Source organism: Salmo salar, chromosome 01, assembly GCF_965601325.2.
Source record: "Salmo salar chromosome 01, fSalSal1, whole genome shotgun sequence".
In the NCBI taxonomy this organism is placed as follows: domain Eukaryota; kingdom Metazoa; phylum Chordata; class Actinopteri; order Salmoniformes; family Salmonidae; genus Salmo; species Salmo salar.
In genome coordinates, this window is record NC_138291.1 from 47,530,832 (window position 1) to 47,819,189 (window position 288,358).

Genomic DNA, 288,358 nt, shown 5'->3' on the forward strand with positions numbered 1-288,358 from the left:
CTATCCATTTACTGTCCATATTATTAACACATCCCATCACATATACACACACACACATGTATATATATATATATATATATATATATATATATATATATATATATATATATATATATATATACACACATATATATATATATATATATATACACATATATATATATATATATATATATATATATATACACATATATACATATATATATATATATATATATATATACATATATATATACATATATATATATATATATATATATACATATACATATATATATGATATATGTATATACATATACATATATATATATATGTATATATATATATATATATATATATATATATATATATATATATATATATATATATATATATACTGAACAAAAATATTAACACAACATGCAACAATGTCAAAGATTCTACTGAGTTCCAGTTTACAAATCGGTCAGTTTATGGATTTCACATGACTGGGCATGGGCATAGCCATGGGTGGGCATAGGCCCACCTACTGGGAAGCCAGGCCCAGCCAATCAGAATAGGTTTTTCCCCACAAAAAGGGCATTATTACAGACAGAAATACTCCTGTGTCATCCGCTGTCCAGGTGGCTGGCTCTGAAGATCCCACAGGTGAAGAAGCCGGATGTGGAGGTCCTGGGATGACGTGGTTACATGTGTTCTGTGGCATTGTGTTGTGTGATAAAACTGCACATTTTAGAATGGCCTTTTATTGTCCCCAGCACAAAGTGCACCTGTGCAATGATCATGCTGTTTAATACGTTTCTTGAAATGCACACCTGTCAGGTGGATGGATTATATTGCCAAAGAAGAAATGCTCACTAAGAGGGATGTAAACAAATATGTGCAAAGAATTTGAGCGAAATAAGCTTTTTTGTGGGTATGGACAATTTCTGGGATCTTATTTCAGCTCATGAAACATGGGACCAACAATTTACATGTTGCGTTTATATATTTCTTTATTCAATAATTGTACTTTTTAGATGTGTGTATTATTTATAGTGTATTGTTAGAGACTGTATTACTGTTGGAGCCAGGAACACAAGCATTTCACTACACCCGCAATAACATCTGCTAAATATGTGTACGCGACCAATCAAATGTGATTTGACTTGGAAACAGAGAGGGAGACAAACAAGTGGGAAGACAGTAGGAAGGGTGGACACATTGATTGAACCCCAGTCTTTGGTGGGGAGTGGGGCTATATGGGCCCGATTCAGACTTAGGAAATGTACACCTTTCTTACTCACGCCGTTCCTACACACTTCTCAGTAGTTGGTATTCAGATTTACCTCATGCAAGTGCGTAACGGGCTTTGCAGGCATGGTTCCCTTGCACGCGTTGAATAAATATAATATAACCGCTGAAAACCCTCCCACTTGCTGGCCAACAGATTTTCTTATGGCGTTTTCATTCAATAGGGGTTTCAGTAAGTATCTTGCAAGTATTGCAAGTATATTGTATGTTTTAAATATTCAATAAAAAAACAAAACAACAAATAGGGGTTTCCGTACATTTATCTAAAGCCATCCCTTTAAATTTGGTGTACCTTTAATTAGAATTTTCTCTACAGACTCACTAGAACATATGGAGAGAAGGGTTTAGAATATTATGGATCAATGAAAGAAAGCCATGTAGGCCTAAATACACACATATTTGTTTCCTTTTCAGAACCAATTGGTATATTAGTTAGGGTTAGGACAGTATTTATGAATAATAACAAAAAAACGGCTTGGAGAGCATTCGCACTGGGCACAGATGTCATTTCAATATATTTTGTTGGTTTACTTTTGGTTTGAGTTTGGTCAACTCATTTGGTCAAGTAATCTAAATCTAACGTTAAATCTACAAAAATTGTCATTATGTCATTCGATTTAGGCTAAAAGTTGGGTGAAAAAAAAAACGAAATTCCCTTACGTTGTTATTTGGATTCGTCCCACCATTCCTGATTTCTTGCATTATTATTATTATTTTTTATTCATTTTAATGGTTTGATATTTGACTGCATTTTTAGGAGCTGGTAACATAAGCATTTCGCTCTAACACCTGGTCAAATGTGTAAGCGACCAATAAACATTGATTTGACTTAAATTCAAGGTCCAAATACGCGTAGAGAGAAAAGTGCATAAAAAGGGAGTTACGTTCCATTTACGAATGCATAACTTGAGTCGGAATTCCCCCCTATGTGACTGGCACAGTATTGTACTTTTCAACCAAACGATCACACTGAAGGGTTTAGATTGGAACAGATTATATTCTGGGTTAAGTGATATTATTGTGTGTGTGTGTGGTCAGGAGGGGTGGTGTTGGACAACATCAAGCTGTGAGTAAACAGCTGTCTGGGGGAACGGCTATATGGAAATTGCGAGGGTGTATGTGTGTGTGTATATATGTGCGTGCACACATGTGGAGGGGTCTGGTTGGAGCCAGTCTCAAACCCCATTTGCTGACCCATGTGTGTCTCTGCCCCCTCTACCCCACCACAACCACCCCCTATCCCCTCCTATTAAAATATGGGATGCGACAACATGGAGACAACTCTGAATGGAGAGATGTGTGAGAAATGTGCTGTGAGAGGCATGCGTAAGTTAATATGGTGTCAGAAACTCCAAAGCAGCGTGTACTAGAGCTAGCATTAGCAAGACAGCGAACATCAGAGGTGTTGGTTGAAGCCAAAAATAATCTGATGACCAGGCTATACTAGCAGAGGAGATGGAATAGTGTTGTTGGTGCTTAGTATTCACATGCTATAGTGCACCTATAATTATTATTCTAGATTCTCCATTATTACACTATTTCATTCCTAACAGGAGAGGGTGCCTCCAACACGTCAAGCAGGAGGGAGGGAGGAGGTGTCACGTCCTGACCAGCAGAGGGAGTAGTTGTTTAGTATTTTGGTCAGGACGTGGCAGAGGGATGTTTGTTTTGTACGTGGCAGGGGGTGTTTTGTTTATGTGGTTCGGGGTGGTGATTTGTGTCGTGGAGTGTTTGATGTATTATTTCTGGGTTTGGGTCTATGTTCTATGTTTTGTATTTCTATGTTCTTTCTGGTTTGTTGTATTTCTGTGTTTAGGTTGATGGGGGTTGGACTCTCAATTGGAGGCAGGTGCTTTCTCGTTGCCTCTGATTGAGAGTCCTATATATGTGTAATTGTTTGGTTTGGTGTTGAGGGAGATTGTTTCTTGTTTTGCGTGTGTGAGCATGACAAGACTGTTTTGTTGTTCGTTCTTCATTTTGTTATTTTGGTGTTTTCTTGGTTTAAAATAAAATACAAGATGAGCATCCACATTCCTGCTGCGTTTTGGTCCTCCATTCCCGACGACAACCGTTACAGGAGGGAAGAGGGAGAATTTGTTTATTCGGATTCCAATGAGCTTTTGCCGAAGCACCCGCTATTCTTCCCAGAGTCCACACAAAAACATAAAAAACACGACACTGATACACTGATAGATAAGAACAATCACACACATTTTAAATACAACGATATCAAATCAGATTGTATTTGTCACATGAACCGAATACAACAGGTGTAGACTTTACAGTGAAATGCTTACTTTCAAGCCCTTAACCAACAATATATATACATTTTTAAATAACAGCAACAAATAATTAAAGAGCAGCATTAAAATAACAATATACAGGCTATATACAGGGGGTACCGGTACGGAGTCAATGTGCGGGGGCACCCGTTAATTGAGGAAATATGTACATGTAGGTAGAGTCAAAGTGACTATGCATAGATAATAAACAGAGAGTAGCAGCAGCGTAAAAGAGGGGGGAGGGGCAATGCAAATAGTCTGGGTAGCCATTTGATTAGCTGTTCAGGAGTCTTATGGCTTGGGGGGTAGAAGCTGTTAAGAAGTATTTTGTACCTAGACTTGGCCCTCCGGTACCGCTTGCCGTGTGGTAGCAGAGAGAACAGTCTATGACTAGTGTGGCTGGAGTTTTTGGTATAGAGGTCCTGGATGGCAGGAAGCTTGGCCCCAGTGATGTACTGGGCCGTACGCACCACCCTCTGTAGCGCCTTGCGGTCGGAGGCCGAGCAGTTACCATACCAGGCAGTGATGCAACCAGTCGGGATGCTCTCGATGGCGCAGTTGTAGATCTTTGAGGATGTGAGGACCCATGTCAAATCTTTTCAGTCTCCTGAGGGGGAATAGGCTTTGCCATGCCCTCTTCACAGCTGTCTTGGTGTGTTTGGACCGTGATAGTTTGTTGGTGATGTGTACACCAAGGAACTTGAAGCTCTCAACCTGCTCCACTACAGCCCCATCGATGAGAATGGGGACACGCTCAGTCCTCCTTTTCCTGTAGTCCACAATCATCTCATTTGTTTTGATCGCGTTGAGGGAGAGGTTGTTGTCCTGGTACCACACGGCCAGGTCTCTGACCTCCTCCCTATAGGCTGTCTCATGGTTGTCGGTGATCTCTGTTGCATCATCTGCAAACTTAATGATGGTGTTGGAGTCGTGCTTGACCATGCAGTACACGAGGGGACTGAGCACGCATCCCAGGAGGGCCCTGTGTTGAGGATCAGCATGGCGGATGTGTTGTTATCTACCCTTACCACCTGGAGATCATCAGGAAGTCCAGGGTCCAGTTGCAGAGGCAGGTGTTTAGTCCCAGGGTCCTTAGCTTTGAGGGCACTATGATGTTGAACGATGAGCTGTGGTCAATGAATAGCATTCCTTTTGTCCAGGTAGGAAAGGGCAGTGTGGGGTACAATAGAGATTGCATCATCTGTGGATCTGTTGGGGCGGTATGCAAATTGGAGTGGGTCTAGGGTTTCTGGGATAATGGTGTTGATGTGAGCCATAACCAGCCTTTCAAAGCACTTCATGGCTACCGGTTGTGAGTGCTATGGGTCGGTAGTCATTTAGGCAGGTTACCTTAGTATTCTTGGGCACAGGGACTATAGTGGTCTGCTTGAAACATGTTGGTATTACAGACTCAGTCAAGGACAGGTTGAACATGTAAGTGAAGACACTTGCCAGTTGGTCAGTGCATGCTCAGAGTACACGTCCTGGTAATCCATCTGGTCTTGCGGCCTTGTGAATGTTGACCTGTTTAAAGGTCTTACTCACATCGGCTACGGAGAGCGTGATCACACAGTCGTCGAGAAAGGCTGATGATCTCTTGCATGTTTCAGTGTTGCATAGAAGCGAGCATAGAAGTAATTTAGCTCGTCTGGTAGGTTCATGTCACTGAAAAGCTCGCAGCTGTGCTTCCATTTGTAGTCTGTGAGCCCTGTCACATCCGACGAGTGTCGAAGCCGGTGTAGTACGATTCAATCTTAGTCCTGTATTGATGCTTTGCCTGTTTGATGGTTTGTCGGAGGGCATAGTGGGATTTCTTATAAGCTTCTGGGTTAGAGTCCCGCTCCTTGAAAGCGGCAGCTCCACCCTTTAGCTCAGTGCGGATGTTACCTGTAATCCATGGCTTCTGGTTGGGGTATATACGTACAGTCACTGTGGGGATGACATCATCGATGCACTTATTGATGAAGCCAGTGACTGATGTGGTGTACTCCTCAATGCCATCAGAAGAATCCCGGAACATATTCCAGTCTGTGCTAGCAAAACAGTCCTGTAGCTTAGCATCTGCTTCATCTGACCACTTTTTATTGACCGAGTCATTGGTGCTTCCTGCTTTAGTTTTTGATTGTAAGCAGGAATCAGGAGGATAGAATTATGGTCAGATTTGCCAAATGGAGGGCGAGGGAGAGCTTTTTATGCGTCTCTGTGTGTGGATTAAAGGTGGTCTAGAATTTTCTTCCCTCTGGTTGCACATTTAACATGCTGGTAGAAATGAGGTAAAACTGATTTAAGTTTCCCTGCATTAAAGTCCCCGGCCACTAGGAGAACCGCCTCTGAATGAGCGTCTTCCTGGTTGCTTATGGCCGTATACAGCTCATTGAGTGCGATCTTAGTGCCAGCATCGGTTTGTGGTGGTAAATAGAAAGGTATGAAGAATATAGATGAAAACTCTCTTGGTAAATAGTGTGGTCTACAGCTTATCGTTAGATACTCTACCTCAGGCGAGCAAAACCTTGAGACTTCCTTAGATATCGTACACCAGCTGTTGTTTACATATATTCATAGACCGCCCCCCCTTGTCTTACCAGAGGCTGCTATTCTATCCTGCTGAATACGTGTAAAACCCGCCAGCTTTATGTTATTCATGTCCTCATTCAGCCACGACTCAGTGAAACATAACATAATGTCTCGTTGATAGGATATACGTGCTCGTAGTTCGTCTATTTTGTTATCCAGTGATTGTACATTGGCTAATATGATCGATGGTAAAGGCAGATTACCCATTCGCCGTCGGATCCTTACAAGGCACCCAAACTTACGTCCCAGATATCTCTGTCTCTTTCTCCTGCAAATGATGGAGATGAGGGCCTTGTCGGGGGTCTGGAGTAAATCCTTTGTGTCCGACTCGTTACAGTTAAAAAAATATATTTTTCCAGTATGGGGTGAGTAATCGCTGTCCTGATATCTAGAAGCTCTTTTCGGTCATAAGAGACGATGGCAGAAACATTATGTACAAAATAAGTTACAAATAATGTGATAAAACCCACACAATAGCACAATTGGTTAGGAGACGGTAAAACGTCAGCCATCTCTTCTGGCGCCATTAAAACTAAAGAATAATGTGTGTGTAGATTGTATGTGATTGAGTGTGTCTGTGTGTGCGCGTGTGCCATTTCACAGTCCCTATTGTGTCATTAGATGTTGTTTTATAATTTTGGTGTTTGCTTGAGTAATTGGATATGGAAGGGAGTTCCATGCAATCAGGCTCTGTAAGAGAGAAGAGGAAGAGAGAAGGGGTGCAGGACAAGGGTGGGAGTAGGAGAGATGAGGGGGAGGGAGGTAGAGAAGAGGAGAAGGAAGAGGAGCAAGGGAGGGAGGATGAAGATGAGGGAGGGAACCCCCATCTCTTATTGTTCCAAGAATGAGAAAAGCAGAGAGGGGGATGGAGGAAAGGAGAGGTGGGAACATATCAAAGCGGTGGAGGAAATGGTATTTGTTCAGGTAAGTGCTCTACTTAAAGCTTGCTAGAGAGAGAGTTAGTGAGTGAGTGATAGACAGAGAGAGAGAGAGAGTTAGTGAGTGACAGACGAGAGAGAGAGAGAGAGAGGAGAGAGAGGAGAGAGAGAGGGGGAGAGAGAGAGAGAGAGATTAGCCATGCCTAATCAGGCCTATTAGGGTTCTCCCTGGGCCCTGACTGATATCAGGAGACAGGATTGAATTGGGTTCAGGTTCCAAGGTTTCGCTGACATGGCCTTTCAGGGGCCCAGAACCCATGGCAGGAGAACAGAGGAACCCACTACTGCAAACTATAAGCTGAATACCCAGATGGTATGCTGTGTTCTGTCTCTCTCTCTCGTGTGTGTGTGTGTGTGTGTGTGTGTGTGTGTGTGTGTGTGTGTGTGTGTGTGTGTGTGTGTGTGTGTGTGTGTGTGTGTGTGTGTGTGTGTGTGTGTGTGTGTGTGTGTGTGTGTGTGTGTGTGTGTGTGTGTGTGTGTGTGTGTGTGTAAAATTGACAATGCATTAACTTTTGCTGCATGGAGCCTAGTGGTTAAAAGCTTTGGGCCAATAACAGAAAGGTCGCTGGTTCGTATCCCGGAGCCGGTAATGTGGACAAATCTGACATTCTGCCCTTGAGCAAGGCAGTTAATCTCCAACAACATCTGCTCCCCGGGTGCCGAAATTAAGGAGACCCCCGCAACTCTCTGATTCAGAGTCAACTCTCTGATTCATTGGGGTTGGGTTAAATGCGGAAGACACATTTAGGTTGAATGCATTCAGTTGTGCAACTGACTAGGTATACCCTTTCCATTTTTAATTTTTAAAAAGCTTGTAAGAAAGAATTTGGTATTCCTATGCATATCCAAAAGAACAATGTGCTCCGTATCTCTTTCACCCACATGGGTCAGTCTTTTGTTGTACTAAACTTTTCAGCAACAGTGGCAGAAAATAACCTTTCTGCCATTACCAGACATGACTGTGACCATGTGAGCTAATGCAGTGCCATCTGTGAAGTAGACTACATTAAACATTAATAACGTCCTTATCAAATATTAATGACATCTTTGATGTCTTATTAAACATGAATAATATCTTTATGAAGTGTTAATTACACATGCTTCAGAGGGCATGGTCCTCCTGCTGTTACCTGAGCTGAATACAGGAGTCTCCAGCCCCATTTAATCATATAGGACAGGAGGATTACACCAATAAGTTTTTTTTTTTTTACTGAGTAAAAAAGTGCTGGCCTAAGGCAGAAATGACTGTCTTGCACAATGAACTGATGTTAAACTACACTATAATTTCAAGAAATAATATACCTTGAATTCTAATTTATTATGCACAGAACGGAAGAATGAAACGTTAATGGCAATGGAAGAAATTGCCATCAACGTGAACTCAGCAGAAAATGGGCCTATTGCCCTCTGGTGGTATAATTTGGAACTGGTAATTTACCCACATTACACTCCCGGACCAAAGGTGGCAGTATACACCCACAGTTGGTTACCAAACGCAACCAATGAAGACAAAAAGCAATTGTTCTGTCTTGGATCGTCAAGTGCCTATTTTTCGTTTTCGTATGTATCAAAAACATATAGTTAGCATACATAAATAATGAGCTTCATCCAGTTGACAACACAACTTCATGCAATGTTTAGGGGTTCATAGCAAAGCTGTGAAACCTTTTGTTATTCTTAGATTTTCTTTTCCTTGACATGATCAAATTACTCCAGCATAGAATCATAACTTTTTTTCACCAAATTTGGCACACAGAAACTAGAGGCAAAGATTGTCTGTTATATTGACAAGATATTCAAGTGACCACTCTAGCAATGGAAATACATGCCCTCAAAGATGGAAGGTAAACGGGAGGAGGTGAGATCAGGTGGGACCATTCTAGTGGATGGGAGGGCAAATATGCATGTGAACAACATAGAAATAGATAGAGGATTCTGTGCCACTTCACTCCTTTCTTCCACTCTTCTCAACGCCTCCGGAATGGAGACATTCTGGACAGCCCTTATTCTTGCCATTCTTCACCCTAACAGGACACTTCAGAAATTCGGGTGCATGTTCACCACCACAATTAAAGCATTTAGGCTCAGCTCGCATATAATACTCCTCCCGTCTACATACACCAAATATTTTACATTTATCACACTGCATGGGTTTGGGCACGAAGGCTCTCACAGGGAATCTCATATAACCCAGATACACGTGAGAAGGGAGAGACTCTTCATAAAACAAACAATAGTACGCAAGTATAAACACCATGGGACCACGCAGCCATCATACCGCTCAGGAAGGAGACGCGTACAGTCTCCTAGAGATTAACGTACTATGCTATTATATTCGGTTCTGTTATATAAACTATTAATTCATCGTTTTGTGATCTTGCTAGACATTGATTCAGCTTTGATCTAACTTTACTAAATGAGCACCATTGTGAGAAGTGATCATCTCCTATTTGTAATAATAAGTGATGAGTAGGACTATTAGGCAGGCGTAGGCAACAGATCTTGATGAGTGGTTCTAAAAGGACTGCGCTAAATTAACTGATTTGATTAGCTAGAACACCAAGTTACAATATACCCAATTACAGAATAAAAGAAAACAGAAGTGAACTATCAATTCATAGAATTGATTTGCATAGATTAGTGAACATAATAATAAAAAGAAGAAGAAGAATTACTAAGTAGAATTGCAGGAAATTAGTTTTAAAACAGCCATAAAATCTAACTTTTGGTGTGGTGTATTCATGCTCTCAATAAACTAAAACCTAAATGCATTATTATGTACAACTTGGCCCAATTCACATTTCCAATTACCCACCCTGACATACCAAGCTAGAACAGGCCCTGCTTCTCAACCAATAGCCAATATAGGCCATATATCCCAAGCAGTGCTACAGAAACTTCCAGAGGGTCAGGATCTCCGGCTTTGCAGCAGCCGCTCTGGTTTGGGTGTCCTCAGCAAAACAGTGTGGCTGTAAGGAAGTTGTCACATATCATTCTGGGTTCCACTGCGCAAGAAGATGGAGCTTTATGAACATCAATGCAGACATGGTGAATTTTGATTATTTTTCGTTCTGATTTGCCACAGTTGTCAAGCTTCCAATGGGCCTCCACACTGCACACATGTAGCCTACAGTTTGTCATCATTATTGCCACCACCACAGAGAATACAGGGAAGAAACCACCATTTACCTCCCTCTAGGCTGCTGTAGCCTACATATTTATTTGGTTTGTCATTCTATCATTTTTTGATGGAATTTGTGGTAATTAAATATAATTTATTTCGAATTTATCAAAATAAATTGTCCATGTATTCTCAAATTGAAAAAAAGTGAGGGAACACTGCTCTCCCAATTCTTCACGCCTGCTCCAGGCTTCCTCTTCTTCTTAACCTTTACTCACTACATTACTCTTCCTCCACCTCTACACTCCATCCTGTCCTCCTCAACTCCTAACCTCCCTACCTTTACATCCATCTCTGCTCCATTCACAGCCCAGTGTCTCGTTAACCACCTCCGTGTTTCTCTCCTGTCGTGCAAAAGCAGCCTGTCCAACTCGTCACCACACTACACACGTTCCAAATCAACATCACCAAGCTTGTCCGAAGCAACGCAGCACCTGAATCTGCTTTGAACTTCATTATCACACGGTGTTGTTACTTTGATACAAGCATTGCAATGCTGTATGTCGGTGCTCCAGTACCAATTGTCCCATCATTACTTTAAATCAACATCTAGCAAGAGTGAGTCTGTTTACCTTCATTTATAGAACAATGACTGCAAACAATTTGTCAAGCTAAGAAACTGTTCTCATCATGGTCAGAATGACTAAACGCACTGCTGGCTTTGAGTGTGTGTGAAAAAAAGCTTGATAAAAATTCTATGTTTCAGTAGTCATTTAAAATGACTAAAACGTAAGTAATTATATTATGCTCTGTGATTCACACACCCGCACACAGCTTTGTGTGACGTTAGCTTGACAACATGCCTAGTCTGTCGAAAAACACAATGCGGAAGTTGTCATCGTTTGTTTTGGATATTTTGGGGTAGAAATGTCAAGGCGTAAATAACACTGTAGACCTTCTCGTTAAACAATGAACAAATAACTGTCACGCCCTGATCTGTTTCACCTGTTACTGTGATTGTCTCCACCCCCTCCAGGTGTCGCTTATTTTCCCCAGTGTATTTATCCCTGTGTTTCCTGTCTCTCTGTGCCAGTTCGTCCTGCACTCCTTTTGCTATTCTCTTTTTGATAGTCCTCCTGCTTTTATCCCCTGCCTGACTCTGGACTTCTTTCCCGCCTGCCTGATCATCCTGCCTGGCCTGACCTTGATTCTGCCTGCCCTTCGGTACCTTTTGGACTCTGAACTGGTTTTGACCCTTTTGCCTGTCCATGACCATTCTCTTGCCTTACCTTATTGGATAAAAAAATATTGTAATACTCCAACCATCTGCCTCCTGTGTCTGCATCTGTGTCTCGCCTTGTGTCATGATAATAACTTAATACAGCACAAAACGCATGTATGGTTCCGTTTTAGCTAAACGAGGCCTCAGGTAAGAACCCCCGGCCCCTCTGGTGAAGTCTGTTGCAGGGCAAATTAAACGGCAAGCCAAGGCCTAACAAACGTTAGATGGCTAGCTAAAGTAATAACATTACTGTATTCAACTCTTAGCTAAAGTTAAACAATACTTTAAAAAGCAATGTCACCACATACTTAACTTTTTGCTTGAAAGGAAAAAAAAATCGCTAACTGAGCATTTCAGACGTATTTTTCCAGGCTGTTTGTCTGGTCAAATAGGACAGTGGAAATTAACCAGCCTGTCGCTCTCCTACCACACTGAGGCCAAGCCTATACTGACTGGGTCCTGATTTGTGATAATTTGAAGTTCACTGGCACAGCAGGAGGGATGGCATCAGTTAAAAACCACAGTCAAACACTCCTGTTGAATGTCATCATGAAAGGCGAAGACGAGCAAGTGAAGATTTGGGAATATGATGATTATCAGGGTAAGAGAGCATTTTTTTTATAAACTAGGGGTAATGGGAAAGGGGGATACCTAGTCAGTTGTACAACTGAATGCCTTCAACTGGAATGTGTCTTCCACATTTATCCCAATCCCTCTGAATCAGAGTGGTGCGGGGGACTGCCTTAATCGACATCCACATCTTCGGCGCCCAGGGAACAGTGGGTGAAGTGCCTTGCTCAGGGGCAGAACTTTTATATTTTTGACTACTTTTACTTCACTGCATTCCTAATGGAAATAGTGTACTTTTTACTCCACACATGTTCCCTGACACCCAAAAGTACTTGTTACTTTTGAATACTTAGCAGGATAGGAAAATGGTCTAATTCACACACTTATCAAGAGAACATCCCTGGTCATCCCTACTGCCTCTGATCTGGTGGACTCACTAAACAGTGTGAGTGTTGGAGCATGCCCCTGGCTATCCGTAAATAACAAAGAAAAAAAGAAAATGGTGCTGTCTGGTTTGCTTAATATTAGAAATGATTTATACATTAACTTTGATACTGTGACTATTAAAATCTTCCCTAACCAGAAACCGTAGATTGATGGCAGAATTCGGGCAAAACTGAAAGCGCGAACCACCGCTTTTAATCATTGCAAGGCAACCGGAAACATGACCGGATACAAACAGTGCAGCTATTCCCTCAAACAAGCAAAGCGTCAGTATAGAGACAAAATAGAGTCGCAATTCAACGGCTCAAACGTGAGACGTATGTGGCAGGGTCTACAGTCAATCACGTATTACAAAAAGAAAACCAGCCCCGTCGCGGATATCGATGTCTTGCTCCCAGAGAAATTAAACAACTTCCTTGCTCGCTTTGAGGGCAATACAGTGCCACTGACATGGCCCGCTACCAAAGCCTGTGGGCTCTCCTTCTCCGTGGCCAACGTGAGTAAAACATTTAAACGTGTTAACCATCGCAAGGCTGCTGGCCCAGACGGCATCCCTAGCCGCGTCCTCAGAGCATGCACAGACCAGCTGGCTGGTGTGTTTACGGACATATTCAACCAATCCCTATCCCAGTCTGTTGTCCCAACATGCTTTAAGAGGGCCACCATTGTTCCCAAAAAAGCTAAAGTAAATGAACTAAATGACTATCACCCCATAGCACTCTCTCTCTTCTCTCATCATGAAGTGCTTTGAGAGACTAGTCAAGGATCATATCACCTCCACCCTACCTGATACACTAGACCAACTCCAATTTGCTTACAGCCCCAATAGGTCCACTGACGATGCAATTGCCATCACACTGCACACTGCCCTATCCCATCTATGTTCATTGACTACAGCTCAGCATTTAACACCATAGTACCCTCCAAACTCGACATTAAGATCGAGACCCTGGATCTCGATACCGCCCTGTGCAACTGGGTCCTGGATTATTTTATTTTTTTCTCGGCGTACACGGACAAACTGAAATGGTCCACCCACACAGACAGCGTGGTGAAAAAGGCGCAACAGCGCCTCTTCAACCTCAGGATGCTGAAAAATTTTGGCTTGTCATTTAAAACACTCACAAACTTTAACAGATGCACAATCGAGAGCATACTGTCGGGCTGTATCACTCCCTGGTACGGCAATTGCACCGCCCTCAACCACAAGGCTCTCCAGAGAGTAGTGCGGTCTACACAATGCATCATCGGGGGCAAACTACCTGCCCTCCAGGACACCTACACCATCCGATGTCACAGGAAGGCCAAAAAGATCATCAAGAACAGCAACCACCCGAGCAACTGCCTGTTCATCCCGCTATCATCCAGAAGGTGAGGTCAGAACTGGTGCATCAAAGCTGGGATCGAGAGACTGAAAAACAGCTTCTATCTCAAGGCCATCAGACTGTTAAACAGCCGTCACTAACATTGAGTGGCTGCTGCCAACATACAGACTCAAATCTCTCAAATCACTTAAATAAATGGACTTAATAAAGGTATCACTAGTCACTTTAAATAATGCCACTTTAATAATGTTTACATATCCTACATTACTCATCTCATATGTATATACTGTACTCACAACCTGTAGACTCGTTTACGTGCCTCTGTGCGTTTTGTTGCTAACCTTACTTTGCTACCTGCCAACTTTACGTTTTTTACTTTTTAATCACCGTTTATATTTTTAGTTTTTCCCTTGCTCAACTTTTTTCATTCAACTTTCTCACTCCGGATGCTTTATCTGGACATGGTTCATCAGGACCTCCACAAGTCGAAGCTAAGTAGTAACATTAACATGATGCCTTCTAATTGCAGTCGCTGTACTCATAATATAGAGGAAAACGATCACCTTACGGCGAGGATAGCCGTGCTGCAAGCCCAGCTTCAGACGCAATCGTTAGGCAAGGGTAATTTAAGTGTAGGAAAGGATGACACAGTAAGTATAGCCACCAGTAAGTACAGATAGTAGTATAAATCCCCTCGCACAGTCCCCGCCTACGGACAATGTTCTCATGGCTTCTGGAAGGAAATGCTGTAGGAATGCTCAATCGGTGTCGCTCATTCAGCCGACAGAAACTTTCAACCGGTTCTCCCCATTAAGCAGCGAGTCGGAGTCAGAGGCCGAGCCTTCTCTGGTCTCTACTCCTCCCGTTGCAGGGTCTGAGACGCCGAAGCCTCCACCATTAGCTCTGACAAATTCAAACCCCTAGTCATTGGCGACTCCATTACCCGCAGTATTAGACTTAAAACAAATCATCCAGCAATCATACACTGTTTACCAGGGGGCAGGGCTACCGACGTTAAGGCTAATCTGAAGATGGTGCTGGCTAAAGCTAAAACTGGTGAGTGTAGAGAGTATAGGGATATTGTTATCCACGTCGGCACCAATGATGTTAGTATGAAACAGTCAGAAGTCACCAAGCGCAACATAGCTTCAGCGTGTAAATCAGCTAGAAAGATGTGTAGGCATCGAGTAATTGTCTCTGACCCCCTCCCAGTTAGGGGGAGTGATGAGCTCTACAGCAGATTCTCACAACTCAATTGCTGGTTGAAAACTGTTTTGTGCCCCTCCCAAAAGATAGAATTTGTAGATAATTGGCCCTCGTTCTGGGACTCACCCACAAACAGGACCAAGCATGGCCTGTTGAGGAGTGACAGACTCCATCCTAGCTGGAGGGGTGCTCTCATCTTATCTACGAACATAGACAGGGCTCTAACTCCCCTAGGCTCTGTTTTAGGACCACTATTTTTTTCACTATATATTTTACCTCTTGGGGATGTCATTCGGAAACATAATTTTAACTTTCAGTGTTATGCGGATGACACACAGCTGTCCATTTTGATGAAACATGGTGAAGCCCCAAAATTGCCCTCCCTGGGTGCCTGCGTTTCAGACATCAAAAAGTGGATGGCGACAAATGTTCTACTTTTAAACTCGGACACAACAGAGATGCTTGTTCTAGGTCCCAAGAAACAAAGAGATCTTCTGTTGAATTTGACAATTAATCTTCATGGTTGTACGTCGTCTCAAATAAAACTGTGAAGTACCTCGGCGTTACTCTGGACCCTGGTCTCTCTTTTGACGAACATATCAAGACTGTTTCAAGGACAGCTTTTTCCATCTATGTAACATTGCAAAAATCAGAAACTTTCTGTCCAACAATGATGCAGAAAAATGTATCCATGCTTTTGTCACTTCTAGGTTAGACTACTGCAGTGCTCTACTTTCCGGATACCCGTATAAAGCACTAAATAATCTTCAGTTAGTGCTAAACACGGCTGCTAGAATCTTGACTAGAACCAAAAAGGTTGACCAGTGCTAGCCTCTCTACACTGGCTTGCTGTTAAGGCAAGGGCTGATTTCAAGGTTTTACTGCTAACCTACAAAGCATTACATGGGCTTGCTCCTACTTATCTTTCCATTTTGGTACTGCCGTACATACCTACACGTACACTACGGTCACAAGACGCAGGCCTCCTTACTGTCCCTAGAATTTGTAAGCAAACAGCTGGCGGCAGGGCTTTCTCCTATAGAGCTCCATTTTCATGGAATGATCTGCCTATCCATGTAAGAGACGCAGACTCGGTCTCAACCTTTAAGTCTTTATTGAAGACTAATCTCTTTAGTAGGTCCTATGATTGAGTGTATTCTGGCCCAGGAGTGTGAAGGTGAACGGAAAGGCACTGGAGCAACGAACCACACTTGCTTCCTCTGCCTGGCCGGTTCCCTTCTCTCCACTGGGATTCTCTGCCTCTAACCCTATTACAGGGGTTGAGTCACTGGCTTACTGGTGCTCTTCCATGCTGTCCCTAGGAGGGGTGCGTCACTTGAGTGGGTTGAGTCACTGACGTGATCTTCCTGTCCGGGTTGCGCCTCCCCTTGGGTTGTGCCATGGCGGAGATCTTTGTGGGCTATACTCGGCCTTGTCTCAGGATGGTAAGTTGGGGGTTGAAGATATCCCTCTAGTGGTGTGGGGGCTGTGCTTTGGCAAAGTGGGTGGGGTTATATCCTGCCTGTTTGGCCCTGTCCGGGGGTATCGCCGGACGGGGCCACAGTGTTTCCCGACCCCTCCTGTCTCAGCCTACAGTATTTATGCTGCAGTAGTTTGTGTGTCGGGGGGCTAGGGTCAGTCTGTTATATCTGGAGTATTTATCCTGTCTTATCCGGTGTCCTGTGTGAATGTAAGTATGCTCTTGCCCTAGGACCATGCCTCAGGACTACCTGGCCTGATGACTCCTTGCTGTCCCCAGTCCACCTGGCCGTGCTGCTGCTCCAGTATCAACTGTTCTGCCTGCGGCTATGGAACCCTGACCTGTTCACCGGACGTGCTACCTGTCCCAGACCTGCTGTTTTCAACTCTCTAGAGACAGCAGGAGTGGTAGAGATACTCTGAATGATCGGCTATGAAAAGCACCCTCGACAACCACTGTGATTATTATTATTTGACCCTGCTGGTCATCTATGAACATTTGAACATCTTGGCCATGTTCTGTTATAATCTCCACCCGGTACAGCCAGAAGAGGACTGGCCACTCCTCATAGCCTGGTTCCTCTCTTGGTTTCTTCCTAGGTTCCGGCCTTTCTAGGGAGTTTTTCCTAGCCACCGTGCTTCTACACCTGCATTGCTTGCTGTTTGGGGTTTTAGGCTGGGTTTCTGTACAGCACTTTGTGACATCAGCTGATTTAAGAAGGGCTTTATAAATAAATTTGATTGATTGAATTTGATTATTCTACCATCTACTGCATCTTGCCTATGCCGCACGCCATCGCTCATCCATATATATGTACATATTCTATTCATCCCTTTACATTTGTGTGTATTTGTGTGTATCAGGTAGTTGTTGTAAATTTGTTAGATTACTTGTTAGATATTACTGCATAGTCGGAACTAGAATCACAAGCATTTCACTACACTTGCATTAACATCTGCTAACCATGTGTATGTGACCAATTTTTTTAAAATTTGATTTGATATTTAGCAGATGTTATCGCGGATGTAGCTAAATGCTTGTGTTCCTAGCTCCAACATTGCAGTAATATCTAACAATTCACAACAATACACACAAATCTAAAAGTAAAATAATGGAATTAAGAAATATATAAATATTAGGACGAACAATGTCAAAGTGTCATTGACTAAAATACAGTAGAATACAGTATATACATATGAATTGAGTAAAGCAGTATGTAAACATTATTCAAGTGACTAGTGTTCCATTATTAAAGTGACCAATGATTCCATGTCTATGTACATGGGGCACCAGCCTCTAAGGTGCATTGTTGAGTAACCGGGTGGTAGCTGGCTAGTGATGGCTATTTAACAGTCTGATGGCCTTGAGATAGAAGCTGTTTTTCAGTCACTCGGTCCCAGCTTTGGGCTGAACAGGCTGTGGCTCGGGTGATTGATGTCCTTGATTATCTTTTTGGCCTTCATGTGCTGTAGGTTTCCTTGATTGCAGGCAGTGTGCTCCCGTTGATGCGTTTTGTGAGGGTCTTACGGGCCAAGCCACATTTTGTTTGCCTCCTGAGGTTGAGGAGGCACTGTTGCGCCTTCTTTACCACACTGTCTGTGTGGGTGGACCATTTCAGATCGTAAGCCGAGGAACTTGAAGCTTTCCACCTTCTCAAATGTGGTCCCGTCAATGTGGATAGGTGCGTGCTCCCTCAGATTTTTCCTGAAGTCCACGATCAGCTCCTTTGTTATGTTGACGTTGAGGGAGAGGTTATTTCCTGGCACCACTCTGCCAGGTCCCTCATCTCCTCCCTGTAGGTTGTCTTGTCATTGTTGGTAATCAGGCCTACTATGGTTGTGTCGTCTGAAAACTTGATGATTGAGTTGGAGACTTATGTGTGGCCACGCAGTCATGGGTGAACAGGGAGTACAGGAGGAGGCTGAGTACGCACCCTTGTGGTGCCCCTGTATTGAGGATCAGTGAAGTGGAGGTGTTGTTTCCTACCTTCACCACCCGTCAGGAAGTCCAGGACCCAGTTGCACAGGGGCGGGGTTCAGACCCAGGGCCTAAAGCTTAATGATGAGCTTGGAGGGTGTTGAAGGCTGAGCTATAGTCAATGAACAGCATTCTTACATAGGTATTCCTCTTGTCCAGGTGGGATAGGGTATTGTGCAGTGCAATGGTGATTTCATAGTCTGTGGATCTATTGGTGCAGTAAGGAAATTGAAGTGGGTCTAGGCTGTCAGGTACGGTAGAGGTGATATGATCCTTAATTCTCAAAGCACTTCATGATGACAGTAGTGAGTGCTATGGGGCGGTAGTCAGTTCAGTTATCTTTGCTTAGGGTTAGTGTTCCCACAGGGCCATATCTCCATGTTACACTGCTTGTTTATGGAAGACAGATGGAAGACATAGGCAGCCATCTGTGCTAATTAGCTATCTTGCGTGCTCCGAATACCTGTGGGTAAGCTTAAATGGGGAGGAAGTGTAGTTTGTCAACTGGAGGCACACACAACATATGGATCTGTGGAAAACTGCTACAGTAAGTATATTTTTTTATTAAAATATAATTTCTCGCTGATATGAAAGGGGCATATCAGCATATGTTTCGCAAGTGAGGATTTTTTACGTTTCTAAACGTTAAGACAGCATCTGAATTTATAGTTTACACGCAACCAAACGTGGGCAACGCTAACCGATAAAAAGCCTATGGATAATAAGGCATTTCGAGAGCTTGCACTGGGCAAAACAATCCGTTTTTTTAACCACACGTTTACATTTGTGATGTAATCTTTATAATAATGCCCCCATATCGTAGCCTGAGTACTACATGATTTGATAGACAGTACATGATTGAAATTCGTCAGAGTAGCTGTTCTACCTCTGGGCAGCCGAAGCGTGTAGCCAGTAACCAGAGTTTAACAGTGGGCGAGTTCATATTGGATGGTCTGGTCCCTACTGCTGTTTTTCATATCGTAGCCTTTATATCTCACCTTTATTTCTCATGATGAGTGTTCATGTTGATCAATATTTTGCCTATGCTTGCCTATTTGAAACATATTGTCATTTATAATGCTAATGCAGAGGCACCAAAAAATTGTCCAGTACACTTATTGTATGCTGTTTTCATGTACATTCCCTTATGTCTAAGCTTCTAAGGTGACCCAGCCTTTATTCATTCTTGTGAAGAAGTGTATCAGTGAAATGTAATTAGTAACAAAACAATAGAAATGCAATTGTGTATTTCTGCTGTTTGTCTGATATCCAACATTCTATGATCAGCTCTGTTGACCATGAGTGCATTTTGCAGAGAAAATGGGGTGAGGTATACTATTTAGGCTTGGAATGACATGTGGCCCATTGTCAAGGACATGTGGTCCATTATTAAACAAGCAACCGGGATTCATCAGACCAGGAAATGTTTTTCCAATTGTCCAGTGTTTTCGTTCCTTAGCCCACCGCAACCACAATTTCTTGTTTTCCGCTGAAAGAACTCTGTAAGGTAGTCGGCTGCCATACCCCATTCAAATCAATGTACGACAAGTTGTGCATTCTTTTATGGGTTTTGGGGCACCAATGTTGTACTGTTCTGTCAGTTGACTAACTGTAGCCCGTCTGTTGCTCTGCACAATTCGTGTCAGCCTCCTTTGTCCCCTTTCATCAATGACCCGTTTTCTACCACTGGCCTGCCGTTGGCTGGACGTCCTTTGGATGGTGGACCATTCTTAATACACACAGGAAACTGTTGAGAGTGGTGAAAACCCAGCAGCGTTGCAGTTCTTGACACACTCAAACCGGTGCACTTGGCACCTACTACCTTACCCTGTTCAAAGGCATTTAAATCTTTTGGCTTATCCATTCACCCTCTGAAAGGCACAATCCATGTCTCAATTGTCTCAAGTCTTAAAAAGCCTTCTTTAATCTGTCTCCTTCCCTTCATCTACACTGATTGAAGTGGATTTAACAAGTGGCATCAACAAGGGATCATAACTTTCATCTGGATTCACCTAGTCAGTCATGGAAAGAGCAGGTGTTCCTAATGTTTTTTTTTATGTATTGTTTCACAGGTTCCCTCCATAGTAGTACGGCACCCATGGAACAGATGAGGGTTAAGTGCCTTGCTCAAGGGCATATCGGTAGATCTTTCACCTTGTTGACTCGGGTATTCGAACCAGCAACTTTTTGGTTTCTGACCCAACACTCCTCTGTTTCAATCCCATCCTCTTCATCCTCATCTTCACCAAGTAGCTCCAAATCAAGAGCATCTTCCTCCAAAAAGTCCATGTCCTCATGCTCCACCTCATCTTGCAGGCCTTCCTCAGGAATGACACTTCAGCACATAAAAAAGGCTAAGTATACAGTACCAGTCGAAAGGTTAGACACACCTACTCATTCCAGGGTTTTTCGTTATTTACCATTTTCTACACTGTAGAATAATAGTGAAGACATCAAAACTTTGAAATAATCATGTGGAAACCAAAAAAGTGTTAATCAAATCAAAATATGTAACCCTTTGCCTTGAGGACAGCTTTGCACACTCTTGGCATTCTCTCAACCAGCTTCATGAGGTAGTCACCTGGAATGCATTTCAATTAACAGCTGTGCCTTGTTAAAAGTTAATTTGTGGAATTTCTTTCCTTAATGCGTTGAGCCAGTCAATTGTGTTGTGACAAGGTAGGGGTGATATACAGCAGATAGCACAATTTGGTAAAAGTCCATATTATGGCAAGAACAGCTTAAATAAGGAAAGAGAAACGACAGTCCATCATTACTTTTAGAAATGTCATTCAAGGTCATTCAATCTGGAAAATGTCAAGAACTTTGAAAGTTTCTTCAAATGCAGTCGCAAAAACCATCAAGCACTATAATGAAACTGGCTCTCATTGAGGACCGCCACAGGAAAGGAAGACCCAGAGTTACCTCTGCTGCAGAGGACAAGTTCATTAGAGTTAACAGCACCTCAGATTTCAACCCAAATAAATGCTTCACAGTGTTCAAGTAACAGACACATCTCAACATCAACTGTTCAGAGGAGACTGCGCGAATCAGGCCTTCATGGTTGAATTGCTGCAAAGAAACCACTGCTAAAGGACACCAATAATAAGAAGAGACTTGCTTGGGCTAAGAAACATGAGCAATAGAGATTTAGACCAGTGTAAATCTGTCCTTTGGTCTGATGAGTCCAAATTTGAGATGTTTGGTTCCACTCTACGTGTCTTTGTGAGACGTAGAGTAGGTGAACAGATGATCTCTGCATGTGTGGTTCCCACAGTGAAGCATGGAGGAAAAGGTGTGATGGTGCTTTGCTGGTGTCACCGTCAGTGATTTATTTTTTATAAAAAAAAGAAAAAAGATTTAACCTTCATTTAAGTAGGCAAGTCAGTTAAGAACAAATTCTTATTTACAATGACGGCCTACCCTGGCCAAACCCTAACCTGGACGATGCTGGGCCAGTTGTGCGCCACCCTATTGGACTCCCAATCATGGCCGGTTGTGATACAGCCTGAAATCGAACTAGGGTCTGTAGTGCTGCCTCTAGCACTGAGTGCTAGAGGCTCATTTCAGTTGAATGCATTCAGTTGTACAACTGACTAGGTATCCCCATTTCCAATTCCTTTCCATGTATAAACACATGCAGTATAATAGATAAAACCAGGGGTGTAACTTTCACTGGGGACAGGGGGGGCATGTCCCCCCCAAATTCTGAAATTGCATTTTGGTCCCCCCCAGTTTTATCATTGGAATGTGAATGTGTGCTTTGGGACCATGCGGACGCCTCCAAGCGGTCGGGTAGGTTGTTTGGAGTGTTTATCCGACTGGATAAAAAATATAAGTTGCCCCTCTGGATAATACCCTAGATCAATACTTATAATTACTTAACCCTTTCACGCGTGAGTTCCAAATATCTCTAACGGTCGCTTCAGCGTGAGTTTTTTTATGCACGTGATGTTCGAACGTTCTCTCCATTCCAGGATGTGATTGTTACATAAACAACAACACTGAATGGCTCAGAGGGGAGTGAGAGGTTACCGTGATTGACTGCCTGCACGCACCATTTGTATCAATAAATCACTATCAGAAAATATTTTGTGTGGTATTATTGATATATTTAGTATTTTATTGACGTTTTTCAATTACCCGTGATAAATCATGCATTCCGATTTTTGCATAAATTGTAATGGGCGCATAGTATGTGTGTAAAATAATGTTTTGAAGGTTGTACTGATTATGATGAGCTAAGCTAATTCCAGCTATGTGTATGGAGCCATGTTTGTTGACATACAATGCATTCTGGGTTTCACGTAATCATCCGTTTGACCAAAGATGTTATAACAAAATGAGGTGAGTAAGAGTTCACTCATTTTTTGAGGACTTCTGCAAATGAATGGTGGGATGTGAACGACAGTAGATGACACACCCCTTCAACATGCATACTGTAAACAGACCAAACTCATCTTGTCTTCTCTTATTATCTTTGGTTTCTGTGAGGAAAAAAAGCATGGCTGTGCGCTGAAACTAATCGACGGATTACTTTCAATTTCTAGAAAGTGTTTTACCTAATTATTTCGATCAATGGTGAGCTCACTCGTGATGTGATTAATTATACATAGCAATTGCTATTAGCTAATTCATGGTATAGTTTACGTCAGCCGAGAGTTAGAAAATATGACCGCTTGTGTTGCGTCAATCTTTCCTCAGTTAGCGCTAGGACAAATGTAGCCTACATTTTTCCAGTTAGGATGATTGTGTTATGCTATAGATACTTCTGTGAATATCTGAACATTGCATCCAAAAATAAACTGCTCACATTCTGGACCTAACTTTGTAAGGACTGTTTGTGTAAATAGTTTCTGAAAAAAGTGTGGCCAGCTGCGCGCTGAAACTAATCGATGGATTACTTTCAATTTCTAGAAAGTGTTTTACCTAATTATTTAGATCAATGGTGAGCTCACTCGTGATGTGATTAATTATACATAGTAATTGCTATTAGCTAATTCATGGTATAGTTTACGTAAGGACTGTTTGTGTAAATAGTTTCAGAAAAAAGTGTGGCCAGCTCAAATGCTGATTGTTGCGTCATTCGAAACTGGCCGTTCTAAATGAGCATTCTAAATGAGTGTTCTAATCACACGGGGTGTGATCGTACGCTTCAGGGACCACTGTAGAACGATCACACCCCGTGTGATGGTACGTGTGAAAGGGTTAAAGCATTACAATGACTAAAATCAGGAGAATAAAAATTTAAAATATTAAAATATTTATGAAAGTAATAGTGTTGAAATCAATAGTGAGTTTCACAGAACTGTACCTTTTGATGTTTTTTTTATAATTACTTAAAGCATTACAATGACTGTACCTTTTGATGTTTGCCCTCATTAAGTCATTAAGTAGCCTTTGTATTTAAAGGCTTTTATCAGGATAAACAATTTGATGTGCCTATATTTGTTTGTTATGTAACTAAACTATTGGATTAGACAACTATAAATCCCATGCCATTACATTGGAAATCTGACTATACCAAATTAATTTAGAATTGGTGGGCGTGGTTTAGGGGACTACTTCTTCATGATGTGAATGAGACTGGGGGTTGGGCAAATCATTTATAATCGGGTCGTTCTAAATCTTTGGTAAGGAATAAATTCAGTCAGAAATCAGTGCGTTGTGTAATGGAAGAAAAGCGTAATTCTCGTACACATAGGCACATGATTCACTTCACTGGCTCACTGTGTCTGAGGTGGCTTCTTCCCAAAAATACTTTTTTTTAGTTCTAGTCCTAAAAAGGCCAGTGGAGTTGCCTATAGCCTATGTTCTGTTCAGTTTGAGAAGGAGAGCGCAAAGATGAGAAGGAGGACTGGAGGTCAACTTTGATAGCGTGCTACTACTATAATTGATTTGATTAAAAACTGTATGTTTCTAGGCCATGATGTATTTGTCACAGTTATTGACCAGATTCGCGGAACTTATATTGTGCTGCTGAAACTTGAAGCAGCAGCCGGGCGTATTCAGTCGGAAATGGGACAGCTCATGGTGCTGAAAGTAGGCAAATTCAAGTAGGCATAATTAATTTCAACCATGTTCATTTTAATTAGACTTTACTAACTAGGGATTTATGTTGGAGCCTATTTCTTCCTATTTAAGAAATAAGAGTTAGGCCTACCTGTTTGACAGATGAAATTAGGCTATAGGCTGCTCTATCCATTGATTTGTCAGTCAATTCCTCCAAACTATCAAAATAAAGAAAGTCGCACACTCCATATATAAACTCCCAGCAATTTAATGGGTATTTACCAACGATCTGGCATCACTGTGCCTTCCTCAGGGTGAATCAATTCCTCCACCCACCATGCACCCTTTAAATAGCCTGCCTCCATGTCAGTGAGTTAAGTTAAAACCAAGACTCGAATTGCGGATGCATGAGAGGGAATGCATAGGCCTACATTTTATTATAGAAAAAAATTGACATCATCCGGAAGTTGTCATAATTACTGTGTAAGTCTATAGAAGGGAGCTAGAACCATGAGCCTCCTAGGTTTTTTATTGAAGTCACTGTAACCAGAGGAGGACGGAAGCTAGCTGTCCTCCGGCTACACCGTGATGCTACCCTACAGAGTGCTGTTGAAGTTACTGTACACCTTTATTGGAAAACAGTGTGTTTTAATCAATTATTTGGCGACGTGAATATATTTTGTATAGTTTTATCTAAAAAAGATGCCTTTTTAAATGTTTAACTTTTTATTTTTATGAAATTCACTGAGGATGGTCCTCCCCTTCCTCCTCTGAGGAGCCTCTACCTCGGGATAGCGCCCCACCTCGACAACATCCGGTGAAATTGCAGAGCGCAAAATTCAAAATACAAAAATCGTAATATTAAACATTCATGAACATACAAGTGTCTTACATCGTTTAAAAGCTTAACTTCTTGTTAATCCAACCACGGTGTCAGATTTCAAAAAGGCTTTACGGCAAAAGCATACCATGCGATTATTTGAGGACAGCACCCCACACACAAAAGCATTAAAAACATTTTCCAAACCAGCAGAGGCGTCACAAAAGTCAGAAATAACGATAAAATAAATCATTTACCTTTGAAGATCTTTCTCTGTTTGCAATCCCAAGGGTCCCAGCTACACAACAAATGGTTGTTTTGCTCGATAAAGACCTTCTTTATATCCCAAAAAAGACTGTTTAGTTGGCGCGTTTGATTCAGTAATCCACCAGTTCCACTCGTTCAACGTGCATACAAAGGAATCCCAAAAGTTACCAATAAACTTCGTCCAAACAAGTCAAACAACATTTCTAATCAATCCTCAGGTACCCTAATATGTAAATAAATTATAAAATTTAAGACGAAATGTAGTATGTTCAATACCGGAGATAAATAAAGAAGTGCATGCCCTCATCCACGCGCGCCACAAGACTACAGTCCAAAATGAGAGCCACCTTGAAAAACTACAATTACTAAGTCATTTTTCAAAAAACAAGCCTGAAACCCTTTCTAAAGACTGTTGACATCTAGCGGAAGACATAGGAACTGCAATCTGGGAGGTATTCCTTTGAATCTCCCATAAACAAGAATTTGAAGGGGCTGTGACCTCAAAAAATGTAAAATCCGGATGGATTCTCCTCGGGTTTTCACCTGCCATATCAGTCCTGTTATACTCACAGACATTATTTTAACAGTTTTTGAAACTTCAGAGTGTTTTCTATCCAATACTATTATATGCATATCCTAGCTTCTGGGCCTGAGTAACAGGCAGTTTACTTCAGGCATGTCATTCATCCGAATTTCCGAATACTGCCCTCTATCCCTAAAAAGTTCTTAACTGACTTGACTAGTTTAATAAAGGTTAAATAAAAATAAATAAACAATTGTATGCAAAACATTTTGGTAAATATTATTTTATACTAATATAATGCTCAGAGAAATAAATGATTGACACCCCTAAAGAGTCTTACAAATAAAGTAGTCAAAACTTTAGTATTTGGTCCCATATTCCTAGCACGCAATGACTACATCAAACTTTTAACTCTACCTACTTTTTTGTATGCATTTGCATTTGTTTTGGTTGTGTTTTAGATTATTTTGTGTCCAATAGAAATGAATGGTAAATAAGGTATTGTGTCATTTTAGAGTCAGTATTATTGTAAATTAGAATAGAAAAGGTTTCTAAACACTTCTATATTAATGTGGACGTTACCATGATTACGGATAATCCTGATAATCATGTATAATGATGAGTGAAAAAGTTACAATGGTCAAAGATCATACCCCCAAGACATGCTAACCTCTCTTGCATGTCTTACAGGTCCCTAGCGGAATGACGACAACATGGCTGCTTGTTAAAGATGAGATGGAGAGAGAGGGACAGAGGCACTTAACATTGGTACATTCAGAAACTACTCTCACCTACAGTAACCATATACTTTGCACACAAACCACCGCCCACTTTGAGTAAGAAATACGTGAAATGCCTGGGTTCGCCAGGAATCTCTCGGTGAACAGGGCAGCCTTGGAAAGGGGGTAGGGCCTTTTCGCGGCACGCTTGCAAGGCTCTAATTGTCCGAAATGGTTCCAACAAGTCTTCTACTGTTGTCCTTCTTTGTAGTTGTCCAGTAACTTATTGTGTAGTCCTGAACAGAACTACAGAGTTGACTTTCCATCAAAACACTCTTGAAGAGGCTTCTTTGAAGATAGGCTAGCCAGCCATATCGATGTTTTGAGCAGAGTAACAGGATGGTCCTTTTTAGTCACTTTCGAAGAAACTTTACTTAGGACAGCTAATCAGCCGTACCAGTGATTGTCCAGGAGGTGAGTTTATCGTCTCCATCTCGTCTTGAGATTCAAAGTTCAAACCACTTTAAACACACAGCTGCAGCTTCCCGCTTTTCTGGTCTAATGTGTTTTTTCTTAACCCATCATTTATACATTTTGATCGAAAGTGGCAGTTCCGCCAGGCTGGCACGCTCCCTGACCTCACTCCGGGGCAGTGGCTACTCACTGTGCAACGTTTATGGAAAACAATTATCTCTTATAGCAAATCACATCCCTCTCTTAACAAAAACGCTTTAATCATTTTTCATATTACATGCACAATGCTTAGTATGGAAACTTCATACATGTAGTGGGTATACTTTCCAAGTTACAGTATTTCCTTTATAACATTTTTAATAACATCACAACATAACCCACAAAATTACATTAGTTTTCGATCATTCGTTTTCTATAGATCAACTCTGACCATTCCCCACGTTCTATGTAAGAAATATTGTTCCAGTAGTTGCTTTTGAACATGTTAGAGTTTCAGCAGGAAAAAGATCTGTTGAGACAAAACACATTCCTTTGGTGAATTTGGAGACGGCGAGTCTGGATCTTCTCCCTTGATTTACACCAGTTATTTCCTTCCCCCTCTACAGGTGAGAGGGGGTCTGATTGAAGTTATTCATTGCAAACCTGATCAGACCTATTTGGATAGTGGTGGACAGTCATGACAGCAGCATGTTACATCAGCGAAAAGCCCAGCTTGTCCAGCTGGCATTTGAGAGGGATTTGACAAGTACATTTCGCCAGGAAGGAGAATGAAAACAGAAACTTCTCATGAGGTTCAACACAGCATGGAGGAGGCTGCAACTCGTCTAAATGGTAAGCTACAACCTTTATAGCCCTGGCCGCCATGCCAGAATTATTAATTCATTGGTTTTCCCTCATGTTGAATGTAAATGTATAGTTTAGATATTTGCTGAATCTGTTACGTCCTGAACCTAGTAAGATGTCATTTTCTATAGTAGAGTAGGTCAGGGCGTGACAGGGGGTATTTTGGATTTATCTATGTTTTGTATTTCTATGTTTTAGTTCTAGTTTTTCTATTTCTATTTTGGGGTTGTTTGGGTTGATCTCCAATTGGAGATGCTGTTTTTTAATGAGCGCATCTTGGGCTACCAGTCTTCGTGTGGCTTCTCTTCAACATTGCATGCTTTCTTGTGTGCAAAATTACAGTTGTTGTGTATATGGCTGCATTTCAGATAGGTCTACATTTTTGTATACTTTGTATGTACGACCAATACCTTGTGTAGCCTACTAAAACAAGTAGGCAAACGTTCACTCTGTTATCATTTATTTGTATTACACAGTCATTGTGTGATAGGCTACTGTAAAAGCAATGTTAATACCATGAAAACGAGACACAGCCTACTTTTTTGCCTGTGTGTGTTGTGCTCGGAATGGAGATTTACTGTTATTCGCGGCAGATTTAAATTAGCTACTGCCATGTAGGACATTTCTGATCAGCTATGACTATAGAATATTCATTTAGTAGATCTAGTTTGCTTTTCTGAAACTCTCACACACAGAAAATATTGTGTACCTGGAGAAGTGGCAGCTCATTGAGTACTGTCACAAAGTCGACAGAAATGTAGCCTAGTTCTAATTATTGAAGTTTAAGCTATGAAGCCTGAAAGAATCTTTGATAAGCTAGTGGTGCACATCCTGTCAAGCTGGTCTGTTGCGGGGGCGCTTGGTAGGCCCGCGCAGGCGACGAACACATGTTGTAGTAGGGCCAATCTACCTTGTGTTATTAGGGCTCTAAAAAGCAATAATAGTTCTTTATGAAATTACAAAACAGAAATACCTTATTTACATAAATATTCAGACCCTTTAATATGAGACTCTAAATTGAGCTCAGGTTCATCCTGTTTCCATTGATCATCTTTTATGTTTCTACATCTTGATTGGAGTCCACCTGTGGTAAATTCAATTGACTGGACATGGTTTGGAAAAGCACACACCTGTCTATATAAGGTCCCTCAGTTAACAGTCAGAGTAAAAACCAAGCCATGAAGTCAGAATTGTCTGCAGCATTGAAGGTCCCCAAGAACACAGTGGCCTCCATCATTCTTCAATAGAAGAAGTTCGGAACCACCAAGACTCTTCCTAGAACTGGCCGCCCGGCCAAACTGAGCAATCTAGGGACAAGTGCCTTGGTCAGAGAGATGACCAAGAACCCGATGGTCACTCTGACAGAGCTCTGGAGTTCCTCTGTGGAGATGGAGAACCTTCCAGAAGGACAACCATCTCTGCAAGCACTCCACCAATCAGGCCTTTATGGTAGAGTGGCCAGACAGAATCCACTCCCCAGTAAAAGCAAGACAGCCCAGTTGGAGTTTGCCAAAAGGCACCTAAAGGACTCTTAGACTATGAGAAATAAGATTATCTCGTCTGATGAGACCAAGATTGAACTCTTTGGCCAGAATGCCAAGCGTTGGCACCATCCCTATGTTGAAGCACTGTGGTGGCAGCATCATTCTGTGGGAATGTTTTTCGGTGGGAGGGACTAGGAGACTAGTCAGGATCGAGGGAAAGCAAAGTACAGAGAGATCCATGATGAAAACCTGCTCCAGAGCGCTCACCTTCCAACAGGACAACAGCCCTAAGCACACAGCCAAGACAATGCAGGAGTGGCTTCGGGACAAGTCTCTGAATGTCCTTGAATGGCCCAGCCAGAGCCCGGATTTGAACCCGATTGAACATCTGTGGAGAGACCTGAAAATAACTGTGCAGCGACGCTCCCCATCCAACCTGACAGAGCTTGAGAGGATCTGCAGAGCAGAATGGGAGAAACTCCCCAAATACAGGTGTGCCAAGCTTGTAGCCTCATACCCAAGGCTATATTCGCTGCCAAAGGTGCTTCAACAAAGTACTGAGTAGAGGGTCTGAATACTTATGTAAATGTGATATTTCAGTTTTTTATTTGTAATACATTTGCAAACATTTCTAAAAGTCAACTTTTTCATGTGTATTACACGATTTTCATCACAATGCATTTGTTGTGTATTACACACTTTTCTTTCTTCGTAACGAATTTGTGTACGTTACTCAAATTCCAAAAATAACATTAGCTAGGCTAGCTAGGTGACTAACGTTGGTTAGGGGTTAAGGTTAGGGCTAGTTAACATGCTAGCTAAGTTGTTAAAGGGTTAGGTTTAGGAGTTAGGTTAAAATGGTTAGTGTTAATGGAAGGGTTAGCTAACATGCTAAGTAGTTGCAAAGTACCTCAAAAGTAGTATGTAGTTGCAAAGTAGCTAACTAGCGAAAATGCAAAAGTTATCAATGATGAGATTCAAACACATAACCTTTGGGTTGCTAGACGTTCAAGTTATATGCCCATCCATCCTCTCCTCTGTCTTAAGTAACCTACTGACTTTATCTGTGATTGTAATGCACTGTATACAAACTTGTGTACTGCACATGAAAAAATATACTTTTACTTGTGCCTGTCACAATTTTCCAAAAGCAATTGGTGTCTATTTCAGAATAATCTGTGATACTGGGTCGGCTTCTTGGGCAGTGTTCAGGGTTAGAGTAGTTACGATTGGTGATATCTGTGCTGCAGCGAGTTTGGGTTACCCATATGCCTTTCTGAGGTTTTATCACTTGGATGTAACTGCTCCTAGTGTGGCTCATAGTGTTCTTATGGCTGTGTCCAGGAGTGGGTGTTTGGCAGCACTCCGGTTGCAAATGTGTTCGGGTAACCACAGTTCCCCTGTGGGATTGAGCCTTGGGCTGCCTTGATGTCCGGCAGAGAGCAGATTTCACGTTTATCTGGGTTACCACAGTTTCCCTGTGGATTTGAACCTTGGGCTGCCTTGATGCGCAGCAGCACGCAAAGTGCGCATTTATCAGGGTTAACACAGTTCCCTGTGGGTTTGAACCTCGGGCTGCATGGTTCATCAACTCTGGTTGATGCTATGCAGCGCTTGTGCGGTTCCTTATACTAGTACGGACATTTCAGGCTCGCAAGGTAAGTATTGTTCTTGGAACCGTGGGGTCTAGGAACTTCACTGGCAGCGTGTTGTTGCACTTATAAGTTCTGGTTCCCTATATGGGGTTCTGACAGTTCAGGCCTAATGAGGCTCTGACAGTACAGGCTTCTCCGGTAAGTATTTGGGAAAAAGGTGGCTTCTGTAATCCCTTTTTGGAGCCGGTGGAACCTGTGTGTGGTTGGGCTGCTGTGGGCCTCCTAGTTTGGTACCCTCTGAGTCGGCTTGGGACGTGATTGTATGCAATGTTCTCTCTAATTCTTTTCATCACTGAGCAAATTTCAAGTCTGCTGGTTGTGAAAATTCTGTTCAACTTCTGGAGCGCGATTGCTGTGAACACAAAGGCTGTACCCACTTTAAGTTAGTTTTAACAGTGGTCAAGTAGGCTACTGTGGCTATTTGATCATAATGTAGGCCTACCAGAGTGACCTACCATCGAAACAAGGGAGAAAATGCATCCGATAATATGTTAACATGGAAATAGCTGTTCTATCATTCAGGGTTGGTGATTCTCTGTGAGGCTTCTCGGGTTAAAAACAATTGTACTCTGACTGTTGACTGTATGCCTATATGTTTAAATTAGGGCTGTCAGAGTTCATCAGTTAACTCAAGTTAACTTTTTGAAATTTTTGTGCACAATTAAATGTTTTTATCGTGATTAATCGCATTGTCTGAAAGCATTGAAAATACACTGAAAACATCCAAAATACATAATCTATACAGCTAAAATCTACAATGTGATTAAAAACAAGTTGATATTTAGATTTTTTAAGTGTGCCTTCTCAGTTTACCTAATTTTGGTTGTAGTCAATAGGTTGTAGTCAGTAACGTGTAACCATGGATGCCATGGGAAGCCAGGCTTCCCCAAATATTTGACCAATAAAAAATACATAATAATAATTATAATTATTATTATTATAATAATTAAATCATCCAAGCAAGGGAAACAGCACCCTTTGTCTCAGTAATTCTAGGCCATGTACTGTATCTAATGTTGCTGCTGTAGCATTTGACTGATGCCAGCAAGCAGCAAACTCCTAATAATGGGAGTAGTTGTCCCAAAGGCAGGAAGGCAGGCGACAAGCTTAGGTCCAAAATAAGCCCATAGAAACACAAATTTGGATTTGGCTTCACAACAATCAAATCACATCACAAGCAAGCAAAACGTCATTGTTTTGTTGTCCTGCAGTAGCTAGCTAGTTAAATCGGCCCTTTCCTAAGCCATGGATGGGGATTTGGATTTGTAGTTTTTCCTTAATTCTCCATTCAGGCTAATGATGATGATGGCGATTTTGATCTAACCATAAATTAATATATAGTGCCACTGGCATAATATATGCACAATATATGAGATGATTGAAGTTCAATATGTAGCCTAGATGTTGCCTAGGAAGTCGGTGCCCTCGCTGAAATCTAATTCGCATAATCATAAATAATCTCTGTCTGTTTAAGATAGAGATATCTGTTTTTTGCATGGGCTGGGTCTTAATCCACCGCATCCGCTGATGTCAGACTTCCGCATCTGCGATGGTAGGTGGCAGAGCTACAGCAGTGTTTGTCAGACCAGGAGATGTCACAAACATCGGTCTTCTCAGGAAAACGTCTGTAGGGCAAACCGAACGGTTTGGCCTACAAAACCTTTATGGAAAGATGACTCTTATACTTCAGTGTTGTGAAGCAAAAACATTTGCAAAATGCATAGCACATAGAATTAAAAAGTTATTGTCAGATGTTATTAATCTTAATCAGACAGGTTTTTTACATGGACGATACATTGGAGATAATATAAGACAAGTACTGGAAACAATTGAACACTATGAAAACCAGGCCTTGTATTTCAAGCTGAATTTGAAAAGGCTTTTGATAAAGTACGACTGGAATTTATATATAAATGCCTGGAATATTTCAATTTTGGAGAATCTCTTGTAAAATGGGCTAAAGTAACCCTAGGTGTAAAATAGTAAATAATGGCGGCATCTCAGAAAGTTATAAACTTTCGAGGAGTAAAACAAGATTGTCCACTATCGGCAAATCTATTTATTATGGCCATCGAAATGTTAGCTATTAAAATCAGATCCAACAATAATATCAAGGGGCTAGAAATCCAGGGCTTAAAAACAAAGGTGTCATTGTACGTTCATGTTCTTTTAAATCCACAATTTGGATCCCTCTACAGCCTCATAGAGGATCTAGATATTTTTTCTAACCTCTCTGGATTACAACCAAATTATGTGTTTTATATTATGTATTGGGTCACTATAAAATACAACCTTTACAAATACAACCTTTAGTTTACCAATAAAATGGTCTGATGGTCAAGTGGACATACTCTGTATTCATATCATGAAAGAAAGAAATTATCTAAATACACTACGATACATTTTAATAGAAAGTTAGCGAAAATAGATAAGCTCTTGATACCATGGAAAGGGAAATACCTGTCTATTTGTGGAAAAATCACCCTGATTTCCCAGTTTACCTATTTGCTTATGGCCTTGCCTACACCTAGCGACTTGTTTTTTAAATAATATGAGCAAAAAATATTACATTTTATTTGGAACAGCAAGCCAGACAAAATTAAATGGGCCTATTTATATAATGAATATGAATTCTGAGGGCAGAAATGATTAAATTTTAAAGCATCAGACCTCTCACTAAAGGCTTCAGTCATACAAAAGTTATACTTAAGTCCGAACTGGTTCTCTAGCAGATTAGTAAGAATGTCTCACCCCATGTTTAAGAAAGCTCTAGGACACACGCCTCAGTACGACAGGTGGCCCGGTACCAGTTTAAAAAATGTATGAAAGTACCAGTCAAAAGTTTGGACACACCTACTCATTAAAGGGTTTTTCTTTATTTTTTATTATTTTCTACATTGTAAAATAATAGTGAAGACATCAAAACTATGAAATGACACATATGGAATCATGTAGTAAACAAAAAAGTAGCCACCCTTTTCCTTGATGACAACTTTGCACACTCATGGCATTCTCTAGTCTACAAGTAGGGTGAGTCAACTTTTTTTTACTTGCCCACGCACACACACATACCATGGATATTTAGCAACATTGATTGGTATCTTTAAGTTTGTTTTCACAGTATTAAACTAAGCATAAATAGTTTAGTTGATTTTATGAAGTTTAAGTTGAAATGGTGGTGGAATAGTGGAGGCAGTGCTCCTCTTTTCTTTGTGCTGACTTGCAGTAACTCTCTGTGGTTCTAAATCAGTAGTTTAAGTAAATTGTTTGTTTGTTACATGCAATATTTGCTTTGTAGACTTCAGCGGACAGATGTTGCTCTCTGGTTTTGTGATGAAACGAACGTATGCGGGGTTGAATTTATTCCACCCCTGTGTGACTGTTGTCTTTTTCTTGTCTCAACCTTAATTGTATATCACAGTGGCGTATGAACAAATAGGTTATAGAACAACTAATACAATTATCACACCATATGTTGTAATATTTTTCCTGGCTTTGCTTCCCCAGTGATTTTACCCACACACCGATATTGTTTGTAGTTATACATGTGCCGCTTTCATCCAGTTATCAAGTTTTAGGACATTTCAGAGTTTCCTAGTTCTGACTAGCACATGAACACGGCATCAATAACAGCAATTAACTCTCTCTCTTTTTTATTTTTTATTTGACTTACCTAGTTTAAATCCACAGCAATAAAATCACTTTTCAAAAAATCTGATGGCATGATAGCGCAAACATACTGCTGGCCCTCCAATTAGGCCGTCAGGCTCTAACTGCAATGTTGATCAAACACAATATTGCAATTGCAAAGACAAAAAGCTCTAATTATTTATTTATACACTTTGCTAAAAGTGTATCACATCTGTATAGGTGACTTACACTCCGGGGTGATAGGTGGCGCCAGCGAGTCCATTCATCAAGGATGTGATGGCACCACAGATGGCACTGCAGCCCAGTCAGTGGTATCTGTGATCCTTGGGACGTCCCTAACCTTTACCATTTTAAACGTCAACTTCAATGGTGTAGGGACGGGGGATCTGATACTGACTACGCTCAGGCGCTGCATGATTACATTGGCTTTCTTTCCTGCCCGAGCCAAGACATGTGCCAACGAAATGTATAACCATTGGGGTTGTTGTAGGCACGTTATTGGGGACATGAGAAGAAATCCAGAAGGGGAAAATGGAGTCCCTAGAGAAAGCAAGTACAAGATGGGTGTCAGGGATGGAGCGGCAATATTATCATAAGGAGACTGTACTTGGTAAACGGAGAAGGAATGGAGAGAAAAAGAGAGGGAGAAGAGGTCTAAGAGAGTGAGGGTAGAAGAGGGTGATCTTAAGTCAGATAAAAATGGTGGGAAAAAATGGAGATGGTTTGTCAAAGAAGAACGGTAGAAAGTGTAAGCAGAGGGAGCTGAAGACAGGAGGAGAACTAGAAGTGAATGAGGGTGAAGTATTAGAGGTGGTAGGTGCAGTAAAGTTATCGGAGACCGAGGTATGCACGAGGATCAGGATGAAGAAGAGTCTGTGACAGTAGGAGTGAAGTTTATGGAAAAAGTGGACTCTTGCCTTTTGGCTGATCCATTTGTGGTTTCACAGTGGGTGAAAAAAAGAGTTGGGTCATGTGGAATCGGTGAGGGTAACTAGAAGTGGTCTAGTGATAATTGTTTGTGTTTCTGTTGGGCAGAGGAAGAATGCGCTCGAAGTAAAATGAATGGGGGCAAGAAAAGTGAATTGTTTCATTCTCAAGAAAAGGGCACCAATGAAAGGAGTGATAACTGGAGTAGCAGTAGATATAAACGTTGACCAGCTAAGGGCAAAGATTCCCAGTGTATGTGATGCTCCTCGTTTGATGCGACGCAGACAGGGTGGTGAGAGTGGGGAAACAGAAGAGTCATTGTCTGATCTTTTGCGTTTTGAGTTGAGTCTTTGACTGACAAAGTGAAGTTAGGATATATAAATTATCCTGTACGAGCATACGTGCCGAATACAATAAGATGTTACAGGTGTTAAGCTTATGGGCATGTGGCAGCTAATGTAGCTTGGGATCAGAAATGTCCTGTGCGAGGTAGGCAGGTTGAGGTTTCCAGGGTTAGAGTAGAGCAGAAGTTGTCATATGCTGAACCAGTGAAGAAAGTAGAGTGAGATGGGTTAAGGGGGAGGAGTGGTGAGAGTAGTAGAGATATACCAGTACAGAGGGATAGACCAAAAAGTGAAATAAGTTTCAATAAGAATGGATTTTTAGCATTTATAGCAATGGTTATTAATTGTACTGCAGGGATGCAGGGAAGTCTCAGAAAATTTAGGTTGTTGTGGCAGCTGCAGAGAGGTGCAGAGAGGCAGAGAGGTATTTGGGTGTGCGAGACTTGACAGCAGAAGAGTTACAGGATGTGTTAAGTGGTGATGTCCCATCCTTTCAGGGTGATGGCATGAGGTAGGAATAAATACATTTAATTAGTGGAGTAGGGGAGGGGGGGGGTGTTCATTTTATTTTATATAATTTTGAAATTAGTGAGTATAGTGCTAGATGGTAGGGTATTTATTTAGTATTGCTATAAATGCTAAAAATCCATATCTACATGTACATACTACCTCAATCAGCCTGACTAACCGGTGTCTGTATGTAGCCTCACTACTGTATATAGCCTGTCTTTTTACTGTTGTTTTATTTCTTTTCTTACCTATTGTTCACCTAATACCATTTTTGCACTATTGGTTAGAGCCTGTAAGTAAGCATTTCACTGTAAGGTCTACACCTGTTGTATTCCGCGTACGTGACAAATAAACTTTGATTTTCTTTTCTTTTTCAAGTAAAGTACAAGGGAGTTGTACTCCAATCTAGTAGGTGGCGGTAATGCAACAAATTGGATGCCAACTGCCGTTAAATCTCATAAAAGAAGTGCAGTGACGTCCCAAGGATCACATATAGATATCGCCACTAACTACCACAGAGTAATAACCTCACTAGTATTACCATTTATCATCTTAAAATTATTTAAACGTACCCACACTGCTAACATTATGGCTAACCTTGAATTAAGACCAAAAAACTAATTATTGTTTTCAATAGTGTTTACGTATAGGCAATGTTGACTTTGTGGCAACCGCAGCCAGGCCAGCGACTTCAGAGAGAAGGCAGTTTTCTTGGAGAAGCAGGTATGTAAAAAGGGCCGATTTTGGTTCATATAATTTGTTCATCTTTTAAATACATTGCTAATGTTGCTTTGTCAGGAGAAGTCGAATATCTTAGTCCTGAAATGTACCTACCAATGAGGAACGCGTGCACGCGGTCAAAGTATGTGCATTGTTCGAATCACTTGCAGCTAGCTACGGTAACGTTAGCTAGCAAGAGAACGCCAAACGAACTATATCGCTAGTTAGCCAGTATTGCTAATTAGCTAGGCAATTGAACCTTGAAATGACAGAATGATTACAAACATTTTATTTCTCAGCATGGTAGCGTTACACATTCTCAAATCCTACTTAGTGTCTTATGGAACGCCGTTTGGGTCTTTGTGTGTCAAAACACTATTTGATGTGTCAAATAAGCTTTTAATTTATTTGACAAGTCAAATAACACAATTCTATTATAGAATAAAATGTTGTTTGTGCTGAATTTGCACGTGCAAGCCAAGCGCCACCATTACGATCACTGTCAAAGCTGTACAATACCGCGTTGGTAGTAAGGCATTATTTGTTCAACCGAATGTGAAAACGTCTGTGTGAGCATTTGAAATTAGATCAGGATCAAACGATACAGATGTATAAGCAACCAGCCTGAAAACAATAAACAGTAGAAACTGCAGTCATTTTCAATATTCTTAGCAATGATTTAGGAATCCATGTAAGTATTAGCTAGGTAGCCACTTGTTGTTCTCCTATTTAAATAACTAGCTAGTTCACCACTTAACCCTGTTGCCCAAAACGAACTGTTATAAGCAGCCAGTGAGCGTCATTTGACTACTATACAATGGTTTGACTGGACCGGATTATGTTGTGACGCTAGCCACAATAGGGATTAGCCACAATAGTGGAATTTGCGGTTTGCCTTTAAAATAAAAGTCCCTGTTTGAAATTGATGCATATGGTTACAATTGGTGAAATCAGGCCATATTTAGACTTGATCATGTTAAACATGGTTGGAATGTGGAGCAATGAAATGGGGTATCGGTCTGCTTGGTGACACCCAGAGAACACAACTGAAGAGTTTACGAAAATATTAGCGTCGTAGGTTATTGCGGGACTTTGACTGTGGGAAATCACCTCCACAGTCAGTTTATTGTGCGTATTGACATTCATATTGCACTGTACAGCCTTACCCCATCTCATTGATCTCCAATCGTTAGGTATCAGCCTACACAGTACCCTAGTGCTTTTTTTCCCCAAAGTCCTTGAGTTATCAGGCTCAAACCTTCCACGTTGTATTGTTTTTTTTCCCGCTGGAGAAGTGTTCAATACACACAGTAGGTTGACTGGTACAATAAATGTGGCTAAATTCAAATTTTATTGGTCACATACACATACGCAGATGTTATTGTGAGTGTAGCGAAATGCTTGTGCGCATAGTTCTGACAGTGCAGCAATATCTAACAGGGAATCTAACAATTCTACAGCAACTACCTAATACACAGAAATCTAAGTAAAGGAATGGAATAAGAATATATAAATATATGGATGAGCAATGACAGAGCGGCATAGGCAAGATGCAATAGATGGTATAAAATACAGTATATCCATGCGAGATGAGTAATGCAAGATATGTAAACATTATTAAAGTGACTAGTGATCCATTTATTAAAGTGGCCAATGATTTCGAGTCTGTATGTAGGCAGCAGTCTCTCTGTGTTAACAGTCTGATGGCCTTGAGATAGAAGCTGTTTTTCAGTCTCTTGGTCCCAGCTTTGATGAACCTGTACTGACCTCGCCTTCTGGATGGTAGCAGGGTGAACAGACAGTGGCTCGGGTGGTTGCTGTCCTTGATGATCTATATGGCCTTCCTGTGACATCGGGTGCTGTAGGTGTCCTGGGGGGCAGGTAGTTTGCCCCTGGTGATTTCATAGTCCCGCAATAAGAGCTACGACGCTAATGTTCTCTCGGTGTCATTGAATAGACTGGTACCCCATGTCATTGATCCACAATCCATAGGTAAGGCTATACAGTGAAATAAGTATGCCCCCAATTCAACTCTAAAGTATAATACATGCAGTGTGATTTCAACAGCTTTTTGTCAAGGTCTATCTGGCATTGAACTTGGTTGTAGTTGTATGTATGTTTTAAGCTAAGGGTCCCATCTTCTGCTTCTAGAAATGTCACCACCTAGATTACAAGGGTTGGATTTGCAATAAAACATTTCATGGCAGCACAAGGCATGTACAAAATCTAGTGTAATGATTAGCCTCATAAACTCAGCAAAAAAGATATAATTTGTAAAAATCCAAATAACTTCACAGATCTTCATTGTAAAGGGTTTAAACACTGTTTCCCATGCTTGTTCAATGAACAATAAACAATTAATGAACATGCACCTGTGGAACGGCCGTTAAGACACTAACAGCTTAGAGACGGTAGATAATTAAGGTCACAGTTATGAAAACTTAGGACACTAAAGAGGCCTTTCTACTGACTCTGAAAAACACCAAAAGAAAGATGCCCAGGGTCCCTGCTCATCTGCGTGAACGTGCCTTAGGCATGCTGCAAGGAGGCATGAGGACTGCGCTGCCTAAGACAGCGCTACAGGGAGACGGGACGGACAGCTGATTGTCCTCGCAGTGGCAGACCATGTGTAACAACACCTGCACAGGATTGGTATATCCGAACATCACACCTGCGGGACAGGTACAGGATGGCAACAACAACTGCCCGAGTTACACCAAGAACGCACAGTCCCTCCATCAGTGCTCAGACTGTCCGCAATAGGCAACGAGAGGCTGGACTGAGGGCTTGTAGGCCTGTTGTAAGGCAGGTCCTCACCAGACATCACTGGCAACAACGTCGCCTATGGGCACAAACCCACCGTCGCTGGACCAGACAGGACTGGCAAAAAGTGTTCTTCACTGACGAGTCACGGTTTTGTCTCACCAGGGGTGATGGTCGAAGGAATGAGCGTTACGCTGAGGCCTGTACTCTGAAGCGGGATCGATTTGGAGGTGGAGGGTCCGTCATGATCTGGGGTGGTTTGTCACAGCATCATCGGACTGAGCTTGTTATCATTGCAGGCAATCTCAACGCTGTGCGTTACAGGGAAGACATCCTCCTCCCTCATGTGGTACCCTTCCTGCAGGCTCATCCCTCCAGCATGACAATGTCACCAGCCATACTGCTCGTTCTGTGCGTGATTTCCTGCAAGACAGGAATGTCAGTGTTCTGCCATGGTCTGCGAAGAGCCTGGATCTCAATCCCATTGAGCACGTTTGGGACCTGTTGGATTGGAGGGTGAGGGCTAGGGCCATTCTCCCCAGAAATGTCCGGGAATTTGCAGGTGCCTTGGTGGAATAGTGGGGTAACATCTCACAGCAAGAACTGGCAAATCTGGTGCAGTCCATGAGGAGGAGATGCACTGCAGTACTTAATGCAGCTGGTGGCAATTCCAGATACTGAATGTTACTTTTGATTTTGACCCCCCCCCCCCCCCCCTTTATTCAGGGACACATTATTCAATTTCTGTTGCTCTTATGTCTGTGGAACTTGTTCAGTTTGTCTGTTGTTGAATCTTTTTATGTTCAGACAAATATTTACACATGTTAAGTTTGCTGAAAATAAACGCATTTGACAGTGAGAGGACGTTTCTTTTTTTTTGTTTACATTGCCTACTGAGTTTACATTGTCTACTATTATTGTTGAGCCATATGTTCTCAATTTAAAAACGATATGTAAATAGTGTGAGTTAAGCTATTCTCTGCTTCAGATGCACAATGCCAAGGGGTGCATTGCGAATGCCCATAAACCTAATGCCATTATACTGTAGGCCTGTGGATCCCAACGGTCCATGTCAACTAAGCATCAGTTCTCAATCCGGTGCACTACATGACCAAAAGTATGTGAACGTCTGCTTGTGGAACATCTCTTTTCAAAATCATGGGCATTAATATGGAGTTGGTCCCCCTTGGCTGATATAACAGCCTCCACTCTTCTGGGAAGGCTTTCCACTAGATGTTGGAACATTCCTGCTCCCATTTACCCAGGAGCATTAGTGTGGTTGGGCGATTAGTCCTGGCTCGCAGTCAACATTACAATTCATCCCAAATGGGCTTGAGGTCAGGGCTCTGCAGGTCGGTAAAGTTATTCTACACCGATCTCAAAGAACATTTCTGTATGAACTTTACTTTGTGCACAGGGGCATTGTCATGCTGAAACAGGAAAGGGCCTTCCCCAAACTGTTGCCACAAAGTTGGAAGCACAGAATTGTCTGGAATGGCATTGTATGCCCTAGCATTAAGATTCCACTTCACTATAACTAAGGGGCCTAGCCAGATCCATGAAGAACAGCCCCAGACCCTTATTCCTCCTCCACCAAACTTTACAGTTGGCACAATGCATTGGGGCAGGTAGTGTTCTCTTGGCATCCGTTGAGAGAACACTACCTCATCCCCATATTATTACTTACCCTCTTGTTCTTTTCTCACGACGGTCTAATCCCAGCTCACGTTCCCTATTAGTGGGTGAACCATCCAACGCTTGGTGAATTCTGCTTCACAATGATAGGAAGAGCCGACATCGAAGGATCAAAAAGCGACGTTGCTATGAACGCTTGGCCGTCAGCAGATGGTTAAGCGTGATTCATCACTCCAGAGGCTTTATACCACACCCAGCTGACGCTTGGCATTTCACATCGTGATCTTAGGCTTGTGTGCAGCTGCTCAGCCATGGAAACCCATTTCATGAAGCTTCAGACGAACACTTCTTGTGCTGACGTTGCTTCCAGAGGCAGTTTGGAACTCTAGTGAGTGTTGCAACCGAGGACAGACTATTTTTACGTGCTTCAGCACTTGGCGGTACCGTTCTGTGAGCTTGTGTGGCCTATCACTTTGTGGCTGTGCTGTTGTTGCTTCTTGACGTTTCCAATTCACAATAACAGCACTTACAGTTGACCGGGACCACTCTAGCAGGGCAGACATTTGAAGAACTGACTTGTTGGAAAGATGGTATCTTATGATGGTGCCACATTGAAAGTTACTGAGCACTTCAGTAAGGCTGTTCTACTGCCAATGTTTGTCTATGGGGATTGCATTTCTGTGTGCTCTATTTTATACACCTGTCAGCAATGGGTGTGGCTGACATCCATACATTTCAAGGGGTGTCCACATACGTACGTGTGTGTGTGTACACACTACTGGTCAATTTTTTTATTTTTTATTTATTTTTTATTTTTTTTAGAACACCTACTCATTCATGTGGTGTTCTTTTATTTTTATTATTTTCTAAATTGTAGAATAATAGTGAAGACATCAAAACTATGAAATAGCACATATAGAATCATGTAGTAACCAAAAAAGTGTTCAACAAATCAAAATATATTTGAGATTCTTCAAATAGCCACCCTTTGCCGTGACGACAACTTTTAACATTCTTGGCATTCTCTCTACCAGCTTCACCTGGAATGCTTTTCCAACAGTCTTGAAGGAGTTCCGACACATGCTGAGTCCTTGTTTGGCTGCTTTTCCTTCACTCTGCGGTCCAACTCATCCCAAACCATCTCAATTTGGTTGAGGTCAGGGGATTGTGGAGGCCATGTCATCTGATGCAGCACTCCATCACTCTCCTTCTTGGAGAGCCCTTACACAGCCTGGAGGTGTGTTGGGTAATTCCCTCCCAGGAATGTCATACATGATGCATCATTAGCTTCCCTACAGAAAATACACTAACCTTCCCACATCTAGATGGCCGGGGTGGAGCCAGAGACAGTAGGGGGTTCAAACTGTAGAACCCAGTTCCTACATTTGAATATAAAAATGGATTTTAACAAACAAAACTGTGCTACATTTTATCAATGGGACCCTCAGAATGACAACTCAGAGCAAGATTACTGAATGTAAGTATGTTATTTACCTTCAGAAGTGAATGTATCAAACCAGTTGCCGTGATAACCTGTTGGGGCTAGGGGGCAGTATTTTCACGGCTGGATAAAAAAAACGTACCCGATTTAATGTGGTTACTAATCCTACCCAGTAACTAGAATATGCATATACTTATTATATATGGATAGAAAACACCCTAAAGTTTCTAAAACTGTTTGAATGGTGTCTGTGAGTATAACAGAACTCATTTGGCAGGCAAAACCCTGAGACATTTTCTGACAGGAAGTGGATACCTGATGTGTTGAATTACCTTTAAGCCTATGCCATTGAAACACACAGGGGATGATTAATGTTTTGGCACTTCCTATTGCTTCCACTAGATGTCACCAGCCTTTACAAAGTGTTTTGAGTCTTTTACTGTGAGATCTGACCGAACAAGAGCCATGGAACGGTGATGGCCGATTAGACTCTGGCGCGCGAGTTCATGTTGGGTACCCTCGTTCCAATACGTTATAAAAGAGAATGCATTCGTCCACCTTGAATATTATTCATGTTCTGGTTAAAAAAGGCACTAATGATTTATGCTATACAACGTTTGACATGTTTGAACGAACGTAAATATATTTTTTCCCCTCGTTCATGACGAGAAGTCCGGCTGGCTTAGATCATGTGCTAACAACACGGAGCTTTTTGGATATAAATGATGAGCTTTTTTGAACAAAACTACATTCGTTATGGACCTGGGATTCCTGGAAGTGACATCTGATGAAGAGAATCAAAGGTAATGGATTATTTACATAGTATTTTCGATTTTAGATCTCTCCAACATGGCCGTTTGTCTGTTTAGCAAAGCATATTTTTCTGGGCGCAGTGCTCAGATTATTGCAAAGTGTGATTTCCCAGTAAGGTTATTTTTAAATCTGGCAAGTTGATTGCGTTCAAGAGATGTAAATCTATAATTCTTTAAATGACAATATAATATTTTACCAATGTTTTCTAATTTTAATTATTTAATATGTGGTGCTGACTTGACTGCCGGTTATTGGAGGGAAACGATTTCCTCAACATCAATGCCATAGTAAAACGCTGTTTTTGGATATAAATATGAACTTGATAGAACAAAAAATGCATGCATTGTCTAACATAATGTCCTAGGAGTGTCATCTGATGGAGATTGTAAAAGGTTAGTGCATCATTTTAGCTGGTTTTATGGTTTTGGTGACGCCCGTCTTTGAATTGACAAAACATTGACACATAGCTGTGTGTCAATGTACTCTCCTAACATAATCTAACTTTATGCTTTCGCCGTAAAACCTTTTTGAAATCGGACAACGTGGTTAGATTAAGGAGATGTTTATCTTTCAAAGGGTGTAAGATAGTTGTATGTTTGAAAAATTTGAATTTTGACATTTATTTGGTTTCAAATTTGCCGCTCTTGAAATGCACCTGCTGTTGATAGGGTGCACCACGGGTGGCACGCTAGCGTCCCACATAGCCCCAAGAAGTTAAGTGTTTTGTTGTTGTGCACTATCCTCAAACAATAGCATAGTATTTTTTTTTCTCTAATAGCTACTGTAAATTGGACACTGCAGTTAGATTAACAAGAATTTAAGCTTTCTGCCTATTTTAAGACATGTCGATGTCCCAGAATTTACTGTTTTACAATGCTGACCATACCTAAAACATCCTCAAATAAACGTTGTTCAAAGTACTACAAATATTTATGTTCATCTTAAATGCACGTTTTAGTATTAGTGGATTGAATACATCTCTTTGCTTAGCTTTACTTCTGTTCCCTTTGAAGCTGCCTCAATATTTGCAGCTAAAGGTGGTAATATCTCTCTTGGAGCTGAATCTTCGTCAGTATTGTGAAATGATTGTAAAGGTACGATTTTAATGGAGAATGCTGTTCCGAGAGCAGTCCTATCTGTATCGACACATGCACTAATGTTCACACTTATGAACGATCTCTCTACATGGTGTATTTAGCATCGAATAGCCCCTGCGATATGCAACTTTTCAGGGAAGTCAGGAACCAATATACTCAGTCAGTTAAAAAAAAAAGCTAAGGCTAGCTTTTTCAAACAGAAATTTGCTTCTTGCACTAATTCCAAAACGTTTTGGGACATTGTAAAGTTAATGGAGAATAAGAGCATCTCCTCCCAGCTGTCCACTGCACTGAGGATAGGAAACACTGTCACCACAGATAAATCTACGATAATCCATCATATCAATAACCATTTTTCTACGGCTGGCCATGCTTTCCACCTTGCTACCCCTACCTCTGCCAACATCTCAGCACCCCCTGCAGCAACTTGCCCAAGCCCCCCCAGCATCTCCTTCACCCAAATCCAGACAGCTGATGTTCTGAAATTAAATCAAATGTATTTATATAGCCCTTCTTACATCAGCTGATATCTCAAAGTGCTGTACAGAAACCCAGCCTAAAACCCCAAACAGCAAGCAATGCAGGTGTCGAAGCACGGAGAGCTCCAAAATCTGGATCCCTACAAATCAGCTGGGCAAGACAGTCTGGACCCTCTCTAAAATAATCGGCCGAAATTGTTGCAACCCCTATTACTAGCCTATTCAACCTCTCATATCGTCTGAGATTCCCTAAGATTGGAAAGCTGCTGTGGTCATCCCCCTCTTCAAAGGGGGAGACACTCTAGACCCAAACTTTTTAATAGACCTATATCCATCCTGCCCTGCCTGCCTTTCTAAAATCTTCGAAAGCCAAGTTAACAGATCACCGACCATTTCGAATCCCACCGTACCTTTTCCACTATGCTAGCTGGTTTCCGAGCTGGTCATGGGTGTACCTCAGCCACGCTCAAGGTCCTAAACGATATCATAACCGCTGTCAATGAAGACAGTGCTGTGCAGCCGTCTTCATCGACCTGGCCAAGGCTTTCGACTGCGTCAATCACCGCACTCTTATCGGCAGACTCAACAGCCTTGGTTTCTCAAATGACTGTCTAGCTTGGTTCACTAACTACTTCTGATAGAGTTCAGTGTGTCAAATCGGAGGGCCTGTTTTCCAGGCCTCTGGCAGTCTCTATGGGGGTGCCACAGGGTTCAATTCTTGGGCCGACTCTTTTCTCTGTATATATCAATGATGTCGCTCTTGCTGCTGGTGAGTCTCTGATCCACCTCTACGCAGACAACACCATTCTGTATACCTCTGGCCCTTCTTTGGACACTGTGCTAACAAACCTCCAAATGTGATTTAACGTCATAACACCCCTTCCGTGGCTTCCAACTGATTTGAAATGCTAGTAAAACTAAGTGCATGCTCTTCAACCGATTGCTACCCTCCCACCCGACTTGCATCAGAATATGTGGACAACTAACCAGACACCTAGGTATTTGTAGACTGTAAACTCTCCTTCCAGACTCACATTAAGCATCTCCAATCCGAAATTAAATCTAGAATCGGCTTCCTATTTCGAAACAAAGCCTCCTTCACTAATGCTGCCAAACACCCTCGTAAAACTATCCCTACCGATCCCCACTGGCTCCAGGTCATCTATTAGTCTTTGCTAGGTCAAGTCCCGCCTTATCTCAGCTCACTGGTCACCATAGCAACACCCACCCGTAGCACGCGCTCCAGCAGGTATATTTCAGTGGTCATCCCCAAAGCCAACACTTTCTTTGGCCGCCTTTCCTTCCAGTTCTCTGCTGCCAGTGACTGGAACAAATTGCAAAAATCACTGAAGCTGGAGTCTTATCTCCCTCTTTAAAACCTGTTAGGGCTAGGGGGCAGTATTGACACGGCTGGATAAAAAACATACCCGATTTAATCTGGTTACCACTCCTACCCAGTAACTAGAATATGCATATACTTATTACATATGGATAGAAAACACCCTAAATTTTCTACAACTGTTTGAATGGTGTCTGTGAGTATAACAGAACTCAAATGGCAGGTCAAAACCTGAGAGATTCCTTTACAGGAAGTGGCCTGACTGACCATTTGTTGAACTTCTTTTCCATCTCTATCATTTACTAAGGATCTCTGCTCTAACGTGACACTTCCCACGTCGTCCATAGGCGCTCAGAGCCCGGGAAAAAACAGAATGTCGTCATTCCAGCCCCAGGCTGAAACACATTATCGCCTTTCTCAAGTGGCCGATCAAGGGACACTGGCTTATGCGCGTGACCCCGACCGCCCCCGCCTTTGGGATTTTTTCCTCTGTTTGCCGAAAAGGAGATTCCCTGTCGGAATATTATCGCTTTTCTACGAGAAAAATGTCGTAAAAATTGATTTTAAACAGCGGTTGACATGCTTCGAAGTACGGTAATGGAATACTTAGAATTTTATTGTCACAAATTGCGCCATGCGCGCGACACTTCTTTACTATTTCGGATAGTGTCTGGAACGCACGAACAAAACGCCGCTATTCGGATATAACGATGGATTATTTTGGACCAAACCAACATTTGTTATTGAAGTAGCAGTCCTGGGTGTGTATTCTGACGAAGACAACAAAAGGTAATCAAACTTTTATAATAGTAAATATGATTATGGTGAGTGCTAAACTTGCCGGGTGTCTAAATAGCGAGCCCGTGATGCCTGGGCTATGTACTTAGAATATTGCAAAATGTGCTTTCACCAAAAAGCTATTTTAAAATCGGACATATCGAGTGCATAGAGGAGGTCTGTATCTATAATTCTTAACCTGTTGGGTCTAGGGGGCAGCATTTGCACGTCTGGATAAAAAAAATGTACCCGATTTTAATCTGGTTACTAATCCTACCCAGTAACTAGAATATGCATATACTTATTATATATGGATAGAAAACACTCTAAAGTTTCCAAAACTGTTTGAATGGTGTCTGTGAGTATAACAGAACTCATTTGGCAGGCAAAACCCTGAGACATTTTCTGACAGGAAGTGGATACCTGATGTGTTGTATTGAGTTTAAACCTATCCCATTGAAAAACACAGGGGTTTAGGAATATTTTGGCACTTCCTATTGCTTCCACTAGATGTCACCAGCCTTTACAAAGTGTTTTGAGTCTTCTGGAGGGAGATCTGACCGAACAAGAGCCATGGAACGGTGATGTCCCATTAGACACCTGGCGCGCTACTTCATGTTGGGTACCCTCGTTCCAATACGTTATAAAAGGCTATGCATTCGTCCACCTTGAATATTATTCATGTTCTGGTTAAAAAAGGCCCTAATGATTTATGCTATACAACGTTTGACATGTTTGAACGAACGGAAATATATTTTTTCCCCTCGTTCATGACGAGAAGTCCGGCTGGCTTACATCATGTGCTAACGAGACGGAGATTTTTGGACATAAATGATGAGCTTTTTTGAACAAAACTACATTCGTTATGGACCTGTGATACCTGGAAGTGACATCTGATGAAGAGAATCAAAGGTAATGGATTATTTACATAGTATTTTCGATTTTAGATCTCCCCAACATGACGTCTAGTCTGTATCGCAACGCGTATTTTTCTGGGCACAGTGCTCAGATTATTGCAAAGTGTGATTTCCCAGTAAGGTTATTTTTAAATCTGGCAAGTTGATTGCGTTCAAAAGATGTAAATCTATAATTCTTTAAATGACAATATAATATTTTACCAATGTTTTCTAATTTTAATTATTTAATTTGTGACGCTGACTTGACTGCCGGTTATTGGAGGGAAACGATTTCCTCAACATCAATGCCATAGTAAAACGCTGTTTTTGTATATAAATATGAACTTGATAGAACTAAAAATGCATGCATTGTCTAACATAATGTCCTAGGAGTGTCATCTGATGGAGATTGTAAAAGGTTAGTGTATCATTTTAGCTGGTTTTATGGTTTTGGTGACCCTGTCTTTGACTTGACAAAACATTACACACAACTCTTGTAAATGTACTGTCCTAACATACTCTAAATTTATGCTTTCGCCGTAAAACCTTTTTGAAATCGTAAAACGTGGTTAGATTAAGGAGATGTTTATCTTTCAAATGGTGTAACATAGTTGTATTTTTGAAAAATTTGAATTTTGACATTTATTTGGATTCAAATTTGCCGCTCTTGAAATGCACCTGCTGTTGATGGAGTGCACCACGGGTGGCACGCTAGCGTCCCACCTAGCCCCAAGAGGTTAAAAGAATTGTTATGCTTTTTGTGAACGTTTATCGTGAGTAATTTAGTAAAATGTTAGCGAATTCCCCGGAAGTTTGCGGGGGGTATGCTAGTTCTGAACGTCACATGCTAATGTAAAAAGCTGGTTTTTGATATAAATATGAACTTGATTGAACAAAACATGCATGTATTGTATAACATAATGTCCTAGGGTTGTCATCTGATGAAGATCATCAAAGGTGAGTGCTGCATTTAGCTGTCTTCTGGGTTTTGGTGACATTATATGCTGGCTTGAAAAATGGGTGTCTGATTATTTCTGGCTTGGTACTCTGCTGACATAATCTAATGTTTTGCTTTCGTTGTAAAGCCTTTTTGAAATCGGACAGTGTGGTTAGATTAACGAGAGTCTTGTCTTTAAATGGCTGTAAAATAGTCATATGTTTGAGAAATTGAAGTAATAGGATTTTTAAGGTTTTGAAAATCGCGCCACAGGATAGCAGTGGCTGTTACGTAGGTGGGACGAATTCGTCCCGCCTAGCCTAGAGAGGTTAACTTTAAGCATCAGTTGTCAGAGTAGCTTACCGATCACTGTACCTGTACATAGCCAATCTGTAAATGGCACACCCAACTACCTCATCCCCATATTATTACTTACCCTCTTGTTCTTTTGCACCCCAGTATCTATACTTGCACATCATCTGCATACTCCAGTGTTAATGCTAAATTGTAATTATTTCGCCTCTGGCCTATGTATTGCCTACCTCCCCACTCTTCTACATTTTCACACACTGTACATAGATTTTTCTATTGTGTTATTGACTGTACATTTGTTTAACTGTTTTGTCACACTGCTTTGCTTTATCTTGACCAGGTTGCAGTTGTAAATGAGAACTTGTTCTCAACTGCCATCCTGGTTAGATAAAGGTAAAATATAAAAAAATGTATTGGGAAATGCATGTGACATCTTCGGCCATTTTTATAGGAACGATGCATAATTTAAAACATTCATAAGCTTAAAGTAACTGTCCAGTGAAAATCTCACTTTTAAAAGTTCATTTTCTGTTAACTCTAACCCAAATAAGGTTTTTGACTCGTCCTACAGCATACTCTTTGTAGCCAAAGCTTAAATTGGAGGTAAAAAACCCCCATCTCAAACAGTTTCAAAAATGCTTGCCATTTCCTTATAGAACATTATGTAATGTTGGCTCATTGGATTAGCAGGCCAATCAGAGGTCTAACTGACATTAATACTTTTAATGACCGGTCATTTTGATGACCAACAGCATTCTGTTGGGGTATACCAAATCGGGAAGCACTGGTAAGTTCCATCTCTTTCGGGAAACTGAGCACTGGTGTGTTGAATTTCGCCAATTAGCCCACTGTTTGATGAAGTGATTAAATCAGATGTGATGGTTGACATAACCCTACAGTTGCCTACCTGTGGCACTCCAGGAACAAGTCAATAAATATTGTTTTAAACAATGTTACTGTTTCGGTGTAAACGCTTGTGGTACCATTCGGTAAACGTTTAGTATTTGTTTACTTTAAGCTCATACAGTGTCAGTGGGGAACAAGTGAATGCAGGCTGATTTTCATTCCCGTTCTATGTGTGATTTTATTTCAGGAGAGCGAGGACATGTTCTGGGCACCCTGGAGGCAATGCTCAGCTTTATTTTCATGTGAGCATCAGCACATATCACACGAGAAGTGGGCAAAGTGTCCGAGACATTACAAAAGCTAGCTGGCTAAGCAGTCTTGGTTGTGACGTGAGTAGGGCAATATGAGTCGGGAGAGGGAAACGTTGTTGGACGAAATTGAACTGAGTTTATATACTTTATCTGAGGACAATTTACATTACTTGTGCGAACGTTGTCGAATAGGGGGCAAGGATGGATCAGAAGTCAAAGGAAAGAGTCAACGCTCATTGCGTCGTATAGTAGGGGAGTATTGTGAAAATGTAATTATAATGGATTCAGAGGACCAGGGAATCTCTCAGTTACTGCAACTGAAAGAAGACATCAAAGGAATACAGAAAGATGCTAGCAATGTGCCTACAAGTCCCAGCCAGTCAGCGACTGTAGAGGTGGACAGCTCACAAGCAAGCTGCGATGGTGAACAGAATGAGGGAGGAGCTTGGTTACCCAACAACAGGCAGTTGGCGGATCCAGCTCCAGAGTGGCTCATTATACCACAGCAGAGGGAGTCATTGGTTCCTGATTGTGACAGTGGAGCCCAGTCGTTACAGCAGGATGAAACAGTGCTGCTGGAGGACTGCAGGTTTATGCTGGGACAGAGATTCAACATCAAAGTGGAAAAGGAGGAGGATATGATTTCAGTGTTTGCTAATGCAGGTATGAATAGAACAGATTGTATTAAAGATTCACTACAAGTGGTAATGACGTCACATTGGACTTGAGAGCACAACTGATATTATCATGCAAAGTTGATATAGTGGAAAGAGGTGGAGGGTGCTACGTAAGTTGAGGTGCAACCCCCAAAAAATGTGCATTGAAAAGAAATAGGCGCACACTCTCGCTCATCATTAACATATTTTATTTAAACAGTTATTAAAGCTTGATGTTCAGATGAAGTCCATTGAATAAGGCTGAAACATCAATCTTTTAATAGTTGTTTAAATAAAATGTTTTTTTAATGGTGAGCGAGCTTTGCACCTCTTCCTTTCCGAAGTTGATATACTGTAACTTGTTTTTTTCTGTTGTCATTCATACAGGAGTGTGTCCTCCTGAGTCCTCAGACTCATCAGTGGCGGTGGCCTTGTCTACATCAGGCTTGCAACACCAGGAAGTTGACAAAGGAAAGAGCCCTCAATGTAAGAAGAGCTCCACAAAACGTCCACACCCTCAACGACACCTGCAGGCACATTCTGGAAAGACATCTTCCCACTGTTCAGATAGCGATGCAGGTTTCTCTTCTGTGAGTTCTTACCAATGCCCTGAATGTAAGAAGAGATTCTCTAGCAATGCAGGTCTTCAAAAACACATGCGAATACATAGTGGTGAGAGGCCTTTCCAGTGCTCACAGTGTGACAAGAGTTTCATTAAAAGTTCAAATCTTTATCAACACCTGCCAGTGCACTCTGGAGAGAAGCCTCACCACTGCTCTGACTGTGGGCGAACTTTCTCTACAGTGCAGTATTTATCGAAACACAAGTGGCTACATTCAGGGATTAAGGCTTTCTGTTGCCATCAGTGTGGCAAGAGGTTCATCAGATCAGACCAGTTAAAAGTTCATATGATGGCACATACTGGGGAGCGGCCTTACCAATGTGGTCAGTGTGAGAAGAGGTTTAAAATGAAGTCAAATCTTAAAGACCACATGTTATTACACAAGGTGGAGTTGTCTCACCACAGCCCTGACTGTGATCAAAGTTTCTCCACTGAGGAAACTTTAAAGGAACACATGCTGTTACACACGGGAGAGAAACCTTTCCACTGTCTGCAATGCGACAAGAGGTACAATGGGTCGGATGAGTTAAAAGATCATATGATGACTCATGAGGAGCAGCCTGATTCTCAGTCTAGTTTTGCTAATAGGTCACCAAGTTCCAGACATGAAGAACAAGAATGTCAGGAAATATCACATGCTGTCAAAAAAAGTTCAGATCTTATTCAACACCTGCAGGTAAATTCTGGAGAGAAGCCATTCCACTATATGCATTGTGAGAATGGGTACAGTACTTCAGAGGAATTGAAAGAACATCTGAAGACTCATGCTGAGGAGCAGCCTGATTCTCAGCCTGGTTCTGAGAATAGATCAATATCCAGAAATGTAGAAAAACAATGTCAAGAGATGGCCCATACTGTCGAAAAACTTGACCATAGCCCTGACCTTGGAACAGATTTTGCTCAACAAGACAACCTGACAGAACACCAGCAAACACACACTGGGAAAAAGTCTCACCACTGCCCTGAATGTGGGAAAAAATACCATAGCGCTTCACATTTCAAAGAACACCTGCGTTCACACACTGGTGAGAGACCTTACCAGTGTTCTCAGTGTGCGAAGACTTTCATAAAACAAATACATCTTAAGCGGCATCTGTACTCACACTCTGGAGAGAAACTTTACCATTGTGAAAATTGCAATTTATATTTCCTAAATGCATTGGAATTGAAAAGACACAAGCACATTGGAAAGAAGCCTCACCAATGCTCTGTCTGTAGTGTCAGTTTCCCTTTATTGGAAGATCTAAAAGCACATGAAAGGATTCACACACAGAATCCTCACCACTGCTCTGACTGCGGGCGAAATTTCTCTACTGCAGGTTGTTTAAAGAAACACAAGCTGTTACATTCAGGAGAGAAACCTTTCCACTGCACACAGTGTGATAAGCGGTACACCAGAGCCGACCAGTTAAAAGATCATATGAAAATACATTCTGAAGAGAAGCCTTACCAATGCCCTGTTTGTGAGAAGAAATTCCATGATTCTAGCAAATTAAAAGTTCACCAGAGGGCAGTGCATACAGCATCTTCTTACATTTGCTCTGACTGTGGAAAGAGCTTTGCTCTCCTGGGCAACCTTAATGCCCACCAGCGAACTCACACTGGGGTAAAGCCTCACCAGTGCCCCATCTGTGAAAAGAGATACTCAAAACGGTCACATCTTAAAGAACATGTGCGTATACACACTGGTGAGAGACCTTACCAGTGCTCTCAGTGTGAAAAGACTTTCACAACACAAACAGGTCTTAACCATCACCTATACACACACACTGGAGAGAAGCCCCGTCACCACTGTCCAGACTGTAACGAAAGTTTTACATCTTGGAGACCCTTTAAGAGACATAAACAACAACACACTGGAGAGAAGCCTCACCTGTGCTCTAACTGTGGTCTTACCTTCCTTATAGAAGAAGACCTAAAAGCACACGAAAGGATACACACTGGAGAGAAGCCTCACCACTGTTCTGAGTGCGGGAAAGGATTCTCTTCAGAAGGTAATTTGAAAAAACACAAGCGGTTACATACTGGAGAGAAGCCTTTTCATTGTACGCATTGTGATGAGAAGTTCACAAGATCAGATCGGTTGAAAGTTCATATGATGTCACATAATGGAGAGAAACCATACCAATGTCCTGAATGTGAGAAAAGCTACAATAATTCGACCCAATTGAAAAATCATCAGAGAATAATACATAGACAAGAAAAACCGTACCTTTGCTCTGACTGTGGAAAGAGCTTTGGTAAACTAGGCAACCTTACAGACCACCAGCGAATGCACACTGGGGAGAAGCCTTATGTCTGCCCTGAGTGTGGGAAACAGTTTAGCCATGGAAAACATTTAAAGATACATCAGCGTGAACATACTGGAGAAAAACCATATCAATGTCTTGACTGTGAGAAATGTTTCACCCGGGTAGATTATCTAAAAACACACCAGGTTACGCATAGGCCTCCTCACATGCGCTCTACTGGAGATAAACCCCATCGCTGCTCTGACTGTGGGAAGCGTTTCAGGCAGATTTCTGGCCTTAGAGCACATCAGCAAACCCACACTGGAGAATCTCTTTATGACTGTACTGGATATGAAAAGAGTTTTGTAAACCTGTAAAAATCTAAACTTGTGAGAAGCCATACCACTGCTTTGCCTATGGGATCAACATTACTCAATTGGGAACCTTTTTAAGAGACACCAGGTCACAAAACACAATCATTGTCCTATCTGAATAGCCTCGTATGATAGCCTGAACATGGAAAAGGAGTGGTAATTATTACTATGTTACCATATTTGGACTTTTACTTTGTTACCATGCTTAGATCACCTTTTGTAGTTGGCATGTGAATATACTGTTTAGTTAGCGTAGGATGATGTGCAATCACAATAGATAAGCTACAAGTCTCCTACTCAGCTGTAACTTGAAGTGGTTTAAATGTCTGTTTGGTCAATTATTCCGATGTCAGATAATAAAGATACTTTTCCTGTGACACCCATCCAGTCTTTTCAAATGTACTGCATGTACACAGTGTAATAATTGTACCTTTACTGAGCCGAGTCAAGTTTCACTGGCCTGGTAACACATCCATAATTGCTGGAACCGTGCTCGAAAGGACTGAAAATTAAATGTCAGAGCCAGTACGGGTTGGCTCTAGTGTGCTCATCCTAAAGCTAAATATTATCCTAGAATGCTTGTATTATAGGGACAGATCTAAGGATGTAGTCTCCCACAATCAATGATTGTGAAAGTCTCAATTGTGCACACTGTTAATTTCACCAGCAGATGGCAATGTTGGCTTTGAACGCATTTGAACATATCCTCTCATCCTTACTGAAAAACACCCAACCATTTATGTTTAAAGCTCATTGATTGCACATCTACTGCTATCATATTGATAACTTTATATATTTTATATTTTGTTTATTTTAAGCAATAGGTTTATAAGCAGAGAGGAAAATACCATTTATTTACCTGAACTTCAGATGGTACTGAATGAATAAACTTGAACTATTTACACAGTTCAAGTCAGTCACTTTTTATGGGTCCATAACATGTTCAAATAATCTCAAGAACACTCAGGAATCCATACTATGTGCTTCAGTTGGCCTGTCTCATATCATGTTTACATTACGCCTGAAAGCAGGATGGCAACTTTCAGAAGAGGAGTATTGAGGACGCTTTCTCTGTAGTACAGTAGGGTCTGCGTCTCATCAGAACTCATTAGTGCTCAATAAGGTTTAGGTGAGTGAACAGCAGCCAGGGTTGAAACTCTACCCCCTGTTACCCCATTCATCAATATCAACCCCTCTCTCCCTCTAACCCATTGTAGAACAAGCCCTAACTCACCCTGAAGCCTGGGCCCCCCAGCTGAGCACAGGGCCTTGAGATCGTTTAAACAGAACATTCCACAATAACACTGGCCCCTGTTTCAGAGAGAGGCCAGGTCCGTGTGGGCTGCAAGCATTTTACTCAATGGATGACAGGATCCAGGTTCTAGATATGTCTCTAGGTTGACATGGGTTGTTGAGCTCCAATTATAAAGTTGATTAACTCCATAAACTACATTTTGTTTACCAGGTCATGAAAATGAAACAAGGACACTAAAATGATTCTCCAGACAATTTATCTGAGTCCACAGCGAATTAGTAGTTACCAAACAAGAAAAAACTGCACTAGTAACACCAAAGGGAGAACATAATAGAAAGTATTGCGTGCGCCAGAAAGATTATTCTCTAGATGAGGGGAATTGAATGATGTAGGACGGTAAGGTTGCGCCAATGTTTTGAATCGCTCACATTTCTGGTAAATGGCTCCTTTGACTGATCAACTTTCCTGTGTGATGCAGCTGCTTCCCTAATAACAGGACAGGGCTGGCGGCGCTGACAGATTTGCTGCCATTTACTGAACCACACCTCTGAGGAGACGGTGACACACCCGGTAGTATCACCCATCTCTGGTGTATTGTGCATGGCAGCCATTTTGGGCAGTTGTGTGGTCACTGTGGAAACGGCTGTGCCTGTGACCTCGCCATAATGCTTGAGTAAGTGAATATTGGGTCAGTTCCCTGAGTTTTTACTGATCATGTGACCTAACCAGAAAAAACACTGGTTAAAGTCTATAAGGCCACTGTTGCAGTAAGTTCAGCTGGCTTAAACTTCATAAAAATCAGGCTAAACACTAGACTATGGGAGAAAATAACAGTTACTGTTCTGTCTCTTTCTCATTGATCACCTGTTGCCGATCTCTGTTTCTGCTTAATGCCCTTGTTTGGTTTTGCCTCTAAATTGTGTGGTGAAGGCAAGAGATGTCCTGATCCTTCAAGACAATAAATCATCTTGTCAGTTTGAGACCCTCTGGTTAAATGTCAAATCTGTTTTGTAGTGATGAATGGATGGCCCATGTTTTTCACATTTTTAAGGTTTGGAGCTGTGGAAATCTCAGTGATCTGTGGTGGATCTCCATGGAAACATCACTGCCCCACTTGGAGAAAAACTGGGATGAGTATTGATGACACTTCTCTCTGACTGGCCTTGATTTGATCTGGTCCAAACCAAATCTGAACCAATCATATGTTTGGTTCAAATCCGGTCCGGACCGGCCTATATGTGGCCCATATGTGGTTCAGATTTAACATGGTCCCCAGGCTCGAATTGCTGGTCCATAGAGCTTGGTAAAACTGCTACAAAGTTGGACTTGAAAGTGGTGTGGTTAAAATCGAGGCGGGAGAGGAAGCGAGCCTGCTACTGCTGTATCAGGACTTTGAAAAATGGCAAAAATCGGCAATTAGAACAGTTATCACATTGACCATTTTATTTTTGGGAAGCCCAATTTGATTCTGAGCTCGAACATATGAAGTTTACATGCGAGAACTATTTCTAAGATGCGTACTTTCAGATTTTTCCAAACTCACTTCCTTGTTTAAATCATCCACAATGTAGGGGGGAGTTTCTAAGGGTAATGCTAGATGGCGAAGGACTGACAGATCAGCTAATTAAAACCGACGGCTGTTTTCGGCGCTCCTGCCATAGAACTGGACTTGACTCGGAGTCTGAAGCTCTGTGATACCAGACGTCTCGACAGAGAGCGAGCCAGCTGGTGGGTGAGAGTAGTTCAGATTTGGCCAGAACATAGACGTCTATAATTGGTTCAGATTTTGTTTCACAAGTTTGAACAGCACAGTATAGTACAGTGAAAAGTATAGTACAATACAGTAGGGTAAAGTAAAATATAGTACAGTATAATGTACAATATTGTACCCTTTAATGTACTCCAATCTTCTGCACTAAACTGTACTGAATTAAACTACTGTACTCTGCTGAAATAAACTAATGCACCATTCTGTACTCTATTGAATACAACTACTCTACTGAATTAAACTGTACTATACTGTACCATACTATACTGTACTCTGCTGAATACAACTCTACTTTACCATACTGTGCTCTACTGTACTAAACTGTGCTGTTCAGACTTGTGAAACAGCCTAGACAGCTATGATTCGTTCAGATTTGGTCTGTTCCGAGTTAACCAAATGTTTACTTGTCTGGGGGTGGAGCTCATTATCTTAATACCCAGTATACTTTGTAAGTGTTGTTTTTACATTTACATTTTGGTCGTTCAGCAAACGCTGTTATCCAGGGTGACTTACAAGCAGTGCATTCAACTAAGGTAGATGACAACAACCGTTTCTGAGAATGTTATTAAGTGGTCTAGAATAAGTGGTCTGTTACAGGTTTAATATCAGTCGGGCTACTTTGACCATCATTGGTGACAGTTTTTAAGCTTTTGAAACCATAAAATAAATTCTAGTGATGGTATTGAGTTTTTTTCTGGGCTCCTGAATGGCTGTGTTCTAAATGCTTAAAAATGTACCTAGAGCCAAGAAACAAATGCTCATCTCCAATGTAAAGCCCAAAAAGCAGTCACTCATTATGTCAGATTGTGAAATGTGCATTCAAATACATTTTTACCTGGCCAAATTATCAGATCACCTGAATAAAAAAAAGTATGTTTATTTTTAACTCACTGCAACAATCTGAGTATTCACACGCTTTAGCAAAAAAATTGTAACTTATCTGCAGATAATCATTGTTTTGAGCTCAAAAAGCAGTAGTAGCAGTATGCAAATCAGGGAGCTCTTTCACCGAAGCGATACTGTATGTACAGATGAAATTTGGCCATAGAATCAATGACCAAAAAGTACTTATTTTCAACGTCCGTAAATTACGTGTTTTCAACTTTGATTCAGAACAAAAAATGTACCTGATTTCAAAGTCCGGAAAATAAGTATTTTCTACTTTTGATTCAGAACTGAAAATTAACCTAACGTCTTTGCTCACTGGGTGGACATTGATTTAATTTCTTGCTTCAAATATGTACAAGACATTTCTGTGCTTCTTTTGTAACATATAAACAACAAAACATGTACCAAGCAAAATACAAAATGGCACAAACAGAATGAGCAGAACAAAAACAACACACTCCCTCCACTCAATGACAATTACCAATTTTCTCCAGGGAGATCTGTGGCAACTAAAATAAACTTCTACCATGAGTGCAATGGCTACAGAATTAGAAATACCAAATTAAATAATAAATCAGATTTGATTTCTATAGAAACTAAGATTTTTTTAGTATTTCTACTATGTTTGAAGTGGTAACCATTGTAACTTCTTACTCAGATGTAGAGAACTAATCCTGCATTGTGAGACTGCAGTGATCATGGGGCTAAAGCTGCTCAGTGTAAGCTGATGTGTGCAGTATTTCATGGTTGACTGACCAGTGGATGTCGGGCATGGACACTTTGAAAGGCTAAACTCTTAAATCATTTTTATTTCAACATTTTACAGGGTTTGTCTGGTTCCTTTACACTAGCGCTACCAACGGCTTTTGAATCATTGAGGAAATGTGTTTTGGCAGGGGGGAACGGATATGTTTTACCCGCATTTGCTGTGGCTCTACTTTGGCCTAGATATTTATCTATTTATTTATTTAACTAGGCAAGTCGGTTAAGAACAAATTCTTATTTACAATGACGGCCTACCCCGGCCAAACCTGGACGACGCTGGGCCAATTGTGCGCCGCTCTATGGGACTCCCAATCACGGCCGGTTGTGATGCAGCCTGGATATGAGCAGTGAGCTCCAACCTCTTAGCTCATCGAGGAGATGGCTCTTTGACCAGCCTGGTCTCAGACTAGATGTAACATAGAGAATGTAAATCCGGGACATTCAAATTAGGATGATATGTAACCATACTAAACATAACATACGACAGAAGGTTACTTATGGTAAAAATGAAAAGAGGGTGTTTGGTCGGGCGTATAACGCAAATGTCTAGCAACCCAAGGTTGCGTGTTAGAATCTCATCCCGGACAACGTTAGCATTGTATTTAATTAGCAACTTTGCAACTACTTGGCATGTAACCCTAACCTTAACCAGAAGTGGAAATAGTACCTTAATATAAAATCACTCAAGTAAAAGAGAAAGTAACTCAGTAAAAAACGACTTGAGTAAAAGTCTAAAACGATCTGGTTTTAAATGCACTTATGTTAAGCAAACCAGACGGCACGATTTCCTTAAAAAAAAGGGGCGCACTCCAACAGTCAGATGCCATTTAGAAACTAAGTATTTGTGTTTAGTGAGTCTGCCAGATCTCAGAGGCAGTAGGGATGACTAGGGACATTATTTTGATGAGTGCGTGAATTGGACCATTTTCCTATACTGCTAAGCATTCAAATTGCAATGTACTTTTGGGTGGCAGGGAAAATGTTTTCTTTAGGAATGTACTGAATTAAAAGTACAAGTTGTAAAAAATATAAATAGTGAAGTACATATACCCCAAAAAACTACTTCAGTAATACTTATTTTTACTTAAGTACTTTACACCACTGACCTTAACCCTTTTCGCTAACCCTTCCCCTAGCCCAGTGAATGTTAGCCAACTAGCTAACGTTAGTGTTATCCACCTGTTATCCACCTGTAACATTTAACAAATTCGTAACATCATACGGATTACAATTCTTAACATATACGAAATAGATGATGGACATCCACAAAAGAATGCATACCATACAAAACATAACATATCATACTAAATGGAGTGTCTCGAATTTATGTACAGAGTAATACAAAATACTCTGAGACAAGATTTCTGTGACTAGTGGCATTGAGAGTGTGTCAATCGGTTATATTCGAGCCAGTGTTCTGCTTTCGTAAGATCCAATCCATTGCCAATATTTCCACTTAACTTTGTTTTATGTGGACTGTTTAGCCTGTGTCATATGTCTCAGAATGAATGGAATTCTGATTATCCTGGAACCTATGTTTATCTCCTCTTTAACATGGTGGTGAAAGGGTTTGTTTTTAAAGTTTGTCCCTGGATGACCTGTAGTGAGGTACAGCATCACGCTAGGTGGAGGTAGCTGCAACCAATGGAGGCTGCTGAGGGGAGAACGGTTCATAATAATGGCTGGAAGGGAGTCAGTAGAATGGTATCAACCACATGGAAGCCACCTGTTTGATACCATCCCATTGACTTCATTCCAGCCATTATTATGAGCCGTCCTCCTCTCCGCAGCCTCCACTGGTTGCATATTATTTCTCCTTCGCCCTAGTTTCTCAGGAGGTGTTGTCTTGTGGTCGTGATATGCAGAAATACTGATTATACTTTAGAGGTGTTGGAATTTGTAACTCTGTCTCTATGCCTCACGGCATACATTTCACTAAAAGTGTAGACAAAATTCCCCAGAGATATATTGGTCAGTTGTCTTTCATCATCTGAGAACAGCAGAGACGACATAGACAACGCCTCGCAGATGATTTGGGTTCCTTGACCATCTCAGGTATTCAGCTCATAGACCTTTGTGGTGTTTGGTCCTTTTCATTTTGACCTCAAATGCATCAATTTACGCATCATATTGTCACACACCGTGGGGGGTCATGCCAATGTGAGGTCACCGACCTTCCTCATCCCGGGCTAATAATGTTACTGACCTTAATGCATTTCCCCCATGTTGTGGGGTAAAGTGCTAAACAAAAAAAAGCAAGGAATTCAGTATAATGAGATTCCAGCAGCTGGGGCAACAAGCACCCTTTTCAAAGAGGGATTTCTGGGTTGATAGACAAACTCTGGCACAAGTCCATCAAAGAGACTCAGTGTCTGCATCCCAAATGGCACCCTATTTTACTTTTGAACAGAGCCCTATGGTCACTGATCAAAAGGAGTGCACTGTATAGAGAATAGGGTGCCATTTGGGACACACTGAGACTCACTAAGGGGAGACCCTAATAAAGCCCTTTCAAGGGGCAAAGCCAGAGGTATATTTACACAGCCCAGAGACTTGACCTCTACTCCACTTTAGACTGTCATTAGGAGTAGATGGTGAAAGTCTCTCCTCTCTAGGATACCATATGGTGTTGGATGTTTGTCTGGGATAGAAGGCTATGGCTGAGCTTTAAATTGCATATGTTTGTTAACTGGTGGTGAGGCATAGTAAAGCCAGAAAGCATGTGTATCCCTAATCTTTCTACAGTAATGTGCTTTATCTGAATTTATAAGGTCAAGCCACGAAGCGCAGTAAACAGTTTAATTAAGAGTATATTTCCAGATTGTTTTGAATCTAAAACAGAACTCTTTAAGAAGCATTTCTTTGTCGTTTCACTGCACTTCTTTTGATGGCCTGACTAATGAATGTGACGTTATCTACAAGCTCGCCACTGCATATCCTCATTAATACAACACATGGAATATCATGACTCAGAAAAGTGGCTTCATTACAGATGCTCAGGATTGAATGGCTCTTAATGTGTCCATGTTCATGTTGAGATTCTCTGCTCATGAAACATTTTCCATCATCACTTGTATTTCAATCCAATAGTAATTATGCCTATAACCCTCTCTGGCAAAGACGATGCTTTCTTTTCCCCATGGCTGCTGAGCTGTTCAGGGTAAATCCAAGGGAAAAACACTGGCCAAGCCAAACAATGGCTTTGGTTTGTTGACGACAGGCCTGTTGGACTGGTCTAGTGCATCCAGGGTTTGTTTGACCTCAATGGTCATGTATGGGCAGATGAGAAAACCATATCTAATTGTTTCCATCATGGGTGTAGATGCTCTATAAAACATATGTTTATGTAATTGCTGAAACGTACAGTGCTGTGAAAAAGTATTTGCCCAACTTAATTTGTATTTTTTTATTTAACTATGCAAGTCAGTTAAGAACAAGTTCTTATTTACAATGACGGCCAAACCCTAACCCGGACGACGCTGGGCCAATTGTGCGCCGCCCTATGGGACTCCCATGAAGTGCTCGTTTCAAGTCCTGCCACAACATCTTATTTGGGATTAGGTCTGGACTTTGACTAGGCTATTCAAAATCTTCAAATGTGTTGCGGAATTCATGGTTCCTTCTATTAAGGCAAGTCATCCAGGTCCTGAGACAGCAAAGCATCCCCAAACCCATCACACTACCACCACCATGCTTGACCGTTGGTATGAGGTTCTTACTGTGGAATGCAATCTTTGGTTTTCGCCAGGCATAATGGGACCCATGTCGTCCAAAAATTTGCCTCAAGTTTGCCAAGAAGCACCTGGATGATCATCAAGACTCTTGAATGAATGTTCTATGGACAGATGATTTTAAAAGTATAACTTTTTCTATTCTAAGTTTTGGAATGGCCTAGTTAAAGTCCAGACCTAATCCCAATTGAGATATTGTGGCAGGACTTGAAACTAGCAGTTTATGCTTAAAATCCCACAAATGTCGCTGAGTTAAAGCAGTTCTGCAAGGAAGAGTGGGCCAAAATTCCTCCACAGCAATGTGAGAGACTGATCATCAACTACAGGAAGTGTTTGGTTGGAGTCATTGCAACTACAGGTGGCACAACCAGCTATTGAGTGTAAAGGGGGCAATTACTTTTTCACACAGGGGCATTGGGTGTTGCATAACTTTGTTTAATAACACAAGAATGACACTCTTATTTAATAAAGGTAACCTGAGTAAACAAATATTAGGTTTTGGTTGAAGATCTGATAAACTATAGAAAAATATACACTGCTCCCTCCATTCCCCCACTAACTGCTTTTTCAGTCTAGTTGGAGGTTTGCTTGAGCAACCTAGAATTCTTTATGCAAGGATTGTGCGTGGCTTATGAATGTGTTATAAGGTCATTTTAATGTAGGTACTGTTCAAATAAGGTACGACAGAAACACCCATTTAGATGCTCTGAGAGTGGTGATGGACCTGCCTCCCCCTCCCTTACTCCTGTCAAACCCCCAGAGGCCTCAGTCATCTCCACACTTCCCCCCCCCCCCTTCCTCCTCATGTCCCCTCCTCCTTCTTCCATGGCTGCTGTTTCTCACCCTGAGCCGTTTGGTCCAAATCACAACCAGGAAGCACTCAGCGCTATCCAAACAGACGGGACCGCCATGCTGGCCGAGCCGGGTCATGCACTTGAAACAGCAGAGAGCCGTTTGATAAACCAGCTGTTTCGCAGGGAGTTTCCTCGTATTTTAAAGAAAATGGGGAAAGTAACAGCTTTAAACTCTGGTTACACTTTGACTTGTCTTTCGATGGTGCAGGGGACAACAGATGGCCAAAGTGTTGGAGAATTCCGTACATATAAAACCTATATATGATTCTTAACTGTACTTCCTGAGTTATCGACCATGAAATCTCCAACATGACCCATGAGGTCAGGCTAAGACAGGGTTCAATCTCTATATCATGTGATTACACTTCTACACGCTCTCTCACCTCCCACAGCCATGACATTGAGGGACCAGAGAGAGTGTTTAAAGTAACACCCTTGACTTTCTTGAACTTGTACTTGTCTTTTTGTACTAGCAATGACTTTGCTGATAGCTACTTTATTGAGGGAAACGTACTTACTATGTCTGTGATATTTGGTTGTCTAATGATTCCAACCTGGTCTCAGAGCATTTCTTATTATTCTGTACGGAAATCCGAGGTACTCATTTTAGAATGATATGTTATGTTTTGTATGATATATATTAATTTGTGGATGTCCATCACCCATTTCATATATGTTACAAATTACAATTCATATTATATGCTCCACATTTTCAAAATAGAGTATGTTAACAATTTACAAAATCTTATACATTTGAAAAACGTATGATATATTACAAATTCTAGCTAGGTGGCTAATGTTAGCTAGCTGGCCAATGTTAGCTAGGCTAGGGGTTCGTTTAGGAGTTCGTTTAAAGTGGAACTGAAAGCATTATAGCAACATGAAATCTTATTAAAATCTGTTCATATACCCCCCAGGAAGAATATGCCAGGATTTTATTTTATTTTATTTTAACATTTTCTGACAAGTAAGCACGGTCATTTTCACATTTTCATAAATTCTTTGAATTTTGTGTATTAAGGCATTTGTGAAATTCTATAGCAATATAGAGCGAGAAAGTGGCCTTCATTTGGACAATTAATAGACACTGCAGTAAATAAAACCTAATAAAACATGTCTTGGCCAGGACCAGAGTCTACCCCAATCAGAGGAGCAGTAGGCCTATAGGCAAACAAGCCATTTACCGCAAAGGCCTGCCATAATTCACTTTGAACTGGACTGTGTGTTTACAGGTAGTTGCAACAGTGCAACTTTAGATCATTAGAACACATTCGGCAAAAGCAACAAAATACACTTGACTGGATTTCTGCAAATATGTAGCTAAATACCACAGGAGTCTTCTTACATTTGGAGGATTTACAGTCCTATTGATCAAACAACCATAAGGAGAACACCTCACTGACCATTTTACTCACCCTAGCAGAGCTGGTTAGGCTGTTAACATGTTATATATAGCATTCGTGACTAACTTTTACTTTTTTTGTCTATGTTTACTGACACCGGTCATATTCAGTTGGTGTTGTGCGTTTGTAAATTCATCAGTTATTCTGCGCTCTGGCACACTCAGACAAGAGTGCTCTGAAATCAGAGAAGACAGCTAGCCAGAGTGAATTTGCGAATGCAAGCCGTATACTAACTGGATAACAGTCGTTCCGTATAACTAGTGTTTCACATTTCTTGCTAGCTACCCAAATGACATGTGCATCTCTAGCTGTGTAGCCACTGAAAAATTATTTGAGGGAAAAAGTCAGTCACTCAACCACTCATCCAATGACATGACGTCTTCGTATCAGCTAGCTATCAAGCTAACGTTAGGCTCTGTGTTTTTAGCTTGCTACATAATTAGATGCGCTAAGATATTAGCCACGTTATGACTGACTTGTGATCAATGCCCTTGCTAGTTTGATTGAATTGACATCCCCAGCCTTATTTACATTCGTCTGTTTTTGTCAAAAATATTGAGTCATTGAAACTGAAACAGTGCATTCTGAATGGAGGCAGCAAACAATGTACCAGGCCAGCTATGATTTACAACCTGATAAAAATATTTTTTGTACTACCAAGAAATGTATTGGTGAATTATATTAATCATGCATTGAACTGCATCCATCCATTCTGCCAACAATGCCTTAGTGTACGCGATGGAATATTGAGTCAAATTGAACCTACTTTTAAAACCTCTTATAAAGTTGGTTTCGTAGCATAAACTGGGAATTGTACATTTGTTACGGATATATCATTGTTTCATTCATATCTGCAAAGTAGTTAAAATTCTGTAAGTTCCAATTTTAAGGGTTAGGGGAAGGGTTAGCTAAAAGTGTTAAGACTAATATTTTGGGCAAGGGATACTAAGTAGTTGCAAAGTAGCTAACAAAGTAGTAAGTAGTTAAAGTTGCTAATTAGCAAAAATTCGAAAGTTGCCCGTGATGAGATTCAAACTCGCAACCTTTGGGTTGCTAGACATTCGGGTTATATGCCTACCTATCCACCCTGACCAACAACCCTACTTTCGTTTTTGCCTTAAGTAACCATCTGTCTTACGTAACCATACCAAACGTAACATATCATACTAATTTGAGTGTCCCGGATGTACTTTTACTATGTTACGTCTAGTCTATGAGACCAGGCTGAAGATTCATGCACTAACTCTAAATCGCTCTGCACAAGTCTCTGCTAAATGTCAAAAATTTTAACAAATGATGTATATGTAAAGTGAATATTAACTTTATCATCACCGTCATATAGCTCTCTCAATGGGCTGGGTATGTCTTTGAGAATGGTCATACAGTAAACAATAGATGGTATTTGGAATTGTGTTAATCATTTTTCTGGGCCCATATTCAGTGGCTCGGAGTTGGAGTGCTGATCTAGGGTCCGGACCTCCGTGTGCATATAATCTTATTCATTATGATCTAAAATACAAATTGATCTTCCTGCTGCCTGCCAGGAAGCAATGGCTGTTGCGACGTAAAACATGCACAACATTCTTCTCTGCAGAGTGGTAACCTTGGTGACCTTCCTGACGATGACAGGAGTGTGGGGAGGTGACACCACTGGGAACAGAGGTCCAGGTCAGATCGTACTCCCCAGAACTCCATCAGGCACTGCAACAGCCCTGACCCATAATTTCCTTGGGTTAAAAAGAAGAGGAGAAAGGGGGAGAGGACGTTAAAGGATGTCCTAACAACAAGAAAAGAGACATCTCCAAGTGTGTTTCCTCTGTATCGTGTTCCTCCAGGGCAGGGAGGAAGACTGCGTGTGTTTTTGAATGAAACCCAGATAATGCTGTTTTTGAGCCGGGTTTTATCTGGTAGAACACTGCCGGCAGGATACGGTGTACAACATAACACTTCCTGTTTATAACGAGAGGCATTATTGATTGGTTCCGCTCGGCCATGTGACATCAATTACAACATAATCATATCACAGGTCATGCTAGGGTAGACCCTCCAGCTGCCATTCACTAGCTTCTAGCAGATGTTGACATGGCACACAGTCAAAGTTATGTTGTTGTATCTGTTTTGTGGGTCTCAGAACCCAAGGAGGACCGAGCTGCTGAGGCGTCAAGGTTAATGGGACTTCCAGATGCCAGACACACACACACAGAGGGGATTTACAGACCCAGAGACCCTTGGCCTGTGTTTATCAAGCTTCCTTTGTTGGATGCTGTGGACGGAGCAGTGAATATTGCAACACCTCAGCCATGATGTTTGCCCTGGTCAGCTCCCCCATGTGAACTTAGATGACTGAATGCTGCCAAGGCCTCCTAGCTGAAGGTTCTTTTCTCTCTGACTTCTTTTTTAAACATTTTTTGTCATTTAGCAGACGTTCTTATCCAGAGAGACTTAAGCTTGCCGTATGCTTCCCAGTCAAAACAGTTGGAGGACTAGTATTCATGAAAAAATTTTAACTTGAGAAATATAGCACCCAACATCTTAGTTAGATGTAAAATTGTGCGAATAAGACCTCGGCAAAAACGTCATAATTAATTACAGTAATATTGCCGAGTTTTTCTCATTTTCAAAACAACGTTATTTTAAGGGAGTATGCTTACAGACTTTCACTTTTCCTAGCCGAATTCTGCTAGGAGCAAACCAAACCTATGTATGCAGACACATTTATAGGAGCACTTAGGGTTAAGTGCCTTGCTCAAGGACGCGGATTTTCATCTAGTTGGCTCGGGGATTCAAACCAGCGACCTTTCAGTTACTGGCCCAACACTCTTAACTGCTTGGCTACCCACCGCTAAGGCTATGATGTCATTGAATCTACCTGGTGTTCCCATTTTTTTAGGGGTGGAGGAAGTCCCTCCGCTCCCACACCACCACTATTTATACTACACTCCTGTTTCTCTTTTTCTTTCATTCATTCTTTCTTTGTTTCCTTCCACCTCACCATGTCAACGGCATGGAGTGTGTGAGCTACAGCCAAAAAGAAAATCAGGAAAGCAGGGTCCTGGAAAGAAAACTCTGATTATTGATACCACTCTGATAGGGACATAAAACAATAAAACAGTGGTGTAAAGGAGGAACCTTCTCTAATTGAAGAGAACAGTCATACCATCATACCTGAACATGGTGTGGTTAGCCAAGTGTCCTTCACTATGTGTAAGAAGAACTGGAATGATACGTAGATGGAAACATGGCCGACTTGCACACTACTATACACACACACATCCATCCACCCATACAGTGCCTTCAGAAGGTATTCAGACCCATTGACTTTTTCCACATTTTATGTTACAGCCTTATTCTACACATAATACCCCAAAATCACAAAGCAAAAACAGTTTAAAAAATATATTTTTGCATATTTATTAAAAATAAAAAACAGAACTTTTTTACATAAGTATTCTGAACCTTTGCTATGAGACTCGAAATTGAGCTCAGATGCACCATGCACCCTGTTTCCATTGATCATCCTTGAAATGTTTCTACAACTTAATTGGAGTCCATCTGTGATCAATTCAAATGATTGGACATGATTTGGAAAGGCACATACCTGTCCATATAAGGTCTCACAGTTGACAGGGCATGTCAGAGCAAAAACCAAGCCATGAGGTCGAAACAATCGTGTCTAGGCACAGATTTGGGGAAGGGTACCAAAATATTTCTGCAGCATTGAAGGTCCCCAAGAACACAGTGGCCTCCATCATTCTTAAATGGAAGAGTATTAGAACCACCATGACTCTTCCTAGAGCTGGCCGCCCGACCAAACTGACAGAGCTTGAGAGGATCTGCAGAGAACAATGGGAGAAACTCTCCAAATAGAGGTGTGCCAAGCTTGTAGCGTCATACCCAAGAAGACTCAATGCTGTAATCGCTGCAAAGGTGCATCAACAAAGTATTGAGTAAAGGGTCTGAATACTTTCGTAAATGTGATATTTCAGTTTTTTATTTGTAATATATTTGCAAGAAATTCTAAAAACCTGTTTTTGGTTTGTCATTATGGGGTATTGTGTGTCGATTGATGAGGGGGAAAAAACAATTGAATCAATTTTAGAATCCGTGGAAAAAGTCAAGGGGTCTGAATACTTTCCGAAGGCACTGTAGATACACTCCTCAAAATGCGCTCCGTTCCCAAGCCTGCACACACACACTTATTACCCTGCACATAGATATTAACACACACTCCCCCATTGCTGTACTTATGGCAGGGTTTCAGGCTCGTTGTGAGTTCCATTGTGTTGATGAATGGAGCCTTGCATGGTTGAGTTGGATATTGACCTGGGAGATGATATGTAATGGAAAGCAGATTCTCCTAGCCAGTTAGCCTCTCTATCTCTCCCTCTCTCCCTATCTCTCTCCCACTCTTGCGTTCTTTTAATTTATTTTGTCTCACTCTCCACGCCCCCTCTTTCTTTTTGTCTCCTTTTCCCCTCTCCTCTTTCTCCCTTTCTCCTTTCCTACCCAGGGCATAGTGAAGTCCCACACTCACACTGCTCACTCTGTTTTCTATGTAATTAGAACCCTATGGCATTATGTCCAACAGGACTTATCCTTCCTTCCTTCCGTCCAGCCTTCCGACCTTTCTACCGTTCCGGTGGATGGCAGTGACCGACTTAACTGTCTTATTTCTTTCCAAAACTGTGTTGTGGTTTCCTAAGGTACCCTGAGACTTACAGTTTTTTTTCGGAGGGTATTACATTTCCACAGCAGACTCACAGATACAGGAAACTCAGCCGTGGAGAATGTGGTGACTAAACTTCCTTTTTATAAAAATGTCAGTTTTCTGCTGGGTAGAACGAAACAGATATTCTTCCAAGTCAACTTAGCTAAATTGTTTCATACATGATTTCCTCATTCTCTGACTACTCTTTTATATGTAGAAGTGTTGAGAAGAGAGAGGAAGTTCGCTGCATGTGTCCGTTTTCAGCTATTTTAATATTTTAATCCTTATGTCAGTAGACTTTCACTTGTGAGTTTCAAATGATTCATCAGAGACAAGACAGAAAGGTGCACTTATGACCTATAAAGGCAATGCCAATGACTAATGTATTCAACCTCCATTAGCTTATTCCTGTAGTCTGCATTGACTTCTCCAGACCTATAGAGCAGTCGACCCAGGCAGACAAACCATGTCTGGAGAAAAGCTTTAGCCAAGAAAGAGGACCAGACTGGATTTCCACTTTGGTGTGTGTTTATTTTTTTCTTTATTTAACTAGGCAAGTCAGTTAAGAACAAATTCTTATTTTCAATGACGGCCTAGGAACAGTGGGTTAACGGCCTTGTTCAGGGGCAGAATGACAGATTTGTACCTTGTCAGCTCAGGGATTCGAACTTGCAACCTTTCGGTTACTAGCCCAACGCTCTAACCACTAGGCTACCCTGCATGCTTGCCTGTGTGTACATGTGTGTGGGATGTTCTGGATCAGACCCGTCTCCATTATGGTTATGAGAGAGGGGGGACCAGCGAGGAGTGGAGAAGATGAATATCTGACCAGATACAGTAGACAGCATTGTACTCTGTCTGGGATTGATAGACCAGGACCCAGTCATAAAGAACCGTTCACCAGGCTGATTCTATACTGACTGGGTTGGCTGGGTTATTAAATATGCCCCTCTGACTCCATCCTCTATCTCCCGTCCTCCCACATTCAGATCTGCTCAGGAAGAGTTATCTTGTTAAACTGGAGAAATCCATTAAGATTTTCTCTCTCTCTCTTTGGCATGTCAGTTAAGTGTTTATGAACTCTGGAGTGGTTTAGCATTGGAGGGGCTTTTGTCAGAAAGGGAAAACGCAGTCCAAGTATTTGCTTTATATTGGCTTCTCCTGAAGAGAGGGTTTGGAGGTGCGTCAGTCACTTTGGCCCTTGGTGTGTGCACGTCTGTATAACATGCTGACTAGACTGGACACGCGTGTGCATGTTGATTTTGTCCATCCACACCAGAAGCAATCAGGACACGCAGGTTGAAATATCAAAATGAACTCTGAACCAACTATATTAATTTGGGGACAGGTCGAAAATCCATGAATAATGTATAGGAAATTGAGCTAGTTAGCTTGCTGTTGCTAGCTAATTTGTCCTGGGATATAAACATTGGGTTGTTATTTTACCTGAAATGCATAAGGTCCTTTTTTTCTGGATCTTTGTAGAATTTTGACCCATTTTCAGTCATAAAAAGTCATGTGTTCTCTACTCCGACAATTAATCCACAGATAAAAGCGGAAACCTAGTTAGTTTCTAGTAATCTCTCCTCCTTCAGTCTTCTACTTCTGTGGACTTTATAAGGCGGATGGCAACCAACTTCAAGGGGCATTACCACCACCACCTGGACTGGAGTGTGGGCCTCAGTTCAACTTCCAATCACCCACGTGGGAACAGTGGCAAGAAAAATGATGTGACCCTTTGGAAATAGCTGGATTTCTGCGTAAATTGGTCATCAAATTTTATCTGATCTTCATCTAGGTCACAACAACAGACAAACACGGTCTGATTAAACTAATAACACATAAGCAATTATACGTTTTCATGTCTTTATTGAACACACCGTGTAAACATTCATAGTGCAGGGTGGGAAGAGTATGTGACCCCTGGATTTAATAACTGGTTGACCCTCCTTTGGCAGCAATTCTCAAATGACTTCCTCGCCTGGTTCACCAACTACTTTGCAGACAGAGTTAAGTGTGTCAAATCGGAGGGCCTGTTGTCCGAACCTCTGGCACTCTCTATGGGGGTACCACAGGGTTCAATTCTCGTGCCGACTCTTTTCTCTGTATATATCAATGATGTCGCTCTTGCTGCGGGTGATTCCCTGATCCACCTCTACACAGACGACACCATTCTGTATACATCTGGCCCTTCTTTGGACACTGTGTTAACTAACCACCAAACGAGCTTCAATACCATACAACACTCCTTCCGTGGCCTCCAACTGCTCTTAAACACTAGTAAAACCAAATGCATGCTTTACAACCATTCGCTGCCCGCACCAACCCGCACCCACCCGCCCGACTAGCATCACTACCCTGGACGGTTCTGACCTAGAATATGTGGACAACTACAAATACCTAGGTATCTGGCTAGACTGTAAACTCTCCTTCCAGACTCATATTAAACATCTCCAATCCAAAATGAAATCTAGAATCGGCTTTCTATTTCGCAACAAAGCCTCCTTCACTCACGCCGCCAAACTTACCCTTGTAAAACTGACTATCCTACCGATCCTCGACTTCGGCGATGTCATCTACAAATAGCTTCTAATACTCTACTCAGCAAACTAAATGCAGTCTATCACAGTGCCATCCGTTTTGTTACCAAAGCCCCTTATACCACCCACCACTGTGACCTGTATGCTCTAGTCGGCTGGCCCTCACTACATATTCGTCGCCAGACCCACTGGCTCCAGGTCATCTATAAGTCTATGCTAGGTAAAGCTCCGCCTTATCTCAGCTCACTGGTCACGATAACAACACCCACCCATAGCACGCGCTGCAGCAGGTATATCCTACTGGTCATCCCCAAAGCCAACACCTGCTTTGGCCGCCTTTCCTTCCAGTTCTCTGCTGCCAGTGGCTGGAACGAATTGCAAAAATCGCTGAACCTGGAGACTTATATTTCCCTCACTAACTTTAAACATCAGCTATCTGAGCAGCTAACCGATTGCTGCAGCTGTACATAGTCCATCTGTAAATAGCCCACCCAATCTACCTACCTCATCCCCATATTGTTTTTATTTATTTTTCTGCTCTTTTGCACTCTACTTGCACATCATCATCTGCTCATCTATCACTCCAGTGTTAATCTGCTAAATTGTAATTCATTCGTTACTATGGCCTATTTATTGCCTACCTCCTCACGCCATTTGCACACACTGTATATAGACTTTCTTTTTTTCTATTGTGTTATTGACTGTACGCTTGTTTATTCCATGTGTAACTTGTTCTCAACTAGCTTGCTTGGTTAAATAAAGGTGAAACAAAAAAATAAATGAACCTCAACCAAACATTTTCTGTAGTTGCGGATCAGACCTGCACAACGGTCAGGAGGAATTTTGGACCATTCCACTTTACAAAACTGTTCCAGTTCAGCAATATTCTTGGGATGTCTGGTGTAAACTGCTCTCTTGAGGTCATGCCACAGCATCTCAATCGGGTTGAGGTCAGAACTCTGACTTTTGTTGAAGCCATTCTGTTGTTGATTTACTTCTGGGTTTTGGGTCATTGTCCTGTTGCATCACCCAACTTCTGTTGAACTTCAATTGGCAGACAGATAGCATTACATTCTCCTGCAAAATATCTTGATAAACATGGGAATTCAGTTTTCCGTCGATGATAGCAAGTTGTCCAGGCCCTGAGGCAGCAAAGCAGCCCAAACCAGGATGCTCCCTCCACCATACTTTACAGTTGGGATGAGGTTTTGGTGTTGGTGTACTGTGCCTTTTTTTCTCCACACATAGTGTTGTGTGTTCCTCACAAACAATTCAACTGTAGTTTCATCTGTCCACAGAATATTTTGCCAGTAGTGCTGTGGAACATTCAGGTGCTCTTTTGCAAACTTCAGACGTGCAGTAATGTTTTTTTTGGACAGCAGTGGCTTCTTCCGTGGTGTCCTCCCATGAACACCATTCTTTTTTAGTGTTTTACGTATCGTAGACTCGTCAACAGAGATGTTAGGATGTTCCAGAGATTTCTGTAAGTCTTTAGCTGAGACTCTAGGATTCTTCTTAACCACAGTGAGCATTCTGCACCGTGCTCTTCCAGTCATCTTTGCAGGACGGCCACTCCTAGGGAGAGTAGCAACAGTGCTGAACTTTCTCCATTTATAGACAATTTGTCTTACTGTGGACTGATGAACATCAAGGCTTTTGTAACCCTTTCCAGCCTTATGCAAATCAACAGTTCTTAATCTTAGGTCTTCTGAGATCTCTTTTGTTCGATGCATGGTTCACATCAGGCCATGCTTCTTGTGAATAGCAAACTCAAATTTTGTGAGTGTTTTTTTTAGGCCCTAGCAGCTCAAACCAACATCTCCAATCTCGTCTCATTGATTGGACTCCAGGTTTGCTGAATCCTGATGCCAATCAGCTCTTGGAGAAGTCATTAGCCTAGGGGTTCACATACTTTTTCCAACCTACACTGTGAATGTTTAAGTATGTGAACCCCTAGGCTAATGACTTCTTAATCATGTATTCAATATATACAAGACAAATACAATAATTTGTGTGTTATTAGTTTAAGCACACTATGTTTGTCTGTTGTGACTTCGATGAAGACAGTTTATGCAGAAATCCAAGTTATTCCAAAGGGTTCACATACTTTTTCTTGCCACTGTATATGCTCCTAAAAGCCAATGAGGAGATGATAGAGGCAGGACTTGCAGCGCATCAGGGGTCAAAAATAGAACCAAGTTCTATTTTAGCACTGGCTACGCAGACGCTCGTTGATGCGTGTTAGCAGTTTGGATGAAATTATTGAATAACATGTATGTGTACATTTATTTTGCAACATTCGCACACGCAACGCGAGTGGTGTGGTCATCGTGTAGGTGTAGGGATTGTAGGGATTGTTTCTTTTTTAATGTTTTTTTTATGTCACAAGTACAGTGAAATGCCTTTCTTGCTAGCTCTAAACCCAACAATGCAGTAGTCAATAACAATGTAATACCTAACATAACATAAGGTAGAACGTAAACACACAAAAAGTAAAAATAACAAATGTGAAGAACACAAGTAAGTTAGCATACTATATACAGGGTAAGTCAGGTCCAGTACCATATTTACATTTACATTACATTTAAGTCATTTAGCAGACGCTCTTATCCAGAGCGACTTACAAATTGGTGCATTCACCTTATGATATCCAGTGGAACAACCACTTTACAATAGTGCATCTAAATCTTTTAAGGGGGGGGGGGGGGGGTTAGAAGGATTACTTTATCCTATCCCAGGTATTCCTTAAAGAGGTGGGGTTTCAGGTGTCTCCGGAAGGTGGTGATTGACTCCGCTGTCCTGGCGTCGTGAGGGAGCTTGTTCCACCATTGGGGTGCCAGAGCAGCGAACAGTTTTGACTGGGCTGAGCGGGAACTGTGCTTCCTCAGAGGTAGGGGGGCCAGCAGGCCAGAGGTGGATGAACGCAGTGCCCTTGTTTGGGTGTAGGGCCTGATCAGAGCCTGAAGGTATGGAGGTGCCGTTCCCTTCACAGCTCCGTAGGCAAGCACCATGGTCTTGTAGCGGATGCGAGCTTCAACTGGAAGCCAGTGGAGAGAGCGGAGGAGCGGGGTGACGTGAGAGAACTTGGGAAGGTTGAACACCAGACGGGCTGCGGCGTTCTGGATGAGTTGTAGGGGTTTAATGGCACAGGCAGGGAGCCCAGCCAACAGCGAGTTGCAGTAATCCAGACGGGAGATGACAAGTGCCTGGATTAGGACCTGCGCCGCTTCCTGTGTGAGGCAGGGTCGTACTCTGCGAATGTTGTAGAGCATGAACCTACAGGATCGGGTCACCGCCTTGATGTTAGTGGAGAACGACAGGGTGTTGTCCAGGATCACGCCAAGGTTCTTAGCACTCTGGGAGGAGGACACAAGGGAGTTGTCAACCGTGATGGCGAGATCATGGAACGGGCAGTCCTTCCCCGGGAGGAAGAGCAGCTCCGTCTTGCCGAGGTTCAGCTTGAGGTGGTGATCCGTCATCCACACTGATATGTCTGGCAGACATGCAGAGATGCGATTCGCCGCCTGGTTATCAGAAGGGGGAAAGGAGAAGATTAATTGTGTGTCGTCTGCATAGCAATGATAGGAGAGACCATGTGAGGATATGACAGAGCCAAGTGACTTGGTGTATAGCGAGAATAGGAGAGGGCCTAGAACAGAGCCCTGGGGGACACCAGTGGTGAGAGCGCCTGGTGCGGAGACAGATTCTCGCCACGCCACCTGGTAGGAGCGACCTGTCAGGTAGGACGCAATCCAAGCGTGGGCCGCGCCGGAGATGCCCAACTCGGAGAGGGTGGAGAGGAGGATCTGATGGTTCACAGTATCAAAGGCAGCAGATAGTTCTAGAAGGATGAGAGCAGAGGAGAGAGAGTTAGCTTAGCAGTGCGGATAGCCTCCGTGACACAGAGAAGAGCAGTCTCAGTTGAATGCCCAGTCTTGAAACCTGACTGATTAGGATCAAGAAGGTCATTCTGAGAGAGATAGCAGGAGAGCTGGCCAAGGAAGGCACGTTCAAGAGTTTTGGAGAGAAAAGAAAGAAGGGATACTGGTCTGTAGTTGTTGACATCGGAGGGATCGAGTGTAGGTTTTTTCAGAAGGGGTGCAACTCTCGCTCTCTTGAAGACGGAAGGGACATAGCCAGCGGTCAAGGATGAGTTGATGAGCGAGGTGAGGTAGGGGAGAAGGTCTCCGGAAATGGTCTGGAGAAGAGAGGAGGGGATAGGGTCAAGTGGGCAGGTTGTTGGGCGGCCGGCCGTCACAAGACGCGAGATTTCATCTGGAGAGAGAGGGGAGAAAGAGGTCAAAGCACAGGGTAGGGCAGTGTGAGCAGGACCAGCGGTGTCGTTTGACTTAGCAAACGAGGATCGGATATCGTCAACCTTCTTTTCAAAATGGTTGACGAAGTCATCCGCAGAGAGGGAGGAGGGGGGGGGGGGGGAGGGGGAGGAGGATTCAGGAGGGAGGAGAAGGTAGCAAAGAGCTTCCTAGGGTTAGAGGCAGATGCTTGGAATTTAGAGTGGTAGAAAGTGGCTTTAGCAGCAGAGACAGAGGAGAATGTAGAGAGGAGGGAGTGAAAGGATGCCAGGTCCGCAGGGAGGCGAGTTTTCCTCCATTTCCGCTCGGCTGCCCGGAGCCCTGTTCTGTGAGCTCGTAGTGAGTCGTCGAGCCACGGAGCAGGAGGGGAGGACCAAGCCGGCCTGGAGGATAGGGGACAGAGAAAATCAAAGGATGCAGAAAGGGAGGAGAGGAGGGTTGAGGAGGCAGAATCAGGAGATAGGTTGGAGAAGGTTTGAGCAGAGGGAAGAGATGATAGGATGGAAGAGGAGAGAGAGAGCGAAGGTTGGGACGGCGCAATACCATCCGAGTAGGGGCAGAGTGAGAAGTGTTGGATGAGAGCAAGAGGGAAAAGGATACAAGGTAGTGGTCGGAGATTTGGAGGGGAGTTGCAATGAGATTAGTGGAAGAACAGCATCTAGTAAAGATGAGGTCAAGCGTATTGCCTGCCTTGTGAGTAGGGGGGGAAGGTGAGAGGGTGAGGTCAAAAGAGGAGAGGAGTGGAAAGAAGGAGGCAGAGAGGAATGAGTCAAAGGTAGACGTGGGGAGGTTAAAGTCACCCAGAACTGTGAGAGGTGAGCCATCCTCAGGAAAGGAACTTATCAAGGCGTCAAGCTCATTGATGAACTCTCCAAGGGAACCTGGAGGGCGATAAATGATAAGGATGTTAAGCTTGAAAGGGCTGGTAACTGTGACAGCATGGAATTCAAATGAGGAGATAGACAGATGGGTCAGGGGAGAAAGAGAGAATGTCCACTTGGGAGAGATGAGGATTCCAGTGCCACCACCCCGCTGGCTCGATGCTCTAGGGGTATGCGAGAACACGTGGGCAGACGAGGAGAGAGCAGTAGGAGTAGCAGTGTTATCTGTGGTAATCCATGTTTCCGTCAGCGCCAGGAAGTCTAGGGACTGGAGGGTAGCATAGGCTGAGATGAACTCAGCCTTCTTGGCTGCAGACCGGCAGTTCCAGAGGCTGCCGGAGACCTGGAACTCCACGTGGGTCGTGCGCGCTGGGACGACCAGGTTAGAGTGGCAGCGGCCACGCGGTGTGAAGCGTTTGTATGGCCTGTGCAGAGGGGAGAGAACAGGGATAGACAGACACATAGTTGACAAGCTACAGAAGTGTTGTTTCTTGTATTATTGTCTCTTGTGTCTTTAGAGAACTGTTTCACTTTGATATCCTTTTTCTTCTGTCCTGATTTTCTCTTTCTTTTCTTCTGTTAACTAGATATTCTTTGTTGTTCTTCATTAGCTAGATAGCTTCTTCCAAAAGAGTCCCTAGCAACTGCTTAGCAACTGGTAAACAATTCAGCTAGCTAAGATAACTACAATTTTATGAAAAATAGTTATTTTTCAAAAGCCTATCTTCTTTGTTTGTTGCTTGTTTTTTCTCCTATTCAGTCTTGCAGTTTTCTTTTGCTTTTTTCCGATGTACTTCACTCTAAAAACCATGTAAATTTCAATATTTGTAGGAGCTCATTTTTCAGCTGCTGCTGCTCAAATTGCAGTTCCGGAACAAAATTTGTTTATTATTATTATTATTATAAAATTATTTACAATGTGCAGGGATACTGGAGTGGGAGGTAGATACTGTATGTATAGGGGTAAGGTTACTAGGCATCAGGATATATGATATACAGAGTAGCAGTAGCGTATATAATGATTTTATGTGAGTGGGTATGTGGAGAGTCAGTATAAATGTATGTGCATATTATGTGTGTGGTTGTGTATGTTGGAGTGTCAGTGTTCTTGAGTGTGTAGGGCCCTGTGAGACAGTGCAAAAATTGAGTGTGTATCAGTGGAGGTACTGCTCTGTTTAAAATGGACCAAAAAGTTAGCTTTTCTTTCAAAAACAAGGACATTTCTAAGTGACCCAAAAATGTTCAACGGTAGTGTATATACAGTGGCTTGCGAAAGTATTCACCCCCTTTGACATTTTTCCTATTTTGTTGCCTTACAACCTGAAATTAAAATTGATTTTGGGGGGGTTGTACCATTTGATTTACACATCATGCCTATCACTTTGAAAATGCAAAATATTTTTTATTGTGAAACAAACAAGAAATAAGACAAAAATAACTGAAAACTTGAGCGTGCATTACTATTCACCCCCCCCAATGTCAATACTGTGTAGAGCCACCTTTTGCAGCAATTACAGCTGCATGTATGTCTCTATATCTCTCTATAAGCTTTTCACATCTAGCCACTGGGATTTTTGCCCATTCTTCAAGGCAAAACTGCTCCAGCTCCTTCAAGATGGATGGGTTCCACTTGTGTACAGCAATCTTTAAGTCATACCACAGATTCTCAATTGGATTGAGTTCTGGGCTTTGACTAGGCCATTCCAAGACATTTAAATGTTTCCCACTTAAACCACTCGAGTGTTGATTTAGCAGTATGCTTAGGGTCATTGTCCTGCTGGACGGTAAACCTCAGTCCCAGTCTCAAATCTCTGGAAGACTGAAACAGGTTTCCCTTAAGAATATCCTTGTATTTAGTGCTATCCATCATTCCTTCAATTCTGACCAGTTTCCCAGTCCCTGCCAATGGAAAAACATCCCCACATCATGATGCTGCCACCACCATGCTTCACTGTGGGGATGGGGTTCTCGGTGAGATGAGAGGTGTTGGGTTTGCGCCATATATAGCATTTTCCTTGATTGCCAAAAAGCTAAATTTTAGTCTCATCTGACCAGAGTACCTTCTTTAATATTTTTGGGGAGTCTGCCACAAGCCTTTTGGCGAACACCAAACGTGTTTGCTTATTTTTTTCTTTAAGCAATGGCTTTTTTTCTGGCCACTCTTCCGTAAGCCCAGCTCTGTGGAGTGTACGGCTTAAAGTGGTCCTATGGACAGATACTCCAATCTCTGCTGTGGAGCTTTGCAGCTCCTTCAGGGTTATCTTTGGGTTCTTTGTTACCTCTCTGATTAATGCCCTCCTTGGTCTGTGAGTTTTGGTGGGCAGCCCTCTCTTGGCAGTTTGCGGGGATGCCATATTCTTTCAATTTTTTTATAATGGATTTAATGGTGCTCCGTGGGATGTTCAAAGTTTCAGATATTTTTTTATAACCCAACCCTGATCTGTACCTCTCCACAACTTTGTCCCTGACCTGTTTGGAGAGCTCCTTGGTCTTCATGGTGCCGCTTGCTTGGTGGTGCCACTTGCTTGGTGGTGCCCCTTGCTTACTGGTGTTGCAGACTCTGGGGTCTTTCAGAACAGGTGTATATATACTGAGATCATGCAACACTTAGATTGCACACAGCTGGATTTATTTGACTAATTATCTGACTTCTGAAGGTAATTGGTTGCACCAGATCTTATTTAGTGGCTTCATAGCAAAGGGGGTGAATACATATGCACGCACCACTTTTCCGTTTTATTTTTATGATACATTTTTGAAACAAGTAATTTTTTTCATTTCACTTCACCAATTTGGACTATTTTGTGCATGTCCATTACATGAAATTCAAATAAAAATCCATTTAAATTACAGGTTGTAATGCAACGAAATAGAAAAAACGCCAAGGGGGGATGAATACTTTTGCACGGCACTGTATATGTCAAAAGGTTTAGACACACCTACTCATTCCAGGGTTTTTTATTTGTTACTATTTTCTACATTGTAGAATAATAGTGGACATTAAAACTATGAAATAACACGTGGAATAATGTAGTAGGCAAAAAAAGTGTTCAACAAATGTTATTTTTTGGAGATTCTTCAAAGTAGCCACCCTTTGCCTTGATGACAGCTTTGCCACAGGATAAGTTCATTAGAGTTAAATGCACCTCAGATTGTAAGCCCAAATAAATGCTTCACTGAGTTCAAGTAACAGACACATCTCAACATCAACTATTCAGAGAAGACTGAGTGAATCAGTCCTGCGTGGTCAAATTGCTGCAAAGAAACCCCTACTAAAGGACACTAATAAGAAGAAGAGACTTGCTTGGGCCAAGAAACACCAGCAATGAACATTAGACAGATAGAAATCTGTCCTTCGGTCAGATTTCCTGATGACTCCAAATTTCAGATTTTTGGTTCCAACCGCCGTGTCTTTGTGAGACGCAGAGTAGGTGAACGGATGATCTCCGCATGCGTGGTTCCCACCGTGAAACGAGGAGGAGGTGTGATGGTGTGGGGGTGCTCTGCTGGTGACATGGTCTGTGATTTATTTAGAATTCAAGGCACACTTAACCGGCATGGCTACCACAGCATTCTGCAGACATATGCCATCCCATTTGGTTTGCACTTTGTGGGACTATCATTTTAAACAGGACAATGACCCAACACACCTCCAGGCTGTGTAAGGGCTATTTGACCAAGAAGGAGAGTGATGGAGTGCTGCATCAGATGACCTGGCCTCCACAATCACCCGACCTCAACCCAATTGAGATGGTTTGGGATGAGTTGGACCGCAGAGTGAAGGAAAAGCAGCCAACAAGTGCTCAGCATATGTGGGAACTCCTTCAAGAAAAGCATTCCTCATGAAGCTGGTTGAGAGAATGCCAAGAGTGTGCAAAGCTGTCATTAAGGCTAAGGGTGCCTACTTTGAAGAATCTAAAACATATTTTGATTTGTTTAACACATTTTTGGTTACTACATGATTCCATATGTGTTATTTCATAGTTTGATGTCTTCACTATTATTCTACAATGTAGAAAATATAAAAATTTACGAAAAATCCTTAGGTGTGTCCAAACTTTTTACTGGTAATGTATATTTGATAAAACATTGAATTTGGCCTTACTACTATTAGCCCATAAAAACACATTAAATAACAGATTCATAGCGCAATGACTGTCTATGGGTATCTACTAGCATGCTCGCAGATACCCATAGACATCCAGTCATTGCGCTAATGCTAGTTAGCATTGGGTCGCAAAACTACCTCTAGCTTCCTTCATTTTGGACACAGAGACATAAAAATGTATCCATGAGTTCATCAGACTCTGGGGAAGTAGATAAAGGGCCTCATTGCCAAAATCCCAAAGTAGCCATTTAAGGGGTTGGGGGGCTGGAGGGAGGTCGGGGTTCACTGAGAGAAAACATGCTCCCATCCAAAACTCTGAGCTTATATCCAGAGCAGGGGGAAGTGATGTGGGAGGGGGGCATGGAGGGATATTGGGGTCATATTTCATCACCAGAAAAGGAGTTATACACTGCGTTGGTCCAACCATGATATAGAGCAGCTTTTAAGAAGAAGAAATGGGTGTAGGTGGGGGTGGGGGTACAAAGAGAGAGAGCGAGAGAGAGAGAGAGAGACAGTGGGAGGTTGCAAAAGTTAGTTGAGAAAGGCAGAGCACAATTAAGGGAGAGAGAGAAAGAGCGGTTCCACTTTTGGCTGAACTCTGTACCATTGTGTAGTTAATCCTATCGTCTTTCCCAGAGCCCATTTCCACCAGGGGATCAGAGGAGGAACCTCGGGGACAATCAGAGGATTTAGAACTGTGATAGAATTCAGCTCAATTTCCCAATGTTTGTTCCTCTTCCGTTAGATAGGCCTGACGCATTGTTGTTGATCACTGAGGGAGAAGAGAGAGAGAGAAGCTGGCACGATTATTTCTTACAGTACACGTCAGCTGTCCTACGTCATGATTGGGGATATTGAAAGCATTGTGGTTTGTGATGACGTCAAGCCCCTTCGAACACAAGGCCAAAAGCCCTCAAGACTTGGCTGGGTTTCTTCCATTACATTGTTCTATTAACAGTTAAGTGTTTAAACATCACTAACACCTGGCAGGAAGAGTTTGTTTTGTTTTGTTTCAGCGCTCTCTCTCTATCACCTCCTAACCGAGCGTGATTCCTGACATCATCCACAGGATCTGTGCTGGGCCTTAAGAGTTAAACACAATGTTATTTGTTTTCATTTTGGTACAATGGCGTATTGTTGGAGAAAAAGTTATCCATAATTCTGCTACAATTTCCTTTTGTTCGACATTTAATGTACATGGTGGAGCTGCCCCTGGCAAAAACTGTGTGTGTGTTCTGTTCTATTCCATTCTGGTTTCACTGTGTTCTGCCTCCCATTATAATTCTATTTTTCTCCTAGTCTAACCCTTATGTCCTCTTGTCCTTCCACCAGGATAAAGTGGCCAAGGGGGCAGTTGAAATCGTTGAAGGGGCACAGTTTTGGGGGGGGGTTCTTGCATTGGAATTATATTGAACTCTGCTTATACCATGCTATACCACAATAAACATAAAGTTCAAATGCCGACACTCCGAGACCATTGATTGAGTGCTTTTGAAGTGACAGGTTTTGCAGCGAAATCTGTAGCCCATCTCCGCTGCGCTGTATCCGCATAATGGACAGCGCCCTACAGCGTACTGCACGTGGAGCTAGCTGGAGCTCGGCTGCTGGGCTTGGTGGCGGCCTCTGTGGTTTGATGCTGATTCTGCTGCTCATCGCTCTCCTCCTTTTGGCTTTGTTTGGATACTTTGGCGAAGCCAATTTCTGATATACATCGTGGTAGTGGCAGATTAGCTGGTTCGAGCTAGCTAAATAGCCTAAGGCTAATAACACTAATGCTTTTTACAGCTAGCTAAGAAGCTAACTAAACTCTATAGTGGTGGAGCGTGAGGCAGAGTTGAGTGAAGCAGCTTCAACAGTAAACTTGACCCCGCCCTTATAAATCGAAATAAAATATTACAGGTGGGGGCGTATCACGTTATTCACTTAGTCTACCATTGTAACAATGCCTCTCGATGGAGGGGGGTGTGTGGAATCAGGAGCAGGAGAGCAGATGGGTTCCAGGGAAAATCAACAGTTTATTAGGCGGTTCCGAAGGCACAACACAGACACAAAGGAAAACCGCACAAATGTCGCATCCACTCACAGGGAGGGAACGATACACACAGAGGAGAAACCTCGACTCTGCTAGCTACAAGCAATATGTCCACGGTAAACACATACCGTACTTAAAACAAAACAAAGCCCGTGGTGCAGGCACGCACCCCTTCCAAGTACCATACAGCAATAATCCCGCACACAGCCTAACCTGCAGTGGGGAAATATAAACCCACCGAAATCAGAAAAACTAGACACAGGTGTGTAAAACCAGACAGAACTAAATGAAAAGGAAAATGGGATTGGTGGCAGCTAGTAGACCGGCGACGACGACCGCCGAGCACCGCCCGAACAGGGAGAGGAGCCACCTTCGGTGGAAGTCGTGACAACCATAGACGAGAAGCGTTTTTTCCTGCTTTTTATGGAAACCTAAAGGAGTCATACCTAACCACCAAAGTGGTTTTCCATAGCCCCCCTACACACACCGTGGTGTGCTCTGTCCATTGTGCTGACACAACGCAGCGGAGACACAGATTTTTAGCCAACCTGTCACGCAATCTTTAGAACTTTTTTGCTATTTTTTATATAGGAACAAAACTGAGGGGGCACAAGTTCCACCTGAGTGGGCTAAGCCCCCTTTTCGATCCAGGCCCGTGCTTCTGTCTTAACATGTCCTGACTTTGGCATCATCCAAGGACCGTGAGAAGAGAAGGCTACCTACAGAATGCTGATATGGCTCCTGCCCAGCCTCCTTCCTCTCTTCCTCTCTCTATCTTCTCTTCCTCAGGGCAATGCAGATTAATAGGCTAGGGATGGGAGTGGAGGCACTCCTGGCTACGACGGTCAAATTGTAGGTCATAAATCCTTACGTTTCTTCCGTTTCCTTCCCTAACAAGATTATGGGGGTGGAATCAGATGGTGATGATTTATACGTTTGGGTCGGTGCAGAAGGCATCACCCAGGCATCATATAATTGCGGGTTGGATTTGGGTTTTGTTGATTCAATTGGAAAGATGATCATGTTTATTAGAAGTTCTGAGGATGAAACACACCATAGGACCATTAGACCACAGGGACACATATAATTCAATTGAATTTCAGCTAGAACTATAAAGAAGAATACTATGTTAGCAAATCCCATTGCAAAGTCCATGCATGCTGTAAACATAATCCATAGTCAACCTAATGTCAACAAACTTCTGTATTGTTTTGCTGTATTTGATATGCTCAGCTTTTCCAGCAGAATGGAAAGCCAATCTTTTCCCACACTTCCCAAGACTTCGAGCAATGATTTCCATGTATCCATCCAAAGGATTGGATATCTTTCATAGACGTATAATGCCATCTCTAACTCATTCCCCATGGTATACAGTATCTTTGTGAATTGGTGCCAATATTTGCCACTGTACTCTGTTTTACCTTCTATCCCCTTAGCACAAATTTAGAATAAATTTACCTTCTCCCAAATTCTAACGTTATTTCATAATAAAATGATTATATAAAGTGGTTGCTACAAAATACAATTGTCACTTGGAGCCTGCCCTATGAATCAAATCCAATCAGATCACAACCAGAAATATTGGAATGTCTAGCCCTTTGAAGTCTAGAAGTTTGATTTGTTTTTGCAGATTGAGCAGTAGAGAAATTGTTATTTTTAGGGCTGGTATTTGTGAACCGGGTAGACATGATCCACGGCATGAGCCAAGTGTTTGGGTATGTTTCCCATCTCTGAAGTCTAATTGTTTGGCATTATAATCGTTGTGTCTGGACACATCTTTTTCTGGCACAGTCATTAAAGGAAAGCGTCAAACCTGGCGTTAATTAAAGACAGACAATGTATCTGCCTCCCCCACCCTGTAGACAGCACAGTAAGGACCTGGATAGCCTGTTATCAGACATCTGGTCATGAATTCTACGGGACATGAGACAATTCCTATTATAGACATTCAGTCATATGCTGACAATGTGTGAATAGTGATGTGTGTGGGTGGGTGGGGAAGGGTGCATGGGCGTGTGCAGGTGTGCGTGCGTACATGTTCTTACATCCTTGTGTGTATGTATTTTGTCCCTGCAGTAATTCTCAAAAAGTAATTGAAGTGCAAAGTCCTGGTTCTACAGTATAATGGTCAAAATAAATCTGATCTCCCTCGGTTCTGAGCCTCAGTTCAGCTGCCAGAGACCGTGACAGGTTCCAAGAAAGGTTCCGGTGGCCCTGTATGACAAGGTTAATGTCATCATAAACCACAGCCAAAATAAGTTGCTGATTAGTGCTGTTATTCAAATGCGTTTAGACTCAGCAGTGTAGACTATACTGTAGAAGTGATGGGCCCTTCATCCGTGAGTGCACAAAAAAAATATATATTCCCCATGGCATCTCCAGGCGTCAAAACGGCAGAGAAGACCAGCAACACCAACAAAAAAACAGTTTGGAGCAAGAGAGCCATGGTCCAATTGAGCTGGTGAAGAGAGACAACATAACTCAGTTACACTACTTCAATTCAATACAATTTGACTTTAAATGAACTGTCCAGTGAAAATCTCATTTCTTAACAGCTCGTATTCTGTTAACTCATACCTGAATAATGTTGTTGACTCATCCTTTACTTGTAGAGTAGTTGGGTCCAAAGCACAAATTAGAGAAAAAACACTCAGTAAAACCTAATCTCAAATTTAAAAAGATGCTTGAAATTTGCTTGTAACATGACATCATCCTCTTTGGCTGAGACAGGCCCTATGTGATTTGTATAGCAGCTTTGTTTTTCTTGCTGAGGAATGACAAACTGAGATTGGCAGTTCCATGGAGATGCAGCGGATTGAACCCGGGGCCTCAAACATGCAAGGCATGAACTCCTCCATTGAGCTACATCCCTTCAGTGGTGGAAGAGGTACATTTGGAGTCAGAAAAAATGATATCCCAGTGAAAAGGAAACAGTTGAACAGCCTTAAGGCTCAACAGTTTGGGAATGTATTATTTATTTTTCTCCACGATAGTACAGAATTGGGCAGATTATGATTGATCGTCCCGTTCTGTGAGCTTGTGTGCCCTACCACTTCACGGCTGAGCTGTTGTTGCTCCTTGACGTTTCCACTTCACAATAACTGGACTTACAGTTGACTGGGGCAGCTCTAGCAGGGTAGAATTCTGATGAACCGACTCATTGGAAAGTTGGCATCATATGAAGGTGCCACGTTGAAAGTCACTGAGCTCTTCAGTAAGGCCATTCTTCTGCCAATGTTTGTCGATGGAGATTGCATGGTTGTGTGCTCGATTTTATACACGTGTCAGAAACGGGTGTGTCAGAAATAGCCGAATTCACTAGTTTGAAGGGGTGTCCACATACACTATATATACAAAAGTATCTCCCTGGACAAAGTATCCGAACGAGCGAAACAGCGCCCCTCTGTCTCTGTATGTATCCCATCTATCTGATGCTGTCTGGTCAGAGTATGACATTGTTTCCGTCTGTAGCAGTGAATGCAAAGGAAGCCAGCAAGTATTTGGGTTATCTTGATAAAAAATATAAATAATAGCCAATCAGCGTTGAGCTAAACTGAGTGAGCTCAAGTGTGAATGGTCCTGGCGCACCAAAAAAAAGTGTCAAAGGAAGCCAGTTTGGATTTGGCTTCACACCAATCACATCAAAAGCCAAAGGTCATTGACAGAAAAAAATGTAATTGTTGCATCTCGCTGTGTTGTTGTCTTCCAGTGGCTACCTATCTAGATATAATTGTCCCTTTCCTAATTTAGCCATGGATGGGGGATAAGGATTTGGACTTGTGGTTTTACTTAATTCTCTGTACCAGCCAATGATTATGACAGTGATTCTGATCCAACCATAAATCCATACATTGTGCCCCTGGCCTGAGAGGATGGAAATTCAATAGTTTGCTAGATGTAGTAGGCTAATGTTAACTAGCTGGCTCATTGTTGCCCATAAAAGGAAGTTAGGCTAGCCTCTTGAGGATACCCTAGGATAGGGGGCGCCACAGCGCATTTTGAAAAAAAATCGTTCCCATTTTCAACGGCCTACTAATCAAACTCAGAAGCTAGGGCATGCATATACTTATTATATATGGATAGAAAACACCCTAAAGTTTCTAAAACTGTTTGAATGGTGTCTGTGAGTATAACAGAACTCAAATGGCAGTCAAAACCCCGAGACCGATTGAAACAGGAAGTGGAATTCAGAATTGTGGACTCGACTTCTCATCTTTCCCTATAAATCACACCGTTAACCATGGTTCAGTGAGCACTTCCTATTGCTTCCACTAGATGTCGCCAGTCTTTTCACAGTGGTTTGAGCCTTATACAGTCGAAACTCAGTGAATGAGAGTCATTGGAAATTGGTCACAGGGGATGGGCCATCACCATTATGACGCCGGCGGCCATGTCTACCCCCACCTTTGGAAACGGTTTTAAAGGCAATGAAATCATCCCCCTCGAATCTTATTGGCTCTCTTGGTGTTACAGGCCCTGAAGATTAATGTTTTACAACGTTTGACATGTTTGAACGAACCTACAGGCGGGAGAATCTAATTTTATCCGGAACTTCAGCCCTGCGCTTGGAGAGAGCCCTAGGACGCAGGGCTAATGGAACGTGAAGTATGGACTTTTTCGACCGAAAATACATCTGTTGTGGACCTGGGATGCTTTCTGATGAAGACAACTAAAGGTAGGCGATTATTGACAATATTATACAAGATGAGATGTGACATGCGATTGTTCCAAGATGGCGCCGAGCTCTGTATATTAGCTCATTTTCTGAGTATCGCATCTCCTATTATCGCAAAGTGTGATTACCCAGTAAAGTTAATTTAAAATCTGGTATGACAGGTGTTCTCAAGAGATATTCATCTATAAATGTTAGATTGACAATATAAATAAAAAAAATCGTTATCGGATAGTAATTTAGGGAATTGTAGCATTGTTTACTGGGACGCATTTGAGGGGAAATTATTTAGTCAACGTCAGACGCCGATGTAAAATGCTGTTTTTATATATAAATATGACCTTTATTGAACAAAAGAATGCATGCATTGTATAACATGATGTCCTAGGTGTGTCATCTGATGAAGTTTGTAAAAGGTTAGTGCTGCATTTAGCTGTTTTTTGGTTATATGTGATGCAAGTGGTTGGTCGGAAAATGGCTCTGTTGCTGCTTTTTACGATGGACTCATCTAACATAATCTAATGATTTGCTTTTCCTGTAAAACCTTTTTGAAATCGGACGACGTGGGTCGATTCAGGAGAGGTGTATCTATAAAAAAAAAAAATATATATATATATATATTTTTTTTTTAAATTATGATATTTTTTTATGCTAATTGGCGATATGATTTTTCGCTGGATTTTGATCCCGCTGACGGGATGAGACGCTGAAGAGGCTCTAGAGAGCAAGCATTTTAACCAGGTAGCCTAGGACAACAAAAACTACAAGTGTGTACTGTATGAGTCATAGACCGTTCTGGCAACATAAAAGAGAGGACGATGGCATTGGAGTAGGGTGAGTCAACATGGTTTTTCTACTTACACACACACACACGCACAGAGAGAAATCAGTACCATGGACAGCCACATGATATTTTGCTTACTTTGATTGGACTTAATTGTTTTTGGAATATTTTAGTTGTCACTGTATTAGACTAAGCATAGGTGTTTTGATGATGTTGAAATGTTCAAGTTGAAATAGACCTGGAATAGTGGAAGCAGCTCCTGTTTTCTTTGCGACTTACTGTAACTCTCCACTGTTCCAAATCAATAGTTGTTTAGTATTCCGAAAATGTCGCTAACATTAACTTGATTGACCATGCTGTAGGTCACGTAACTGCTTTTTAAATGCAATATGCTTTTGGAACTCCAACGGACATATGTTGCTCTCTAGTTTTGTGATGAAATGAAAGTGTGGTTGAATTTATTCTGCCACTGTGTCTTCTTATTGGCCTACTGTGTATATCACTGTGTCAAGGCATATGAACTAACAGGATATAGAGCAAACAACGCAATTATTACAACACATAGGTTGTAATATTACTTTTTTTCCCCCTGGCTTGGCTTCCCCAGTGATTTTACCCACACACCGCTACTGGACACAGACATACCCAAAATGACTCAAAGCTATAATAACCACCAAACTTCCCGAGTGGCACAGCGGTCTAAGGCACTGCATTGCAGTGCTAGAGGTATCACTACAGACCCTGGTTCGTTCCCAGGTTGTGTCACAACCGGCTGCAATTGATCGGGAGTCCCATAGGGTGGTGCACAATTGTCCCAGCATTGTCCGGGTTATGGGCGGGTTTGGCCAGGTGGGTAGGCCGTTATTGTAAATAAAAATGTGTTCTTAACTGACTTGCCTAGTTAAATACAATTTAAAAAAAGGTGCTTCTACAAAGTATTGGCTCAGGCGTGTGACTACTTATGTAAATTAGATATTTCTGTATTTCATTTTCAATAAATTAGCACTTTGTCATTATGGGGTATTGTGTGTAGATGGGCAAGAATAAATACAAGGGGTATGAATTCAGGCTGTAACACAACAAAATGTAGAATAAGTCAAGGGGTATGAATCATTTTTGAAGGCATTGTACCTGTCCAAAATTGTAATCAGTAACATAACTGTTGGATTACAAAACTCAGCTTTATGTGCTATGTAGGCTTATACTAACCCATTGCTTTCTACTTCAATGCAGATAATAACGTGATTAGGCTCTACATTTACATTAAAAACCAAAGTCTTTCAGATTTCCAGTAATTCCAATTAATTTAATACCCCTTGATCTACAAATATAGGACCTGGAAATATGGAAATATAGATTAGCCAAATTGTTTTACCTGAGCATAACCCCAAGCTAAGGATTTAATAGCCTACTCTATTGTTTATGATTTTGTTGTCATGGAGGTCTGACTGGGCTCTATGCCTCGAGATGAAAAATAAATTATGCTCTCAAGGAATGGCATGCTTTGAGCACTACCGAAAAGTGCTATTTGCATCTGAAAAATGAATTCCATTTGCATTTTGTAACACTGATTTGTCGATCATTTTCATCTGTTTAAATCTATTAAGTGCGCGAGTTTGAGCATGTGTTCATTAGGCCTATGGACTTTAATTTTATCAGCACAAATTAGATTGAACAAGAAAAGCCCCACTTGTGGTCTTCTTAAATTAAACTTGTTTTTGACAGTGTGCGGAGAACAATAGGCCTACTACGGAGGAGTCTATAAGAGAGGAACTCCCTCAAACTTGTATCCCAGAGGCTGGGATCCGCACTCTGCAGCTGTTTTGCAAGAGCGCATTTTTCACTGGCTGTCCAATGGTCGCAAAAACAATTATTGATAGGCAGCTTAAACTTCTTCAATTCAATCATTATTGGGTTAAAATACACATATACATTTGTGAACAGCCATCCACAGCAACCACAATACGTAAGGTGCAAATAGGTAAATGAGAGAGCAGCAATGTGATTCACATCATTGCGCTATGTACAGTTGTGGCCAAAAGTTTTGAGAATGACACAAATATACATTTTTACAGTCTGCTGCCTCAGTTTGTATGATGGCAATTTGCATGTACTCCAGAATGTTATGAAGAGTGATCAGATGAATTGCAATTAATTGCAAAGTCCCTCTTTGCCATGCTAATGAACTGAATCCCAAAAAACACATTTCCACTGCATTTCAGCCCTGCCACAAAAGGACCGGCTGACATCATGTCAGTGATTCTCTCGTGAACACAGGTGTGAGTGTTGAAGAGGACAAGGCTGGAGATCACTCTGTCATGCTGATTGAGTTCGAATAACAGACTGGAAGCTTCAAAAGGAGGGTGGTGCTTGGAATCATTGTTCTTCCTCTGTCAAACATGGTTACCTGCAAGGAAACACGTGCCGTCATCATTGCTTTGCACAAAAAGGGCTTCACAGGCAAGGATAATGCTGCCAGTAAGATTGCACCTAAATAAACCATTTATCAGATCATCAAAAACTTCAAGGAGAGCGGTTCAATTGTTGTGAAAAAGGCTTCAGGGCGCCCAAGAAAGTCCAGCAAGTGCCAGGACCGTCTCCTAAAGTTGATTCAGCTGCAGGATCGGGGCACCACCAGTACAGAGCTTACTCAGGAATGGCAGCAGGCAGGTGTGAGTGCATCTGCACGCACAGTGAGGCAAAGACTTCTGGAGGATGGCCTGGTGTCAAGAAGGACAGCAAAGAAGCCACTTCTCTCCAGGAAAAACATCAGGGACAGACTGATATTCTGCAAAAGGTACAGGGAAGGTACAGGGATTGGACTGCTGAGGACTGGGGTATTGTCATTTTCTCTGATGAATCCCCTTTCCGATTGTTTTGGGCATCCGGAAAAAAAATTGTCCGGAGAAGACAAGGTGAGCGCTACCATCAGTCCTGTGTCATGCCAACAGTTAAGAATCCTGAGACCATTCATGTGTGGGGTTGCTTCTCAGCCAAGGGAGTGGGCTCACTCACAATTTTGTCTAAGAACACAGCCATGAAAAAAGAATGGTACCAACACATCGTCTGAGAGCAACTTCTCCCAACCATCCAGGAACAGTTTGGTAATGAACAATGCCTTTTACAGCATGATGGAGCACCTTGGCATAAGGAAAAAGTGATAACTAAGTGGCTCGGGGAACAAAACATCGATATTTTGGGTCCATGGCCAGGAAACTCCCCAGACCTTAATCCCATTGAGAACTTGTGGTCAATCCTCAAGAGGCGGGTGAACAAACAAAATCCCACAAATTCTGACAAACTCCAAGCATTGATTATGCAAGAATGGGCTGCCATCAGTCAGGATGTGGCCCAGAAGTTAATTGACAGCATGCCAGGGCGGATTGCAAAGGTCTTGAAAAAGAAGGGTCAACACTGCAAATATTGACTCTATGCATCGACTTCATGTAATTGTCAATAAAAGCCTTTGACACTTCTGAAATGCTTGTAATTATACTTCAGTATTCCATAGTAACATCTGACAAAAATATCTAAAGACACTAAAGCAGCAGACTTTGTGAAAATGTATATTTGTGTCATTCTCAAAACTTTTGGCCACGACTGTAGATATCGTAGGCTACACCACTGCTGTTGTCCTTACCTCCAATCATTTATTCAAATTGGATGTATAATCTTTGGATGCCGACAGCAGTCCTACCATTGGAAGTCATAGCTTGGACTGTAGCCTACAAAAACCTATTCCTGCTCTTTTCCCGTGATCCTTCAACATCCAGTTGGTGTGTTATCATAGTGGTTTCTGACTTGTGGCCAGACTCGCTCAGGCGGAACAAACGTAAACTTTTTTCAATGCTGACTTGAATGCCATTCAGAAAGCAGAAAGTTGTCATAATGTTTTTTTTTTGCACAAACATCCTTTCTGAATTTAAAAGTAACGTTAATCCTAGAAATAATCATCTAGTTTTTCAAAAGTAGGGCTATCTGTAATCTGATTATAATATTTTTGCTGGTAAATTAACAGATTACGGTTAGGGATTTTGTAATCGGTTATATCTAATGGATTACATGTTATCCGTTACTGCCCAACCCTGCTGACAATGTCAGGTTATTTATTTTGTCTCTAGACAACCACAGCCAAGAGAAGGTTCTGACAAACACTGTAATTCAAACGTATTTAGACTCAGCTGTGTAGACAATACTGTACTCTGTGCTTGATTTGGACTGAAATAGGTGTCGGTACTCATTTTGGGTGCCAGCACTGTTTATATTAAGGCGCAGTAGCTCCATGATACTTTTGAGCTAATATTCTATGAGAGAAACAGGAGCTCAAGCAGTAGAACATTTAAGGTGCTGGTACTCAGCTCCGCTGAGCTTCTGCCCAAGTCAAGCACAAGTTATGTACGGGCTTTATGTACGGGATTTAGGGCCCATACAAGTTATCCATGAGTGCACCAAAAAAATATGTTTTTTTCCCATGGCATCTCCAGGTGTGGGAAGGGCAGATAGGACCAGCAGCACCAACAAAGAAACAGTCTGGAGCCAGAGAGCCATTGTCCAATTGAGCTGGGGAAGAGAGACAACACAACTCTATTAACCTTTCTGGGAAGGGGGTTCCGCTAGCGGAACACCTGGCCTACAGCCAGTGAAATTGCAGGGCGCCAAATTCAAACAACAGAAATCTCATAATTAAAATTCCTCAAACATACAAGTATTATACACCATTTTAAAGATAAACTTCTCGTTAATCCAACCACAGTGTCCGATTTCAAAAAGGTTTTACGGTGAAAGTACACCATGCGATTATGTTAGGTCAGCGCCTAGCCACAAAAACCTTACAGACATTTTCCAACCAAGGAGAGGTGTCACAAAAGTCAGAAATAGAATTAAAATGAATCACTTACCTTTGATGATCTTCATCTGATGGCACTCCCAGGTCTCCATGTTAGACAATAAATGTTTGTTTTGTTCGATAAAGTTAATCTTTATGTCCAAATAACTCCTTTTTGTTGGCGCGTTTAGTCCAGTAATCCAAATGCACAAATCGAAAGGGAACGGTGGTCGCGCGTGACTACACTAAAGGCTTTCACCTGGGCCATCTGCTTAGAGTGCTCTTATTCGCTCTTCTTGGACAATAGAAGCCTGAAACAACTTTTAGACTGTTGACATCTAGTGGAAGCCTTAGGAAGTGCAATCTGACCCCACAGACACTGGATATTTGATAGGCATTCACTTGAAAACTAAAAACCTCAGAATTCCCACTTCCTGGTTGGATTTTTCTCAGGTTTTCGCCTGCCATATGGGTTCTGTTATACTCACAGACATTATTTTAACCGTTTTGGAAACTTTAGAGTGTTTTCTATCCAAATCTACATATTCTAGCTTCTGGGCCTGAGTAACAGGCAGTTTCATCCAAATTATGGATTTAACTAGGCAAATTCGGAACAAATTCTTATTTACAATGATGGCCTACTAGGGAACAGTGGGTTAACTGCCTTGTTCAGGCGCAGAAGACATATTTTTACCTTGTCAGCTCAGGGATTCGATCCAGCAACCTTTCAGTTACTGGCCCAATGCTCTAACCACTAGGCTACCTGCCGCCCCAACAGCTTTGTGGGTGGTAGTTGTGCCCAAAGCATAAATTGGAGGAAAGCCACACAGTAAAAATCTATTTCAAACTTGTTTTTGAAACAAACCATTTAAAAAATGCTTGAGATTTGGTTGGAACATAACATCATCCTCTTTGGCTGAGACAGGCCTGTATGGGATTGGCCCAGCAGGGTTTTTTTTGTTGTTGATCAGGAGTGCACACTACACACAAGCTAGCTAGTAAACCAAGCAAACCACAGCTGGTGTCAGCAAAAAGGACAACAACTATCTTATCAGTCACTTATATTTGAAATCCTGTGGTTAGCTAACAGTTGGATGTCAAGAGGAAAACTAAACTCAGCAAAAAAAAGAAACTTCCCTTTTTCAGGAACCTGTCTTTCAAAGATAATTCATAAAATTCCAAATAACTTCACAGATCTTCATTGTAAATGGTTTAAACACTGTTTTCCATGCTTGTTCAATGAACCATAAGCAATTAATGAACATGCACTTGTGGAACAGTCGTTATGACATTAACAGCTTACAGACGGTAGGCAATTAAGGTCACAGTTATGAAAACTTAGGACACTAAAGAGGCCTTTCTACTGACTCTGAAAAACACCAAAAGAAAGATGCCCAGGATCCCTGCTCATCTGCGTGAACGTGCCTTAGGCATGCTGCAAGGAAGCATAAGGACTGCAAATGTGGCCAGGGCAATAAATTGCAACGTCCGTACTGTGAGGCGCCTAAGACAGCGAGACAAGACGGACAGCTGATCGTCATTGCAGTGGCAGAGCACGTGTAACAACACCTGCACAGGATCAGTACATCCGAACATCACACCTGCGGGACAGGTACAGGATGGCAACAACAACTGGCCGAGTTACACCAGGAACGCACAATCCCTCCATCAGTGCTCAGACTGTCCACAATAGGCTGAGAGAGGCTGGACTGAGGGCTTGTAGGCCTGTTGTAAGGCAGGTCCTCACCAGACATCACCGGCAACAACGTCACCTATGGGCACAAATCCACCGGCGCTGGACCAGACAGGACTGGCAAAAAGTGCTCTTCACTGACGAGTCACGGTTTTGTCTCATCAGGGGTGATGGTCGGAATCACGTTTATCATCAAAGGACTGAGCGTTACACCGCGGCCTGTACTCTGGAGCTGGATCGATTTGGAGCTGGAGGGTCCGTCATGTCTGGGTCGGTGTGTCACAGCATCATCGGACTGAGCTTGTTGTCATTGCAGACAATCTCAATGCTGTGCATTACAGGGAAGACATCCTCCTCCCTCATGTGGTACCCTTCCGGCAGGCTCTTCCTGACATGACCCTCCAGCATGTCAATGCCACCAGCCATACTGCTCGTTCTGTGCGTGATTTCCTGCAAGACAGGAATGTCAGTGTTCTGCCTTGACCAGCAAAGAGCCCGGATCTCAATCCCATTGAGCATGTCTGGGACCTGTTGGATTGGAGGGTGAAGGCTAGGGCCATTCTCCCCAGAAATGTCCGGGAACTTTCAGGTGCCTTGGTGGAAGAGTGAGGTAACATCTCACTGCAAGAACTGGCAAATCTGGTGCAGTCCATGAGGAGGAGATACACTACAGTAGTTAATGCAGCTCGTGGACACACCAGATGCTGACTGTTACTTTTGACCCCCCCTTTGTTCAGGGACACATTATTCCATTTCTGTTAGTCGCATGTCTGTGGAACTTGTTCAGTTTATGTTTCAGTTGTTGAATCTTGTTATGTTCAAACAAATTTTTACACATGTTAAGTTTGCTTAAAATAAATGCAGTTGACATTAATTTTTTTGCTGAGTTACTTTTTTATTTTTAACTAGGCAAGTCAGTTAAGAACAAATTCTTATTTACAATGACGGCCTACCCAGGCCAAACCTTAACCCAGACGACGCTGGGCCAATTGTGCGCCACCCTATGGGACTCCCAATCACAGCCAGTTGTGATACAGTCTGGAATTGAACCAGGGTCTGTAAGTGACACCTCTAGCACTGAAATGCAGTGCCTTAGACTGCTGCACCACTCGTTATTGACTGATATAGGAAACAGCAGTAGCTAGCTTAGCTGCTAGCAATCACAGCTAGCTAGCTAACAACACAAATATCAGGAATAGTGACAAAGCAATGGACGGAAATTACTTACTTTTGATAAATAATCAGTCTGCATTTATTGCTGTTATAGTAAAGTGCCCTAGTAGTTCCATAAATGCTTTTCCAAATCCTGAATCCATCCACACTATTTGACTTGGTTAAGCTGCCGCAATGGTAAAATCAAGAAAGCCTGCTAGCCAGTATGTGCAGCCCTGCCCTACGTGGAGTTTGTAGCTAATTTGAATATCTATGTCAATGCATGTCTCATTAGCTGAGCTGGCAAATCAGCTGTTTTTGACCAGTATAGCCCACACCATTCTGTTGTTTCCTAACAGGCCTAGCAGGGGCAAAGAGAAAAGCTACTTTTTAAATTCTTTAATTTTAATTTTCTGCAAGGAAATCTATTTAATTCATATTATAATTCATTATAGGTCATATTTCATAGAAATCTGGAACACTGGACAGCTACTTCAAAGTGGAACTGAAAGTGTTTTAACAATATGTAATCTGGTATACGGTCATTTTCATAATTTCAAACATTCATAGAAGGTTTGGGGACAAGTAGTAAGACATTTGTGAAAATTCTATTGCAATATAGAGTGGAAAAGCGGTCATGGATTTGGACAGTTAATAGACACTGCAGTAAATAGAACCTAATAAAAACGTCTGTCTTGCCCAGGACCGGAGTCTAGAAAGACCAGTAGCCGATCAGAGCTACAGTAGGCTTATATGCAAATAAGCCAATTGCCAAATGGGCCTGCCATCATGCACTTTGAACTGGACTGTGTGTTTACAAGCAGTAGTAACAGCGCAACTGTAGATCATTAGAAAGCGATCGCTTTTTTTTGGCATTCGCCAAAAGCCACAAAAAACACCTGAATGGATTTCTGCAAATATACATTTGGGAACTTTACAATCCTATTGGCACAAACAAACATGAAAAGGTAGGGTCTCTCTCCCTCAGTTGCCTATGCACATCAACAACAACAAGATCAACAACTAATGTTAGCCAGGGCGAGATGAGCTAAAATCTAACAAGCGAACAGTATAAACAGTACAGTATCCTCTCAATCTTTTTCGGGTAGTTGCCGTCAAAATTGCACTGATAAACATTGGGGAATAGTAGCATGCATGCCTTTCTGCAGCTTGCCTGCCAGTGCATGCTTGTCCCCCAACCCATGTTTTGACAACTGAATTTGAACTTGCCTGCCTGCCCGCCTGTTTGATCGATGCCAAATACATTTGATTGACAACTAATAGATATGCTAACTATGGATAACAGTCGTTGAAGTACAGCATAGCTAGCTAGCAAAGTAATTCACGTTTCTTACAAGAAAACTAAATGACACCTGCATCTCTAGCTGTAGCCACAGAAAAACAATATGGGGGAAAAAGTTGGCCACTCACCCACTCGTCCAATGACAGCATCCTCCCAGCAGCTAGCTAGCTAACGTTTTTTAGCTTGCTAAATAAATAGATAAGCTAGCCTATTAGCCATGTTATGACTAACTTGTGATTATTGCCCTTGCTTGTTTGGTTGTATTGACATTTCCAGCCTTTTTTTCTTTTATATATACAGTGCCTTCAGAAAGTATTCAGACCCCTTGACTTTTTCCACATTTTGTTAAGTTACAGCCTTATTCTAAAATAGATTAAATAAATTAAAATCCTCAGCAATGTATACACAATACCCATAATGACAAAGCAAAAACAGTTTAAAAAAGAATCTATGTAAGTATTCAGACCCTTTGCTATGAGACTCATAAATTGAGCACAGGTGCATCCTGTTTCCATTGATCATCCTTGAGAAGTTTCTACAACTTGATTGGAGTCCACCTGTTGTAAATTCAGTTGATTGGACATGATTTGGAAAAGGAGTTGACAGTGCATGTCAGAGCAAAAACTAAGCCATGAGGTTGAAGGAATTGTCCGTAGAGCTCCGAGACAGGATTGTGTCGAGGCACAGATCTGGGGAAGGGAACCAAAACATGTCTGCAGCATTGAAGGTCCCCAAGAACACAGTAGCCTCCATCATTCTTAAATTTAAGAAGTTTGGAACCACCAAGACTCTTTCTAGAGCATGCTGCTCGGACAAACTGAGCAATCGGGGGAGAAAGGCCTTGGTCAGAGAGGTGACCAAGAACTTGATGGTCACTCTGCCAGAGCTCTAGATGGAAGAACCTTCCAGAAGGACAACCATCTCTACAGCACTCCACCAATGAGGCCTTTATGGAAGAGTGGCCATACGGAAACCACTCCTCAGTAAAAGGTACATGACAGCCCGCTTGGAGTTTGCTAAAAGGCACCTAAAGACTCGCAGACATGACAAACAAGAAACCAAGATTGAACTCTTCATCAATAATTGCATCGATGACGTCGTCCCCACAGTGACTGTACGTACAGAAGCCATGGATTACAGGCAACATCCGCACTGAGCTAAAGGGTTGCTTATAAGAAATCCCGCTATGCCCTCTGACGAACAATCAAACAGGCAAAACTCCAATACAGGACTAAGATCGAATCGTACTATACAGGCTCTGACGCTCGTTGGATGTGGCAGGCTACAAAGGGAAGCTATTACAGCGGCACCACGAAGACCAAGGAGCTCTCCAAACAGGTCAGGGACAAAGTTGTGGAGAAGTACAGATCAGGGTTGGGTTATAAAAAAATATCAGAAACTTTGAACATCCCACAGAGCACCATTAAATCCATTATTAAAAAATGGAAAGAATATGGCACCCCCGCAAACCTGCCAAGAGAGGGCCGCCCAACAAAACTCACGGACCAGGCAAGGAGGGCATTAATCAGAGAGGCAACAAAGAGACCAAAGATAACCCTGAAGGAGTTGCAAAGCTCCACAGCGGAGATTGGAGTATCTGTCCATAGGACCACGTTAAGCTGTGCACTCCATAGAGCTGGGCTTTACGGAAGAGTGGCCAGAAAAAAGCCATTGCTTAAAGAAAAAAATAAGTAAACACGTTTGGTGTTTTCCAAAAGGCATGTGGGAGACTCCCCAAACATATGGAAGAAGGTACTCTGGTCAGATGAGACTAAAATTTAGCTTTTTGGCCATCAAGGAAAATGCTATGTCTGGAGCAAACCCAACACCTCTCATCACCCTGAGAACACTATCCCCACAGTGAATCATGGTGGTGGCAACATCATGCTGTGGGGATGTTTTTCATCGACAGGGACTGGGAAACTGGTCAGAATTGAAGGAATGATGGGTGGCACTAAATAGAGGGAAATTCTTGAGGGAAACCTGTTTCAGTCTTCCAGAGATTTGAGACTGGGACATAGGTTCACCTTACAGCAGGACAATGACCCTAAGCATACTGCTAAAGTAACATTCAAGTTGTTTAAGGGGAAACATGTAAATGTCTTGGAATGGCCTAATCAAAGCCCAGACTTCAATCCAATTGAGAATCTGTGGTATGACTTAAAGATTGCTGTACACCAGCGGAACCCATCCATCTTGAAGGAGCTGGAGCAGTATTGACTTGAAGAATGGGCAAAAATCCCAGTGGCTAGATGTGCCAAGCTTATATAGACATGCCCCAAGAGACTTGCAGCTGTAATTGCTGCAAAAGGTGGCTCTACAAAGTATTGACTTTGGGGGGGGTGAATAGTTATGCACGCTGAAGTTTTCATTTGTTGTCTTATTTTTTGTTTGATTCACAAAAAATGTTTTGCGTCTTCAAAGTGGTAGGCATGGTGTGTACATCAAATGATGCAGACCCCCAAAATATACATTTTAATTCCAGGTTGTTAGGCAACAAAATAGGAAAAATGCCAAGGGGGTGAATACTTTCACAAGGCACTGTACAGCTGCACCATCGAGAGCATCCTGACAGGTTGCACCACTACCTATTATGACAACTGCTTGGCCTCCGACCGCAAGGCACTACAGAGGGTAGTGCGTACGGCCCAGAACATCACTGGGGCCAAGCTTCCTGCCTACCAGGACCTCGATATACCAGGCGGTGTCAGAGTAAGGCCCTAAAAACTGTCGAAGTCTCTAGCCACCCTAGTCATAGACTTATCTCATCTGTTACCACACGGCAAGTGGTACCAGAGTGCCAAGTCTAGGTCCAAGAGGCTTCTTAACAGCTTCTACCCCAAAGCCAGCCATAAGACTCCTGAACATCTAATCAAATGGCTACCGAGAATATTGCCCCCCCCCCCCCCCCACACACACAATTTTACGCTGCTGCTACTCTCTGTTATCTATGCATAGTCACTTTAAAAACTCTACCTACATGTACATATTACCTCAATTACCTCAACTAACCGGTGCCCCCGCACATTGACTCTGTACCGGTACCCCCTGTATATAGCCTCGCCATTGTTATTGTACTGCTGCTCTTTAATTATTTCTTACTTTTATTTCTTATTTTTTTAGGCATTTTTCTTGAAAATGCATTGTTCGTTAAGGGCTTGTAAGTAAGTATTTCACTGTAAGGTCTACACCTATTCGGTGCATGTGACAAATACAATTTGATTTGATTTGATAATATATTTGGCCTTGAAGTGACAAATCCGAACTGCTCACTTTTTGAAAATCTAAGTAAATGACATAGAAATTCATTTCAACCTACGTTTCGTTTCAGGACATTTGTTTTTTTTACTTAACCACCACAAGCATTGCATCATTTATTAATCAGAAACAAATGCAAAGTTATTCCTCTTTGCGACTGAGATGAGCCAAACAGCCTTATGCCCACTTTCCGCCTGAGCCATAGAGCAATTTAAAATATGGGGTGCAATCGTATGTTTTTCCACCTCAATTTTGGGGAGGGGGGGGGGGGACGTGTGTATAAACAAGTGTATAAAACTCATGTAAACTGTATTTGTAATCATATGACAATATGTTAGGTTGACTACATTTCCATTACACAATGTCTAATACATCACATGCCTTACTTTTATTTTCCTGCATAAGTAAAAGCAGGAAATGCATCACCTATGCCTCTACTGCCATTAATTCCAATTTGACTGGTTTTGGATTCCTCCCTGACCAAGATGGCTGCCATTTTCACCGCATTATGGAACTTTTAGGGTTTATGACATGGCTCCTCTAGTTATTTAATAGGATCTCTATGGTCACATTACCACAGGACGTCATGTATGTAGTTGAAACACTTGACTTTTAGAGAGAGGGGTAAAGTTGTTGCGTATACTTAGCTTTCCCCTCTCAGCTGCTGAAGTGTTGGCTAGCTGTTATAAAAAAAAGTACATAATATTGAAACTCTCACCCACAAGCCGAACACAAATTACATGTTGCTGCTAAATGGTGGTTGCCTTTGGGGTCAGACTTGTGCCTATAACCACAGCCTTGGGTTGGAGCATTAATATTCATGATTACAGGTTAGGTCAGTGTTCTGGTTGGCTGCACAATTAAATGTTTAATTTTTGGCAACATAAACAATAATACCATAGTAGAGTAGAGTCTTTATTATACAGCCTTTGAAGTCACCGGTTGGCCATATTGGCACTCCCCAGAAGGAACATTCCTCCATAGGAATGAATGGAATTCTACAGTATTTCAATTCAATGTTTAAAGGACAAAATCACACATATTTAAATATTTGTTTTTGTAGTGGGGACAGTAGCATTATAACTTATAACAAACTTTTTTTGTTGTTTTTGTTTAGCTCACATAATATAATTCTAAAGTATGCATTAAGGTGTCTGTAATAGAATAAACGTTTCAAAAACAAACGAAGACATTAATAAATGCATTTCTATAGCTTCCAAAATCTGTTTTACAAAGGTGGGGGAGTGCCAAGATGGAAGCGTGGTTTCTTCCAAACAGCACCCCCTGTCAGTCATATAGTGTATATAGGGAGATACCGACATACTACTGAATTTATTCAACTGAAAAGGGTCTTCCACAGTTAACCCAACCCCTCTGAATCAGAGAGGTGCAGAGGACTGCCTTAATCGACAGCCACGTCTTCGGCACCCGGGGAATAGTATGTTAACTGCCTTGCTCAGGGGCAGAATGACAGATTTTTACCTTGTCAGCTCAGGGATTCGATCCAGCAACCTTTTGGTTACTGGCCCAACACTCCTACCCACCAGGTTACCATATATATAAATTATTGGAAGCAATTCATTTTACATCACATAGGAAAAACTCAATGGACACATTACATTAAAGATACACCAAAAAAAAAATATATACAGCAATACAGTGCCTTCAGAAAGTATTCATACCCCTTGACTAATTCCACATTTTATTGTGTTACAGCCTGAATTTAAAATGGATTAAATATTTTTGTCTCTCACCGATCTACACATCCATAATATCAAATTGAAAACATGTTTTTAGACATTTTTGCAAATGTATTGAAAATAAAATACAGAAATATCTAATTTACATAAGTATTGACACCCAAGTCAATACTTTGCAGAAGCACCTTTGTCAGCGATTACAGTTGTCTTTATGGGTAAGTCTCTAAGAGCTTTCCACACCTGGATTGCGCAACATTTGCCCATTATTCTTTTCAAAATTCTTCAAGCTCGTGTCAAATTGCTATTTGATCATTGCTAGACAACCATTTTCAGGTATTGCCATAGATTTTCAAATACATTTAAGTCAAAACTGTAACTTGGCCCCTCAGGAACATTCACTGTCTTCTTGCTAAGCAACTCCAGTGTAAAATTGATCTTGTGTTTTAGTTTATTGTCCTGCTGAAAGGTGAATTCATCTCCCAGTGTCTGGAGGAAAGCAGACTGAACCAGGTTTTCCTCTGGGATTTTGCCTGTGCTTAGCTCCATTCCGTAAATTGTTTATCCTGAAAAACTCCCCAGTCCTAACGATTACAAGCATACCCATAACATGATGCAGCCACCACTATGCTTGAAAATATGAAGAGTGGTGCTCAGTAATGTGTTGTATAGGATTTTCCGCAAACATAACACTATGTATTCAGGGTAAAAGTGAATTGCTTTACCAGTTTTTTTGCAGTATTACTTTAGTGCCTTGTTGCAAACCGGATGCATGTTTTGGAACATTTTTATTCTGTACAGGCTTCCATCTTTTCACTCTGTCAATTAGGTTAGTATTGTGTATTAACTACAATACTGTTCATCCATCCTCAGTTTTCTCCTTTCACAGCCATTAAACTCTGTAACTTTTTAAAAGTCACCATTGGCCTCATGGTGAAATCACTGAGTGGTTTCCTTCCTCTCTGACAACTGAGTTAGGAAGGACGCCTGTATCTTTGAAGTGACTAGGTTTATTGATACACCATCCAAAGTGTAACTTCAACATGCTCAAAGGTATATTTTTTTATTTTACCCATCTACCAATATGTTCCCTTCTTTCCGAGGCATTGGAAAACCTGCCTGGTCAACCTGTGGTTGAATCTTTGTTGAAATCCACTGCTCGACTTAGGGACCTTACAGAAAATTGTATGTTTGGGGTACAGAGATGAGATAGACATCCAAAAATCATGTTAAACACTATTATTGAACACAAAGTGAGTCCATGCAACTTATCATGTGACTTGTCAAGCACATATTTACTCCTGAACTTATTTAGGCTTATTCAACAAAGGGGTTGAATACTTATTGAGTTATTTCAGCTTTCATTTTCAATTAATTTGTAAACATAAAAAATTAATAAATACACTTTATGGGGCGTTGTGTAGGCCAGTGACAAAAAAGGAAATCGCTATTTCATCTATTTTCAAGTCAGGTTGTAACACAACAACATTTGGAAAAAGTCAAGGGGTGTGAATACTTTGAGGGCACTGTACAAACCAAATTACAATTCCAAATGTTCCTCATTGAAAAGCCATTATACTTCCTGAATTGACCCCAACCCTGATATTTATGTTTTTGTAATTTAGCAGATGCTCTTACCCAGAGCAACTTACAGTACTGAGTGCATACATTTTCATTTTTCCATACAGGTCCCCCATGGGAATCAAACCCACAACCCTGGCGTTGTAAGTGCCATGCTCTACCAACTGAGCCACAAAGTACCAGAGGAAGTAAGGAAGTAGACCTATAACCCAGGCATGAATACAGAGTCAGTCCATACCTAACAGTACTACTGCAGCTTATTGAGAAAGCTGATAGCAGCTGGCATGAAGGACAGTTTTGACTGGTTAGTTTTAATCTTAGGGAGCTTGTATCTGTGCTCTGAGGGAAGCAACAGCAATTCATCAAAGAGGGGAGGCTGTGATTCCCAGAAGTAAAATTTTATTCAATTTGTGAAAACATTTAAAGGGTTTTGTGGGGAAAACTATTAATAATGTGTCTCTACTGTGCATATACAGCTGTAGGATCTTAATTTGAGCCAGTTTCCTGCAGCAGGACAATAATCCTGCAGCAACAGGAAATGTGAATTATTATGTGGATTATAATTAATGGCCATTTTTGTAGGGGTTGATACTTTTTTCGTAAGGGAAATTAAAGTCTGAAATTTCAAAGTGAACATTTAAAACTTTAGAAGCCTTTTGAAAGCAGGAAAGTTCTCCTGCAACAGGGTGACCAAATGAAGATCCTACATCTGCACTATGTACAATGTATGTTTTCTTTTGTGTGTGTGTGTGTGTGTGTGTGTGTGTGTGTGTGTGTGTGTGTGTGTGTGTGTGTGTGAGTGGGGTCTCTGTGGACTATTCCTCTTTTGGAATTATTACCCAAACTAACTTTGTTTCATTTAGCTGTATCAATGACATTTTTGCTTATTATATTATTTCTTGCTAAATTGTGGAACTGAACATTTACTTTCACTGGAGGACAAATACATTGCTGGTTAAATAAACAGACCTGATTTTGTTTTTTCAGTTGTGTTTCAGGGACTGAGCCTATACAGCTGATTTATTTGTAAATACATATGACATTCTTTACATGACAATCTTGATCCCCCTCTAATTCTATTAGCGGCATTGGGTACAGTGCTAACTGACCGTTATAGTACAGATAGTACACATTAGCATTTGATTCACTGAAAGGCCATTGGTGGTGTCAGTTTACCTGTAACCAGGTACAGGTGTAGTTCACACAGAGGCCCATCTGTGTCTCACTAGACTGGGCTGTGTTCCAGGTAGTAAAACAGGCCTCTTCCCAAACACACCAGGTCTGTCTGTCAGAGAAGAACAAAAGTGCTGCACCACCCTGACCCCCTCCGGTGGCCGCTCCTGAATAATTGCTGAGCTGCACTCTTCCCCTCTCAACTCTCTTTTCCTTCCCGCCTTCTCACCTTCACCCCTGTAAACCCGAGACATTAAATAATACTGCCTGCACATGAGCTCCAGATGGAAGTTACTTGTAGGGCACAGTTCTAGGATCTGTTTCCCATTCTGCAATCCTAACATTGACCATTATGGGTGAAAACTCAAAACTGGCAATGTCAAACTCTACCTGTAAAATAGAGTACCAGTTCACTTTCCAATGGTCTTGCAGAGACACACTGCCCAGCCGAGTGTGTGTGTAAATTCATCGGGGCATGGACTCTAAAATCTGTAGAACACGTTCCACAGGGATGCTGGCCCATGTTGACTCCAATGCTTCCCACAGTTGTGTCAAGTTGGCTAAATGTCCTTGGTGGTGGACCTTTGTTGATCAACACGGGAAACTGTTGTGTGAAAAACTCAGCAGCATTACAATTCTTGACATAAACCTATCAACCTGGCACCTTCTACCATACCCCACTCAAAGGCACTTAAATATTTTGTCCTGCCCATTCACCCTCTGAATGGCACACATACACAATCCATGTCTCAATTGTCTCAAGGCTTAAAAATCCTTCTTTAACATGTCTCCTCTCTTCCATCGACACTGATTGAAGTGGATTTAACATGTGACATCAATAGCTTTCACCTGGCCAGTCTATATAATGGAAAGTGCAGGTGTTCTTAATGTTTTGTATGCTCAGTGTATGTTTGTGTCAGATATTACCAATGGCAGTTAGGTGAGGGGATAGAACCGTGACTATGTGTGTATGTGTTCACAGAAACATGTATGGAGCCAGCACATGGAGACTTGCAAAATGATGTGATGACTGACAGACGGGCTTGATTCTGATGTCTCTGAATGGAGAGAGATCTGGCACTCGGCATAACATTTTTACTAGACACAACTTTTTTATATTATTGAATTGACTGGTATCAGTCTATATGAGGAGGGAGAAACCCTGTGTATTCTGCACCAGGATCAGGAAACTCCTTTGTATATGGAACACCACACTGACATGTTTGCCAAGGTAGTCTCATTACCACCAGACAAAATGCCGATGGGCACAATATCTGTGTCGGCTGGGTATGAAAATGAAAGATGAAAGGTGAACATTGTTATATTAGCAGAATATAACTGATTCTATGGTGTTAAGTAAAGAGTTATTTATTCTACATGGACCTGTTACTACATTTGAAAGTTATTGCAACACTTAGTTTATACATAAATTCAGCAATTGCATTCTTCTCATATTAGTCTGTAGGCTACTGACCTATTTAAAGCTTCCTCTAGCATCTTACCTTACATCTGTCTGTAGTTATTGAACTCAACCTGCAGGAGGTTTGTTTGTTGTGATTGAGTGGGAGGAAACAGCTGCCGGCAAGGTTCTGACAGATGGGTGTGTCCTTGCTACCACCAAGACACACCTAAGAAACACCCACATCAAACCCGTTTGGCTTCTGTCATGGCCGCCAGCATTTCTTGAGGAGCAAGCCAAAAAACTAGGCCAAATCAGCGGGTGCAGTTCCCCTTTAGTAGTTATTATTATTCCCTAAAATAACATTATCTTTCTTTAACTCAGTTCTACCCTTTTTAATGCCTATCACAAGGGTTAGTGGACTTTATGCTTTACTTCTGGAGCCTATTGACACACAGTCGGACCCTGTTTTCAATTCGATGTACTTCTGTACAATCCTGACTGAATGATTCATCTCATTTTAATCGGACAAAATTATGATATAATGGAAATGGACAACAAATGTAAATAAATCAGTCATTTTCTTGGTAGTGGTAATACTACATAAAGTATGTTCATATTTATCCCTAGCCACCCATAATGACCTTTATTATTGATATGATTTAATCTCTCCCTCATAAAGAGTGGACTTCTAAGTGGTCTAGTGTTCTTGGCAAGGCTTGCCTCTACCCAGTATTACATACATGTACACTTCATGGCAAAAAGTATGTGGACACCTGCTCGTCGAACATCTCATTCCAAAATCATGGGCATAAATATGGAGTTGGTCCCAGCTTTGCTGCTATAACAGCCTCCAATCTTCTGGGAAGGCTTTCCACTAGATGTTGGAACATTGCTGCGGGGACTTGCTTCCATTCAGCCACAATAACATTAGTGAGGTCGGGCACTGATGTTGGCTGATTAGGCCTGGCTTCCAGTCAGTGTTCCTATTCTTCCCAAAGGGGTTAGATGGGGTTGAGGTCAGGGTTCGGTGCAGGCCAGTCAAGTTTTTCCACACCGATCTCAACAAACCATTTCTGTATGGACCTCTCTTTGTGCACGGGTGCATTGTCATGCTGAAACAGTTAAGGGCCTTCCCCAAACTGTTGCCACAAAGTTGGAAGCGCAGAATCGTCTAGAATGTCATTGTATGATGTAGCGTTAAGATTTCTCTTCACTCGAACTAAGGGGCCTAGCCCAAACCATGAAAAACAGCCTTATACCATTATTCCTCCTCCACCAAACTTTACAGTTGGCACTAAGCATTCGTGCAGGTAGCGTTCTCCTGGTATCTGCCAAACTCGTCTGTCGGACTGCAAGATGGTGAAGCGTGATTCATCACTCCAGAGAACTGCTCCAGAGTCCAATGGCGGCAAGTTTTAAAGCACTCAAACCGACGCTTGATGTTGAGCATGGTGATCTTAGGCTTGTGTGCGCCTGCTCGGCCATGGAAACCCATTTCATGAAGCTTCCGACGAACAGTTCTTGTGCTGATGTTGCTTCCAGAGGCAGTTTGGAACTCGGTAGTGGGTGTTGCAATCAAGGACAGATGATTTTTACTCGTTATGCACTTGAGCACTCGGCGGTCCCGTTCTGTGAGCTTGTGTGGCCTACCACTTCGCAGCTGAGCTGTCGTTTCTCCTAGACATTTCCACTTCACAATAACAGCACTTACAGTTGACAGGGACAGCTCAAGTAGGGCAGAAATTTGCGCGCACACACAGACAGACAGACAGACAGACAGACAGACAGACAGACAGACAGACAGACAGACAGACAGACAGACAGACAGACAGACAGACAGACAGACAGACATGTACGCAAACTCACACACATACAAAGAGCCTGAGGCTACTACGTCAGTTAGTCCCCTGGAGTGCTGAGTGGTATTAGGTCTGTATAAAAAGTCTCTGTCCTCTCAGGCCTTTAGTGTAACTTGGTGCTAAACGGGCCAACGCCTCGTCCAGTCTGAGGTGAAATGACTATTAATAGAATGGAACACATCACTCACTGCAGCAGCTTTATTCTGTCATGCCCTGCCAATTCACTGTGACCAAGGATTCCCATGATGTCATCAAACTAGGAATACACTTCTATGGGCTCGATTGTATTATGTTATACGATTGTATTATGGTTGTAATAATTTCAAGTGTCAAGTTTTTATTGTCATGTCTACATGTACAGTGAAATGCCTTTTTTGCAAACTCTAAACCCAACAATGCAGTAATCAATTTCAGTAATAGTATAACAAATTGTAATTGAAAATAAAGTAAGTAAGCTATATAAAAGGGGCAGTTCCAGGGTCAGTGCCAATACCATATTTACAATTTTGCAGGGGTACTGGAGTGGTAGGGATAAATATATATAGGGGTAAGATGACTAGGCATCAGGATATATGCTAGAGTAGCAGCAGTGTAAATGATGATTGTATGTGAGTGTGTGTGCATGTGTGTAGAGTCAGTATGAATGTCTGAGCGTGTTATGTGTTTGTGAGCAAATTAAGTGTGTGTGTGTGTGTGTGTGTGTGTGTTGGAGTGTCAATGTGAGAGTGTGTGAGTGATTGTGTGGAGTTCTGTGAGTGTGCATAGAGTCAGTGTAAAAATAAAATAGAAGGGTCAATGCAGATAGTCTGTGTAGCCATTTTGTTAGCTATTTAGCAGTCTTATTGCTTGGCGATAGAAGTTGTCAGTGCCAGACTTGTTGCTCCGGTACCATGTGCCGTGTGGAAGCAAAGAGAACAGTTTATGGCTTGGGTGGCTGGAGTCTGTAGCCCTCTCCTGCAGTTAATAAACAAAAGCGCCCTCTTTGCCCTATGGATGGAATGTTATTGATATTTTTTATAATTTCATAATTAATTAAAAAAAACGTCAAATCTGGTGTTTCTACGTCAACCGCTTTTGTTATATTTCGGTCTTCCGTGACGTATATAAAGTGTAATATTGGGATGCAAACTCAAAATTGAATCAATGTTAGGCGTCTTCTTTTTTTAAGCTCATAACCATGTGTGTGTGAGGTGTATACTTTTCTTTCAAAGTACATTTGTTTAAGACCACCAAGAACCACTCTGTGTGACCCTGATTTAGCCTATTGCAGTAAAAAGTTAAAAACCTTTTGGGCCTTCCTTTCACACTGCCTGATATAGAGGTCCTGGATGGCAGGGAGCTCGGACCCATTGATGGACTGGGCTGTCTGTACCACCCTCTGTAGCACCATGCGATCAAGGGTGGTGCAATTGCCATATCAAGCAGTGACGCAGCCAGTCAAGTTGCTCTCAATGGTGCAGTTGTACAGCTTTTTGATGATTTGAGGGCCCTTGCCAAATCTTTTTATCCTCCTGAGGGGGAAGAGATGGTGTCGTGCCTTCTTTTTACGACTCTGTGCGTGTGTGTGGACCATTTTAAGTCCTTAATGATTTGGACACAGAAGAACTTGAAGCTCCCAACCCGCTCCTCTGCATCCCTATCGTTGTGGATGGGGGTCTCCCTCCCGTTTCCTTTAGTCCACGATCAGCTCCTTGATCTTACTGACATTGAGTGAGAGGTTCTTGTCCTGGCACCACACTGCCAGGTCACTGACCTCCTCCCTGTAGGCTGTCTCATCATCGCCAGTGATCAGGCCTACAACCGTCGTGTCGCCAGCAAACTTGATGATGGTGTTGGAATCGTGCGTGGCCACCAAATCGTGGGTGTACAGGCAGTCCCGGAGGGGGACTAAGCACACACCCCTGTGGGGCCCCCGTGTTGAAGGTTAGCGTGGCGGAAGGTATGTTGCCTATCTTCATCACCTAGTGTTGGCTCGTCAGGATGTCCAGGATCCAGTAACAGAAGAGGTGTTCAGTCCCATGGTTCTAAGCTTGGTGACGAGCTTGGAGGAGGCTATGGAGTTGATTGCTGAGCTGTAGTCAATGAACAGCATTCTCACATAGGTATTCATCTTATCTAGAGGGGTGAGAGCAGTGTGGAGTGCAATTGAGATTGTGTCATCTATGGATCTGTTGGGGCGGTAGGCAAATTGGAGTTGATGTGTGCCATAACCAGCCTTTCAAAGCACTTCATGATTACGGATGTGAGTGCTAAAGAGCAGTGATCATTGTGGCAGGTAGCCTTAGAGTTATTGGGAACAGGAATGATGGTGGTCAGCTTGAGATACAGTGGGGTAAAAAAGTATTTGATCCCCTGCTGATTTTGTACGTTTGCCCACTGACAAAGAAAGGATCAGTCTATAATTTTAATGGTAGGTTTATTTGAACAGTGAGAGACAGAATAACAAGAAAAATATCCAGAAAAACGCATATCAGAAATGTTATAAATTGATTTGCATTTTAATGAGGGAAATAAGTATTTGACCCCCTCTCAATCAGAAAGATTTCTGGCTTCCAGGTGTCTTTTATACAGGTAACGAGCTGAGATTAGGAGCACACTCTTAAAGGGAGTGCTCCTAACCGCAGCTTGTTACCTGTAAAAAAAAGAAACCTGTTCACAGAAGCAATCAATCAATCACATTCCAAACTCTCCACCATGGCCAAGACCAAAGAGCTCTCCAAGGATGTCAGGGACAAGATTGTAGACCTACACAAGGCTGGAATGGGCTACAAGACCATCGCCAAGCAGCTTGGTGAGAAGGTGATCACAGTTGGTGCGATTATTCGCAAATGGAAGAAACACAAAAGAACTGTCAATATCCCTCGGCCTGGGGCTCCATGCAAGATCTCACCTCGTGGAGTTGCAATGATCATGAGAACGGTGAGGAATCAGCCCAGAACTACACGGGAGGATCTTGTCAATGATCTCAAGGCAGCTGGGACCATACTCACCAAGAAAACAATTGGTAACACACTACGCCGTGAAGGACTGAAATCCTGCAGCGCCCGCAAAGTCCCCCTGCTCAAAAATACATATACATGCCGTCTGAAGTTTGCCAATGAGCATCTGAATGACCCCGAGGACAACTGGTGAAAGTGTTGTGGTCAGATGAGACCAAAATGAAGCTCTTTGACAACTCAACTTGCCGTGTTTGGAGGAGGAGGAATGCTGCCATGACCCCAAGAACACCATCTCCGCCGTCAAACATGGAGGTGGAAACATTATGCTTTGGGGGTGTTTTTCTGCTAAGGGGACAGGACAACTTCACTGCATCAAAGGGACGATGGACGGGGCCATGTACCGTCAAATCTTAGGCGAAAACCTCCTTCCCTCAGCCAGGGCATTGAAAATGGATCGTGGATGGGTATTCCAGCATGACAATGACCAAAACACACGGCCAAGGCAACAAAGGAGTGGCTCAAGAAGAAGCACATTAACCTCTCTGGGCCAGTGGGACGCTTGCGTCCCACCTACTCAACAGCCAGTGTAATCCCGTGGCGCGATATTCAAATACCTTAGCCTGTTAGGGCTAGGGGGCAGTATTGACACGGCCGGATAAAAAACGTACCCGATTAAATCTGGTTACTACTCCTGCCCAGTAACTAGAATATGCATATAATTATTGGCTTTGGATAGAAAACACCCTAAAGTTTCTAAAACTGTTTGAATGGTGTCTGTGAGTATAACAGAACTCATATGGCAGGCCAAAACCTGAGAAGATTCCATGCAGGAAGTGGCCTGTCTGACAAGTTGTGTTTCATCTTGGCTCTTTTTATTGAAGACAGAGGATCTTTGCTCTAACGTGACACTTCCTACGGCTCCCATAGGCTCTCAGAGCCCGGGAAAAAGCTGAACGATATCGAGGCAGCCTCTGGCTGAAACACATTATCGCTTTTGGCAAGTGGCCGATCAGAGTACTATGGGCTTAGGCGCGTGCCCGAGTCGACCCCATGCTTTATTTTCTTTCGTCTGTTTACCTAAACGCAGATTCCCGGTCGGAATATTATCGCTTTTTTATGAGAAAAATTGCATAAAAATTGATTTTAAACAGCGGTTGACATGCTTCGAAGTACGGTAATGGAATATTTAGAATTTTTTTGTCACGAATTGCGCCATGCTCGTCACCCTTATTTACCCTTTCGGATAGTGTCTTGAACGCACGAACAAAACGCCGCTATTTGGATATAACAATGGATTATTTGGGACCAAACCAACATTTGTTATTGAAGTAGAAGTCCTGGGAGTGCATTCTGATGAAGACAGCAAAGGTAATAACATTTTTCTTATAGTAAATCTGACTTTGGTGAGTGCATAACTTGCTGGGTGTCTAAATAGCTAGCCCTGTGATGCCGGGCTATCTCACTGAGAATATTGCAAAATGTGCTTTCACCGAAAAGCTATTTTAAAATCGGACATATCGAGTGCATAGAGAAGTTCTGTATCTATAATTCTTAAAATAATTGTTATGCTTTTTGTGAACGTTTATCGTGAGTAATTTAGTAAATTCACCGGCAGTGTTCGGTGGGAATGCTAGTCACATGCGTTCTGCATTAGCATCGAACAGCCCCCGTGATATGCAACTTTTCAAGGAAGTTAGAAACCAATATACACAGGCAGTTAGAAAAGCCAAGGCTAGCTTTTTCATGCAGAAATTTGCTTCCTGCAACACAAATTCAAAAAAGTTCTGGGACATTGTAAAGTCCATGGAGAATAAGAACACCTCCTCCCAACTGCCCACTGCACTGAGAATAGGAAACTCTGTCACCACCTATAAACCCACTATAATTGAGAATTTCAATAAGCATTTTTCTACGGCTGGCCATGCTTTCCGCCTGGCTACCCCTACTGCAGTCAACAGCACTGCACCCCCCACAGCTACACGCCCATCCTTCCCCATTTCTCCTTCTCCCAAATCCATTCAGCTGATGTTCTGAAAGAGCTGCAAAATCTGGACCCCTACAAATCAGCCGGGCTAGACAATCTGGACCCTTTCTTTCTTAAATTATCTGCCGAAATTATTGCAACCCCTATTACTAGCCTGTTCAACCTTTCTTTCATGTCGTCTGAGATTCCCATAGATTGGAAAGCAGCTGCTGTCATCCCCCTCTTCAAAGGAGGTGACACTCTTGACCCAAATTGCTACAGACCTATATTCATCCTACCCTGCCTTTCTAAGGTCTTCGAAAGCCAAGTCAACAAACAGATTACCGACCATTTCGAATCCCACCGCACCTTCTCCGCTATGCAATCTGGTTTCAGAGCTGGTCATGGGTGCACCTCAGCCACGCTCAAGGTATCGTAACCGCCATCGATAAGAAACAATACTGTGCTGCCGTATTCATTGACCTGGCCAAAGCTTTCGACTCTGTCAATCACCACATCCTCATCGGCAGACTCAATAGCCTTGGTTTCTCAAACGATTGCGTCGCCTGGTTCACCAACTACTTCTCTGATAGAGTTCAGTGTGTCAAATCTGAGGGCCTGTTGTCCGGACCTCTGGCAGTCTCTATGGGGGTGCCACAGGGTTCAATTCTCGGGCCGACTCTTTTCTCTGTATACATCAATGATGTTGCTCTCGCTGCTGGTGATTCTCTGATCCACCTCTACGCGGACGACACCATTCTGGCCCTTCGTTGGACACTGTGTTAACAACCCTCCAGACGAGCTTCAATGCCATACAACTCTCCTTCCGTGGCCTCCAACTGCTCCTAAATACAAGTAAAACTAAATGCATGCTCTTCAACCGATCGCTGCCTGCACCTGCCCGCCTGTCCAGCATCACTACTCTGGACAGTTCTGACTTAGAATATGTGGACAACTACAAATACCTAGGTGTCTGGTTAGACTGTAAACTCTCCTTCCAGACTCACATCAAACATCTCCAATCCAAAGTTAAATCTAGAATTGGCTTCCTATTTCGCAACAAAGCATCCTTCACTCATGCTGCTAAACATACCCTCGTAAAACTGACCATCCTACCAATCCTTGACTTCGGCGATGTCATTTACAAAATAGCCTCTGATACCCTACTCAACAAACTGGATGCAGTCTATCACAGTGCCATCCGTTTTGTCACCAAAGCCCCATATACTACCCACCACTGCGACCTGTACGCTCTCGTTGGCTGGCCTTCGCTTTATAATCATCGCCAAACCCACTGGCTCCAGGTCATCTACAAGACCCTGCTAGGTAAAGTCCCCCCTTATCTCCGCTCACTGGTCACCATAGCAGCACCCACCTGTAGCACGCGCTCCAGCAGGTATATCTTTCTGGTCACCCCCAAAGCCAATTCCTCCTTTGGCCGTCTCTCTTTCCAGTTCTCTGCTGCCAATGACTGGAATGAACTACAAAAATATCTGAAACTGGAAACACTTATCTCCCTCGCTAGCTTTAAGCACCAGCTGTCAGAGCAGCTCACAGATCACTGCACCTGTACATAGCCCATCTATAATTTAGCCCAAACAACTACCTCTTCCCCTACTGTATTTATTTATTTTATTTATTTTGCTCCTTTGCACCCCATTATTTCTATTTCTACTTTGCACTTTCTTCTACTACAAATCTACCATTCTAGTGTTTTACTTGCTATATTGTATTTACTTTGCCACCATGACCTTTTTTGCCTTTACCTCCCTTATCTCACCTCATTTGCTCACATTGTATATAGACATATTTTTCTACTGTATTATTGACCATGTTTATTTTACTCCATGTGTAACTCTGTGTTGTTGTATGTTGCCAAACTGATTTGCTTTATCTTGGCCAGGTTGCAATTGTAAATGAGAACTTGTTCTCAACTTGCCTACCTGGTTAAATAAAGGTGAAATAAAATAAATAAATAAATAAAAAAGATCTGCAAAGAGGAGTGGGACAAAATCCCTCCTGAGATGTGTGCAAACCTGGTGGCCAACTACAAGAAATGTCTGACCTCTGTGATTGCCAACAAGGGTTTTGCCACCAAGTACTAAGTCATGTTTTGCAGAGGGGTCAAATACTTATTTCCCTCATTAAAATGCAAATAATTGTATAAAATTTTTGCTATGTGTTTTTCTGGATTTTTTTGTTGTTATTCTGTCTCTCACTGTTCAGATAAACCTACCATTACAATTATAGACTGATCATTTCTTTGTAAGTGGGCAAACGTACAAAATCAGCAGGGGATCAAATACTTTCCCCCCCCCACTGTATGTAGGGATTATAGACTGGGACAAGGAGAGGTTGAAAATGACCGTGAAGATGCCTGCCAGCTGTTCTGTGCATGCTCTGAAGACACGCCTTGGAATGCCATCCGGCCCATGGCCTTGCGAGTCTTGACCTGATTAAAAACTTTACTCACGTCAGCCTCAGATCGAGATCACTCAGACCTCTGGGTCGGTGAGGGCCGTCATGCACGGCTTGGGGTTGTTTTTGTCGAAGCATGCATAAAATGCATTGAGTTTGTCTGGCAGGGAGGCATCTGTAATCTGATTTGTAATCTGTAATAGACTGTAACCCCTGCCACATGCAGCGGGCGTCGGAGCCTGTGTAATAGGAATCCACCTTGTTCCTACATTGACCTTTTGCTTGTTTGATGGCTCTGCGGAGGTCGTAAGAATTCTTGTACTTGTTTGTTTCCTCAGCCGTAGCCTCAGGGTTTGCTGCGATAGCCGTGTGTGCGATAGCTCTGTCCTTTAGATTATCACCAACCTCCGTGTTAATCCAGTGCTTTTTATTTGGGAAGCAGCAAACTTTCACTGTGAGGACAACGTCGGCGATGCATTTCCTAATGAAGCCGGTGATGGTTAGCAAGTCACTGCTATCAGTGGAGTCCCGGAAAATATTCCAGTCAGCACTAGCAAAGCAGTCCTGTAGCATAGTTACCGATATGGAGGACCATTTCTCTATGGAGCGCGTCAACGAGCTTCTGCTTGTAGGCAGGAATCATGATTTCATTTGCCAAAGGGGGATGAGGGAGGGCCTTGTATGCTTCCTTGTGGGTAAAGTAACAGTGGTCTACAACTTTATCAATCCTATTGGCGAACGAGACGTATTGATGGAAGTTGGGCATCACGTGTCTTAATGAAGAGGAATAAAAAATCACTGGCAACAAGGAAAGCAACCTCTGGGTGCATGGTTTCATGCTTGTTTATAGCCTCATACAGCTTGTTAAGTGCCAGCTTGTTGTTTTTCTTGTCCTGGGGTGGGATATACACATTTACTGAGTATACAAAACAAAACACCTGCTCTTTCCATGACTCGACTGACCAGGTGAATCCAGGTGAACTATGATCCCCTTTCAGAGGGTGAATGGGCAAGACAAAATATGTAAGTGCCTTTGAACAGGGTATGGTATTAGCTGCCAGGCGCACCGGTTTGTGTATGTCAAACCGGTGCGCCTGGCAGCTGGGTTTTTCACGCTCAACCTGCAAAGGTGCTTGGTTTTTCGCACTCAACAGTGTATCAAGAATGGTCCACCACCCAACAGACATCCAGCCAACTTGCCATAACTGTGGAAAGCATTAGAGTCAATATGGGACTGCATCCCTGTGGAAAGCTTTTGACATGTTGTAGAGGGCATAGCCCAACAAATTGAGGCTGTTCTGAGGGCCAAAGGGGTGCAACTCAATAATAGGATAATGTTCCTAATGTTTTGTACGCTCAGTGTTTAACCCAGTCACGATAACAGATAGAAATTCTCTCAGGAGGTAAAAGGGTTGGCATTTGACCATCAGGTATTCCAAGACAGGTGAACAATGATTCAAGACTTCCATTGTGCTGGAGTCAGCACACCATTTGCTGTTGATGAAGAGGCATACCACTCCCCCTCTCGATATCCATTGTTAGGGTTGAACTGGCTATTTGTATGCATAACCTTTATAATATACTGGGGAAGCTATGCTAAGTACATAAACTACGAGTAAATCAACTGTTGAAGACAAGAAGAACTACAACCGGCAACAGGAAGTGCGTCACGACGCTGGGATCAGCCTACACGCCGACGACAGGAGGAGCAAGTTTAAACCACGCTCCTCCTCCCTCGGACAGGTCGGCATTGAGCGGGAAATATCTCTCAGTATAAAAGAGAGAACAATAGAATGTGACGCCCTCTTCTTCTGTTTTGCCCTGCGAGGTGTCACAGAGAGACCGTATACGAACGACACATTTACCATACACGTGTTTGCATTAATTAAAGTACAGCTAAATCAGAAGTTACTATGTGCTGACTATTTTGTTCTGTTACCAGAAACGAACTGTAGCAACTTTAACACCCTGAATCCAATGTCCTGTCTGCTAGGTGAATGGAGAATCCATCGAGTTGGATAACCATGGGGGGTATCTTGTCCAAAAGCCATGTTTCAGAAAATCTGAGAATATTGCAATTACGAGAGTCCCATTGATAGCAAATCCGCGATCGGAGTCCAACCATCTTATTATCAAGTGATTGGTCAATAGAATGGAGGGAGGAGGTGCCGTTTTTCCATTCCCCTTGACCTCGCCAGGACTCCCCATCTCCTGCCTCTTTTTCGCCAGCGTTTCATCTTGGGTAGCCTGAAAATTGGGTGGGAATTACACAAGGAGCCCAGGGCAGATGAGTCGAAGTTGAAGCCGGAATTGAGGTTAATAGCTGACAATTTGATGTTCAAAAGTTCTTGTCGATCATAAGAAATTATAGCGCAAACAAAAAAGTAAAGATAAGCAGCAAAAAAAATCACAAAATCGTAAAGTTGGGGCTGAGCTTGCAACACGGCAGCCATACAGTACGGCACCATCTCTATATAAATAATAATGTGTAATTTGGAAGTTTTATTCTTTATTACTTTGTGTTTGTAATATTTCTATGTGGCTCTAAAAAAAGTGTGTTTGCGTGTGTGTGCTCATGGGTGTGCGTGTTGGAGTTTATATCATAACTCTTTCATTTCTTCCTTGACCTTGTATTTTAGCTCAACGATGGCGCACACGTCCTATATAGTTGACTATATTTTTTTAACTTTTTACGGGGATATGTACTGAAGTCACCACCTCATTTCCGAGACCGACCTGGCAAAATGTCAGTGGAAAACATTACCTCAGTAACACACTAGCTCGGGGGGGGGGGGGGGGGGGGGGGGGTGTGTGTGTGTGTGTGTGTGTGTGTGTGTGTGTGTGTGTGTGTGTGTGTGGTGCTTAAAGCCTTGGGTGACATCTCACCCACTACTCCCTTACATAAAGAGGTCTAGGTGGCATATTGTGCTCCAGCTGTATAGAAGATGATGAAAAGCACATGCTGTTGAATAGTTTTCACCGTAACAGACCCCCTTGGCATACATTATTGGGAAATGACGGGCTATGTTTGTCAGTAGTATGCTTGTGACTTAACGCCGTTACATAAGCATATGTGAGTTTGAATCACAATGCTTTTGCTACTGTGGGAACATTTAAGTCTGAGCGAGTGTGATGTCAGTAATGTTTGTGGAAATGTATGTAAATGTTAAGTTGTTTATTGTTTTTGTCTGTGTGTTTTTTTGTTTGTTGTAAAAACAAATCTAAATAACAATGCTTTTGCTAAAGGGTTACTCTACCCAGCACTGATACTGTACATCTAAGAAGAAGAGAGTGAGAAAATGAACGGGAGAAAAGAGAGGCAGCTCACTCAAGGCGAAAGAGAGATTCTGGGACATTCTAGGACAGTATAAAGAGGATGCTGTTATAAACACTGTGTTTAGTCTATAGAGTGTCAAGCAGTGAGGAGCGTGGGCCAGACCCCCAGAGGGGTGATAGATTTACTGTGGTCCTCTTTTGGAGTGTGTGTCCCTCTACTCTGTACGGCTCCCAGCACCACTGACCTCTGGATGATGCTATCAGTCTGACCCTTCAACTCAAGCTCAGAAAACTCTAAAGGATAGCTTTTTGGAAATCTCTCTCTCTCTCTTCGTGTGCCTGTCTATATCTTATATATCCCCCTATAGCACTAAAGCTAAGCCCCTCTCTGCTCCTCAACCATAAATTCTCCAACTCTGTCAGTCTGAAAACACAGGGCCCCTAAAACTAACCCTCTTCATCCACTAACACATGAGTACACGAAGGGCCTCTTATTAAGACGAGGCCCCATGTCAATTCACAAATATATGCAAAGACAATTTAAGTTCCTCTACATTTTAAAACACTCAGCCATAAAACAATAACCACCATCTCCTATATGTCACTACAGTATGTTGACCCAAATCCCACCTCTCCATTCACCAACACAGGGGCCTTTAAAATAGGGGCCACATTCACTAAAGACCCTCTCTCTATATTGCAGACCTAATTCCCAGAAACACAAGGCATGCACAGAGGGCCCGGCAGCCGACCTCAATCAGACACGTCCTCTTCTGACTTTTATTTCAGGTCGTTATGGTAAAAGAGAATGGGTTCTCAATGACTTACCTGGTTAAATAAAGGAAAAATAAACAGAAATACATTTTACTTTATTTGTCCATGAAACCTAATTACAGTTTTGATTGAATAGGGGGCCGTGGCTTAGTTCTTAGCTCTTCATAATCTTACTAGAGTCAGAATATACAGGAAGGCTACGTTTTCAATTACACTCACTTGAACAAACTGCTGAAGTTACAAGCGGTAAATGCACTGCAGATTGGTTCTTCAAACATTTTAAAGGGTTTGTCTGCTTGTGCAGTATGCTAAGTAGCTTGTAATCCCATTTATTGCTGTATAAAACGGTATGCTCTTTACTTGGAAAAGTTTATGGGTGACTCAGCGCCTTGGCCTGTATCTCCTCTGGTCTCAGTAGGTGGCATCGTCCTATAAACGACCGAGGCGCTGAATGGAATTATGGGAGTTTGTCACGCATTCATTCGACAGACCCGTTCCCTGTTCAGCCAGCTTCTTCAGCGTGGCATTTCACATGCTAACTAGCATAGCATATAGGAGCACTGTCAGCAGTATACAATAGGATGCTATGCTAGCAGCACACCAACAGCTGGGATGCTAGCATAACCTCCTATGCTAACAGTGCTCTGCAATACAATGCTATGCTATAGTGTTTTGCCTTTGTGCTTCTAGCATAGCATCCTATTGTATACTGCTGACAGTGCTCCTCTATGCTCTGCTATTTTGTGCTATGTTTAGCTATCATCCTGTTATAGTGCATTTTAAAGGTGCACTACGCAGAAAGAGCTGAGTCACATATCAATGTTTCCAAGTAAAGTACATTTAATACCGTTTTATACAGCAATAAATGGGATTACAGGCTACTTAGCATACTGCACAAGCAAAACTCAAATATTTCGCCTAATTTCAGTTTATGTGACAAAATAAGCAAGTATAGTGTAGAGAATCCTTGTACCATCTAAACCACTGAAATATATTTTCCATAACCAAAAATATTGTATTTTCAGCTGTTTGAGGCTGGTGTACAAAACCGAAAGTATAAGAATGACCGATCTGTAATTCTCCTTTCTATGTGAATTTAGCTGGGTCGCCCAAAATATTACATATTTCAGCTTGGATATGTTCCAATATCCATGCTAGCATACCACTAAGAATGGTGGACCCTTATATGACTCCCGCAATCCTATAGGATTTTGTATGAACTCTATCAGAATCCTATTGGACTATTGTTTTCCTATTCGAAATAAAACAGTGCTAACATGGCATCCCTCTGTTTGAGCAGGGTGTTTCAGTAGGCTAAACTAGATAGCTGAATTTGCTAGCTAAGTAAGTGAAACTAAAAGTGAAAAAAATGACAATCTTTCTCTCTCTCTCTCTTGCTTCACCTTCATTTTGGAATAAATGTATTTGTTCAAAACTGTTCAACTATTGTCTTTCTCTCTCTCTCTCTGAGTCAACTACTCACCACACTCTATACACTGCAGTGCCAGCTAGCTGTAGCTTTTAGTACTAGATTCATTATCTGATCTTTTGATTGGGTGGACAACATCTCAGTTCATGCTGCAAGAGCTCTGATAAGGTGGAAGACGTCTTCTGGAAGTTCTCATAATTACTGCGTAAGTCTATGGAAGGGGGTGAGAACCATGAGCCACCTAGGTTTTGTATTGAAGTCAATGTACCCAGAGGAGGACGGAAGCTAGCTGTCCTCCAGCTAGCTTGTTGAGGCTACTGTAGACCTTCTTTCAAAATAGTGTGTTTAATCAGTTATTTGGTGATGTGATTATATTTTGTATAGTTTTATCTAAGAAGTATAACTTTTTTAATGTTTTCCAATTAACATATTTATGAAATTCACTGAGGAAGATGGCCCTCGCCTTCCTCCTCTGAGGAGCCTTCACTGAAATAAAAAGTAGTCTTATTGGAACCTATGTAATTCCCACAATCCTAAAGGATTGTGTATCACCTCTATCAGAATCCTATTGGATTCCTTTTGGACTACTTTTTTTCTTATTGGAAGTCAAAAGTAATCCAATTGGATCCTATAGTTATTTTTTTTTTATGTTATTTTTTCAACAAAACATACATATACAAATGACAACATACAGACGCACACAAACATCCACAACATCACTCCTTCCCAGACCCACCTGCTCACAACCCTATCTCAGGTGCCAGTATTACTCTCCACCACATGACCTCAAACTGCACCATTTTGTTTCTCTCCGTCGCCCACACACTTTCAACATTTAGATAATTAAGCTTTTGACCTTTCCATTGTGTTAATGATGGATGATTGGTTGATTTCCAGTTTTAAGTCTTTTTTTCCATGATGACGGGTATCTCGCTGCACTTTCAAATGCCATGTCTTGAAATATGCAGACAGAACGATTAAAAGTACATTTATCCTATAGATGTTTGATAAGTCTTGTGACCCCAGTCAGAATCTTATTATAAGTATAGTTTGCTGTCATTAGTTCCAATGCAACGACATTAATTGCAACATTTTAGTTGATCGTAAACAACCGTTCTATATTAATTTCTGTTTTATTCACTTGTAAGAAAGCCTGTCCCTTTAAGAGTGACTGAGGACGTCACAGTATAGTTTGAGCTCATAGTGTTAACTAGCCTAACTCCCAAGTTCAGCTCCCCAGCTGTGGCTGTGCAGAGAATCTCCAGTTTTCCAACATTATTATTCTAACGGTTTTATCCTACACTGTGCATTAATGCAATAACTGTGAGTACAGTACTGTATGAAGTTGTCAATGTTTTAGTCGTATTTACATAATTGTACAGCATTTATGCACTCATTTTTATGCTATCTCAGAAACTACTGTTAGACTTATTTTGCCTGTCAGCTGACTAGCTAGCTAGCTAAGTTGTAGCCATTTGTTTGTCATTTTTGAGTCAGTGTATTGTTATAGCAGATAAGAAATGTTTGACATTGTTGTTCTTTATTGCTAAATATATGTGCCTTATTATAGGCAAGTCAACCCCATTTTCTTGATTTCTGGTACATCCCTAGTAAAAAATCCTATCAGATTTTGGAACCAGTCCTATTGGAGTCCTATGGGATTCCGTCCTATAGGATTTTATCCTATAGAGGGCTTGCAGTTGACTTACGACGCCTCCTGGCGGCCATGTTGGAAGACCACCACATACATTTCTTTGACAACAACAGCTGGGTGGCTACCCCAAACTGCATGAAAGAAGTGTCTAAAACTAGTTGATTCATCACCACGGTAATTTTATGTGCAGTATTTAGCTGCTCTAACAAGGCTGGAAAGACAATGGTAGTCTAGCTGTTAGCATGTGTCTCTTACATAGGTGGCGCATGAGTTTCACGTAGGTGGTGCATGAGTTTCAAGTTTTGGGGAAGCAATTTATTCATCATAAAAATGCACCTTTATAGTAAAGCATTGCATTAATCTATCATCACATTTGCAGACTAATGTAAGTCCACTATTCTTAATGTAATGAGTAGATTGTATAGTCATAATTTATGCTATTAATGAGCATGTACAGTAGTGGTGTTGCAAACTGGTCTCAGAGCATTTCGTATTACTCTGTACATAAATTCGAGACACTCTATTTAGTACATTACGTTTGGTATGGTTACATAAGAAAGATGGTTGCTTAAGGCAAAAATGAAAGAAGGGTGATTGGTTGGCTTGGATAACGCGAACATCTCGCAACCCAAAGGTTGCAAGTTCGAATCTCATCACGGACAACTTTAGCATTTTAACTAATTTGCAACTTTTTCAACTACTTACTACTTTTTAGCTACTTTGCAACTATTTATCATGTTAGCTAACCCTTCACCTAACCCTAACCCATTTAGCTAACCATTCTCCCAACCCTTTAACCTAGCTCCTAAACTTAACCCTAACCTTAATCCTAAACCCTTGCCTAGCTAACATTAGCGAGATAGCTAACGTTAGCCACCTAGCTACTATTCGTAACATTCATTTGTTCAGCAAATTCATAAGATATTGTACATTTTGCAAATTTGAAACATATAATACGAAATGTAATTCCTAACATATCATACGGACATCTACAAATTAAAACATACCATATGAAACGTAACATATCATACTAAATGGAGTGCCTCAGATTTACGTACAGAATAATATGAAATGCTCTGAGACCAGGTGGGGCATAGACCCATAGGCTATATCAGAGGCGTTTCTTTACTTTGCACAGAAAAATGTGGCCTTTGATAAACCCTTCATACAATTCTACTACACTTTATATGACTAGAGACATTAGCAGAATGTTTTTTAAGGTAGGTAATATTCATTTGAGAATACTACGCAGACAAATTAGAGACAGATTCCTTTACCATCTTTATTGCAGTATTGTGAGCTGTGGTTAATTAACATGGGCACCAGTTCATCTAGAATAATAGTTTTAAGTAAATTAAATTCAACGTTTAAACATTTCACTTTAAAGAATCAACACTCATATAATTTCAAAGTGTACAAGTAAGCTAACTCATATGTAAAGGTTAGACATCTTAGTAACAAGTAGGCTATTATAACTAAAGCATAATTTCAGGTCAACAAAAAAAAAAGGTGCTGGCCAACCTCGCTCCACTGATCCCAGAGGTGGCCAACCTCATCTGCTATTCAACAGAGAGAAATGACAAACAACAGCATTCAAACACGTAAATACATTCATTTCTTACTACCAACGGGCAGTGGTTTGTGTGCAAAGTAAATGCTTACTGTGAGCGTAGTTTCCAAATGTACGGTAAGTGTCTCTTTCACTTTGTCTCTCTCGCTCCCCTCTGACGTTGTGTTGTAACAAGCCATCATATCTTGTCAGTCCACTAGGGCCTTTTGTCTCATGTATGTGTATTCTGTGTTATTATTTAGTTAGCTAGTAAACAAATGATTAAACCAATTGTGTAGTACTGAATAATCAGCAAGGCTGGGGTTCTTGCAGATCCAAGAAGGTTATGACTGTTCAGAATTAGACTGATATGAGGTAATGATTAATAAGTGACTGTTATCTATATAATAACTTATATATATTCTAAAGTTTAATTCGGGAGATGGTAACTCGTTAAACAACTTCTTCCGTGGTGCCCCAAATCATAATGAGTTAATTGTTACATGATTAATTTAATTGAGTAACAATTACACATAGTTAGTGGATTAAATAAATAACAGTCATCAGATTAATGAAAGTCAAGTCACAACAAAAGTAGTTAACTATTTGTCCTGAATACAAAGTGTTATGTTTGGGGAAAATTCAACACATCACTGAGTACCACTCTTCATATTTTCAAGCATGGTGGTGGCTGCATCATGTTATGCGTATGCTTGTCATCGGCAAGGACTACGATAAAAAATAAATGGAATACAGCTAAGCACAGGCAAAATCCTAGAGAAAAACCTGGTTCAGTCTTTTTTCCAACAGACACTGGGAGACAAATTCCCCTTTGAGCAGGACAATAAAAAACCTTTGAGCAGGACAATAAAAAACCTAAAACACCAAACCTGCACTGGAGTTGCTTACCAAGATGACAATGTTCCTGAGTGGCCTAGTTACAGTTTTGACTTAAATTGGCTTGAAAATCTATGGCAAGACTTGAAAATGGCTTTCCAGCAATGATCAACAACCAACTTGACAGAGCTTGAATAATTGTTTAAATAATTGCACAATCCAGGTGTGGAAAGCTCATTGAGACTTACCCATAAAGACTCAGCTGTAATCGCTGCCAAAGGTGTTTCTAACATGTATTGTCTCATGGGGGTGAATACTTATTTATTTTTTATACATTTTTAATAAATAAATGTTATAATTTTTCATCTACGTTGATACTACAGAGTATTTTGTGTTGATCCTTGAACAAAAATGAAAGTCAAATCCATTTTAATCCCACTTTGTAAAACAAGAAAATGTGGAAAGAGTCAAGGGTTGTGAATACTTTCTGAAGGCATTGTAGCTGAAAGTAGCTAAAGTTGTATTGGAACTCTTCATATATGCAGTCAGTGGTGTAAAGTACTTAAGTAAAAATACTTTAAAGTACTACTTAAATCGTTTTCTGGGGTATCTATACTTTACTTGACTATTTATATTTTTGACAACTTTTACTTCACTACATTCCTTAAGAAAATAATGTACTTTTTACTCCATACATTTTCCCTGACACCCAAAAGTACTTGTCACATTTTGACAGGAAAATGGTCCAATTCACACCCTTATCAAGAGAACATCTCTGGTCATCCCTACTGCCTCTGATCTGGCGGACTCACTAAACACAAATGCTTCGTTTGTAAATGATGTCTGAGTGTTCGAGTGTGCCCCTGGCTATCCGTAAACAAAAAAAACAAGAAAATTGTGCCCTCTGGTTTGCTTAATATAAGGAATGTTAAATTATTTATACTTTTACTTTTGCTTTTGATACTTAAGCACATTTGAGCAATTCCATTTACTTTTGATACTTAAGTATATTTAAAACCAAATACTTTCAGACTAAAGTAGTGTTTTACTGGGTGACTTTCACTTTTACTTGAGTCATTTTCTATTAAAGGTATCTTTACTTTTACACAAGTATGACAATTGAGCAATTTTTCTCCCACTGTATACAGTATATTCCCTCTCTGTGGAGCAATGCCAGAGATTTCAAAGGGAACTAAATAGCAACCTGATGAAATTGTCAAAGTTAATCCCAATCTTAAATCACAACAATAGAAAGTGTAGCCAACATGTCTGAACTTTAAAGGCAGTGAAAGTGTTTACAGCTGTTCGGATCACTCTGTGGACAGTGGCGCCTTTGGTGTGGGGGGAAAAAGTCGTCAATCATTTCACTGAAAAATAAATATTCCTAATTATAAACTGAGATCATTACAACCTTAATTTGGAGTTTCCAACCGTAATAAAACAGTAATTTTGTCCTTACTCTGAGTTTGGTGGTGGAGCCTGCAACAAAAGGTACTGTAAAGCAAACAAATTAGTTTACCTTTTGAGTTATAAAATACAGCTTACTACACAACATACACTTAGCATTACTTTCTTAACTACAGTATACATACTGTATCTCCCTGGCATATTACATCATTTATGCAGCAGCATACAAGACATTTTTTAACCTTGTTGTGCTGTGCTCACTTGAATAGGAAGGTGGCGCGGAGGTCTGCCATTCTCTGGATTTATGGTGCTTTCAAGACGACTGGGAACTCTGGAAAAAAACAAGGTTGAATCATAATGACATCAGTGATCTTCAGGTCAGAGCTCTAGAAAGAGGCCCAAGTTCCGACTTGCAATTTGAAGTCGGATGACTGTTCAAAAAGTACTTTCCGAGTCAGAGCTCGTTTTCCGAGTTCCCAGTTGTCTTGAACTCAATGAAGTCAGATTTTCCAGTTGTTTTGAGCGCGGCATAAGTCATGCTGGATTGACAGCATGGCCAATGTTGAATGTTTATCCTTTTAAGCTTGGAAAAGAGACCCTTATACCCAGACTTGGGACCACACACCCACTCCACTGAATAGCAGGCTAGTGATTGCTTAATTATTCCTCTTCATTTGACATAGATTGTCGACTTGACTCATGATGATGACTGCTAGCTTGCTAGCTAAGATTTGGAAAGTCCAATCAAAGCTACTGTAGATATCACGTGATTTGACGTAATTTTATCTGTGGCCAATGACCTTGAACCGTCTTGGACTTCGAATGTAGGTCTATGGCAGCACCCTTAGATCTACGCTTAGATTTGGCGGTGATGTAGTGTCCCCATGAGTGACAGAACACTGAGACAATTACGGCACAACTAAAGAACATTACCAACCCATATGCTCTGTATTTTCCGCTGGCTGCCCCACCACTACAGAAAGCACTGAGCTAGGCTGAAACACCTGCATTTTGAAGCTGCCTTACTCAAGAAAGCGGCTTTATTAACTCTATTATGCAACTTTATTAACTCTTATTATAATTATTTACATTGTTTGAAAAATGATACGTGACACGTATTAATGTAAAAATAATATACAAAACAGGCAACAAGCTAAAAAGGTGGGGCTCAAAACAAATGGGGCTCTGCCCTGAATGACGGATCGCCACTGCCCCTCACTAAAACTCAGAGCCTGGTTACGGCCCTGTGTGTGTGTGTGTGTGTGTGTGTGTGTGTGTGTGTGTGTGTGTGTGCCCTGTGAGTGTGTGTGTGCTCTTCTGTGTGTTTGCTTCCATGCTTTATAGTCTGTGTCTGCTGGTCAACAGTATATACAGCACATGTGAGTACGCTTTAGTGTAGGCACGTGTATATGTGACGACCTATCCGATGACCTACTTTAAATATATAAAACATTTTTCTCAATCTATTAATAGCACCACTACGGCATGTGTAGAAAATTCCAGAGGCACCCATAAACTCTCTCAGAGAGAGAGAGAGAGAGAGAGAAGGCCTTTGCTTTATAATGTCCTCCATGTGGTGTCTATTCCAGATTTTGGTTGTTTACCCTCCCTTTCTCTCCCCCTCTCTTTATCCTCCTCTTTCGCGATCTCCTTTTCCAGTCAAACCTCTGAAAGGAGTCTTGGTGAAAACTTCACAACCCTGCCAGAGCACTCAAAACAATCCCCTGGTCTCAACAGTACTTAGTCACAAACATAACATATTTGTATTCCATCAAGCATTCACCAGTCTTTGAGTGTCCATATAAAGTACACACACATCATGTCTTACAATGAGATCTAAGCCTGCCATTGTTTACTGATGTGACACTGTTGATATGACACACAGATCCTCTTGTTCTCTTGGCTTTCTCAGTGGAGACTCCAGAGGGGTATACTACAAAGCAGGATCACTGAGTTATCCAGCTTACTTGGATAAATAACCAGAAATAACAATTGATTTTCTGGTTGATTAAGAACACTAAACTTAGATGTTATTGGTTGTTGAGCCAATTGCCATTCCCATTTCAATCTTATCTTTTTTATAATAAGTTATTTCAGAATGTTCAGGCAAGTTAGCTGGTGAACTCATTAATTCTACTTTTGTAGTTAGTCTCACCCACCAGCCGGCTCTCTCTCTGTCGAGGAGTCTGGTTTCACAGCGCCTCAGAATGGGACTTGACAGGGAGTCTATGGCAGGAGCGGCGAAAACAGCCACTGGTTTTAAATGACTGATCTCTCAGTCCATCACCATCTAGCATAACCCTTAGAACCTCCCCCCTACATTGTTGACTTCAAAGCGAGAGCAGCACAAGGGATTTAAACAAGGAAGTGAGTTCAGAAAACATCAACATCTTAGAAATAGTTACACATATAAACTTTATATGTCCGAACACAGAATTAGTTAGGCTTCGCAAAAATAATATGGTCAATAATATGGTCAATATAATAGATGCATTTTTTCTCATCTAATACAGCTGTAGCAGGCTTGCTCCCTCTGCCACCTCAAATGTAACCACACCCCTTTCAAGTCACACATTAATGCACACTGTAACCAGGCTCTATGCGCAGTCAATTTGAGCCTGGGGATGAGGCTGCTTTGTAGTGTACCCCGCTAGAGGCTGACAAGGCAGCCTGGTCTCATAGACTAGACGTAACATAGTAAATGTAAATCCGGGACACTTAAATTAGTATATGTCAAATTTGGTATGGTCACATAAGACAAAAGGTTACTTTAAGGCAAAAACGAAAGTTGGGTGGATGGATAGGCATATATTGCAAATGACTAGGGAAACAGAAAGGAAAGGGGGATACCTAGTCAGTTGTACAACTGAATGCATTCAACTGAAATGTGTCTTCTGAATCAGAGAGGTGCGGGGGACTGCCTTAATATAGCAACCGAACGGTTGCGTGTTCGAATCGCATCATGAACAACTTTAGCATTTAAGCTAAATAGCAACTTTGCAACTGCTTAGCATGTTAGCCTTTCCTAAATAGCGAATGTTAGCATTAGCCACCTAGCTAACATTAGCCACCAAAAAAATTATATTGCAAATTCATAACAAATATGAAATAGATGTTGGACATCCACAAATTAATACATACAGTGCCTTCAGAAAGTATTCATACCTTGACTTATTCCACACTTTGTTGTGTTACAGCCTGAATTCAAAATTGATTAAATAGATTTTTTTTATCACCCATTTACACACAATACCCCAGAATGACAAAGTGATAAAAAAAATGCTAAACAAAATGCTAATTTCGTGAAAATGAAATACAGAAATATCTCATTTTAAATAAGTATTCACACCCATGAGTCAATACTTTGAAGAAGCATGTTTGGCGGTGATTACAGCTTTGAGTCCTCTTGGGTATGTCTGTGTCAGTGATTTGGGGATTTTATCAAGCTCTGTTAAGTTAGAAGAGGGAGTGGCGGTGAACAACAATCTTCAAGTCTTTCCACAGATTTTCAATGGGTCTAGGCTTTGGCTGGGCCACTCAAGGACTTTCACGTTCTTGTTCTGAAGCCATTCCAGCATTGCTTTGGCTATATGCTTTAGGTCATTGTCCGGTTCAAATGTTAATCTTTCCCCCCAGTCTGTCGTTTGCACTCTGATGCAGGTTCGCATCAAGGATTTACCTGTATTTAGCTCCATTCAAAATCAAATCAAATCAAATTTTATTTGTTACATGCACCTAATACAACAGGTGCATGTAACAAATGCTTACTTACAAGCAGAGTTAAGAAAAATATTTACTAAATAAACTAAAGTAAAAATAAAAGAGTAACAATGAAATAACAATAACAAGGCTATATACAGGGGGTACCGGTACCAGGTTAATGTGCGGGGGTACTTGAGGTAATTAAGGTAATATGTACACAACTGTTCAAATGTTTGGTGTCACTTAGAAATGTTCTTGTTTTTAAAGAAAAACACATTTTTTTGTCCATTAAAATGACATCAAATTGATCAGAAATACATTGTAGTCATTGTTAATGTTGTAAATGAATGTTGTAGCTGGAAACAGCTGATTTTTAACGGAATGTCTACATAGGCGTACAGAGGCCCATTATCAGCAACCATCACTCCTGTGTTCCAATGGCACGTTGTGTTAGCTAATCCAGGTTTATCATTTTAAAAGGCTAATTGGAAAACCCTTTTGCAAATATGTTAGCACAGCTGAAAACTGTTGTGCTGATTAAAGGAAGCAATTAAACTGGCCTTCTTTAGACTAGTTGAGTATCTGGAGCATCACCATTGGTGTGTTCGATTACAGGCTCAAAATGGCCTGAAACAAATACCTTTCTTCTGAAACTCATCAGTCTATTCTTGTTATGAGAAATGGAGGTTATTTAATGTGAGAAATTGGCAAGAAACTGAATATCTCGTATGTGTACTACTCCCTTCACAGAACAGCGCAAACTGGCTCTAACCAGGATAGAAAGAGGAGTGGGAGCCCCCGGTGCACAACTGAGCAAGAGGACAAGTACATTAGAGTGTCTAGTTTGAGAAACAGATGCCTCACAAGTCCTCAACTGGCAGCTTCATTAAATAGTACCTGCAAAACACCAGTTTCAACGTCAACAGTGAGAGGCGACTCCGGGATGCTGGCCTTCTAGGCAGAGTTCCTCTGTCCAGTGTCTGTGTTATTTTGCCCATCTTAATCTTTTATTTTTATTGGCCAGTCTGAGTTATGGCCTAGAAGGCCAGCATCCCGGAGTCGCCTCTTCACTGTTGACATTGAGACTGGTGTTTTGCGGATACTATTGCGGATACCATGGTAGCAGAGAGAACAGTCTATGACTAGCATGGCTGGATTTTTATGGCCTTCCTTCACCTTCTGGTATAGTCCTGGATGGCAGGAAGCTTGGCCCCAGTAATGTACTGGGCCGTACCGACTACCCTCCATAGTGCCTTGCGTCGGAGGCCGAGCAGTTGCCACACCAGGTGGTGATGCAACCAGTCAGGATGCTCTTGATGGTGCAGCTGTATAACCTTTTGAGGATCTGAGGACCCATGCCAAACCTTTTCAGTCTCCTGTGGGGGAATAGGCTTTTTTGGGGCGTCTTCAACGAAGACGGTGTTTGTTGGTGATGTGGACACCAAGGAACTTGAAGGTCTCAACCTGCTCCACTACAGCCCCATCGATGAGAATAGAGGCGTGCTCGGCCCTCCTTTTCCTATAGTCCAGGATCATCTCCTTAGTCTTGATCACATTGAGGGAGAGGTTGTTGTGCTGTCACCACACTTTCAGGTCTCTGACCTCCTCCCTATAGGCTGTCTCATCATTGTCAGTGATCAGGTCTACTACCGTTGTGTCGTCTACAAACTTAATGATGGTGTTGGAATCGTGCTTGGCCACGCAGTCATGGGTGAACAGGGAGTACAGGAGGGAATTAAGCACACACCCCTGAGGGGATCAGCGTGGCAGATTTGTTGTTGCCTACCCTGGGGGCGGCCCTTCAGGAAGTCCAGGATCCAGTTGCAGAAGGAGGTGTTTATCCCAGGGTCCTTATTTTAGTGACGAGCTTTGAGGGCACTATGGTATTGAATGCTGAGCTGAGGTCAATGAACAACATTCTCACGTAGGTGTTCCTTTTGTCCAGGTGGGAAAGGAGAGTGTTGAGTGCAATAAAAAATTGCATCATCTGTGGCTCTGTTGGGGCGGTATGCAAATGTGGAGTGGGTATAGGGCTTGTGGGAAGATGGTGTTGATGTGAGCCATGTGTCACGCCCTGATCTGTTTCACCTGTCTTTGTGCTTGTCTCCACCCCCTCCAGGTATCACCAATCTTCCCCTTTATCTCCTGTGTATTTATACCTGTGTTCTCTGTTTGTCTGTTGCCAGTTAGTTTTTGTTCATAGAACTTACCAGCATTTTGTTTCTCTGATCCCGCTTGTTCTTTGCTCCTGTTTTCTAGTTTCCCGGTTCTGACCGTTCTGACTGCCCCAACCCTAAGCCTGCCTGTCGTCCTGTACATTTTCCCCACTACTCTGGATTAACTTCTCTTGGGCCGGCGGGACGAAATCATCCCACCTACGTAACAGCCAGTGGAATCCTGTGGCGGGTTATTCAAATACCTTAGAAATGCTATTACTTCAATTTCTCAAACATATGACTATTTTACACCATTTTAAAGACAAGACTCTCGTTAATCTAACCACACTGTCCGATTTCAAAAAGGCTTTACAACGAAAGCAAAACATTAGAATATGTCAGCAGAGTACCCAGCCAGAAATAATCAGACACCCATTTTTCAAGCTAGCATATAATGTCACAAAAACCCAGAAGACAGCTAAATGCAGCACTAACCTTTGATGATCTTCATCAGATGACACACCTAGGACATTATGTTATACAATACATGCATGTTTTGTTCAATCAAGTTCATATTTATATCAAAAACCAGCTTTTTACATTAGCATGTGACGTTCAGAACTAGCATACCCCCCGCAAACTTCCGGTGAATTTACTAAATTACTCACGATAAACGTTCACAAAAAGCATAACAATTATTTTAAGAATTATAGATACAGAACTCCTCTATGCACTCGATATGTCCGATTTTAAAATAGCTTTTCGGTGAAAGCACATTTTGCAATATTCTAAGTAGATAGCCCGGCATCACAGGGCTAGCTATTTAGACACCCAGCAAGTTTAGCACTCACCAAAGTCAGATTTACTATAAGAAAATTTTTATTACCTTTGGTGTTCTTCGTCAGAATGCACTCCCAGGACTTCTACTTCAATAACAAATGTTGGTTTGGTCCCAAATAATCCATTGTTATATCCAAATAGCGGCGTTTTGTTCATGCGTTCAAGACACTATCCGAAAGGGTAAATAAGGGTGACGAGCATGGCGCATTTCGTGACAAAAAAATTAGAAATATTCCATTACCGTACTTCGAAGCATGTCAACCGCTGTTTAAAATCCATTTTTATGCCATTTTTCTCGTAAAAAAGCGATAATATTCCGACCGGGAATCTGCATTTAGGTAAACAGACGAAAGAAAATAAAGCATGGGGTCGACTCGGGCACGCGCCTAAGCCCATTGTCCTCTGATCGGCCACTTGCCAAAAGCGATAATGTGTTTCAGCCTGGGGCTGCCTCGATATCATTCAGCTTTTTCCCGGGCTCTGAGAGCCTATGGGAGCCGTAGGAAGTGTCACGTTACAGCAAAGATCCTCAGTGTTCAATAAAATGAGCCAAGATGAACAACAACTTGTCAGACAGGCCACTCCCTGTTCAGAATCCTCTCAGGTTTTTGCCTGCCATATGAGTTCTGTTATACTCACAGACACCATTCAAACAGTTTTAGAAACTTTAGGGTGTTTTCTATCCAAAACCAATAATTATATGCATATTCTAGTTACTGGGCAGGAGTAGTAACCAGATTAAATCGGGTACGTTTTTTATCCGGCCGTGTCAATACTGCCCCCTACCCCCAACAGGTTAACGACCTCTGCCTGACCTGACCCTGAGCCCGCCTGCTGTCCTGTATCTTACACCCTCTCTGGATTATTGACCCTGCCTGCCTTGACCTGTCATTGGCCTGCCCCTGTTTGAGGAATATACTTTAGTTTCTTCAACACTGTCTGCACCTGGGTCATATCCTAACATGTGATACATTACCATGCTTTCAAAGCACTTAATGGTTACCTGTCAACAAGCTTCATGAGGTAGTCACCTGGAATGCATTTCAATTAACAGGTGTGCCTTGTTGACAGTCAATTTGTGGAATTTCTTTCCTTCTTAATGCGTTTGAGCCAATCAGTTGTGTTGTGACAAGGTAGGGGTGGTATACAGAAGCCAAACCGGATACCAGACAACTACGAAGAAGGATAACAGTAGAAGACTTGTTAAAAACATTTCGGACAAACTGAGCCTTACAATTAATATTATGTCTCTGGTCAATAACTGGTGCAGTGTGTGTACGTCTATCCTGTGTTCCCATTTAATTAGCAAGTAAATAAATAGTTAAACCAATTTGTGTAGTACTGAATCATAAGTAAGGCTCTGGTTTTTGCAGATGCATGAAGTCACGACTGTTCAAAATGATGATATGATACAAGGTTATGATTAAGTTGACTGTTTATAGACCTTTTAGAATTTAATTCAGGAGATGGTAACTCTTTAAAGAACCGCTCTCGTGGTGTCCCAGATCCTAATAAGTTAATTGTTACATGATTAATTTAATCGGGTAACAATGAAACATTGTTATTTATCAAATAAACTAACTGTCTTTAGATTAATGTTAAAGTGAAGTCACGACATAATATTGTAAATATTTTTTATGGAGTTTTTCAAGATATTCTTAGAAAATGGGATCAGATCAGAGATGTGGTTCTAATCTGTTTTCCATTGGAACTTGCTGTGTCACGTTTTTCATCTCGATGATGTGACATTGACGAGGAGTTTCTGATTACCATGAGTGTGTGCTCAATCCTAATCAAACCCAGAGTTGCAGCACCTACACAGATGACAGTAGAAGTGAGAGAGCGAGAGAGTGAGAGAGACTGACTGACTGACTGACTGACTGACTGGTATACATTGTGCCAGCGAGGCCCTGTGAAAAGAAAAGAGGAAAAGACTGAGGAGCTGGGGCGAGAGGCGGGGGGGAGAGTCAGAGAGTAATTTTGACATTGTAGACATGATATTACTGGCCCAGCATTTCCATCCTAGAATGGTCAAGTCTTTGGATTGGTCCCTATTCCAGACAACTGTTTATGTTCCTACATTGTTGTCTGCTTCTTTATCCTGGAGGAAGACTTGCAGAAGGTCTGAAATATGTCCTGCTTTGATGTAATGACTTTGCTTTTGTTGGGTTTCTCAAACTTTGGAAATATGTGATGTAGTGAAAGTGGATGCGAGAGCTGCTAGAGCTGCCTTCTCAAACATTATCATTGGAGCCATATTAAAGCAGGAATCTGGTGTTTGTTTACTCAGATTTGCTGTGCTTTTGCAATTGTTGGTGAAGCCACACGGTAAGATCAACGTTAACGGCCTAACGGCCTCATCGCCCTCACAGCAGGGGTAGGCTAATAAGCATTAAACAAGGAAAGAAAAACAAAACATATTTTATTTGAATAGATATCGCTTTTTTCTTCTTCAACAATTTAAGGCATCCTGTTAGTTAGATGTAAGGTTCAACAATAACATTCTTCCCATTAGTGCTTGGCTAAACACTGTGTTTACTCTGAGGTGGTGGTTCAGCTGCTCCTATAGCTAGATATATCACACTTTTTAACCCTGGGTCATCGGGATATATGCTATGCAGTGTCAGAGAGAGTGGAGCGATAAAGGGAGAGAGGGACATAGAGGGAGAGAGAGGAGATATGCGGTTAATGGATCTCTATGGTGCAGGGAGAGCTGAGATACTGTATCTTTTGATATACTATTATATTTGTTTGGCCCTCCCCCTTTCCACTCCCTTTCTCAAATAAGGAGATACTCCCCAGCTTCTGCATTGTATCAGACAGACCTCAGCAGACAGATTTGGCCATTCTAACTTGGAGCCTCACAGTAACCATGCTCAAATAGCTTGGGGAGTAGAAGATACTGTTGTATACTTATCTTAGGTACCTGACTGCTTCCACACGCAACAACGCATTAACTTGCCAAACAACAGCAAGTCTGCTAAAGCGGCAACCAACTGGCATCTAGACTATTGTCTCTTACAGAGTAACTGAGTTCAGTCTATTCTTGTCATAGTGGTATTTACTCACATGTCTCACAGCCAAAGCACCCCACTGCAGGACAACAGGCGGATCACTAACTCATCAAAACTAAAACTAATTTGAGACACGAGACAACATCAATGACTTAAATTAGTCAATTAAGTGCCTGTTTAAAATCATAGCACGGCACTGAGTAGTGGACAACTTTTACTTTAAGTGGAGTCAGACTGTAGTGAATCATCAGCATAGTTTCTTAGGGGCCGATTCCGACCCAGTTAAGCGAGCGTAAATGCAACATAATTCTTTTTTTATACACTTTTCTCTCTATGCATATTCTGACCATGAACTTAAGCATGAAAATAGTGTGTTATTCACCCGCTATTCGTTTGGGGTGGAGATCAATAAATGAAGGTGTGGAGGAGGTATGTATACAGATAAGCCATATTCTGACCTTGACTTAATTCCCTAATAATTTACGCACCTTTACGCACAAGGAAACAATGAATAAGGTCTAGCAAATCCTACCGGTTCCAAGTGGAGAAATCATCTACTTTATTTTTTCCAAGAGAAATAACACAAACTTGATAAGAGCTATTGATAATAGCTAGGTAAATGAGTAATCCGTTTGGATAAGAGAATTGTAAATATAGTTGACACTTGTTTTAGATCTACAATGTATTTGTCCTTATAATCGCTGGAGGCAAATGTAAAACCAGTCATCTGGCAGCAAACTGAAGCATATCAACATAACTTTCCCACAGCGAAGTTTATGAAATGCTGTGCCATTATGTAGAATTGAAATTGTAGAGCCTTTTCACTTGCAGGGATGGGCACTCTCAAATCTCTTAATTATCGGCTACCCCGATTTTCTCTGTCTCCCATTTCTATCATGTTAAATATTAGCATCTATTAACCACACATATTCAACTGGGAATTTACTGTTAGTTCCCTTCAGTTGGTATAGCCTACATTATTATTCCATTTAATTACATTGTTTTGTCTCCTTCATTTACTTCCTCTGTAAACGCTGTGATCATCAGTTGTTACTGATGATCATTAGTAACAGTTGATAATATATATATATTTTTTTAAAGACATGTAGGCTATTGAAATCGTGATGCAGTGGAGCACAGACCAAGCCATAACTTGTTTGAACCCATGGTACAATACTTGGCCGTGTCATCACACAGTTCCATGGTTAATGCGGGCAATAGATTAGTTTATAAACTGGGTGGTTCAAGCCCTGAATACCATGGGTATGACAAAACAGTTATTTTTACTGCTCTAATTACATTGGTAAAACAGTTTAAAATAGTAATAAGGCACCTCGGGGATTTGTGGTATATGGCCAATATACCACGACTAAGGGCTGTATCCAGGCACTCCAGCTCTAAGCGGTTCTATAATGGTCATATATTACACCTCCTCGTGCATTATTGCTTAAGTATGGCCTACTATTGTACACTATTCTCCCTATTATACAGTACCAGTGAAAAGTTTGGACACACCTACTCCTTTATTTTTACTATTTTCTACATTGTAGAATAATAGTGATGACATCAAAACTATGAAATAACACATATGGAATTATGAAGTAACCAAAAAAGTGTTAAACAAATCAAAATATATTTTATATTTCAGATTCTTCAAAGTAGCCACCCTTTGCCTTGATGAGAGCTTTGCACACTCTTGGCATTATCTCAACGAGATTAATGAGGTAGCCACCTGGAATGCAATTCAATTAACAGGTGTGTCTTGTTTAAAGTTAATTTGTGGAATTTCTTTCCTTCTTAATGAGCCAATCAGTTGAGTTGTGACAAGGTAGGGGTGGTATACAGAAGATAGCTCTATTTGGTAAAAGACCAAGTCCATATTATGGCAAGAACAGCACAAATAAGCAAAGAGAAACACCAGTCCACCATTACTTTAAGACATTAAGGTCAGTAAATCCTGAACATTTCAATAACTTTGAAAGTTTCTTCAAGTGTAGTCGCAAAAACCATCAAGCGCAATGATGAAACTGGCTCTCATGAGGACCACCACATGAATGGAAGACCCAGAGTTACCCTTGCTGCAGAGGATAAGTTCATTAGAGTTAACTGCACTTCAGATTGCAGCCCAAATAAATGCTTCACAGAGTTCAAGTAACAGACACTTGCTTGGAGACTTGCTTGGTTCAAGAAACATGAGCAATGGACATTAGACTGGTGGAAATCTGCCCTTTGGTCTGATGAGTCCAAATTTGCGATTTCTGGTTCCAACTGCCGTGTCTTTGTGAGACGCAGAGTAGGTGATCGGATGATCTCCGCATGTGTGGTTCCCACAGTGAAGCATGGAGGAAAAGGTGTGATGGTGTGGGGGTGCTTTGCTGGTGACACTGTCTGTGATTTATTTAGAATTCAAGGCACACTTAACCAGCATGGCTACCACAGCATTTTGCAGCGATACGCCCTCCCATCTTGTTTGTGCTAGTGGGACTATCATTTGTTTTTCCACAGGACCATGACCCAACACACCTCCAGGCTGTGTAAGGGCTATTTGACCAAGAAGCAGAGTGATGGAGTGCTGCATCAGATGACCTGGCCTCCACAATCACCCAACCTCAACCCAATTGAGATGGTTTGGGATGTGTTGGACTGCAGAGTGAAGGAAAAGCAGCCAACAAGTGCTCACATATGTGGGAACTCATTCAAGACTGTTGCATTCCAGGTGAAGCTGGTTGAGAGAATGCCAAGCATGTGCAAAGCTGTCATCAAGGACATTTTTTACCTGTCACTGGCCCAGGCGGTTTTTCCCACGTGCTTTAAGGCCGCAACCATTGTGCCAGTGCCGAAGCAGTCGACCGCATCATGCCTGAATGACTGTTGCACTCACCCTCACGATCATGAAGTGCTTCGAAAGACTGGTTTTAGCCTACCTTAAGTCCTGCCTCGCTCCAACACTGGAACCGCACCAGTTTGCCTACCGACCGAATAGGTCTACAGAGGACGCCATCTACACAGCTTTACACTCTGCCCTGACCTACCTGGACAAAACCAACACCTATGTGAGAATGCTGTTCATAGACTTTAGCTCAGCATTGAATGTGGTCATTCCCTCTAGGCTGGTCACCAAACTCCATGACCTAGGGATCAGCCCCTCTCTCTGTAACTGGACTTTGGACTTCTTAACCAACAGACCCCAGTCTGTCAGGTTAGACAACTTCACCTCCTCAACCCTGAACCTGAAAACCAGTGTGCCACAGGGCTGTGTGCTGAGCCCCCACCTGTACTCCCTCTTCAACTACGACTGCGTTCCTGTACACCGTTCCAACACCATCGTCAAGTTCGCAGACGACACCACGGTGGTAGGCCTGATCAGTGACAATGACGTGTCAGCTTACAGGGAGGAGGTCAAGCACCTGGCTGCACGGTGCGCTGACAACAACCTGATCCTCAATGCAAAGAAAACCAAGGAGCTCATTGTGGATTACAGGAAGTCTAAAAGCTGCAGCCACTCCCCAGTTCTCATTGATGGCATTGAGGTGGAGCGTGTGCCCAGCTTCAAATTCCTGGGTGTCTACATCTCCGAGGACCTCTCCTGGACCTAAAGAAGGCCCGCCTGTCTCGCAAGATCCTGGTGAACTTTTACCGCTGTACGGTCGAGAGCATTTTGACTAACTGCGCCACAGTGTGGTTTGGCGGATGCTCCGTGGCCGACCGGAAGGCCCTGCAACGGGTGGTGAAAACCACCCAGGACATCACTGGTGCCCAGCTCCCTGCCATCGTAGACCTCCAGCGCAAGCAGGACCCTTCATCAGGGACCCTTCACATCCATGCCACAAACTGTTTGCCCTAATACCATCAAGCAGGCAGTACAGGTCTCCACGTTCCCGCACTAGCAGGCTCAAGAACAGTTTCTTTCCAGCTACTGTAACCCAGCTGAACTCTGTGACACGGCATTTGCCATATCCACCCGCCCACCGCTTAGTACTGCCTCTCATGGACCTTGTTGCATTACTCTCTTTGCACTCTTCATGGTACTACTGGACTCTGATATTGCTTTGCAAAGTCTGATTAAGGACATTATTCAGTTGTACACGTACATGTCTACCTCGGTAACCTCATTGCTGCTATCCCTGTATTTCAGTTGCATGCCTGCCTCCTTGCACTTTCAATTTGCCTTCATTGCACATTTATACATCCCACTTAATAATATACATTGTACTTAATTGTTTCACTTGTACATTTTTTGTACTCTTTTATTTGCACTTCTGGTTAGATGCTAACTGCATTTCATTGTACTGTACTTGTACTTGTTCAATGACAATAAAGTTGAATCTAATCTAATTTAATCTAAAGGTGGCAACTTTGAAGAATCTAAAATATATTTGGATTTGTTTAACACTTCTTTGGTTACTACATGATTTCATAGATGTTATTTCATAGTCTTGATGTCTTCACTATTATTCTACAAAATATAAAATTGTAAAAACATTGAAAAGCCCTTGAATGAGCAGGTGTGTCCAAATGTTTGACTGGCACTGTAATTCTATGTAAACTTATCTTCCAACATTACCATGGGTTGAGTAACTGAATGTGGCAATTTTCAGAATGAACCAAAACACCTTTTTCTTTCTTTCGTGTGTAAAGGCTCTCCAAACCTGTTTTTTATTGTTGATAAATACTTTCCTAAACCTAAATAATCTACAAGATCAGAGTATTTTTAATCTACCAATTGGTGGTAAAACAGAGACGAATATTAGATGGCTTTCTTTCATTGATCCCTAATATTCTGAACCCATTCTCTCGATATATTCTAGTATTCCGACAAAAGGTACACTTCATTGCACATTTATAGGGATGGCTTAAGTTAAATGTATTGTAAACCCTATTGAATGAAAACTCCAAGAGAAAATCTGTTCACCAGCAAGTGGGAGGGTTTTCAGAGGTTGAACGAAATGTATTCAGAGTGAGCAAAGTAGCCAAACATGCAGAGCGTGTTACATGACTGAAATAAGGTAAGTCTGAATACTAAATACTGAAAAGTGATTAAGAAAGGCGTGCGTAGGAAAGGCATGCATTCCTAAGTCGGATTCGGCCCTCAGTGAAAGAAAGAAATCCAATTAAAGAAAGAGAGAGAAAGACGGTGTCCTTAAAAGTCCCTTTTCCTGGTTGCCAGACAAAGAGAGCTGCTGGTTCCGGGCAGATCCAAAAGCCCTGGGCCTAGAGGCCAGAAGGAAAACCACACAGATATTCAGCCATGTTGGAATTTCTCATCTGCATAACCTGGCATGACTACTGCAAATAGATTTTCAGCCTGAAGCCCAACTCAGATACAGGCTAGATATGCATGCAGACACACACTCACAGGCAGGCAAACACACAATCCTATTATTCATCCGTTGGAGGTGGCGCCAATGTAATCTCTTTTTAATTTATGATTGTGTGTGTGTCTCATAGTGTGTGGAGGCTATTTCAGGGTCTGTGTGTTGTTAGGAGAGTGTCAGTGTGTTTGACTGACTGTGACCATTTAGGGATGGTTTGGTACTAACAAGACCTTTGATCTCTCTCTCTCTCTCTCTCTCTCGCTCTCTCGCTCTCTCGCTCTCTCGCTCTCTCTCTCTCTCTCTCTCTCTCTCTCTCTCTCTCTCTCTCTCTCTCTCTCTCTCTCTCTCTCTCTCTATCAGACACTATTGGTCACTTGACCATGTCGCTGACAGCAGAGAATGCACAGGGAATTCAGGACCATGTTCCCAAGTCACACCAACACCTCTAAGTGACTTGGGGGGAGAGAGATAGGAGAAAGGAATGGAAATAGAGATGGAAGGAAGGAAAAGATAAACAAATGATGTAAGAGCGATGGAGGAAGGATGATGGCAAAGAGGGACAGAAATGGAGGGTGGCATCCATCTTCAGAGGGCATTTTGGCTCTGCCCAGCAGGCTCCAGTCTTGGTGGTTGTCGCTGACACATCCTCATGGCCGAATGCCTGGAGAAAACCAAGCAGGGGCCAGAACAACACTTCTGTTCTGCACACACAGACAGGAGACAGGCAGGGAGAATTTACTTTCAAGTTACAGTGCTGACATTGTTATTCTGTTTGGCTATCAATTTCGAAAGCCAAAGTTGCTAAACCCTGGGTTGTGTTCATTAGGGCATACCGTTGCAAAACCTAGCAAAATGTTTTGCGATAGAAAACCTAGCGTTTTTTTCTTAGAGAAGTTCAAATAGTACCTTTCTTTCTGACAGCTTTCTTCTGTTAAGTGTGCACTGAACATGACCATCGGCAAACATTGTTGACTGACATGAGCTTTATGAAGACATCAGTCTCCCTACCTTAAAAACACACAACCCCCTCCTAAGCGTGGTGGGTCATCTGGGTTTCATGTAAACACCCGTCAAAAGCCAGGCCACTTATGTGTGCATTCCTCAGGGAGGCACCCTCTCTCACACACACTATCTGCACTTCAGCTAGCATAAATCTCAAGGAAACCTCTGTGAATCATGTGGATGGCCAGCCTAAACATCTTTTAAAGCGGGGTTGATGAACTTGTGACTCAAGTTGAAACTTTGAGATTTTTGACAGTTCATTTGGGGTGTTTTTCTGATATTTTGAAAGTTTACGGGCCAATTGCAACCACTCAGATGGCCACTAGATTATCGCCATCAGATCTCTCGTTAAGCCATCAATATGCACTAAAATCACTCGCACCGCTGATCTCAATTGCAACCATCATCCCCAACCAGTTTACCGCTCCCTAACATGGTTATATTTTAGTCCAATATTTTTCAAGACGATTTCGCCCTCTGGTGGGTATTATCATCGGAACATCTTGTTTATTGAGCAAACTAAGGTGTCACACCCTGGTCTGTTTCACCTGTCTTGTGATTGTCTCACCGCTGTCTTCCAGGCTCTGGTAAACGATGTGCTCCGTAGACGTTTTGTGTTCGTCTACCTTGACAACATCCTGTTTTTTTCCCGGTCTGCCCAAGAACATGTTCTTCATGTCAGACAGGTCCTTCAGTGCCTCTTGGAGAACCAATTGTTCGTGAAAGCCGAGAAGTGAGTTCCACCACTCTACAATCTCCTTTCTGGGATATGTCATCACTGAGGGAAATGTCCAGATGGATACTGGAAAGGTGAAAGCAGTGGTGGATTGGCCTCAACCTACGTCCAGGGTGCAGTTGCAATGTTTCCTGGGCTTGTTAACTTCTACCGCCGTTTCATTCGGGGATACAGCACCCTGGAGGGCCGCCCTCTCTGCACTCACCTCTCCCAAAGTACCGTTCACATGGTCTCCAGCTGTCGACAGAGCCTTTGTGGACATGAAGCATTGGTACACCACAGCAGCCATCCAGATCCGTCCCGTCAATTTGTGGTAGAGGTAGATGCTTCTGATGGAGTGGGGGCCATCCTGTCCCAGCGATCTGCCCAGGACCAAAAGCTTCATCCCTGTGCCTTCCTGTCCCATCATCTCAATCCTGCAGAGAGAAACTACGATGTAGGCAACCTAGAACTCCTGGTGGTCAAGATGGCGTTGGAAGGGTGGAGGCACTGGCTGGAAGGCGCTGAACAGCTATTCCTGGTCTGGACCGACCATAAAGATTTGGAATATTTCCATACAGCAAAGCGCCTTAACTCCAGGCAGGCCCGGTGGGCTCTTCTGTTTACAAGATTTAACTTCACCATTTCTTACCATCCAGGGTCCAATAATGTGAAGCCTGAAGCCCCATCCCACCTATACAGTTCCTCTGCCAAACCCTCAGTCTCCGAAACTATTCTCCCTACCTCATGCTTGCAGCCTCAGTGGGTTGTGTTTTTGAGACCCTGGTTTGCAAGGCACAACGTTCCCAGCCTGGACCTGAAAGGGGCCCAGCTAACCAGCTGTTTGTACCTAACTCAGTCCGGTCCTGGAATGTGCTCATTCCTCCAGGCTGACTGGTCATCCCGGTTCCCGCCGTACCCTAGCATTCTTCAGATAATGTTTATGGTGGCCTACAATGGTTCCTGATGTCTCTGCCTTCGTCGCCGCATGCACAGTGTGTGCTCAGAACAAGAATCCACGGCAAGCTCCTTCTGGCCTTCTTCAGCCACTACCGGTCCCATCGTCCCTGGTCTCATATCTCTCTAGATTTTGTCACTGGGCTTCCCCCATCTGATGGCAACACTGTCATTCTGACAGTGGTGGTGGATCGATTCTCAAAGGCCGCTCATTTCATCCCTCTCCCCAAACTTCAAGGAAACGGCCCAGCTCATGGGGCAGCACGTCTTCAGGATCCATGGACTCGGGATCCTCAGTTCTCGTCTCAGTTCTGGAAGGCATTCTGCACCCTTATTGGGGCGTCGGCCAGCCTATCCTCCGGGTTCCATCCCCAGTCGAACGGCCAGTCTGAGCGAGCTAACTAGGACCTGGAGACCACCCTAAGATGCCTGGTCTCAAGTAACCCCACTACCTGGAGCTGACAACTTGTCTGGGTGGAGTATGCCTGGAACACCCTTCCCTGTTCAGCCACGGGACTCTCCCCGTTTGAGTGTGGGGTATCAATCTCCACTCTTTCCAGAACAAGAACCGGAAGTCAATGTACCCTCGGCCTAGATGTTCGTCCGCCGCTGTCGACGTAGCTAGAGAAGAGCCTGGGTAGCTTTTCTCAAGACCAACTCCAGGTATCGTCAACAAGCGGACTGCCGCCGGCCTCCAGCTCCCCACTACGGCATTGGGCAGAGGGTATGGCTGCCCCTTCAGGTACAGTCCTACCAGGTATTTGCCCAGGTAGGACGCCAGGTGGCGCATTGGTAGCATTGCCAATAAATTGTTTAACTTGGGTCAAATGTTTCAGGTAGCCTTCCACAAGCTTCCCACAATAAATTGGGTGAATTTTGGCCCATTCCTCCTGACAGAGCTGGTGTGGGCCTCCTTGCTCGCACACACTTTATCAGTTCTGCCCACAACTTTTCTATAGGATTGAGGTCAGGGCTTTGTGATGGCCACTCCAATACCTTGACTTTGTTGTCCTTAAGCTATTTTGCCACGACTTTGGAAGTATGCTTGGGTTTATTGTCTATTTTGGAAGACCCATTTGTGACCAAGCTTTAACTTCCTGACTGATGTCTTGAGATGTTGCTTCAATATATCGTGTGTGAGCAAGGAGGCCTAGAAACCTGACTCAGTTACACCAGCTCTGTCAGGAGGAATGGGCCAAAATTCATCCAACTTATTGTGGGAAGCCTGTGGAAGGCTACCCAAAACGTTTGAACCAAGTTAAATAAATAATTTAAATGCAATGCTACCAAATACTAATTGAGTGTACGTAAATGTCTGACCCACTGGGAATGTGATGAAAGAAATAAAAGCTGAAATAAATCATTCACTCTACTATTATTCTGACATTTCACATTATTAAAATAAAGTGTTGATCCTAACTGACCTAAGACAGGGAATTTTTACTAGGATTATATGTCAGGAATTGTGAAAAACTGATTTTAAATGCATTTGGCTAAGGTGTATGTAAACTTGTATGTAAGCAGAATAACTGAGGAATTTTTGAACATTCAAAACACCCGTTGAATGTGTCAGTAAACGTCGGCAACAAAGCGTAATTCAATTGTTGACAGCAGCACATTTAGTCACTAATGCTCTGGATAACATGAAAACAGCCTAACCAGCTCTGCTAGGAGGAGTAAAATGGTCAGAGTGGGGTGTTCTCTCTTTATGTGTCTGGAAGTAGCTAGCCAATGTTAGCCAGTTAGCTTGTGTGCCTGACTGTCCTTGTGAGGTTAGAGCTTTCAGAACAACCCTACCTATTGGCCAGAGCGTCCAGTGTGCTCTCTGAACACGAAACGCTCTGAATTTACAAACGGACAATCTGACAGCACAGTTGCAGTCACCAATGCTCTGGATAACATAACAACCTAACCAGCTCTGCTTGGGCGAGTAATGTTCAGTGAGCTGTTCTCTCTCTCTTAGACATCTGGAAGTAGCTGGCAAGTTAGTACAGAACGCACGGATCAACCATTAAAGACATGGGTGGGGCTAAGGCTTAAGAGGGTGTGAACAATGTTGAATGGGTGTAGACAAAGAAGGGCTCTCCAATATTAGTACCAAAACATTGAAAGATGGTTTCCTCAAAAGTGAGTTTACAAGTTGATCAACTTTCAAAACAGAATTACTTCCCCATTGTTTCCTCAAATGCAATGTATGATAAACCTTTTGGTAGCTCTGAGTCTCTACTTTTATCCAATGTAAAAAACAGAAATTCAAATGTTGCTACATAAGACCGATTCCAGGTGGTGAGTCACCATGATAAAAGTCACCTTGTCTGAGAGTGACTTATGTGGTTATCAAAACTTCATGCCAGGGTATGCCTACACAAAACACAGCCCTTATTTTATGTGTTTCTAAAATCCCCTATGGGAAAAATGAATGGTGGAAAAATGACACCTCCAATGTGGGGCTCTATAACATTCTGCTGGTTTTAGTAAATATCTATTCCCCTAACTGTGATGATGCTCAGTTTTTGAACTCACGCGCCTCTCTCTCCCCCCACCGACCCGCCTCGCCTCCCCAGACCAGTACCAATCAGTAAGTCTGCGACAGGGATGCAATCATTTTTATCAGAATATGCAGTTTCCGAGTAATGTCCTACTGGGAGAGAATACTCATTATTTACTCATGTTCACCATACATTTAGACACATCGACTACTTCTTTATAGATAACAAGCTACTCGCTCGTGCATATCAGAGTATTATCATATCGGACCACGCACCATTCGTTTTAGAGTTTTTGTTCCCTTGGAGTCATTAGCGACTCAATTTGTTGCTTTTGGCAGAAGACAATTTCCAAACATATGTGTCTGTGCAGATCTCTCTTTTCCTAGACACCAACGTTTTCCCCGAGGTCATCAACACAACTGTGTGGGAGGACATGAATGTGTACTTGCGGGGCCAAATGATTTCTTATTCTTCATACAAAAACAAATGTTCCAAGAAAAGGCAATTAAATCTCTCCAACCAGATCCTGAAACTGGATAGACATTATGCTAGTGCCCCATCTCCAGATATTCACAAAGAGTGCCTGAAATTTCAGACTGGGTTTGACCTCCTTACAACTTATCAAGTTGAACACTAGCTAGTAAAAATGGTACTACTTTCTATGAACATGGTGAGAAGTCAGGTAAACTGCTGGCTAACCAGCTACGGAGCTCAAGGGCTAAACAACTCATCTCTGGAGTTTGGGGCATTAATGGCAGACCAACAATGTCTCAATGATAAATGTAAACACTTCGTCAAACACTATTCAAGGTTATGCAGCTCAGAATGCTATACTACTCATATTGAGGAATACTTTTTTGGTAGCATAGAGATCCCATCCCTGGCTGCAGAGCTAAGAAAGAACCTGGAGGAGCACATAACCATAGAGGAAGTGGTGGAAGAGATTTTGTCCACGCAGTCTGGAAAATCTCCCCGGGCCCTGATGGGTTTCAATCTGAATTCTATTAAAAAAAAAAAATCTGTTGAAATGTCCACATTACTGGTCACAGTTTTCTCTGATTCATTGCGGGAGGAGTCGCTTCCGCCCACTTTCTACTCAAAAAGACAAGGACCCATTGCTTAACACGGACGTAAAGTTCCTAACTAAGATTCTGGCCCATAGACTGAAGGACCTCCTCTCCCACCATAATTTCTCCTGATCAGACTTGGATTTATCAAAAACCGCCAGTCCTTCTTTAACTTCTTCAGGATTGGCCACAACATTATGAAAGAAAGGCCACTACATTATGGCTTTTCTCTTGAATTTCAAAGATGATTGTACCAAAAAAATACAAAAGAACGGTTTGTTTTTTCTTTGTATTATCTTTTACCAGATCTATTGTGTTATATTCTCCTACATTCCTTTCACATTTCCACAAACTTCAAAGTGTTTCCTTTCAAATGGTACCAATAATATGCATATCCTTGCTTCAGGGCCTGAGCTACAGGTTTGGGTATGTCATTTTAGGCGGAAAATTGAAAAAAAGGGGCCAATCCTTAAGAGGTAAATATAAGTAGTTTGTTTAACATTGTGCATTCTCCTTCTGAGGATCCCAGTCCTGAGTGTCTTGTCTCCATTGACGCAGAAAAAGCCTTCGATCAGGTGGAATGGGACTACTTGTTTACAGCGTTCCAAAAATGTGGGTTTGGTACAATACGTATTGCAATGACTAAGCTGCTGTACTCTTCCCCTTCAGCCAGTGTCTTAACAAATAATCTTTGTTCCGAATAATTCCCACTGCACTGCGGAACAAGACAGCTCTGCCCGGCATAACCTCTGCTCTTTGCCAACAAGTAAGTGTCAGGAGTGATGAGAGGAGGTACTGAACATAAGGTGTCATTATACGCTGATGGATCTTCTCCTCTATGTTTCAAACCACGTTCCTGTACCTATTTCAATGTTTGCTAGTCTTCATACCAAAATATTTTTTTAAGTCGCTAGAATCTCTAATTTCATTGTATATTTGGAGCAACAAAGTCTCCCGCATACGTAGGTCCTACCTTCAAAGACGTAAGTCAATGGGGCACTTGGCGTTGCCTAACTTTCAATACTGCTAATGGGCGGCTAACATTCGTTGCATTGCATTCTGGAGACGTTACCACTTAAAACCTGACTTCCCATCCTGGGTAAAAATGGAAGCAGGCTCATCCAGTCCCTCATCCTTAGCTGCTCTGATCTGTGCTTCTCCTCCCTCTGCCGCAGAAGCACCACGCAAAAACCTGGTCATAAGTCACTCTCTAAGGATATGGATGCAGTTTAGAAGGAGCTTTGGACTTCAACGATCCTCGTTGCTCAGCCACATACCGGCCAACCACTTGCTCACTCCCTCTATTCACAATGTCTTGTTTCATGACTGGTGTTGGGTTCTGAGAATATGAAAATATACTTATTCATGTCACTGATGGAGTGCTAAGGTTTAAAGGGTCTACACCAGAAGTTAAGGGTTATAGGAGGAAGGTATATAGTGTGTGCAACTAAGCTTGGAAGGTGTAGAGTGCAGGGAAACGATTGCATGTGGCAGTACTGATAATGGGAGAAACCATTGAAGGCTCATATCACTTATAAGAATAAGACCTTACACGTGAAATGATGGGACATCATTTCCGATCACAACTTGTAGACTTGTTTACGTGCTGCTGTGCGGTTTGTTGCTAACCTTACTTTGCTACCTGCCAACTTAACGGTTTTTACTTTTTAATTACGGTTTTATATACACTGCTCAAAAAAATAAAGGGAACACTAAAATAACACATCCTAGATCTGAATGAATGAAATAATCTTATTAAATACTTTTATTTTTTCATAGTTGAATATGCTGACAACAAAATCACACAAAAATAACCAATGGACATCCAATTTATCAACCCATGGAGGTCTGGATTTGGAGTCACACTCAAAATTAAAGTGGAAAACCACACTATAGGCTGATCCAACTTTGATGTAATGTCCTTAAAACAAGTAAAAATGAGGCTCAGTAGTGTGTGTGGCCTCCACGTGCCTGTATGACCTCCCTACAATGCCTGGGCATGCTCCTGATGAGGTGGCGGATGGTCTCCTGAGGGATCTCCTCCCAGACCTGGACTAAAGCATCCGCCAACTCCTGGACAGTCTGTGGTGCAACGTGGCGTTGGTGGATGGAGCGAGACATGATGTCCCAGATGTGCTCAATTGATTTCAGGTCTGGGGAACGGGCGGGCCAGTCCATAGCATCAATGCCTTCCTCTTGAAGGAACTGCTGACACACTCCAGCCACATGAGGTCTAGCATTGTCTTGCATTAGGAGGAACCCAGGGCCAACCGCACCAGCATATGGTCTCACAAGGGGTCTGAGGATCTCATCTCGGTACCTAATGGCAGTCAGGCTACCTCTGGCGAGCACATGGAGGGCTGTGCAGCCCCCCAAAGAAATGACACCCCACACCATGACTGACCCACCGCCAAACCGGTCATGCTGGAGGATGTTGCAGGCAGCAGAACGTTCTCCACGGCGTCTCCAGACTGTCACGTCTGTCACATGTGCTCAGTGTGAAGCTGCTTTCATCTGTGAAGAGCACAGGGCGCCAGTGGCGAATTTGCCAATCTTGGTGTTCTCTGGCAAATGCCAAACGTCCTGCACGGTGTTGGGCTGTAAGCACAACCCCCACCTGTGGAAGTCGGGCCCTCATACCACCCTCATGGAGTCTGTTTCTGACCATTTGAGCAGACACATGCACATTTGTGGCCTGCTGGAGGTCATTTTGCAGGGCTCTGGCAGTGCTCCTCCTTGCACATGGATGGAGGTAGCGGTCCTGCTGCTGGGTTGTTGCCCTCCTACGGCCTCCTCCACGTCTCCTGATGTACTGGCCTGTCTCCTGGTAGCGCCTCCATGCTCTGGACACTACGCTGACAGACACAGCAAACCTTCTTGCCACAGCTCGCATTGATATGCCATCCTGGAAGAGCTGCACTACCCGAGCCACTTGTGTGGGTTGTAGACTCCGTCTCATGCTACCACTAGAGTGAAAGCACCGCCACCATTCAAAAGTGACCAAAACATCAGCCAGGAAGCATAGGAACTGAGAAGTGGTCTGTGGTTACCACCTGCAGAACCACTCCTTTATTGGGGGTGTCTTGCTAATTGCCTATAATTTCCACCTGTTGTCTATACCATTTGCACAACAGCATGTGAAATTTATTGTCAATCAGTGTTGCTTCCTAAGTGGACAGTTTGATTTCACAGAAGTGTGATTGACTTGTTGTTACATTGTGTTGTTTAAGTGTTACCTTTATTTTTTTGAGCAGTATATTTATTTTTTCCCCCTCGCTCTACTTTCAACTTTTTTACCCCGCACGCTTTATCTGGACGTGGTTCGTCAGGACCTCCACCAGCCAAAGCTAAGTAGTAACATTAACATTATGCCTTCTAATTGCAGTGGCTGTACTCATAATATACAGGAGAATGATCGCCTTATGGTGAGGATAGCTGTGCTGCAAGCCCAGCTTCAGACGCAATCATTAGGCAAGGGTAATTTAAGTGTAGGAAAGGATGAAACAGCTTCTGTGCCAACAATAAGTACAGATAGTTGTATAAATCCCCTCGCACAGTCCCTGCAGCCGGACAATTTTCTCATTGCTTCTGGAAGGAAATGCTGTAGGAATTCTCAACCGGTGTCGCTCATTCAGCCGACAGAAACTTTCAACCGGTTCTCCCCATTAAGCAATGGGTCGGAGTCAGAGGCCAAGCCTTCTCTGGTCTCTACTCCTCCTGTTACGGGGTTCTGAGATGCCAAAGCCTTCCACCATTAGCTCTGACAAATTGAAACCCCTAGTCATTGGCAACTCCATTACCCGCGGTATTAGACTTAAAACAAATCATCCAGCGATCATACACTGTTTACCAGGGGGCAGGGCTACCCATGTTAAGGCTAATCTGAAGATAGTGCTGGCTAAAGCTAAAACTGGCGAGTGTAGAGAGTATAGGGATATTGTTATCCACGTCGGCACCAACGATGTTAGGATGAAACAGTAGGAGGGTCAATTTCATTTCATTTTATTTTAGTCATTTACCAGACGCTCTTATCCAGAGCGACTTACAGTAGTGAATGCATACATTTCATACATTTTTTTTTTTTTTTTTTCTGTGCTGGCCCCCTGTGGGAATCGAACCCACAACCCTGGTGTTGCAAACACCATGCTCTACCAACTGAGCTACAGGGAAGGTCAACAAGCGCCACATAGCTTGAGCGTGTAAATCAGTTAGAAAGATGTGTCAGCATCGAGTAATTGGCTCTGGCCCCCTCCCAGTTAGGGGGAGTGATGAGCTCTACAGCAGTCTCACAACTCAATCGCTGGTTGAAAACTGTTTTCTGCCCCTCCCAAAAGATAGAATTTGTAGATAATTGGCCCTCTTTCTGGGACTCACCCACAAACAGGACCAAGCCTGGCCTGCTGAGGAGTGATGTACTCCATCCTAGCTGGAGAGGTGTTCTCATCTTACCTACGAACATAGACAGGGCTCTAACTCCCCTAGCTCCACAATGAGATAGGGTGCAGGCCAGGCAGTACGCTGTTAGCCAGCCTGCCAGTTTAGTGGAGTCTGCCACTAGCACAGTCAGTGTAGTCAGCTCAGCTATCCCCATTGAGACCATGTCTGTGCCTCGATCTAGGTTGGGCAAAACGAAACATGGCGGTGTTCGCCTTAGCAATCTTACTGGAATAAAGACCTCCTCCATTCCTGTCATTATTGAAAGAGATTGTGATATCTCACATCTCAAAATAGGGCTTCTTAATGTTAGATCCCTCACTTCCAAGGCAGTTATAGTCAGTGAACTAATCACTGATCATAATCTTGATGTGATTGGCCTGACTGAAACATGGCTTAAGCCTGATGAATTTACTGTGTTAAATGAGGCCTCACCTCCTGGTTACACTAGTGACCATATCCCCCGCACATCCTGTAAAGGCCGAGGTGTTGCTAACATTTACGATAGCAAATTACAATTTGCAAAAAGAACGACAGCGTTTTCATCTTTTGAGCTTCTAGTCATGAAATATAAATAAATATATATATAATATATAAATATTGGTATGCAGACGACACACAATTAATCTTCTCCTTTCCCCCTTCTGATAACCAGGCGGCGAATCGCATCTCTGCATGTCTGTCAGACATATCAGTGTGGATGACGGATCACCAGCTCAAGCTGAACCTCGGCAAGACGGAGCTGCTCTTCCTCCCGGGGAAGGACTGCCCGTTCCATGATCTCGCCATCACGGTTGACAACTCCCTTGTGTCCTCCTCCCAGAGTGCTAAGAACCTTGGCGTGATCCTGGACAACACCCTGTCGTTCTCCACTAATATCAAGGCGGTGACCCGATCCTGTAGGTTCATGCTCTACAACATTCGCAGAGTACGACCCTGCCTCACACAGGAAGCGGCGCAGGTCCTAATCCAGGCACTTGTCATCTCCCGTCTGGATTACTGCAACTCGCTGTTGGCTGGGCTTCCTGCCTGTGCCATTAAACCCCTACAACTCATCCAGAACGCCGCAGCCCGTCTGGTGTTCAACCTTCCCAAGTTCTCTCACGTCACCCCGCTCCTCCGCTCTCTCCACTGGCTTCCAGTTGAAGCTCGCATCCGCTACAAGACCATGGTGATTGCCTATGGAGCTGTGAAGGGAACGGCACCTCCATACCTTCAGGCTCTGATCAGGCCCTACACCCAAACAAGGGCACTGCGTTCATCCACCACTGGCCTGCTGGCCCCCCTACCTCTGAGGAAGCACAGTTCCCGCTCAGCCCAGTCAAAACTGTTCGCTGCTCTGGCACCCCAATGGTGGAACAAGCTCCCTCACGACGCCAGGACAGCGGAGTCAATCACCACCTTCCGGAGACACCTGAAACCCCACCTCTTTAAGGAATACCTAGGATAGGATAAAGTAATCCTTCTAACCCCCCCCCCCCCCCCTTAAAAGATTTAGATGCAGTATTGTAAAGTGGTTGTTCCACTGGATATCATAAGGTGAATGCACCATTTTGTAAGTCGCTCTGGATAAGAGCGTCTGCTAAATGACTTAAATGTAAATGTAAATGTAAAATATATGCTACTCAATCACTTTTTATAGCTACTGTTTACAGCCCTCCTGGACCATATACAGCGTTCCTCATTGAGTTCCCTTAATTCCTATCGGACCTTGTAGTCATGGCAGATAATATTCACTTTTTTGGTGACTTTAATATTCACATGGAAAAGTCCACAGACCCACTCCAAAAGGCTTTCGGAGCCATCATCGACTCAGTGAGTTTTGTCCAACGTGTCTCTCATAATCCTGGACTATCGGAACACCATTTTATTACGTTTGCAATCGCAACAAATCCTCTGCTCAGACCCCAACCAAGGATCATCAAAAGCCGTGCTATAAATTCTCAGACTACGCAAAGATTCCTAGATGCCCTTCCAGACTCCCTCCACCTACCCAAGGATGTCAGAGGACAAAAATCACTTAACCACCTAACTGAGGAACTCAATTTAACCTTGCGCAATACCCTAGATGCAGTCGCACCCCTAAAAACAAAAAACTTTTGTCATAAGAAACTAGCTCCCTGGTAAATAGAAAATACCCGAGCTCTGAAGCAAGCTTCCAGAAAATTGGAACAGGAAGTTTTCCGACTAGCTTGGAAAAACAGTACCGTGCAGTATCAAATAGCCATCACTGCTGCTCGATCATCCTATTTTTCCAACTTAATTGAGGAAAATAAGAACAATCCAAAATGTATTTTTGATACTGTCGCAAAGCTAACTAAACAGCAGCATTCCCCAAGAGAGGACGGCTTTCACTTCAGCAGTGATCAATTCTTTGACGAATAGATCATGACCATCAGAAAGCAAATTACGGACCCCTCTTTAAATCTGCGTATTCCTCCCAAGCTTAGTTGTCCTGAGTCTGCACAACTCTGCCATGACCTAGGATCAAGGAAGACACTCAAGTTTTGACACATTGATGAAAATAATCATGGCCTCTAAACTTCAAGCTGCATACTGGACCCTATTTCAACTAAACTACTGAAAGAGCTGCTTCCTGCGCTTAGCCCTCCTATGTTGAACATAATAAATGGCTCTCTATCCACCGGATGTGTACCAAACTCAGTAAAAGTGGCAGTAATAAAGCCTCTTTTGAAAAATCCAAACATTGACCCAGAAAATATAAAAAACTATTGGCCTATATCGAATCTCCCATTCCTCTCAAGCATTTTTGAAAAAGCTGTTGCGCGGCAACTCACTACCTTCCTGAAGACAAACAATGTATACAAGATGCTTCAGTCTGGTTTTAGACCCCATCATATCACTGACACTGCACTTGTGAAGGTGGTAAATGACCTTTTAATGGCATCAGACCGAGGCTCTGCATCTGTCCTCGTGGTCCTAGACCTTAATGCTGCTTTTTATACCATCGATCACCACATTCTTTGGAAAGATTGCAAACCCAAATTGGTCTAAACGGGAAAGTTCTGGCCTGGTTTAGATCTTATCTGTCGGAAAGTTATCAGTTTTTCTCTGTAGATGGTTTGTCCTCTGACAAATCAACTGTAAATTTCGGTGTTCCTCAAGGCTCCATTTTAGGACCACTATTGTTTTCACTACATATTTTACCTCTTGGTGATGTCATTCGGAAACATAATGTTAACTTTCACTGCTATGCGGACGACACACAGATGTACATTTTGATGAAACATGGTGAAGCCCCAAAATTGCCCGCCCGTGTTTCAGACATAAGGAAGTGGATGGCGGCAAATGTTCTACTTTTAAACTCGGACAAAACAGAGATGCTAGTTCTAGGTCCCAAGAAACAAAGAGATCTTCTTTTGAATCTGACAATTAATCTTGATGGTTGTACAGCCATCGCAAATAAAACTGTGAAGGACCTCGGCAATACTCTGGACCCTGATCTCTCTTTTGACGAACACATCGAGACTGTTTCAAGGACAGCTTTTTTCCATCTATGTAACGTTGATAAATTGAAGATAGTGGTGTGGGGGCTGTGCTTTGGCAAAGTGGCCGGGGTTATATCCTGCCTCTTTTGACCTGTCCGGGGGTATCGTCGGACGGGGCCACAGTGTCTCATGACCCCTCCTGTCTCAGCCTCCAGTATTTATGCTGCAATAGTTTGTGTTGGGGGGGGTTGGGTCAGTCTGCTATATCTGGAGTATTTCTCCTGTCTTATCCGGTGTCCTGTGTGAATTTAAGTATGCTCTCTCTCCCTCTCTCCCTCTCCGAGGACCTGAGCCCTAGGACCATGCCTCAGGACTACCTGGCCTGATGACTTCTTTCTGTCCCCAGTCCACCTGGTCGTGCTGCTGCTCCATTTTCAACTGTTCTGCCTGCAGCTATGGAACCCTGACCTGTTCACCGGACGTGCTACCTGTCCCAGACCTGCTGTTTTAAACTCTCTAGAGACAGCAGGAGCGGTAGAGATACTCTGAATGACCGGCTATGAAAAGCCAACTGACATTTACTCCTGAGGTGCTGACATGTTGCACCCTCTACAACCACTGTGATTATTATTATTTGACCCTGCTGGTCAACTATGAACATTTGAACATCTTGGCCATGTTCTGTTATAATCTCCACCTGGCACAGCCAGAAGAGGACTGGCCACCCCTCATAGCCTGGTTCCTCTCTAGGTTTCTTCCTAGGTTCCAGCCTTTCTAGGGACTTTTTCCTAGCCACCTTGCTTCTACACCTGAATTGCTAGCTGTTTGGGGTTTTAGGCTGGGTTTCTGTACAGCACTTTCTGACATCAGCTGATGTAAGAAGGGCTTCATAAATACATTGGATTGATTGACATAGCTCCTTGCTTAGCAATAATGATTCAATGTTTACCGATGAGGTGGTTGATGAATACTACCAAGGGGAAGCCATGTCTGTGTCTGAATACAGCTGTGTCGACCTTTTGGGAAGAATTCAACTTCTCTAGTGTCCGTGAGTTATTTACTCAAAATTATTACCTAACACTGGCACAGGAGAGGCTTAACATATTTTAAAGACCTGTTTATAGAAGGTTGCTTTTCTTCTTTTAACCATATATCTCAAAAGTATGGCATCCATGGTTCCTATTTCTTTAGGTTTCTACAGGTCCTAAACTACATTCGGTGCCAATCACCCCTGCCAATCCATTGCATGCCTTCCCTAAAAGGCAACCCCCAGTTTAAATGAGCAATATCCAGTCTTTATAACTTAATCTCTCAACTAAATGGTCCCTCTATGGCAACTACAAGAACAGTGAATCCTCATTTACTGATGACATATGAGAGGACATACTCCAGAAGGTGCACTCATCTTCCATCTGTGCCCATCGTGCTCTTTTTCAATTTAAAGTGGTACGTCACCTTCACATCTCCAAAACAACGCTGGCCAAAATAAACCCTGAAATAGACCCTACATGTGATAAGTGCAAAAGATCTCAGGCCTCTCTCATTCACATGCATTGGCTGTGCCCCAAAATACCGGGATTCTGGAGAAGCTGAATCGCCCTATAGAACCCAACCTGTTGATTGCTTTTTTTTGGCATCACCCCAGAAGAGTTGTGTTTACAAAAACTGCTCAATCAATGGTCTAAGTATCGGCAGGTGGGGTGTGTTGGGGGGTAGGATTGGATATAATGGATAGGCCACAATTGAAATGTTTCTTACAGAAAAAATATTAAACGTATGTAACTACATAACCATGGTAGCAATTGAAAGGGAACATTTTGGAAATAAATGGGAAAATTATTAGACTGTAGGTGAGCACACAACATTTCACATGACACAAGACTGAATCCAAACATTACACTGTTGATTTTATGTGCATTTTACATTTATTGTACTTTTCGCCATATTTGTTGATAACAGAATCTGAAAATACTCTGGATACATTCAGTAACATGATGAGAATATTCCTGGAAAATATAGGGTAGGTGCAACATAAGACGAAAATAATTACATGGTTTGAGTGAGGGGACTAACTGGTGTCTCCAAGTGGTCACACACCTCTCCAAACTGTGCACAGTTCTTAAGTCATTTAAATGCACTTTTATGACTCATAGAGGAGTCTTCGACTGTAAAGTACTTTTTTTGTTCTCCTAATTGTGCCGTTGAGGAACTAGACCAGTCATCACACAATTATCATTGTTTTTTACGCAATCCAAAAACGGCCCATTATAAATCGCAATCTGCGTCAGGTGGGCATGATTTGAAAGCTTCTTCTATTGCCAACATGACTAGCTAAGTTATAAAATATGATCTTACAGTGTAAGGCTTTCACAAGACAATTCAGTGTCACGCCTACTCCCGCTCTGGCGCTCGACATCGCCGGTTTACTAACCTTTGGTCCCGGCAACCCATCAATACGCACATCTGCACCCCATCATTATGCACACCTGGACTTCATCAGTACCTTGATTACTTGACCTTTATCTACCACTCTGTAGCTTCACTCATCAGGCAGTATTGGTTCTGTTTTCTTGTCCAGACGCATGGTTTGGATCGGTCCATGTTCGTTATTATGAAACGCACCTGCTTCCTGACTCCCTGCGTCTTCGTTACACTGAGAAACAGATCGTAGTTTTGATGCGTATAGAAAGGAGTCCTGAGTTCATTCAGGCATGTGTGTCGCGGCCAGGATATGACGCCATGTATTCTTGTAACTGTACATCAAACATAGTGATCATGAATGTTGACACTGTAAATGACATGAGACTTATTTATCAAATTTGTATACATTTTTTCTTTGTTGCTGGGGGGGGTGGTGGTTACAGTTACAATTTTTTTAAATGCACTATGCAGAAATCGCTCAACAATTTCCTGGTTGTTAAAATTCTAATAGTTTGCCTAATTTCAGTATGTGACAAAAGAAGCAAAAATAGAGAATCATTGTACCATCTGAACCGTTGTGAAATATATTTCCCATAACCAAAAACATTGTATTTTCAGCTGTTTGAAGCTGGTGTAAAAAAAACAAAGTTAAAGAAGCAATAACTACACTTAACAGGAAGCATAGAAATAGTGCACATACAACTGCTTCTTACACTTGCTTTCAATAAGAATAACGGATCTATAAATATTTCTATGTGGATTTGGTTGGTTCAAGTTACATATTGCAGCTTTAAATTAATATAAATTCATATTCTATTCAGATATTTTCAGTAGACTGCTGCGCCTCGGGAGCCCTTTATAGAGTCAAGTATATTTGGCCAGGCCCCAATTGTTCCTTGACTAGGACCATTCATACTCGCTTTTGATAATTATAATGATACAACTTCTAATAGTAACTGTATCCACTGGTGAATTTGGAGAAAGTGAGGTGATCGCAACTGAAGAGCCAACATCTTTTTTTGCGGCATGCCATCAGTAATTGTCTCTGATTGAGAGATTCAAGGATCTATCATAGTTAAGTAACATAGTAGATGCAAAGTATTGAAGATTTACATTCAAACACTTAGAAATTAAATGTGTAACTTTATCCCAGAAGCCTTTAACTGCAGGGCACTCCCGCATCATATAAAGGAACATGCCTATCTGATTTAGGGGACACAGTAAACAGTTGGTAGTTGGGACCAATTTCATTGTAAAACGTTTCCTTGGTGTTAAATACTGTCCGTGAACAAACTTGAAATGTTTAAATTGATGGTTTGGATTACGGGATGCCAAGGTCGCAGTTCTTTCGGGATCCCAGATAATTTATTTGTAAATGCCTGGTAATATGTATGTCTTTCAAATCTTGGAATGTTCTCTGTCCATTATATCGCCAAGGGTACGGATTCCACGTGCATCGCCAAACAATTCATAAAGTACATGCAATTTTAACTTGTTCCACTGCAAACTGTCATAAACAAATCTCACAAGTATCAGACACCACAAGCTCACAGTTACTATATAATCAACGCAACATTGACATTATCTCACCCCTAGTTAGCTTTAAAAGCCAAACCTAACACTATCTGCCAATTAATTTCCAGCAATATTGCCTGTCTGTATGGTGTGTGCATTTGTCTATCACTCTAAGTGTAGCCAGTTGACGTGATAACTGTATTGTGGGTTGACGGAAATACCTTTCTCAAAACGTTCCCAATTAAATGTTAACTGCAAAGTATTCTTACCTAGCAGAAGTATATTATGAGTTAGTATATCATTTGTAGCTATTTGCTATTTGCAAACTTTGCATGAAATGAGCAGCAGCACTGAACTACCACTAGACCGGCACATTTGTCGGCTCATTCCTCACTAGATAGATGCTCAATTAAAGGGCCAGATGCGCAAATAAAGGGGAATTACATTCAAATTAAAGGGCCAGATGCGCAAATAAAGGTAATTACATTCAAATCTAAATGTGTACGTTTTCTTCCAGACCTACATTTTTTTTTCTGATGTGATGAACATCCAATTTCATTGTTTTTCTGTGAACAATTGTAATCTTAAGAGTGAAAAACAAATCTAAAACCAGGACCAATTAAACTGAGAACATAATTTGGGAAAAGGTTTGAGAAACCTGGCCTACAGGGAGGAGGTCAGAGACCTGGTAGTGTGGTGCCAGGACAACAACCTCTCCCTCAAAAGAAGCTGATTGTAGACTAAAGGAAACAGAGGACCACATCGACTGGGGTGTAGTGGAGGATGTCAAGAACTTGAAGTTCCTCGGTATCCAAATCATTAAGGAATTATCATGGTCCCCCTCAGGAGGCTGAAAAGATTTGGCATGGGCCCTCAGATCCTCAAAGAACTCTACAGCTGCACCATTCTTGGTCACCTCACTGACCAAGGCCCTTCTCCCCCGATTGCTCAGTTTGGCCAGGTGGCCAGCTCTAGGAAGAGTCTTGGTGGTTCCAAACTTCTTCCATTTAAGAATGATGGAGACAGGGGTCTCCCGAGTGGCGCAGTGGTCTAAGGCATTGCATCGAAGTGCTAGCTGTGCCACTAGAGATTCTGGGTTCGAGTCCAGGCTCAGTTGCAGCCGGCTGTGACCGGGAGACCCATGAGGCGACGCACAACTGACCCAGCGTCGTCCGGGTTAGGGGAGGGTTTTGCCAGCAGGAATGTCTTTGTCCCATTGCGCACTAGCGACTCCTGTGGTAGGCCAGGCGCAGTGGACGATGACACGGTCGCCAGGTGTACAGTGTTTCCTCCGATACATTGGTGCGGCAGGCTTCTGGGTTAAGTGGGCATTGTGTCAAGAAGCAGTGCATCTTGGTTGTGTTTTGGAGGATGCACGGCTCTCGACCCTTCACCTCTCCCAAGTCTGTACAATGAGACAAGACTGTAACTACCAATTGGGGAGAATAAGGGGTGAAAAAAATGATGGAGGCCACTTTGTTCTTGAGAACCTTCAATGCTTCAGATATGTTTTGGTATCCTTCCCCAGATCTGTGCCTCGGCACAATCCTGTATCGGAGCTCTACGGACAATTCCTTTGAACTCATGGCTTGGTTTTTGCTCTGACATGAACTGTCAACTGTGGGACCTTATTTAGACAGGTGTGTGCCTTTTCCAAATCATGTCCAATCAACTGAATTTACCACAGGTGAACTCCAATTGTAACGAAGATACTGGGAGTCGAAAAGCTGGTGCAGGGGATATTTTAAGACATGAAGGTCAGTCAACCTGGAAAATTTGTGGAAAAAAGTGCATTTGCAAAAGTGCAGTTGCAAAAACCATCAAGCGCTATGATGAAACAGGCACTCACGAGGACCGCCACGGGAAAGGAAGTCCCAGAGTTACCTCTGCTGCAGAGGATACGTTCCTTAGAGTTACCAGCCTCAGAAATTGCAGCCCAAATAAATGCTTCAACTAGCACAAAGACACATCTCAACATACAACTGTTCAGAAAAGACTGTGTGAATCAGCCCTTCATGGTCGAATTGCTTCAAAGAAACCACTACTAAAGGACACCAATAATAAGAAGAGACTTGAGAAGAGACCCCCCCCCCCCCCCCCTATTTTCTGCAGTCCATGATCAGCTCCTTGGTCTTACTGATGTTGAGGGAGAGGAACCACACTGCCAGGTCACTGACCTCCTCCCTGTAGGCTGTCTCATCGTCGCTGGTGATCAGGCCTTCCACCGTCTTCAGCTAACTCGATGATGGTGTTGGAGTCGTGCGTAGCTACGCAGTCGTGGGTGAACAGAGAGTACAAGAGGGGACTAAGCACACACCTCAGTGGGGGCCTCATGTTGAGGGTCAGCATGGCGGAGGTGGTGTTCCCTACCTAAATCACCTTGGTTTGGCCCGTCAGGAAGTCCAAGATCCAGTTTGCAGAGGGAGGTATTCAGTCCCAGGGTCCTAAGACTTGGTCACGAGCTTGAAGGGGACAATGGTTTTGAACGCTGAACTGTAGTCAATGCACAGCATTCTCACATAGGTATTCCTCTTACTGCATCTAGGTGAGGGCAGTGTGGAATACAATTGAAATTGTGTTCTCTATGGATCTGTGGCATGAAGCTATAGAGTTTTTGGGAACAGGAATGATGGTGGTCAGTTTAAGACATGTGGAGATTACAGACTAGGACAAGGAGAGATTGAAAATTCTCCTATTATTGTTATGCAGATGACACCCAACCACTCTTCTCCTTCATCCCTTGTGACACCCAGATGGTGACACGCATCTCTGTGTGCCTGGAAGACATCTTCGCTTGGAGCTTAACCTCGACAAAATGGAGCTGCTCTTCCTCCCGGGGAAGGCCTGCCTGCTTCAAGACCTCTCATCACAGTTGACAACTCCACAGTGTCCTCCCCCATAGTGCGAATAACCTTGGTGTGACCCTGGACAACACCCTGTCATTCTCTGCAAACATCAAAGCAGTGACTCACGCCTGTAGGTTCAGGCTCTACAACATCCGTTGAGCACTCGATTCCTTGAGTTACTACGGATTCCTCTGAAATGAAAAGCATAAATATAGTTGAACTACTGATCAGTAGATACGGAGGAGAGGGAGGGGAGCCACTGTTTCTCATGCTCTTTCTCAGACTGGTTCTCAGGCTCTGTGTGCATGCATGTATGTGTGCATGTTTGTGCATACAATTGCATGCATGTGCACATGAGTATGTGTGTAGCTGCCAGCCAGAATGTTTAAGGTGACATAAACCATGTCTCATTACCATGCTGATGAGGACTACTAGCAGTGTTAATCTGATGAGAAAGACAGTTTTCTCTCTGTAAAACAAATGGTCGTTTGGCGTGCATCCGAGTTCTTCTCCTGGAAGCATTTTTAATTCCTATGAACTCGACATCATCTACTTTAGTCAGCAGCTCCCCCCTGGATCTATAGGGCCCCTACTGTAGTAAATGCAGCCAGTTACAACAGCAGCTCAAGCAACATGAGGCTCGTGCTTTGGGTCTATTTTCCTCAAACCATTGACCGCCTCTGAAACGTGTCCTACTTACGCCCGATGCATGTTGATATAGTTTGGTTTCAGGTCAACCAGGAGCAGATGTTCTTGTGTGCGTATATCTGTCTGCGTGTTTGCGCATTAGTATATATATGACACTGTGTTCTTATATGTGTGTATTCAAGCTTCTTTAGGGCAGATACAGGGGAGGCTGGCTGTTACTGTGACTGGTTGACTCATAAGCTATCAGATATCAACATCCCCCAATGCAGCAGGCCACAATGATATAAAAAACAGACTGAAGTACAGGACAGAGGCAATGATAAAGGAAATGAATAATGTCTATGAGGTGGAGGGAAGGAAAGAGGAGAGGGTCATAGTGGGTGTGAGATTATAGCCTACAATACACCAATGAGATCAGTGTTAAGGCCTGTTGGTCAGGGTAAATGAAATAAGAGAAGGATGGCAAGTAGAACGATGGAGGAATGGATGCTCCTGACTTTCCCATTTTGATATTACAGTAAGAACCTTGCTAGGAACATCTTTATATACTTGTTTATATATTTGTTTTCTGATATAGTCTATCAGAGAGGAAACGATGCTGGAGAATATATGCAACTTAACTTAACCCAACATAGGACTTTTATAATTCAAAGAAATGTATGAATGCAAGCACCATGCTCTGACCAACTACTCCTTTCTGCCTTGGCTTCTGTTGCCTCTTCCATTTATAACATATATTTATTCCAGAGGAAAGAGGTTGTGAAATGGGTGAGGTATTATTACCCAGTGGAGGACTGCCAAGGGCAATCTGTAACATCTGGCCTCCTAGAGTTTAGGGGGTCTGTGTGTGTGTGTGTAGGCCTACTTCCCCCCACACACACACACACCCACACAGGAGGCTGAAGAAATGTGGCTTGGCACCTAAAACCCTCAAACCTTTACAGATACACAACTGAGAGCATCCTGTCGGCCTGTATCACCGCCTGGTACGGCAACTGCACCGCCCGCAACCGCAGGGCTCTCCAGAGGGTGGTGTGGTCTGCCCAACGCATCACCGGGGCAAACTATCTGCCCTCCAGGACACCTACAGCACCCAATGTCACAGGAAGACCAAAAAGATAATCAAGGACAACGACCACCCGGCCCCCTACCTGTTCACCCCGTTATCATCCAGAAGGCGAGGTCAGTACAGGTGCATCAATGCTGGGACCGAGAGACTGAAAAACAGCTTCTATCTCAAGGCCATCAGACTGTTAAATAGCCATCCCTTGCACCTTACAGGCTAATGCCTATATACATAGACTTGAAATCACTGGCCACTTTAATAAATGGAACACTAGTCACTTTAATAATGTTCACATACTTTTGCATTACAAATCTCATATGTACAGTGGGGGAAAAAAGTATTTGATCCCCTGCTGATTTTGTACGTTTGCCCACTTACAAAGAAATGATCAGTCTATAATTTTAATAGTAGGTTTATTTGAACAGTGAGAGACAGCATAACAACAAAAAAAATCCAGAAAAACGCATGTCAAAAATGTTATAAAATGATTTGCATTTTAATGAGGGAAACAAGTATTTGACCCCTCTGCAAAAACATGATTTAGTACTTGGTGGCAAAACCCTTCTTGGCAATCACAGAGGTCAGACGTTTCTTGTAGTTGGCCACCAGGTTTGCACACATCTCAGGAGGGATTTTGTCCCACTCCTCTTTGCAGATCTTCTCCAAGTCATTAAGGTTTCAAGGCTGACGTTTGGCAACTCGAACCTTCAGCTCCCTCCACAGATTTTCTATGAGATTAAGGTCTGGAGACTGGCTAGGCCACTCCAGGACCTTAATGTGCTTCGTCTTGAGCCACTCCTTTGTTGCCATGGCCGTGTGTTTTGGGTCATTGTCATGCTGGAATACCCATCCACGACGCATTTTCAATGCCCTGGCTGAGGGAAGGAAGTTCTCACCCAAGATTTGACGGTACATGGCCCCGTCCATCGTCACTTTGATGCGTTGAAGTTGTCCTGTCCCCTTAGCAGAAAAACACCCCCAAAGCATAATGTTTCCACCTCCATGTTTGACGGTGGAGATGGTGTTCTTGGGGTCATAGGCAGCATTCCTCCTCCTCCAAACACGGCGAGTTGAGTTGATGTCAAAGAGCTCCATTTTGGTCTCATCTGACCACAACACTTTCACCAGTTGTCCTCTGAGTCATTCAGATGTTCATTGGCAAACTTCAGACGGGCATGTATATGTATTCTTGAGCAGGGGGACCTTGCGGGCGCTGCAGGATTTCAGTCCTTCACGGCGTAGTGTGTTACCAATTGTTTTCTTGGTGACTATGGTCCCAGCTGCCTTGAGATCATTGACAAGATCCTCCCGTGTAGTTCTGGGCTGATTCCTCACCGTTCTCATGATCATTGCAACTCCACGAGGTGAGATCTTGCATGGAGCCCCAGGCCGAGGGATATTGACAGTTCTTTTGTGTTTCTTCCATTTGCGAATAATCGCACCAACCGTGATCACCTTCTCACCAAGCTGCTTGGCGATGGTCTTGTAGCCCATTCCAGCCTTGTGTAGGTCTACAATGTTGTCCCTGACATCCTTGGAGAGCTCTTTGGTCTTGGCTATGGTGGAGAGTTTGGAATCTGATTGATTGATTGCTTCTGTGGACAGGTGTCTTTTATACAGGTAACAAACTGAGATTAGGAGCACTCCCTTTAAGAGTGTGCTCCTAATCTCAGCTCGTTATCTGTATAAAAGACACCTGGAAGCCAGAAATCTTTCTGATTGAGAGGGGGTCAAATACTTATTTCCCTCATTAAAATGCAAATCAATTTATAACATTTCTGATATGCGTTTTTCTGGATATTTTTATTGTTATTCTGTCTCTCACTGTTCAAATAAACCTACCATTAAAATTATAGACTGATCCTTTCTTTGTCAGTGGGCAAACGTACAAAATCAGCAGGGGATCAAATACTTTTCCCCCCACTGTATATACTGTATTCTAGTCCATTCTACTGTTGTTAATTCCATTCCTTTACTTAGATTTGTGTGTACTGGGTATATGTTGTGAAATTGTTAGATATTACTGTACTGTCAGAGCTAGAAACACAAGCATTTCACTACACCCGCAATGACATCTGCTAAACACGCGTATGTGACCAATAAAATTTGATTTGATTTGACACACACACACAAACACAAACACAAACACACACACTATAGGCAAATTCACAAATAATCACACTGACACACACTCACTCACTCCCCTACACTCTTTACACACATTAAGTAATACTTACACACACATTCACATTTACTCACATGCACATTGGCACACATGTTTTCCTGCTAAAGCCTTGTCTTAAACCACAGCATCTTCACTCCCTTTGTCTAAATGTGGTTATTCTCTCTTTACAGACCCTCAACTCAAACTCCATATCAGAGCTGTGAGTCAGAGAGAGAGAAACACAGTCACGTATACAGTTGAATTCGGAAGTTTACAAACACCTAAGCCAAATACATTTGAACTCAGTTTTTCACAATTCCTGACATTTAATCCTAGGAAAAATTCCTTGTCTTAGGTCAGTTAGGATCACCACTTTTTTTTAAGAATGTGAAATGTCAGAATAATAGTAGAGAGAATTATTTATTTCAGCTTTCATTTCTTTCATCACATTCCCAGTGGGTCAGAAGTTTACATACACTCAATTAGTATTTGGTAGCATTGCCTTTAAATTTTGGGTCAAACGTTTTGGGTAGCCTTCCACAAGCTTCCCACAATAAGTTGGGTGAATTTTGTCCCATTCCTCCTGACAGAGCTGGTGTAACTGAGTCAGGTTTGTAGGCCTCCTTGCTCACACACGTTTTTCCAGTTCTGACCACAAATATTCTATAGGATTGAGGTCAGGGCTTTGTGATGGCCCTCCATTACCTTGACTTTGTTGTCCTTAAGCCATTTTGCCACAACTTTTGAAGTATGCTTGCGGTCATTGTCCATTTGGAAGACCCATTTGCGACCAAGCTTTAACTTCATTTTCCTACCTCATGATGCCATCTATTTTGTGAAGTGCACCAGTCCCTCCTGCAGCAAAGCATCCCCACAACATGATGCTGCCACCCCCGTGCTTCACGGTTGGGATGGTGTTCTTCGGCTTACAAGCATCCACCTTCCTCCTCCAAACATAACAATGGTCATTAATCCAAACAGTTCTATTTTTGTTTCATCAGACCAGAGGACATTTCTCCAAAAGTACTATCTTTGTCCTCATGTGCAGTTGCAAACCGTAGTCTGGCTTTTTATGGTGGATTTGGAGCAGTGGCTTCTTCCTTGCTGAGCGGCCTTTCAGGTTATGTCGATATATGACAAATTTTACTGTAGATATATATACTTTTGTACCTGTTTCTTCCAGCATCTTCACAAAGTCCTTTACTGTTGTCCTGGGATTGATTTGCGCTTATCGCACCAAAGTACGTTCATCTCTAGGAGACAGAACGTGTCTCTTTCCTGAGCGGTATGACGGCTGCGTGGTCCCATGGTGTTTATACTTGCGCACTATTGTTTGTACAGATGAACGTGGTACCTTCAGGCATTTGGAAATTGCTCCCAAGGATGAACCAGACTTGTGGAGGTCTGCAATTTTTTTCGGAGGTCTTAGCTGATTTCTTTTGATTTTCCCATGATGTCAAGCAAAGAGGCACTGAGTTTGAAGGTAGGCATTGAAATACATCCACAGGTACACCTCCAATTGACTCAAATGATGTAAATTAGTCTATCCGAAGCTTCTAAAGCCATGACATAATTTTGGGGAATTTCCCAAGCTGTTTAAAGGCACAGTCAACTTAGTGTATGTAAACTTCTGACCCACTGGAATTGTGATACAGTGAAATTAATCTGTCTGTAAACAATTGTTGGAAAAATTACTTGTATCATGCACAAAGTAGATGTCTAAAACCGACTTGCCAAAAATATAGTTTGTTAACAAGAAATTTGTGGAGTGGTTGAAAAACGAGTTTTAATGACTCCAACTTCAACTGTATATGCCATGGGAGAACGACTGCCCCCTCTCATTAAGGATTTCAAGTTGAAGGCCGAATGCGGTACTGCAGGCATTGTTTCCGTAAATCAGCATCCCCCATTATGGTGAATGTGTTCCTCGGCCTTCAACTTGAGATACTCCATGACTTGCCTAGTTAAATGAAGGTTCAATTTAAAAAAGCACTGAGCTATTCTGTAACGTCACTTCCTAGAGTAGCTCAAACTGGTCTTGCATTGTTTTCAAAAACTCCTCCATGTAGAAAAATGGTGACATAATGAAATAACACTTCCTGATCCTCCACTAAGCATTCTCTAGGAAACAATAGGGTGACGTCATCGATGCCTTCGTCCACTTTTTTTTTTACAGTCTATGATATACGCACATACACATCGCTTTCCACTTAACCCCACACTGACGCAAAGGGCAATGTAAACACTATTTTGAGGTCATTCCATTACTGTAACCTTACGGCATAAAGCAAAGATCCACGTATACACAGTGACACACACACACCTACCGACAAGACACAAGTCTCTTCCCCTTCAGTGTACACAGATCTGAGAGTGTCTGAAAGCAATATGATGAATACTTCACTTCGACTTGCAACTAGGGGGAAGAGGAAGGTTGAAATGGAGCCAGGGCTTTTGTCTCCTCTCAGCACAACCAAACTAGTTTCTCTCTCACATCTTGGCCCCTAGTGACTCCCTGAAACCTTCAGATCTTCAGATGCCCACATTGGCTTTATGTCTGATGAAAACCTGCTTTTCCTGTTGCCCTGCCGTGTGTGTGTTTGTGTGTGTTGGTTCATCTAGCCGCAATGGATAAACCACTCCAAATGTCTGGCAACACCTACAACAATTCATGAGGGAGCTGCCTGTTGAAACACCTCACACACACACACACACACACACACACACACACACACACACACACACACACACACACACACACAGATAATGCATTCCACACCTGGAATGGAAAGTATTCTACCACCACCAGGAAAACACAGGCTAACTGTACAACTTGAAAACATGTTGAGTATTACATGACTAGTGGAACTGAACTGAATCACCTTGTCTATAACCTGAAGACTTGGGTTAATGCCTAGACTTAAACTCAGTGGATTGAATCCAGGGGGCTGGATTCAATCCATATCGCCAAAGTTCTACGTTGTAACCTGATTGACATTTAAAGGCAATGTTCTCGCATTAGCTCTACCGAAAATTAACTTAACATTTCAACTGCGCTACAACGCTACAACGCAGAACTTCGCCACTACGGATTGAATCCAGCCCATGGTGTTTTTGCATACAAATAACTCATGTTCAATTCCTGAATGGTCCCATACTACTTTAGCAGGGTTATTTCAAATGTAGCTGTTTTTCATTAACTTCAGGCGTAATCCCCACAGTGAGTTCTTATCACAGTGAGTCCTTACACTACCAGAGATGTAGTTCACCCCTGACACACAGGTCAGACAGGTCAGAAAGAATCAAATGAACCACAACCATTAGATAGCCTACTCTGTGTACAGTCGAAAGCCAAGACCTATTCAAAACCATTAACAAGACGGCAGTAATGACCTACTTTTTAAGGGTATATTAATCCTGCAGTTTAGGGAGTATCTGTGGTAGTGAGAGACTGTAGAATCAGAACACAGTCCAAGGATAATACCGCCTGCTTGACGCCACAGCTTTAAACATTTACACAATTTATAGGAATTCTGAAATTTACCATGTCACGTTCCAAAGGTATTCTAATGGTATTATTGGAAAGCGATTCAGTACAGAGTTCCAAACTGCCTCTGGAAGCAACGTCAGCACAATAACTGTTCGTGGGGAGATTCATGAAATGGGTTTCCATGGCCGAGCAGCTGCACACAAGCATAAGATCAACATACGCGATGCCAAGCGTTGGCTGGAGTGGTGTAAAGCTCACATCCATTGGACTCTGGAGTAGTGGAAACACGTTCTATGGAGTGATGAATCACATTTCACCATCTGGCAGTCCAATGGACGAATCTGGGTTTGGCGGATGCCAGGAGAACGCTACCTGCCCCAATGCATAGTGCCAACCGTAAAGTTTGGTGGAGGAGGAATAAGGGACTGGGGCTGTTTTTCATTGTTCGGGCTAGGCCCCTTAGTTCCAGTGAAGGAAAATCTCAATATTGTGGCAACAGTTTGGGGAAGACCCTTTTCTGTTTCAGCATGACAATTCCCCTGTGCACAAAGTGAGGTCCATACAGAAATGGTTTGTTGACATTGGTGTGGAAGAACTTGACTGGCCTGCACAGAGCCCTAACCTCAACCTCATCGAACACCTTTAGGATGAATTGGAATGACGACTGCGAGCCAGGCCTAGTCAGCCAACATCCGTACTTGACCTCACTAATACTCTTGTGGCTGAATGGAACCAAGTCCCCACAGCAATGTTCCAACATCTAGTGGAAAGCCTTTTCAAAGAGTGGAGGCTGTTATAGCAAAAAAGGGGAGCCCAACTCCATATTAATACCCATGATTTTGGAATGACATGTTCGACGACAGGTGTCCACATACTTTTGGTCATTTTGTGTGTGTGTGTGTGTGTGTGTGTGTGTGTGTGTGTGTGTGTGTGTGTGTGTGTGTGTGTGTGTGTGTGTGTGTGTACACACAGTACCAGTCAAATGTTTGGACACCTACTCATTCAAGGGTTTTTCTTTCTTTTGACTATTTTCTACTTTGTAGAATTATAGTGAAGACATCAAAACTATGAAATAACACATATGGAATCATGTAGTGACCAAAACAGTGTTAAACAAATATATTTTATATTTGAAATTTAAGTAGCCACCCTTTGCCTTGATGAGAGCTTTGCACACTCTTGGCATTCTCTCAACCAGCTTCATGAGGTAGTCACCTGGAATGCATTTAAATTAAAAGGTGTGCCTTGTTAAAAGTTAATTTGTGGAATTTCTTTCATTCTTAATGTGCTTGAGCCAATCTGTTGTGTTGTGACAAGGTAGGGTTGGTATACAGAAGATAGCCCTATTTGGTAAAAGACCGTTTGAACCAATCAGTTGAAACGACAGTCCGTCATTGCTTTAAAACACGTCAATCAATCCGGAACATTTCAAGAACTTGGAACGTTTCTTCCAGGGCAGTCGCAAAAACCGTCAAGCGCTATGATGAAACTGGCTCTCATGAGGACCACCACAGGAAAGGAAGACCCAGAGTTACCTCTGCTGTAGAAGATTAGTTCATTAGAGTTACCAGCCTCAGAAATTGCAGCTCAAATAAATGCTTCACAGAGTTCAAGTAACAGACACATCTCAACATCAACTTTTCAGAGGAGACTGTGTGAATCAGGCCTTCGTGGTCGAATTGCTGCAAAGAAACCACTGCTAATATAATTGAAAAAAATTATTTCACCTTTATTTAACCACGTAGGCCATTTGAGAACAAGTTCTCATGTACAACTGTGACCTGGCCAAGATAAAGCAAATCAGTGCGACAAAAACAATACAGAGTTACACATGGGATAAACCGGTGTGCAGCCAATAACACAATGAAAATATGTATACATTGTGTGCAAATTAAGTAAGGAGGTAGGCAATAAATAGGCCATAGTGGCGAAGTAATTACAATTGAGCAATTAACACTGGAGTGATAGATGTGCAGATGAGGATGTGCAAGTAGAAATACTGCTGTGCAAAAGAACAGAAAAAAACAAAAAACAAATAGGGGGATGAGGTAGGTTGGATGGGCTATTTACAGATGGGCTGTGTACAGCTACACCGATCAGTAAGCTGCTCTGACAGCCGATGCTTGAAGTTAGTGAGGGATATATATCTCTCCAACTTCAGTGATTTTTGCAATTTGTTTCAGTCATTGGCAGCAGAGAACTGGAAGGAAAGGCAGCCAAAGGAGGAATTGGCTTTGGGGATGACCAGTGAAATATACCTGCTGGAGCACATGCTACTGCTGGGTGTTGCTATGGTGACCAGTGAGCTGAGATAAGGCGGAGCTTTACCTAGCAAAGACTTATAGATGACCTGGAGCCAGTTGGTTTAGCGGCAAATATGTAGCGAGGACCAGCCAACGAGAGCATACAGGTCGCAATGGTGGGTAGTATATGGGGCTTTGGTGACATAACGGATGTCACTGTGATAGACTGCATCCAGTTTGCAGAGTAGAGTGTTGGAGGCTATTTTGTAAATGACATCGCCGAAGTCAAGGATCAGCAGGATAGTCAGTTTTACGAGGGTATGTTTAGCAGCATGAGTGAAGGAGGCTTTGATGCAAAATAGGAAGCCAATTCTAGATTTAATTTTGGATTGGAGATGCTTAATATGAATCTGGAAGGAGAGTTTATAGTCTAGCCAGACACCTAGGTATTTGTAGTTGTCCACATATTCTAACTTTTTAGTGACGGGGCAGTATTCGGAAATTCGGATGAATGACGTGCCCAAAGTAAACTGCCTGTTACTCAGGCATAGAAGCTAGGATATGCATATAATTGGTAGATTTGGATAGAAAACACTCTAAAGTTTCCAAAACTGTTAAAATAATGAATGTGAGTATAACAGAACTTATATGGCAGGCAAAAACCTGAGGACAATCCATCCAGGAAGTGGGATTTTTTTGATGTGGGTGGTTTTCAATTGAATACCTATTGAGTATCTAATGGGTTAGGACCCAGATTGCAGTTCCTATGGCTTCCACTAGATGTCAACAGTCCTTAGACATTGTTTCAGGCTTGTTTTCTTAAAAATTAAGAAGAATGAGACCTTTCTGTCAGGGGACTGAGGAAGCATGCAGTGCTGGTTTGCGCGCGTGACTGCGTGCGCGCCCTTCTTCTTTTTCCTTTCTTTTGAATACGTTATTGTCCAGTTGAAATATTATCGATTATTTAGACAATTGACAACCTGAGGATTAATTATAAACATCGTTTGACATGTTTCGACGAACTTTACCGATTTGACACAGTGAATTCTATCTGAGAAGTAGTTAGTGAACCAGGCGAGGCAGTCATTTGAGAAACCACGGCTGTTGAGTCTGCCGATAAGAATACGGTGATTGACAGTGTCGAAAGACTTGGCCAGGTCGATGAAGAAGGCTGCACAGTACTGATTTTTATCGATGGTGGTTATGTTATCTGTCACGTCCTGACCAGTGAAAAGGGTCATTTGCCATAGTAGTATGGTCAGGGCGTGGCAGGGGGGTTGTTTTGTGTATTTTGGGGTTTTTTGGTTCTAGGGGAATTTGTTCTAGTTTTCATTTTCTATGCTTCGTTTTCCATGTTTGGCCGAGTATGGTTTCCAATCAGAGGCAGGTGTCTTTCGTTGTCTCTGATTGGAAGCTATACTTAGGCAGCCTGTTTTCCTTTGGGTTTTGTGGGTGGTTGTTTTCTGTTTAGTGAGTTAGTTTACCTGACAGAACTGTTTGGCTGTCGTTTGTTTTTTCTTTGTGAAGTGCTTTCAATCAAAATAAAAGATGAGCACTCAACACGCTGTGCTTTGGTCTATTCACTACGACGCCTGTGACAATATCATTTAGTACCTTGAGCGTGGCTGAGGTGCACCCGTGACCAGCTCGGAAACCGGATTGCATAGCGGAGAAGACATGGTGGGATTCGAGATGGTCAGTGATCTGTTTGTTCACTTGGCTTTCAAAGACTTTAAAGTGAACCAAGGGCTATATCTGTTCTTAGTGGAATGCTTATTTAAGATGGTGAGGAAGGCACTTTTGAAGAACAACCAGGCATCCTCTACTGACGGGATGAGGTCAATATCCTTCCAGGATACCCGGGCCAGGTTGATTAGAAAGGCCCGCTCGCTGAAGTATTTTAGGGACCATTTGACAGTGATTAGGGGTGGTCGTTTGACGGACCCATAACGGACGCGGGCAATGAGGCAGTGATCGCTGAGATCCTGGTTGAAAACAGCAGAGGTGTATTTAGAGGGCAAGTTGGTCAGGATGATATCTATGAGGGTGCCGATGTTTACGGATTTGGGGTTGTACCTGGTAGGTTACTTGATAATTTGTGTGAGATTGAGGGCTTCTAGCTTAGATTGTAGGACATCCGGGGTGTTAAGCATATCCCAGTTTAGGTCACTTAACAGTACGAACTCTGACGATAGATGGGGGACGATCAATTCACATATAGTGTCCAGGGCACAGCTGGGAGCAGGGGGGGTATATAGCAAGCGGCAACCGTGAGAGACTTATTTCTGGAGAGATGGATTTTTAAAAGTAGTAGCTGTTTGGGCATAGACCTGGATAGTAGGACAGAACTTTGTAGGCTATCTCTACAGCAAATTGCAACTCCTCCCCCTTTAGCAGTTCTATCTTGATGGAAAATGTTGTAATTGGGGATGGAAATTTCAGAATGTTTAGTAGCCTTCCTAAGCCAGGATTCAGACACGGCTAGGACATCAGGGTTGGCGGAGTGTGCTAAAGCAGTGAATAAGCTAACTTAGGGAGGAGGCTTCTGATGTTAACATGCATGAACCCAAGGCTTTTCCGGTTACAGAAGTCAACAAATGAGAGCGCCTGGGGACACACAGGGCCTGGGTTAACCTCTACATCGCTTGAGGAACAGAGGAGGAACTCTAAGGGTACGGCTAAAGGCTATAAGAACTGGTCGTCTAGTGCGTTCGGAGCATACTTCTGGGCGTGGTAGGATACATTCAGGGCATAATGCACAGACAAGGACAAGGTAGGGTGCGAGTACAGTGGAGGTAAACCTAGGCATTGGGTGACGATGAGAGAGGCTGCATCTCTGGAAGCACCAGTTAAGCTAGGTGTGGTCTCCTCATGTGTGGGGGGTGGGGCAAGGGAGCTAACCGAGGCATGTAGAGCGGGACTAGGGGTTCCGCAGTAAAACAAAACAATGAGAGCTACCCTAAACAACAGTATATAAGGCATATTGACATTAGAGGGAGGCATAAAGCAAGGCGAGACCCAGATGCAGACACGGTGGGCAGATGGTTTGAGTCTTTGATATTTATGAATAATCCAAAAGGCGTAGGCAAGAGAATGGTCGTGGACAGGCAAAAGGTCAAAACCATTTCAGAGTCCAGGAGGTACAGTGTGGCAGGCTGGCTCAAGGTCAGGGCGGGCAGAATGGTCAGGCAGGCGAGAAAACAGTCCAGAAAACAGGCAAGGGTCAAAACCGGTAGGACTAGCAAAAGAGAATAGAAAAGGCAGAAGCATGGGGAAAACACGCTGGTTGACTTGGAACATACAAGACGAACTAGCACAGACAGACAGAAAACACAGGTTTAAATACCCAGGGGATAATGGGGAAGCCAGACTGCGGTTTGCAACTTCACATGGGGACAAAGATCGTACTTTTTGGAGAAATATCCTCTGGTCTGATGAAACAAAACTAGAACTGTTTGGCCATAATGACCATCGTTATGTTTGGAGCAAAAAGGGGGAGGCTTGCAAGCCGAAGAACACCATCCCAACCGTGAAGCACGGGGGTGGCAGCATCATGTTGTGTAGGTATTCCTCTTGTCCAGATGGGATAGGGCAGTGCGATGGTGATTGCATCGTCTGTGGATCTATGGGTGTGGTAAGCAAATTTAATTGGGTCTAGAGTGTCAGGTAAGGTGGAGGTGATATGATCCTTAACTAGGTTTTCAAAGCACTTCATGATGACAGAAGTGAGTGCTACTGGGTGATAGTCATTTCATTCGGTTACCTTTGCTTTCTTGGGTACAGGAATAATGGTGGACATCTTGAAGCAAGTGGGGACAGCAAACCTGGATGGGGAGAGATTGAATATATCCGTAAACACTCCAGCCAGCCTGTCTGCGCATCCTCTGAGGACACGGCTAGGGATGCTGGGCCGGCAACCTTCCGAGGGTTAACAAGCGTAAATGTCTTACTCACATCGCCCACGGAGAACGAGAGCCCACAGTCCTTGGGAGCGGGCCGCGTCGGTGGCACTGTGTTATCCACAAAACAAGCGAAGAATGTGTTTAGCTTGTCTGGGAGCAAGACGTCGGTGTCTGTAACGTGGCTGGTTTTCCCTTTGTAATCCGTGATTGTCTGTAGACACTGCCACATACGTCTCGTGTCTGAACCATTGAATTGCAACTTCACTTTGTCTCTGTACTAACGTTTTTCCTGTTTGATTGCCTTACGGAGGGAATAACTACACTGTTTGTATTTGACCATATTCCCAGTGGTTCGCCGTTTCAGTTTTGAGCGAATGCTGCCATCTATCTGTGGTTTCTGGTTTGGGTAGGTTTTAATAGACAGTGTGGGAACAACATCCCCTATACACTTCCTGATGAACTCAGTCACCATGTCAATGTAAGCGTCAATGTTATTCAGTTATTCATGAAACATACACACACCCCTTCTTCCCGGATAGTTCTTTATTCCTGTCTGCGCTATGAACTGAGAACCCAACTGGCTGTATGGACGGGGACAGTATATCCCGTGACAGTCTTTATACCGTGAAACAGAGTATGTTACAGTCACTGATGTCTCTCTGGAAGGAGATCCTTCTTTCCGGCTGTACGTAATAACACAAAAAAAGTTAATGGGCTAATAATGTAAGAAATAACACACAAAAAAAACGAAATACTGTAAAGTTGCTTAGGAGCTAGAAGCAGAGCTGCCATGTCTGTCGGCACCATCTTACTACTTGCTTGGTATGGTGCTACAGAGGGTGGTGCGGACAGCCCAGTACATCACCCTGCCATCCAGGACCTATATATCAGGCAATGTGAAAGGAAGGCACGGAAAATCGTTAAAGACTCCAGCCAAAGTATATAGCTTACTTACTTTCTCGTGTTCTTTTTATTTCATATTTGTATTTATTGTACAGTAAGTTTTTGTTCTACATTATTTTTAGTACTACATTGACATTGATTACTGCATCGTTGCGTTGACAGAGCCGAGTGACTTGGTGTGAAGAGAAAAAGAGGAGAGGGCCTAGAACTGAGCTGTTTCCATGAAAGGGATTTAGAACCAAGATGTTTCCATTTTCATTTGTTACATATAAACACACAGGGGATGGAATAATACACACGGCTGATTCTTTGGAGTTGCTAGCATGTGTTGTCTCACGGTCAGGAACAGGGAATGAGGCAACTGTAATTTCAAATCAAGTAAAGACTAGATTGTTTTGACAGCATAGCCTAGCTAACTAGCTGATTCATCTAGCCTACATTAGCGATGATCAGGTTACATAGCCGAACCCAGTAGTGTGTCTAGGAAAGATGCATAACTAATCCGTTTCATCTTTGGTTCTAGCTTGCTTCGTCTACAATGTGGTATGAGTGTGTGTGTTCTTGCAGAAAATGAAGACCTATGTTAAAATAAAAAATTGAGAATATGGCTACAATAGCCGTAGAAAATTATGAATGAGTCGAGGCCTACAGACTGGAGAAATGACATCATAGTGGAGGCCAACAGACTGGAGACATTACAACATAGTGTAGGCCAACAGACTGGAGACATGACAACATGGTGGAGGACTACAGACATGACAACACAGTGGAGGCCTACAGACTGGGAACCTACAGATTGGAGAAATGAAAGCATGGTGGAGTACTACAGACTGGAGACATGACATCAGAGTAGAGGTCTACAGACAAGAGACATGACAAATAGTGGAGGCCTACAGACTGGAGACATGACAACACAGTGGAGGCCTACAGACTGGAGACATGACAACACAGTGGAGACCTACAGACTGGAGACATGACATCATAGTGGAGGCCTACAGACTCGAGACATGACAACATGGTGGAGGCCAAAAGACTGGAGTCATGACATCATAGTGGAGGCCTACAGACTGGAGACCTACAGACTTTAGACATGACAACATAGTGGAGGCCTACAGACTGGAGACCTACAGACTTTAGACTGATCATGACATCTTAGTGGAGGCCTTCAGACTGGAGTCATGACAACATAGTGGACGCCTACAGACTGGAGACATGACAACATAGTGGAGGCCTACAGACTGGAGACATTACAACATAGTGGAGACCTACAGACTGGAGACATGACAACATAGTGGAGGCCTACAGACTGGAGACAATACAAAATAGTGGAGGACGACAGGCTGGAGACATGACAACATAGTGGAGGCCTACAGACTGGAGACATTACAACATAGTCAAGGCCTAGAGACTGGAGACATGACATCATAGTGGAGGGCTACAAACTGGAGACATGACATCATAGCGGAGACCTACACACTGGAGACATGACAACATTGTGGAGGCATTCAGACTGGGAACCAACTGATTGGAGAAATGAAAGCATGGTGGAGGACTACAGACTGGAGACATGACATCATAGTAGAGGTCTAAAGACTGGAGACATGACATCATAGTAGAGGTCTCCAAACTGGAGACATGACAAATAGTGTAGGCCTACAGACATGACATCAAAGTGGAGGCCTACAGACTGGAGACATTACATCATAGTGGAGGCCTACAGACTGGAGACATTAAATCCTAGTGGAGGCCTACAGACTGGAGACATTACATCACAGTGGAGGCCTACAGACTGGGGACATTACATCATAGTGGAGGACTACAGACTGGGGACATGACATTATAGTGGAAGACTACAGACATGGCAACATAGTGGAGGCCTACAGACTGGAGACATTACATCATAGTGGAGGCCTGCAGACTGGGGATATGACAACATAGTGGAGGCCTACAGACTGGAGACATTACATCATAGTGGAGGCCTACGGACTGGAGACAGGACAACATAGTGGAGGCCTACAGACTGGAGACATGACAAAATAGTGAAGACTACAGATGGGAGACATGACAACATAATGGAGGACTACAGACTGGAGACATGATATCATAGTGGAGGCCTACAGACTGGAGACATGACAACAATTGTGGAGGCCTTCAGACTGGAGAAATGACATCATAGTGGAGATGACAACATAGTGGAGGCCTACAGACTGGAGAAATGACATCATAGTGGAGACCTACAGACTGGAGAAATGACAATATAGTGGAGGTCTACAGACTGGAGACATGATATCATAGTGGAGACCTACAGACTGGAGACATTACATCATAGTGGAGGCCTACAGACTGGAGACATGACAACATAGTGGAGGACTACAGAATAGAGACATTACAACATAGTGGATGCCTACAGACTGGAGACATGACAACATAGTGAAGGCCTACAGACTGGAGGCCTACAGAATGGAGATATGACAACATAGTGGAGGCCTACAGACTGGGACAACATAGTGGAGGCCTACAGACTGGAAACAATGCAACATAGTGGAGGCCTACAGACTGGAGTCATGAAAACATAGGGGAGGCCTACAGACTGGAGACATGACAACATAGTGGAGGCCTTCAGACTGGAGACATGACAAAATAGTGAAGTCTACAGATGGGAGACATGACAACATAATGGAGGACTACAGACTGGAGACATGACAACATAGTGAAGGTGTTCACAAAAGAGGCCTACAGACTGGAGACATGATATCATAGTGGAGGCCTACAGACTACAGACATGACAACATAGTGGAGACCTTCAGACTGGAGAAATGACATCATAGTGGAGACCTACAGACTGGAGACATGACAATATAGTGGAGATCTACAGACTGGAGACCAACAGACTGGAGACATTACATCATAGCGGAGGCCAACAGACTGGAGACATTACATCATAGTGGAGGCCTACAGACGGGAGACATTACATCATAGTGGAGGCCTACAGACTGGAGACATTACATCATAGTGGAGGCCTACAGACTGGAGACATTACATTATAGTGGAGGACTACAGACTGGGGACATGACATTATACTGGAAGACTACAGACATGGCAACATAGTGGAGCGCTACAGACTGGAGACATTACAACATAGTGGAGGCCTGCAGACTGGTGATATGACAACATAGTGGAGGCCTACAGACTGGAGACATTACATCATAGTGGAGGCCTACAGACTGGAGACGTTACATCATAGTGGAGGACTACGGACTGGGGACATGACATTATAGTGGAAGACTACAGACATGACGACATAGGTCTACAGACTGGAGACATGACAACATAGTGAAGGTCTACAGAACGGAGGTCTATGGACAGGACACATGACAAAATAGTGGAGGCCTACAGAATAAAGACATGACAAAATTGTGGAGGCCTTCAGACTGGAGATATGACATCATAGTGGAGACCTACAGACTGGAGAAATGACAATATAGTGGAGGTCTACAGACTGGAGACATGATATCATAGTGGAGGCCTACAGACTGGAGACATTACATCATATTGGAGGCCAACAGACTGGAGACATTACATCATAGTGGAGGCCTACAGACTGGAGACATTACATCATAGTGGAGGCCTACAGACTGGAGACATTACATCATAGTGGAGGCCTACAGACTGGAGACATTACATCATAGTGTAGGCCTATAGACATGACATTATAGTGGAAGACTACAGACATGGCAACATAGTGGAGACCTACAGACTGGAGACATTACATCATAGTGGAGGCCTGCAGACTGGGGATATGACAACATAGTGGAGGCCTACAGACTGGAGACATTACATCATAGTGGAGGCCTACAGACTGGAGACATTACATCATAGTGGAGGCCTACAGACTGGAGACATTACATCATAGTGGAGGACTACGGACTGGGGACATGACATTATAGTGGAAGACTACAGACATGGCAACATAGTGGAGGCCTACAGACTGGAGACATTACATCATAGTGGAGGCCTACAGACTGGAGACATGACAACATAGTGGAAGACTACAGAATAGAGACATGACAACATAGTGGAGGCCTACAGACTGGAGACAGGACAACATAGTGACAGGACTACATGACGTGGAGGCCTACAGAATGGAGATATGACAACATAGTGGAGGCCTACAGACTGGAACATGCAACATAGTGGAGGCCTACAGACTGGAGTCATGACAACATAGTGGAGGCCTACAGACTGGAGACATGACAACATAGTGGAGGCCTTCAGACTGGAGACATGACAACATAGTGAAGCCTACAGACTGGGAGACATGACAACATAGTGGAGGCCTACAGACTGGAGACATGACAACATAGTGGAGGCCTACAGACTGGAGACATGACAACATAGTGGAGGCCTACAGACTGGAGACATGACAACATAGTGGAGGCCTACAGACTGGAGACATGACATCATAGTGGAGGCCTACAGACTGGAGACATGACAACATAGTGGAGGCCTACAGACTGGAGACATGACAACATAGTGGAGGCCTACAGACTGGAGACATTACAACATAGTGGAGGCCTACAGACTGGAGACATGACAACATAGTGGAGGCCTACAGACTGGAGACATTACAACATAGTGGAGACCTACAGACTGGAGGCCTGCAGTCTGGAGACATGACAACATAGTGTAGGCCTACAGACTGGAGACATTACATCATAGTGGAGGACTACGGACTGGGGACATTACATTATAGTGGAGGACTACGGACTTGGGACATGACATTATAGTGGAATACTACAGACATGGCAACATAGTGGGAGGCCTACAGACTGGAGACATGACAACATAGTGGAGACCTACAGACTGGAGACATGACAACATAGTGGAGGCCTACAGACTGGAGACATGACAACATAGTGGAGGCCTACAGACTGGAGACATGACATCATAGTGGAGGCCTACAGACTGGAGACATGACAACATAGTGGAGGCCTACAGACTGGAGACATGACAACATAGTGGAGGCCTACAGACTGGAGACATGACATCATAGTGGAGGCCTACAGACTGGAGACATGACAACATAGTGGAGGCCTACAGACTGGAGACATGACAACATAGTGGAGGCCTACAGACTGGAGACATGACAACATAGTGGAGGCCTACAGACTGGAGTCATGACAACATAGTGGAGGCCTACAGACTGGAGACATTACAACATAGTGGAGACCTACAGACTGGAGGCCTGCAGTCTGGAGACATGACAACATAGTGTAGGCCTACAGACTGGAGACATTACATCATAGTGGAGGACTACGGACTGGGGACATGACATTATAGTGGAGGACTACGGACTTGGGACATGACATTATAGTGGAATACTACAGACATGGCAACATAGGGGAGGCCTACAGACTGGAGACATGACAACATAGTGGAGGACTACAGACTGGAGACATGAAATTATAGCGGAGGCCTACAGACTGGAGACATGACATCATAGTGGAGGACTACAGACTGGAGACATGACATCATAGTGGAGGCCTACGGACTGGGGACATGACATTACAGATGAGGACTACGGCCTGGGGACATGACATCATAGTGGAGGCCTACAGACTGGAGACATTACATCATAGTCGAGGCCTACAGACTGGAGACATGACAACATAGTGGAGGCCTACAGACTGGAGTCATGACAACATAGTGGAGGCCTACAGACTGGAGACATTACAACATAGTCAAGGCCTAGAGACTGGAGACATGACATCACGGTAGAGGGCTACAAACTGGAGACATGACATCACGGTAGAGGGCTACAAACTGGAGACATTACATCATAGTGGAGGCCTACAGACTGGAGACATTACATCATAGTGGAGGCCTACCGACTGGGGACATGACATTATAGATGAGGACTACGGACTGGGGACATGACATCATAGTGGAGGCCTACCGACTGGGGACATGACATTATAGCTGAGGACTACGGACTGGGGACATGACATCATAGTGGAGGCCTACAGACTGGAGACCAGCAGACTGGAGACATGACAACGTAGTGGAGGCCTACAGACTGGAGACATGACAACATAGTGGAGGCCTACAGACTGGAGTCATGACAACATAGTGGAGGCCTACAGACTGGAGACATGACAACATAGTGGAGGCCTACAGACTGGAGACATTACAACATAGTCAAGGCCTAGAGACTGGAGACATGACATCACGGTAGAGGGCTACAAACTGGAGACATTACAACATAGTGGAGACCTACAGACTGGAGTCATGACAACATAGTGGAGGCCTGCAGACTGGGGATATGACAACATAGTGGAGGCCTACAGACTGGAGGCATTACATCATAGTGGAGGACGACGGACTGGGGACATTACATTATAGTGGAGGACTACGGACTGGGGACATGACATCATAGTGGAGGCCTACAGACTGGAGACCACTAGACTGGAGATATGACAACGTAGTGGAGGCCTACAGACTGGAGACATGACAACATAGTGGAGGCCGACAGACTGGAGTTATGACAACATAGTGGAGGCCTACAGACTGGAGTCATGACAACATAGTGGAGACCTACAGACTGGAGAAATGACAATATAGTGGAGGTCTACAGACTGGAGACATGATATCATAGTGGAGACCTACAGACTGGAGACATTACATCATAGTGGAGGCCTACAGACTGGAGACATGACAACATAGTGGAGGACTACAGAATAGAGACATTACAACATAGTGGATGCCTACAGACTGGACATGACAACATAGTGGAGGCCTACAGACTGGGGACATGACAACATAGTGGAGGCCTACAGACTGGAGGCATTACATCATAGTGGAGGACGACGGACTGGGGACATTACATTATAGTGGAGGACTACGGACTGGGGACATGACATCATAGTGGAGGCCTACAGACTGGAGACCACTAGACTGGAGATATGACAACGTAGTGGAGGCCTACAGACTGGAGACATGACAACATAGTGGAGGCCGACAGACTGGAGTCATGACAACATAGTGGAGACCTACAGACTGGAGAAATGACAATATAGTGGAGGTCTACAGACTGGAGACATGATATCATAGTGGAGACCTACAGACTGGAGACATTACATCATAGTGGAGGCCTACAGACTGGAGACATGACAACATAGTGGAGGACTACAGAATAGAGACATTACAACATAGTGGATGCCTACAGACTGGAGACAGGACAACATAGTGAAGGCCTACAGACTGGAGGCCTACAGAATGGAGATATGACAACATAGTGGAGGCCTACAGACTGGAGACATGACATCATAGTGGAGGACTACGGTCTGGGGACATGACATTATAGTGGAAGACAACTAGACATGGCAACATAGTGGAGGCCTACAGACTGGAGACATTACAACATAGTGGAGACCTACAGACTGGAGTCATGACAACATAGTGGAGGCCTACAGACTGGAGACATTACATCATAGTGGAGGCCTACAGACTGGAGACATTGACATACATAGTGTAGGCCTACAGACTGGAGACATTACATCATAGTGGAGGACTACGGACTGGGGACATGACATTATAGTGGAGGACTACGGACTTGGGACATGACATTATAGTGGAATACTACAGACATGGCAACATAGGGGAGGCCTACAGACTGGAGACATGACAACAATAGTGGAGGACTACAGACTGGAGACAGGATAATCATAGCGGAGGCCTACAGACTGGAGACATGACATCATAGTGGAGGACTACAGACTGGAGACATGACATCATAGTGGAGGCCTACAGACTGGAGACCTGCAGACTGGTGACATGACATCATAGTGGAGGACTACAGACTGGAGACATGACATCATAGTGGAGGCCTACAGACTGGAGACATGACAACATAGTGGAGGCCTACAGACTGGAGACATGACAACATAGTGGAGGACTACAGACTGGAGACATGACAACATAGTGGAGGCCTACAGACTGGAGACATTACAACATAGTCAAGGCCTAGAGACTGGAGACATGACATCACGGTAGAGGGCTACAAACTGGAGACAATACAACATAGTCAAGGCCTAGAGACTGGAGACATGACATCACGGTAGAGGGCTACAAACTGGAGACATTACATCATAGTGGAGGCCTACAGACTGGAGACATTACATCATAGTGGAGGACTACGGACTGGGGACATGACATTATAGTGGAGGCCTACCGACTGGGGACATGACATTATAGATGAGGACTACGGACTGGGGACATGACATCATAGTGGAGGCCTACCGACTGGGGACATGACATTATAGCTGAGGACTACGGACTGGGGACATGACATCATAGTGGAGGCCTACAGACTGGAGACCAGCAGACTGGAGACATGACAACGTAGTGGAGGCCTACAGACTGGAGACATGACAACATAGTGGAGGCCTACAGACTGGAGTCATGACAACATAGTGGAGGCCTACAGACTGGAGACATGACAACATAGTGGAGGCCTACAGACTGGAGACATTACAACATAGTCAAGGCCTAGAGACTGGAGACATGACATCACGGTAGAGGGCTACAAACTGGAGACATTACAACATAGTGGAGACCTACAGACTGGAGTCATGACAACATAGTGGAGGCCTGCAGACTGGGGATATGACAACATAGTGGAGGCCTACAGACTGGAGGCATTACATCATAGTGGAGGACGACGGACTGGGGACATTACATTATAGTGGAGGACTACGGACTGGGGACATGACATCATAGTGGAGGCCTACAGACTGGAGACCACTAGACTGGAGATATGACAACGTAGTGGAGGACTACGGACTGGGGACATGACATATATGGAGACTCAACATGACAACATAGTGGAGGCCTACAGACTGGAGACATTACATCATAGTGGAGGCCTACAGACTGGAGACATTACATAATAGTGGAGGACTACGGACTGGGGACATTACATCATAGTGGAGGCCTACAGACTGGAGACATGACATCATAGTGGAGGCCTACAGACTGGAGACATGACACTAGTAGTGGAAGACTACAGACATGACAACATAGTGGAGGCCTACAGACTGGAGACATGACAACATAGTGGAGGCCTACAGACTGGAGACATGATAACATAGTGGAGACCTACAGACTGGAGACATGACATCATAGTGGAGGCCTACAGACTGGAGACATGACATCATAGTGGAGGCCTACAGACTGGAGACCTGCAGACTGGTGACATGACAACATAGTGGAGGACTACAGACTGGAGACATGACAACATAGTGGAGGCCTACAGACTGGAGACATGACAACATAGTGAGAGAGCCTACAGACTGGAGACATGACAACATAGTGGAGGCCTACAGACTGGAGACATGACAACATAGTGGAGGCCTACAGACTGGAGACATGACAACATAGTGGAGGCCTACAGACTGGAGACATGACAACATAGTGGAGGCCTACAGACTGGAGACATGACAACATAGTGGAGACCTACAGACTGGAGGCCTGCAGTCTGGAGACATGACAACATAGTGTAGGCCTACAGACTGGAGACATTACATCATAGTGGAGGACTACGGACTGGGGACATGACATTATAGTGGAGGACTACGGACTTGGGACATGACATTATAGTGGAATACTACAGACATGGCAACATAGGGGAGGCCTACAGACTGGAGACATGACAACATAGTGGAGGACTACAGACTGGAGACATGAAATTATAGCGGAGGCCTACAGACTGGAGACATGACATCATAGTGGAGGACTACAGACTGGAGACATGACAACATAGTGGAGGCCTACGGACTGGGGACATTACATTACAGATGAGGACTACGGCCTGGGGACATGACATCATAGTGGAGGCCTACAGACTGGAGTCATGACAACATAGTGGAGGCCTACAGACTGGAGACATTACAACATAGTCAAGGCCTAGAGACTGGAGACATGACATCACGGTAGAGGGCTACAAACTGGAGACAATACAACATAGTCAAGGCCTAGAGACTGGAGACATGACATCACGGTAGAGGGCTACAAACTGGAGACATTACATCATAGTGGAGGCCTACAGACTGGAGACATTACATCATAGTGGAGGACTACGGACTGGGGACATGACATTATAGTGGAGGCCTACCGACTGGGGACATGACATTATAGTGGAGGACTACGGACTGGGGCATTGACATCATAGTGGAGGCCTACCGACTGGGGACATGACATTATAGCTGGAGGACTACGGACTGGGGACGTGACATCATAGTGGAGGCCTACAGACTGGAGACATTACAACATAGTGGATGCCTACAGACTGGAGACAGGACAACATAGTGAAGGCCTACAGACTGGAGTCATGACAACATAGTGGAGACCTACAGACTGGAGAAATGACAATATAGTGGAGGTCTACAGACTGGAGACATGATATCATAGTGGAGGCCTACAGACTGGAGACCTGCAGACTGGTGACATGACAACGTAGTGGAGGCCTACAGACTGGAGACATGACAACATAGTGGAGGCCTACAGACTGGAGTCATGACAACATAGTAGAGACCTACAGACTGGAGACATGACAACACAGTGGAGACCTACAGACTGGAGTCATGACAACATAGTGGATGCCTACAGACTGGAGACCTATTGATTGGAGACATGACAACATAGTGGAGGCCTACAGACTGAAGTCATGACAACATAGTAGAGACCTACAGACTGGAGACATGACAACACAGTGGAGACCTACAGACTGGAGTCATGACAACACAGTGAATGCCTACAGACTGGAGACATGACAACATAGTGGAGGCCTACAGACTGGAGACATGACAACATAGTGGAGGAATACAGACTGGAGACAATGCAACATAGTGGGGTCCTACAGACTGGAGACGACAACATAGTGGAGGCCTACGGACTGGAGACATGACAACACAGTGGAGACCTACAGACTGGAGTCATGGCAACATAGTGGAAGCCTACAGACTGGAGACATTACAACATAGTGGAGGCCTACAGACTGGAGACATGACAACATAGTGGAGGCCTACAGACTGGAGTCATGACAACATAGTGGAGGCCTGCAGACTGGGGATATGACAACATAGTGGAGGCCTACAGACTGGAGACATTACAACATAGTGGTGGCCTGCAGACTGGAGATATTACAACATAGTGTAGGCCTACAGACTGGAGACATGACATTATAGTGGAGGACTACGGACTGGGGACATGACATTATAGTGGAGGCCTACAGACATGACAGCATAGTGTAGGCCTACAGACTGGAGACATGACATTATAGTGGAGGACTACGGACTGGGGACATGACATTATAGTGGAAGACTACAGACATGACAACTTAGTGGAGGACTACAGACTGGAGACATGACAACATAGTGGAGGACTAAAGACTGGAGACATGACAACATAGTGGAGGCCTACAGACTGGAGACATGACATCATAGCGGAGGCCTACAGACTGGAGGCCTGTAGTCTGGAGACATGACAACATAGTGTAGGCCAACAGACTGGAGACATTACAACATAGTGGAGGCCTACAGACTGGAGACATGACATCATAGTGGAGGCCTACAGACTGGAGACATGACATCATAGTGGAGGCCTACAGACTGGAGACATGACATCATAGCGGAGGCCTACAGACTGGAGACATGACAACATAGTCGAGGCCTACAGACTGGAGACATGACAACATAGTGGAGGCCTACAGACTGGAGTCATGACAACATAGTGGAGGCCTACAGACTGGAGACATGACAACATAGTGGAGGCCTACAGACTGGAGACATGACATCATAGTGGAGGCCTACAGACTGGAGACATGACAACATAGTGGAGGCCTACAGACTGGAGACATGACAACATAGTGGAGGCCTACAGACTGGAGACATGACAACATAGTGGAGGACTACGGACTGGGGACATTACAAAGTAGTGAAGACTAACAGACTGGAGTCATGACAACATAGTGGAGTCCTGCAGACTGGGGATATGACAACATAGTGGAGGCCTACAGACTGGAGATATTACAACATAGTGGAGGCCTGCAGACTGGAGGCCTGCAGTCTGGAGACATGACAACATAGTGTAGGCCTACAGACAGAGTCATGACAACATAGTGGAGGCCTACAGACTGGAGACATGACAACATAGGGGGGGCCTACAGACTGGAGACATGACAACATATTGGAGGCTAACATACTGGATACATTTAAAACATAGTGGAGACCTACAGACTGGGGATATGACATTATAGTGGAAGACTACAGACATGACAACTTAGTGGAGGACTACAGACTGGAGACATGACAACATAGTGGAGGACTAAAGACTGGAGACATGACAACATAGTGGAGGCCTACAGACTGGAGACATGACATCATAGCGGAGGCCTACAGACTGGAGGCCTGTAGTCTGGAGACATGACAACATAGTGTAGGCCTACAGACTGGAGACATTACAACATAGTGTAGGCGTACAGACTGGAGACATGACATCATAGTGGAGGCCTACAGACTGGAGACATGACATCATAGTGGAGGCCTACAGACTGGAGACATGACATCATAGTGGAGGCCTACAGACTGGAGACATGACATCATAGCGGAGGCCTACAGACTGGAGACATGACAACATAGTCGAGGCCTACAGACTGGAGACATGACAACATAGTGGAGGCCTACAGACTGGAGTCATGACAACATAGTGGAGGCCTACAGACTGGAGACATGACAACATAGGGGAGGCCTACAGACTGGAGACATGACAACATAGTGGAGGACTACAGACTGGAGACATGAAATTATAGCGGAGGCCTACAGACTGGAGACATGACATCATAGTGGAGGACTATAGACTGGAGACATGACAACATAGTGGAGGCCTACGGACTGGGGACATTACATTACAGATGAGGACTACGGCCTGGGGACATGACATCATAGTGGAGGCCTACAGACTGGAGTCATGACAACATAGTGGAGGCCTACAGACTGGAGACATTACAACATAGTCAAGGCCTAGAGACTGGAGACATGACATCACGGTAGAGGGCTACAAACTGGAGACAATACAACATAGTCAAGGCCTAGAGACTGGAGACATGACATCACGGTAGAGGGCTACAAACTGGAGACATTAAATCATAGTGGAGGCCTACAGACTGGAGACATTACATCATAGTGGAGGACTACGGACTGGGGACATGACATTATAGTGGAGGCCTACCGACTGGGGACATGACATTATAGTGGAGGCCTACAGACTGGAGGCATTACATCATAGTGGAGGACGACGGACTGGGGACATTACATTATAGTGGAGGACTACGGACTGGGGACGTGACATCATAGTGGAGGCCTACAGACTGGAGACATTACAACATAGTGGATGCCTACAGACTGGAGACAGGACAACATAGTGAAGGCCTACAGACTGGAGTCATGACAACATAGTGGAGACCTACAGACTGGAGAAATGACAATATAGTGGAGGTCTACAGACTGGAGACATGATATCATAGTGGAGGCCTACAGACTGGAGACCTGCAGACTGGTGACATGACAACATAGTGGAGGACTACAGACGGGAGACATGACAACATAGTGGAGGCCTACAGACTGGAGTCATGACAACATAGTAGAGACCTACAGACTGGAGACATGACAACACAGTGGAGACCTACAGACTGGAGTCATGACAACATAGTGGATGCCTACAGACTGGAGACCTATTGATTGGAGACATGACAACATAGTGGAGGCCTACAGACTGAAGTCATGACAACATAGTAGAGACCTACAGACTGGAGACATGACAACACAGTGGAGACCTACAGACTGGAGTCATGACAACACAGTGAATGCCTACAGACTGGAGACATGACAACATAGTGGAGGCCTACAGACTGGAGACATGACAACATAGTGGAGGAATACAGACTGGAGACAATGCAACATAGTGGGGTCCTACAGACTGGAGACGACAACATAGTGGAGGCCTACGGACTGGAGACATGACAACACAGTGGAGACCTACAGACTGGAGTCATGGCAACATAGTGGAAGCCTACAGACTGGAGACATTACAACATAGTGGAGGCCTACAGACTGGAGACATGACAACATAGTGGAGGCCTACAGACTGGAGTCATGACAACATAGTGGAGGCCTGCAGACTGGGGATATGACAACATAGTGGAGGCCTACAGACTGGAGACATTACAACATAGTGGTGGCCTGCAGACTGGAGATATTACAACATAGTGTAGGCCTACAGACTGGAGACATGACATTATAGTGGAGGACTACGGACTGGGGACATGACATTATAGTGGAGGCCTACAGACATGACAGCATAGTGTAGGCCTACAGACTGGAGACATGACATTATAGTGGAGGACTACGGACTGGGGACATGACATTATAGTGGAAGACTACAGACATGACAACTTAGTGGAGGACTACAGACTGGAGACATGACAACATAGTGGAGGACTAAAGACTGGAGACATGACAACATAGTGGAGGCCTACAGACTGGAGACATGACATCATAGCGGAGGCCTACAGACTGGAGGCCTGTAGTCTGGAGACATGACAACATAGTGTAGGCCAACAGACTGGAGACATTACAACATAGTGGAGGCCTACAGACTGGAGACATGACATCATAGTGGAGGCCTACAGACTGGAGACATGACATCATAGTGGAGGCCTACAGACTGGAGACATGACATCATAGCGGAGGCCTACAGACTGGAGACATGACAACATAGTCGAGGCCTACAGACTGGAGACATGACAACATAGTGGAGGCCTACAGACTGGAGTCATGACAACATAGTGGAGGCCTACAGACTGGAGACATGACAACATAGTGGAGGCCTACAGACTGGAGACATGACATCATAGTGGAGGCCTACAGACTGGAGACATGACAACATAGTGGAGGCCTACAGACTGGAGACATGACAACATAGTGGAGGCCTACAGACTGGAGACATGACAACATAGTGGAGGACTACGGACTGGGGACATTACAAAGTAGTGAAGACTAACAGACTGGAGTCATGACAACATAGTGGAGTCCTGCAGACTGGGGATATGACAACATAGTGGAGGCCTACAGACTGGAGATATTACAACATAGTGGAGGCCTGCAGACTGGAGGCCTGCAGTCTGGAGACATGACAACATAGTGTAGGCCTACAGACAGAGTCATGACAACATAGTGGAGGCCTACAGACTGGAGACATGACAACATAGGGGGGGCCTACAGACTGGAGACATGACAACATATTGGAGGCTAACATACTGGATACATTTAAAACATAGTGGAGACCTACAGACTGGGGATATGACATTATAGTGGAAGACTACAGACATGACAACTTAGTGGAGGACTACAGACTGGAGACATGACAACATAGTGGAGGACTAAAGACTGGAGACATGACAACATAGTGGAGGCCTACAGACTGGAGACATGACATCATAGCGGAGGCCTACAGACTGGAGGCCTGTAGTCTGGAGACATGACAACATAGTGTAGGCCTACAGACTGGAGACATTACAACATAGTGTAGGCGTACAGACTGGAGACATGACATCATAGTGGAGGCCTACAGACTGGAGACATGACATCATAGTGGAGGCCTACAGACTGGAGACATGACATCATAGTGGAGGCCTACAGACTGGAGACATGACATCATAGCGGAGGCCTACAGACTGGAGACATGACAACATAGTCGAGGCCTACAGACTGGAGACATGACAACATAGTGGAGGCCTACAGACTGGAGTCATGACAACATAGTGGAGGCCTACAGACTGGAGACATGACAACATAGTGGAGGCCTACAGACTGGAGACATGACATCATAGTGGAGGCCTACAGAATGGAGACATGACAACATAGTGGAGGCCTACAGACTGGAGACATGACAACATAGTGGAGGCCTACAGACTGGAGACATGACAACATAGTGGAGGACTACGGACTGGGGACATTACAAAGTAGTGAAGACTAACAGACTGGAGTCATGACAACATAGTGGAGTCCTGCAGACTGGGGATATGACAACATAGTGGAGGCCTACAGACTGGAGATATTACAACATAGTGGAGGCCTGCAGACTGGAGGCCTGCAGTCTGGAGACATGACAACATAGTGTAGGCCTACAGACAGAGTCATGACAACATAGTGGAGGCCTACAGACTGGAGACATGACAACATATTGGAGGCTAACATACTGGATACATTTAAAACATAGTGGAGACCTACAGACTGGGGATATGACATTATAGTGGAAGACTACAGACATGACAACTTAGTGGAGGACTACAGACTGGAGACATTACAACATAGTCAAGGCCTAGAGACTGGAGACATGACATCACGGTAGAGGGCTACAAACTGGAGACATTACAACATAGTGGAGGGCTACAAACTGGATACATTTAAAACATAGTGGAGACCTACAGACTGGGGATATGACAACATAGTGGAGGCCTACAGTATGGCGACATTACAACATAGTGGAGGCCTGCAGACTGGGGATATGACAACATAGTGGAGGCTAACAGACTGAAGACCTATTGATTGGAGTCATGACAACATAGTGGAGTCCTGCAGACTGGGGATATGACAACATAGTGGAGGCCTACAGACTGGAGTCATGACAACATAGTGGAGGCCTACAGACTGGAGACATGACATCACGGTAGAGGGCTACGAACTGGAGACATTACAACATAGTGGAGAGCTACAGACTGGAGACATGACAACATAGTGGAGGCCTACCGACTGGAGACATGACAACATAGTGGAGGCCTACAGACTGGAGACATTACATCATAGTGGAGGCCTACAGACTGGAGACATTACATCATAGTGGAGGACTACGGACTGGGGACATGACATTATAGTGGAAGACTACAGACATGGCAACATAGTGGAGGCCTACAGACTGGACACATTAACAAATAGTGAAGACTAACAGACTGGAGACAGGAGAACATAGTGGAGGCCTACAGACTGGAGACATGACAACATAGTGGATGCCTACAGACTGGAGACATGACATCATAGCGGAGGCCTACAGACTGGAGACATGACATCATAGTGGAGGACTACAGACTGGAGACATGACAAGATAGTGGAGGCCTACAGTACTGGAGACATGAAAACATAGTGGAGGCCTACAGACTGGAGTCATGACAACATAGGGGGGGCCTACAGACTGGAGACATGACAACATAGTGGAGGCCTACCGACTGTAGACATGACAACATAGTGGAGGACTACGGACTGGGGACATGACAACATAGTGGAAGACTACAGACATTACAACATAGTCAAGGCCTAGAGACTGGAGACATGACATCACGGTAGAGGGCTACGAACTGGAGACATTACAACATAGTGGAGAGCTACAGACTGGAGACATGACAACATAGTGGAGGCCTACAGACTGGAGACATGACATCATAGCGGAGGCCTACAGACTGGAGACATGACATCATAGTGGAGGACTACAGACTGGAGACATGACAAGATAGTGGAGGCCTACCGACTGGAGACATGACAACATAGTGGAGGACTACGGACTGGGGACATGACAACATAGTGGAAGACTACAGACATGGCAACATAGTGGAGGCCTACAGACTGGACACATTACAAAATAGTGAAGACTAACAGACTGGAGACAGGACAACATAGTGGAGGCCTACAGACTGGAGACATTACATCAAAGTGGAGGCCTACAGACTGGAGACATTACATCATAGTGGAGGCCTACAGACTGGAGACATTACATCATAGTGGAGGACTACGGACTGGGGACATGACATTATAGTGGAAGACTACAGACATGGCAACATAGTGGAGGCCTACAGACTGGACACATTAACAAATAGTGAAGACTAACAGACTGGAGACAGGACAACATAGTGGAGGCCTACAGACTGGAGACATGACAACATAGTGGATGCCTACAGACTGGAGACATGACATCATAGCGGAGGCCTACAGACTGGAGACATGACATCATAGTGGAGGACTACAGACTGGAGACATGACAAGATAGTGGAGGCCTACAGTACTGGAGACATGAAAACATAGTGGAGGCCTACAGACTGGAGTCATGACAACATAGGGGGGGCCTACAGACTGGAGACATGACAACATAGTGGAGGCCTACCGACTGTAGACATGACAACATAGTGGAGGACTACGGACTGGGGACATGACAACATAGTGGAAGACTACAGACATTACAACATAGTCAAGGCCTAGAGACTGGAGACATGACATCACGGTAGAGGGCTACGAACTGGAGACATTACAACATAGTGGAGAGCTACAGACTGGAGACATGACAACATAGTGGAGGCCTACAGACTGGAGACATGACATCATAGCGGAGGCCTACAGACTGGAGACATGACATCATAGTGGAGGACTACAGACTGGAGACATGACAAGATAGTGGAGGCCTACCGACTGGAGACATGACAACATAGTGGAGGACTACGGACTGGGGACATGACAACATAGTGGAAGACTACAGACATGGCAACATAGTGGAGGCCTACAGACTGGACACATTACAAAATAGTGAAGACTAACAGACTGGAGACAGGACAACATAGTGGAGGCCTACAGACTGGAGACATTACATCAAAGTGGAGGCCTACAGACTGGAGACATTACATCATAGTGGAGGCCTACAGACTGGAGACATTACATCATAGTGGAGGACTACGGACTGGGGACATGACATTATAGTGGAAGACTACAGACATGGCAACATAGTGGAGGCCTACAGACTGGACACATTACAAAATAGTGAAGACTAACAGACTGGAGACAGGACAACATAGTGGATGCCTACAGACTGGAGACATGACAACAAAGTGGATGCCTACAGACTGGAGACATGACATCATAGCGGAGGCCTACAGACTGGAGACATGACATCATAGTGGAGGACTACAGACTGGAGACATGACAACATAGTGGAGGCCTACAGACTGGAGACATGACAACATAGTGGAGGCCTGCAGACTGGAGACATGACAACATAGTGGAGGCCTACAGACTGGAGACATTACAAAATAGTGGAGGACTACAGATTGGAGACATGACAACATAGTGGAGGCCTACAGACTGGAGACATTACAACATAGTGGAGGCCTTCAGACTGGAGGCCTGTAGTCTGGAGACATGACAACATAGTGTAGGCCTACAGACTGGAGACATTACAACATAGTGGAGGCCTGCAGACTGGGGATATGACAACATAGTGGAGGCCTACAGACTGGAGACATTACAACATAGTGGAGGCCTGCAGACTGGAGACATTACAACATAGTGGAGGCCTGCAGACTGGAGACATGACATTATAGTGGAAGACTACAGACATGGCAACATAGTGGAGGCCAACAGACTGGAGACATTACATCATAGTGGAGGCCAACAGACTGGAGACATGACAACATAGTGGAGGCCTACCGACTGGAGACATGACAACATAGTGGAGGCTAACAGACTGAAGACCTATTGATTGGAGTCATGACAACATAGTGGAGTCCTGCAGACTGGGGATATGACAACATAGTGGAGGCCTACAGACTGGAGACATGACAACATAGTGGAGGCCTACAGACTGGAGACATTGCAACATAGTCAAGGCCTAGAGACTGGAGACATGACATCACGGTAGAGGGCTACGAACTGGAGACATTACAACATAGTGGAGAGCTACAGACTGGAGACATGACAACATAGTGGAGGCCTACCGACTGGAGACATGACAACATAGTGGAGGCCTACAGACTGGAGACATTACATCATAGTGGAGGCCTACAGACTGGAGACATTACATCATAGTGGAGGACTACGGACTGGGGACATGACATTATAGTGGAAGACTACAGACATGGCAACATAGTGGAGGCCTACAGACTGGACACATTACAAAATAGTGAAGACTAACAGACTGGAGACAGGACAACATAGTGGAGGCCTACAGACTGGAGACATGACAACATAGTGGATGCCTACAGACTGGAGACATGACATCATAGCGGAGGCCTACAGACTGGAGACATGACAACATAGTGGAGGCCTACTGACTGGAGACATGACAACATAGTGGAGGACTACGGACTGGGGACATGACAACATAGTGGAAGACTACAGACATGGCAACATAGTGGAGGCCTACAGACTGGACACATTACAAAATAGTGAAGACTAACAGACTGGAGACAGGACAACATAGTGGATGCCTACAGACTGGAGACATGACAACAAAATGGATGCCTACAGACTGGAGACATGACATCATAGCGGAGGCCTACAGACTGGAGACATGACAACATAGTGGAGGCCTGCAGACTGGAGTCATGACAACATAGGGGGGGCCTACAGACTGGAGACATGACAACATATTGGAGGCTAACATACTGAAGACCTATTGATTGGAGACATGACAACATAGTGGAGGTCAACAGACTGGAGTCATGACAACATAGTGGAGTCCTGTACACTGGGGATATGACAACATAGTGATAACCTACAGACTGGAGACATTACAACATAGTCAAGGCCTAGAGACTGGAGACATGACATCACGGTAGAGGGCTACAAACTTGAGACATCACAACATAGTGGAGACCTACAGACTGGAGTCATGACAACATAGTGGAGGCCTGTACACTGGGGATATGACAACATAGTGATAACCTACAGACTGGAGACATTACAACATAGTGGAGGCCTGCAGACTGGAGACATGACAACATAGTGGAGGCCTACAGACTGGAGACATTACAACATAGTGGAGGCCTACAGACTGGAGACATTACAACATAGTCAAGGCCTAGAGACTGGAGACATGACATCACGGTAGAGGGCTACGAACTGGAGACATTACAACATAGTGGAGACCTACAGACTGGAGTCATGACAACATAGTGGAGGCCTGTACACTGGGGATATGACAACATAGTGGAGGCCTACAGACTGGAGACATGACAACATAGTGTGGGACTACGGACTGGGGACATTACAAAGTAGTGAAGACTAACAGACTGGAGTCATGACAAAATAGTGGAGGCCTGTACACTGGGGATATGACAACATAGTGGAGGCCTACAGACTGGAGATATTACAACATAGTGGAGGCCTGCAGACTGGAGGCCTGCAGTCTGGAGACATGACAACATAGTGTAGGCCTACAGACTGGAGACATTACATCATAGTGGAGGACTACGGACTGGGGACGTGACATTATAGTGGATGCCTACAGACTGGAGACATTACAAAATAGTGGAGGACTACAGATTGGAGACATTACATCATATTGGAGGCCTACGGACTGGGGACATGACATTATAGATGAGGACTACGGACTGGGGACATGACATCATAGCGGAGGCCTACAGACTGGAGACCAGCAGACTGGAGACATGACAACATAGTGGAGGCCTTCAGACTGGAGTCATGACATCATAGTGGAGGCCTACAGACTGGAGTCATGACAACATAGTTGAGGCCTACAGACTGGAGACATTACAAAATAGTGGAGACCTACAGACTGGGAATATGACAACATAGTGGAGGCCTACAGTATGGCGACATTACAACATAGTGGAGGCCTGCAGACTGGGGATATGACAACATAGTGGAGGCCTACAGACTGGAGACATTACAACATAGTGGAGGCCTACAGACTGGAGACATTACAAAATAGTGGAGGACTACAGATTGGAGAAATGACAACATAGTGGAGGCCTACAGACTGGAGACATTACAACATAGTCAAGGCCTAGAGACTGGAGACATGACATCACGGTAGAGGGCTACGAACTGGAGACATTACAACATAGTGGAGACCTACAGACTGGAGTCATGACAACATAGTGGAGGCCTGTACACTGGGGATATGACAACATAGTGGAGACCTACAGACTGGAGACATTACAACATAGTGGAGGCCTGCAGACTGGAGGCCTGCAGTCTGGAGACATGACAACATAGTGTAGGACTACAGACTGGAGACATTACAACATAGTGGAGGCCTTCAGATGGAGGCCTGCAGTCTGGAGACATGACAACATAGTGGAGGCCTACAGACTGGAGACATGACAACATAGTGGAGGCCTACAGACTGGAGACATTACAAAATAGTGGAGGACTACAGATTGGAGACATGACAACATAGTGGAGGCCTACAGACTGGAGACATTACAACATAGTCAAGGCCTAGAGACTGGAGACATGACATCACGGTAGAGGGCTACGAACTGGAGACATTACAACATAGTGGAGGCCTACAGACTGGAGACATGACAACAAAATGGATGCCTACAGACTGGAGACATGACATCATAGCGGAGGCCTACAGACTGGAGACATGACATCATAGTGGAGGACTACAGACTGGAGACATGACAACATAGTGGAGGCCTGCAGACTGGAGGCCTGCAGTCTGGAGACATGACAACATAGTGTAGGCCTACAGACTGGAGACATTACATCATAGTGGAGGACTACGGACTGGGGACATGACATTATAATGGAGGACTACGGACTGGGGACATGACATTATTGTGGAAGACTACAGACATGGCAACATAGTGGAGGCCTACAGACTGGAGACATTACATCATAGTGGAGGCCTACAGACTGGAGACATTACATCATAGTGGAGGCCTACAGACTGGAGACATTACAACATAGTGGAGGCCTGCAGACTGGAGGCCTGTAGTCTGGAGACATGACAACATAGTGTAGGCCTACAGACTGGAGACATTACATCATAGTGGAGGACTACGGACTGGGGACATGACATTATTGTGGAAGACTACAGACATGGCAACATAGTGGAGGCCTACAGACTGGACACATTACAAAATAGTGAAGACTAACAGACTGGAGACAGGACAACATAGTGGAGGCCTACAGACTGGAGACATGACAACATAGTGGATGCCTACAGACTGGAGACATGACATCATAGCGGAGGCCTACAGACTGGAGACATGACATAATAGTGGAGGACTACAGACTGGAGACATGACAACATAGTGGAGGCCTACAGACTGGAGACATTACAACATAGTGTAGGCCTGCAGACTGGAGGCCTGCAGTCTGGAGACATGACAACATAGTGTAGGCCTACAGACTGGAGACATTACATCATAGTGGAGGACTACGGACTGGGGACATGACATTAATGTGGAAGACTACAGACATGGCAACATAGTGGAGGCCTACAGACTGGAGACATTACATCATAGTGGAGGCCTACAGACTGGAGACATTACATCATAGTGGAGGCCTACAGACTGGAGACATTACATCATAGTGGAGGCCTAAAGACTGGAGACATTACATCATAGTGGAGGCCTACATACTGGAGACATTACATCATAGTGGAGGACTACGGACTGGGGACATGACATTATAGTGGAAGACTACAGACATGGCAACATAGTGGAGGTCTACAGACTGGAGACATTACAAAATAGTGAAGACTAACAGACTGGAGACATGACAACATAGTGGATGCCTACAGACTGGAGACATGACATCATAGCGGAGGCCTACAGACTGGAGACATGACATCATAGTGGAGGACTACAGACTGGAGTCATGACAACATAGGGGGGGCCTACAGACTGGAGTCATGACAACATAGTGGAGGCCTACAGACTAGAGTCATGACAACATAGTGGAGGCCTACAGACTGGAGACATGACAACAAAGTGGAGGCCTACAGACTGGAGACATGACAACAACGTGGAGGCCTACAGTCTGGAGACATGACAACATAGTGGAGGCCTACAGACTGGAGACATTACAAAATAGTGGAGGACTACAGATTGGAGACATGACAACATAGTTGAGGCCTGCAGACTGGAGGCCTGTAGTCTGGCGACATGACAACATAGTGTAGGCCTACAGACTGGAGACATTACAACATAGTCAAGGCCTAGAGACTGGAGACATGACATCACGGTAGAGGGCTACAAACTTGAGACATTACAACATAGTGGAGACCTACAGACTGGAGTCATGACAACATAGTGGAGGCCTGTACACTGGGGATATGACAACATAGTGGAAACCTACAGACTGGAGACATTACAACATAGTGGAGGCCTGCAGACTGGAGGCCTGCAGTCTGGAGACATAACAACATAGTGTAGGCCTACAGACTGGAGACATTACAACATAGTGGAGGCCTGCAGATGGAGGCCTGCAGTCTGGAGACATGACAACATAGTGTAGGCCTACAGACTGGAGACATTACATCATAGTGGAGGACTACGGACTGGGGACATGACATTATAGTGGAGGACTACGGAATCGGGACATGACATTATTGTGGAAGACTACAGACATGGCAACATAGTGGAGGCCTACAGACTGAAGACATTACATCATAGTGGAGGCCTACAGACTGGAGACATTACATCATAGTGGAGGCCTACAGACTGGAGACATTACATCATAGTGGAGGCCTACAGACTGGAGACATTACATCATAGTGGAGGCCTACAGACTGGAGACATTACATCATAGTGGAGGACTACGGACTGGGGACAGGACATTATAGTAGAAGACTACAGACATGGCAACATAGTGGAGGCCTACAGACTGGAAACATTACAAAATAGTGAAGACTAACAGACTGGAGACAGGACAACATAGGGGAGGCCTACAGACTGGAGACATGACAACATAGTGGATGCCTACAGACTGGAGACATGACAACTTAGTGGAGGACTACAGACTGGAGACATGACAACATAGTGGAGGACTAAAGACTGGAGACATGACATCATAGCGGAGGCCTACAGACTGGAGGCCTGTAGTCTGGAGACATGACAACATAGTGTAGGCCTACAGACTGGAGACATTACAACATAGTGGAGGCCTACAGACTGGAGACATTACAACATAGTGGAGGCCTACAGACTGGAGACATGACATCATAGTGGAGGCCTACAGACTGGAGACATGACATCATAGTGGAGGCCTACAGACTGGAGACATGACATCATAGCGGAGGCCTACAGACTGGAGACATGACAACATAGTCGAGGCCTACAGACTGGAGACATGACAACATAGTGGAGGCCTACAGACTGGAGTCATGACAACATAGTGGAGGCCTACAGACTGGAGACATGACAACATAGTGGAGGCCTACAGACTGGAGACATGACAACATAGTGGAGGCCTACAGACTGGAGACATGACAACATAGTGGAGGACTACGGACTGGGGACATTACAAAGTAGTGAAGACTAACAGACTGGAGTCATGACAACATAGTGGAGTCCTGCAGACTGGGGATATGACAACATAGTGGAGGCCTACAGACTGGAGATATTACAACATAGTGGAGGCCTGCAGACTGGAGGCCTGCAGTCTGGAGACATGACAACATAGTGTAGGCCTACAGACAGAGTCATGACAACATAGTGGAGGCCTACAGACTGGAGACATGACAACATAGGGGGGGCCTACAGACTGGAGACATGACAACATATTGGAGGCTAACATACTGGATACATTTAAAACATAGTGGAGACCTACAGACTGGGGATATGACATTATAGTGGAAGACTACAGACATGACAACTTAGTGGAGGACTACAGACTGGAGACATGACAACATAGTGGAGGACTAAAGACTGGAGACATGACAACATAGTGGAGGCCTACAGACTGGAGACATGACATCATAGCGGAGGCCTACAGACTGGAGGCCTGTAGTCTGGAGACATGACAACATAGTGTAGGCCTACAGACTGGAGACATTACAACATAGTGGAGGCCTACAGACTGGAGACATGACATCATAGTGGAGGCCTACAGACTGGAGACATGACATCATAGTGGAGACCTACAGACTGGAGACATGACATCATAGCGGAGGCCTACAGACTGGAGACATGACAACATATTCGAGGCCTACAGACTGGAGACATGACAACATAGTGGAGGCCTACAGACTGGAGACATGACAACATAGTGGAGGCCTACAGACTGGAGACATGACATCATAGTGGAGGCCTACAGACTGGAGACATGACAACATAGTGGAGGCCTACAGACTGGAGACATGACAACATAGTGGAGGCCTACAGACTGGAGACATGACAACATAGTGGAGGACTACGGACTGGGGACATTACAAAGTAGTGAAGACTAACAGACTGGAGTCATGACAACATAGTGGAGTCCTGCAGACTGGGGATATGACAACATAGTGGAGGCCTACAGACTGGAGATATTACAACATAGTGGAGGCCTGCAGATTGGAGGCCTGCAGTCTGGAGACATGACAACATAGTGTAGGCCTACAGACAGAGTCATGACAACATAGTGGAGGCCTACAGACTGGAGACATTACAACATAGTCAAGGCCTAGAAACTGGAGACATGACATCACGGTAGAGGGCTACAAACTGGAGACATTACAACATAGTGGAGGGCTACAAACTGGATACATTTAAAACATAGTGGAGACCTACAGACTGGGGATATGACAACATAGTGGAGGCTAACAGACTGAAGACCTATTGATTGGAGTCATGACAACATAGTGGAGTCCTGCAGACTGGAGACATGACAACATAGTGGAGGCCTACAGACTGGAGTCATGACAACATAGTGGAGGCCTACAGACTGGAGACATGACAACATAGTGGAGGCCTACAGACTGGAGACATTACAAAATAGTGGAGGACTACAGATTGGAGACATGACAACATAGTGGAGGCCTACAGACTGGAGACATTACAACATAGTCAAGGCCTAGAGACTGGAGACATGACATCACGGTAGAGGGCTACGAACTGGAGACATTACAACATAGTGGAGAGCTACAGACTGGAGACATGACAACATAGTGGAGGCCTACCGACTGGAGACATGACAACATAGTGGAGGCCTACAGACTGGAGACATTACATCATAGTGGAGGCCTACAGACTGGAGACATTACATCATAGTGGAGGACTACGGACTGGGGACATGACATTATAGTGGAAGACTACAGACATGGCAACATAGTGGAGGCCTACAGACTGGACACATTAACAAATAGTGAAGACTAACAGACTGGAGACAGGACAACATAGTGGAGGCCTACAGACTGGAGACATGACAACATAGTGGATGCCTACAGACTGGAGACATGACATCATAGCGGAGGCCTACAGACTGGAGACATGACATCATAGTGGAGGACTACAGACTGGAGACATGACAAGATAGTGGAGGCCTACAGTACTGGAGACATGAAAACATAGTGGAGGCCTACAGACTGGAGTCATGACAACATAGGGGGGGCCTACAGACTGGAGACATGACAACATAGTGGAGGCCTACCGACTGGAGACATGACAACATAGTGGAGGACTACGGACTGGGGACATGACAACATAGTGGAAGACTACAGACTGGAGACATTACACCATAGTCAAGGCCTAGAGACTGGAGACATGACATCACGGTAGAGGGCTACGAACTGGAGACATTACAACATAGTGGAGAGCTACAGACTGGAGACATGACAACATAGCGGAGGCCTACAGACTGGAGACATGACATCATAGCGGAGGCCTACAGACTGGAGACATGACATCATAGTGGAGGACTACAGACTGGAGACATGACAAGATAGTGGAGGCCTACCGACTGGAGACATGACAACATAGTGGAGGACTACGGACTGGGGACATGACAACATAGTGGAAGACTACAGACATGGCAACATAGTGGAGGCCTACAGACTGGACACATTACAAAATAGTGAAGACTAACAGACTGGAGACAGGACAACATAGTGGAGGCCTACAGACTGGAGACATTACATCAAAGTGGAGGCCTACAGACTGGAGACATTACATCATAGTGGAGGCCTACAGACTGGAGACATTACATCATAGTGGAGGACTACGGACTGGGGACATGACATTATAGTGGAAGACTACAGACATGGCAACATAGTGGAGGCCTACAGACTGGACACATTACAAAATAGTGAAGACTAACAGACTGGAGACAGGACAACATAGTGGATGCCTACAGACTGGAGACATGACAACAAAGTGGATGCCTACAGACTGGAGACATGACATCATAGCGGAGGCCTACAGACTGGAGACATGACATCATAGTGGAGGACTACAGACTGGAGACATGACAACATAGTGGAGGCCTACAGACTGGAGACATGACAACATAGTGGAGGCCTGCAGACTGGAGACATGACAACATAGTGGAGGCCTACAGACTGGAGACATTAGAAAAATAGTGGAGGACTACAGATTGGAGACATGACAACATAGTGGAGGCCTACAGACTGGAGACATTACAACATAGTGGAGGCCTTCAGACTGGAGGCCTGTAGTCTGGAGACATGACAACATAGTGTAGGCCTACAGACTGGAGACATTACAACATAGTGGAGGCCTGCAGACTGGGGATATGACAACATAGTGGAGGCCTACAGACTGGAGACATTACAACATAGTGGAGGCCTGCAGACTGGAGACATGACATTATAGTGGAAGACTACAGACATGGCAACATAGTGGAGGCCAACAGACTGGAGACATTACATCATAGTGGAGGCCAACAGACTGGAGACATGACAACATAGTGGAGGCTAACAGACTGAAGACCTATTGATTGGAGTCATGACAACATAGTGGAGTCCTGCAGACTGGGGATATGACAACATAGTGGAGGCCTACAGACTGGAGACATGACAACATAGTGGAGGCCTACAGACTGGAGACATTACAACATAGTCAAGGCCTAGAGACTGGAGACATGACATCACGGTAGAGGGCTACGAACTGGAGACATTACAACATAGTGGAGAGCTACAGACTGGAGACATGACAACATAGTGGAGGCCTACCGACTGGAGACATGACAACATAGTGGAGGCCTACAGACTGGAGACATTACATCATAGTGGAGGCCTACAGACTGGAGACATTACATCATAGTGGAGGACTACGGACTGGGGACATGACATTATAGTGGAAGACTACAGACATGGCAACATAGTGGAGGCCTACAGACTGGACACATTACAAAATAGTGAAGACTAACAGACTGGAGACAGGACAACATAGTGGAGGCCTACAAACTGGAGACATGACAACATAGTGGATGCCTACAGACTGGAGACATGACATCATAGCGGAGGCCTACAGACTGGAGACATTACATCATAGTGGAGGCCTACAGACTGGAGACATGACATCATAGTGGAGGCCTACAGACTGGAGACATGACAACATAGTGGAGGCCTGCAGACTGGAGTCATGACAACATAGGGGGGGCCTACAGACTGGAGACATGACAACATATTGGAGGCTAACATACTGAAGACCTATTGATTGGAGACATGACAACATAGTGGAGGTCAACAGACTGGAGTCATGACAACATAGTGGAGTCCTGCAGACTGGGGATATGACAACATAGTGGAGGCCTACAGACTGGAGTCATGACAACATAGTGGAGGCCTACAGACTGGGGATATGACAACATAGTGGAGGCCTACAGACTGGAGTCATGACAACATAGTGGAGTCCTGCAGACTGGGGATATGACAACATAGTGGAGGCCTACAGACTGGAGGCCTGTAGTCTGGAGACATGACAACATAGTGTAGAACCTACAGACTGGAGACATTACAACATAGTCAAGGCCTAGAGACTGAAGACATGACATCACGGTAGAGGGCTACAAACTTGAGACATCACAACATAGTGGAGACCTACAGACTGGAGTCATGACAACATAGTGGAGGCCTGTACACTGGGGATATGACAACATAGTGATAACCTACAGACTGGAGACATTACAACATAGTGGAGGCCTGCAGACTGGAGACATGACAACATAGTGGAGGCCTACAGACTGGAGACATTACAAAATAGTGGAGGACTACAGATTGGAGACATGACAACATAGTGGAGGCGTACAGACTGGAGACATTACAACATAGTCAAGGCCTAGAGACTGGAGACATGACATCACGGTAGAGGGCTACGAACTGGAGACATTACAACATAGTGGAGACCTACAGACTGGAGTCATGACAACATAGTGGAGGCCTGTACACTGGGGATATGACAACATAGTGGAGGCCTACAGACTGGAGACATGACAACATAGTGTGGGACTACGGACTGGGGACATTACAAAGTAGTGAAGACTAACAGACTGGAGTCATGACAACATAGTGGAGGCCTGTACACTGGGGATATGACAACATAGTGGAGGCCTACAGACTGGAGATATTACAACATAGTGGAGGCCTGCAGACTGGAGGCCTGCAGTCTGGAGACATGACAACATAGTGTAGGCCTACAGACTGGAGACATTACATCATAGTGGAGGACTACGGACTGGGGACGTGACATTATAGTGGATGCCTACAGACTGGAGACATTACAAAATAGTGGAGGACTACAAATTGGAGACATTACATCATATTGGAGGCCTACGGACTGGGGACATGACATTATAGATGAGGACTACGGACTGGGGACATGACATCATAGCGGAGGCCTACAGACTGGAGACCAGCAGACTGGAGACATGACAACATAGTGGAGGCCTTCAGACTGGAGTCATGACATCATAGTGGAGGCCTACAGACTGGAGTCATGACAACATAGTTGAGGCCTACAGACTGGAGACATGACAACAAAATGGATGCCTACAGACTGGAGACATGACATCATAGCGGAGGCCTACAGACTGGAGACATGACATCATAGTGGAGGCCTACAGACTGGAGACATGACAACATAGTGGAGGCCTGCAGACTGGAGTCATGACAACATAGGGGGGGCCTACAGACTGGAGACATGACAACATATTGGAGGCTAACATACTGAAGACCTATTGATTGGAGACATGACAACATAGTGGAGGTCAACAGACTGGAGTCATGACAACATAGTGGAGTCCTGCAGACTGGGGATATGACAACATAGTGGAGGCCTACAGACTGGAGTCATGACAACATAGTGGAGGCCTACAGACTGGGGATATGACAACATAGTGGAGGCCTACAGACTGGAGTCATGACAACATAGTGGAGTCCTGCAGACTGGGGATATGACATTATAGTGGAGGCCTACAGACTGGAGGCCTGTAGTCTGGAGACATGACAACATAGTGTAGAACCTACAGACTGGAGACATTACAACATAGTCAAGGCCTAGAGACTGAAGACATGACATCACGGTAGAGGGCTACAAACTTGAGACATCACAACATAGTGGAGACCTACAGACTGGAGTCATGACAACATAGTGGAGGCCTGTACACTGGGGATATGACAACATAGTGATAACCTACAGACTGGAGACATTACAACATAGTGGAGGCCTACAGACTGGAGACATTACAAAATAGTGGAGGACTACAGACTGGAGACATTACAACATAGTGGAGGCCTGCAGACTGGAGACATGACAACATAGTGGAGGCCTACAGACTGGAGACATTACAAAATAGTGGAGGACTACAGATTGGAGACATGACAACATAGTGGAGGCGTACAGACTGGAGACATTACAACATAGTCAAGGCCTAGAGACTGGAGACATGACATCACGGTAGAGGGCTACGAACTGGAGACATTACAACATAGTGGAGACCTACAGACTGGAGTCATGACAACATAGTGGAGGCCTGTACACTGGGGATATGACATCATAGTGGAGGCCTACAGACTGGAGACATTACATCATAGTGGAGGACTACGGACTGGGGACATGACATTACAGTGGAAGACTACAGACATCATATTGGAGGCCTACGGACTGGGGACATGACATTATAGATGAGGACTACGGACTGGGGACATGACATCATAGCGGAGGCCTACAGACTGGAGACCAGCAGACTGGAGACATGACAACATAGTGGAGGCCTTCAGACTGGAGTCATGACATCATAGTGGAGGCCTACAGACTGGAGTCATGACAACATAGTTGAGGCCTACAGACTGGAGACATTACAAAATAGTGGAGACCTACAGACTGGGAATATGACAACATAGTGGAGGCCTACAGTATGGCGACATTACAACATAGTGGAGGCCTGCAGACTGGGGATATGACAACATAGTGGAGGCCTACAGACTGGAGACATTACAACATAGTGGAGGCCTGCAGACTGGAGACATGACAACATAGTGGAGGCCTACAGACTGGAGACATTACAAAATAGTGGAGGACTACAGATTGGAGAAATGACAACATAGTGGAGGCCTACAGACTGGAGACATTACAACATAGTCAAGGCCTAGAGCCTGGAGACATGACAACATAGTGGAGACCTACAGACTGGAGTCATGACAACATAGTGGAGGCCTGTACACTGGGGATATGACAACATAGTGGAGACCTACAGACTGGAGACATTACAACATAGTGGAGGCCTGCAGACTGGAGGCCTGCAGTCTGGAGACATGACAACATAGTGTAGGACTACAGACTGGAGACATTACAACATAGTGGAGGCCTGCAGATGGAGGCCTGCAGTCTGGAGACATGACAACATAGTGGAGGCCTACAGACTGGAGACATGACAACATAGTGGAGGTCTACAGACTGGAGACATTACAAAATAGTGGAGGACTACAGATTGGAGACATGACAACATAGTGGAGGCCTACAGACTGGAGACATTACAACATAGTCAAGGCCTAGAGACTGGAGACATGACATCACGGTAGAGGGCTACGAACTGGAGACATTACAACATAGTGGAGGCCTACAGACATGACAACAAAATGGATGCCTACAGACTGGAGACATGACATCATAGCGGAGGCCTACAGACTGGAGACATGACATCATAGTGGAGGACTACAGACTGGAGACATGACAACATAGTGGAGGCCTGCAGACTGGAGGCCTGCAGTCTGGAGACATGACAACATAGTGTAGGCCTACAGACTGGAGACATTACATCATAGTGGAGGACTACGGACTGGGGACATGACATTATAGTGGAGGACTACGGACTGGGGACATGACATTATTGTGGAAGACTACAGACATGGCAACATAGTGGAGGCCTACAGACTGGAGACATTACATCATAGTGGAGGCCTACAGACTGGAGACATTACATCATAGTGGAGGCCTACAGACTGGAGACATTACAACATAGTGGAGGCCTGCAGACTGGAGGCCTGTAGTCTGGAGACATGACAACATAGTGTAGGCCTACAGACTGGAGACATTACATCATAGTGGAGGACTACGGACTGGGGACATTACATCATAGTGGAGGCCTACAGACTGGAGACATTACATCATAGTGGAGGCCTACAGACTGGAGACATTACATCATAGTGGAGGACTACGGACTGGGGACATGACATTATAGTGGAAGACTACAGACATGGCAACATAGTGGAGGCCTACAGACTGGAGACATTACAAAATAGTGAAGACTAACAGACTGGAGACATGACAACATAGTGGATGCCTACAGACTGGAGACATGACATCATAGCGGAGGCCTACAGACTGGAGACATGACATCATAGTGGAGGACTACAGACTGGAGACATGACAACATAGGGGAGGCCTACAGACTGGAGACATGACAACATAGTGGAGGCCTACAGACTGGAGTCATGACAACATAGTGGAGGCCTACAGACTGGAGACATGACAACATAGTGGAGGCCTACAGACTGGAGACATGACAACATAGTGGAGGCCTACAGACTGGAGACATGACAACATAGTGGAGGCCTACAGACTGGAGACATTACAAAATAGTGGAGGACTACAGATTGGAGACATGACAACATAGTTGAGGCCTGCAGACTGGAGGCCTGTAGTCTGGAGACATGACAACATAGTGTAGGCCTACAGACTGGAGACATTACAACATAGTCAAGGCCTAGAGACTGGAGACATGACATCACGGTAGAGGGCTACAAACTTGAGACATTACAACATAGTGGAGACCTACAGACTGGAGTCATGACAACATAGTGGAGGCCTGCAGACTGGGGATATGACAACATAGTGGAGACCTACAGACTGGAGACATTACAACATAGTGGAGGCCTGCAGACTGGAGGCCTGCAGTCTGGAGACATAACAACATAGTGTAGGCCTACAGACTGGAGACATTACAACATAGTGGAGGCCTGCAGATGGAGGCCTGCAGTCTGGAGACATGACAACATAGTGTAGGCCTACAGACTGGAGACATTACATCATAGTGGAGGACTACGGACTGGGGACATGACATTATAGTGGAGGACTACGGACTGGGGACATGACATTATTGTGGAAGACTACAGACATGGCAACATAGTGGAGGCCTACAGACTGGAGACATTACATCATAGTGGAGGCCTACAGACTGGAGACATTACATCATAGTGGAGGCCTACAGACTGGAGACATTACATCATAGTGGAGGACTACGGACTGGGGACATGACATTATAGTAGAAGACTACAGACATGGCAACATAGTGGAGGCCTACAGACTGGAGACATTACAAAATAGTGAAGACTAACAGACTGGAGACAGGACAACATAGTGGAGGACTACAGACTGGAGACATGACAACATAGTGGATGCCTACAGACTGGAGACATGACATCATAGCGGAGGCCTACAGACTGGAGACATGACATCATAGTGGAGGACTACAGACTGGAGACATGACAACATAGTGGAGGCCTACAGACTGGAGACATGACAACATAGTGGAGGCCTACAGACTGGAGACATGACAACATAGTGGAGGCCTACAGACTGGAGACATGACAACATAGTGGAGGCTAACAGACTGAAGACCTATTGATTGGAGACATGACAACATAGTGGAGGTCAACAGACTGGAGTCATGACAACATAGTGGAGTCCTGCAGACTGGGGATATGACAACATAGTGGAGGCCTACAGACTGGAGGCATTACATCATAGTGGAGGCCTACGGACTGGGGACACGACATTATAGTGGAGGACTACAGAATGGGGACATGACATCATAGTGGAGGCCTACAGACTGGAGACCAGCAGACTGGAGACAGGACAACGTAGTGGAGGCCTACAGACTGGAGACATGACAACATAGTGGAGGCCTACAGACTGGAGTCATGACAACATAGTGGAGGCCTACAGACTGGAGTCATGAACACATAGTGGAGGCCTACAGACTGGAGACATGACAACATAGTGGAGGCCTACAGACTGGAGACATGACAACATAGTGGAGGCCTACAGACTGGAGACATGACAACATAGTGGAGGCCTACAGACTGGAGACATGACAACATAGTGGAGACCTTCAGACTGGAGTCATGACAACATAGTGGAGGCCTACAGACTGGAGACATGACAACATAGTGGAGGCCTACAGACTGGAGACATTACAACATAGTCAAGGCCTAGAGACTGGAGACATGACAACATAGTGGAGACCTTCAGACTGGAGTCATGACAACATAGTGGAGGCCTGCAGACTGGGGATATGACAACATAGTGGAGGCCTGCAGACTGGGGATATGACAACATAGTGGAGGCCTACAGACTGGAGACATTACAACATAGTGGAGTCCTGCAGACTGGAGGCCTGCAGTCTGGAGACATGACAACATATTGTAGGCCTACAGACTGGAGACATTACATCATAGTGGAGGACTACGGACTGGGGACATGACATTATAGTGGAGGACTACGGACTGGGGACATGACATTATTGTGGCAAGACTACAGACATGGCAACATAGTTGAGGCCTACAGACTGGAGACATTACATCATAGTGGAGGCCTACAGACTGGAGACATTACATCATAGTGGAGGCCTACAGACTGGAGACATTACATCATAGTGGAGGCCTACAGACTGGAGACATTACATCATAGTGGAGGACTACGGACTGGGGACATGACATTATAGTGGAAGACTACAGACATGGCAACATAGTGGAGGCCTACAGACTGGAGACATTACAAAATAGTGAAGACTAACAGACTGGAGACAGGAAAACATAGGGGAGGCCTACAGACTGGAGACATGACAACATAGTGGAGGCCTACAGACTGGAGACATGACAACATAGTGGAGGCCTACAGACTGGAGACATGACATCACAGCGGAGGCCTACAGACTGGAGACATGACATCATAGCGGAGGCCTACAGACTGGAGACATGACATCATAGTGGAGGACTACAGACTGGAGACATGACAACATAGTGGAGGCCTACAGACTGGAGACATGACAACATAGTGGAGGCCTACAGACTGGAGACATGACAACATAGTGGAGGCCTACAGACTGGAGACATGACAACATAGTGGAGGCTTACAGACTGAAGACCTATTGATTGGAGACATGACAACATAGTGGAGGTCAACAGACTGGAGTCATGAGAACATAGTGGAGTCCTGCAGACTGGGGATATGACAACATAGTGGAGGCCTACAGACTGGAGGCATTACATCATAGTGGAGGACTACAGACTGGGGACATGACAACATAGTGGAGGCCTACAGACTGGAGACATGACAACATAGTGGAGGCCTACAGACTGGAGTCATGACAACATAGTGGAGGCCTACAGACTGGAGACATGACAACATAGTGGAGGCCTACAGACTGGAGACATTACAACATAGTGGAGGCCTACAGACTGGAGACATTACAAAATAGTCGAGGCCTACAGACTGGAGACATGACAACATAGTGGAGACCTTCAGACTGGAGTCATGACAACATAGTGGAGGCCTGCAGACTGGGGATATGACAACATAGTGGAGACCTACAGACTGGAGACATTACAACATAGTGGAGGCCTGCAGACTGGGGATATGACAACATAGTGGAGGCCTACAGACTGGAGACATTACAACATAGTGGAGGCCTGCAGACTGGAGGCCTGCAGTCTGGAGACATGACAACATATTGTAGGCCTACAGACTGGAGACATGACATCATAGTGGAGGACTACGGACTGGGGACATGACATTATAGTGGAGGACTACGGACTGGGGACATGACATTATTGTGGAAAACTACAGACATGGCAACATAGTGGAGGCCTACAGACTGGAGACATTACATCATAGTGGAGGCCTACAGACTGGAGACATTACATCATAGTGGAGGCCTACAGACTGGAGACATTACATCATAGTGGAGGCCTACAGACTGGAGACATTACATCATAGTGGAGGACTACGGACTGGGGACATGACATTATAGTGGAAGACTACAGACATGGCAACATAGTGGAGGCCTACAGACTGGAGACATTACAAAATAGTGAAGACTAACAGACTGGAGACAGGACAACATAGGGGAGGCCTACAGACTGGAGACATGACAACATAGTGGATGCCTACAGACCGGAGACATGACATCACAGCGGAGGCCTACAGACTGGAGACATGACATCATAGTGGAGGACTACAGACTGGAGACATGACAACATAGTGGAGGGCTACAGACTGGAGACATGACAACATAGTGGAGGCCTACAGACTGGTGTCATGACAACATAGGGGGGGCCTACAGACTGGAGACATGACAACATAGTGGAGGCCTTCCGACTGGAGACATGACAACATAGTGGAGGCTTACAGACTGAAGACCTATTGATTGGAGACATGACAACATAGTGGAGGTCAACAGACTGGAGTCATGAGAACATAGTGGAGTCCTGCAGACTGGGGATATGACAACATAGTGGAGGCCTACAGACTGGAGGCATTACATCATAGTGGAGAACTACGGACTGGGGACATGACATTATAGTGGAGGACTACGGACTGGGGACATGACATCATAGTGGAGGCCTACAGACTGGAGACCAGCAGACTGGAGTCATGACAACATAGTGAAGGCCTACAGACTGGAGTCATGACAACATAATGGAGGCCTACAGACTGGAGACATGACAACATAGTGGAGGCCTACAGACTGGAGACATTACAACATAGTGGAGGCCTACAGACTGGAGACATGACATCATAGTGGAGGCCTACAGACTGGAGACATTACAAAATAGTGGTAGACTACAGATTGGAGACATGACAACATAGTGGAGGCCTACAGAACTGGAGACATTACAAAATAGTGGAGGCCTACAGACTGGAGACATGACAACATAGTGGAGGCCTACAGACTGGAGACATTACAACATAGTGGAGACCTACAGACTGGAGACATGACAACATAGTGGAGGCCTGCAGACTGGGGATATGACAATATAGTGGAGACCTACAGACTGGAGACATTACAACATAGTGGAGGCCTGCAGATTGGGGATATGACAACATAGTGGAGGCCTACAGACTGGAGACATTACAACATAGTGGAGACCTACAGACTGGAGTCATGACAACATAGTGGAGGCCTGCAGACTGGGGATATGACAACATAGTGGATACCTACAGACTGGAGACATTACAACATAGTGGAGGTCTACAGACTGGAGACATTACAAAATAGTGGAGGACTACAGATTGGAGACATGACAATATAGTGGAGACCTACAGACTGGAGACATTATAACATAGTGGAGGCCTGCAGATTGGGGATATGACAACATAGTGGAGACCTACAGCACTGGAGACATTGACAACATAGTGGAGGCCTACAGACTGGAGACATTACAAAATAGTGGAGGACTACAGATTGGAGACATGACAACATAGTGGAGGCCTACAGACTGGAGACATTACAACATAGTCAAGGCCTAGAGACTGGAGACATGACAACATAGTGGAGACCTTCAGACTGGAGTCATGACAACATAGTGGAGGCCTGCAGACTGGGGATATGACAACATAGTGGAGGCCTGCAGACTGGAGACATTATTACATAGTGGAGGCCTGAAGACTGGGGATATGACAACATAGTGGAGGCCTACAGACTGGAGACATTACAACATAGTGGAGGCCTGCAGATTGGAGGCCTGCAGTCTGGAGACATGACAACATATTGTAGGCCTACAGACTGGAGACATTACATCATAGTGGAGGACTACGGACTGGGGACATGACATTATAGTGGAGGACTACGGACTGGGGACATGACATTATTGTGGAAAACTACAGACATAGCAACATAGTTGAGGCCTACAGACTGGAGACATTACATCATAGTGGAGGCCTACAGACTGGAGACATTACATCATAGTGGAGGCCTACAGACTGGAGACATTACATCATAGTGGAGGCCTACAGACTGGAGACATTATATCATAGTGGAGGCCTACAGACTGGAGACATTACATCATAGTGGAGGACTACGGACTGGGGACATGACATTATTGTGGAAGACTACAGACATGGCAACATAGTGGAGGCCTACAGACTGGAGACATTACATCATAGTGGAGGCCTACAGACTGGAGACATTACATCATAGTGGAGGACTACGGACTGGGGACATGACATTATAGTGGAAGACTACAGACATGGCAACATAGTGGAGGCCTACAGACTGGAGTCATGACAACATAGGGGGGGCCTACAGACTGGAGACATGACAACATAGTGGAAGCTCCTGACCAGACTGGAGACATGACAACATAGTGGAGGCCTACAGACTGGAGTCATGACATCATAGTGGAGGCCTACAGACTGGAGACATGACAACATAGTGGAGGCCTACAGACTGGAGTCATGACAACATAGGGGGGGCCTACAGACTGGAGACATGACAACATAGTGGAGGCCTTCCGACTGGAGACATGACAACATAGTGGAGGCTTACAGACTGAAGACCTATTGATTGGAGACATGACAACATAGTGGAGGTCAACAGACTGGAGTCATGAGAACATAGTGGAGTCCTGCAGACTGGGATATGACAACATAGTGGAGGCCTACAGACTGGAGGCATTACATCATAGTGGAGGACTACGGACTGGGGACATGACATTTTAGTGGAGGACTACGGACTGGGGACATGACATCAGACTGGAGACATTACAAAATAGTGAAGACTAACAGACTGGAGTCATGACAACATAGTGAAGGCCTACAGACTGGAGTCATGACAACATAGTGGAGGCCTACAGACTGGAGACATGACAACATAGTGGAGGCCTACAGACTGGAGACATGACAACATAGTGGAGGCCTACAGACTGGAGACATTACAAAATAGTGGAGGCCTACAGACTGGAGACATGACAACATAGTGGAGGCCTACAGACTGGAGACATTACAAAATAGTGGAGGACTACAGATTGGAGACATGACAACATAGTGGAGGCCTACAGACTGGAGACATTACAACATAGTCAGAGGCCTAGAGACTGGAGACATGACAACATAGTGGAGACCTACAGACTGGAGTCATGACAACATAGTGGAGGCCTGCAGACTGGGGATATGACAACATAGTGGAGGCCTGCAGACTGGAGACATTATTACATAGTGGAGGCCTGAAGACTGGGGATATGACAACATAGTGGAGGCCTACAGACTGGAGACATTACAACATAGTGGAGGCCTGCAGACTGGAGGCCTGCAGTCTGGAGACATGACAACATATTGTAGGCCTACAGACTGGAGACATTACATCATAGTGGAGGACTGCGGACTGGGGACATGACATTATAGTGGAGGACTACGGACTGGGGACATGACATTATTGTGGAAAACTACAGACATAGCAACATAGTTGAGGCCTACAGACTGGAGACATTACATCATAGTGGAGGCCTACAGACTGGAGACATTACATCATAGTGGAGGCCTACAGACTGGAGACATTACATCATAGTGGAGGCCTACAGACTGGAGACATTATATCATAGTGGAGGCCTACAGACTGGAGACATTACATCATAGTGGAGGACTACGGACTGGGGACATGACATTATAGTGGAAGACTACAGACATGGCAACATAGTGGAGGCCTACAGACTGGAGACATTACATCATAGTGGAGGCCTACAGACTGGAGACATTACATCATAGTGGAGGACTACGGACTGGGGACATGACATTATAGTGGAAGACTACAGACATGGCAACATAGTGGAGGCCTACAGACTGGAGTCATGACAACATAGGGGGGGCCTACAGACTGGAGACATGACAACATAGTGGAAGCTAACAGACTGAAGACCTATTGATTGGAGACATGACAACATAGTGGAGGTCAACAGACTGGAGTCATGACAACATAGTGGAGTCCTGCAGACTGGGGATATGACAACATAGTGGAGGCCTACAGACTGGAGTCATGACAACATAGTGGAGTCCTGCAGACTGGGGATATGACAACATAGTGGAGGCCTACAGACTGGAGACATTACATCATAGTGAAGGACTACAGACTGGAGACATGACAACATAGTGGAGGCCTACAGACTGGAGTCATGACAACATAGGGGGGGCCTACAGACTGGAGACATGACAACATAGTGGAGGACAGACTGGAGTCATGACAACATAGTGGAGGCCTTCCGACTGGAGACATGACAACATAGTGGAGGCTTACAGACTGAAGACCTATTGATTGGAGACATGACAACATAGTGGAGGTCAACAGACTGGAGTCATGAGAACATAGTGGAGTCCTGCAGACTGGGGATATGACAACATAGGGGGGGCCTACAGACTGGAGACATGACAACATAGTGGAGGCCTTCCGACTGGAGACATGACAACATAGTGAAGGCCTACAGACTGGAGACATGACAACATAGTGGATGCCTACAGACTGGAGACATGACATCATAGCGGAGGCCTACAGACTGGAGACATGACATCATAGTGGAGGACTACAGACTGGAGACATGACAACATAGTGGAGGCCAACAGACTGGAGACATGACAACATAGTGGAGGCCATAGTGGAGGACTACAGACTGGAGACATGACAACATAGTGGAGGCCTACAGACTGGAGACATGACAACATAGTGGAGGCCTACAGACTGGAGTCATGACAACATAGGGGGGGCCTACAGACTGGAGACATGACAACATAGTGGAAGCTAACAGACTGAAGACCTATTGATTGGAGACATGACAACATAGTGGAGGTCAACAGACTGGAGTCATGACAACATAGTGGAGTCCTGCAGACTGGGGATATGACAACATAGTGGAGGCCTACAGACTGGAGTCATGACAACATAGTGGAGTCCTGCAGACTGGGGATATGACAACATAGTGGAGGCCTACAGACTGGAGACATTACATCATAGTGAAGGACTACAGACTGGAGACATGACAACATAGTGGAGGCCTACAGACTGGAGACATGACAACATAGTGGAGGCCTACAGACTGGAGACATGACAACATAGTGGAGGCCTTCCGACTGGAGACATGACAACATAGTGGAGGCTTACAGACTGAAGACCTATTGATTGGAGACATGACAACATAGTGGAGGTCAACAGACTGGAGTCATGAGAACATAGTGGAGTCCTGCAGACTGGGGATATGACAACATAGTGGAGGCCTACAGACTGGAGGCATTACATCATAGTGGAGGACTACGGACTGGGGACATGACATTATAGTGGAGGACTACGGACTGGGGACATGACATCATAGTGGAGGCCTACAGACTGGAGACATGACAACGTAGTGGAGGCTACAGACTGGAGACATGACAACATAGTGGAGGCCTACAGACTGGAGACATGACAACATAGTGGAGGCCTACAGACTGGAGACATGACAACATAGTGGAGGCCTACAGACTGGAGTCATGACAACATAGTGGAGGCCTACAGACTGGAGACATGACAACATAGTGGAGGCCTACAGACTGGAGACATGACAACATAGTGGAGGCCTACAGACTGGAGACATGACAACATAGTGGAGGCCTACAGACTGGAGACATTACAAAATAGTGGAGGACTACAGATTGGAGACATGACAACATAGTGGAGGCCTACAGACTGGAGACATTACAAAATAGTAGAGGGCTACAAACTCGAGACATTACAACATAGTGGAGAACTACAGACTGGAGTCATGACAACATAGTGGAGGCCTGCAGACTGGGGATATGACAACATAGTGGATACCTACAGACTGGAGACATTACAACATAGTGGAGGCCTGCAGACTGGAGGCCTGCAGACTGGAGACATTACATCATAGTGGAGGACTACGGACCGGGGACATGACATTATAGTGGAGGACTACGGACTGGGGACATGACATTATTGTGGAAGACTACAGACATGGCAACATAGTGGAGGCCTACAGACTGGAGACATTACATCATAGTGGAGGCCTACAGACTGGAGACATTACATCATAGTGGAGGACTACGGACTGGGGACATGACATTATAGTGGAAGACTACAGACATGGCAACATAGTGGAGGCCTACAGACTGGAGTCATGACAACATAGGGGGGGCCTACAGACTGGAGACATGACAACATAGTGGAAGCTAACAGACTGAAGACCTATTGATTGGAGACATGACAACATAGTGGAGGTCAACAGACTGGAGTCATGACAACATAGTGGAGTCCTGCAGACTGGGGATATGACAACATAGTGGAGGCCTACAGACTGGAGTCATGACAACATAGTGGAGTCCTGCAGACTGGGGATATGACAACATAGTAGAGCCTATTGACTGAGACATTACATCATAGTGAAGGACTACGGACTGGGGACATGACATTATAGTGAAGGACTACGGACTGGGGAAATTACATCATAGTGGAGGCCAACAGACTGGAGACCAGCAGACTGGAGACATGACAACATAGTGGAGGCCTACAGACTGGAGACATGACAACATAGTGGAGGCCTACAGACTGGAGTCATGACAACATAGTGGAGGCCTACAGACTGGAGTCATGACAACATAGTGGAGGCCTACAGACTGGAGTCATGACAACATAGTGGAGGTCTACAGACTGGAGACATGACAACATAGTGGAGGCCTACAGGACTGGAGTCATGACAACATAGTGGAGGCCTACAGACTGGAGTCATGACATCATAGTGGAGGTCTACAGACTGGAGACATGACAACATAGTGGAAGCCTACAGGACTGGAGTCATGACAACATAGTGGAGGCCTACAGACTGGAGACATGACAACATAGTGGAGGCCTACAGACTGGAGTCATGACAACATAGTGGAGGCCTACAGACTGGAGACATGACAACATAGTGGAGGCCTACAGACTGGAGACATGACAACATAGTGGAGGCCTACAGACTGGAGACATGACATCATAGTGGAGGTCTACAGACTGGAGACATGACAACATAGTGGAAGCCTACAGACTGGAGTCATGACAACATAGTGGAGGCCTACAGACTGGAGTCATGACAACATAGTGGAGGCCTACAGACTGGAGACATGACAACATAGTGGAGGCCTACAGACTGGAGTCATGACAACATAGTGGAGGCCTACAGACTGGAGTCATGACAACATAGTGGAGGCCTACAGACTGGAGACATGACAACATAGTGAAGGCCTACAGACTGGAGACATTACAAAATAGTGGAGGACTACAGATTGGAGACATGACAACATGGTGGAGGCCTACAGACTGGAGACATTACAAGATAGTCAAGGCCTAGAGACTGGAGACATGACATCACGGTAGAGGGCTACGAACTGGAGACATTACAACATAGTGGAGACCTACAGACTGGAGTCATGACAACATAGTGGAGGCCTGCAGAGATAGCAACATAGTGGAGGCCTACAGACTGGAGACATTACAACATAGTGGAGACCTACAGACTGGAGACATGACAACATAGTGGAGGCCTGCAGACTGGGGATATGACAACATAGTGGAGGCCTACAGACTGGAGACATTACAACATAGTGGAGGCCTACAGACTGGAGACATTACAACATAGTGGAGGACTACAGATTGGAGACATGACAACATAGTGGAGACCTACAGACTGGAGACATTACAACATAGTGGAGGCCTGCAGACTGGGGATATGACAACATAGGGGGGGCCTACAGACTGGAGACATTACAACATAGTGGAGGCCTTCAGACTGGAGACATGACAACATAGTGAAGGCCTACAGACTGGAGACATGACAACATAGTGGATGCCTACAGACTGGAGACATGACATCATAGCGGAGGCCTACAGACTGGAGACATGACATCATAGTGGAGGACTACAGACTGGAGACATGACAACATAGTGGAGGCCTACAGACTGGAGACATGACAACATAGTGGAGGCCTACAGACTGGAGACATGACAACATAGTGGAGGCCTACAGACTGGAGACATGACAACATAGTGGAGGCCTACAGACTGGAGACATGACAACATAGTGGAAGCTAACAGACTGAAGACCTATTGATTGGAGACATGACAACATAGTGGAGGTCAACAGACTGGAGTCATGACAACATAGTGGAGTCCTGCAGACTGGGGATATGACAACATAGTGGAGGCCTACAGACTGGAGTCATGACAACATAGTGGAGTCCTGCAGACTGGGGATATGACAACATAGTGGAGGCCTACAGACTGGAGACATTACATCATAGTGGAGGATCCTACAGACTGGGAGACATGACATCATAGTGGAGGACTACAGACTGGAGACATGACAACATAGTGGAGGCCTACAGACTGGAGTCATGACAACATAGTGGAGGCCTACAGACTGGAGACATGACAACATAGTGGAGGCCTACAGACTGGAGACATGACAACATAGTGGAGGCCTACAGACTGAAGACCTATTGATTGGAGACATGACAACATAGTGGAGGTCAACAGACTGGAGTCATGACAACATAGTGGAGTCCTGCAGACTGGGGATATGACAACATAGTGGAGGCCTACAGACTGGAGGCATGACATCATAGTGGAGGCCTACAGACTGGGGACATGACATCATAGTGGAGGACTACAGACTGGAGACATGACATCATAGTGGAGGCCTACAGACTGGAGACATGACAACATAGTGGAGGCCTACAGACTGGAGACATGACAACATAGTGGAGGCCTACAGACTGGAGTCATGACAACATAGTGGAGGCCTACAGACTGGAGACATGACAACATAGTGGAGGCTTACAGACTGAAGACCTATTGATTGGAGACATGACAACATAGTGGAGGTCAACAGACTGGAGTCATGACAACATAGTGGAGTCCTGCAGACTGGGGATATGACAACATAGTGGAGGCCTACAGACTGGAGGCATTACATCATAGTGGAGGACTACGGACTGGGGACATGACATTATAGTGGAGGACTACGGACTGGGGACATGACATCATAGTGGAGGCCTACAGACTGGAGACCAGCAGACTGGAGACATGACAACGTAGTGGAGGCCTACAGACTGGAGTCATGACAACATAGTGGAGGCCTACAGACTGGAGACATGACAACATAGTGGAGGCCTACAGACTGGAGACATGACAACATAGTGGAGGCCTACAGACTGGAGACATTACAAAATAGTGGAGGCCTACAGACTGGAGACATGACAACATAGTGGAGGCCTACAGACTGGAGACATTACAAAATAGTGGAGGACTACAGATTGGAGACATGACAACATAGTGGAGGCCTACAGACTGGAGACATTACAAAATAGAAGAGGGCTACAGACTGGAGTCATGACAACATAGTGGAGGCCTGCAGACTGGGGATATGACAACATAGTGGATACCTACAGACTGGAGACATTACAACATAGTGGAGGCCTGCAGACTGGTGACATTAAAACATAGTGGAGGCCTGCAGACTGGAGGCCTGCAGTCTGGAGACATGACAACATAGTGTAGGCCTACAGACTGGAGACATTACATCATAGTGGAGGACTACGGACTGGGGACATGACATTATAGTGGAGGACTACGGACTGGGGACATGACATTATTGTGGAAGACTACAGACATGGCAACATAGTGGAGGCCTACAGACTGGAGACATTACATCATAGTGGAGGCCTACAGACTGGAGACATTACATCATAGTGGAGGACTACGGACTGGGGACATGACATTATAGTGGAAGACTACAGACATGGCAACATAGTGGAGGCCTACAGACTGGAGTCATGACAACATAGGGGGGGCCTACAGACTGGAGACATGACAACATAGTGGAAGCTAACAGACTGAAGACCTATTGATTGGAGACATGACAACATAGTGGAGGTCAACAGACTGGAGTCATGACAACATAGTGGAGTCCTGCAGACTGGGGATATGACAACATAGTGGAGGCCTACAGACTGGAGTCATGACAACATAGTGGAGTCCTGCAGACTGGGGATATGACAACATAGTAGAGGCCTATTGACTGGAGACATTACATCATAGTGAAGGACTACGGACTGGGGACATGACATTATAGTGAAGGACTACGGACTGGGGAAATTACATCATAGTGGAGGCCAACAGACTGGAGACCAGCAGACTGGAGACATGACAACATAGTGGAGGCCTACAGACTGGAGACATGACAACATAGTGGAGGCCTACAGACTGGAGTCATGACAACATAGTGGAGGCCTACAGACTGGAGTCATGACAACATAGTGGAGGCCTACAGACTGGAGTCATGACAACATAGTGGAGGCCTACAGACTGGAGTCATGACATCATAGTGGAGGTCTACAGACTGGAGACATGACAACATAGTGGAAGCCTACAGACTGGAGTCATGACAACATAGTGGAGGCCTACAGACTGGAGTCATGACAACATAGTGGAGGCCTACAGACTGGAGACATGACAACATAGTGGAGGCCTACAGACTGGAGACATTACAAAATAGTGGAGGACTACAGATTGGAGACATGACAACATGGTGGAGGCCTACAGACTGGAGACATTACAAGATAGTCAAGGCCTAGAGACTGGAGACATGACATCACGGTAGAGGGCTACGAACTGGAGACATTACAACATAGTGGAGACCTACAGACTGGAGTCATGACAACATAGTGGAGGCCTGCAGACTGGGGATATGACAATATAGTGGAGACCTACAGACTGGAGACATTACAACATAGTGGAGGCCTGCAGATTGGGGATATGACAACATAGTGGAGGCCTACAGACTGGAGACATTACAACATAGTGGAGACCTACAGACTGGAGTCATGACAACATAGTGGAGGCCTGCAGACTGGGGATATGACAACATAGTGGATACCTACAGACTGGAGACATTACAAAATAGTGGAGGACTACAGATTGGAGACATGACAATATAGTGGAGACCTAAAGACTGGAGACATTATAACATAGTGGAGGCCTGCAGATTGGGGATATGACAACATAGTGGAGACCTACAGACTGGAGACATTACAACATAGTGGAGGCCTGCAGACTGGGGATATGACAACATAGTGGAGGCCTACAGACTGGTGACATTAAAACATAGTGGAGGCCTGCAGACTGGAGGCCTGCAGTCTGGAGACATGACAACATAGTGTAGGCCTACAGACTGGAGACATTACATCATAGTGGAGGACTACGGACTGGGGACATGACATTATAGTGGAGGACTACGGACTGGGGACATGACATTATTGTGGAAGACTACAGACATGGCAACATAGTGGAGGCCTACAGACTGGAGACATTACATCATAGTGGAGGCCTACAGACTGGAGACATTACATCATAGTGGAGGCCTACAGACTGGAGACATTACATCATAGTGGAGGTCTACAGACTGGAGACATTACATCATAGTGGAGGACTACGGACTGGGGACATGACATTATAGTGGAAGACTACAGACATGGCAACATAGTGGAGGCCTACAGACTGGAGACATTACAACATAGTGGAGGCCTACAGAATGGAGACATGACAACATAGTGGAGGCCTACAGACTGGAGACATGACAACATAGTGGAGGCCTACAGACTGGAGACATGACAACATAGTGGAGGCCTACAGACTGGAGACATGACAACATAGTGGAGGCCTACAGACTGGAGTCATGACAACATAGTGGAGGTCTACAGACTGGAGACATGACAACATAGTGGAAGCCTACAGACTGGAGTCATGACAACATAGTGGAGGCCTACAGACTGGAGTCATGACAACATAGTGGAGGCCTACAGACTGGAGTCATGACATCATAGTGGAGGTCTACAGACTGGAGACATGACAACATAGTGGAGGCCTACAGACTGGAGTCATGACAACATAGTGGAGGCCTACAGACTGGAGATCATGACAACATAGTGGAGGCCTACAGACTGGAGACATTACATCATAGTGGAGGACTACGGACTGGGGACATGACATTATAGTGGAAGACTACAGACATGGCAACATAGTGGAGGCCTACAGACTGGAGACATTACAAAATAGTGAAGACTAACAGACTGGAGACAGGACAACATAGTGGAGGCCTACAGACTGGAGACATGACAACATAGTGGAGGCCTACAGACTGGAGACATGACAACATAGTGGAGGCCTACAGACTGGAGTCATGACAACATAGGGGGGGCCTACAGACTGGAGACATGACAACATAGTGGAGGCCTTCCGACTGGAGACATGACAACATAGTGGAGGCTTACAGACTGAAGACCTATTGATTGGAGACATGACAACATAGTGGAGGTCAACAGACTGGAGTCATGAGAACATAGTGGAGTCCTGCAGACTGGGGATATGACAACATAGTGGAGGCCTACAGACTGGAGACATTACATCATAGTGGAGGACTACGGACTGGGGACATGACATTATAGTGGAGGACTACGGACTGGGGACATGACATCATAGTGGAGGCCTACAGACTGGAGACCAGCAGACTGGAGACATGACAACATAGTGGAGGCCTACAGACTGGAGTCATGACAACATAGTGAAGGCCTACAGACTGGAGTCATGACAACATAATGGAGGCCTACAGACTGGAGACATGACAACATAGTGGAGGCCTACAGACATTACAACATAGTGGAGGCCTACAGACTGGAGACATGACAACATAGTGGAGGCCTACAGACTGGAGACATTACAAAATAGTGGAGGACTACAGATTGGAGACATGACAACATAGTGGAGGCCTACAGACTGGAGACATTACAAAATAGTGGAGGCCTACAGACTGGAGACATGACAACATAGTGGAGGCCTACAGACTGGAGACATTACAAAATAGTGGAGGACTACAGATTGGAGACATGACAACATAGTGGAGGCCTACAGACTGGAGACATTACAACATAGTCAAGGCCTAGAGACTGGAGACATGACAACATAGTGGAGGCCTGCAGACTGGGGATATGACAACATAGTGGAGGCCTGCAGACTGGAGACATTATTACATAGTGGAGGCCTGAAGACTGGGGATATGACAACATAGTGGAGGCCTACAGACTGGAGACATTACAACATAGTGGAGGCCTGCAGATTGGAGGCCTGCAGTCTGGAGACATGACAACATATTGTAGGCCTACAGACTGGAGACATTACATCATAGTGGAGGACTACGGACTGGGGACATGACATTATAGTGGAGGACTACGGACTGGGGACATGACATTATTGTGGAAAACTACAGACATAGCAACATAGTTGAGGCCTACAGACTGGAGACATTACATCATAGTGGAGGCCTACAGAATGGAGACATTACATCATAGTTTAAGGCCTACAGACTGGAGACATTACATCATAGTGGAGGACTACGGACTGGGGACATGACATTATTGTGGAAGACTACAGACATGGCAACATAGTGGAGGCCTACAGACTGGAGACATTACATCATAGTGGAGGCCTACAGACTGGAGACATTACATCATAGTGGAGGACTACGGACTGGGGACATGACATTATAGTGGAAGACTACAGACATGGCAACATAGTGGAGGCCTACAGACTGGAGACATTACAAAATAGTGAAGACTAACAGACTGGAGACAGGACAACATAGTGGAGGCCTACAGACTGGAGACATGACAACATAGTGGATGCCTACAGACTGGAGACATGACATCATAGCGGAGGCCTACAGACTGGAGACATGACATCATAGTGGAGGACTACAGACTGGAGACATGACAACATAGTGGAGGCCTACAGACTGGAGACATGACAACATAGTGGAGGCCTACAGACTGGAGTCATGACAACATAGGGGGGGCCTACAGACTGGAGACATGACAACATAGTGGAAGCTAACAGACTGAAGACCTATTGATTGGAGACATGACAACATAGTGGAGGTCAACAGACTGGAGTCATGACAACATAGTGGAGTCCTGCAGACTGGGGATATGACAACATAGTGGAGGCCTACAGACTGGAGTCATGACAACATAGTGGAGTCCTGCAGACTGGGGATATGACAACATAGTGGAGGCCTACAGACTGGAGACATTACATCATAGTGAAGGACTACAGACTGGAGACATGACAACATAGTGGAGGCCTACAGACTGGAGTCATGACAACATAGGGGGGGCCTACAGACTGGAGACATGACAACATAGTGGAGGCCTACAGACTGGAGACATGACAACATAGTGGAGGCTACAGACTGGAGACCTATTGATTGGAGACATGACAACATAGTGGAGGTCAACAGACTGGAGTCATGAGAACATAGTGGAGTCCTGCAGACTGGGGATATGACAACATAGTGGAGGCCTACAGACTGGAGGCATTACATCATAGTGGAGGACTACGGACTGGGGACATGACATTATAGTGGAGGACTACAGACTGGAGACATGACAACATAGTGGAGGCCTACAGACTGGAGACATGACAACATAGTGGAGGCCTACAGACTGGAGACATTACAAAATAGTGGAGGACTACAGATTGGAGACATGACAACATAGTGGAGGCCTACAGACTGGAGACATTACAACATAGTGGAGGCCTACAGACTGGAGACATGACAACATAGTGGAGGCCTACAGACTGGAGACATTACAAAATAGTGGAGGACTACAGATTGGAGACATGACAACATAGTGGAGGCCTACAGACTGGAGACATTACAACATAGTCAAGGCCTAGAGACTGGAGACATGACAACATAGTGGAGACCTTCAGACTGGAGTCATGACAACATAGTGGAGGCCTGCAGACTGGGGATATGACAACATAGTGGAGGCCTACAGACTGGAGACATTACAACATAGTGGAGGCCTGCAGATTGGAGGCCTGCAGTCTGGAGACATGACAACATATTGTAGGCCTACAGACTGGAGACATTACATCATAGTGGAGGACTACGGACTGGGGACATGACATTATAGTGGAGGACTACGGACTGAGGACATGACATTATTGTGGAAAACTACAGACATAGCAACATAGTTGAGGCCTACAGACTGGAGACATTACATCATAGTGGAGGCCTACAGACTGGAGACATTACATCATAGTGGAGGCCTACAGACTGGAGACATTACATCATAGTGGAGGCCTACAGACTGGAGACATTATATCATAGTGGAGGCCTACAGACTGGAGACATTACATCATAGTGGAGGACTACGGACTGGGGACATGACATTATTGTGGAAGACTACAGACATGGCAACATAGTGGAGGCCTACAGACTGGAGACATTACATCATAGTGGAGGCCTACAGACTGGAGACATTACATCATAGTGGAGGACTACGGACTGGGGACATGACATTATAGTGGAAGACTACAGACATGGCAACATAGTGGAGGCCTACAGACTGGAGACATTACAAAATAGTGAAGACTAACAGACTGGAGACAGGACAACATAGTGAAGGCCTACAGACTGGAGACATGACAACATAGTGGATGCCTACAGACTGGAGACATGACATCATAGCGGAGGCCTACAGACTGGAGACATGACATCATAGTGGAGGACTACAGACATGACAACATAGTGGAGGCCTACAGACTGGAGACATGACAACATAGTGGAGGCCTACAGACTGGAGTCATGACAACATAGGGGGGGCCTACAGACTGGAGACATGACAACATAGTGGAAGCTAACAGACTGAAGACCTATTGATTGGAGACATGACAACATAGTGGAGGTCAACAGACTGGAGTCATGACAACATAGTGGAGTCCTGCAGACTGGGGATATGACAACATAGTGGAGGCCTACAGACTGGAGGCATTACATCTTAGTGGAGGACTACGGACTGGGGACATGACATTATAGTGGAGGACTACGGACTGGGGACATGACATCATAGTGGAGGCCTACAGACTGGAGACCAGCAGACTGGAGACATGACAACATAGTGGAGGCCTACAGACTGGAGTCATGACAACATAGTGGAGGCCTACAGACTGGAGACATGACAACATAGTGGAGGCCTACAGACTGGAGACATGACAACATAGTGGAGGCCTACAGACTGGAGACATGACAACATAGTGGAGGCCTACAGACTGGAGACATGACAACATAGTGGAGGCCTACAGACTGGAGTCATGACAACATAGTGGAGGCCTACAGACTGGAGACATGACAACATAGTGGAGGCCTACAGACTGGAGACATTACATCATAGTAGAGGGCTACAAACTGGAGACATTACAACATAGTGGAGACCTACAGACTGGAGTCATGACAACATAGTGGAGGCCTGCAGACTGGGGATATGACAATATAGTGGAGACCTACAGACTGGAGACATTACAACATAGTGGAGGCCTGCAGATTGGGGATATGACAACATAGTGGAGGCCTACAGACTGGAGACATTACAACATAGTGGAGGCCTACAGACTGGAGTCATGACAACATAGTGGAGGCCTGCAGACTGGGGATATGACAACATATTGTAGGCCTACAGACTGGAGACATTACATCATAGTGGAGGACTACGGACTGGGGACATGACATTATATTGGAGGACTACGGACTGAGGACATGACATTATTGTGGAAAACTACAGACATAGCAACATAGTTGAGGCCTACAGACTGGAGACATTACATCATAGTGGAGGCCTACAGACTGGAGACATTACAACATAGTGGAGGCCTGCAGACTGGAGGCCTGCAGTCTGGAGACATGACAACATAGTGTAGGCCTACAGACTGGAGACATTACATCATAGTGAAGGACTACGGACTGGGGACATGACATTATAGTGGAGGACTACGGACTGGGGACATGACATTATTGTGGAAGACTACAGACATGGCAACATAGTGGAGGCCTACAGACTGGAGACATTACATCATAGTGGAGGCCTACAGACTGGAGACATTACATCATAGTGGAGGCCTACAGACTGGAGACATTACATCATAGTGGAGGCCTACAGACTGGAGACATTACATCATAGTGGAGGACTACGGACTGGGGACATGACATTATAGTGGAAGACTACAGACATGGCAACATAGTGGAGGCCTACAGACTGGACACATTACAAAAGATTGAAGACTAACAGACTGGAGACAGGACAACATAGTGGAGGCCTACAGACTGGAGACATGACAACATAGTGGATGCCTACAGACTGGAGACATGACATCATAGTGGAGGCCTACAGACTGGAGACATGACATCATAGTGGAGGACTACAGACTGGAGACATGACATCATAGCGGAGGCCTACAGACTGGAGACATGACATCATAGTGGAGGCCTACAGACTGGAGTCATGACAACATAGGGGGGGCCTACAGACTGGAGACATGACAACATAGTGGACGCTAACAGACTGAAGACCTATTGATTGGAGACATGACAACATAGTGGAGGTCAACAGACTGGAGTCATGACAACATAGTGGAGTCCTGCAGACTGGGGATATGACAACATAGTGGAGGCCTACAGACTGGAGTCATGACAACATAGTGGAGTCCTGCAGACTGGGGATATGACAACATAGTGGAGGCCTACAGACTGGAGACATTACATCATAGTGAAGGACTACGGACTGGGGACATGACATTATAGTGGAGGACTACGGACTGGGGACATGACATCATAGTGGAGGCCAACAGACTGGAGACCAAGCAGACTGGAGACATGACAACATAGTGGAGGCCTACAGACTGGAGTCATGACAACATAGTGGAGGCCTACAGACTGGAGTCATGACAACATAGTGGAGGCCTACAGACTGGAGACATGACAACATAGTGGAGGCCTACAGACTGGAGACATTACAACATAGTGGAGGCCTACAGATTGGAGACATGACAACATAGTGGAGGCCTACAGACTGGAGTCATGACAACATAGTGGAGGCCTGACAGACTCGGGAGTCATGACAACATAGTGGAGGCCTACAGACTGGAGTCATGACAACATAGTGGAGGCCTGCAGACTGGGGATATGACAACATAGTGGAGGCCTACAGACTGGAGACATGACAACATAGTGGAGGCCTACAGACTGGAGTCATGACAACATAGTGGAGGCCTACAGACTGGAGTCATGACAACATAGTGGAGGCCTACAGACTGGAGTCATGACAACATAGTGGAGGCCTACAGACTGGAGACATGACAACATAGTGGAGGCCTACAGACTGGAGTCATGACAACATAGTGGAGGCCTACAGACTGGAGTCATGACAACATAGTGGAGGCCTACAGACTGGAGTACATGACAACATAGTGGAGGCCTACAGACTGGAGACATGACAACATAGTGGAGGCCTACAGACTGGAGACATTACAAAATAGTGGAGGACTACAGATTGGAGACATGACAACATAGTGGAGGCCTACAGACTGGAGACATTACAACATAGTCGAGGCCTAGAGACTGGAGACATGACATCACGGTAGAGGGCTACGAACTGGAGACATTACAACATAGTGGAGACCTACAGACTGGAGTCATGACAACATAGTGGAGGCCTGCAGACTGGAGACATGACAACATAGTGGAGGCCTACAGACTGGAGACATGACAACATAGTGGAGGCCTGCAGACTGGGGATATGACAACATAGTGGAGGCCTACAGACTGGAGACATGACAACATAGTGGAGGCCTACAGACTGGAGTCATGACAACATAGTGGAGTCCTGCAGACTGGGGATATGACAACATAGTGGAGGCCTACAGACTGGAGACATTACATCATAGTGGAGGCCTACGGACTGGGGACATGACATCATAGTGGAGGACTACGGACTGGGGACATGACATCATAGTGGAGGCCAAAAGACTGGAGACCAGCAGACTGGAGACATGACAACATAGTGGAGGACTACAGACTGGAGACATGACAACATAGTGAAGGCCTACAGACTGGAGTCATGACAACATTGTCAAGGCCTAGAGCATGGAGACATGAAATCACGGTAGAGGGCTACAAACTGGAGACATTACAACATAGTGGAGACCTACAGTCTGGAGACATGACAACATAGTGTAGGCCTACAGACTGGAGACATTACATCATAGTGAAGGACTACGGACTGGGGACATGACATTATAGTGGAGGACTACGGACTGGGGACATGACATTATTGTGGAAGACTACAGACATGGCAACATAGTGGAGGCCTACAGACTGGAGACATTACATCATAGTGGAGGCCTACAGACTGGAGACATTACATCATAGTGGAGGCCTACAGACTGGAGACATTACATCATAGTGGAGGCCTACAGACTGGAGACATTACATCATAGTGGAGGACTACGGACTGGGGACATGACATTATAGTGGAAGACTACAGACATGGCAACATAGTGGAGGCCTACAGACTGGACACATTACAAAATAGTGAAGACTAACAGACTGGAGACAAGACAACATAGTGGAGGCCTACAGACTGGAGACATGACAACATAGTGGATGCCTACAGACTGGAGACATGACATCATAGCGGAGGCCTACAGACTGGAGACATGACATCATAGTGGAGGACTACAGACTGGAGACATGACATCATAGTGGAGGCCTACAGACTGGAGACATGACAACATAGTGGAGGCCTACAGACTGGAGACATGACAACATAGTGGAGGCCTACAGACTGGAGTCATGACAACATAGGGGGGGCCTACAGACTGGAGACATGACAACATAGTGGACGCTAACAGACTGAAGACCTATTGATTGGAGACATGACAACATAGTGGAGGTCAACAGACTGGAGTCATGACAACATAGTGGAGTCCTGCAGACTGGGGATATGACAACATAGTGGAGGCCTACAGACTGGAGTCATGACAACATAGTGGAGTCCTGCAGACTGGGGATATGACAACATAGTGGAGGCCTACAGACTGGAGACATTACATCATAGTGAAGGACTACGGACTGGGGACATGACATTATAGTGGAGGACTACGGACTGGGGACATGACATCATAGTGGAGGCCAAAAGACTGGAGACAAGCAGACTGGAGACATGACAACATAGTGGAGGCCTACAGACTGGAGACATGACAACATAGTGGAGGCCTACAGACTGGAGTCATGACAACATAGTGGAGGCCTACAGACTGGAGTCATGACAACATAGTGGAGGCCTACAGACTGGAGTCATGACAACATAGTGGAGGCCTACAGACTGGAGTCATGACAACATAGTGGAGGCCTACAGACTGGAGTCATGACATCATAGTGGAGGCCTACAGACTGGAGACATGTCAACATAGTGGAAGCCTACAGACTGGAGTCATGACAACATAGTGGAGGCCTACAGACTGGAGTCATGACAACATAGTGGAGGCCTACAGACTGGAGACATTACAACATAGTGGAGGCCTACAGACTGGAGACATGACATCACGGTAGAGGGCTACAAACTGGAGACATTACAACATAGTGGAGACCTACAGACTGGAGTCATGACAACATAGTGGAGGCCTGCAGACTGGGGATATGACAATATAGTGGAGACCTACAGACTGGAGACATTACAACATAGTGGAGGCCTGCAGATTGGGGATATGACAACATAGTGGAGGCCTACAGACTGGAGACATGACAACATAGTGGAGGCCTACAGACTGGAGTCATGACAACATAGTGGAGGCCTGCAGACTGGGGATATGACAACATAGTGGAGGCCTACAGACTGGTGACATTACAACATAGTGGAGGCATGCAGACTGGAGGCCTGCAGTCTGGAGACATGACAACATAGTGTTGGCCAACAGACTGGAGACATTACATCATAGTGGAGGCCTACAGACTGGAGACATGACAACATAGTGGAGGCCTACAGACTGGAGACATTACAACATAGTGGAGGCCTACAGACTGGAGACAGGACAACATAGTGGAGGCCTACAGACTGGAGACAGGACAACATAGTGGAGGCCTACAGACTGGAGACATGACAACATAGTGGTGGCCTACAGACTGGAGACATGACAACATAGTGGAGGCCTACAGACTGGAGACATGACAACATAGTGGAGGCCTACAGACTGGAGACATTACATCATAGTGGAGGCCTACAGACTGGAGACATTACATCATAGTGGAGGACTACGGACTGGGGACATGACATTATAGTGGAAGACTACAGACATGGCAACATAGTGGAGGCCTACAGACTGGACACATTACAAAATAGTGAAGACTAACAGACTGGAGACAGGACAACATAGTGGAGGCCTACAGACTGGAGACATGACAACATAGTGGATGCCTACAGACTGGAGACATGACATCATAGTGGAGGCCTACAGACTGGAGACATGACATCATAGTGGAGGACTACAGACTGGAGACATGACATCATAGCGGAGGCCTACAGACTGGAGACATGACATCATAGTGGAGGACTACAGACTGGAGACATGACAACGTAGTGGAGGTCTGCAGACTGGAGACATGACAACATAGTGGAGGCCTACAGACTGGAGACATGACAACATAGTGGACGCTAACAGACTGAAGACCTATTGATTGGAGACATGACAACATAGTGGAGGTCAACAGACTGGAGTCATGAGAACATAGTGGAGTCCTGCAGACTGGGGATATGACAACATAGTGGAGGCCTACAGACTGGAGGCATTACATCATAGTGGAGGACTACGGACTGGGGACATGACATTATAGTGGAGGACTATGGACTGGGGACATGACATCATAGTGGAGGCCTACAGACTGCAGACCAGCAGACTGGAGACATGACAACGTAGTGGAGGCCTACAGACTGGAGACATGACAACATAGTGGAGGCCTACAGACTGGAGTCATGACAACATAGTGGAGGCCTACAGACTGGAGACATGACAACATAGTGGATGCCTACAGACTGGAGACATGACAATATAGTGGAGGCCTACAGACTGGAGACATGACAATATAGTGGAGGCCTACAGTCTGGAGACATGACAACATATTGGAGGCCTACAGACTGGAGACATTACAAAATAGTGGAGGACTACAGACTGGAGTCATGACAACATAGTGGAGACCTACAGACTGGAGTCATGACAACATAGTGGAGGCCTACAGACTGGAGTCATGACAACATAGTGGAGGACTACAGACTGGAGACATGACAACATAGTGGAGGCCTACAGACTGGAGACATGACAATATAGTGGAGGCCTACAGTCTGGAGACATGACAACATAGTGGAGGCCTACAGACTGGAGACATTACAAAATAGTGGAGGACTACAGATTGGAGACATGACAACATAGTGGAGGCCTACAGACTGGAGACATGACATCACGGTAGAGGGCTACAAACTGGAGACATTACAACATAGTGGAGACCTACAGACTGGAGTCATGACAACATAGTGGAGGCCTGCAGACTGGGGATATGACAACATAGAGGAGACCTACAGACTGGAGACATTACAACATAGTGGAGGCCTGCAGACTGGGGATATGACAACAAAGTGGAGGCCTACAGACTGAAGACATTACAAAGTAGTGGAGGCCTGCAGACTGGAGGCTTGCAGTCTGGAGACATGACAACATAGTGGAGGCCTACAGACTGGAGTCATGACAACATAGTGGAGTCCTGCAGACTAGGGATATGACAACATAGTGGAGGCCTACAGACTGGAGACATTACAACATAGTGGAGGCCTGCAGACTGGAGGCCTGCAGTCTGGAGACATGACAACATAGTGGAGGCCTACAGACTGGAGACATGACATCACGGTAGAGGGCTACAAACTGGAGACATTACAACATAGTGGAGACCTACAGACTGGAGTCATGACAACATAGTGGAGGCCTGCAGACTGGGGATATGACAACATAGAGGAGACCTACAGACTGGAGACATTACAACATAGTGGAGGCCTGCAGACTGGGGATATGACAACAAAGTGGAGGCCTACAGACTGAAGACATTACAAAGTAGTGGAGGCCTGCAGACTGGAGGCTTGCAGTCTGGAGACATGACAACATAGTGGAGGCCTACAGACTGGAGTCATGACAACATAGTGGAGTCCTGCAGACTAGGGATATGACAACATAGTGGAGGCCTACAGACTGGAGACATTACAACATAGTGGAGGCCTGCAGACTGGAGGCCTGCAGTCTGGAGACATGACAACATAGTGTAGGTCTACAGACTGGAGACATTACATAATAGTGAAGGCCTTAAGACTGGAGACATTACATCATAGTGGAGGCCTACAGACTGGAGACATTACATCATAGTGGAGGCCTACAGACTGGAGACATTACATCATAGTGGAGGCCTACAGACTGGAGACATTACAACATAGTGGAGGCCTACAGACTGGAGACATTACATCATAGTGTAGGCCTGCAGACTGGAGACATTACATCATAGTGTAGGCCTACAGACTGGAGACATTACATCATAGTGGAGGCCTACAGACTGGAGACATTACATCATAGTGGAGGACTACGGACATGACATTATAGTGGAATACTACAGACATGGCAACATAGTGGAGGCCTACAGACTGGAGACATTACATCATAGTGGAGGCCTACGGAGACATTACATCATAGTGGAGGACTACGGACTGGGGACATGACATTATAGTGGAAGACTACAGACATGGCAACATAGTGGAGGCCTACATACTGGAGACATGACATCATAGTGGAGGACTCCAGACTGGAGACATGACATCATAGTGGAGGCCTACAGACTGGAGAACTACAGACTGGAGACATGACAACATAGTGGAGGCCTACAGACTGGAGACATAACAACATAGTGGAGGCCTACAGACTGGAGTCATGATAACATAGTGGTGACCTACAGACTGGAGACATGACAACATAGTGGAGGCCTACAGACTGGAGACATTACATCATAGTGGAGTTCTACAGACTGGAGACATTACATCATAGTGGAGGACTACGGACTGGGGACATGACATTATAGTGGAAGACTACAGACATGGCAACATAGTGGAGGCCTACAGACTGGAGACATTACATCATAGTGGAGGCCTACAGACATTACATCATAGTGGAGGACTACGGACTGGGGACATGACATTATAGTGGAAGACTACAGACATGGCAACATAGTGGAGGCCTACATACTGGAGACATGACATCATAGTGGAGGACTCCAGACATGACATCATAGTGGAGGCCTACAGACTGGAGAACTACAGACTGGAGACATGACAACATAGTGGAGGCCTACAGACTGGAGACATGACAACATAGTGGAGGCCTACAGACTGGAGTCATGACAACATAGTGGTGGCCTACAGACTGGAGACATGACAACATAGTGGAGGCCTACGACTGGACATGACATCATAGTGGAGTCCTACAGACTGGAGACATTACATCATAGTGGAGGACTACGGACTGGGGACATGACATTATAGTGGAAGACTACAGACATGGCAACATAGCGGAGGCCTACAGACTGGAGACATGACATCATCGCGGAGGTATACAGACTGGAGACATGACATCATAGTGGAGGACTACAGACTGGAGACATGACAACATAGTGGAGGCCTGCAGACTGAAGACCTATTGATTGGAGACATGACAACATAGTGGAGGTCAACAGACTGGAGTCATGAGAACATAGTGGAGTCCTGCAGACAGGGGATATGACAACATAGTGGAGGCCTACAGACTGGAGGCATTACATCATAGTGGAGGACTACGGACTGGGGACATGACATTATAGTGGAGGACTACGGACTGGGGACATGACATCATAGTGGAGGCCTACAGACTGGAGACCAGCAGACTGGAGACATGACAACGTAGTGGAGGCCTACAGACTGGAGACATGACAACATAGTGGAGGCCTACAGACTGGAGTCATGACAACATAGTGGAGGCCTACAGACTGGAGTCATGACAACATAGTGGAGGCCTGCAGACTGGGGATATGACAACATAGAGGAGGCCTACAGACTGGAGACATTACAACATAGTGGAGGCCTGCAGACTGGAGGCCTACAGTCTGGAGACATGACAATATAGTGTAGGCCTACAAACTGGAGACATTACATCATAGTGGAGGACTACGGACTGGGGACATGACATTATAGTGGAGGACTACGGACTGGGGACATGACATTATTGTGGAAGACTACAGACATGCCAACATAGTGGAGGCCTACAGACTGGAGACATTACATCATAGTGGAAGCCTACAGACCAGAGACATTACATCATAGTGGAGGCCTACAGACTGGAGACATTACATCATAGTGGAGGCCTACAGACTTGAGACATTACATCATAGTCAAGGACTAATGACTGGGGACATGACATTATAGTGGAAGACTACAGACATGGCAACATAGTGGAGGCCTACAGACTGGAGACATTACAATATAGTGAAGACTACAGACTGGAGACAGGACAACATAGTGGAGGCCTACAGACGAGTCATGACAACATAGGGGAGGCCTACAGACTGGAGACATGACAACATAGTGGAGGCTTACAGACTGAAGACCTATTGATTGGAGACATGACAACATAGTGGAGGTCAACAGACTGTAGTCATGACAACATAGTGGAGTCCTGCAGACTGGGGATATGACAACATAGTGGAGGCCTACAGACTGGAGTCATGACAACATAGTGGAGTCCTGCAGACTAGGGATATGACAACATAGTGGAGGCCTACAGACTGGAGACATTACAACATAGTGGAGGCCTGCAGACTGGATGCCTGCAGTCTGGAGACATGACAACATAGTGTAGGTCTACAGACTGGAGACATTACATCATAGTGAAGGCCTAAAGACTGGAGACATTACATCATAGTGGAGGCCTACAGGCTGGAGACATTACATCATAGTGGAGGCCTACAGACTGGAGACATTACATCATAGTGGAGGCCTGCAGACTGGAGACATTACATCATAGTGTAGGCCTACAGACTGGAGACATTACATCATAGTGGAGGCCTACAGACTGGAGACATTACATCATAGTGGAGGCCTATAGACTGGAGACATTACATCAGAGTGGAGGACTACGGACTGGGGACATGACATTATAGTGGAAGACTACAGACATGGCAACATAGTGGAGGAAAACAGACTGGAGACATTACATATTAGTGGAGGCCTGCAGACTGGGGATATGACAACATAGTGGAGGCCTACAGACTGGAGACATTACATCATAGTGGAGGCCTACAGACTGGAGACATTACATCATAGTGGAGGCCTACAGACTGGAGACATTACATCATAGTGGAGGACTACGGACTGGGGAGATGACATTATAGTGGATGACTACAGACATGGCAACATAGTGGAGGAAAACAGACTGGAGACATTACATATTAGTGGAGGCCTGCAGACTGGGGATATGACAACATAGTGGAGGCCTACAGACTGGAGACATTACATCATAGTGGAGGCCTACAGACTGGAGACATTACATCATAGTGGAGGCCTACAGACTGGAGACATTACATCATAGTGGAGGACTACGGACTGGGGAGATGACATTATAGTGGATGACTACAGACATGGCAACATAGTGGAGGCCTACAGACTGGAGACATTACATCATAGTGGAGGACTACTGACTGGGGACATGACATTATAGTGGAAGACTACAGACATGGCAACATAGTGGAGGCCTACAGACTGGAGACATGACATCATAGTGGAGAACTCCAGACTGGAGACATGACATCATAGTGGAGGCCTACAGACTGCAGACTGGAGACATGACAACATAGTGGAGGCCTACAGACTGCAGACATGACAACATAGTGGAGGCCTACAGACTGGAGACATGACAACATAGTGGAGGCCTACAGACTGGAGACATAACAACATAGTGGAGGCCTACAGACTGGAGACATGACAACATAGTGGAGTCCTGCAGACTGGAGTCATGATAACATAGTGGTGACCTACAGACTGGGAACATGACAACATAGTGGTGAACTACAGACTGGAGACATTACGACATAGTGGAGGCCTACAGACTGGAGACATTACAACATAGTGGAGGCTTACAGACTGAAGACCTATTGATTGGAGACATGACAACATAGTGGAGGACTTCAGACTGAAGTCATCACAACATAGTAGAGGCCTACAGACTGGAGACATTACAACACAGTGGAGGCCTACAGACTGGAGTTATGACAACATAGTGGATGCCTACAGAGTGGAGACATGACGACATAGTGGAGGCCAATAGACTGGAGACATGACAACATAGTAGAGGCCTACAGACTGGAGACATGACAACACAGTGGAGACCTACAGACTGGAGTCATGACAACATAGTGGATGCCTACAGACTGGAGACATGACGACATAGTGGAGGCCAATAGACTGGAGACATGACAACATAGTGGAGGCCTACAGACTGGAGTCATGACAACATAGGGGGGGCCTACAGACTGGAGACATGACAACATAGTGGAGTCCTACAGACTGGAGACATGACAACATAGTGGAGGCCTACAGACTGGAGACATGACAACATAGGGGGGCCTACAGACTGGAGACATGACAACATAGTGGAGGCCTACAGACTGGAGACATGACAACATAGTGGAGGCCTACAGACTGGAGACTTGACAACATAGGGGGGGCCTACAGACTGAAGACATGATAACATAGTGGAGGCCTATGGACTGGAGTCATGACATCATAGTGGAGGCCTACAGACTGGAGACATTACAACAGAGTGGAGGCCTACAGACTGGAGACATGACAACATAGTGGAGGCCTACAGACTGGAGTCATGACAACATAGTAGAGTCCTGCAGACTGGGGATATGACAACATAGTGGAGGCCTACAGACTGGAGACATTACAACATAGTGGAGGCCTGCAGTCTGGAGACATTACATCATAGTGGAGGACTACGGACTGGGGACATGACATTATAGTGGAAGACTACAGACATGACAACATAGTGGAGGCCTACAGACTGGAGACATTACATCATAGTGGAGGCCTACAGACTGGAGACATTACAAAATAGTGAAGACTACAGACTGGAGACAGGCCAACATAGTAGAGGCCTACAGACTGGAGACATGACAACATAGTGGATGCCTACAGACTGGACACATGACATCATAGTGGAGGCCTACAGACTGGAATCATGACATAATAGTGGAGGCCTACAGACTGGAGACCACCAGACTGGTGACATGACAACATAGTGGAGGCCTACAGACTGGAGACATGACAACATAGTGGAGTTCTGCAGACTGGGGATATGACAACATAGTGGAGGCCTACAGACTTCAGACATGACAACATAGTGGAGGCCTACAGACTGGAGACATGACAACATAGTGGAGTTCTGCAGACTGGAGACATTACATCATAGTGGCCTACAGACTGGAGACATTACATCATAGTGGAGGCCTACAGACTGGAGACATTACATCATAGTGGAGGACTACGGACTGGGGACATGACATTATAGTGGAAGACTACAGACATGGCAACATAGTGGAGGCCTACAGACTGGAGACATTACAAAATAGTGAAGACTACAGACTGGAGACAGGACAACAAAGGGGAGGCCTACAGACTGGAGACATTACAACATAGTGGATGCCTACAGACTGGAGACATGACATCATAGTGGAGGACTACAGACTGGAGACATGACAACATAGTGGAGGCCTACAGACTGGAGGCCTACAGACTGGAGACAGGACAACAGAGAGAATGCCTACACACCGGAGGTCTGCAGACTGGAGACATGACAATATAGCGGAGGCCTACAAACTTTAGACATTACAACATAGTGGAGGCCTACACACTGGAGATATGACAACATAGTGTAGGCCTACAGACTGGAGACATTACAAGTTAGTGGAGCCTTGCGGATTCCCTCCCTGAGTATCCCCATCCCCAAACTTCTAAAAACCCACCTCTTAAATGAATATCTTGACTAAATACCAGTGCACACAGGTTTTGTTGTTTTAGTTCTCTCTCTCTTTCCCTCCATCTTTTCCATTGGTGTATCTCTTGTTGTCTTTCGTTCTCTCTCTCAGTCTGATGGAGTTCCTCCCTTCATCTCTCGTGACGAAGCCACGATCAAGGCCGAGACAGACAGCTTGTTTTCACAAGGCAGCAGGCGCTCACACAGACACAGACACATACACACACACACACACACATCTGGATCCCATCAGCGCTTTGGAGTAGCCTGCAGACTCAGGCTTTCAGATCAGAGCAGAGCAGGCTGTGTGCTCAGGCCTGGCTCTCTGGCCAAATTAGCTGATAGAACCAGATAAGCTTTTGTTTCAGATTAGGAACAGAGCTCTACGTTTGGTGACTGCTGGTAAATGTCCTGAGGGAGGGGGGGGGGGGGGGGGGGGCAATGGAGAGACACAGAGAGCGAGAGAGACACACAATGAGATGGAGAGGCGCAAAGAGAGAGAGAAGGGTTGAGAGAACAAGAAAGAGAGAGACAGACAGACAGAGGCAAAGAGAGAGAGACAAAGAGACAAAAGAGAGAGAGAGAGAGAGAGAGAGGCACAAAGAGAGAGAGAGAGAAGTGTTGGGAGAGCAAGAAAGTGAGAGAGAGACAGACAAAGAGAGGCAAAGAGAGAGACAAAGAGACAAAAAAGATAGAGAGACACAAAGACAGTGAGATAAGGTTTGAGAGAGGGAGAGAAGGACAAGGCAACAAGGGCCTTCTATGCCATCAAAAGGAACATGCAATTTGACATACCAATCAGGATCTTGCTAAAATTACTTTAATCAGATATATAACCTTTATGGTTGTGAGGTCTGGGGTCCACTCACCAACCAAGAATTCACAAAATGGGACAAACACCAAATTGCGACTCTGCATGCAGAATTCTACCAAAATATCCTCTGTGTTCAACAGAAAACACAAAATAATGCATGCAGAGCAGAATTAGGCTGGTACCCGCTAATTATCAAAATCGAGAAAAGAGCCGTTCAATTCTACAAATACCTAAAGGGAAGCGATTCCCAAACATTCCATAACAAAGCCATCACCTACAGAGAGATGAACCTGGAGAAGAGTCCCCTAAGCAAGTTGGTCCTGAATCTGTTCACAAACAGATACCACATAGCCCCAGGACAGCAACCCAACCAAATCATGAGAAAACAAAAAGATAATTACTTGACACACATTTGAAAGAATCAACAAACAACAGAGCAAACTAGAATACTATTTGGCCCTAAGCAGAGAGTACACAGTGGCAGAATACCTGACCACTGTGACTGACCCAAACTTAAGGAAAGCTTTGACTATGTACAGACTCAGTGAGCATAGCCTTGCTATTGAGAAAGACCACCGCAGGCAGACCTGGCTCGGCTCTCAAGAGAAGACAGGCCATGTGCACACTGCACACAAACTGAGGTGGAAACTGAGCTGCACTTTCTAACCTTCTGCCAAATGTATGACCATATTAGAGACACATTTTTCCCTCAGATTATACAGACCCACAAAGAATTCGAAAACAAACCCAATTTTGATAAACTCCCATATCTATTGAGTGAAATACCACAGTGTGCCATCACAGCAGCAAGATTTGTGACCTGTTGCCACAAGAAAAGGGCAGCCAGTGAAGAACAAACACCATTGTAGAAACAATCCATATTATGTTTATTGATTTTCCCTTTTGTACTTTAACTATTTGCGCATAATAAGACATTTGAAATGTATTTATAATTTTTGAACTTTTGTGAGTGTAATGTTTACTGTTTTTATTGTTTATTTCACTTTTGTTTATTATCTATTTCACTTGGTTTGGCAATGTAAACGTGTTTCCCATGCCAATAAAGCCCTTAAATTGAAATCGAATTGAATTGAGAAGGGGTGAGAGAGAAGGGGTGAGAGAAAGAGAGAGAGAGAGAGAATGGGAGAGAAAAAGGGATGAGAGATAAAGAGAGAAAGCGCGAGTTCTGTGGGTTGTTTGAGAGAAGGGGAGATGTTACAGTTTGAAGGATCAATAGTTTTGTGTTTGGGGTTTGTTCAGACATGCTTTCCAGGTTTGCTGATGATGATGTTTGTGGAAACACATCACAAATGTATTTCTGTTCTAATGCTGCCAAATGTTCTCCCTGTATAATAAGTGAGCACACACAAACACACATTCCTGAAATTGTCTCGTCTGCTGTGAGTGGTTCTGCAGCACGTGACATCTTGGTTTATAACCAAATACAACAACCCACGCCAGGAAAGGTCTACAAAGTCTCTTTTCAGGATTACTTACCGAACGACAGGGTGTGGAGCAGACTTGGCTATGGATAATTGGCTAAATTAACAACTTGTTGCTCTCTATCTCTTAGGAGAACAGAGGTGGAGGAAATGGAACAAAGCCTTTTGTCTACTTTCATCCCCTAACTACCTGGTCCTAGATTAAACACCCCACCAACTATCACAGAAGAAAGACCCAGGCCCGGAAAGTCTCAGTAGTGTGAGTGGGTGTGCATATGTTTGTATGTTAACATCCATGGAAACTGTTGAGTGTGAATCCTAGTGAGTTTACCAAGCCTCTCGATTGGCTTCAATGCCTCCGGGGTCTAAGCTGACATATGGAATTGTTTTAAGATGTTCACACTACGGATCATTTAGCTATTTGATTTTGAATTTTAGGACTCCTGTAGGTATAAAAAATAGTTGAAAGTTTACATACAATTAGGTTGGAGTCATTAAAACTAGTTTTTCAACCTATCCACAAATTTCTTGTTAACAAACTACAGTTTTGGCAAGTCGGTTAGGACATCTACTTTGTGCATGACACAAGTCATTTTTCCAACAATTGTTTACAGACAGATTATTTCACTTATAATTCACTGCATCACAATTCCAGTAGGTCAGAAGTTTACATACACTAAGTTGACTGTGCCTTTAAACAGCTTGGAAAATTCCAGAAAACGATGTCATGGGTTTAGAAGCTTCTGATAGGCTAATTGACATAATTTGAGTCAATTGGAGGTGTACCTGTGGATATATTTCAAGGCCTACCTTCAAACTCAGTGCCTCTTTGCTTGACATCTCGGGAAAATAAAAATAAATCAGCCAAGACTTCAGAAAAAAAGTTGTAGACCTCCACAAGTCTGGTTCATCCTTGGGAGCAATTTCGAAACACCTGAAGGTACCATGTTCATCTGTACAAACAATAGTATGCAAGTATAAACACCATTGGACCACGCAGCCGTCATACCGCTCAGGAAGGAGATGAGTTCTGTCTCCTAGAGATGAACGTACTTTAGTGCGAAAAGTGCAAATCAATCCCAGAACAATCACAAAAGGACCTTGTGAAGATGCTGAAGGAAACAGGTACAAAGGTATCTATATCCACAGTAAAACGAGTCCTATATCAACATAACCTGAAAGGCCGCTCAGCAAGGAAGAAGCCACTGCTCCAAACCCGCCATAAAAAGCCAGACTACGGTTTGCAACTGCACATGGGGACAAAGATTGTACTTTTTGGAGAAATGTTTGGCCATGATGACCATCGTTATGTTTGGAGGAAAAATGGGGAGGCTTGCAAACTGAAGAACACCATCCCAACCGTGAAGCACGGGGGTGGCAGCATCATGTTGTGGAGGTGCTTTGCTTCAGGAGGGACTGGTGCACTTCACAAAATAGATGGAATCATAAGGAAAGAAAATTATGTGGATATAATGAAGTAACATCTCAAGACATCAGTCAGGAAGTTAAAGCTTGGTCGCAAATGGGTCTTCCAAATGGACAATGACCCAAGCATACTTCCAAAGTTGTGGCAAAATGGCTTAAGGACAACAAAGTCCAGGTATTGGAGTGGCCATCACAAAGCCCCCACAAATTTGTGGGCAGAACTGAAAAAGTGTGCGCGAGCAAGGAGGCTTACAAACCTGACTCAGTAACACCAGCTCTGTCAAGAACATCATCCCAGTACCTGACAGTATGTGAAAGAGAACATGGAGTCCAGCTACTGTAATGTATTACACCAAGGCTTCTGACACACATTCCTCTTATCTGAAACCATGTGAGGCACAGATCTTACATTGATGTGAACCTGTTCCCTAATGGAGAGATTGACTTGTATATTTTCCTTCCTCTGTTCTGTCTCATGGAGGTTTTAGGTATGGCCTTTCTCTCTCTGTCGCAAGATAAGCAGGCTTAAACACTCACATGTGTCTCTCTCACCTTCTCTCTCTCTCTGGCCTGGTTCTGTGCCATGGGAATGAGGTTGTGAGGTAGACTACAGCAGGGAGGGTAACTGGTGTGATTATTGAGGATATTTTCCTGTGCATACTGTAGTGTACAGTGCTATGGCCCTATTGGTGTGATTTAGAAGAAGTATTTCCAGAATGGTAACCTGAGTGCTGTATTTGTTATTGTTATCTTGTCAACCAAGGCAAGACAACATTGTAATGACGCTGAATGCAGATATACCCTCTACAGATTACCTGCCTTGAGTTTACTTTCCAGTGGGAAAATATTTCTCAGGATTCCACTCTCAGTATCCGGGTACATAAAGTAAAGTTTGGGACGTATAATTGTTCTGAGCTATAGATCAAATCCAGACTTATGGTATCATGTTCAGCCCGACAGTAGAGGAACTCCCTGATACTATCATCTCCATTCTGTCAGGGTTGACTTGACATTGAACTATTTCCATTCAAAACAACATGAGGCATGTAGACTGGCTACTCTCTGTTCTCTGCTTCTGTCTACAGAGTTTGAGTAATAGTGTTATTTTATATCAGAGGATTCCTGTTTCTTTGTACCAGACACAAAACACAGCATGGTCTGAGATTGGGTTTCTCAATGTGTGGGTATGTATGGGCAAACGCTTGTGTGTGTGTGTGTGTGTGTGTGCGCCTCTGTCTACTGCCATTTTCATTAAGAGAGATGGGGAGAGAATGCAGGAGGTTCAGTGCTTGTCTGTGCATTTTATACCTTCCATTCCTGCCGTTGGCTTTAAATGGGGTTAAATAAAGACTGTCTGCTCCGTCTGAGCCCTCTGTGTATCATAAAAAGGTTTGAAAGGTGTCCCGCAGGGGTCGATTCTGGGTCCTGTACATTTTACTATTCACATCAACAATATCGACTTGTCTGTAAAAAACTGTAACCTGCACTTGTATGTCGACGATACTATTGTGTATGCTATTGCCCCTAAGGTTGACCAGCCTCTATTCAAACTGCAGTCTGCCTTCATTGTATTACAGAAAAACTTTATTGACCTGAAATTAGTATTCAATGCAGCTAAAACTAAGTATATGTTGTTCTCTAGAGTGCATAAAAATAACTCTGATTTAAGCATATGTACTTTGGATGGTGTCCATATTGATCATGTCCCTGCTCACAAATATCTGGGCATCTGGATAGATGAAAAGCTGTCTTTTAGAAAGCATATTGATGAGTTAGTTAAGAAGCTAAGGATAAAAATGGGCTTCTTCTATAGAAATAGGTCCTGCCTCTCGCTTAATAGTAGAAAGCAGATTATTCAATCAACGTTCCTATCAGTCCTAGACTATGGCGACGTCATCTATATGAACCCAACTGCCACTTCATTAAAGCCGTTAGATGCAATTTATCATAGCACACTGCACTTTACTATGGGCAACATTTTTGTACTCATCACTGCAGTCTCTACCAGAAAGTGGGTTGGCCCTCTTTGATGTCACGTAGGCTGATACATTGCTATGTTTTCATTTATAAAGCCCTTTTACAAAGTCCCACTGTACCTAACATCTTTACTAAACTTTAGACATACGAGTTAACACACCAAGTCTCAGTGATGGTTAACTCTGGAAATTCCTTTGGTCTCTACTGAATTAGGTAAATCAGCTTTAAGTTTTCTTGCACCTTATGTGTGGAACAATCTCAAATAAAATAAAATAAAATGTTATTGGTCACATACACATGGTTAGCAGATGTTAATTTAAGTGTAGCGAAATGCTTATGCTTCTAGTTCCGACCGTGCAATAATATCTAACAAGTAATCTAACAGTTTAACAACAACTACCTTATACACACAAGTGTAAAGGAATGAATAAGAATATGTACATATAAATATATGGATGAGCGATGGCCATGCGGCATAGGCAAGATGCAGTAGATGGTATAGAGTACAGTATATACATATGAGATGAGTAATGTAGGGTATGTAAACATTATATAAAGTGGCATTGTTTAAAGTGACTAGTGATACATTTATTACATCCACTTTTTAATTATTAAAGTGGCTAGAGATTTGAGTCAGGATGTTGGCAGCAGCCACTCAATGTTAATGATGGCTGTTTAACAGTCTGATGGCCTTGAGATAGAAGCTGTTTTTCAGTCTCTCGTTCCCAGCTTTGATGCACCTGTACTGACCTCACCTTCTGGATGATAGCGGGGTGAACAGGCAGTGGCTCGGGTGGTTGTTGTCCTTGATGATCTTTTTGGCCTTCCTGTGACATCGGGTGATGTAGGTGTCCTGGAGGGCAGGTAGTTTGCCCCCGGTGATGCGTTGTGCAGACCGCACTACCATCTGGAGAGCCTTACGGTTGTGGGCGGAGCAGTTGCCATTCCAGACGGTGATACAGCACGACAGGATGCTCTCGATTGTGCATCTGTAAATGTTTGTGAGCGTTTTCGGTGACAAGACAAATTTCTTCAGCCTCATTTACAACATTAACAATGTCTACACTGTATTTCTGATGATTTTGATGTTATTTTAATGGACAAAAAATGGGCTTTTCTTTCAAAAACAAGGACATTTCTAAGTGACCCCAAACGTTTGAATGGTTGTGAACATATAGTCAACTCCTGGTGTGTGGTTTAAACCAGAACAAGTTAATTAAAAGAGTGTATTTGAACTGGACCTAGTGAACTGCACAGCACTTCAACAGAGTATGCCCTCCCGCCCGCGCACACACACCATGTCTATTTCTATGGGCATAACCACTGTTCATTACACAAACTGTCAACACCCCTCTTGTTGGTGGAGAGAATTTTGCAGGTTTAAAAGTTATTTTCTGCAATTCTATAATTTTTTTTAATGGGGTGCAAAGAACAATGTGCAGTTTTAAATGACTGATGTGTATTCACGTGATATTTCAGTGACTAAAAAAACAAAATAAAAAAACGTTAGCTGACATGGGCTAGCTGATCTGGACATTTCTGTTATAAATAGCTCTCTAAGGTATGCAATGACTAACATGACAAGAGGAATTGAAATTGCACCTTGTGCATTCTACTATTACAACTTTCAAGAGTAAGTTTAATGCAGGACTGAGTTCCCCCTTGCCGTCCCCTCGGGCGCGCCGCACAGTTTGGGACCCACTGGGTTAGAGGATAGCCAGCAGCGAGTGTTTACCTAAACCAGGGCTAGTTTACCTCTTTGTTTGGGCTCATAGGGCTCTGTGTCAAACAGAGTGACAGATCGGTGTGTGTGTGTGTGTGTGTGTGTGTGTGTGTGTGTGTACGTGCGTGTGCGTGCAAATGCATGAATTTGTTATTGTATGTGTGTGTATATATGTTTGTTCCTGTAAGTGGAGACATGCATATGTGTATCTACATGTTTGTGTGTGTAAGTGTGTATGTGTGTGCACTCGTGTGTGAATGGGTTCACGGTGGGTGGTGCCAACAGTTCGGTTTGATCGATCTCCCAGTGGATGCCCCCTTTAAAAGAGAGCTCTGTCATCCCTGAGTTAACGCTAGTGAAACATCAGCAAGACATTAGTCATTGGAGCAGCTTATTTACATGTAACCTGAACTCAGTACATGAGCTGCTGATGGACCTAACTATGGGTCGGAAAAACAACCATTTGGCTGGGTGAGATTCCGTGGAAGGACCATACAATTTAACACATCTCGCAGAGTGATTTTCAAACATCCGTGGCCTTTGGCAGTGGGGTGAAAACACATTACAGATCAGATTAAAACCTGCTGTGTGGCTTGTAACATTAGGTGATAGCTTCTTTATTGCTTCTTTACGTGGGAATTGTGCCTTTAGCTCTGAGGGCTGTCACTGCTGTTGTTCTTAGGCTTGGCTCTATAAACTGTATCTGGGTATGGTAATTGATTACGTTACCCTCCCACTCACCCCTAAACACAAACTCTGAAGTCAGGGACGTTCAAGATTCAAGATTCCAACTAATTTAGTTTGAACAGAAGAGCCAAGGCTCACCTACTGTAATACTGACGTTAATGATGCTTTCTACACACACACACACACACACACACCCCTCTAGACTACAATACAGTACTGTACACTGACCCCTCCACCACCATCACAAGATCGCCTCACACACACCCTTTTAACTTTGATTTAATTGAGGCTCTGTGTTGCTGAAGTATCAAAGAGTTTCACAAGTGATTTAGATTACGCCTAATATCCTAGTGTGCAATGTTATCGCAGGTCGGCCAAGTCCAGAGCTGCTCTGCTTATCTTGGCCATACTGCAGTAGACTCCCTGGTGTTATCAGGGCATTAGACTCTCATTTGCCCCTCCAACGGCACAGTGACCCGACTGAGTGTGTGTGTGTGGCTATGTTCATGTCACAGTATCTAACGAAGGTGGCGCCCCTCCTCGGTCGGGCGGCGCTCGGTGGTCGTCGTCGCCGGCCTATTAGCTGCCACCGATCGTTGTTTCTGTGTCTTTTGGTTTTGTGTCTTTTGGTTTTGTCTGTCTGTCTATCTCGCACCTGTTTTTGTGTTTGTCATTAGTGGGGGGTTATTTAGTGTGTATTTTCAGTTGGGGTTCTCGTGCGGGATTGTTTATTGTCCACTCAGGACAGTTGGGATTGTAAATTGTCATTGTCGATTATTATTGCCGGGCTCCGCCCCGTGCGCTTTTTTTGTTTCCAGTGCGCTTATTTTGGGAAGGTGTTTTTCCCCTGGCAGACTTCGCCACGCGCCTGGTGCCCTACGGCTATTGCGTGTTACTAATATTATTAAAACACAGTTGCTCCGGCCCTCTGTCTCCTGCTCCTGATTCCACCTCTCCACTGGTCCTAGACAGTCGTGACAGTTCAAAACACCTGAGAAATCGAGACAGACACCACACAGGCCAAACACATGAGCTCATGGTTAGTATAGTTGTTAAGACATGATAGCAAACCTGCAGGCCAAAGATATGTATTTTAGAGAAGAATGAGATTTGTTAATACAGTAATGTACCCATACACACAATTATAGCTGATTAACGCATCCTGCAACTGAGTAAATTGTGTATCAGATTAGGTGTAATGTTGGCTGATTTAAATCGGACTAATTCATATGCATGTTAGCAGACAGGTGTTTGTTTACATTGGCTTTTTGTGTTGGCCAGGAAAGTGTTTTTCCACAGAATCCTAGTTGTCCCAGAAGGGTGCCAAAGCAGTGATGGAAACGTAGAGAAGGAAGTAGGTGATAGTCATCTGTCATAAGTCAGTAGACACGAGACAGTTGTTCCAAGTCTCTTATCAAAATAGAGGGATTGTTTTGTTAGCATTACAGTAACATAAGGGAAAGATCCACTGAATATACATTCTTGTGTTATAATATTGAACAGTCCCACTGTGATTTGGCAAAATGTTCAACAGCTCCATTTGATAGACTAGAATGGTCATATCTCTGGTCTGTCTTTTCAATTTCATTAATATGATTAAAATGCTATATAGCAATCCCTCAGCCATAGTTATAACAGGTAATATCTGCTCTGCTCCGTTCAGAATCACTAGAAGCATCAGACAAGGCAATCTAATTTCTCCTTTCCTTTTTTATTATCCATGGCACCCCTGGCCCAGGTCAATAGAAGGAAATAATAACACAAATTTCCCTCAAATCTACTGATCACTTCATCTCATTATACACACATGATATTTTACTATATCTAGACAATGTGTCTCAATCGCTCCCAAACAAAATGAAGATCATAGATAAATGGATCTCAAGTTATACATTTAAACTAACCAAATAGACCCTGCTGCCTCTCAAGACCCCAATGGAGGCCTCCATCTCTACTCATGGAATCCATATTATTTCCAGCTTTTAAGGTACTACCCAAAGAATTTCTCAGAATTTAGGTGAACTGAAACAGCACTAGGCTGCATTCAAAACAAATCTCTCCCCTCCCCCGCATCCCATTTCCCTGTAACATGGTGAAGACTCGTGTTTGAGCCTTTTAATTTCGGTTATGGTCCACCAGCTTCAACCGCTCTAAAAACTAAATGTTCTGGTATTGAAAATATATTTCACAGTGATTTAGATGGTACAATGATTCCCTACCCTATTCAATGTTTGTTTTCTCAGATAAACTGAAATTGGGCAAACAGTGTAGAATTTTAGCATCCAGGAAATTACAGAGTGATTTCTACATTGGCAGCTTGACCCGATTTCCACTAGATAACACAGCCACAAAGTCAAAACAGCTTTCCCATTTCGACAACAAATGCTGCTCAGGCGAGAGAAATCAATATGCGAAAATCACAGCCAAGCACAGCACTGGCAGGTAACGATAGTGTGAAACACTATCATTCCACTATTGCTGCAGATATATTCTGGACATTTACTGAAATTACAATGCAAACATAAATAGAAAATCCTATGTGTAGCACCTTTAAATATTTGGGAGTAGATATATTTCCTTCCTTAGATAAAACCATTGCCAGAAACTTTAACAGAACGCTCAAATCAATTCAATCAGACCTCAGTAGATGGAATAAGATCCCAGTTGCTTTAACCGGCAGAATATCTACGGTCAAAATCATTTATATTGTCACGGCTGAATTTCTGTAGTTCAATGCTACCCATTGCTCCCCCTTCTGGCTATTGGGATAAAATTCATAGTGTGGTTTCAACATTTATATGGCAAGGTAAGCAAACCCGGATAAAATTAACAAATTTACAAAGAGGGAAAGACGTAGGAGGACTATCCGTACCGAAATGTAAATTGTATTTCCAGGCTCTAGCATTTCGCCCCATCCTAAATTGGTTAAGACATGATCCTTCTGTCCCCTCGCTGAATATAGAGAGAAATATGGTGTCCATATTGCCCTGGAAAAGGTGGTGTTCACTGATATATCCCTTAAACAATGTAAAGTACACTTTGGTCTTATTATTGCTCACACAATTTCTATTTGTCGCAAAATTGAAAAACAATGTAACTGGAAAATCAAAATGGCATGCCCAATATTTCACAATAATGCCTTGCGATCTGGATGGCGGCCTTTTGCATCCCCCTAATGGTCCAAATGTGGAATTGACTATTTAGGTCCCTTGGGAAACCTAATTAGCGAACCATCCAATGATGGGATTTATAAATAAATGATCTGGTCTCCCGAAAGGACTGATCCTTATAATATAAACTGAGCGTAGAAAACATTGTCCACTCAGTGCAAATTGTACCCCACCACCCCCTTCCCACAGTTGTGTCAAGTTAGCTGTCCTTTTGGTGGTGGACCATTCTTACTACACAGAGGAAACTGTTGAGCGTGAAAAACCCAGCAGCTTTGCAGTTCTTAAAACCTGTTGAGGATCTTATCCCGATATCGGGATTCATTGTCAAGAGACCAGGGCGGGAAATTCAAAAACTGCAAGAATCTAATAATTTCAATTTCTCAAACAATCAACTATTTCTCACAATTTGAAAGATAAACATCTCCTAAATCCAACCACATTGTCCGATTTCAAAGAGGCTTTACGGCGAAAGCATTAAGTTAGGTTATGTTAGGAGAGTACATTGAAAATAGCTGTGTGTAATGTTTTGTCAATTCAAAGACAGGCGTCACCATAAGCGGATAACCAGCTAGAATTATGCACCAACCTTTGACAATCTTCCTCAGATGACACTCCTAAGACATTATGTTACACAATACATGCATTTTTTGTTCCATCAAGTTCATATTTATATCCAAAAACAGCATTTTACCGAAGCGGTGAAAATCAGAATTTTTTTTTCTCTCAAATGCTTCCGGTGAACAACATTACAAATCACAAAATTACTATTCGATAACATTGGTAAATTATATTATTGTCATTCAAATATTCATAGTTTAACATTTCGTAAATGCTACTGCAATGCCAGATTTCAAAATAACTTTACTGGGAAATCACAATTTGCAATAAACCGGGTGCTGTGCTAAGAACAATAGGCTAGGCTATACAGGTTAGCACCATCTTGTAACCATGTAATATCAAAATTACTATTGTCAATATTCCCTTACCTTTGATTCTCTTCATCCATTGGCAATTCCACACATCCCAGGTCCACTGCAAATGTGGTTTCTTTCAACAAAGTTCATAATTGATGTCCCAATAACTCCAAGTTGTTAGCGCTTCGGTAGGCTACTAAAAAGTAGCGCGGGGGGGAGTCACGGCAAAAAGTAAAAAAAATAATCTATTTACATTGTTCAAACATGTCAAACGTTGTTTAGCATCAATCTTTAGAGCCATTTTTAACGTGAAACATCAGTAATGTTTCAACCCGACCTCTCCTGTGTCTTGAAAAATGTATCGCATCACATGATTGCGCAGGTGCAGCCAATAATGAAGTGACGACATCCCAGGGAGGTCAACTTCTCTTCCTTGTCATCCGGTCTCTGTTCATCATAGACGCTTCAAACAACTTTATAAAGATCGTTGACATCTAGTGGAAGCCGTAGGAGTTGCGAAATGAATCCTTTCTCACTATGGTATCTATAAAAGAATGACACTAAATAGTACAGTCACAAAATTCAATTTTTTTTTTATCTATTTTTCACAGGTTTTTGCCTGCAATATGAGTTTTGTTATACTTACAGACACCATTCAAACTGTTTTAGAAATTCAGAGTGTTTTCTATCCGAATGTGTTAATAATATGCATATCCTAGCTTCTGAGTTGGTGTAGGAGGCAGTTAAAAATGGGCACATATTTTTTTCAAAATTTCTCAATACTGCCCCCGAGCCCCAACAGGTTAAAACAAACTGGTGCGCATGACACCTACTACCATACCCCATTCAAAGGCACTTAAATCTTTTGCCTTGCCCGTTCACCCTCTGAATTGCACTCAAACACAATCCAGGTCTCAATTTTCTCAAGGCTTAAACAACCTTCTTTAACCGATATCCTCCACTTCATCTACACTGACTGAAGTGGATTTAACAAGTGACAATATGGGATCATAGCTTTCACCACTAATTAACTGGTCAGTCTATGTAATTGAAAGAGCAGGTGTTCATAATGTTTTGTACACTCAGTATATAAACAACTTTTGGAAAGCATATATTCTGAGCTAGCCATTAAAAAAGCATGGTCCACCTTTTAACTGGAACAGAATTTGGCATCCTGTAATCCGAACAATCAATTTTTAAATGTAAAGCTTGTTCAAAGACTGTATTTAACCCCAAGGAAACATTTTAGGATGAAATTGTCCCCAACTCTCAACTGTTAACTGTACAAAAGTGTATATATATACACAGTTGAAGTCGGAAGTTTACATACACCTTAGCTAAATACATTTAAACTCAGTTTTTCACAATTTCTGACATTTAATCCTAGTAAAACTTCCCTGTCTTAGGTCAGTTAGGATCACCACTTTATTTTAAGAATGTGAAATGTCAGAATAATAGTAGAGAGAAAGATTTCTTTCATCACATTCCCAGTGGGTCAGAAGTTTACATACACTCAATTAGTATTTGGTAGCATTGCCTTTACATTGTTTAACTTGGGTCAAACGTTTCGGGTAGCCTTCCACAAGCTTCCCACAATAAATAAGAATTTTGTCCCATTCCTCCTGACAGAGCTGGCATAACTGATTCAGGTTTGTAGGCCTCCTTGCTCGCACACGCTATTTCAGTTCTGTGATGGCCACTAAAATACCTTGACTTTGTTGTCCTTAAGCCATTTTGCCACAACATTGCAAGTATGCTTGCGGTCATTGTCCATTTGTCCATTTGGAAGACCCATTTGCGACCAAGCTTTAACTTCCTGACTGATGTCTTGAGATGTTGCTTCAATATATCCACATTTTCTGTCCTCATGATGCCATCTATTTTGTGAAGTGCACCAGTCCCTCTTGCAGCAAAGCACCCCCACAACATGATGCTGCCACCCCCGTGCTTCACGGTTGGGATGGTGTTCTTCGGCTTGCAAACCTCCCCCTTTATCCTGCAAACATAACGATGGTCATTATGGCCAAACAGTTGTATTTTTGTTTCATCAGAACAGAGGACATTTCTCGAAAAAGTACAATCGTTGTTCCCATGTGCAGTTGCAAACCGTAGTCTGGCTTTTTTATGGCAGTTTTGGAGCAGTGGCTTCTTCCTTGCTGAGTGGCCTTTCAAGTTATGTCAATATAGGACTTGTTTTACTGTGGCTATAGATACTTTTGTACCTGTTTCCTCTAGCATCTTCACAAGGCCCTTTGTGGTTGTTCTGGTATTGATTTGCACTTTTCACACCAAAGTACGTTAATCTCTACTAGACAGAATGCATCTCTTTCCTGAGTGGTATGACGGCTGCGTGGTCTCATGGTGTTTTTACCTGCATACTATTGTTTGTACAGATGAACGTGGTAACTTCAGGCATTTGGAAATTGCTCCCAAGGATGAACCAGACTTGTGGAGGTCTACAATTATTTTTCTGAGGTTTTGGCTGATTTCTTCTGATTTTCCCCATAATGTCAAGCAAAGAGGCACTGGGTTTGAAGGTAGGCCTTGAAATACATCCACAGGTACACCTCCAATTGACTCAAATGATGTTAATTAGCCTAACAGAAGCTTCTAAAGCCATCATTTTCTGGAATTTCCCAAGCTGTTTAAGGCACAGTCAACTTAGTTTATGTAAACTTCTGACCCACTGGAATTGTGATACAGTAATTATAAGTGAAATAATCTGTCTGTAAACAATTGTTGGAAAAATGACTTGTGTCATGCACAAAGTAAATGTCCCAACTGACTTGCCAAAACTATAGTTTGTTAACAAGAAATTTGTAGAGTGGTTGAAAAACTAGTTTTAATGACTCCAACCTAAGTGTACGTAAACTTCCGACTTCATATATATATATATATATATATATATATATATATATATATATATATATATATATATATATATATATATACAGTACCAGTAAAACGTTTGGGCACGCCTACTCATTCAAGGGTTTTTCTTTATTTTTACTATTTTCTACATTGTAGAATAATAGTGAAGACATCAAAACTATGAAATGATACAAATTGAATCATGTAGCAACCAAAAAAATTGTTCAACAAATCTAAATATATTTTCTATTTTAGATTCTTCAAAGTAGCCACCCTTTGCCTTGATGACAGCTTTGCACACTCTTGGCATTCTCCCAACTAGCTTCACCTGGAATGTTTTTCCAACAGTCTTGAAAGAGTTCCCACATATACTGTGCACTTGTTGGCTGCTTTTCCTTCACTCTGCGGTCCAACACATCCCAAACCATCTCAATTGGGTTGAAGTTGGGTGATTGTGGAGAACAGGTCATCTGATGCAGGACTCCATCACTCTCCTTGATCAAATAGCCCATACACAGCTTGCAGGTGTGTTTTGGGTCATTGTCCTGTTGAAAACAAATGACAGTCTGCAAACCAGATGGAATGGCGTATGTCTGCAGAATGCTGTGGTAGCCATGCTGCTTAAGTGTGCCTTGAATTCTAAATAAATCACAGACAGTGTCACCAGCAAAGCATCCCCAAACCACCTCCTCCATGCTTCACAGTGGGACCCACACATGTGGAGATCATCCGTTCACCTACTCTGTCTCACAAAGACACAAAAAAACAAAAAATCTCAAATTTGGACTCAAAAGACCAGATTTCCACAGATTTCTTGGCCCAAGCAAGTCTCTTCTTCTTTTTGGTGTCCTTTAGTTGTGGTTTATTTTCAGCAGTTTGACCATGAATGCCTGATACACACAGTCTCCTCTGAACATGTCACGAATTCCACCGAAGGTGACTCCCCTGCCTGCTCGGGCGGCACTCAGCGGTCGTCGTCACCGGCCTACTAGCCGCCGCTTATCCCTTTTTCCTTTTCGTTTGGTATGTCTTATTGTTTGCACCTGTTCCCCATTTGGTTCTCTTGATTTATGGTTATTTAAGCCTGTTTAGCCCGCCCAGGTTTGTGCGGGATTATTTGTGTCAGTGTGTTTGTTATTGGATGTGCTGGCGATCGTATAGTGTTGTTTTATGTGCGTGCTGTGCGCCTGTTGTTTTTGGGCACCTCGCATTTTCACGCCGGTTGTGTTGGCGTCGACCGTTTTTTGTTGTGTTAAGGAATAAACACATTATCTCCTTACCTCTGCTCTCTGCGCCTGACTCCTACCACCACTCCTAGCATTTACTGACAGAACAGTTGATGTTGAGATGTGTCTGTTCCTTGAACTCTGTGAAACATTTATTTGGGCTGCAATCTGAGGTGCAGTTAACTCTAATAAACATATCCTCTGCAGCAGAGGTAGCTCTGGGTCTTCTGTTCCCGTGGCGGTCCTCATGAGAGCCAGTTTCATCATAGCGCTTGATGGTTTTTGCAACTGCACTTGAAGAAACTTTAAAAGTTCTTGAAATTTTCCGTATTGACTGACCTTGTTAATTTGTGGAATTTTTTTCCTTCTTAATGCGTTTGAGCCAATCAATTGTGTTGTGAGAAGGTAAGGGTGGTATACAGAAGATGGCCCTATTTGATAAAATACCAAGTCTATATTATGGCAAGAACAGCTCAAATAAGCAAAGTGAATTCGACAGTCCATCATTACTTTAAGACATCATTACTTTAAGACACAAGGCACACCTGTTAATTGAAATGCATTGCAGGTGACTACCTCATGAAGCTGGTTTAGAGAATGCCAAGAGTGTGCAAAGCTGTGATCAAGGCAAATGGTGGCTACTTTGAAGAATCTCAAATAGAAAACTTTTTTGGTTAATACATGATGTGTTATTTCATAGTTGTGACGTCTTCACTATAATTCTACAATGTAGAAAAGAGTAAAAATAAAGAAAAACCCTTGAATGAGTAGGTGTTCTAAAACTTTTGACCGGTATTGAATATATATATAGTGCATTCGGAAAGTATTCAGACCACTTTACAGATCCCCCCCCCCCCCCTCCTCTCAAGCTCTGTCAGGTTGGATGTGGAGCGTTGCTGCACAGCTATTTTCAGGTCTATCCAGAGATGTTCGATCGGGTTCAAGTCCGGCCTCTGGCTGGGCCACTCAAGGACATTCAGAGACTTGTCCCGAAGCCACTCCTGCGTTGTCTTGGCTGTGCGCTTAGGGTCGTTGTCCTGTTGGAAGATGAACCGTCGCCCCAGTCTTTGGTCCTTAGCGCTCTGGAGCAGGTTTTCATCAAGGATCGCGCTGTACTTTGCTCCATTAATCTTTGCCTCGATCCTGACTAGTCTCCCAGTCCCTGCCGCTGAAAAACATCCCCACAGCATGATGCTGTCACCACCATGCTTCACCGTATGGTTGTTGCCAGGTTTCTTCCAGACGTGACGCTTGTCATTCAGGCCAAAGAGTTCAATCTTGGTTGCCTTTTGGCAAACTCCAAGCCAGTTGTCACTTTAATTTTACTGAGGAGTGGCTTCCATCTGGCCACTCTAACATAAAGGCCTGATTGGTGGAGTGCTGCAGAGATGGTTGTCCTTCTGGAAAGTTTTCCCATCTCCACAGAGGAACTCTAAAGCTCTAACAGAGTGACCATCAGGTTCTTGGTCACCTCCCTGACCAAGGCCCTTCTCCCCCGATTGCTCAGTTTGGCTGGGTGGCCAGCTTTAGGAAAAATCTTGATGGTTCCAAACTTCTTCCATTTAAGAAAGATGAAGGCCACTGTGGTCTTGAGGACCTTCAATGCTGCAGACATTTTTTGGTACCCTTCCCCAGATCTGTGCCTCGACACAGTCCTGCCTCGGAACTCTACGGACAATTCTTTGGCTTGGTTTTTGCTCTGACATGGACTGTCAACTGTGGGACCTTATGTAGACCAATGTGTGCCTTTCCAAATCATGTCCAATCAATTGAATTTACCACAGGTGGACTCCAATTAAGTTGTAGAAACATCACAAGGATGATCAATGCAAACAGGATGCACCTGAGCTCAATTTCGAGTCTCATAGCTCAGGGACTGAATACTCATGTAAAATAGCTTTTTCATTTTTTATACATTTTGCAAAAATTCTGAAAACCTGTTTTTGCTTTGTCATTATGGGGCACTGTGTGTAGATTGCTGAGGAATATTTTTTATTTAATCAATTTTAGAATAAGGCTGTAACGTAAGAAAATGTGGAAAAAGTCAAGGGGTCTGAGTACTTTCCGAAGGCACTGTGTATGGATATATATATATATATATATATATATATATATATATATATATATATATATATATATATATGGAAAATTAAAAAATGTCAACAATTTCACTGTTACAGTTCATAAGGAAATCTGTCAATTGATATAATGCTTCTTGTTATGCCACACCTGTTAGATGGATGGATTATCTTGGCAAATGAGAAATTCTTACTGATGTAAACAAATTTGTGCACAAAATATGAGAGAAACAAGCTTTTTGTGCGTATGGGAAAATATATGTGATCTTTTATTTCAGCTCATGAAACATGGGATCAACACTTTACATGCTGCATTTATATTTGTGTTCAGTGTATACCTATTTCAATAATTTGTACTTTCTTTGCTTTCAGCCCCATGGGGAAGGGGTGGTATGGGGAGAGTTTCCTCTGGTTGCCGGGAGGGAGGGTGGGGAGTCCGGGGGATGATGAGTGACTAGATGCTAGGGGGGTGGGGGATGGGTTGGATGGAGACATGTTGGCTCGGTGGGGTTGGGGGAATGGGATGGAGGTTGGAGGTGGAGGCCCCAACCTTCCGAGTGGCACAGCGGTCTAAGGCACTGCATCTCATTGCTAGAGGTGTCACTACAGACCCTATTTTGTTTCCAGGCGGTATCACAACCGGCCGTGATTGGGAGTCCCATAGGGCGGCGCACAATTGGCCCAGCGTCGTCCAGGTTAGGGTTTGGCCGGCGCAGGGCATCATTTTAACTGACTTGCCTCGTTTAATAAAGGTTAAAAAAAAAGATATATATCATTTATTATTACTTAAACTTTATAATACGATCAAAAATATATAGTTATGTAACTTTTGTAATGTTATTTTTTTTACAAAAATATATGAACAGAATATCAATTGATATTAATTTAAATATTGTACCTGTAATCACTCACACACACACACACTCAAAAAATGACAAATAATAAAATTAAATTGGTGTCAGCTGTTTTCAATCTGAGAATTTCAACAAACAATTCAATATCCAGTTCTGACAACCGTGGAGACAGCAGGGATAGCATCCAGTTGTGGTCATGTTTTTGAGGACCGCCATGTTGATGGTGAAGCTTGGAATTATGCTGAAGTTCCAAAAATCTATCTTTACATGTTTGTGTAATGACAGAACTCTTTTGTTGTTGAAAAAATAAGCAGAAACTATGGTGCATAGCTCCGCTTCAAGTTAACTCCAATAGCAGATTAATCATGGTTTTAGGTTTGGTAATGTTTGGAGTTGGCAGAAAGTGGGTCAAGAATTCCAGACAAATTAGTGTATTTCAGCAGACAAGGAAATGTTTCTGTGTGATTGACAGAGCTTTCCCTGTACACTGTAATAGATCCAGGCTAGATCTGTGTAGATGTGGGCCTACTCTGGCCAATAGAAACATGGAGGTCAGTTAGGCTCTGTCTCTACATGGGGCCCTGATGGGAGACAGAAGAATAATGCAACTCAGAGCCATGTATTTAGAGAATTGGGACAACTTTTAGAATTTTGAATATTGTTCTAATTCTAGACATTCAGTTATATAGCATTTTTAAATATTCCCCATGTAATGTTGATGGGGCTCTAACATGGCTGCCGTATAATGTTTTAGTGTCATGTAAATGCATCATAATGCAGAAACTTCAATGTCCCAACTCTCTAAATTCAAGGCTCTGATGCACTCTAATCATAGTCTACAGTTTGATGGATGAGGTATTTTTCCACATTTCAGAGCACAATCATGTATGACAATCATGGTGACTTGTCATGAAATCCCAACTCTATAGATGGTCTTCTGTATGAAGAATGGGAATACATGTACAGTTGTACTTTGAGTGCAGTACTCTGCTGCAAATACACTCCACATTACCTTGTCAAAATGTGGTGACCTATAACATCGACATACAGCCCTATCATCCCCTACCTCTCTCGTTTGATATATAGATGCTTTGTCTAACTAACAAAGGGAGTCATGCAGGAGGGGTGGACCTTTTTATTTATTTATTTAACCTTTATTTAACTAGGCAAGTTAGTTAAGAACAGATTCTTACCTACAATGATGGCCTACTCCAGCCAAACCCAAACCCGGACGATGCTGGGCCAATTGTGCGCCACCCTATGGGACTCCCAATCATACCATGGTCAACAGTGACGCCTCTAGCTCTGAGATATAGTGCCTTAGACCACTGTGCCACCCGTGGAGCCCTACCTTTGGCCCTAGATGGAAACAGGAGTGGGGGGATATTTGGCTTGTATGGAGTTACAGTGCTCCCTATGGACCCTGTGGCCTGGAGCTGGTAGTAGGGGAGAGGGGGAGGAAGGGGGGAAGAGGGGGAGGGTTGGGTTTTCTCCCCCAGCCTCAACACAAAGGAAAGCTTTCTTTCCATCTCTCCCTTTTCTTGCTTTCTTAACTCCTTTACCCATTGAACCATCACCCGACCTCCCCCTACTCCGTGCTCCTCCCCCTCTCTCTACTGCACACATCATTGAGGACCCGTGGGGTCAGTAGGAAGGAATGGTTGCAGCAGAGAATTTTAAACTCTCAAAGCAGCAAGGTCGACCTCGTCCAACCCCGGCCAATCCACCCAGGTCCCTGTAACACCACAGTGATGTGAATACCTGCTGCTCTGTGTCACAACCGGCCAAGATAAAATAGGCTGTGATTTGAAATGAGGATGAGGGAGAGAAGCTATACTGCTGAATGTCCTCTGAAATTCTAGGGTCAAAAGGCAAGTTTACTACAAGCTAGCAGCCCTTTGAAGAACCTCAATGATTTGTGAGCAGTTAGATTTTTTAGATTTTCCTATTCCCTGCGATGGTATCCCTGCAATGCAATTCCACCCAGCATTAACACTGTAACAATCCACTCAGCCAACAACACTGGCTCTTTTTTTATGACCAAAGTTGAGCTTTCAGTGTTGTGTGGAGCTTTCAGCCCTGTGGATGCAGTTCACTTTCTATCCCTTTTAAGGGTACAGTCATAGAAATGGAATCTAGAGTCATTTGAATACAACCTAGTTTAGAATCTAGTATGGAGCCACACTATTTCTATGGAGTACTGTCTCGTCTTCCTTTTTTTTTATATAACACCTTACAAACTCACTTTTCATTACAATTGCACATTCAAACCTGGATGTAGTTGGACTTTCTCAAACGTCCTGTCTCGTCCTCTTTGCTGCATCTTCAGCTTGCACTAATCGCCTTGGTTAAGGGTCACTGGTGATGTCAGAATGCACTCTCAAACTTTTGTATAATTTCAGCCAACAGTTTAAGTGGTGCTCACGAGCAAAAAGTGGTCCCTGTTTTTTGTGTACTATGTCATCAAATGTTGTACTACGTCATCCATTTCATATGATATGTTTTCTCCTGCATTTGTTTATTTTTTTTTGCAATTCGTATGATATGTTACGAATTCAATTCCTACATTAGGAATTTGTTGTGCTTCAGATCCTGGAGTGCATCTTTATAGAGGGATCAGGGTGCAAAGAGAAAACGGAGAGTGCAGAGGATACTGAAGCCCTCCTGCACTACTCTGGATGAAGTGGACTTAGCTGAATGGTTGCTCTCAAAGAGAGGCTTTATGTTGGTGGCCTTACACACAGTTTTCAGGCCATCCGCACACCGGAATTTTTTTGTCAGAGAATTTTGAATGGAGACAAAACTTTTGAAATGGGAGTCATCCATTGGTGGATGAATGACAACGGATGATGATTGTCGACAAAATAATGCACAAAAAGTCCGCCTTCTCATGCATGTACTTTTGCTGGACAAAAATGCACAATGATGTGAGTCATATATAATTTCATCCGTCTTTATGCATCTGAGTGTAGCCGCAGCCTCATCTTTCATTAGAAACATATTAGACCAGAGAAATAGATTACGTGTCATAAAGATACTGCCTAATCTGACTCATGCATAATAAAGGCACAGGACCACTGAAACAAGTAAATAGATTGTAGCTAAAGTCTTGAATATTTGCCCTTTCGTAACATTCTCATACTTGGAGCAGCTTAAGAAAGCTTTAAATTGGCTAAACAAGTGCTTAAGAGATTCAACACAACAGAGCCACTACAGAATGAACACAATTAGGCTAAACGTCATTAACAGAAAGCAAACCTGTCAAGTAAAGTTGAGAAATACAAAATATTTCCAACACAACATTGGATACTGTGGTGCTTTCTCTGTAACACTGTTGCTAGGTTAATGTTATGCATACAGACGTGCATAGTAATTTCTGTACAGTGGAAAGGGGGGCGGGGGGGCATACCTCGGAGCCTACTAACCCTGTTCTCCTTTTCCTCCTAGCTCTGTTTTCATGGCTCTTTTTTCAGTTTCACTTCCCCTAATATTCATTGTTTATTTTCTTAAATTCCTGATATTTCATTACCTTGAGAGCTATTGGTTCGTTTCTCCTGTAGCATGGAAGAGACCATGGTGAGTGAGAGGCTAATGAATGGGGGTCATTGAACACAGCTCAAATCAAATCAAATTTTATTGGTCACATACACGCGTATAGCAGATGTTTTTGCGGGTGTAGCGAAATGCTGTGTGTGTGTGTGTGTGTCTGTGTGTGTGCGTGTTGTCAGGATAACCTGATGAATAAGGACTGACTTCATAACCATCTACAACGTGAGTGAGGGGGTGATACGATGCTTTCCCTTTTCAAACAACGTCTAACACATCATCAGTCATCCCGTGCAATCGAAAAACAAACAGAGGGAAAGAGGGACCCCCGGAACGCGAAATGCTGAAACCGGAGTCTTTTTTTTAATTTCCTTGTTTGCGAACCAGAAACCATTGGGTTTCATGGTCGTGTTGCTGTTCCCAGGAGGCCCCAGCGGTTACCCAGAGCTGAACCACAAGCCCCCAGCAGGCCAGGCAATTTACCCAACTCCACTACACTCCTCGCTGGGCAGCTGGGAGGCATTAGTCCCTGAGAAACGCACCCTTCCACTCCACTCCACCATTTTACATCTACAGGCCTGTTGTGTTTTTCCACATTGTAATTATATGACATTTTCTTTGTGACTATGATTTATGTTGAGGATATGGGCTTTTATGAGTAATGTAACAGACGTGGGGTTTATTGCATGTAAAGTGCAGGCAGGCAGCACAGGAACAAACACTCAACACCATATATTTGGACAGTGAAGCTATATGTATGAAAACAGATAAGAAAATACGCTCAAATAAAATGTTACAATCTGTTATGTTGCCTCATATGAAGCATTTGATCTAAAATCCTAAATGCTGGAGTATAGAGGCAAAATTACAATTGTACACTTCACTGTCCAAATACCTAGGCCTATACACAATCGTTGTGTTTGTGAACTGTTTGTCTTAGATTTCCACCATGGTTTTTGTGAGCTTCCATGGCCTTTGTTGGTGCAGAGCAAGTTAGACTTTACCTAATAAAATGTGCTAATAACTCACTAGAGGAATATCTCAGGGTAAAATGAAGGTAAATAATCTGTTAAACTTGTTGTTCATACATACCCCAACATGCTAGATGTACAGTCCTCAAGGGATGCACAACTCACAGAATATAAGGGCAACACACTCTAAAACACTAGCTAGTAGCTCTTCTAAAAATGTATCTTTCATTCAGCTCCTCATGTGTGCACAGCCTCCAGCCAGGCAGTGGTGCAGCGTGAAGTGGAATAGGCTATATAGATTCTGTCACGACTTCCACCGAAGTCGGCTCCTCTCCTTGTTCGGGCGGTGTTCGGCGATCGACGTCACCGGCTTTCTAGCCATCGCCGCTCCATTTTTCATATTTCTATTTGTTTTGTCTTGTTTCCATATACACCTGGTTTTCATTATCTAATCACACTGCATGTATTTAGTCCTCTGTTCCCCTCCCTGTCTTTGTGTGTAATTGTTAATTGTTATGTGAGATGTTCACGCGCTATACTTTTGTACATGTTCCGTGTTTTCTTTTGGGCACTTTGATGTCATTTTGTGCCTATTTCTTGACCGGAATATAAGTGTGCCTGTTAAATCTACTCTGCTCTCCTGCACCTGACTTCGCTTCCCGTACACAGCCGTAACAGATTCGTAGTTCTTTGACTTTGTGCGATTTAATTTACCAGATATGAAACAAACCGGCAAAAATACTTTGAAAACAGCTACTGCAGCATTTATTTTACTATAAAATGATCATACTTAACTATTTTCATTCACAAATGTGAGTGAAATGCTTGCATTGTGAAGCCCTGACCACCCGCCAACGTGGCTTGTGAAATAGACATCCTATCCGCCAATGCCAAAATCTACCCGCATTTGGCAGGTGGCGGGTGTCCATTTTAGGCCCTGCTCACAAAAACTCCAACGTTCTCTTGCAGTCGGTCACTCGGTATAGCATACTATGGGGAGTCAATAACCAATCATATTCACCAGAAAACTGAAATCACACCCAATGGGCAAATGGATGCTGAGCTTCCCTCGGAAGCCCCTCCTTCCTGGCTCTAATACCGGGCTCGCATTCATTTCCTCAATTCTTTGCTCTTCATCTCGCCTGAAGGTAGACTGGACACATTACATTTTTAACAATGCTTTTTTCTGCTAAAAATGAGTGCATTGCATAATTTTATAATTTTACCATTTGTCCCAGCTGCTTGCCGTAGTTTTGAAGTAATCACGAAAAAACAGGCCTTATTTCGGGCATTTTTCACCCTGCCAGCTCCTATTAGTTCTATTGAGCACCGTGGCACCAACTCATCTTCCGAACGTTCTTTTCCCAGCTTATTGTTCTACGTCACAATGCCTGTTTTGCTATTGTTGGCAATGAGATCTGCCCACGTTGCTGGTAGTTAAAATGTAAACAACAACAACAAATGACTCATGGAACTCTGAGGTCGTCCCATTGTTTACTATAGGGAAATATAGGTATGTCTGTCTATTTTGCCAAATATCTCACAATGTGTAAATTTAGATGTCTACAAATTGGACACCATTTTAAACATGAGAGTCTCCTCTTTCTAATTATGTAAGGCTGGGCAGCGTACTCCATTGTCATCAATCGCTAGCCCCAAAATACCTTTTGCCCTTGGAACGCTGAGCTCCCCCCATTGTTTTCCTATGGATGGGCATGCTGGAATAATTAGCCAAATACCTAGCAATGTGTATATTTAGAGTTTTTCAAGTCGGACACCATTTTAATCAGGATAATCTCCTTATTCTAATTACATAAGGTTGGCCAGCGTACTCTGCTGTCATCGATCGCTAGACCAGAAATAGTCAAAAGTTGCCATTCCCTACTTCCTCATTCCCTACTTCCTTATGCAGACATAAGCACACTTGGCACAATCGAGGTGTGGATGTTTACTTTCTACACAAGTTGTTATTTTTCAGTTTCGTCCTAAGAACAGATTGTAGTGGTAAAATAAAAAGGGATACAGTTTTTGGTGCCATTTAGACGAAATGGAATTCTAAGCGTCACAAAAACAGGCACTATGAACGTTCGATTCCATTCATTTGCTATTGGCTCGTGCTAGTGTTCCAGCTTAGTCAACCTTCTTTTGCCATTTTTTAGCCTTGGGTGAATTTTGACTCATTCTATTGTCCAGTCTACTGAAGGAAGAACTTGTAACACAATTTACAAATTGTTAAAGCGCATGAAGACTACGAGATTCGGCTCCGACTTAGGTGTCTGTTAGTGGGGAGCGAGTACTCACACCCTAGATTTTGCATGTTTTGGGTCTTGGTATCATTTTTGTGTTTGCTAAAAGCTAATAACTTTCTATTCTGCTTGTGTAGCTAATGATGCTTGCTTGGGTAAGATTTGTGTTTGCTAAAAACCAGGGGTTGAAACTAAAATTAATTTCCAATTGTTTCGTTCTGAACAGATTTTTTTTTATTCCACTGTTCCGAATAGTAAAATGAAGTTCTGAACAGGTTCAGAACCCCCAGAAAAGTAAGAGTTTATATTGTTCCTTTCTGTTCCTTTTAAGCCTCTGAAATATATTTTTTTTACACTTAGCTCGACATTAAATCACTAATCATTTTGAATAGAGCAGCTTGCTATGCAGCTATTTACATGCATACGTTGGACCAGCAAGCTAGCTAGCTAGCTAACAAGAGTGTGTGTGTAGAGCGGCAACAGAATGAAAATAAAAATACATTTTACCTCTTAGTAGTTAATAAATCTGATGTGAAACATGATACCTATATTGTCCTAAACTAGCATTGAAAAGGTTAATCCATTCTTCTCTAATGAAAAATCTCTCTCCCTAATTTCTGAATCATGCTTGTAACATCAGTAGGCTACTGGACTATGCTTTGGTGGGGAAGGTGCCTCCACACACACACTCACTGGCAAACATGTTCAGCTGGCAGGATCGGGCAGAGACTGGAAAAAGTTTCTGAGTGACAGACTGAGAGCTTTTCATAAGCTCTATGTTGCAATTTTCGTGGGACAAAAAAAATTGTCCGGAACGTCAACTAACATTATTGACCGGTTCTCATGTTTTTAAATAGCTGTTCCGGAATAGTATAGATCACTTTCATTCGCGGTTCTGATTCTTTGTTTTGCTTTTTCTGTTTTTTTTGTACTGTTCCCTGAACCGGTTCCAACCCATGCTAAAACCCCACCACTTTCTGCTTCTGCACTGTAGACAGTGCTTCCTTGCTTAAGTAAGATGGCCAGTGGTAAGCATATGTTCAAAACGGCTAACCAGCCGAATCTCCACCTCAGACCGAGCTCTGTGGCATGTGGTTTCACAATGAAAATTAAAGATACTCACGAGTCCTGTCCTGTTTGCCCAGGAGAATTGGATCTGACCAGTTATTGTGACCATTGTCTCCATCTGGGTTCAACTTTGACTGGGCGTCGGGATGACTTTGTGAGAAAATTTGAGGCTGCTGGTAATGGGTATTCCGGTGAAGCGACCTCAGGAATGAGATTGTCTGAGGCTGGGAGAGAGCAGCAGCGGTGGTAGGAGTTGATAGGGGTGTCATCCCAGCCGAGTGAGGCTCAGTCCAGTTTCTCTGGATTCCGGGGATGATATACTCTTGCCTGGGGGTGGATTGGCTGTCTTCTCCCTCGCAGCGGAGATATTGGGTTTGATGGCCTCTATGATAGCTGTGGAGCCTCTGGGACTTTGGCTGATGCGTCTGGTTCAGTGCTGGAGGATTGCTACTGCCATCGGCAGCTCATCGGTTGCTCAAGGACAGTCATGCCTAAGGGCGTTGACTCTTTGAAGGGATCCGGGACTGGTGTTGTAGGGGGATATCATGGAGTGGGTAGTGTCCCACAGAGTGATCATGACAGATGCATCCCTACTGGGTTGGGGAGCTCTGTGTGTGGGCTACTCAGAAAAAGGGAATTGGTCAACACTGCAAAAGCATGGCATATCAATTACCTAGAGCTACTGTCTGTTTTGTGGTTCCTTACAATGTTGGAGGGTCAGCATGTGTTGTAATGTACGACAATATAATGGCAGTGGTGTACATCAACAGGCCCGTTATTTGCTCATATGGAGCAGTGCGCATTTCTTGTCACTCAGGGTGACATATCTTCCCAATGGGACCGGTTCGGCAGGGCCGACGTAGATCTTCTCGCATCACGATAAAACACGCATTGTCGTCTGTTCTCAATTTGGGCGCTCCATTGGGAACGGATGCTTTGGCTCTATGCATTTCCTCCGGTGGACCTGATTCAGGCCACTGTTGGGATACTCCGTCAGGAGGGTCTGTAGTTGATTCTGGTGTCCCCGTTGGACCAGACAACCCTGGTTCCCGGAGATCATCCACCTGTTGTGGAGGGACCTGTGGAGGGTTCCATGTTGTCGGGATCTATTGTCCCAAACGCACAGGAGAGTTTGGCACCCACGAGTGTAGATATGGGTTCGGCCCCTGAAAGGTTGAATTTGACAGTACGGGCGCACTCTACGAGAGTCAGGTGTCAGGTTAAAGGAGTTTCTAATTGTCAGAGCTCTTTGGTGGACATTTTGATGTTCTTGCAAAAGCTTTTTGAGCAGGGCCTCTCTTTTTCCACATTGAAAGTTTATTTGGCAGCCATCTCGGCGTGTCGTGTAGGGATTGACGGCTCTACCCCGGGGTCTCATCCTCTGGTGGTGCGGTTTGAGAAAGTTGTGCGTCAACTCAAACCAGTGTCTAAAACTATGGCACCAACATGGGACCTGGCTTTGGTACTGGCCGCTCTGGGTGAGGCTCCATTTGAAACATTGGAGTTCGCCGACATGAAGGTCCGTTCTTACAAGACAAGCCTGCTCATGGCCTTAGCGTCAGCCAAGTGCGTTTGGGATCTGTATGCCTTTCCTGTTTGGAGTCTGTGCCTGGTGACTCCAACGTGATGATACGTTCTCATGCAGCTTTTTCTCCCAAGGTCAAGCTTATGTCTTACAGGTCCCTAGCTTTTGAGCTGTTCCCTTTCTCGCCTCCTCTGTTTCTTCCAGTGAACAACAGAGGTTGCATGGCCTGTGTCCAGTGTGCGCTTTACGCACGTATATGGATAGGACCAAGGATATCTGCGTTTGTGACCAGATTTTTGTCTGTTTCGTTAATCCAGCTTGGGGTAGGGCGCTTTCTGAGCAGAGTCTTTCTCATTGGATTGTGGAGGCATATCTCCCTGGCATATGACAGCAAAGGACAATGGTTGCCTAGCGGTGTGCATGCTCACTCTACTAGGGGTGTATCGTTTCTTAGGCGTTGTTCAGGGGCATGATGATTGGTGATACACTATATATACAAAAGTGGACACCCCTTCAAATTAGTGGATTCGGTTATTTCAGCCACACCCGTTGCTGATAGGTGTTTAAAATTGAGCACAAAGCCATGCAATCTCCATAGACAGAAATTGGCAGTAGAATGGCCTTACTGAAAAGCTCAGTGACTTTCAAAGTGGCATAGAATGCCATCTTTCCAACAAGTCAGTTCATCAAAATTCTGACCTGCTAGAGCTGCCCCGGTCAACAGTAAGTGCTGTTTTTGTGAAGTGGAAGTGTCTAGGAGCAACAACTGCTCAGCTGGAAAAGGGTAGGCCACACTAGCTCACAGAACGGAACCGACGAGTCCTGAAGCACGTAGTGCATAATAATCGTCTATCCTCGGTTGCAACACTCACTACCGAGTTCCAAACTGTCTCTGGAAGCAATGTCAGCACAAGAACTGTTCATAGGGAGATTCATGCAATGGGTTTCCATGGCCGAGCAGCCGCACACAAGCCTAAGATCGCCATGCGCAATGCCAAGCATTGTCTGGAGTGGTGTAAAGCTCGCTGCCATTGGACTCAGTGGAAACACATTTTTTGGAGTGATGAATCACGCTAACAGTCCGACAGATGAGTCTGGGTTTGGTGGATTCCAGGACAACGCTACCTGCCCCAATGCATAGTACCAACTGTAAAGTTTGGTGGAGGAGGAATAATGGTCTGGGACTGTTTTTCACGGTTCGGGTTAGGCCCCTTAGTTCCAGTAAATGGTTTGTCGAGATCGGTGTGGAAGAACTGGCCTGCATGGAGCCCTGACCTCAACCCCATCAAACACCTTTGGGATGAATTGGAATGCCGACTGCGAGCCAGGCCTAATCGCTCAACATCAGCTCCCGACCGCACTAATGCTCTTGTGGCTGAATGGAAGCAATTCCCCACAGCAATGTTCCAACATAAGTGGAAAGCCTTCCCAGAAAAGTGAAAGCTGTTATAGCAGCAAAGGAGGGAACAACTCCATATTAATGCCCCTAATTTTGGAATGAGATGTTTGACGAGCAGTTCTCCACATACTTTTGGTCATGTAGTGTATCAAGGGGTTTGGGCTCGCTGGACCTGTGTCCAATCCATGATGAATCCATGTGCTGTATTAAAATGAATTGAATAAAGTGTTGAACTTCTTCCATCACCTTTCTCTGGCTTAGTTAGCCACTGACTACACTTTAGCTAGCTAGTTAGCAGAGCAGTAGATCAAAAGATTATCTTGTATTACTTAGCCTAGATAATTGTTTGTACAGCATGTCGACTTTGATGTCCGTTTCTGACCATATGGCATTTTTCAAGGATGAGCATAAGAGCATTTAAAGGGGAGAAGACCGCTATAAGTCTGGCGATGTCGAGAAGTGCATCTATAGTAAGGGGCAACTTAACGGTTTGGTCAGGGCCAGCATGAGGGATAAAGTTTATCCTGTGTCGGTGGGTGTAGGTATTAAGTTAAGTTTGAGCATCTTATTAATACAATGTGTTCTATACAGCTGTCAACATTCTACAAGAAAAGAGGCACTTAAGTAATTATATAATAATTAACCAGACTTCCCCGGATACCAGACTTAGATGAATGATAACTCAGTTCTAGAATGGTGTCATTGATGAGAATGAATCAAAAAATGTACTGACATTCAAAACTGACTTTGTTTAGACATCTAGCCTGTATTGTAGTTGCATGACCAGAGACAAATATTCAAAGGCACAGTATTTATTTATTCAGAGTGGTACCAGGGCCAAAACAACCGCTGCCCTCCATGTCATCCCTGTCTGTACCGGACATCTTTGTATTATCTTTTACCAGATATATTGTGTTATATTCCTACATTCCTTTAACATCTCCACAAAAGTCAAAGTGTTTGCTTTCAAATGGTACCAAGAATATGTATATCCTTGCTTCAGGGCCTGAGTTATAGGCAGTTAGATTTGGGTGTGTCATTTTAGGTGAAAATTGAGGGGCGGATCCTTAAGAGGTGCAATTTAGATTTTGGCCACTAGATGGCAGCAGTGTATGTGCAAAGATTTAGACTGATCCAATGAACCTTTGCGTTTCTGTTCAAAATGTTTTTTCAAGACTGCCCAAATGTGCCTAATTTGTTTATTAATAACTTTTCATGTTCAAAATTGTGCACTCTCCTCAAACAGTAGCATGGTATTCTTTCACTGTAATAGCTACTGTAAATTGGACAGTTAGATCAATAAGAATTTAAGCTTTCTTCCAATATCAGATATGTCTATGTCCTGGCAAATTTTCTTGTTACTTACAACCTCATGCTAATCGCGTAAGCCTATGTTAGCTCAACCGTCCCGTGGAAGGGACACAGATCCCGAAGAGGTTTTAACCTCTTACATCTAGACGTTCCGCTAGCGGAACACCTGCTCCATTATCCAATGATGGGCGTGGCGCGAAATACAAACTCCTCTAAAATACAAAAACTTCCATTTTTCAAACATATGACTATTTCACAGCATTTTAAAGATAAGACTCTCCTTTATCTAACCACACTCTCCGATTTCAAAAAGGCTTTACAACGAAAGCAAAACATTAGATTATGTCAACAGAGTACCCAGCCAGAAATAATCAGACACCCATTTTTCAAGCTAGCATATAATGTCACAAAAACCTAGAAGACAGCTAAATGCAACACTAACCTTTGATGATCTTCATCAGATGACAACCCTAGGACATTATGTTATACAATACATGCATGTTTTGTTCAATCAAGTTCATATTTATATCAAAAACCAGCTTTTTACATTAGCATGTGACGTTCAGAACTAGCATACCCCCCGGAAACTTCCGGGGAATTCGCTAACATTTTACTAAATTACTCACGATAAACGTTCACAAAAAGCATAACAATTCTTTTAAGAATTATAGATACAGACCTCCTCTATGCACTCGATATGTCCGATTTTAAAATAGCTTTTTGGTGAAAGCACATTTTGCAATATTCTAAGTACATAGCCCAGGCATCACGGGCTAGCTATTTAGACACCCGGCAAGTTTAGCACTCACCAATATCAGCTTTACTATTATAAAAGTTTCATTACCTTTTGTTGTCTTCGTCAGAATGCACTCCCAGGACTGCTACTTCAATAACAAATGTTGGTTTGGTCCAAAATAATCCATCGTTATATCCGAATAGCGGCGTTTTGTTCGTGCGTCCCAGACACTATCTGAAATGGTAAATCAGGGTCGCGCGCGTGGCGCAATTCGTGACAAAAAAAATCGAAATATTCCATTACCGTACTTCGAAGCATGTCAACCGCTGTTTAAAATCCATTTTTATGCCATTTTTCTCGTAAAAAAGCGATAATATTCCGACCGGGAATCTCCTTTTAGCTAAACAGAGGAAAGAAAACAAAGCATTCGGTCGACGCGGGCACGCGCCTGAGTCTCACAGTACTGTAACCAGCCACTACCCAAACACGCTACTTTGTTTCAGCCAGAGCCTGCAAAGCCACGATTCAGCTTTTTACCGCCTTCTGAGACCCTATGGCAGCCGTAGGAAGTGTCACGGGACAGCTAAGATCCTCACTCTTCAATAAACAGAGACAAGAAGAACGACACCTTGTCAGACAGGCCACTTCCTGCCTGAAACCTTGTCAGGTTTTTGCCTGCCAAATGAGTTCTGTTATACTCACAGACACCATTCAAACAGTTTTAGAAACTTTAGGGTGTTTTCTATCCATATGTAATAAGTATATGCATATTCTAGTTACTGGGTAGGAGTGGTAACCAGATTAAATCGGGCACGTTTTTTATCCAGCCGTGAAAATACTGCCCCCTAGCCATAACAGGTTTTAATGGCACGAGGTCCAAGGTCAGCTCCACGTCACTGGAAGGGACATCTGCTTCTTCGTTGTGTGGACCACCAAAGCCTCCATCCCCATCCAGCTTGACGACCTCTGACAAACTCATATTGCTGCTTCTGTCAGTACCTCTATTCAGGGAAGCCAATGGTCAAAAAATATTCCACAATATGAATTATTTACATGAGAATCTAAAAAGGCTATAATATCTACTTGCTAGGTTACTTGATACTTGTCGATGAAAGTTTGCATGGAGATGTGGAGGGTTTGGAGGGTTTTTCCCACCCTGAGCCTTGAGTGAGAACGTCAAAGCTTGCGACAGGATGTGTAGGTCTGTATGATAGCCACATTAGCGACTAATTAGTGTTTCATTTTGGGGGGGATAATTACAGGTGACTATATTGATCAATGTTACCTTGTCCGAGAGAGATTTAGACGGTTATCAAAACGTCAAGCCAGGGTAAGCCTACACAAAACACAGACTTTATAAGAAGTAGTTCTAAAATCCCGTACAGGAAAATGAATGGTGGAAAAACGATTGGAACCATTTCTGGGTTTTACCGCTAGGTTTTATGGGTATTATGACTCCTACTGTGCTACTCAATTGATATCAATGTCTTGATTTACACAACGTTTGAGTTAGAGGATGTGCGTAGGCTACATCTCAGGTCATAACTCAGGCCTAGGACAGTGTTCAAAGGAAAGCCTACTTGTATTAAGTACTGAGGCAGACCAAAGCAGTATTTATACAGTGGTGCAGTAGTAGTAGAAATACCAAGTAAAGGAGCTCTTCCAGCAGAAGACCATTAGTAACGTGCGAGCAGACGGGTAAACAGAGACGTATCTTTCTCTCTCCCACCAGGGCCAAGACCCAGTGGGGGAGTCTGTGTGTGTGTCTATGTGTGTGTGTAAGAGTCTTCCGATGCAGACAGCATGTTTGTGGGTGTTTGGAGTGGGCCTTGGCTTGTCTCAGTGGTGTGTGTGCGTGTGTGGTGCATATGTGCGTTGATGCTTAAAGTAACTCAGTTCAGCTGTAAATCCTCTGTGAGTCCCCTTGGCTCAGACGGTGACCACAAGCCTGTTTGTGCCCCTGTGACAACAATTTTGGACCCCCTTGTGGCCCCCCTAAATATATAATATCTGTGAAATACTTGATAATGTATATGATATCAAAAGAGAGGTATACGTTCTGGGTGATTTAAATATTGAATTGCTTTCATCAAGCTGCCCACTCATGAAAAAGCTTCAAACTGGTTCAAGTTATCAGTCAACCTACCAGGGTATTAACAAACAGCAAAGGAATGAAATCATCAACATGCACTGATCACATCTTTACTAATGCTGCAGAAATTTGCTTTAAATCAGTATCCAAATCCATCGGATGTAGTGATCACAATATAGTAGCCATATCTAGGAAAACCAATGTGCCAAAGGCTAGGCCTAATATATTGTATAAGAGGTCATGCAAGACGTTTTGTAGTGATTCCTATGCTGTTGATGCAAATAGTGAACTGTTAGATAGTGAACTGTTAGAACATCAGGAAACAATGAAATTACTCATATGATCTACTGGCTAGCACGATAATGACTGGCGAGGTAAAGTTGGATCATAGCTAATGTTGGCTGCGCTATTTAGCCAGCTTGCTAAGTTTACAAGGGTGTAACTATAGCTACTTAGCCTTGTAGTTACATTTTTGATGTATACTTTTATTTTACACATAGAGGTCCAGTCAGGTTTGGTTAAATAGTTATGTGGCTTTTGACTGGGTTTCAAGCCTAACTATGTTGTTTAAATTACTTAAGGGAATTTTAGCTACTATTACATTTGCTGGCTTGTTTATTGTTAGAGATGTATACTAGCGTTAGTGATACGGAGACAGGGATAAGCTACTCACTGGCTGGCCGCCTAATTGCCAGCTAGCTGATAGCTTTACAGTTGTGTGTGTGTGTGTGTGTGTGTGTGTGTGTGTGTGTGTGTGTGTGTGTGTATGTATGTATATATATATATATAGATATATATATATATATATATATATATATATATATATATATATATATATATATATATATATATATATATATATATATATGTTTAACTACTTGTCCCTATTTTATATTTGAGGGATGGTAGTTATCGTCTGGTAAAGATTTTCATTTATTCATCATAGCTTGATGTCTTTTTCCTGTGCTGCTTGGGTGCATTTGTGGTCACAGCTTTTGTCGCCGCGCAGCACGCTGTTTCAGGGCGCATTGGGGAATTGGTTGAAATTTTGGTTAGTCACTATATACAGGTTAGGCACTATATTGCCACTCAGCAGTGAGCTAGGATTCAGTTCATGAGTAAACCTATAATGGATAAACTGTGGCTGGAAAGGAAAGGGGCAAAAGGTTTCATTTCCAACATGTACTCTAGTCTTCAAGCTCTGTTGGGGAACGATGAAACTCTGAAGGTTTGCATGAAGTGTCATGATGACCTTGGTCTTATTTTTGAAGATGAGAAATGGGGAAAGCTCTTTGTAGATGCACGGTGTCTTTCATTTAACAAGTTGATGCAATTCAATATTTTACATAAGGTCTAATTTTCACCAGAGACTGTATAAGAATCAATTCTAAATATTAAAAATGTTTCCCAAGGTGTAAAACTGGAGTGGGCACACTTATGCAAATGTTTTTGTCCTGCCCTGAACGAAGCAATTATTGGAAAGACATTATTCATATCTTATTACAGGTCACTAATATGACGGTACCACTAGATCCTTCCCTTATTCTTCTTGGAGATGACTCTGTTCTACCAGTTAATATTGGTAGCAAAACCAGATTCATTAAATTGGCAGTCATTGCAGCCAATAAATGCACAGCTATTATATGGAAGAGTGACACTCCGCCAAGCAAGCAGATGTGGCTAAAATAACTAACTTCCTATATTCCATCTGAAAAAATTACGTACAATTTAATTAATAAACCCTTTGAATTTACTGATGTCTGGAGTGACTTTCAGCAGTTTCAGAGTCGTCACCTTAGCTGCGTCATTGTTACTTTCTTCATTAATGTATTATTATTGTTATTGTTATTATTATTTGTTTTTGCGTTGAATAATTTGTTTTCTAGCATTGAATGTGAATGTCCTTCTGTTTCTTTTTTTGTTGTTAATCATTGACGCTAATACCGGTAGAGGGGAGGGAGGGGGGTGTTCATGTGTTGGGGAGGGAAGGGTTTTGCACGAGGTGCTCCCATGTAGCATGGTGTTTTGTGTAGGTGGAAGGAATAACGGGGCATTATTTGTGTCATATTTTGCTGATTGTTAAATTGTAAAAAAAAAAGAAGTATAATAAATATATTGTAAAAAAAATAAACAATGACAAACCACTGGGGTCTGACAACTTGGATGAAAAATGACTGAGGATAATAGTGGTCGATATTGCCACTCCTATTTGCCATATCTTCAATCTAAGCCTACGAGAAAGTGTGTGCCCTCAGGCCTGGAGGGAAGCAAAAGACATTCCGTTACCCAAGATTGATCATAGTCTGCTGTTGGAAAACTCTTTATCCACAATATAGCAGGGGGTGTAAAGCCATAACACATATGGTGTTATGGCTTTACACCCCCTGCTATATTGTGGATAAAGAGTTACCTCTCTAACAGAACACAGAGGGTGTTCTTTAATGGAAGCCTCTCCAACATAATCTAGGTAGAATCATGAATTCCCCAGGGCAGCTGTCTAGGCCCCTTACTTTTTTCAGTCATTACTAATGACATGCCACTGGCCTTGAGTAAAGCCAGTGTGTCTATGTATGCCGATGACTCAGCACTATACATGTCAGCTAGTACAGCTCGTAAAATCACTGCAACGATTAACATAGAGCTGCCTTGGCAGCAGATAATGGGAATCCTTAATAAATACAAATAAACAAAGTGCACCTTGGGCTGGTGACAATAAAAGGCCACTCTAAAATGTGCAGTTATGTCACACAACACAATGCCACAGATGTCTAAAGTTTTTAGGGAGCGTGCAATTTGTGACTGCAGGAATGTCAACCAAAGCCAATGTTGACTGCAGGAATGTCAACCAGAGCTGTTGCCAGAGAATTCAATGTTAATTTCTCTACCATAAGCAGCCTCCAATGTCGTTTTAGAGAATGTGGCAGTACATCCAACCGGCCTCATAATCGCAGACCACGAGTAACCACAACAGCCCAGGACCGCCACATCCGGCTTCTTTACCTGGGACCAGCCACCCAGACAGCTGATGAAACTGAGGAGTATTTATGTCTGTAATAAAACCATTTTGAGGGGAAAAACATATTCTGATTAGCTGGGTCTGACTCCCCAGTGGGTGGGCCTGGCTCCCAAATGGGTGGGCCTAAATGTGGCATGCCTGTCATTGATTAAGTGTGCAGCCAACACTTCTTGTCCTTTCAAAGTAGAAGTTCACCCATCTAACTCCATTTTATGAATCTAACATCTATTAATTAATTGATTAATAGCTGCCTATACCATGCCACAGTGCCAAGACAAGTAAGATTTCTCAATTTATGCATAAGATTTAGTGTGTATTGACTTATTAATGAACTGCTGTTACTGTAAACGGTTAGCTGACTGATCCAGTGCATATGGAAAGTATTCAGACCCCTTCACCTTTTCCATATTTTGTTACATTACAGCCTTTTTCTAAAATGGATACAATTATTTCATTTTCCTCAATCTACACACAATACCCCATAATGACAAAGCGAAAACAGGTTTTTAGAATGTTTGGCAAATGTATTAAAAATTTAAAACAGGGATATCTCATTTATATAAGTGTTCAGACCCTTTGCTATGAGACTCGAAATTGAGCTGTTTCCATTGATCATCCTTGAGATGTTTCTACGAGTTGATTGGAGTCCACTTGTGATAAATTAAATTGATTGGACATTATTCTTATTCAATGATGCCATACAGGCAAAACTACAGCATATATTGCTAGACTAGAGATATGCCCAGTAGCCTGTGCTTAATTTGTAAACCGGAACAAGAAGTGAGCGCGATTGGGGGGTGACCTGGGAAGCTCTGAGATACCAGAAAGCATGAGATTTCTTTTTTTACGCATTTCATGCAATTCTACATAATTTTACATGACTGGAACTTACAGTGTTTTAACTACTTTGCAGATATGAAACAAACAGACAATCATAATATCAGTAAAAAAATGTCAAATTCCCAGTTTATGCTGCAAAACCAACTTAACCTCGTAAAAATAGGTTATATTTGACTAAAAATTCTGACGTACAGTAAGGCATTATTGGCAGAATAGAATGATTAAAACAATTAACCAATATATTTCATAGTAGTCCAAAATCTATTGCTGCCTGATGTGTTCAACTTCAATTGCGCTGCTTTCGTGTGTCCCGTTTACAAAGTGTACAGACACATCCCTCAGTCCTAGCTAGGCTACTAAAATGTTGCAGTCTGGCATCGGTTTTTAAAGCTTGATAATGAATAACCAAAAAACAAAACACCCTGCAAAAGAGAAAAGTGTAGGCCTATTACAGCAACATTTGAGCAGTAGCCCCATACAGCAATACTGCATTCAACCGCACCGGTAAAAAAAAAAAAAATCATGTTTTAAATGCCAATGTTACAACAACCTATAGATATGTTTTTGTTACTTGGAGATATTAAATTATTTTTGATTAGGGTCACAGCATATTATGCACATCTGCAAGCATAGCAGCAAATGCTGGACAAATATTATTTATCTCTTTTATTTGAATATGTTAATGCTATATACAGCATCCTATGGACGTAAGTTGACATTATAAAGGGCCATATTTTTTTCTTGTAAAACAATGGCCAGTCTGGGTTGCTAGCTAGCTAGATATGCTGAACTTGAACGACTGTTATCCACAGTTAGGATATATCTTAGTTGGCAATCAAATGTATTTGGCATCGAACAAATGGGCGGGCAGGCAAGCAAGTTCCCATTCAGTTGTCAAAACTTGGGTTGGTATAAGAATGCATTGGCAGGCAAGCTGCAGAAGGAAGAGCAGGCTACTATTCCCAATCGTTTTATCAGTGCAGTCAGAGTTTATCTAATGTTTTTCGTTAGATTTAAGCTCATCTCGCTCTGGCTAGTATTAGTTGTTGATCTTTTTGATGTGCATATGCAACTGAGGGAGAGAGCCTACCTTTTCATGGTTGTTTGATCAATAGGACTGTGAAGTTCCCAAATGTAAGAGGACTCCCGTGGTTTTTACATATTTGCAGAAATCCATTCAGGTGTGTTTTGTGTCTTTTGGCGAATGTGTTCTAATGATCTAAAGTCGTGCTGTTGCTACTGCCTATAAACACACAGTCCAGTTCAAAGTGAATGATGGCAGGCCCGTGTGGCAAATAGTTTCTTTGCATATAGGCCTACTGTAGATCTGATTGGCTATGGCGCACCGGTCTGCGAAGACTCCAGTCCTAGACAAGACATATGTTTTTATTAGGTTTTATTTACTGCAGTGAAGAGTAATTGTCCAAATGCACAGCCACTTTCCCGCTCTATATTTCTATAGAATTTTCACAAATGCCTTACTACATAAATATGACCATATCTAAGTGCTTGCTTGTCAAAAAATGTTAAAAATAAAGTGTCATGTTCTTCCTGGGGGTCTACCGTATATGAACAGATTTCATATTGCTAAAATGCTGTCAGTTCCACTTTAAAAACCTGCTGTATATAAAATATTGTGTGCTATAGCTTGGAAAATAAATAAATGTGACTCTGGAAGACATCATAATGATGTTTGTTTCCAACGTTAGGGCTGTTTTCCTAAAGAAGTTAAATCCGCTTAGTGTTTTGTTTTTTTTTCCTTTCCATGATACTGACGAGTATCACGATACTGAAGTTAAATCCGCTTAGTGTTTTTTTTTTTTTCTTTCCATGATACTGACGAGTATCATGATACTGGTATAGTCCCGGCCCTACTATGAGGTCGAAATAATACTCTGAAATAGTGAAAATGATGATAATGTACTTTTTCCCCTTTTTTTTTTTTAACAATGCGTGCAATTTCAGCCTGTTCAGGTGGGATGGATCTTTTGGCCCACATCATGACGTCACAATGTGATCTGATTATAATAGACCAATGACTGTTCATCTGGGTAAATGGTGGGATCTAGACCACCCTATCAGCCAATCAAGGTTGTGTATGTAAATATCTTAAAACATGTTTCCTAACGCCCACATGATAAGAGCATTTCAAGGGCAAAGGAGGCTCAGGGAAATAAATTACAACAAATATATTTTGGATTTATTTTCATTAAATAAACACACACACTGATTTATTATACATACAGCGATGATTTTTATATATATATATATATATATATATATAAAGACTGCATGGGGCTGTAATAGATGTCAAATACTTGCTTCCTCTGTCCTTGGGAGAATCTCAATTGCATTTATTTGATTCATGGCATCCTCTTTCCTTTCGCCTCCTTCTCAAAACCTATTGGATGAGGTCAGAATCCTTCCCCTCTCACCTTCTTATCTAATGGGGTTTGAGAAGAGTGAGAGAATACATGAGGAATCAAGGAAATGCAATTGAGATTTTCCCCTTGTTTTTCCTATTCCTCACCTCCCTCTTAAAGCACAATGGGGGAGAGGAGTGATAGTTCCTCCCCTGAGGCTACAATGCACTTTCAAGGAAAGGCAAGGAGCAGAGGAAACAAGTACAGAGGAAGCAAGAATTTTATGGCTAGTTTTCAGGCACAGACTCACACATTCAAGCACAATGCTTGAACAGTTTACTGATTGTAATGATTTCATTATTAGTTATTATTATTGTCAATTTTGTTGACAGAATCCATTGTATGTTATTATTGTATTATATTATGTCAACTATTAAAACATAGAAATGCTGTTGTTTGTTATTTTAGTTCTTCAGGAATGTTTAGCATGGCTATAAATGATGAAGCTGTTGACTAAAGCACAAAAAGACCTGGCAACTAGGCATGACAAAGAAACATGTGGTGTCCATGTTTCTTGTGACATTTTGAATGACATGTAGATGTTTTGTTGTTGCTAGATGGAGTTATGGTCTCATTGTGCCTACCGAGACTTGTTTTCCTGTAACTACACATGGGATCCTGTAAGACAGTCATATTTAAATGTATATCAAACCATTTTACAATTTTGACCATGATGTCACACATTGTAAGGATTTCACTGTAAGGTCACCTGTTGTATTTCGCGCATGTGACAAATACAATTTGATTTGATTGGGCCCTTTATTTATAGAAAGACCCACATACACATACAAACATATGTATGCAAGCGCACACACACACACACTCTATCACTCTGGCACATGTAAGCATGTAAGCACACCCAAAAAATCTATTTGTTTTTATTGCAAACAAAGTGTAAGTGCTTGGCTTTGTGTACATTTGCTTAAGTTTTGAGTGGAGACATGCTGCAGTTTATGTTTGTGTGTGTGCATCAATATCATTTTCAACTTTCGCTGTATTTGTGTGTGTGCCGGAGTGATAGAGGAAGTGTATGTGCTTGCATACATGTGTTTGTGCAGTGTGTATATGGGTCTGTACAGTGTGTGTTCGTACAATGCATCTGTGTTCTTACAGCAAGATGTCTGACATCAAATACTACAAATATTTGCTCCCACCACTAATTTCTTGGAGGATAATTAACAGTGGTATATTGTTCCACATGTCAACTATCTGTTATTCTATGTGATCACTCATCACATTCTTGGCTTCTACCACCTCAGCACCCGGCTGCTACCCACTGGTGTCCTCACAGACCTGCTAAGGTATGCAATGGTGCAGGCCACCTACCACACTGCGTGGTAAAGGAGCACTTTAAAAATAAGCCACGCGGGAGATGGCCCAGTATAATGCTTTAACAAACAAATGTGTATGTTGGAAATAGGAACGGACACATTTAGCTCTGGTGCTGGAAGATAGAAGCCATAGTATAGAGTAGAGAGCGAGAAAGGGGGAGAGAGATAGACCTGGGCTTGGTTGTTGCTGCTACAGATGTAGGATCTTAATTTGATCATCCTGTCGTAGAAGAACTTTCCTAGTGTATTTTTAAAAGGCTTCTGAAGTTTGTGATTTCCGATTTGACATTTCCGATTTGATTATCCCTTACAGAAAAATGTATCAACCCCTAGAAAAATGTCCATTAATTATAATCCACATAATAATTACATTTCCTGTTGCTGCAGGATTATTTTCCTGCTGTAGCAAACGGGCTCAAATTAAGATCCTACATTTGTATAGCTGTCTGAGCTCGTAGAGAGAGTCATATAAAACCACATCTCTGCCCAAATACCAACTGTGATGGTTGAACCGTCCGGTTCAGCCACACACACATACAGGAAGCCTTTATTAAAGCCGTCATTTCGATCTATCAGTCATGAAGTATATGTCACGCAAACGCAAGTGCACACAAACGTGCGCACCAACACAAACAAGCATGCAAACACGCACCCACACACACACACACTCTTATGTGATTACTCATTGAGTGTTCGACAACTCAGACTCGCTATGCAAGTGACAAGGACTACAGATTTTCTGTTCGATTGAACGTTAGAATGGGCAAAACGAGTGACCTAAGCAACTTTGAGTTGTATGATCGTCGGAGCCAGGCGCGCCGGATCCAGTATCTCAGAAACGGCTGCCCTCCTGGGCTTTTCACGCACGACAGTGACTAGGGTTTACCGATAATCGTGCGACAAACAAAAAACATCCAGTCAGCAGGCAGTTCTTTGGGGCGAAAACAGCTCGTTGATGAGAGAGGTTGAAGGAGAATGGCAGGAATCGCGCAAGCTAACAGGCATGCCACAAACAGTCAAATAACAGCGCTGTATAAATCTTCTTAGGGATAGGGGGCAGTATTTTCACATCCTGATGAAAAGCGTGCCCAAAGAAAACTGCCTGTTACTCAGGCCCAGAAGCTAGGATATGCATATATGGATTTGGATAGAAAACACTCTAAAGTTTCTAAAACTGTTAAAATAATGTCTGTGAGTATAACAGAACTGATTTGGCAGGTGAAACCCAGAGGACAAACCATCCAGGGAGAAAAGAATTGAGGTCATAGTATTTCCCAATGGTTTTCCATGGGAAGCCCTATTTAATAGGAAACTGGTTGCAGTTCCTATGGCTTCCACTAGATGTCAACAGTCTTTAGAAATTGGTTGATGTTTTTCTTTTGAGAAATGAAGAAGTAGGGCTGTTCTTTGTAAGTGTCACTCCAGGTGGACTCTACTGTTTGGTGCGGGTGAACTGGAACGCGCTTCACGTTGTTTTTATCCGGTATTAGAAACAGTTTATCCCGTCTTAAACTTTATCGATTATTTACGTTTTAGAATACCTGAGGTTGGATTAGGAATGTTGTTTGAAATGTTTGGACCGAGTTTACTGTAACGCGGGTCTTATAAAGGGGACCAAGGCGCAGCGTGTCGATCCTTCTGCTTTATTACCACCTGACCGTGGATCGTCGTCGAAGAAACCGGACTGTAGATCATTGCTGGAGGTTCTGGGCTGCAGGCCGCCACTGGAGGTTCTGGGCTAGCGTCCCACATGTCCCAGAGAGGTTAAAACATTCTCCAACCAGAAACCGTGGCTTGATGGCAGCATTCGCGTTAAACTGAAAGCGTGAACCACCGCTTTTAATCAGGGCAAGGCGTTCCGGAAACATGACCGAATACAAACAGTGTAGCCATTCCCTTCCCAAGGCAATCAAACAAGCTAAGCGTCAGTATAGAGACAAAGTAGAGTCACAATTCAACGGCTCAGACACGAGAGGTATGTGGCAGGGTCTACAGTCAATCACGGACTACAGAAGAAAAACCAGCCCCATCGCGGACCACGATGTCTCACTCCCAGATAAACTAAACAACTTAATTGCTCGCTTTGAGGAC

At 43.5% G+C, this 288,358-nt stretch overlaps 1 protein-coding gene across 2 annotated transcripts; it reads left to right on the plus strand.

Moving 5' to 3' along the window:
• Positions 1–37,135: 37,135 nt before the first annotated feature.
• LOC106603014 (uncharacterized) lies at positions 37,136–55,326 on the plus strand. 2 transcript variants are annotated; one of them, XM_014196116.3, is made up of 4 exons: positions 37,136–37,219; positions 37,338–37,423; positions 51,003–51,729; positions 52,110–55,326. In XM_014196116.3, the coding sequence occupies exons 3-4, from the start codon at positions 51,159–51,161 to the stop codon at positions 54,950–54,952; spliced, it is 3,414 nt and encodes a 1,137-aa protein (XP_014051591.2). In that variant the 5' UTR covers positions 37,136–37,219; positions 37,338–37,423; positions 51,003–51,158; the 3' UTR covers positions 54,953–55,326. The 2 variants fall into 2 exon arrangements, with proteins under 2 accessions (XP_014051591.2, XP_082830993.1); XM_082974867.1 differs by having other exon boundaries at positions 37,142–37,423.
• Positions 55,327–288,358: the final 233,032 nt, after the last annotated feature.

What these genes read in the sequence shown, in the direction of transcription:
- LOC106603014 (XM_014196116.3), top strand. Translation starts at nt 51,159, where the DNA reads ATGAGTCGGGAGAGGGAAACGTTGTTGGACGAAATTGAACTGAGTTTA. An exon ending in TTCAGTGTTTGCTAATGCAG is followed by an intron (nt 51,730 to 52,109) that starts GTATGAATAGAA and finishes TCATTCATACAG; the next exon opens with GAGTGTGTCCTCCTGAGTCC.